General features: G+C 32.3%; 28 protein-coding genes, 1 long non-coding RNA gene, 1 other non-coding gene and 1 pseudogene across 41 annotated transcripts; 13 read left to right on the top strand and 18 right to left on the bottom strand.

Moving 5' to 3' along the window:
* Nucleotides 1–22,343: 22,343 nt before the first annotated feature.
* On the top strand, nt 22,344–23,935 carry LOC103487325 (gamma-glutamyl peptidase 5-like; annotated as a pseudogene).
* Nucleotides 23,777–31,955, bottom strand: LOC103487324 (histone-lysine N-methyltransferase ASHR3). Its single transcript, XM_008445600.3, has 12 exons — nt 31,561–31,955; nt 30,983–31,135; nt 30,184–30,348; nt 29,310–29,336; nt 28,659–28,773; nt 28,285–28,381; nt 27,088–27,181; nt 26,758–26,836; nt 25,965–26,136; nt 24,983–25,063; nt 24,705–24,847; nt 23,777–24,158 (listed from the first exon to the last, which is right to left on the bottom strand). Exons 1-12 carry the CDS (start codon nt 31,927–31,929, stop codon nt 23,986–23,988), a joined length of 1,668 nt encoding a protein of 555 aa, XP_008443822.2. The 5' UTR covers nt 31,930–31,955; the 3' UTR covers nt 23,777–23,985.
* Nucleotides 31,956–34,387: 2,432 nt separating this feature from the next.
* On the bottom strand, nt 34,388–38,210 carry LOC103487326 (AP2-like ethylene-responsive transcription factor At1g16060). Its single transcript, XM_051081541.1, has 8 exons — nt 38,065–38,210; nt 37,877–37,959; nt 36,741–36,829; nt 36,568–36,641; nt 36,407–36,457; nt 36,230–36,306; nt 35,037–35,174; nt 34,388–34,994 (listed from the first exon to the last, which is right to left on the bottom strand). Exons 1-8 carry the CDS (start codon nt 38,208–38,210, stop codon nt 34,606–34,608), a joined length of 1,047 nt encoding a protein of 348 aa, XP_050937498.1. The 3' UTR covers nt 34,388–34,605.
* Nucleotides 38,211–49,383: 11,173 nt separating this feature from the next.
* On the top strand, nt 49,384–52,163 carry LOC103487328 (heptahelical transmembrane protein 2). Its single transcript, XM_008445604.3, has 4 exons — nt 49,384–49,889; nt 49,987–50,082; nt 50,226–50,301; nt 51,231–52,163. Exons 1-4 carry the CDS (start codon nt 49,660–49,662, stop codon nt 51,900–51,902), a joined length of 1,074 nt encoding a protein of 357 aa, XP_008443826.1. The 5' UTR covers nt 49,384–49,659; the 3' UTR covers nt 51,903–52,163.
* Nucleotides 52,137–65,415, bottom strand: LOC103487327 (protein REDUCED CHLOROPLAST COVERAGE 2). Of its 2 annotated transcripts, XR_007819055.1 has the most exons (24): nt 64,927–65,240; nt 64,496–64,557; nt 62,113–62,205; nt 60,786–60,858; nt 60,280–60,660; nt 59,698–59,762; nt 59,484–59,615; nt 59,354–59,395; nt 58,758–59,282; nt 58,519–58,670; nt 57,857–58,343; nt 57,640–57,702; nt 57,445–57,546; nt 56,943–57,257; nt 56,768–56,860; nt 56,584–56,685; nt 56,369–56,473; nt 56,158–56,291; nt 55,877–56,060; nt 55,658–55,789; nt 55,467–55,579; nt 55,013–55,091; nt 52,622–54,743; nt 52,137–52,510 (listed from the first exon to the last, which is right to left on the bottom strand). XR_007819055.1 is itself a non-coding variant. In XM_051081542.1 (23 exons), exons 1-23 carry the CDS (start codon nt 64,994–64,996, stop codon nt 52,743–52,745), a joined length of 5,505 nt encoding a protein of 1,834 aa, XP_050937499.1. In that variant the 5' UTR covers nt 64,997–65,415; the 3' UTR covers nt 52,137–52,742. The 2 variants fall into 2 exon arrangements, 1 of the variants encoding a protein (XP_050937499.1); XM_051081542.1 differs by having other exon boundaries at nt 52,137–54,743; nt 64,927–65,415.
* Nucleotides 65,416–72,538: 7,123 nt separating this feature from the next.
* On the bottom strand, nt 72,539–73,409 carry LOC103487329 (uncharacterized). The gene is made up of 2 exons (XM_008445605.3): nt 72,938–73,409; nt 72,539–72,833 (listed from the first exon to the last, which is right to left on the bottom strand). Exons 1-2 carry the CDS (start codon nt 73,180–73,182, stop codon nt 72,695–72,697), a joined length of 384 nt encoding a protein of 127 aa, XP_008443827.1. The 5' UTR covers nt 73,183–73,409; the 3' UTR covers nt 72,539–72,694.
* Nucleotides 73,410–75,941: 2,532 nt separating this feature from the next.
* LOC103487333 (50S ribosomal protein L35, chloroplastic) lies at nt 75,942–78,267 on the top strand. The gene is made up of 3 exons (XM_008445612.3): nt 75,942–76,335; nt 76,648–76,764; nt 77,922–78,267. The coding sequence occupies exons 1-3, from the start codon at nt 76,075–76,077 to the stop codon at nt 77,997–77,999; spliced, it is 456 nt and encodes a 151-aa protein (XP_008443834.1). The 5' UTR covers nt 75,942–76,074; the 3' UTR covers nt 78,000–78,267.
* Nucleotides 78,268–80,742: 2,475 nt separating this feature from the next.
* On the top strand, nt 80,743–84,424 carry LOC103487331 (uncharacterized). 5 transcript variants are annotated; one of them, XM_008445611.3, is made up of 6 exons: nt 80,743–81,308; nt 81,640–81,885; nt 82,017–82,190; nt 82,277–82,383; nt 82,856–83,220; nt 83,667–84,424. In XM_008445611.3, the coding sequence occupies exons 1-6, from the start codon at nt 81,180–81,182 to the stop codon at nt 84,248–84,250; spliced, it is 1,605 nt and encodes a 534-aa protein (XP_008443833.1). In that variant the 5' UTR covers nt 80,743–81,179; the 3' UTR covers nt 84,251–84,424. The 5 variants fall into 5 exon arrangements, with proteins under 5 accessions (XP_008443833.1, XP_008443830.1, XP_008443831.1 ...); XM_008445608.3 differs by having other exon boundaries at nt 80,746–81,308; nt 81,640–81,930; XM_008445609.3 differs by having other exon boundaries at nt 80,748–81,308; nt 81,643–81,930.
* On the bottom strand, nt 84,282–89,427 carry LOC103487330 (uncharacterized). Its single transcript, XM_008445606.3, has 6 exons — nt 89,151–89,427; nt 87,761–87,896; nt 85,801–85,874; nt 85,624–85,727; nt 85,359–85,424; nt 84,282–84,827 (listed from the first exon to the last, which is right to left on the bottom strand). Exons 2-6 carry the CDS (start codon nt 87,823–87,825, stop codon nt 84,567–84,569), a joined length of 570 nt encoding a protein of 189 aa, XP_008443828.1. The 5' UTR covers nt 87,826–87,896; nt 89,151–89,427; the 3' UTR covers nt 84,282–84,566.
* An 865-nt stretch (nt 89,428–90,292) lies between these two features.
* Nucleotides 90,293–93,464, top strand: LOC103487334 (pentatricopeptide repeat-containing protein At4g30825, chloroplastic). Its single transcript, XM_017044349.2, has one exon. It carries the CDS (start codon nt 90,626–90,628, stop codon nt 93,320–93,322), a length of 2,697 nt encoding a protein of 898 aa, XP_016899838.1. The 5' UTR covers nt 90,293–90,625; the 3' UTR covers nt 93,323–93,464.
* A 2,006-nt stretch (nt 93,465–95,470) lies between these two features.
* LOC127148288 (uncharacterized) lies at nt 95,471–96,393 on the bottom strand. Its single transcript, XM_051081759.1, has 3 exons — nt 96,337–96,393; nt 96,027–96,258; nt 95,471–95,946 (listed from the first exon to the last, which is right to left on the bottom strand). The coding sequence occupies exons 1-3, from the start codon at nt 96,391–96,393 to the stop codon at nt 95,471–95,473; spliced, it is 765 nt and encodes a 254-aa protein (XP_050937716.1).
* A 571-nt stretch (nt 96,394–96,964) lies between these two features.
* On the bottom strand, nt 96,965–98,105 carry LOC127148221 (L10-interacting MYB domain-containing protein-like). The gene is made up of 2 exons (XM_051081545.1): nt 97,690–98,105; nt 96,965–97,610 (listed from the first exon to the last, which is right to left on the bottom strand). Exons 1-2 carry the CDS (start codon nt 98,053–98,055, stop codon nt 97,074–97,076), a joined length of 903 nt encoding a protein of 300 aa, XP_050937502.1. The 5' UTR covers nt 98,056–98,105; the 3' UTR covers nt 96,965–97,073.
* A 6,139-nt stretch (nt 98,106–104,244) lies between these two features.
* Nucleotides 104,245–107,492, top strand: LOC103487335 (putative leucine-rich repeat receptor-like serine/threonine-protein kinase At2g24130). The gene is made up of 2 exons (XM_008445616.2): nt 104,245–106,837; nt 106,928–107,492. Exons 1-2 carry the CDS (start codon nt 104,245–104,247, stop codon nt 107,323–107,325), a joined length of 2,991 nt encoding a protein of 996 aa, XP_008443838.2. The 3' UTR covers nt 107,326–107,492.
* A 5,873-nt stretch (nt 107,493–113,365) lies between these two features.
* LOC103487336 (putative leucine-rich repeat receptor-like serine/threonine-protein kinase At2g24130) lies at nt 113,366–116,693 on the bottom strand. The gene is made up of 2 exons (XM_008445617.2): nt 114,128–116,693; nt 113,366–113,998 (listed from the first exon to the last, which is right to left on the bottom strand). The coding sequence occupies exons 1-2, from the start codon at nt 116,691–116,693 to the stop codon at nt 113,586–113,588; spliced, it is 2,979 nt and encodes a 992-aa protein (XP_008443839.1). The 3' UTR covers nt 113,366–113,585.
* A 7,083-nt stretch (nt 116,694–123,776) lies between these two features.
* LOC103487337 (myosin-binding protein 2-like) lies at nt 123,777–126,458 on the bottom strand. The gene is made up of 3 exons (XM_008445618.3): nt 126,045–126,458; nt 124,234–125,608; nt 123,777–124,110 (listed from the first exon to the last, which is right to left on the bottom strand). The coding sequence occupies exons 2-3, from the start codon at nt 125,488–125,490 to the stop codon at nt 124,087–124,089; spliced, it is 1,281 nt and encodes a 426-aa protein (XP_008443840.2). The 5' UTR covers nt 125,491–125,608; nt 126,045–126,458; the 3' UTR covers nt 123,777–124,086.
* Nucleotides 126,459–139,453: 12,995 nt separating this feature from the next.
* On the top strand, nt 139,454–145,543 carry LOC103487338 (AUGMIN subunit 8-like). Of its 3 annotated transcripts, none has more exons than XM_008445619.3 (7): nt 139,454–139,696; nt 141,236–142,650; nt 142,862–142,981; nt 143,577–143,693; nt 143,773–143,862; nt 144,691–144,798; nt 145,271–145,543. In XM_008445619.3, the coding sequence occupies exons 2-7, from the start codon at nt 141,346–141,348 to the stop codon at nt 145,340–145,342; spliced, it is 1,812 nt and encodes a 603-aa protein (XP_008443841.1). In that variant the 5' UTR covers nt 139,454–139,696; nt 141,236–141,345; the 3' UTR covers nt 145,343–145,543. The 3 variants fall into 3 exon arrangements, with proteins under 3 accessions (XP_008443841.1, XP_008443842.1, XP_008443843.1); XM_008445620.3 differs by lacking the exon at nt 139,454–139,696 and adding an exon at nt 140,629–141,083; XM_008445621.3 differs by lacking the exon at nt 139,454–139,696 and adding an exon at nt 141,107–141,125.
* A 1,242-nt stretch (nt 145,544–146,785) lies between these two features.
* On the bottom strand, nt 146,786–146,872 carry TRNAM-CAU (transfer RNA methionine (anticodon CAU)). Its single transcript is given in 2 exon segments — nt 146,786–146,821; nt 146,835–146,872. It is a non-coding gene; the product is annotated as a tRNA-Met (tRNA).
* A 1,741-nt stretch (nt 146,873–148,613) lies between these two features.
* On the top strand, nt 148,614–154,033 carry LOC103487340 (eukaryotic translation initiation factor). The gene is made up of 9 exons (XM_008445623.3): nt 148,614–149,105; nt 149,360–149,431; nt 149,871–149,966; nt 150,204–150,419; nt 151,164–151,258; nt 151,678–151,765; nt 151,845–152,195; nt 152,293–152,535; nt 152,632–154,033. The coding sequence occupies exons 1-9, from the start codon at nt 148,911–148,913 to the stop codon at nt 153,676–153,678; spliced, it is 2,403 nt and encodes an 800-aa protein (XP_008443845.2). The 5' UTR covers nt 148,614–148,910; the 3' UTR covers nt 153,679–154,033.
* Nucleotides 154,034–154,870: 837 nt separating this feature from the next.
* Nucleotides 154,871–158,981, top strand: LOC103487342 (uncharacterized). Of its 3 annotated transcripts, none has more exons than XR_007819056.1 (3): nt 157,779–158,039; nt 158,508–158,761; nt 158,883–158,981. It is a non-coding gene; the product is annotated as an uncharacterized LOC103487342 (long non-coding RNA). The 3 variants fall into 3 exon arrangements; XR_007819057.1 differs by having other exon boundaries at nt 158,888–158,981; XR_537241.3 differs by having other exon boundaries at nt 154,871–158,039; nt 158,508–158,981.
* Nucleotides 158,982–159,651: 670 nt separating this feature from the next.
* Nucleotides 159,652–160,296, bottom strand: LOC103487341 (UPF0057 membrane protein At4g30660). The gene is made up of 2 exons (XM_008445624.3): nt 160,100–160,296; nt 159,652–159,984 (listed from the first exon to the last, which is right to left on the bottom strand). The coding sequence occupies exons 1-2, from the start codon at nt 160,187–160,189 to the stop codon at nt 159,847–159,849; spliced, it is 228 nt and encodes a 75-aa protein (XP_008443846.1). The 5' UTR covers nt 160,190–160,296; the 3' UTR covers nt 159,652–159,846.
* Nucleotides 160,297–163,892: 3,596 nt separating this feature from the next.
* LOC103487343 (uncharacterized) lies at nt 163,893–166,181 on the top strand. The gene is made up of 3 exons (XM_008445625.3): nt 163,893–164,055; nt 164,185–164,516; nt 165,439–166,181. The coding sequence occupies exons 1-3, from the start codon at nt 163,980–163,982 to the stop codon at nt 165,940–165,942; spliced, it is 912 nt and encodes a 303-aa protein (XP_008443847.2). The 5' UTR covers nt 163,893–163,979; the 3' UTR covers nt 165,943–166,181.
* A 3,195-nt stretch (nt 166,182–169,376) lies between these two features.
* LOC103487344 (uncharacterized) lies at nt 169,377–172,423 on the bottom strand. The gene is made up of 4 exons (XM_008445626.3): nt 171,180–172,423; nt 170,399–170,469; nt 169,907–170,303; nt 169,377–169,800 (listed from the first exon to the last, which is right to left on the bottom strand). Exons 1-4 carry the CDS (start codon nt 171,282–171,284, stop codon nt 169,606–169,608), a joined length of 768 nt encoding a protein of 255 aa, XP_008443848.2. The 5' UTR covers nt 171,285–172,423; the 3' UTR covers nt 169,377–169,605.
* Nucleotides 172,424–177,099: 4,676 nt separating this feature from the next.
* LOC103487347 (nucleoid-associated protein At2g24020, chloroplastic-like) lies at nt 177,100–180,690 on the top strand. The gene is made up of 7 exons (XM_008445630.3): nt 177,100–177,370; nt 178,580–178,728; nt 178,910–179,010; nt 179,119–179,158; nt 179,747–179,818; nt 180,258–180,314; nt 180,389–180,690. Exons 1-7 carry the CDS (start codon nt 177,301–177,303, stop codon nt 180,461–180,463), a joined length of 564 nt encoding a protein of 187 aa, XP_008443852.1. The 5' UTR covers nt 177,100–177,300; the 3' UTR covers nt 180,464–180,690.
* A 77-nt stretch (nt 180,691–180,767) lies between these two features.
* LOC103487345 (serine carboxypeptidase 24-like) lies at nt 180,768–185,403 on the bottom strand. 3 transcript variants are annotated; one of them, XM_008445629.3, is made up of 8 exons: nt 184,963–185,403; nt 183,173–183,259; nt 182,889–183,077; nt 182,601–182,686; nt 182,088–182,506; nt 181,898–181,993; nt 181,230–181,335; nt 180,768–181,146 (listed from the first exon to the last, which is right to left on the bottom strand). In XM_008445629.3, the coding sequence occupies exons 1-8, from the start codon at nt 185,249–185,251 to the stop codon at nt 181,003–181,005; spliced, it is 1,416 nt and encodes a 471-aa protein (XP_008443851.2). In that variant the 5' UTR covers nt 185,252–185,403; the 3' UTR covers nt 180,768–181,002. The 3 variants fall into 3 exon arrangements, with proteins under 3 accessions (XP_008443851.2, XP_008443850.2, XP_008443849.2); XM_008445628.3 differs by having other exon boundaries at nt 183,173–183,274; XM_008445627.3 differs by having other exon boundaries at nt 183,173–183,280; nt 184,963–185,401.
* Nucleotides 185,404–196,056: 10,653 nt separating this feature from the next.
* Nucleotides 196,057–199,139, top strand: LOC103487348 (APO protein 2, chloroplastic). Its single transcript, XM_008445631.2, has 4 exons — nt 196,057–196,229; nt 196,855–197,023; nt 197,127–197,482; nt 198,099–199,139. Exons 2-4 carry the CDS (start codon nt 196,856–196,858, stop codon nt 198,928–198,930), a joined length of 1,356 nt encoding a protein of 451 aa, XP_008443853.2. The 5' UTR covers nt 196,057–196,229; nt 196,855; the 3' UTR covers nt 198,931–199,139.
* A 3,168-nt stretch (nt 199,140–202,307) lies between these two features.
* On the bottom strand, nt 202,308–205,744 carry LOC103487356 (transmembrane 9 superfamily member 9-like). The gene is made up of 7 exons (XM_008445638.3): nt 205,382–205,744; nt 204,797–204,961; nt 204,594–204,703; nt 204,398–204,506; nt 204,185–204,297; nt 203,933–204,083; nt 202,308–203,824 (listed from the first exon to the last, which is right to left on the bottom strand). Exons 1-7 carry the CDS (start codon nt 205,490–205,492, stop codon nt 202,667–202,669), a joined length of 1,917 nt encoding a protein of 638 aa, XP_008443860.2. The 5' UTR covers nt 205,493–205,744; the 3' UTR covers nt 202,308–202,666.
* Nucleotides 205,745–206,556: 812 nt separating this feature from the next.
* On the bottom strand, nt 206,557–209,232 carry LOC103487355 (uncharacterized). The gene is made up of 7 exons (XM_051081547.1): nt 208,902–209,232; nt 208,513–208,554; nt 207,886–207,968; nt 207,682–207,784; nt 207,361–207,574; nt 207,063–207,157; nt 206,557–206,985 (listed from the first exon to the last, which is right to left on the bottom strand). Exons 1-7 carry the CDS (start codon nt 209,041–209,043, stop codon nt 206,738–206,740), a joined length of 927 nt encoding a protein of 308 aa, XP_050937504.1. The 5' UTR covers nt 209,044–209,232; the 3' UTR covers nt 206,557–206,737.
* Nucleotides 209,233–212,506: 3,274 nt separating this feature from the next.
* LOC103487354 (probable WRKY transcription factor 32) lies at nt 212,507–216,190 on the bottom strand. The gene is made up of 5 exons (XM_008445636.3): nt 215,747–216,190; nt 215,612–215,661; nt 214,004–214,707; nt 213,733–213,891; nt 212,507–213,201 (listed from the first exon to the last, which is right to left on the bottom strand). Exons 1-5 carry the CDS (start codon nt 216,009–216,011, stop codon nt 212,841–212,843), a joined length of 1,539 nt encoding a protein of 512 aa, XP_008443858.2. The 5' UTR covers nt 216,012–216,190; the 3' UTR covers nt 212,507–212,840.
* A 1,559-nt stretch (nt 216,191–217,749) lies between these two features.
* Nucleotides 217,750–221,019, bottom strand: LOC103487352 (eukaryotic translation initiation factor 5A-2). Its single transcript, XM_008445635.2, has 5 exons — nt 220,645–221,019; nt 218,661–218,783; nt 218,499–218,555; nt 218,250–218,324; nt 217,750–218,145 (listed from the first exon to the last, which is right to left on the bottom strand). The coding sequence occupies exons 1-5, from the start codon at nt 220,765–220,767 to the stop codon at nt 218,041–218,043; spliced, it is 483 nt and encodes a 160-aa protein (XP_008443857.1). The 5' UTR covers nt 220,768–221,019; the 3' UTR covers nt 217,750–218,040.
* A 12,333-nt stretch (nt 221,020–233,352) lies between these two features.
* LOC103487351 (BTB/POZ domain-containing protein At2g24240) lies at nt 233,353–235,534 on the bottom strand. Its single transcript, XM_051081548.1, has 2 exons — nt 235,315–235,534; nt 233,353–235,077 (listed from the first exon to the last, which is right to left on the bottom strand). The coding sequence occupies exon 2, from the start codon at nt 234,962–234,964 to the stop codon at nt 233,624–233,626; it is 1,341 nt and encodes a 446-aa protein (XP_050937505.1). The 5' UTR covers nt 234,965–235,077; nt 235,315–235,534; the 3' UTR covers nt 233,353–233,623.
* Nucleotides 235,535–251,654: 16,120 nt separating this feature from the next.
* On the top strand, nt 251,655–255,239 carry LOC103487350 (probable LRR receptor-like serine/threonine-protein kinase At2g24230). The gene is made up of 2 exons (XM_051081550.1): nt 251,655–252,065; nt 252,144–255,239. Exon 2 carries the CDS (start codon nt 252,354–252,356, stop codon nt 254,904–254,906), a length of 2,553 nt encoding a protein of 850 aa, XP_050937507.1. The 5' UTR covers nt 251,655–252,065; nt 252,144–252,353; the 3' UTR covers nt 254,907–255,239.
* The last annotated feature ends 31,270 nt before the right edge of the window (nt 255,240–286,509 follow it).

The raw sequence follows: 286,509 nt of genomic DNA on the forward strand, positions 1-286,509 counted from the left end.
TGGTAATAGTAACGTTATAAAATATAATAAAAAATTTCAATGTTAAGACTTTTATCACAAATAGATTCTTATGGTTTATTCGTAAGATCAATATTTGAAGCATGGTTTATTAGTGATAGATCGATTTTGATAGATTTTTTTATATTTAACAAAATTTTTAAAGAAAAAACCCTCAAAATAACAAAATCTTGGATAGAAAAAACAAAAATAGCAAATCCTAAAATTATTTTGATTTATAACCAAACAGCCTGTCATATTATTTTTTTCAACTTTTTTTTTTTTTGTCCAAGTGAACCATTCTACGAATGGCAATTGCTCATATACAAATACACTATATTTGTTGAGGTCAAAAAATCAAACAAAAATACCACGGAGTACGAATATATTTGTAAACACTATGGCTTTAGTTTCAACATCCTCTAATTATTAGGATTTAAATCGAGTAATTCTCGATTTTTTATATTTCATATTATTTATAAAAATATATTTTAAATAATACATATTACAAATTTTTAATAACAATTTCAATCTACATTTTATATTATCCCCTAAAATCATCGGTTTGAATTCAAATTTTGCCTAGAATCACTAAAATAACTACAAAAATAAATTCAACTATTTTACATTTTTTATTCTTCAAATTATTTATCAAAAAATAAACATAAATAATACATAATACATATTTGATATTTTAACATTATTTTCCACCCTAAAGCGTTAGTTTTAATTCAAATTTTAAACATTATTTTGTATTATTTATGAAACAATGATTTAAGATACAATGCTAGAGATGATTCAAATTGATTCTGCAATTGTCCAACAATTGTGCTGAAATTTAAATATTGCCAATTTAATAATATTTTAACACAATACTTTTCAGTTAATTATTTTCACCCATTTCGAATAATTTTGCTAATTTTGCCAATTATTTTCACTCACTGAAGATTTGAAGGTACGGGACGAAAGGAACTCACTGTATTTTCTTTGAAGCAAATTTGAAGAAATCACAAAAATTTGAGGAGTTTGAATCCCTTTTGAAGGAAACGGTGAGCGGCAGAAAACCTTGAAGATACGATTGTTGTGGTTTGTGTACGAACGACAGAAAACGTTGAATCCCCTTTAAACGAATGGCAGAAAGTGCCAGAAATTCCCTTTAAAGATGTTTTGAATGAAAGTGAACAAACGAATGCAAAATATGAAGGGAAGTGAATGGACAGACATTGATTCTTCAGACTTGAAGTGAAAGGAAACGAACGAAAGCGAACTCGAAGTGAAGTGACAAAAGCGAACTTGAAGTAAAGTGATCACTTGCAGGGCTTTGAATGTGATTTGATGAGTTTTTTCTATTTTGGGGGAAAGTAAAATATTATATTGTGGGTACAAATTAATATTAAATTATAGAGTATTTGGCGATTAGTAAACAACATTATTTAGGAATCAAATTTGTCATTTAGATAGAACCATTCAAGGTATTGCTCTCCCAATTTTTATTTAATTTTTTTTTTCTATTTTGTCAATTTAAAAATAAATTTGTCATTTATCCAAACTAAACCTCTAATTTTGTCATTCTTCTTGTCAGCTCTTTTGTAAATAATTGAAGCATGACCTATTAGTGATAGGCGACATATATTTTGTTATACTTACTAGTTTCTTAAAAATTTTGTTACTTGCTTTATTTTTTTAATATAATTGTTATATTTGCAACTTTCCCTTTTATATATTAACATTTCATCTCTAAACACACTTCCAATGATAATGTTATAACGTTAATCTTGCCATAATTATTTGATAACTATTTAGTTTTTTTTTTTTTTTTTACGATTTATTAAATTGAAGTTAAGACATAACAAAACATAAAATAAAAAAAAAAAAAAAAATCACACGTCACACGGAAAAATGCCACAAGGTATATTCAAATCTGATAAACAATAACGCATCAAACAACTCTCTGAATATTGCCCAGAACTTAATTGTCTCACAGTAGGAAATTCAATCAAGTACAATATCAACAAGAGATTAGTAATTATATTACAAAATAAAATAAAATAAACCTCTATATATGTTTGTTGAATTAAATTTTTAAAAATTAAAAACCAAGTCTCATCGAATGTAATAAATTCTAATTAACTCGCGTTAATTTGTATAAAAGGGGAAAAGAAAGAAGTAACCTTTTTACATGTAGATTACAAAAAATAATGAGTAGCTATAGGTTTTAGTCCTTTACATTTGATTTGTTTTGCATTTCTTAGAAACTCATGAAGGAAAAAATATTGAAATTTGGAAGATGAATGAGTAGTAAAAAATCCCTTTGACTTTACCTTCTTGAAAGTCAATTTTATTCTACTTTCTTTAAAAATTAATAAATTTTTACACTATTTGTCTGACTCATCTTTCTTTTCTCTAAAATCTTTAACTTATAAATTTTAATTTCCGAATTACTATCTACCATGGATCCAATTTTTCTTTTAAGAAAAAAATGATTGATAAATTAAAATCAATTTTAAATCTCTTAGAATGATAAAAGTTGGTAAAAGTTTTACAAAATATAGCAAAATAACGACTATAAGTGTCTTTCATTAATAAAATCTAAAATTTTGCTGCACTTTGTAAATATATCCGTTCATTTTTGTATATTTGAAAATTTTAAAATATTTGTAATTAAAAATTTTTTGCTAATATTTAATATATATTTGCAAACTATACGAGCATTGACTGTGCTTTGTGATTCAGCAAACGAAGCCGAAATGTGTGGCCCAACGGAAGTCCAATTAGAACGAATTGTTGGGCCATATTAAGGCCCAATTATTCGTTAGTTAAGAATGTGGGTCAAGCCCATGAAACCGAATCCGAAAATTTTGGGGCGACCGGGGATATAACATTTGAGTTTAAATTAATTAAGGATATAGCAAAAAATAAAAAAAATTGCAAATATGACAAATTTTAAATACAATCCCAAGTAAAAGACGAAAATGCCCCTGTAAGTAGATACATTTCACGCTTCGTACACTTCGTATTCCGATTTCTTCGGTCTTCACGTTTTCCTTCCATCTTCCACTTTCTTCTCCTTTCTTCGTATTCCGATTTGGTTTTCTCTTGCCGGTGCCTTCGTTTTCCGCTTCGCTTCACGTTCTCGACTTCATCATCTACAGACTTCTCTGCTTTTCGTTATTCTCCGCTTCAATTGTAAGTTATTTATTTTTCTTTTGAAATAATAAGTTGTTTTCATAAGGTATCTTTGTTTTCCGTTTAGTCGTAACCTGTTTGAAATAGATTTCTTTTTCTTTTTCTATTTGTTTGAAATCAATTTCTTCATTTTATGTTTGGTTCTGCTTTGTTTTTTAGTTTATGTGTTGTTACTTAGGGTTTAGGGTCTATCAGTGATATATAATATCACTGATAGACTTGAATGATGTTTAGTTTGTTTGCATTGGAATGTTATTAGATAATTTAGTTTAATGTAAATTTTTATGTGTTGTCGTTTAGGTTCTATCAGTGATATGTTTCTATCAACTTAAAAAGGATGTTTAACTTGTTTGTGTTGGTTTGGTATTAGATGTTTTAGCTTAATCTGCATTTATTATCCGTTATTGCTTATGGTCTATCAGTAATATAGTCTATCGATGATATGTTTTATTAGTGATATGGTCTATCAATGATATGGTTTATCAATGATATGTTTCAATCCTTGATAGACTTAGAAGATGTTTAGCTTGTTTGACTTGGGAAGTTAGTAGAAGTCTAGTTTAATGTGTTTTTTTTTTTTTTTGTGATGTTGCTTAAAGTCTATGAGTGATATGTTTCTATCACTGATTGATAGATTTGGAGGATGTTTAACTTGTTTGTGCTGGAATGTTTAACTTGTTTCTATCTTGATAGACTTTAAGGATGCTTAACTTGTTTGCGCTAAGGTGTGTTAGTAAATGTTTTATAGTTTATGTGCATTTATTTCTGCGATGTTTCTTAAAAACTATCAATGATATGTTCTATCATTGATAGATTTGGAATATGTTTAGGGATGTTTAGTAGATACTTTTGTTTAATGTGCATTTTTTATGTGATGTTGCTTAAAGGTCTTTCGGTGATTGATTTCTATCACTTAGACTTAGAGGATGTTTAGCTTGCTTGCAATGGGATGCTAGTAGATACTTTAGTTTAATATGTATTTTTTATGTGTTGTTGCTTAGGGTCTATTGGTGATAGGTTTCTATCACTAGTAGACTTGGAAGATATTTAGATTGCTTGCATTATGATATATATATTTATAAACTTTCATTCAATATTATCATTTCAGGTTGTTCAAGAAAAGAAAAAAAGATGAAAACTATGGAAATAGCGAAGAATGTTAAAAATGTTAGGCTGAAGATACAACTTAACCGATCAAAGAGAATGTTGGTGATTGCAGAAGACTAGAAAATTGCAAGAGACCTATTGATTTGTCCCTAGTTTGATTGCAACTCTCTCATCGAGTAAATGGATATTGTTGTATATTAGTTTTGTGAATATTTCATGATAAAAAAGATCAACGATAGACTTCACATTTTATTTGATTTTGTTATATTGATATAGAAAAGGTTGGACCACAAGTTGAACATTGCAAGTTATGCCTTTTATATTCTTAAATAGTTGTGACTTTTTAATTGATGTTAAAATCTATTAATAATAGACAGATAGACCATAACGGTGAAAGAATTGATTTTACATATTAATATAGAAAAATGTTGGATCACAGGTGGAATAATCATTGTAAGTTATGTGCCTTTGTGTTCCCATTGAGAAATTAGAATTATACATGTTGAATAATTGCAAATTATTATTAATGAGTGCATTTTATTGAGGAAAAGTTTTGTTAATATACATGTTGAAGTCTATCATTAATAGAAGCTATCAACGATAAACTTCATAGTAAAGTCTATAAGCAATAGAACTATCAACTAAATTAAACTCCATTATGACATTACTACTTTATAATAAAGTAACATGTATAGACTTGAAATGTATTGATAAAAAAAGTGGCTTATTATCGAAAGGTTTGAGTCAAACAAATAGAAAGTATTTCCTTCTAACAAAAGAAAAAAAAAGGCAACAACATAATGTCACATAATTGTAAAAATAATGGAAGTGTGCACGTTCTACGGTTGTGACCAGCACGACAACAATAACTACATTTTGAGTGACTTTTCTTTTCATCAATCAATCTTTTTTTTTTTTTTTCATGGTCCTTTTGTTTGACCCTTGCAAACTAGAGGTAGTGTTACACTCATAACATTGAATAATCATAATTCTGAATTCCTGCAAAAAAAAAAAAAAAAACCAAAAACAAAAAACAAAAATATACCATTATCATCCTAGTGTGTAACACTCATTGCATTAATAAAAGATAAAGTCTGTCGCTGACTAATATCAGTGATGGACTAGGATACAAGTTTATCATTGATAGACTAGTATCAATGATAACTTAGAATTAATATCAGTAATGTAGGATACAAGTCTATCACTGATAGTCTAATATTAGATGTAGATCTATCGCAGATAGACTAATATCACCATGCTCATACTACCTAGCCTAACTAACAGTGATAACTTGTATTCATCAATAACTTGTATTCTTTTAACCTAAAACGTAAAATTGATAGAAAAATTCATAATATGTTCAATTCTACAAAGCCTCAAACTGATGAAATCCAATACAAGTAAATAAACACATTTTTTATATAAAAATACTAGTAAATCATCAAATTGAATTGAACCAAATCAACCTACAAAGATGAAACTAGATCAAATTGTAAAAATTGGATGACGTTGAATGAAAAATTTAGGGAAGAATCACATCTGAAAACAAATATCTAACTGAGACGATGAACATAAATTGGATGAAAAAGCTGGGAAACAAATCTCACATTTTTAAAGAAAATTTGATTACATACTAAAAAATTAATATCAAAACCATAACATTGACCTACCGAAGTAGACGCAAATGGAAAATTGTAGAAAATTGCTACTCGTCGAAAATCTTTGAAGGCTAAAAATTGTTGAACGCAGGAGGACGATTGGTTGTTGGAGGCGAGAATGGAACGAAAAATCGACCAATTGAAAGCGAAGATAAAATTAGAAAAAAAAAAAAGAGAGAGGACGAATTGTGAAAGTCAGAAAAAATTGATCAGATTTGAGAGAATGAAAAAAATGATATATATATCAAGATCGTGGAGGAGAGAAAATCAAGCCATATATTTTTGACCTAAAATAGGGGTATTTTAGGAATATATTAAAAAGAAATAAAAGATTTGCTATTTTTGCAAATAGTTTATAAGGTTGCTATATCCTTTATATTTTATGCCGAGGGAGATATCCATTATAAATCCCCGAAAATTTTCGATTATAAACCGTTGGGTATGAGAGAGAAACTAAAATGAATACCATTTTTTCATTTGTTTAAAAGATTTTTTCAAAAATAGTAAAACTGACGATTTTTAATAAAAATATATATATATATATATATTTACATGTGGGGCATAAACTGAAATTCAATAGGTGTTTTTAGTTTTTTTTTTTTAAAAAAGAAATATTCTAACACAATTAGATGGTTTAAACTTTTAAATCCATTGATGATTTAAAATTAAATGTTCATATTTTTATCTAATAAATCTACGCAAATGAATGCCAATTTGATGTCTAATAAAGTCTCACTTATTCAAAGCTTTAGAAAATAAAAAAATCTTTTGTATCAAGTACCATGCCAATTTCTTGTGCGGTAGTATTCCATAAATTTATATATTTCAACAATTCTAAAAGCCTATTTTTAAAGTTTAAAGGCTTACTAATTAAACAGAAAATTAAAAGGTTTCGGTGATTAAGATTGTATTTAATAACAATTTAATTTTTAGTTATAAAGCTTATAGACAACTTCAATATAGAGATTATATATATATATATATATATATATATATATATAATATCAATTTAAAAGTGTTTATTTCACCCACTTTTTGTATGTTTTGTTCTTTTTTTAATTAATAGCATTGTTCATGCCCTTGCACGTCGGCGGAGGAATGGTTTCTCTGGCAATTTCTTTTGTAGTTCCTCTTCTCCTGGTGAGGGATTTGAAGAATTAACAATCCTTTGTTTTATCCATCAACATTCTTTTTTTTTTTTTTTTTTTTTTCCGTTTGTGTATGGTTTAATTTATGTATGACACTAATTAACTAGGTACTATAAATTTCTTCATATTTTTAAAACTTATTAAAAATTCAAATGGTTAGTTAGAAAATATTAAAATAGAGTAAAGAAGGGATAAGAAAATATACACAAATTACAAAATGTAAACTTTTTTTTTTTTCTTTTTTGAAATCATTTGATATTTGAAAAATAAGCATATTTCCTCATGGCCTGTGATAATAGTTTGATAATTTTGAGAAAATGTGTTGAATTTGGTAGGGAAAGATACAACACAGGCCGAGTCTAGAAATATTGTTGGCCTAAGAGGGTGAGTGGATAGGATTCATAAGGGAGAGTCCAAAAACCCTCACAGAAGTCTAGGAGAGAGACTCAGAAGAGCCTAAGAGGACCCGTCGGAAGAGAGTCAAAGGAGAACTTAAAAGGAGTTTAGAGTAAGTTCAATGAGAGCTTAGTGGATCCATGTAAGAGTCCACTAGAGTTTAGAGGATCCATGAAAAGTCTAAATGAGCTTAGAGAGGCCTAGAAAAGTTTAGAAAACTCATAGAAAGAGCTTAAGGAGATCTTAATTAGAAGACTAATGGGAAGAGCCTATTGGAGCTTAGTGGAACTCACCCTAATAAAGCCAAGGTCAGAACCCATGGAAGACCTCAAAGTCATTGGATTAGAAGCCATCTAGATTCTCAGCGAGTAAACCATTAAGGAAAGAGAATTTAAGTGAGTAGATCACTTAAGCATTGGTTGCAGTGATGAAGCAATAGCCCAACAAATATCAACTCAACAACCACAAACATTTCAAAGCGGCAGTTATGAGCTTAAACCATAATTAAACCTAATTCTATACAATAAACCAAACTCATTGGTTGAAAGTATGCCGAAAATACCCTTACCATTTTCTGGCGTCAAGTCCTCACAAACTTAACACCCACACCTCATTCTCATTTTCTTTTGTTTTACAACATCAACTATTTTCTCCTATAATAAAATCTTTTTCAAAATCAACAGAATTTTCAGCCAGTTTTTTCTTTTTTCTTTTTTTTTTTCACATTAAAAAAAAAATAGATTTATAGTAATTAAAAAAATGTATAGCAATTTTTAGACCCCACTGGCGACCAATGAAAAATGAATAAAGATATCGACATAAACCCCAATATTTGCGGAAATGCCAAAAAAAAGAGTGGAAAATTCCAAAAAAGCCCCCGGAAGACCGTCGCAGGTGACACACAATTGATAAGACTCTTCTTCCATGGACACACTCACTACCTCATCATTCACTCTTCTTTTTCTTTTTTCTTCCTTTCCTTTCCTTTACCAATTAATGCTTCCTTTTTCTTTATATTTCATCATTTCCAAATACTGACAATTACACCATTACCCAAACCCAAAAATAAATCAAAATATTTAAACATTCAGCATTAACTATAAATTTAATTCTCCTAAAAAAACATTCTTATATATATATATAATACACATTTTTTTCTCCTTATGAATTGTCAAATCTCACACTTCTCGAGAAATAAAAAAAAAAAAATCATTAATCTATGGAGCAGACAAAGACAGAGAGAGAAGGCAAAATTCTGACATTTTCTTTCAAAGAAATGGTAATATAACAGTAAGAGAAGACAACACATTGAAATGGCTGCCTAATTCACTAATTCAATTGGGATTTTGAGACTTCTCATAATCCACCAAATAAATTATAACAAAAAAAAAAAAAAAAAAAAACCCAACCTATTTGTCTAATTAACAAGAAAAATCCCAAATTAGCCCTTAAACATATTTCTTGGGAAAAATTCTTTTTTACAGAAATTATTTCAAAATGTATTTAAAAGAGAGAGTAAATTAATAATAATAATAATAATAATAATAATAATATCATAAATAAAAACCAGAGATTGAGCCGTCTCCGCCAATATCACCACCGTCATATGATCTGAATCTGAATCTGAATCTGAATCTGATCTTTCTAACTTCACAAAACACCATTACCTTCTTCTTCTTCTCCTCCTCCATCATCATCATCATCATCATCATCATCACCATCTTCTTCTTCTTCTTCAAACCCATGTACCTCCTCCGCCGTGACCCACATTTGAAACAGATGAGAAGCAGAGTAGTAGTAGTAGTGTTGATGAAAATGGAGAAAGGAGAAAAGTTTATGGGTTTGTGAGTTCATAATGAAGAAAAGAACAAAAAGAGGAAAGAATCTAAACCTAACAAGAGCAAAAATTAGGAAAATGGGAACATGGGTGTTGGCCAGATTTGTATTTTTCTTCTAGTTACCCTGTTTTAATGAGGGAAGGTGTCTGTGAGTTTCCACCATTGTAAAGAAAGAAAGGAAAAAAAGAAAAAGAAGAAGAAGAAAGAAAGCTTAAAAAGAAGAAGAGAAGAAATGGTAAAGGATTGGGTGAGATTATAATGGATGAGAGTGTTTTTTTTTTCTTTCTTTCTTTCTTTCTTTCTTTTTTGTCTGTCTGTGTTGAAGTTAAATTAATCTAAACTTAATACATGAATTTGCATTATTAAATATGCATGAATATGTGAGATACATGGAATAGTTAATAATCACTAAATACATTGATATATGAATAGTCACATGTATTGATATTTATTGTTAATATACTTTTCTACTAGTATAAATATGTATAAGGTTTCTCATTTGTAAACAAGAAAGAAAGTAAGAAATTCAAGTTTAAGAAATATTATTCAAGTTCTTTCTTCTCAATTGTGTGAATAAGAGAACAATCTTCTTCTCTTGTTTCTTGATTTGTATTGTAAGGGTCTATTACGTTTCCAACAAGTGGTATCAGAGCTCCGGTTAGATATGGCTTCGAATGGTAACATGTTGCAACCCCAACTTCCAAGGTTCAGCGGAAAGAATTTTAATCAATGGAGTATTCAAATGAAAGTGTTATATGGCTCTCAAGAATTGTGGGATATTGTTGAAAGAGGATACACTGAAGTTGAGAATCAGAGTGAGCTCACAAATCAACAACTTGTTGAGTTAAGAGAAAATCGTAAGAAAGACAAAAAGGCTTTATTCTTCATTTATCAAGCTGTTGATGAATTTATTTTCGAGAGAATTTCAACAGCTACTTCTGCAAAGGCGGCTTGGGATATTCTAAGATCTACCTATCAAGGAGAAGATAAGGTAAAGATGATAAGGTTACAAGCTCTCAGATCCGAATTTGATTGCATTAAAATGAAAGAAACTGAAACTATTGAAGAATTTTTCAATCGTATTCTTGTAATTGTCAATAGTTTAAGATCAAATGGTGAAGAAGTAGGCGATCAAAGAGTTGTTGAAAAGATTCTTAGAAGTATGCCAAGAAAATTTGAGCATATCGTCGTTGCAATTGAAGAATCGAAAGACTTATCTACGTTGTCTATAAATAGCTTGATGGGTTCTCTTCAATCCCATGAGCTAAGATTAAAACAATTTGATGATAACCCCGAGGAAGCTTTTCAAATGCAAACTTCATTTAGAGGCGGTTCACGTGGAAGACGTGGTGGTCATGGAAGACGAGGAGGTGGAAGAAACTATGATAATAGAAGCGGTGCAAATTCTGAAAATTCACAAGAAAGCTCTTCTTTATCTCGAGGAAGAGGAAGCGGAAGAGGAAGAGGCTTTGGCAGAAACCAAGGAGGTGGTCGTGGTAATTTCTCTCAAATTCAATGCTTTAATTGCGGAAAGTATGGTCATTTTCAAGCAAATTGTTGGGCACTAAAAAATGGAGTTGGAAATACCACCATGAATATGCATAAAGAACAAAAGAAAATTGATGAAGGCATTCTATTCCTCGCATGTAGTGTTCAAGACAATGTTGTAGAGCCTACATGGTATCTTGATAGTGGTTGTAGCAACCACATGACAGGAAATAGAAGTATATTTGTTACTTTGGATGAATCTTTCCAAAGTGAAGTGAAGACTGGTGATAATACCAGACTACAAGTCAAAGGCCAAGGTGATATTCTTGTGAAGACAAAGAAAGGGACAAAACGAGTTACAAATGTGTTCTATGTTCCAGGTCTAAAGCATAATCTTTTGAGTATTGGCCAACTGCTTCAACGAGGTTTAAAAGTTTCATTTGAAGGTGACATATGTGCAATCAAAGATCAGGCCGGTGTTCTTATTGCCAAGGTAAAAATGACTGCTAATAAGATGTTTCCTCTTAACTTTACATATGGTCAAATATCTTGCTTCAGCAGCATATTGAAGGATCCATCCTGGCTTTGGCATTTTAGATATGGTCACTTAAACTTCAAATCACTATCTTATTTGTGCAAAAATCATATGGTGAGAGGTATACAAAATATCAACCATGAGACAAATATTTGTGAAGTGTGTATTCTTGCAAAACATCATCGAGATTCATTTCCAACTGGGAAAGCTTGGAGAGCCTCTAAACCTCTCGAGTTGATTCATACAGATTTGTGTGGTCCTATGCGAACAACAACAAATGGAGGTAATCGATATTTCATAACCTTCATCGATGATTTCAGTAGAAAGTTGTGGATTTATTTTTTGAAAGAAAAGAGTGAAGCACTTGTATGTTTTAAATCCTTCAAAACTTTTACTGAAAATCAAAGTGGTTACAAGATAAAAACTTTGAGATCTGACCGTGGTGGAGAATATATAGCTTTTGGTAATTTTTTCAAGGAGCAAGGAATTCATCATCAAATGACAGCTCGAATGACTCCACAGCAAAATGGAGTTGCAGAGAGAAAAAATAGAACAATCATGGAAATGGCGAGAAGTATGCTAAAAGCAAAAAATCTGCCAAACGAATTTTGGGGAGATGCTGTTGCATGTACTGTTTACATTCTAAATCGAGCTCCAACAAAGAGTGTTCCAGGTATGACTCCTTATGAAGCATGGTGTGGTGAGAAACCATCTGTTAGTCATTTGAGAGTGTTTGGGAGTATAGCTTATTCTCATATTCCAAATCAGCTAAGAGGCAAGCTTGATGATAAATCTGAAAAATGCATTATGGTAGGTTATAGTGAAAATTCTAAAGCTTATCGATTGTATAATCCTGTGTCAAGAAAAATTATTATCAGCAGAGATGTGATTTTCAGTGAAGATGAATCATGGAACTGGAATGACGACGTTGATGAAGCTAAAAGTCCATTTCATGTTAATATTGATGAAAATGAAGTTGCTCAAGAATTAGAGCAAGCAGAAATTCAAGCGATGGAGTCATCTTCGTCCTCAACGTCATCTTCCACAAGTAATGATGAAATCTCACCAAGGAGAATGAGGAGTATTCAAGAAATTTATAATACCACTAACAGGATTAATGATGATCATTTTGCTAATTTTGCATTATTTGCTGGTGTTGATCCTGTAACTTTTGATGAAGCCATCCAAGATGAGAAATGGAAGATTGCAATGGATCAAGAGATTGATGCGATAAGAAGAAATGAAACATGGGAGTTGATGGAGCTTCCGACAAACAAACAAGCTCTTGGAGTAAAATGGGTGTACAGAACAAAGTTGAAGTCAGATGGTAATGTTGAAAAATACAAGGCAAGACTTGTTGTAAAAGGCTACAAGCAGGAATATGGTGTGGATTATGAAGAAATATTTGCTCCTGTGACAAGAATTGAGACCATTCGATTGATTTTGTCATTAGCTGCTCAAAATGGATGGAAAGTTTATCAAATGGATGTAAAATCCGCTTTTTTGAATGGACACTTGAAGGAAGAGATATTTGTTGCACAACCTTTGGGCTATGTGCAAAGGGGAGAAGAAGAAAAAGTGTACAAGTTGAAAAAAGCTTTGTATGGATTGAAGCAAGCTCCGCGAGCTTGGTACAGCCGTATTGACAGTTTTTTTCTAAAGACAGGATTTCGAAGGTGTCCATATGAGCATGCACTCTATGTCAAAGAAGACAAGTATGGCAAATTTCTCATCGTTTCTCTTTACGTTGATGATTTACTTTTTACTGGAAATGATAAATTTTTGTGTGATGATTTTAAGAATTCCATGAAAAATGAATTCGAGATGAGTGATATGGGTCTCATCCATTACTTTCTCGGAATTGAAGTTAATCAAAATGAAGGAGAAATTGTCATTTCACAGCAAAAGTATGCTCATGATTTACTAAAAAAATTTCGGATGGAAAATGCTTCACCTTGCAACACTCCCATGGATGCAAATTTGAAATTGTGCAAGGATGATATTGGAGAAGCAGTCGATCCAAGTTTATATCGAAGCTTAGTTGGAAGCTTAATGTATTTGACAGCAACAAGACCTGATATTTTATTTGCCGTAAGTATGTTAAGCAGATTTATGACAAACCCGAAAAGAAGTCATTGGGAAGCAGGAAAAAGAGTTCTTCGTTATATTCTTGGCACCATTAATTTTGGAATTTATTACAAGAAAGTTTCAGAATCAGTGATGTTTGGTTTTTGTGATAGTGACTGGGGTGGTAATGTGGATGATCATAAAAGTACATCTGGTTATGTTTTTAGTATGGGTTCAGGTGTTTTTTCATGGACTTCAAAGAAACAATCTGTTGTTGCCCTTTCTACAACCGAAGCAGAATATATCTCGTTAGCTGCAGCTGGATGTCAAGCTTTATGGCTTCGGTGGATGTTAAAAGAATTGAAGTGTATTCAAAAATGTGAAACTGTTTTATTTTGTGATAATGGATCTGCCATAGCATTATCAAAGAATCCAGTTTTCCATGGAAGAAGCAAGCATATTAGAATCAAATATCATTTTATCAGAGACTTGGTTAAAGATGGAGAAGTGATAGTAAAATATTGCAAGACTCAAGATCAAGTGGCTGATATTTTTACAAAGGCGCTCAAGTTTGACTTATTTGTTAAATTCAGAGGAAAACTTGGAGTTGCTCAAGTTTAGATTAAGGGAGGATGTTGAAGTTAAATTAATCTAAACTTAATACATGAATTTGCATTATTAAATATGCATGAATATGTGAGATACATGGAATAGTTAATAATCACTAAATACATTGATATATGAATAGTCACATGTATTGATATTTATTGTTAATATACTTTTCTACTAGTATAAATATGTGTAAGGTTTCTCATTTGTAAACAAGAAAGAAAGTAAGAAATTCAAGTTTAAGAAATATTATTCAAGTTCTTTCTTCTCAATTGTGTGAATAAGAGAACAATCTTCTTCTCTTGTTTCTTGATTTGTATTGTAAGGGTCTATTACGTTTCCAACAGTCTGTCCAAACACAAGGAAGCCAAGTAACTATCTGTCTGAACACAAGGGAAAGTGTTTTGTCTCTGTTAAAAAATAAATAAGAAAAAAAGAAAAGAAATTGTACGGTTTGAACAATAGGATGGGAGTGAGTGGAAATGAGTAATAACAATTGTATTTATTATGCTCAAAAAAATAAGAAAGAAAAAAAGAAATTGCTTTGATTTTGGGTCGAGAAGAAATGAATATGTAGATTTTCGGAAGTAGGTTAGGTTATGTTATTTTTGGATTTTCATGGTTAGGGTTGGGTTGTTGAATGGGGGAGGGGGTGAAATTACGTTCCAACCAAAAGGAAAAGAAAAAGAAAAAGAAAAAGAAAAAACACATCGAGACCGACACCAAAACCCTACCAAAGCTAAAAAAAAAAAAAAAGAAAAAAAAAGAAAAGGGGATTTGGGTGAAGGAATTGTATTGTAGGGCTAAATAAAGTTTGTGTTGGTTTGGTAGCTTTTGTGTATCCCCCTTCTTCCTTTTAGCTTCCTTCTTCAACCAAACCTAATTCTCCTTTTTTTATTATTCCCTTTATTTTCTCTTTAATAACATCTTATTATCACAAAACCTAAAATACCCTTTCACTACTACAAATATTGCTCTTCACAATTATGTTGGTGAAACTTTATTTTAGGTTATAATTGTCCCCTCGTTTCCATTCTTAATTTGTATTGCTTGTTCATAGTATTATAACATTTGTGAAATCTTAAAACGTAATAATATAACTTTTTAAATGATACACACACTTTCTAACCAAATGAATTTTTTTTAATGTAATTAATTTCTTGATTTTCTATTCTACTCGATTTTCTTTCTCTGTGATTTATTTGTTCTTTTGATTTCCTTTTTAGCTCTTCTATTTATTGTTTTTTTTTTGTGTCTAAAATATATTAGGGCATGATGGAGGTGTTAAAGTCGAATATATGTTAATCTAATTGAGATTCTTTTTATCCCTCGGATCTTATTTATCTCTTAAAAAATTGGTATTGTTATAAAATAAATGGCAAAAATAACTCAAATATTGTGGTCGTTACAATTATATCATCAAACTTTCAATTGTTAAAAAAATTGAATCCTGAACTTATACGAGTGGTAAAATATTATAGCTTCAAACTTACACTAGTTCTAGAAAGCTTGATCCTCCTCGGTAAAATTGAATCTTCAAAAAATTCAAACGGTACAATTGTCACAATTTCTACAATTATATAAGTTTTAAAGTTTAATTTTAAAATTCGTATGCTTTCAATTAAATAATTTTTAGAGTATAATTGCAACCGCTTCATAAGTCATCGTGAAAAGTTAAATTACAAATTAAAAATCCACTTCAGCATTGCCATTTATTAAAAAAGTATATATATATACTGTAATTTGAAGTTGTAATTCATTAATGATTAGAATGATAAACAAAGGTTTAAATTAGTATGCATAAGGCAACCTTAAATGAAGATTATTGTCACTCATAGTTTGAATAGTTATTTAGTGAAAGTATTAGTAGTTTTAGAAGCATTAGTGAAAGGTGAATAGTAAGTATTATTGTAGGTTTGGAAAGAATCCTAAGTGTTTTTTCTTTCTTTCTTAATTTAGCATAAAAAATATTTCTCCTTTTTGTGGGGCTCATGACCTTATACGACTAACTATTATTATTCTACCATTTTAAGCTACTTTCAATATAATATTATGCTTCACTTTATTGAAATGACATCTCATAGTTACACAAACTCATGCACATATCTAATTATATCTATCTTCTCTATTTTTTCATGTTCCACAAAACTCCAAAATATATCTATACCTTTAATTTGGAGCATGCTTTTGTTTTATTTTATAAAACATTTTTCACATTCATATTGAGTACTTTAAAAGTTCCATATTTTTCGATACATACTCACGTTGAATTCATATGGCAATCAGTGACATTTTATTGATTAAAATTTACGGAAAAATACAATTTTGGTTTTTGAATTTTGGGTCAAATTTCTATTTAGTCTCTAGGTTTCAAAATGTTGTTTGTTTGGTCTTTAAGTTTTGAATTTGATTTCAATCTATTTTTTAAGGTTTCAAAATTTTACAATTTTACTATTGATATTTGAGTTTGGTTTCGATTTGGTTCTTATACTCCAATATTTATATTTTTAACTTTAACTTCTCTTTAAATACTTATTTTTCGCCCGTAGTGCTAATGTATGTCAATAAATTAAAAACAATTAAATGGATTAAATTTCATTACTTTTCTTCGTTTTTAAAGTTAACTTCAAAAACTGCATTATAATTATTTTAAATTAATTAATAAACATTGATATCGATATGTTTGTAAGTGAGATTTAATAAAAATTCGAGGTTAATAATATAAAATCTTGAAATTTAGGAATCGAATTAAAACAAAACTCAAATCCTAAAGATCGAATTGTCGCGTTAGTACTTAAGGACTGAATTGAAACTTGAATCAAAACTTGAGAACCAAAATGTTACGCATTTGGAAACTTAAAGATTAAATAGAAATTAAACTCAAAAACTTAAAAAGGACAGAAAATGTGTATTTCTTTTTCCAAAAATTCATTTTCTTTCCCAAAAATTTAAAATATGTACATAAGATCTTTTTATAAAAGAACATTAAATATTAAAAACATGGGTAAATTCCAACCAATTACATTCTAACTAACAAATTATTATTAAGTAGTTGAACAAGTTGAAATAATAAATAAATAAAGTGTAAAAAGCACTTCTTCATTCACAAGTTAAATCTTCATATATAAAAATAATAGTTATATTAATAGTTGACATCAAAGTTCCAACTATAAGTTAATATAACATAATACCTACATGTTAAAATTGATTACACATTACTATATGTTGTGGTGTTTAATCTCAATGTTTTCAAATAATTAATTTTTTTAGTATATTAATTTATTTGTTTGTTATTTTTTTACCTTCATTTATATATTTCTTCTGCATCTTTATTTTATTTTCCTCAGAAGAAATTGAAATACCTTGTTAACTTCAAAAGGAAGAGAATAAAACTTTTCTTTTGAAAAATCAAAGTAAAGATTCCGTTAGCAACTCGAATTTTAAGAAAAGAAAACAACTCGTTGTCAAAAAAAGATTGGATAACTTATAAACAACGAAAAAATGTGTCTTCAATTCATGAAAACGACTTTTCATTCGAAAAAAAGAAATTAAATTGTTAATTGAATAGAAATTGAAAGTTAGATTCTCCAAAATAAATGCACATGTTTGAGGATGGAATTCCAAAATTTACCAAATATGAATCCCAATCATGGATCATTATGGTTATATATCACTTTTACTAACATTCATCATAATAGAGGTATATATTCCATTTAGGTAAAACATGCCTACCAGTACCATCAACAACATAGTTTTTAATCCTATACATTCATGTTGGTGCTCAGAATGCAATATTCTGTTCACATTTTTTTTTCTGTCAACAACGTTTTATAAAACTCCTTAGATTTCTAAGTTTTTAAGTATCCTACTTTCTTGCAATTCAGAAGGGTTCCACAAACAATCATTTTATATTTATAATTTGAAAAAAAGTGTCTAATAGAACATGAGAATTTCAACACTAATACGATATCAAGCTATACACTGAACGACTCAAAATACTTACATACTTCAATTATAGACACTTTCGTACCGGCTATCATAATGATCTAAAATTTCAATATTTTGTAAAAAAAAAAAAAGATGTTTTAAGTTACTTAGAAATAAAGAAAGTTGATAAAGATAGAATAATAATAATAATAAAAAAAAGAGTGTTTTAATATGCAAATGATGTAATTTAGCATTAGAAGCCAAAAACGTCGTTATTGTTAGCATAAAAAGAAAAGAAAAAGAAAAAGAAAAAGAAGATTATTGGGAATGAGGTGTTGAACTTCAGAGTCGTCCACGTGTCATTTTAATATGAGATAAGAAAAAGAAAAAAGAGTTTAAAAATGATTGAAATAAATATGGATTGGAGAATAGAAAGAGGAGTGAGTGAGTCATTGACAATATAACGCTAACACTAATACTTGAATTCCAGTATTTGACCAATCAATCCTATCTCTCTATCCAAAAACAAAATTCAAACTATTTTATTTTCCAAATTTTGGAATTGTGAAATCGAGGAGAGAAACGTGATTGTCGCATCACCCCCAGCTTTAAAAGAATAAGAAAATAAACCAAAACAAAAGAAACCCAACTTTTCTTTTTCTTTTTCTTTTTCTTTTTCCTTTTCTTTTTTATTCTTATTCTTATTTATAATAATAAAAAGAAAAGAGAGATAAGAATATATATATATATAAAAAAAAAAAAAGTAGTAATAAAATAAAAAAGAGTTAATGTTGGTGGTGAGATGAGAGGAGAGGGTGTGGAATTGGTTAAGGGGGTGGGTGAATATGGAGTCTGTCTACAGTCTACTAAAGAGGTGAAGGAAGGACAATAAAATTAAAATGATTGAAAAAGTAGTATCATTTTACTCTCCTTTATTGTTAAATCTTTTTTTCTTTTTTTTTTCTTTTTCATTTTAATTCTTCAATTTCAATTTCCCAATAATTATAAATTATAAATTATAGAAATAATACTTTGCTTTAACAACCCACCCCTGTGTTTTATTTTTAAACTCTTATCTTTTCGTTTTTAGTTTTTAAACTTTTAAAAAGATTTTATCTTCTTTCCAAACCTAAATAGATTTTTAAACTCTTATCTTTTCGTTGTTAGTTTTTAAACTTTTAAAAAGATTTTATCTTTTTTAATAGTCCCCGACTTAAGATGAAATAGGAATGTTCTTTAATTAATACGATAAATGTAAATTTTAATCATTTAAATATAGAACTACGTACTTCATTAAAGATTTAATTGAATCTTACCAATAAAGACCAAAGTAAATTTTTTTTTTTTTAGTTTTAGTGATAAAAAAGAAAAAGAAAAGTTAAATAATTTAAGGATCAAAATATGATTTGAATTTATTTTATATTAGATAATATTTTTATTATATTTGAAGGGTAGTTTTGGAAGAAAATAGAAAAAGAACAAAGAGAATAAAGGAGAGGTTTTTAGGTCCATATCTCTTTCTGGGGTTTAGGGTTTGTATAATTTATGAAACTTTAGAAAGAAAGAGTATAAGAAGAGAAGAAAGTGAAAACATAAGACTTTTATTTTAAAAAAGAGGATTGGAAAGAGGGATTGTTTTTAGGTTGAATAATAAGTGCACCAGAAACCCATATTCTAATTGCTTACCTTTTTCTTTTTCTTTTTCTTTTTCTTTATATATATATATATATATATATATATATATTATATTTTGTATTGGCAAAACGAATCAATTGCAGATTGGAATTTTTTTCGCATAAAATTATTTGGTTTTCTATTTTTTTTTTAATTTCTTAATTAGTATTTTTTTTTAATCATCCTAGGTTGCTAACAATGTTATGATTAAATTTGACAACTAAATTAGTGTACATGGCGATTAATTAGTTAGAATAGTACTTTTTTTTAGTGAATGTCAATTATCCAACTAGATTTACTTTGCTGATCATGATAATTAGTATAGTACTCTAAATCAGAACACTATCCATTAATTGAATGTATAAAATCTTATTTATTCCACAAGAAAATAAAAGGTGCTAATTAATTAACCATACATTTGCTGGATTTATGCCCTTAAATATTATATTTACTTTTTTATTTTCTTAGATAAAGTTTTAGTTTATTATTATTATTATTATTATTATTATATTTTATTACATATTTATTATTTTAAAAATGATAATAATTATAAATAATAAAAATAAAAGCTATATAGGGTCTATTAGATCTTTTTTAAAAGCTATCTATTGTCTATTGTCTGTTGTCTTATTTTATTTATTTAGGGGGTGAATAGTGTAGAAGTGCTCTTTCTTTAATATTGTACAAAATGATGACGACCTTTATATAGTTTATATATATTACATAATACAATAATTAATATCTTAACATATTCATATCTTTAATAAATAGAATGTTTTAAATATTGTGTATATTTTTTCAAACAAGTATCAAGTTTAATGAATTTTGTCTTTGTTCTATGAAGGATAAATAGTTTGTCAATTTTTATATTTTTGAAAAACCCATTGTGGATTATCCCTATGCAAAATAAATTATTGGATGTGATTTTTTTTACGTTTAATAAAATATATATTCAAAATTATGGAATAAAGAAAAGAATTGAAGAAGAAGTATCAATGAAATATTAACTAAAATCATGAAAATGGAAAGTTTGTTGAATACAAAATAAATTGTTTGCATGTAAAAGGATTTTGATGAACTAAATAGAAACATGGAGACACCTACAATTAACAAAGAGAAAAATGGAAACAAAGATATAAATAAATCCTATGGAATGGTTAGGATTGTTTAAAATATTCTTCAAATAATAGAGAAATTTATTATCAAAGAGAAAAGGTCCAAAGGTTAAAATTTTTCCATATTTACATAGTAATTTAGTTGTGGGATATAATTGAAGTTTATGACTTTTGCAAAGTATTACCAACGAAATGGGTTAGTTTTATACATCTTTCGAAGATGATTACTAATTCTAAAAACAAGTTTATCGGTCATGTACTGAATCTTACTGTCAACAACAAATAAGTGTCGGTTTTTATATCATAAAAGTGAGTTTGATTGACCAAAAACCAAGTCAACCAATCAAACTAAAGTCAATCGATATCAATTAGAATTCTTATTAAGGTATTTATTATATGCTCATCTCTAGAGCTTCATCTCCTATATTAATTCAACTTTTATTATCTACAAACATGAAATTCACCAAACTCTCTTGAACCCGTTTAAGTTTGTTGGCTATATCTTTTAAATAATTTCAATATTCTTTTTGTTATCCATAACAATTCTACTAAGAATAACTTAATTATGAAGCTAATCAGATTTAATAAATTTTTATTTACAAAAGTAACATATCGATATTTTAATTGATTTAAATTTCAATATACATGTGAAAGTGATACATGTCATGTGACCTCTCTAATAATTTTGACAACCAAACATGATTCTAAGATATAAAAATAAGAAACTAAGAAAGAGCAAATGGACCAAAGTATTAACATTCTAATCTATAAATGGGAAACAAAGTTTGGAATATCAACCAACCCATCGAACAAGAAACATAGTAGTTTACGATCCCGACGTTAAATGGGGATCGAATAATTGAACTAAGTATACACTACCTACATTTTCTTTTCTTTTTCCATCAAACAATATTTCCTATCAAATGTCAACATGCTTCAGTTATGTTTTCTCTTTTTAAAAAAAAAAACTCTATCATATAAAGAAAAAAAAATTTGAATAATCAAACCTACTTGAATGCCTTTCCCCAAGTGTGTTTTAAAATAATTTTAAATGAGTTAATCAAATTTAAATTCATATAAATTGTATTTAAAAGTATAAAATTAAATGTTCAAATTATTTTGAATAATTAAAAACACATTATATATAATTTTAAACGTCAAAAAATTCCTTATCTTATTTGGATTGAACAAGATAAGATCATACTTGATCTAAAAGAACTAAAGGATGAATGAAAAAGATTGATTAAACATAAAAGTCCAATTTTGTTTTCAAACAAAACTCTAAGCTTTCAAATCTGTATAATCAAAAAAAAGAAAATCAAATTAAATAATAATTTAAATACTTAGTAAATTGATAGTACGCAAAATTCAAAACTCAGAAACCTTAAAAAAAAAAAAAAGTAATAATATTGGAACGATTAAGCTGCACCTGATAATATTAATAAGTTGGTACGTGATTGTTAACATTTTTATACCTAAAAGGACTGTTGAAGTCTTGACCTCGAAACTCAAGAGATATCAAACTTTTCTATATAAAGGAGAGTCGCTGATTATCCCACAAAGACAGACGAGTTTAGTTTAAGCATTTCCCAATTAGCTCAAAGTACTACTTGTGATTGTGAATAACAATGGTGGAAAAAGTAGGGATAGAAGGTGAGGGAAAAAGATATGCATTATTGCAGGCAGTGAAGGACTCAGAATATGTAAAGAAAATGTATGGAGGATATCTCAATGTGTTCGTTGCAGCTTTTGGAGATGAAGGAGAGAAATGGGATTTGATCATGGTGGTCGACGGAGTATTTCCCACCATGAATGAGCTTCGAGACTACGATGGTTTTATCATAACTGGAAGCATTTACGATGCTTATGGGAATGAGTCTTGGATTTTGTATCTTTGTTTCCTCTTGCAGACCCTCGACGCCATGGGAAAGAAGCTTTTTGGCATTTGTTTTGGTGTCATCAGGTCTTGAATATTATTACAACATACTTATGCATACTATATTACATATTTATATATACCATTTATTAAAAGATCATAAATGTCCTAAAACAGCGATTATTTTGAGGGTGATAATTGAGTTCAAATTTCTACTAAAATACTTTTTCCCTCACTCTGATTAATTATAATAATAATTGACCAAACGAGCAGAACAAGAAAGAAGATACACCTTTGTGTTCTCTTCAATTTCAAAAACGGATAGAATTGAAGTTTAATTTAGTAACCATTTAATTTTTTGTTTTTTTATACCTTTTCCGATCCAAAATTTGAAAATTAAGTTTTGTTTAGTAACAATTTGGTGGTTGATTTTTAGTTTTTTGAAAGTTAAGCTTATAAACACCATTCCCACTTTCAATTTTTCTTGTTTTGATATATACTTTTTGTCAATATTTTCAAAAACAAGTCAATTTTTGGAAGAAAAACTTGTTTTTTTTACAGAATTTGATGAAGAATTCAGGCACTACTGTAAGATTGATACAAACTATGAGAAAATAAAAGAAAATAGAGTTTGATTCCAAAAACAAACAGAAATGGTAACCAAATTAACCCTAAATAAGTAGTCAGTAAAACATGTTTTTTTAAAAAAAATGGCTAAAAAATGAAATGAGCTTAATTTTCAAAAATCAAAATACCAACAAACCAAATGATTACCATCGGAACCTATGTTGCAAAATTTCTTATTGGCTACCTTTTAATGGGTGTAAAACTTTTCCCCCAACAAGATTATTGGCCTCCTTATCGACATGCTAGGTCTAGGAATAAAAAAAAAAACACTAAAATTGTAGAGTGCAATACGTTGCAAACATACTTTAAAATATTGTATTGAAAGGTCGAGTTTTGTGCGGTCATGGCAGGTATTGTGTAGGGCATTGCGTGGGAAAGTTGGGAAGGCTGCGACAGGGTGGGATATTGGGGTGAGAAAAGTCGAAATGATGGGGAGTTCAGAATGGAAATCTGTTGAAGAGATGGGTGAAATTCCAAGGAGTTTGTTCATAATTGAGTGTCATCAGGATGAAGTTTGGGAAATACCTCTTGGGGCTCAAGTCATATGTTTCTCAGACTAAGACAGGTGTTGAAATATTTGCTATTGGAGACCATATATTAGGAATTCAAGGCCACCCTGAGTATTCTAAAGACATTCTTTACAATCTCGTGGATCGCCTCGCCAATAATGACACTATACAGGTCACTATTCTAATTTACCCAATCCTAAATTATCAGCAAATATTTATAATTTCATTTTAATTTTCTTTTACCTTGAAACTTCTGATTGAAGTTTTTGGACTTTTGAAGAGGGAATTTGCTGAAGACGCAAAGGTATGTATACAAGCTGCAGAACCAGATACAAAGTGGTGGAAGAAGATCTGCAACAATTTTCTCAAAGGATGATTAATGGAATCTGCTTTGTAATCACCTGTGGAATGCTCAAAATAAAATTGTAGGATTAGAATAGAATGAATCATTTGTTGAACCAGAAGATAAACAAGTTTTAACTAGGAAAAGGTGGAATTGACTCCAAATATAGGATACGTACAGATACAGATTGTGCCATATTATTTTAACAGATCCAGGTGGGGTTAAAATTTAAGTGCACCCTTTCAAGTAGATGATGAAATACATGGTCTTGAACAATGAACATCACTCATCAAATCCTCTCCAACGAGGAAGAACAATTAGAACTTTCACTACTACAAAACAATCCCTTGATGTCTTTAGACAATTCGGGTAAAATCAATTACACGTATTTCTCAATCTCAGCGTTCTCCAACAAGAAAATTCAGGAGAACTGCACAGTGGTTTGCTGAAATTCAAAGAATTTAATAGCATTGCAAACGAATGACATTAGTACTTATTTTGCTTCTATTCTTCTTGAGTTTTGGCCCACGTTATATCATGAGTAATAATGTACAGTGATATTGACCCAACTACGCGTGTTAATATGTGAATCATACAATTATACCAGTTATGCGAGCTGCTGACGTTCTCCTGCGTTTTGTACCCCAGAAGAGGTCTATGGCACTTATCCTTTTTTTGGTTCCAAGATAGCGTTGACAGTTTGGAGCACCACAATGGCATTTTACCTCAGGTCCAAATTGCACAAATCTTCAAGATTAAAAATCTTTGTTCAATATCAAATGCAACATACACATGCACGCGATTGCTTCAACCAAACAAACTAGAGAGTTTTCATACATAATAGAATGGCAAATGATTAACTTCGACTATACTTTAACGTACCTGTAGTCATATGTTAAAGGCTCTCCAACCTCAATGGATCGAGCAGCAAACACACCAACACGCGTTTCCCCCTCCACTTGCCTATACAAAATTGTACGAGACAATCATTGAGTGTACTTGTCTGATATGCGCAGCTTTTTCTTTAAAAAGAATTAACAAATATATAACGAACTATTGCAACTCATGCCTATATGGATGAAACAATAAATTGCAAGAGGCAAAACAGAGGAAGGTAAAGATGTACAATTAAAACGACTACCCAATTGATAAACACTTGGAACAGTCGTGACCACCTACTATTCACTGCCCGCATTTACCAATCAATAGTTATGGTTTTAAGTATGGACAATTCCTCAGGATATTGTTCAATTCGTCCAGATTTTGGACTAGGAATTTAAATTACAAGGACATTTGATATGATTTATCAATACTTCATAGACATCATGAATATAAACATACATGCCAATGCCCAGCATGATAATCTTTTATTTTATGATAAATATCTTCTTATGGCCATTCAAAATCTCCAATGCGGCAAATTTAATTTTCAACATTGAAAAAACAATGGTTACCACTGGAAGTATGAAAATCCAACTCCACGAAACTTGTGGGCCGTCTCTCTAAGAGTCAACACTCGAAATTTCGGATGGTTTCAAGATATGCAGATTCCATATGTCAACAGAAGGCAGAATGAAACTGATGCAATTAGAAGATTACTAGCAGAGTACGTTCCCAATTGTGCCTCCCGTCACATGAAAGGGACAAGTTCCATGACTATGCAAAAATTATATATGATGTTATAATGGCATTAGGCACCTCACACCAGCTTAAATGACCATCTATCAGCAGCAAAATGATTGTGTCAACTAGTGTAATTTTAATATTAAGGTAAATTCCTACAAATTAAATATGAAAACTCGTTCAAAATCCCTGCCAGCACAGAAGGTAAGAGAATTCAAAAGAAGAAGGTAAATCAACTAACCACTTCTCAAGACTACAATTGGGATCACAACTGTGGTTTAGAAAGCGAGATGCATTTCCCTTGAAAGTTGCATCAATTGTGAAGTCTTTCCGAATTTCACACATATAGAAATTCTTCATGCCTTTATATTTCATGTCCCAAAGCCTTTGTTCACATAGAGCATCATCAATAACTGGGAACAAGACAATGCAATATATAATCATGATGTTCAAAAAAGAAAGAAAAAAGAGAGGGAAAAAAAAGTTGTGTTCTCATTGAACTCCACTGCCAACTCTCCTAAGACACTAAAAGAGTGTTCTCCATTCATATTTAAAATACGAATCAAAGTCAAGCTAAAAGAGCCGGTTATCAATTTCTAGCGTGAATACGAGGAATGAAAATAGTACTCAAGACCAAAAGAGGGAGAATGTGAAGTTTCAAATTAATATTGTTCTGCTGTTTATTCTGTGGAGTTCTGCCTCCACAGTTCTAATAATTATTCTAATGGGAACTTATTTTTTTTCATCTCTTATTTTGGTGTAGATTATCACTAATCTAAATTGATCTCTAAGTTAGTTAGTACATTAGCTTAACTCAAATTAATTGCTTTCGAAGTTTTGTATTTAGTACCATCTTTGCCTGAGGTAAAATATCTTTCAACAATATCAAGACAATGGGATATGGATAAGATTCGGAGCACATAATATTTTAACGAAGAATCCCTAATTTGATAAAAAGAGAGACAAATGAAGATTTATATAGCATCAATAAATTGATACTGTCGTATCAGTATGCAAAGGAAAATGAGAACTACCTTCCCCAATATACTCGATGACAAATTCACCTTTATCAATAGACTCTGCTGCCTCCACACCCCAGCCACAAAGTTCAGTCTGAAATTAGTTGATCAATAAATAGCTATTTAAAGAGAGAATGGGGGAGGGGGGATTGAATAAGATCTATTTTCATTTAACATTTGAATTCATAGTCAAATTTCAAAAATAGAATAAGTTTCTAAAATTAATTCAAATTTTCAAAATATATAACAAAACAATGAAACTTAAAAATAGATGTAATGTTTATAAGCTTAATTGTTACGAAACAAGAGCTAGAAAGCAAAAAATTGGTACATTATCAAACTTACCTTGACAATTTTGATCTTCTTCTCCTTACGGAACGGTCTATTCGTACAAGTATCTCTACAATGGCAAGCTCTTGAGCAGCTTATGCATTGAACCCTAGTAAGCCAAAATGATAGCTAATTCAATGCTGACACAATTAAAAGCAGAGATGAAAAAGACGCAACAATCTCTAGAGCCTGGATTCAGAATTGTACAGCTGCCGTAAACTACTGTCAACTATGGATAACTTGTGCAAAAGAGTGGTATAGATTGCAAGATATGTTTAACATTATCAGATAATTGATGGGCCACTTTCTGGATCAGGTCGCTGAAAGTAATTTGATAAATGTCATTTATTCAATTATACTTGTGCAGAATTCATTTATTTGCAACTCATGCATGTTTGTGTACGTGTAACATATCAGACAGAATCCTCCCAGGGCAGGTTGTATTGGTTCCTTGACTCTAGACGGTCTCTAGGTCCTACGATTACCTTCAAGCTCCGACCACCGATTTCTTTGGAATATGGTCTCTTGAAGTGAGGCCTTGCCCTTTTAGGTTTAAAAACATGTGGCTTTCTCGTCCTTCCTTTATATCCTTCTTTCATTCTTGGAGGATTTTGGAAGACGCGGTAAACGAAAAGGGTCGTTTTATGAAGAAGTTGAGGTCCTTAAACGGCACTTAAAACTTTAAAACCTTACTACTTAAGGAAATGTCCGGCTTAATAAAGCAGGAACTTGGAGAGAAAATTTTGGATGAGCTTAGGAAGAAGGTGGGCTTAAAGGCTTGAGGAGGTCATTCACAAGTTCGCTCAATGGATTTGAGTCCTATCTCGTAGTTTGTTGGGCATGTTTGACAGGCTTTAAGGTCTATGGTATGGGAACTTTTAGGCTATGATGGAAAAGGTTTTGATGTCCTCCTTTGAAGGAAGAAAGGCAAAGTCATTTGGTAGGCTTGATTTATTACGGTGATTTAGAAAGAGAACCATTACAAGGGAAATATGGAAGGTTATCGGGTTTATTGTCTCCCTTTGGGCCTCGATGTTTAAGGTCTATCGTAATTATCATGTAGGCTTTATTCTTTTGGATCGGAGTCCTATCTCGTAGTTTGTTTGGCATTCTTTTTATGCCCTTATATGTTCTTTTATATATCTGAATGAGTCTTATTTGTGGACATGAATCACTAATATTTGTGAACAAAGGTACATCTAAAACGACTACCTGCACACACAGTCATCAGAGCATTCAGTTTTACAATTTGTGCATCCAAGCCCATCAGCAACACCAGTATCCCGCTTCTTCTTTACTAGATAAATATCTTGTCTCAGTTAAGACAAATAGCATGATTACTCCTAACGAAATTTTAGTTAAAACTACTAACCAATAGTAAACTAGCAGTCTAATGAAGTCTTAGAACCTTATTCAAACTAAATGAGACATGTCCTTGATGGAATGAATAACTTTTATCAATACAAAAAGGCTTGGATGAAACTTTTATGACAATGTGTTTCCACGTTATCTTATGAATCTTGACTATAATTTACTCTTGTAACAGTTCAAATATAAGTTATGTAACTAACAGCACAAAAGGATACTGCGCCTTATGTGAGTGTATGGCGGTGGCTCCATTTTTTTCTCGGCATCTTTCCATGTTATGTCAATCTTGAATTCCTCATCAACATAGGGAAGAGGCAAGCGCAAAAATACCTCCTAAATTTGAAGTAAAAAGAAATTTCATGAGATACACATTGTACTGAAAGGAATAAGAGCACCTGTAACAATGTAAATTTAGATTCAAATGCAAGCATGTTCCATATGTTCTCTATTGATTTTGGTATATCTTTTCGGTATAAAAACCACCCACGTTAAACAAAGAACATGAAAAGATTGACATGAGAAAAACTAACTGCATATTTTAGTTCAAATCAATAAATTAACTTGACCAAAAAACTTCAAGTGAACAGAAAATAAAAGAAAATGGCACGGCTAGAAAGCTCAAATGGAAAATGAGAGTATGCTCGAAGGCACATATGAATTGCGTCACCCTCACATGCCCAAGGTGTCGGTTTTCATCAAGATAAAATGCCAATAAAAAAATCTCGAGAACAAATAAAGATGTTGAATTCCAAAGGTCAAAGGGCATGATCTCAATGCTTTGAAAATTCAAAAAGTAACATGAATACTCAACACATTCACCAGGTAGGCAGTAAGAGAACCTAACAGAGTAAATTGCTTGTGAATCGAACCTCTAGGTCGCTTGTTGACACTGCATGCTGCCCATTCAACAAATATAATAGTCCTGTCAGCCAGCCTAAAGAATAAACATACAAATGCAGAAGGAAAACTTCAACAAGAAAAAAAAATAAAAAAAGAGGTCAAAGACAAGATTAACTAGCAGATATAAAATAAGCATTAAAACAAGGCACCGTCAAAATGAATAGCTGAAAGAAGTTATAAGCCTGAAAGGTATAAGGTGTCAAAAAGTGAATATCACCATTGCCGGATAAAACAACAAACTAAGCTTCATAATGCATCATAAACTTCAGAAATTATCAGTCACTCACTGGAGATTGAATTGCACAGTAAAACAAAATACAAGAAAATAACGAATGCAACATTATTTTACAAGGACTTTGCAAAGAGCAAGATCCATATAGGCATGCTACAATAAGAAGTTTGTCTTTAATAGAAACAAGTGATCGTTTCATTTTGCAATTGGTAATGACCACAAAGAAGTTATAGCCTACTCAAATCAGAAGGTCCGTAATTATCAAGGACATTAAGCATGAGATACCATCTTCAAACTCAAGACAAGAAAATAACCTGTGCAACATTATTTTACAAGGACTATGCAAAAAGCAACATCCATATAGGCACGTTGTTGCCAGCCATGTGATACGCTACCATAGTATAAGAAGTTTATCTTCAAAAGAAACAAGTTTTTAGCATTTGGTATGACCGCAAAGAAATTATGATTTTAAATAAGGGCTTCCATCTGAAGAACTTAAAGCATACTTAAACCAGAAGTTTCAGATTTATCAAAGACATTGAGCATGATATGGCATTTTTAGAGATAGAAGCAAATACAATTTTAGAGGTGAAGGATAGAAGAAAGTTGACCTTTAAGTCCACTCGCCAGTCGGTTGGATGCCTCCAGCAGATGGCTCTTCCAGGTTGATTTTTTAAATGGATCACTTTATCCGGCCATGGTGCACATTTATCATGTGATGCTATAGTGCAGCGTATGCACTTCCAGTGTAATCTTTGTTTGCATATAAAGCACTCCTGTTTTACCGGAAAAATAAACATATATTTATTTGCATGCCGGTGTTTTCCACTGTTTGATAAAAGCTCTGTCCTAAAGTGCACCAACAATAATTCTATGTTGAATTATAAAAATACCACAGACGAGTCCTAATGTCATAGAATGTAGCAAGATTCTGTAAATAGAATCATTTATCTACCGCAAGACTATAATAAAACCATATTAGTAATAGATAATCATACAAACAACTAAAAGCAACTATGCTTGAATATAATTCAACTACTTCTATGATCAGTAACTTCTTAACCAATTTAGCTAATCCTAGTGTAGATTAATTTGACTGTCTTAATGTAGGATGAATAAAGCCCGTCCTGGTGCAATAAGATGATACAAATACTAACAGATTAGATCAATGTTCATAGACATATGATAATTATCCTAGTGTTTATCTTATTAGGTCTTAAAATTATTATGAAAATGGGAACAGAAGGGGAACTGTCAGCTAGTGATGTGAATATGCAGCTCAAGCTAATTGAGGACTATGCTGTAATGAAGATAAAAGAACCCTTTGTATGGGCCATGAAGATGTATATGTCTGTGGTTCCATATGAAAAGAAAATGTGTGGTTTAACAGATGATAGAATAAAAGATTACATGTTGAGGGCACTTGAACTTTCTGTGACCTGAGAACCCCAAGCTGTCCTTTGCACACATGGCATGGTAAACTCCTCCACAGCCGCGAATACTGCACTCAACATCCTCTCCAGGAAATATATATCTGTGGCAACACAAACATTCTTTTTCTACCTGTAGCAGCCAGGAGAAGGAACAAATTAATTAGCATAACATTTTGGATTTCAGTTCAAGCTTCATGTTTACAATCTTCAATTAACAGACATGCCCATTCATGCAAGTCAAGAAAAAGCAACAACTTTAACATGAGTGGGGGCAAAATTTTTAATTTTTTTCATCAGCAACTTAAACAAATATCCTTTATCACTACATCCGAATCCTTTGTTCCTCGAGCATTCCTCAAAAGAATGTGAACTAATCCAACACATACTTCCACGAAAACATCTAGCTCATCTTTGCCTAATTTAAATAAAAATAGAGTTCCTTATCAAGAATCAAGGAGAAGGATCTCCACAAGCTGAACACTAAATCAAGTACGCCATTTGCTCAATCTATCGTCACTAATATTGCATTATATAAAATCAGATAAAAGAAATAACCATTTTCCGAGTGCCTTGGAGAAATGGGAATGAACATCGAGACTCGGGAAGGCCGGAGTCTTGCTTTCTCCGAACCCAAGATTTCACATGGTCTTCCAAATTCTTGCCGCCGTAGTTCCTTTTAGATCGGTCCAATACATCTCCAGTCTGGGTTGAAACCCTAATCTCAGTGCCTGGGCGGACCTCATCCTCGTTGGGAAGTGAGCATTGAAAGCCTTGGCTGGAAACAGAGTCAACAGGGAGAGATTTGAGAGATTTTTGGGAAATGAAGGAAGATGTAAGATTATTAGGGTCGAGAAGTGGTTTGAGATTGGGGGAAGGAGTGAGCGCAAGAGATTGAGAGAGTGAAAGGTTGGCTAAGTCTGGCATTTTCTTTTTCCTTGAGAAAAACAAGCAAACAAAAAAAGTAGGAATGGAGCGAAGTAGATGAGACTAAATTGGGCGGGAAATCTGAAATTATTTATCTCCTAATCTCATGCATGTTCTACTTTTTAAAAAATTCAATATAGTCTTTGTTAATGTATTTTTTTTCAATTTTAAACTATGAGGTGACATTTTTGTTAAGATGATTATGTCTTCTTGTTTTTGTTTCAATCTCCATTTTCTAATCGCTTTGTTTTGAGTTCTTACGTGTTTTCAATTAGTGTTAAACATGAAGTCTCAACTAAAATTACAATTTTATTCAATTTAATTGTTCCTTCTACTAGTTGCTCCAGGTAGAAAGAAGAATGTTTATGTTGTCGAGTTATTTGCAACGCTCCTTTCTTTTTAAGTTCATGGTCAAAATAAACAAATTCTCACCTACCCAAGTGAACAATTAACCAAAATATTGTTTAAACTTTATTTCTTCATAGATGAGAGGCTTTTGAAATTTGTGTGTAGTCTAAACTGCTATCATGGATCGATTAATAATAGTAATTGTGAAAAAAATGAGAGAATAATGCAATGACTTTAGGTGGAAAACTTTAAACATATTAAGGTAAAAGCCTCGTGGAATGGTAGAATAATTCAAATAGAAGTTACAAACTCTATTTCTCATTGAAAAATACATATATCTCTTACTATTTTATGATGGTTTACCTAACATGGATCCTTGTTTATTTGAGGTGTGTTTGGGGTGCAAATTTAGGAGAGTATAATGGATTATTTTAGACTACTCCACGTTTGGGGAATGGATTAAACAAAAGGGGATTAGAGTTATTTCACTTCCTGCCACACATTGTTTCACTCTCTCGACTGGATGCATCTCAAAACCATTAAAAATTTTGTTTTTCTTAGGGTCAATCTCGACCGAGATCAACCCTGAGATTATTTTTGAATTTAAAAACTATTTTGAGGAAATTTCTCAGTCTCTCTTGGGACATCTCGAGACAACCTTAGTCTGAGATCATAAAACACTAGCTTATGTTCTTAAGCTCGAGGCTATCTCGGGCGATCATACTACATTAGCTTATGTTCTTTAGTTCGGGGCTATCTCGGACCAACTTTGGTTTGGGATCATATTACATTAACTTGTCTTATTAAGCTTGGGGTTATTTCGGGTTAACTTTAGCTCGAGATCATACTACATTAGTTTATGTTCTTTAGCTTGGGGCTATCTCGGGCTAACTTTGGCCCAAGATCATACTACATTAGCTATAGCGCTGAGGTTGCCCCAAGATGTCCTCAAGAGAGGTTGAGAAATTCCCTTCAAATAGCTTTTAATTTTGAGAAGAACCTCAGGGTCGATCTCGACCCAGATTGACCCTGAGAAAAACAAAAATTTCAATTGTCTCGACATGCACCCGGACGAGAGAATGGAACGGTGTGGCAAGGAGTGGAACAGTGTGCGTGGTAGGGATCTCGAAGTAAAATAAGGGGAGTAAAATAACACTAATCCCCTCTTTTGCTAATCTATACCCCAACTGCGATGTTGGGCTAAAATAACTCATCCCACTCTCCTCAAATCTGCACTAGTAGACTATTATAAGTTACTTCTCGCTTCAAAACGTGTTCTTGTAGTTTAAAGATACTTAACCATAAAGTAAATCTAACGGCTAAGTATGTTAAAGATGCACGAAAGATCTAAAAACTACTAATTAGTTTGAAACAAGGTATAAACTTTAATTACCTAAAATTGACTCCACGAAACCTTTTAACCATAAATTTGATTTTTGATAGTTATAAAATATAATTTAACCTACTGAGCAAACACAAACAGAAATAATGGTCTGAGATATTAAATGCATCGAAAAAGAGAATTCAAACTCGTTTTCAACACTATTTTTTGCAAGACAATCCAATTTATTTTAGATAAAGAAAATGGCGTAGGCGGGAATTTTAAAATTTTGCAAAGGCGGCTTAGCCTACCATTGCTTTTCAACCATCATTTTTTGCCACCTCCCCAAAGCCCCTTCTTTTTTACTCATATATCACAACTACAAAAATTATACCTAATTGTTTTACTTCATTTTAAATATATAGAAAATCTAAATATAACAAAATTCATTTTTCATGAATTACAAATTTCAGTTATGGTTTCCATAATTTTATTTGAATAATAGTTGCTGGGATAAGAAACCAACCTTCAAACTCTCATCAACTAGTGTAAGTTAAATTAATTCATGTATTTATTATTAATCTCATCTATTTATTTTTTATATATACATTAACTATTATTTGGACAGTATCATAACTAAGCTTAAAGTATCGATAAATATGTATAATAAAAAAAAATTATAACACTGTGAAATTTAAATTCAATATTATGAGATAATAAGAAGTTAATCCAAATAATAAGAAGAAGAAAGGGAAGAATTATTTATATTAGATAACAAGCGGTTAGCACAGAGTTGAATACAGTTTGTAGCCATTGACATGAATCATAACCACAATTTCATCGGTATATCAATCATTCTTTCGTCAAATTAAAAAAAAAATATATATATATATATATATATATATGTATATGTATGTAATAATCAACAAATGCTAAAAAGTCCTCAATCTAATTCTAAAACGAATGTTCCAGACAATCAATTAATTATTCTCCCCATCGCATTCCTTCTAATCGACGAAATCGTAATGCGATAGCGGCGGCGGAACGAAAGAATTGAAGTCGCTAAACATTGCATCATCCGCTTCTCCATAGCAGTAAGATCCCGAGGTCTCACACGCAAAGAAAGTCTGGACATCGTCCGGAAATAAACATCGCCGCTGTTCGAGCTGCTCCGATGACGACGGCGTCGAAGGACACTCCGCCGCGGAGTTCATCTCCATCATTTCCTTGAACTTGGAAGATTGGAGGAGGAGGCCGAGAGCTGACGTGGTGGTGGTGGTGGTGTTGGTGGTGGAGGTGGTCGATCGGTGCGAAGGGGGTAAGGCGATTGGTTCGGGCGTCGCTGAATCGGTGCTGCTTTGGTTTTGGTCCGATGGGAAGAGGGCTAGGTCGAGTTCTTGCTTAGGGCTTGGGAGGATGGAATCGACGGTTAGGATGCGGTTGTTGTCGTAAACGACGTCGTTACTTGGTTTTAGCCATTTGATGTAACGGCTTAGGTCGAAATTGGTAACGGCGTTAAGTCCACGGTATTCTATGGCTGCGATATCGTACGCCGTAGCTGCTTCTTCTTGCGTCGCTACCAAAATTCAAGTTTCAAATTCAAATAATTAGATTATAATCATTTACTTCCCCAATACTCTTTTTTTTCTTCACATACATTCAATTTCAGTTTATATTAATTGTAAAATACAATTTTATAGAGAATATATATACATGAAGAATACATTGTCATATTCGACCATGGTATTGCTTGTTAGCATATGACAAAACCAAAAGAAAATTAGTTCCTAAATTTTTAAATGTTACTTTGAAAAACTTTGAGCTTATTTCAACTCTACATGAATTTAATAACATTATAATTTTAGTTTCGATATTTAAATTTCTATCCAAATAAATTTTAAAATCACGTCTGGTTAATAAATTTAAAATAATTAAAATATAATAATCAATTAAGTTTAACTAATTTTGATCGTCCTTAAACTTTGATTTGAAACAACACCTCATATTATACAGTGAAAAAATTGATGTCAGAAGTGTTAAAACTGAAAACCTAAAGACCAAAATGGAAACAAAACTTAAATCCGGTCAAATGTAATAACATACCATCTTATAATTGAAAGACAAAATTAAAACTAAATGAGATAAACTCAAACTCTAACCATTAAATGAGAATATCTTTTCACTAGAAAAAAAGGGCATGGATTTTACGTATTGTTCTCTTTAGCCTTTGTAGTAAAAACTCATCTATGGCAATAATTCATGAATATATTAAATATCGATAAATTACCATATTCATATTTAATTAAAACTTTATTATATTTACAACTACAAATTAAACACACAACTTAACATAGTCTAAAATAATAATCTACAAACGAATGACAAGTGACTAAACTTCACTTTTGTATAATAATCAAAATTAAACAATCAAGATACAACGCCAAAACGCTAACCACTAAAATAGTACTAAGTCCAACTCAAATAGAGTTTAACTATTAAATTCAACGAATTAATCTTATGTTATTTAAAATATAAGTATAGTTGAAGAAATTTTTTATAAAACAAAGTATAGGATTAATGAATAAAAAATTAAAATTGTATATATTATATCATACATAAATACATACACACCATATGTTCCAAGATAGAGATACTTGTTGCCAAACACCCTGCCAATCCGAGCTTCCCATCTACCATTGTGATGGTGTCTACAAATTCAACAAAAATCAAACATAAAAAGAAAAAAGCATTAACATGGTAAATCAAATTAAATATTCCATTAAGCAAATTAAAAACAAATTAAATTACCTAGCAACGCCTCTGTATTTAGAAACCCCCCGAGAAAACCCACTGCTTTTTCTACAAATTAAATTAATTATCAACATTAATTAGCTACATTGATCAAATTCAATTACCTTAGTTATGCTTTGAAACTTAAATATAATTAACCAAAAAAATCAAAATTAAACCTTCTCAAGGACCCGATGTATTCTTCTCTTGATTGGCCCTCCATGTCCTTCAGCTCTTTTTGGTACGTGGTTAGCTGAAATTACAAAAGTAATATAAACTATAGGATTTGGTTTATTATTTATTACATGTCTATGTAGTTGAGAAGAAAATAATAATAATAATAATAATTCACCGGAAAATTAAGAATGGTTTCTTGGCCCCAATATTTTAGAGCTGCGAGGTCGTAAGCGTGGGCTGCTGCTTCCTCGTCGTCGTATGCACCTTTTCAAAAATACCACCAAAAGAGGGTCAGAATTAACACTCATTAATAAATGTATTAGAATATTAATTAATAGCTTTTATTAAATTAAATTGCAATTATGATAACTAAATAAATAACTTACCAAGATAAACTGTGCGTTTTGAGTAGAGCATTCCATCATGAGCGATGCCAAGCCATAGCAATGCAACCAAGTTAGCCAAACAACTTATATTTAAACCTTATTTATCATACTCTATTGTGGAATGTATACCTATATCTATAATATTTTTATCATTTTATCATTAAAAATTTATTTTATTGATTGCAGTTTTATTTTATTTTAAAATTTTCATGATGTTTTTAATTAAATTTCAATCTAACAATTTTGGCATTATACTTCACTCGTTAAGTCTTTTTTTTTTATTTTTAAATTTTGTCATAAATTGGTATTAAGAAATGATTAATTTAATTTAGTTTTTTTTCAAATAATAATTAAAATAATTATTTATTAAGAGAACGGTAAAAAAAAAAAAGTATAGTCGATCTTGATAAAATATTTTTAACTACAAACTATTTCTTAATCGCCAACATTCTTTTTTACACATTATTATGACTTACGACTATACTTGCATAGTAAATAATAATTATGAGCAAAAATATGTCAATAATATTTTTGCGGGTTTAGCTCTAGTAAAGAATGTTTGATACTACCCAACATTTCTTAAATGGTTCTTTACAGGCAATACTCAACTTTAGTAGAAAAATGTAACATGTGATGAGATCGTATTTCAATAAAAGTTTGAAAATATTTCGAATAATTCTTATCTTTTGATATGTCATTAAAATGTCCGATCATGACTTATTATATAACAATATTTTACAAGAAAACATTATAATAACGAGAAAGAATAGTTTTTCCGAAAAGAAAGCAATAATATTTGAATACATTCGGGATGTCTATGTCTTCCACTTTTATGACACAAGTGGGAGAACAATTAGAACATTTCTTTAACTTCAAAGAAAAACTAGAAGAATTTACACCATAGATGGAAATCTATTAAGTTTACCTTGTCTTCCTTTCTTGTTCTGCGATTCATTCCAGCAATTCTTATCCCACAAATGAGCTTCATATCTCCCCGTCCAACGATGCCTAACCATTCAAAAATCCCCAAATAATCAAAAACAACAACAATGAAGAACCCACAAAAGAATCAACAATGCCCGAGTCAAGATCCATAACAAATAAATCAAAAACCTAGTAACGCCGCGATAAATCGAGCTCCGTTGAGGGGGAGAATCTCTTGGAACACTCCTCCGAGTCCTCTTCGTTTTAGTCTTCATTACAACATTATTCCCATTCGATTCCCTAATCTGAACCTGTTGCGCTGTGGATTTCGCCATTAACTCTCAACTTCCCCCTTCCCCCTAGCGCCCCCTCCAAAAAAAAAAAAAAAATGACGATAAAATTTAGGAAGGAAATGGATAGTTTATATAATCTCGAGTTCGAATAATCTAATTACAGTTAGGGCTGGCATTTAATTGAATACGGAAGCTAGCTGTAAGATATAATAAACCGGCCATGGAGGTTAATTTCTTATTTTTTTTTCTTCTTTATTTTGCCTAATAATGGTTGAAATCGGATCTGTAGTGGATGGCTTCTTCTACCTTGTCTTTAACTTTTTTCAAAAAAATTTCATGATTATTCGTAAATGTGTTGGTGGTAAATCTGTAGCCGGCCGGCCACGGAGAACTTGTTGTTTCTCTATTTGTGCCGTCTCTAATCGGCTTGTTCGTTGTCTCGAATCTTCCATTTTTGCCTTTCCACTTTCTGTATTTTTTCTACCATTTCCATTAAATATAAACAAATACTTTTTTAATATATATATATAAAAATTGACAAAATATTTATATTTTCGTAAAAAAATTGTAATAAATTTTATTCTTTAATAGTTTTGTTTTAAAAAGCTAAATAGTTTGCCATTTTTCTTTAAAAGATCTCATATATATATTTTTTGTTCTAAGTTTATTCGAAATTAAATGATGGAATAATAGCCGTTTTGTTGGTTTGATTTATATTTAGGAGTCGTGGGACAAATATTATAATAATCACCTCTTGATCTAGTGAATACTATTTAAAAATCTCTAATTAGATTCGGTAAACAATATTTTAAAACTTTCAATTTGCTACAATATTTACTATTTTTTATACATTTTACTATTTGACATTCATCATTTTTTTTATTCTTTGTTACGATGTTTATTATTTTTTTTATCAAATTAAACTAGTTTTCACATCAAACACATGCTATTTACAATCCAAACTAAAATAATCTATGCCCAAATACAAACTATTCTAATCAAACTATAATAACTCGCTCATTGTTCCAAAAGCTCCTTAATATTTAATTATAAAAAATCTAAATTCAAATTTTTATTATCGGTAAAAGAAATGTAAATCACTATTATATTAAATTCGTATCTATATGTCGTGAGAGCGTTGGATTAGATAATTTTGGATATATTACTTTTATCCAGATTGACGATAGAGCTTGATTTTCATTAAACTATAGATATTCTTATTTGTAATTTCACGTTTTTATAGACTCGATATATTGAGAGATAAATCCATGTTTTTATTTTATCGTTGAAAGATCCATGAAGCATAAGCAACAAAAGTATCATGAATGTAAACGATAAATATAATTCCGTCTCCAGCATCAAATGATAATTTTAATTTAAATCACTTCATGCTCCATCTAACCTACTAATTAACTGCACTATTACAAATTAAAAATCCTTTTGTTGACATTAAACACACTATTGATTTTATGCTCCTAATGCATATAAATGTGTATTTACTAGTTTTTTATTTTTCAAAATTTTCGATATACATCCATCATCATCGACTTTTTATCGATATTTTCATTGACATTTTTTTTCTCAAATTGAGATGTCAGTGTTTTGGTCGACATTGATATTTTATATCTAACTTCAGTTACAGATTTTGTTGTGATGTAAAATTATCTTTTAAATAAAATAAAATTATAAGGTTGTTTCTTTTGTTAAAAATGGTTAATATCAGTATATTGTTTAAATTCAAAAAATGTTATAAATAGTTGATATTGTGGTAGCTATTTGATATAGACTTTTGTTATTAGTTTGACTATTTACTATTAATACACGCCTATTTAAGTAAAATTTGTAATTAAATTTTATGAATATTAGAAAATGATTGTAAAATAATAAATTTGTAGAAAATATTTACAAAATATATATGATTACTATCATATAAATACTAACAAATATCGATAAACTTTTATTATTATCTAGACAGTTTTTGATACTGTATTGTATGATTAATGTTTTGATGTACAACTATTTATATATTTTTATTCACATTGAAAAACTTAAAAAAAAAAAAAAAGAAATCATATATGATACAGCAATAGGTTAAGCAATACTCATTTTAAAATTCTTACAAACAAAAGTTGTACAACAAAATATATATTATTTAATTTTTTATATAATCATGGATAATATTTTGTACTATAAAATAAAATAAAAATAAAAATAAAGAATATTTAATATCCATACCAATCAAACAAACAAAACCCATATAGGATAGTAAATGTATTCCAAAATATTATATACTTATTTAGTAAATGTAATCTAAGTAATCGTATACTCAATTAGTTTGCTTCCTAATTATGACATCCATCTCCATTTGAAATGTGTGGATGAAATTCCATTTTTTTTGCTTTTGTAATTATTAAACTAAAAAGAATATTGAGGTTGAATGTTTAAAAGAGTTTGCTTTTAAACATTTATTGTTTTGTTTTGGTTTTTCTCTCTTCAAAGGTATTTAAACCCATATTGCATTCCAAGTTAATATATCCTAGTTTTTAGGATGTGGTTGTTATTGTTATTCTTGTAAGTTAAGAGATTCAATTACTCCACTCAAGGAGTTCGAGATGAAACAATTCAAAAGTTGTTGGCTATTTCATTTTTAATTGTATATTGGTTGTAGTAACGATACTTCAACTCTAAAGCGTATTTAAATTTTATTGAATTATAATTGTTTTAGTACAATAATTGTGGGGATGAAGGATTGAACCTTCCACTTCTAGAAATGAAGGTCATGTCAATTATTCCATATACTTAAATATGTGAGACTCTCCCTAATATCACTTATATATAGACTCCCTCTCACTCGAAGATATCTTTCGTTCTTCTATTTTAGAACTCTTTACTTGAAAAACTTGGGCTTCCCCCAAGTGTATGACAACCAACAAGATGGTCTCACAAACCCAAAGTGATTTGCCTCTCTTCACACCCCATTCCAATAGTCTTCCTAAATACTAACTGAATGTTTGTCGTCTACACGCCACCTAAATCCCTTCATAAACAACTCTCGACCCCATAAAATACTCCTCCATGCACGTCAAAGGTTCATACCTAAATATAGGCTCTAACGAAGGATCCAATCCAAAAATATCTCCCCTCAACACATGTTGAAAGAGGCAAGTATGCTTTTTTTTTTTTTTATTAGCCTCCCCAAACATGCTTTGGCTAACAAAAGCCTTATTAAACACATTGAGATATCTTTAAACCCCATTCCACCAAAATCTTTATCCACACACAAATTCTTCCAACTCAACCAACTACGAGAAAAAAAATCATTCCTCCACCTTTGCGATTTCTTCCACGCTCTTGTCTTTAAATTTCCTATCATAATACTCGTTTATATTGTCAAACCTATGGAGAAAGACCCAAATAACGACCTAGAGATTCCGTGGGTCATCCCCAAATCCTTCCAAATTAAAGTTCCCAGCATAAATAAACTTATATTGCTACTAAACATAAACAAAGATTTATTATCATAATTTATAATTTGGCCAAAAGCTAATGCATAGATTGTAAGCACATGCTTAATTGTATATATAAAGAGACATTTTATCTTATATTTTGACTTAGGATCTCCATCGAATATATCATAATTTTTTTACACAATCTTAGTTGTCGCGCTTGCCACATGAACTCCATTACTTAAGTTCGAGCATGAAACTTAGAAAGTTCGAGAGTATGATTCAATTTGCTTCATATGAAGCTATAGTGATGTATTTATAGGAATGATCAACCTAATTAAATTGTTCCAATAAGATTTTAGAGTTGCTTTACGACAAATATTATATAATCTACTAGGTTGAAAGGTGATGCATGATGTTTTGTATTTATCTAGAGTCAATCTTGACCGAACAAATCAAATTGATTTGTGTGGATTTTAAAATCTTATGATCGTAAATTCATTTTTAAATATAATTTTGAAGGCATTGATGGAGAAATACCTATTTTGTTATTTAAAGTTGAAATTAAGTAACATTAATTAGTGCCAAATTAAAGGCAAACTACTATTATATTGACATATGTACTCACTTTGAAATCACAGATTCGAATCCACCTATTGAACATTAAACATTTAGCTTAAAATCTTCATAATTCGATTATTTAACTTAGATGATGTATGTGTTTTAAGTAGTTGACTTAATTTATCACACATCCCATACATGAAATTAAATTTGAAATCTTTTTTCTTTTACCAAAATTAAAATTGATAGATAATGATAGATGTTAACATCTATCCATATATTGAAAAAAAAAAATGAATGAAATAAGTAAAATTGTTTCTTTGAAAAATGAAGAGAATTTATGACAGTTTTTTCTTTTCTTTTTTTAAAATACCTATGAAAATCAATAAAATTGGGTGAATAAACAATAAACACTTAGTTTTAATAAAAATTAACTCCTTAGTACTATCTGTTTATTTGATTTGTACATACACATTATTAATTTAATGGATATATAGTGGGTAAGATTCAAAATATTATGATACAAAGTAACGTCATGAAAATTGTAAATATAGTAAAATATGTCAAAGTGTATCATTAATAAATTATGTTGTAAATATTGATCTATCACTTAATCACTTTTAGAATCTATCCACCCTAAAAATTTATCACTTAAATTTTGCTATATTTACATTTTTCTAAAAACAAATACTGCTATATGTTTTTTTATTATTTTAAAAATTGATACTCATTCTAATAAGGGGTTTTTTAAAAAATATAATAAGGTGGCAAAATATTTGAACAATTTTCAAAACTGAAAAAGCCCACAAGCCCACAATGGATAATACTAGAAATGTCACGTTAACCACGTCGTCAATAATGTGGATAATATATTTGGTCGTTTAGATTTGGATACGATTTATTTTTTCAGTTCTAGTTTAATTTGGTTACGCGCGATCATTTATATTTGATCGTTTAAATTTGAGAGATTTTTTTCTTCAAAATTTGATACACGTTTAGATTTGGCTAAACGAATTTTTACAAGATTCTTTTGGTAACGATCGTTTAGATTTGCTTATACGATTGTTTGTTTTTTCAAGATTCTTTAGTACACGATCGTTTAGATTTGGCTAAATGTTTTTTTTAAATTCTTTTGATACGTTTAAATTTGGATCATTTTTTTTACACGATTGTTTAAATTTGGCTACTCCAATCTAAAAGATTTTTTTCAAGATTCTTTATATATGATCCTTTAGATTTGACTATTATTTTTTTTGTAACGACTCGACTCTTTATACTAAGCCGAGATCATTACTACTTGATAGGAAAATCAAACTTCTTAAATCAAAATGGAAAAATAAAATAAATGTTCATAATCAAAACCTCAAATACTCATTAAAATCATAAATAAACAAGGGTAATTAAAAATAAATCTAAACACAAATTCCTAGCTCGGACCCTATCTAGTTTTAAAAGAGTAAAATTAAAAGTGCATAAATACTGAAATAAAAAACTAATAACATCAGGCGAAAGCAAAAGTGTTTCCCTATGGCACGCCACAGTCACTTTTTGTCATTCACTGGCTTTCTTCTACCCCTACCTCTACCTCTGCTTGAAAATTAAACATAAAAGAGTGAGTATACAAATATACTCAGTAAAGGACCTACTACCAGTCCCGCTAGGTGTCTGTTAACTTTCTATTAAAGTACTGTAAAGTGGTACCTCTAAACTCACACGTTTTCGAACACGCACAATCTGTGATCTCGTAAGAACCTCTTTGGTCTTTGGTGAACCCAAAGGGACACCTACGACAAAACTGGTCTTTAGTGGTCTCGAAAGAAACACTAAGATAATCGAGCTGTAAGTGACCCCGTCGAGTCACCCGTAAACATATCATCACTTACTGGATCAGTGATCCCGTCGGATCACACAGTCATAAAAAGGTAGTGATCCGGAGGGACACCCATGTGAGTACGACTCTAATAGATAAAGCTAACAGTACACCCTATTTATAACATGTAGCATAATCATAATATCATAAGCATGACATGAACATTAATCATAGCATGAGATTAATATTTTATGCATTAACATCAACATCATCATAACTCAGTCATAGCTATCGTTAAAAACATAAACTCTGCCATGACTATCAGTCATCATAAACATAAACTTATTATGCATCTTAGCTACATTAATGCTCTTACTTCAATTCAATGGTCTAGTAGGAGCATCTCTTACCTGGAGATTAGCTCAATCGAAAAAATACAATCCTGATAACAAGGTTAAACTTCCTAAAAAAATCATAAACAGTAAGGATAAAATACTAAGATAATAATTTAATGGTTGCTTAAAGACCCAAAATCCACTTAATTCAACTTACCCAAAATTGAGGTCGAAACCAAATTACCCTTGATTGGAGAAAAATTCCATTGCTCAAACTTGTAGTTAAAATCTAACCAAATAAATCCAAAATTAAATTATTTAGGGTTCAAAAGTAATATTTGTTGGGTATGCCAAAAACTCAATCAAAACTTACCAAAACTTACCAAAAAATAGGTTAAATAGGATTAAAACTGGGTTGGCGGCTTGGCTTGGAATGGGTGTCGGCTTGCATGTGCGGCTTGGTGGACAAAGACGGCTCACGCAGATGCAGCTCGAGTGCTTGGCTGACGCTGACGATCAGCTGGCGGACGACTGATGAACTGCAGCGGAAGGCAGATGATGCGCCACGGAGAGCCGACACGATTGGCGGACGACAGAGGAGACAAAACGAAAATAAGGATGGGTGACGAAAAGACGGAGACGGTTAGAACGACCGACGACGTAAGCAACGTGCGGTGATGCTCGTGTTGGTTCACGAGCGACGGAGCAACAACTGGACGAATGACGCGACACTTTGCGACGAAGGAGTAGCTCGGGTTGTGGGCTGCTTTCAATGTCGACGAGGCTAGACGGCGGCGACGCAAGTGATGGTTAGGGTTTTCACTAGAGTTTTCTTGTGATGAGGAAGAAGAAGATGAATAGTTACACGAGCATCCCGAAACCCTTTTTAAGAAAATTAATAATAATATAAAATTATTATCATTTCTATTGTTTTTTCGTTATTTTTTTTCAAATAAAATCTCTACCCTCTCTCTTCATTTAAACCCATCAAATCTTTTTTTTTTTAAACTTAAATCTCACTCTCTCTTCAATCACATCACACCTTCCAAAATAATAAATAATTACATTATCTTCCTAATATAATTATTTTAACTTTAACTTCAATTAATTATATATTCCTATACATAATTATTCAAAATTCTATCAAATACAAATCTTCAAACACAATTAACTTAAAAAAAAACAAATTCAATATAAATTTTAAATTCAATTGATTAGATGTTTTCCTAAAGTATCTAATTAATTCTAATTTCTACAAATCAAATATTTTCAACAATTAAATCAAATAACATCCAAAAAATTTCAACAATTGTCAAAATTAAACTTAAGATAACTAAAAATAAATTACCTTAATTTGGGGCGTTACAAAGTACACATCGTTTATAACAACGCTTTTTTTTTTCGAGTGTACACGATCTTGAACAACCAAATAACAGTTTAGAAAGAAGGAAAAAACAGAAGAAAGAGAATGAAAAGAAATCGCAACAAAGATAATAAAAAAAGACGAAAGAGTAAACCTAAAATATTTAAAAAATACCAACTTCATCCGGTTTGTGACATGGGCCGTAGTGATTGTTATATTTATAAAAATTTCCCTTATAGTTATTCTTAATTTAATTTGGCGACAAATTCAAAACCTAATCTATTTACACTTATGCTCTCATTAAATGATAGGTTCTTTTCTATGAAGACACGTCAACCAAATTGAAAGATCAGTAGCGAAGTCTTAAGGGAAAAATAAGTTAAATGTAATTAATAATATTACCTAAAAGACTATTCCCTCTCTAACCTATGTTTAATTGTTTTCTTAATCAATGTAACTCATATAAAAAAACTTCTTAATATTAGAAAAAAAAAATATCATTTTGTCTCTTGGATTTTGAATTTTGTTTATATTTAGCTTATATATTTCCAAATTTATTATTATTAAGATTTCAATAATGTTCCATTTTAATCTTTAAAATAATAGAATCAATATTAGTAATTTTACGAAAGAGGATGATGAGTAGACTAATTTTGAAATAAAGTAGATGAATGATGTACCTATTTTAATTTTGATACGGCGAAATGTTCGTTTTTCTTTAAAATGAAACAAGAAACTCACAAGAACACTTGAATCCAACATTGGAAGAGTCGAAGTTCTTAGAATATAATTTAGCACTTCATTTTCATAAATTTCCAAAAAAAGAAAGAAAAGGAAAAGCTTTGGATTAGATAAAAAAAGGAGATAAACGGTGGTATAATTCTTGGAAAAGGGCAGCATACACTTAATTATTATCCATAAAAATTATTACCAATGCAATTAAAAAAAAACTTGAATTACGTTATAATAAGTATTTTGTTCAAAATATTTTTTTCTCAATCGGTATATTAAGCACCCACTACTTTTTTTGTTGTCATACTTTTGGTGTATCACACTATCACGTGATGCACCAATTGTTGTGCATCCATTCTACACCATTCACTAAAAAAAATTATTAAAAAACAAATATTTTCATACGACAAATTACGATTGAACAATTTTGAAGGATACACAAACGAAGATACTATAGGAGACACCTAAGTTTTCTTTGCAAAACACTATAACAAAGAAAAATTATCAACCTTCCCAACTTAGTTTTTCAATAAGGTTGAAAAGCCAAGAGGCCGAGGATTACCAGACCAAATATACAATGAAAACAAAGAGCTCATGAGAAACCAAACCATGGTCTATCCTATTACGATCTCTAGAAATCAACACAAGTCTCACAAGACATTAACTCAAAGATTTTAAGAGATCAAAGCAAAAGTCCTACACACCACACACCTACGTACTTTTAGGAGTGGGTTTGATGTAAATTTAATTCAAATTTCATATGGTGATAACTGATATATAGGGTCTTAGCTAATACAATATTAAGATGTGTAGTTATAAAACACCCAAAATAAAACTTTCAATTGTTTAGTTTTCCCAAAATATATATTTTTAATGAGCTTTTATAGAACACCTAAATGGTATAATTCTCCCAAGAAGATAGATCAGAACATCAAAAGTCAAACGCAAAAGTAAATTTTCAAAAATTAGATCATACCATAGTTAGGTACATTTTGTTTTTATTCAATAGGCTGAGAATTTTTGTTTCTTTTAGTATAATATATAACATCGGATGTAACAAATATTTGGATTTTTTTTTTTTTGTATAAAAAGAAAGAAATATATAATTAAAGTAAGTTTATACTTACAAATGTAAGTTTTTGCTATCATTTGAAGGATGAATTCTTTGTGAATAGAGATGGTAAATACAATAAGTGTATTTTAGGCACAATTTATCATTGACATTTTGATTCGTAGTTTTACTAAAAGACTTCGAAGTAATATAAATAACAATGAACTCTTCGAATTCTTAATTGATGTGATGTGAACAATGTTTATACTTTCAGTAACATCGTGGTTTAGTTAAAAATATTATCATTGAAAATTTATTGTAACATCTTAATTTAAAATCAACTAAAATATGTACAAAAAGATCCTTATTAAATAATAATAGTGCAAGTATCAACTTAAACCTTCAACTAATAATTGTATCGATTTAAATCTTTGGGAATTATATCAATTTAAACCTCAAACTAGTAGTTGTATCAATTTAATATTCCTTAAACTTTTATAATTACATCAATTTAAACCTTGAAACTCTCGTACCTATATGAATTTAATTAAACCCTAAACTTTCATAAGTATATCCAAGTAAAAACATAATGGATGGTCTAAATTAATATATTTATATAAGTTTAGGGTATTAATTGATACACTCGTAAGAGTTTGAGGTCTAAATTGATACAATAACTTTCTAAAATTTAAATTGATGCAATTATTTGTTTAGAGTTTACATTGATACAAAACCCCAAAGTTTGATATAAATTAAAAACTTTCCTAAATAATAAAAGTATAACAAAAATTTTAATATGTTGAAATATGTTTATTAAAAATCGATGTATAACAATTTGATTTTGTGAAAAGTGTAATTATCTTTCCACAATAATGTTTATCATTTTTTTTTTTAATTTTCAAAATATTGCTCGGTGAAAACACGATGACAAAAAAATTCAATAGAAGTAACGTTTAAAGCCTCAATTTAAAATAAATAAATAAATAAGGTATTTAGCTCAAGAAACTAGATGTAGTTGGAATGAGTAGTATCGTAAACTCATATCTTATTAGGTCATGAATACATAAATTTTACGACTAAACAAAACACGGCTCAATTATAACGACTTAATACATTACATTCTTGGTCCTAAAACACCTAAAATATTTTTGTTTTTAGTATAATCAAATAGTTATGTGGGCAAATTGTCAATGACATACAATTTATATATTTGATCAAATGAATTCTTACATATATATATATATATATATATATATATATATATATTTAAAAAAAGGAACACAATGGAAAAAGTACAAAAAAGAACATATTGCATGCATAGACCACAAACTTCAATTCCCAAAACAAGAGAAGAAAAAAGAAAAAAAGAAAAAAGAATTGGTTTCTCTATCTTGAAAATTGCATGACGAACACATGGTTATGGTTAAGCTTCCGTCTTTTTTAAAAGACAAAAACCAAAATCACAAGAAAAAGCCAAACTGGGCGTTCATCAGAAACCCCCGTTTTCATCTACTCTCACTTCCCCCATTTTCCTTTTTCCCTCCAACCAACACCTAACTGCCACGTTGCCATTTTTTTTTTTAATCTTTTCTTTATTTTTACATTTAAATACACTTTCACCCTAATTCAATCTTTAAATCTTTATAAAATGTAATTATGAATTATTTGAAATTGAAATGAAAGAAGTATATGAGATAGTGAGTAAATAAAAAAAAAAATAAAAATGAAATTATAGAATTCATTCATCTCATTACATCTCATCAAATATTTGCTTAGAATGTTTATTTATTTATTTTTTTTTTTATATTAATATTTCAACTATGGTTCCTACATTTAAATCGAAATTAATAGTTTAAAAGGGGAGAATAAAGATTTAAAAAATACAATAAGTAAAAGGAATATTTGAAATATAGAGAGACGAGGAAGATAGTATTTAAATGATACCAAAAGTAGTAACGTCTACACATAGCATTAATATACATTTTTCGTATATCCGAAAAATAATAATAAAAGAAAAAAGGGAAATTAGTTGGTTAAACCAAGTCGTTAGTATTCACTATAAATACGAAGCAACAATCGGGACGTTTTTCAGACCATTTCTTCTCGTCGTCGTCTGCCGGAGAACGCAGATCCGGCGAGAATACTTTGCGTGAAACTTTAATAGCTGGAAGTTGAATCTAACGGTTGTGAATCATGACCATCCATCGCAAATGCGACGATCGGAGGGATGCGGAGGTTAATTATCACGAGAAGAGGAAGAACGAAACGAGGTCGTTGCAAAGGCGATTGGTGAAGTTCAAGGACTTGCCGGAGTATCTTAAAGACAACGAGTTTATCTTGGACTATTACCGGTGCGAATGGCCGGTGAAAGATGCGCTCTACAGTGTATTTTCATGGCACAATGAAACTCTGAACATCTGGACGTAAATGCCCTCCCCTTCACTCCCGTTTTCTTTTTAATTTCTTCTTTCATCTTTTCTAGATTGTGGTGCTGATTGTTTCGCGTCTAATTTTGAGCAGCCATTTGATAGGGTTTCTTATATTTGGGGCAATGGTTGTGTTGACGCTAATGGAAGGGACGGAGCTCGGAGATTTTCTCCTCGCCAATTTCTCAAGGTACAAGAAGCTAATCTCCTGAGGATTTTTTATTCTTTCACCTTCATTATCAGCAAATTTTAAGGATCGAGTTGAATTGATATTGATAAGGATGAGTAATTCATACCTGATTTGCAATTGGTTGTTGTTGGTTTATGGACCAGAGGTACAGTTACGGTGCCGTTTTGGACGACAATGGGTATGGAAAAGGACGTCAACGGCTCTGATAGCTTTATTCCGGTAAGCTTTTCTCTTGTTCTTTAGATTATCGTTATCTTTTCCCATTCCTTTTTCTTTCTCTTTTGTTGACGATTTTAGTAGACGTTTGGATTTGATGTTTGATGGGACGGATTGTGATGATGAATTTTTATTTGTTCTCTAGACTTTATTTATTAATTTATTTTGATGGTCTGTGGTTTGTGCAATTAAAATACACAAAAAAGAAAGAAAGGATAGTAACTGAAAGGAAAAGGAGAATAGACTTGGAACGGGAGAGTGTTGGAACGAAGGCATGGTTGTCAGTGGCTAAGAATTTTGAAATTTTGGAAGTAAACCCATATTAGATTCCACATGTTAATGAAATATGCAAGCTCGAAATGAGCTGTGTAGAGATTATATTTTATGTAAATTGGGTTGGGGAGAGTCACCAAGAAGGAATAATTCATTCTTCAGCAACTTAAAGGAAGTCCACACGTTTTGGCTTGACTGGAAGTTGAAATTTTTAATTGCAGATTTCTATTTTCACGTCATGATTTGCTAGAATTGTTTCTTTCATTTTTAAATCAAAACCAGATTCTCAACCCAAACTAGAATGCTTCGTCGTATGCTTTCAAAAAAAGTAACAATCTTTTTTTTTTTTTTTTTTTATTTTTTTTTTATTTTTTTTAAGTGGTTAAGTGATAATGACATAGATGTTAAAGTATTAAATTTACTTTCATCCATCAGTTTAATCTTTCGAGTAATCGATGATTCAATATTACTATCAAAGCTTCAACTTGTTGAGTCTTCAACATATTTTCAATCCCATCAACCAATGTTTTTAAGTAAATCAACATTTATGTTGCAAATGATGTACGATGAGTGATAATGTAGATGGTAGTTTGGATTTGGAGAGAGATTGGGAGTAGAGGACTATAAAGTTTGATGATTTTGTTTGTTTATATTTGTAGGAAACAAGACACGTCCCAAAGTCGTCAATTTTCTTAGTAGATAGAGCTGATACAACAACGGCTTTGCCAAGATGGCCATGGTTCGTTTTCTTAGTTAGTGCCATGGGTTGCTTGGTTTGTAGCAGCCTCTCCCACCTTCTCGCTTGCCATTCCAGACGCTACAACCTTTTCTTCTGGCGCTTGGATTATGCAGGCATTTCTTGGATGATAGTTGGATCTTTCTTCGCTCCTATTTATTATGTCTTTCTTTGCAACTTTTATACTCGGTTGTTCTATCTTTCTTCAATATCGGTGCTTGGTGTTGCTGCCGTTGTTACTCTTCTTGCACCTGCTCTCTCGGCCCCTCGTTTCCGTGCCTTCAGAGCTTCATTATTTCTCACTATGGGGTTCTCGGGAATAATCCCCACTGCACACGCTGTTACTCTCTACTGGGGTCATCAGGGTATTTATCTTGCCTTCTCCTATGAGTTTGTCATGACGGTTCTATATGCTGCAGGAGCTGGGTTGTATGTTAGTCGGATACCAGAACGATGGAAGCCCGGTGCATTCGACATTGCAGGACACAGCCACCAGCTTTTTCACGTGTTTGTTGTTCTGGCAGCTCTGATGCATAGTGCAGCAACAATCTATATTATTGATTTTCGACGGAGTTCACCCACTTGCAGCTCTTAGGGATTCCTTATTACTGCCAAGTAGGTCGAGAGCGAGTTTCTGGGTCACGCTCATCAATTGTCTCTGAATATGTTGGCATGGTGTAAAATGAAACAGCAGCTGTAGTTCATCTTAAGAGTGCAGGAATTAAATGTCCCATAACATTTGCTTGAAAGGAATTCTTTTGCTCTCAAGAATGTAGGGACTAACATCTCATTCCATAGGAAATACAAATCACTTATTACACAATAAAAATAAAAGTAATTAGTTCATATCTTCCAATTGCTTTCCAGTAAGACTCAAATTAGCTTATTTTACAAACTCGTGTTCACGGAGTCAAAGAAATTGAAGGTTCGAAAATTGCAAGTCTTTAAAAAAGAATACTTTAACTCCAAACTCCAAACGCATTCGAACATGTCATGTCGCTCGTAAATAGAAAAGGTCATAAAACCAGATTTCTTAAGACAATCTTGATGGATCAGTCCGATAGAAGTTGCCCACAGAACATGAATATTCATCACAGCAGGCAGTCTTCCATGGAGATATTGGTTTGTATAAATCATCCAAGCAACGTTTCCAGTTTTGGTTGAAATTATGGCCGGAGTTGAGAAGAATTTACAGATAAGAAACTGAGATAAACAAACAAGAATGCTAATGAAATCCTCCCTTGCTTGTGGTATGATTCATTAACATATTAAGCAATTCATGACACTCAAATTAGGAAGACTTCTGCTACGTACCTAAACTGCACGTGTATTCACATAGCCTCGATTGCAGCTGCTTGTACTACAGCAAAAGCAACGTTGGGAAGATTTGTGAAACAAAATTATCCGAGATAAATACAAAACTGGCGATTCTCCTTCAATTAGAAACCTCAACAATCTCAGCTTCATTGTCACTAGAATCTCCCCAGCGCTTGTTGTATTTTTTCTCCTCAACCGTGTCTTGGGAAACTTCTTTCGTTGCAACAGAATCACTGGCAGCCACTGGAGCAGAGTCATGGAGCTTTTCTTGAACGTTAGAATGCGAGTGCTCGGTTTCTACAGATTTAACATCAGGCTTTGGCTCCATTTCTTTTTTATTCTCACATTCAATATCAGTTGAAGAATTAATTATGTCATTGTTTGTTTCATCTTCAGTCTCAATTTTTGTTTCAGAATCGACATCTAAACCTGGTGGTGATGCATCTACGGGACTTCCATTTTGAGTCACTGGAATACCGTTAACCGGTGCTGGATAACCAGTTGGGGACAGCAGAATACCATTAGGGGGAAACGGGTAACCATTTGGGGAAGCCAAATACGCATTTGGAGATACTGGATAGCCATTTGGAACCCAAGGGTGACCAGGTACAAACTCAGCTGCAAGGGGATTCATAATTCTAGAAGCATTGAAGAGAGTCCCATCTGCACTGTGATCACTATTTTGTGAAGTTTGTTTATTGCGTGGGATCCGATTACCAGATCTATTGTAGCCTCCGGATAACCGTGGACCATAGGGGACCCTGGCTGTTGCTGACTGATGTGGTGATCTGCGAACTGGATTAACGGTAAGCATTGGAGGAATATTAATAGGTGGAGGTAAAATGCCTCCATGATCTTTAAATCCTGGACCTGAAACCGATCCAAAGACAGGAATTGTAGATGGATTGAAAGGAGGTGCAGTAGCAGAAAGTTTCTTAGTTGTCTCCTTCCCACCTTCTACTTCATCTTTCTTTTCTACTTCAGTTGGTGTTGGCTTAACATCAACACTATCAACTGGTAAATCATTTTCATTTGCATTCTCTTTTGAAACAGATGAATTTTCTTCACCTGAAGTACAATCACTTTCTGGGGAAACAGAAATACCTGCTTCTATTTGTATTGAAGCCTTGGAGCTTTCAACTTCTATTTCATCACTAGGCTCTTTAATCACTTGTAATTCATCATCTCCCGCCGTTCGATTTTCCACAGAAGAACACTTCGCATCCTCCTCCTGGAGTTGGTGAGATATAGATTCCTGTTTGTCTGCTTCTATAATCTCATTGTCAAGGCCTTCACCTTTTTTTTCAACACCAATTCTTTCAGCTTTCACATCCTCTTCATCTTTTATAGTGGCTACTTCACCAACAGTGAGTTCAGTTGTAACTTTCTCCTGGATTTCCTGCGAACTCACTTCAACAAGAGTAGGGCCTTTTGCCAGCTGCTCTGTTGCTGTCTTTACAATAGTTCCTGGTGGAGCCAATGCAACTTCTTTGTATGATAAAAGTTTTCCAGCTACCTGAACACTTCCTGAAGCAGATTTAGATGGAGATTTTGCTACTTGATCAGTTAAGGCAGGAGAAGATGGAGCTGATTTGGGGGGGTCAGATGGTTTTTCAATACTGCCTGGACTGAATGGGTTACTAGTAGGCTTAGTACTGAAGCTTCCACTCTTAGTCAGTTTATGTGGAATGGGAACGGATGAACCAACTGAAGCTGTAGATTCACTTGAGTTGGTTCTAGGTGATACAAAGCTATTAGGCTTTCCCCTGTATCTTGATGATTGAGATGCGTTTATGAAATTAGTATTCAATTTTGCCAAGCTTGGCCTCTTTGAACCTGAAGACTTGCGACCTAATACAGAACGACCTTTTGGAACTGCCTCTTGCCAGCCACCATCTGAGGCCTCGTCTTGCACTTGGTCAATATTTTTATTAAGCTTTGTAACATCAAACAGAACAGTGTCAGATTTTTCAATTACTTGTTCCTCCAATGGGGCTTCTTGAGATTTGTTTTCTTTATCACTTGGACTCTCGATGGCAGAGTAATTTGGCGACAAATCTTCATCCTTTTGGAATTCTTCAGCACCTGTTTCTGTGTACTGACCTGATTTTCCTTTGATCTGTTCAGAAAGGAAAGGGAGAGAATATTTCAGCAATAAGAAAATGATGTAGGGTGTCGAAGTGGATTTTGTAATTTCCTTTTAGTTTAATGTTTTGGGAAATGTAGCCAGTGGTGCCAATCCTCTTAAGTAGATATAGTTTAGATCATGAGATCAAATTTTGTGAAGATCAAATAAAGATTTCCACATGAGTTTCTCGAGTAAGCTTTAGGGTTCATAGAAAAAATAGTGAAACTAAGAAAGACAAGAAGTAAAAGGATGATGGGAACCTTGGCACGAGCCTTCCTCTGAGCATCTCTGGCTTTTAAATCTGCATCTGGGGCTATATAATCCAAGAGGTCTGACACACTAACCAAAGAAAGGAAACACTGATTACATATATTTTTTCAAAGCAATGGGACAAAAGAAGTTGGATGTCAGTTGTCAACCTAATAGGAATCAAAACAAAATCACAATTTAAAAAAAAAAGGCTTTCACAAATTTTCAAAATAAGTATGAAAATACCAAATATTTTTATAATTTTATTACAACTACAAAATAATATAAAGAAAATCTAAAAAAACCTCCACTTTATTTGGGGATTGCATCAATAATAAGCGTCAACAGTATTTTATTTATTTATTATTATTATTAAGGAAAAAAGGTAGAAGAAGAAGAAGAAAAGATATTAAGGTAAAAAGGGAAGGAGTCAATCAATCAGAATTAATTCTGTGGATCGCATACCTTAAATGACCTTTACTGGAGATGGAAGCGTCCGGCTTAGGGGTGCCATTTCGTGCAGCTTCCTGCTGCTCCAAGGCCTTTGATTCGAAGTACTCAAGCCATGCTGCTGCGTCCTGCGTCACTTAACTTCTCTCTTAAGTTCATGGCTTAAAGGTAACAAAGATGGGTGCATTTTAGACTTTACATCTAACCTGAGTACGCAAATCCTCAGATCCAAGTTTGGCCTGTAGTATTTGCAACGTGGTTTGCTCATGCTGAACACTTAGCGAATATGCTTCCATTAAAGATAGAGCAATCGCTATCGCGTGGTAGCTTGCAGCAGTCTGTAGAAACAAAATAATGACTAAATGAAATTATGAACACAAATACATAAGTCTATGATCGAGAGAGACATAGACATAGAGATTTGCCTGTATGTGATCAGCCCCTAGAAGTCTTTGGTTGCACTTTAAAGCCTCATGCAGGTATCTTAAAGCAACATGCACATTTCCTAAACCTTCTTCCATCATTGCTACGTTGATATAAGTAGCTGCCGTGTTTGGATGAGAAGGTCCACACGTCAAATGCAAAAGGTACAAAGCTCGGTTAACATACCTGTAATCCAAGAGACATTTTACACATTGAACAATGAGAGATTTAATCCATCCAACATTCAATCAATATTAGCTAAATGTAGCAAGTGGAAACGTACTTCAATGCCAGTTCTGTGTGTTGAAGTCGATAGTAGAAAACAGCTAGATCTCCGTAACTTTTCATTGTATCAGGGTGGTCAAGTCCAAGTTCTCTCTCATTAATATCCAAAGCCTTTTGCTGATATATTGTTGCCTAAGTAAAGATATATAGTGTCAAGTACTTGGTCTTTAAATGCTTGTAAGAAAAATCCCGTATGATAGAGGATGTACCTGATTAAAATCTCCTGTATGATAAAGCACTACTGCCAGAAGACTATATGCTCCAGCAGTCATTCGATGATATGGACCACAAACAGAGACAAGTTTCGAGAGTGCCTTCAAATTCAACAAGTTTCTACCAAGTTAATTTATTAACTTAAAGTAATAGAGAGAGAGAGAGAAAACAAAGAAGAAGAAAAGAAGAGAAAAAGACATATATCCCTCACCTTTGTACCATAATTAACAGCATCCTCCAATTTCCCTTTATCCAAGGAAGTTTTGGAAGATTCCAACAATGTACGCCCATCTGCGGACGAACATGCAACGTGCTGTAGAAAAGAAATAACATTGTCAAACCAACACAAAATTTGAATCATTTAGTTCATGATGTGAAACTTCGACTACACTGACCTTGTATACAGGGACCATACTAATAATATCTGATTTTTTGAAAGGTGAAGCACTTTCCATATTATAATCTCTGGGAACAAGCTCTAACCCAACCTAATGGACAAAATGTTGGCGTTAAAAAAATGATACCAAGAACTATTCGAAAAGAAAAGAGCAGCTCTTCTGCTTTTTAAACCTTGTGACATAATCCTCGAAGGATAGCATATTTTCTGAGATCTTGAGAGCTGTCATATTTCCATTGCCATCCAAATCTCTTAAGAAGGAATGTTTTCACCCACTTCCATTTCAAATCACAATCATCCTTCCAATCGGTTTCATCTTCAACTGAAGGTGTTCCCAACAACACATTTAGACACGATGCTATTGATGTGGCCAAGTCAGAAAAATTGACTGCAGCTATAACTGCTTGCAATATGTGTTTATAAGCCCGAACAATCATTTCGTGTATACATAAAGATTGCACATGTGGAAGCTTATCTGCAAGTTCAACCTGTAACAAAACAAGGAAAATAAGCTTAGAAATAACAAACAAGCATTCCAGCCACCTATATCATTTCAAATCCCATCATTCACGAAGAATAGTAAATTTATTTTTATTTTGGATCTTCCACAAAATAAATAAATGTCTCGAATAGCAACAGCAAGAAAGGCGTCATAAAATAAAATGAGGCAACTACCACACGGCCCAATGAACATATTTGCAACCCCCGGGTGTGCATGAAATCTGTCAACGTCCTTCCATCAACAGGTGAGAGTTCAAGGGATCCAAAGTCTGCAACCTGTTACATTTGAGGTTGTACAAATAAGTCTTCTTGAGCACAAATTATAACAACCACAAAAAGGGGAAAAAAGCTGATTATTGACATTCTAACCAGTTTTGGAAGGGCAATATCAGCATAATAATTATGAGCCATATCAATCAACTCCTCTGGTGACTGTCAGGATTAACCCAAAACAAATATTAAGACAGAAGTTAAAGCATAAAAATTATCTTCTAAAGGTTTATCCATTGAGAAAAAAGTGTGAACAATACAAAATATCCTAGAATCAGTACACTAAGAAGAATTAGTTTATTAAAAGAACAAGAACCTTTTTGTGAAGACCGGTTTCTGATTCTTTCAGTCGCAAATAAGCAGATTCAGAAAGCAACGTTTTCCACATCTGTTCCTTATCCTCATCTTGTTTCTCCAATTCCTTTGGGTTAGTGGGATCAACTTCCTTCCCAGGTTCTACTTTACTAGTTCCAACGTCTGTTTTTTTCTTAATCTCCTTTAAAAGTCCACCTTGTTTTCCAAGACCCTTTACAACTGGCTCTAACTTGGTTTCTTCTGTTTTCTTAGGCTCAGTTTTTCCTGAAGCCTGATTTTGCAAATGTTGTACCCAACATGCACCTAGCTCCCACCTAATGGACCTAGAGTTTTTGGCAGGTTCTTCCTCCAACCTTAACAAACTTTCTTCCATTACTTTTCTAACTATCGTCCTTGAATATTGTAAATGATCAACATTTGTGGTCTGCAATCGGGTGGAAGTATTTGATGCTTGAGGCGTGTTTGACTTGTGCAGCAACATTCTCAAGCTAAATTAAAATTTAACATCATCCAAATATTAATCAAGTTATAAAAACCTGTTAACTAAGTAATCAAAAAGAACTCCACACCAATAATTCAAAGATTGCTGCCTTACGCTACAACGTTTTCCTAGAAAGATGGGTCCTTAGGGAATACTAGAAAATTTTAGAAGAGTGAAAGTACCTATTAACATTTAGAGCATTTTCTCCTCCTTCCGGTTGATCTTCAATGTCAATGTCCTGAGGAATTCCCCCCCAATTCACCTCTGTTGTAACTTTCACAATAGCTGTATAGCCACAATGTCTAATGACCACAACCCCTAATGTGGAAGTATCCTACATTGACAGGTTAAATAAGCAAACAAAATAACTTGAATTTGAAAACATCTCCTATCAAATATTTATGTTAGCCATATTGCTTACATGTACAGTGGCACTCTCATCAGCAGTTATGCCTTTAAGTAAATTTCTACGAGAAAGATCCTCCCTTGAGACTCCAAGAACCAAACTTCCATCATTTTTACGGTCCAATTTTATGCTTGCATCTTGTACATCTCTTGTTACCTTGATGATTAAATCTCCAACAACTTCCTCATGAGACACCAAACCATTTGGATCATTCACAGGAAACTGATTAATCTCGATAAGCCGATTGATTACTTCAACAGCTTTAAAGACTGAGACGTCGACAAATAAACTGTGAAGCAGAAATGCTTTTCTATCACGGATTTGCCTCTCCTCTGCAGTTTTGCAAGGCATTGCAACCAGAATTGCAAACTCTTTTGCCCATTGTCTGAGATTATGCTTGCCATCTCTTCCATGCCCTCCTCCATTTCCTCCCCAATTCTCATCTTCTACAGGAAGTTGGGGGAAAGCAGATGGGTTTTCAGCAACAACAGGAGGAACCACCCAAGTATTTGCCCTAAAACCATAAGGTAGGTTTCCAAACTGAAATGAAACAGAGTCAATATGATATTATCTCCTTCAAGTTCCCAACACTCTATTTCAAATATACTTACTTTGTTGTGATCTGTGAAAGCTTTCATAAGAGCTCTATATGCCTACAAAAAGGTTGTATTTTAACGATTAGTGAAACCTTCCATCAACTGACAAGAAAAAAGATCATGTATGCTTCAGATAAATGCTTACAGCATCAAATGCTCTACTTATCTGCTGCAACAGTCCCACCAAGGAATGATTAAGAAGAAGATGCTTCCCAGCAGGGTAAAACCCTTTTCTCGAAGCAACAATTGTTGTCGGTTTTCCATTGCAAACTCGAACCTTGAGTTACAATCATACACACTATATATGAATAAAAGAACTTGTACTAGGGAAAAGATTACTATATAATGACTATCCTCACATCAATCTGAAAGAAATCATCTTCAGTCTTATCCACAAGGAAAGGTCGACTTGATCTCCGAATGTCTGCAAGAAAACACTAAATAAGAAGACAATATAACCATAAATTTGACATTTCTGAAATAATAACTTTCATCAAATGAACTACAAGATGTAAATCAAATTGTCATCCAACCACAAATTTTCCTAATGTACCCTCCCACTCACACACACAAAACTTAAAAGGAGGAAAAAACTCTTAAACGAAGCTTCCCTCTTCAGTTATTGTACCTATCAAACATTTCACCGAGTAACAGAATGAGTTCACATGGCCAAGTATGAAGTATCTATCTCAGATTGTGTGGCTCGCAAATAGCTTATGAGTTCTTCTCAAACACAGCAGATGGTGTAATTGATTCGTTACCTCAACTATAACAATTAAAGCTTAAAATATCGAAATGAAAAAAAAAATGAAATAAGAAAACGAATTGAATTAAAATTTCAGAAAAGGAAACAAGAATTTAAAGAAAAACAGACAGAATTATGAAGCATTGGCTCTATTTCCACCAATGTCAGAACCAAGAAGTAACATAGATTAACTCACATTGGAGTGGTGGTGTCAGGTAAGAGAAGGAGAAGAACTCATAAAACTGGCCAAGCCGCGGCGGCAGGCACATTGAAATAGAGCCATCAGCTTTCTCCGAACCATCGTTTGAGCCGTCCAGGTTTCTGAGACCCTTAGGTCCATGTCTGAGATTCTGAGCTCCACCGCCAGAGCCAGCGGCCACCTTCTTGTCTCCGATTTCGGGACTGGGTAGGGCAGCCTCATAATCGGTTAAACAAGATTCTTTGGAGGGAATGTCTTTAGGAGTGATTCTAGGCGGTGACTTGGGGGAATTGGAGGAACCGCCGAATGAGGTAGTGCAAGCGACGATATCAAGCAGTCGCCGGATGTGTGCGACGGCGAGTTCTTCGGTGTAGTCCTCTGCCAAAATATTTGGGAGGAAAGGAGGAAAGTTGAGGTGCAACAAGATGTATGATAACAACCTTTACTACAAAATATTAGTACGTTGGATTCTTTTACTTTTAAAATTGTGCGGTCGGGATTACCTTGAACGATCGTTAGGTGGCAGGGTTTTAGAGAGATGATGTCCACCGAATCTTTTAGCTTCGAACCTCGAACCTGACAATTTTAAAATAATAAAAACAAAAATATAGAAAATACTAAAAGAGTATTTAATTGAAGTCTCCAGATATTGTTTGAGTTGGAAGTTAATTCCATAAAATTCTTCCATCTATGCTAATGGACTTTGAATTTTATTGTCACTCACCTCTTCATTGTGTGTCTAATATGTTGCTATCTATTGACATAACCCATTTTTAATTGAATCATTATTTTGATCTCTCTAATTTGATTTTTTTAAAAAAATTTGTCTATGTCTTTCTTCTTCGGAACAGTTAGTTAGAAAAATATTTAGGGTTAACTATAAATTTGGAAGTTAATTAAAGCATTTAAAAAAATGTTTTTTTTTTAAATAATAAATAATTATCATTAATAATTATGTTATCTTTTTTAAGTTTAGTTATGTAGGTAGTATCAAATTAGTTTGTTAAAACAAACACAACCCAACGTTAACACAGTATTTGCTTTAAGAAAAGCAAAATATAATATTTTTATTATTAACTTCAATGTTAAAGAAGAAAAAAAAAAACAGAGGAAACCCTTTCTATTACCTCATAGCCTTCAATTTTTTGAAAAATAGTGTATTTGGATCATATATTTTTAGTTTTCACGTTACCATAATATACTTGTTTGGTCATGAGTTTTTAAAATTTAACTTTTTAATTTTTGAATTCCTAAAACCGGTGTAAATTAAAAAGATGTTTGATAAATTTATACATTTATTTTAAATAATTATTTGACATTTTAAATTAGGAGAATAAGTTTCGAAAATCAAATCATTTTTAAAATTATTTCTTTTTTTTAAAAAAATATATAGTTGTAATTTATCAAACCTATTTTAAAAAAATCGAAAAATGTGTTTATTCAAAAAAGAATTTAACAGTAAGAAAAACGAAAATCACATAACTAAAAAAGAAAACGGAAAAAACGTTACGTTATTACAAAAAAGAAAAAAGAAACAAAAGAAGAAGAAGAAGAAGAAAAAAGAGCTGAACACGTAACACCATTAAGACTGACCCACGTGGGCATGTTGGAAAAACAGGGCCCAGCTGGCAACTGAGTTAGTTGTGGTCAAAACTAAAGAATGACCGTTAAAAGTAAAAGTCAACACATTCAACGGCGCAAAGGAAATATATTAATGTGGAAAGTGGGACCCACACCTAGAGTTTTGTATTAAATGAGAGAGAGAGAGAGAAAAAAAAAAAGAAAAAGAAAAAGAAAAAGAAAAGGTACAGAAAGGAAATAAATAAAAACCTCATGCGACAACGAGAAATTGGTCAAATGACACGTCTCCACGTGGACTCCCAACAGCTTCCTCACATCCAAGATCCTGTCCGTCGATATTCCCTACACATTTATTAGATAGATAAATACTTTGTTTCTTTCTTTCTTTCTTTCTTTCTTTTTTTAATTCATAGCTTCAATAAATAAAATACTTCATATTCCCACTTTACTCATAAATTCATCAAACTCAATAATACATTAAATACTTTATTTAGTCTAATTTGAATCTAACTTAACTACTAAACACATTATAACCCTATCCCAATAGGTCAAACTTATTTTTCATACTACAATAAATAAATATGTACGCAACTCTAAGTTTCTAAAATCATCATTAAACTAGGAATGGTAATTAAATTACAATTATACCCTTAAATTTGTTAGTTTAAAAACAACCTATCAAAATTTATACAATTACTACGATAAAGTAAGTTTAAGAGTCAAACTTTAACACTCTTAAAAATTTGAGTGGTTTAATTTTTACTATTGAGAATTTGAAAGTATAACTGTAACTATCACTATAATTCAAAGGTAGTTTTTTGTAATTTACCCTAAATTTGAATGAGTAAATATTTAAATTGTTAATCTTTTATAAAAATGATTTTTTTTATTTGCGGTTGTATGAGTAAAACATTGATACACACGTTGAATCAAATATTTAATATAAAGTTTGATAAGTACAAATATTGAGTTATATTCGATTTGAAACACAAAATAATAAACTTTATATTTACTACATCTATTACTTTTTTTTGAAAAAAATATTAGGTAGATAATGAATAGTAAATACATAAGTTAAAATGGACATGTATTCCAAAATTAAATATAATTCAACAATAAACAAACCCTATTAAAAGAGTAGGTACTTTGGACCAATTGGATACTCCAATGTTCTTAAATATTTGTACTATATTTTTTAAAAAAGATATTTGATTATGAAGAAAAATAACCATTTTAAGGGAAGCAATTTAAAAGCATAACTTTAGAAAGTAAATGAATGAGCAAAATTTTAGTCCACCAATTGGTCTCTGTCCCCCCTCTATCTATTTATTTATTTATTTATTTATTTATTTTTTATTTGGTGACAATGTCTGCCCCTTTGTGTCTTTTTATTTTGTATTTTTCTCAATCTTTTTTCTTGAATTAATACACAATCTTATTTACCATACCAAAAAAGGAGTATATATATAACAATATTTTTAATAAATTGCAAAAATATAACAAAGTTTGTTAGATATTAATAGGAGTGTGGTAGACCGTATTGTTATAATGGTCTACCACTAAAAGGTTATAAGAATCTATTAGCGATAAAAGCATACCACTGTTAGATTTTACTGTATTTATATATGTATATTTTAAATGTTGGTATGCACTTGGTTATTATTACTAAAGTTGATGTCCATTATAATTGCTCCAAATACTACTTTCACTCTTCTACTTTTAACATTTGGTTCGTTTTGTTCCGTAGACTTTTGAAAAGTTTAATTTGATTCCTATATTTACAACTTTTGTTCATTTGGGTTAGTGTACTTTCGAAATGTTTATTTTGATCATTGTCACTTTTTGTAAAATTCGAAAGTTAAAATAAATCAAATTTAAGAGTATAACAACTCATTTAATAATTTGAAAGTATATAGATCAAAATAAAAAATAAAAAAAAAAAGAAAAAAACCAAATGTAGTTAAAGAGATTAAATTAGTATTTTAGTCCATAATACTTTGGTCTTCCTACTTTAATTTTCAAATAACCTTCCACTCTAATTGCGAAAAGTATAGGTGAATTATTGTCGAGTTGCCTGGTTTTACCTTTAAAAAAATTATTTATAAATTTATCAGACTTTTAATCACAATGTTTAGAAATCTGAAGAGGATTAGAGGAAGACATGCAATGAATATAAAAGGTAAGGGATAGGGTATATATATATTTCCTATAACCATATTTATTATATCACATTAATTGGATAGAAAAAGTATTTCTTAAATAATGTAGTCATAAAAAAAATATTTATTGAATAATGCAGTCATTTTAGAAAAATAAAAAAAGATAAGTTAAAAATGACTTAATGTTTTTCTTTTTCATTTTAAATTAAAAAAAAAAATAGAAACAAAGAACTTATTAACAACAAAGACTAATTTCAACTTTTAAATTCGAAAAAATTGAAGAGAGAAGAAATGAAAGCCTTAAAAAAAGAAAAGAAAAGAAACACAACCATTTTATTAAAAAATTGACCAATTGATAACTTTTGTTAAATTAATATAAATTGGAATTAGAAAACATTCTAAATTAAATTTAAAAAGTTCCAAAAGAAAAAAGAAAGAATGCGAAAGAACAGATTTTGAGAATGTTTAATTACCTTAAGGGTCACTTGCGAGTCTTCTGGAGTTTCAACGGTTAGTTCAACAACAGTGGGCAAAACTGCCAAAATAAAAACAAAATTAAAAAGTTAAAAAAAACATATATAGATATATAGATATATAAGTATATCCAAAAAGAAGATATAGTTCAAACATTAACCACATATTTGATTTCCATATAATCTCATCACCCAATAGAATAGCTCAGATTACAATGCCCAACTTAAAAACATATCCATCCACACCAAATATATAACACAACTGATATCTTCTTCAACGACAGTAATCAGTATTAATTAATTTATTATATTCATTGGAATTATAATATAATCCAATTAAGAGACCCAAAAATTTGAACATTTTCCTCGCCAATTTCTTTGCCATAAAGACACAAAAACATAGCAAACAAAATTTAAGAGACAATAATAACCTTTCTCCTCTTTCTTTTTCTTGTCTCCTTTAGGCTTATGGGGCTTGGTTTTTCCAGCTTTGGGAGCCATAATTAGGAATAATATAAGGGAATGCAAATTGGTAATAATCCAATTGAGGGAATTGGGGGAAAAAGCTTGGAAAAATGAATGGAAGAAGAAGGTTTATTGTATAAAGAAGACGAAGAAGAAGAAGAAGAAGAAGAAGAAGAAAAAAAAAAGAATTATAAAGAAAGAGAGAGAAGAAAGAAGAAAGAAGAAGAAGAAGAAGAAGAAGAAAGAAGAAGAAGAAGAAGAAAGTAAGGGATAGGATAAGGTAAGAAGGAGGGGTTATATGTATGTGTAGGGGACACAAAAGAGAAGAAAACAAAACAAAAAACAACTCAAGAGATGAAGAGAGCACAAACCAAGGGCTAGAGAGTAGAGAGAGTGAATTGTGAAGGGGTCGGGTAGTGATTAATTTGAGGCCTCTCGTTTCTTTCCTCTTCCACAATTCCAAGCACATCTCATCGCTAGCTCTTGATCTCTTATATTTATATTCACCTTTTGGTTGATGAGGAAAAACATTACCACACGGCCCTATCTATAATCCTAATCACTTAATACCCTATCTCTTTTTGTTACATTTCTAATCAAAACGTATTTTTGGATTGAATTATAGGAAAATTAATTTAATTAAACACTTTTTATTTGTATAAAAACACTTGGGTGTGGAGTTACGCTTTCCCATCGTAAGTGTTTTAATATATCAGTTTGCTTCATTTGTTATATGCTTAAAGTGTTTCTATCTAGCGTTGAACTATTATAAGAGAATGGTATTAAATATTATGAATTAATGATTTCTTTAAATTTGTGAATTGAGCTTTTTTTTCCTCTTTAATTAATTTAATTGATCATTAGAACTTGTCATTTGGACATAACAATCTAGTTGATGGTAGGATAGGTAGGTCGTAGTTAGAGGGGTTATTAGAGGTGGTTGGTTAGAGTGGATAATTGGAGGTTGTCGAGTTATCAACTGTCTAGTTTGGGCGATGGAGGTAGTTGTCAGAGGTGATAAACGATTGTTAAGGGTGACAAAGGGCAATGATAAACAATGATAACCATAGTTGAAATGAGGTAGAGGATCATATTAGAATAAGAGCATATGTATATTTATAATTTAATAGTTTTATGTAGTATATGAATTAGAGAAAGATTAACCATTAAACCGAGAATTTGTATGTATGGCCAAAAATAGGAGAGAAATGAGATTTGCCTCACTTTTTAAAAAGTAGGTTTTTTTTAAACTTATTACAGACGTTAAATTTGGGTAAAATTACCAAAATGAAACACTCATGTTGTGGCTTGACCTTTCACTCACTCTCCTCTTCTTTGTCGCTATTCTTTCTCATTCCTTCACTTCCTTTCACTTCTCAAGTTCACTCTATATCTTTGCTTTTCATTTTCCTCCCTCATTATCTCATTCTCCTCTCTCCTTTATCACTTTCTATTACTTGATATTCTATTACTTGATATGCGATTCATGCTATAAGAGGCATGTTTTTAGTTATTATTTGTCAACTTTTATAATGAAAAATTGAGTTTGTCCCTACTTTTTAGATAAATATGCTAAAAAGAGCTAATTGGAGACAATTGTGCTTAAAAATTGTTAAATGTTGATTTGTTGTTGATTTATCTAGTTTTTGGTTGTTTTTAGAGATTCTTTCTATGTAATGCGCCAATAGAAATGATGTGCCAGCAAAAAAAAAAAAAAAAAAAAGAAAAGAAAAAAAAACAAAAACCCAAAATTTTGCATATTCACGCCCAATCAATTTTGGTTGCTATTTTATCAGTCAAACCAGTCATTCCATGCTTAAAATGAAGGGAGAACCACTTGCAACCGTGATTTTAGACCTTCCCCAACTACTTTTGGCCTATAAAAGGATGAGAAAAAACCTTCATTTTTCATCAATCAACTCTCTAACCACCATCTATCAAATTTTTAGTAGCTACCTTGGGCTTTATCTCAAAATTCTCACGTAAGTAGTCTTAAAAATGGAAGTTTCTCTAAGGCATAGGTTACTCTAGGTCATCTCATATGTGGAAACGTATGTAAGAGGAATTAACCCTGACTAGAGAAAGATTAATTAATAAATTGAGAAATTATCCTGATGCATCTTTGAGTTGTATTCATTTTATTTTCTTGTAATTCTTTCTTTTCTTTCGTTACCAATCAAAATTTATTGTAACAATCGTTTTTGACATAACAAAGAAATTTATTTTGTTATTGATTATGAGCTAATTTCTTAGGAGTTTAACAATGTGAATGTCCTAGGATTTTTTATGGCTTAATTAGTGTTGTGTTCACATCACTCTCTTATTTTTTTTTCATTCTTTTTGTTGATTTTAAATGAAAGATTTGGTAAGTTAACTTGATTACTTAATTTTACTGAACTAGCTAGTGGAATTCTAGTGTTGCGAAAGCTAGAGTTCTAAACAGAATTCATAAAGAAATAGGAGACTGAAAAAAACCTAGAAATAGGAAAAGTCATATCATCTTAGGAATAAGAGACACCATAGGGTAAAGAAACTAAGTTTTAATTTATCTAAGATTTGGCTACCCACGGGAACATTAGTTAGTAACCGCTTACAACTCCTAAAGGGAACTTGGATACAGATCAAATAGGCGAGTGTAAGATTTTTGCCCATGCATGTATACTTCACTACTTTGGTGTGCTACCCCTAACAACACTTCTGTTGAGATTGAAATTAGGTTGAACCATTGTTTATCCTTGTTCAATCATCATTGTTTACTATTTTAAATTGCAGTCTAGTCTATTGATCATAAATTCACTTTGATTACCTCTAGTTTCATCAATTCACATCCATAAACAATTTAAACTACTGTTAGTAATGTGAGTTCGATACTTGGAATACCCTGAGGTTATTACTTCATCGACAACGTATGCTTGCATTTAAATCTAGCTCGCTCATATTTTTACTACTCATACATTTGGTCGATCAATATAGAAAAACACAATCTAAGATAAGGAGAGAAAAAGACGACTTGCTAAAGAAAGCTAGTTGTTAGTCGCTAGTCGCTTGTCAGATTTGGTCTAGACGAAGAAAAAGAAGAGAGAAAAACATATTGTTAGAATTGTGCACACTTAGCTCCGATTTATGTATTCAAATCGATCGATTTCTATTTCTTGAATCTACAACCAATTTTCGAACGTTCAAATAAGGAGAATGAAGCATTTTAAAAAATAGCAAAACCCATTAAAAAAAAAACTACCTAAAGCCAATTAATTTTTTTTACTATATTTCAAATAGTTTTATTTTTGTTATCCATAATAATTCTCCAACAAATTATCATAACTAACCCTTTCATTTAAAATATTTAAAATCAATTTCATTATTGGAATGAAAATGAAATCAATTGAAATAAAAAAAAAACATATATTGATGTTATATTAAAATACTTTTTAGTCTTTTTAACTTATTTAAATCCATTACTTAATAATATATGCTAATAAAATTTGGAAGGAAAGCATAAAAAAAAAAGTCAATTTTGGACTTCTACACTTGATTTAATCAAGTTGCAACAAATTTTTAAACCAAACTTTCAATTCACCTCAATCTTTCATAAATATTTTGTAATTTTAATCTTAAAATTTAGACTACCTCATTTAAAAACAAATCTCCTGTCTATTGTGTATTCAATTTAAAAGAAAATTGTAAATATTCACAAAGTTTTTCGATATTAATTCGTAAATGTTAAAAGAAAAGCTAAAATTATAATTTAACTTAACATATAAAATTGAAATTTTGTCTCATCCTTTTTTATTTTAATTGAAAGTTATATATTGAAATTAGCATAATTTTGAATTTGGCCCTTTCTTCCTAAACCATTTTCTTGCTCTCGCCTTTGTTCAAGATCGGAAAAAAAGAAAAAAATAACCTCACATTTTCTATAAGATAGATGAAATTATCTCTATATATATTACTTAATATGATATTAGAGTTCATAAAATTCAAATAGATATTATGCATGTTAAGGATTCCGAGATCTCAAATTTCTTATAAAATAATTGAATTACTCATTTAATTGTCTAACTAACTAAGTTAAGTTGTGATGAATCTTTAAGCTTTAGATTTGGTTTAGGTAAATATAAAATTGGAGATGGAGAGTGTCATTGAGAACCTCCCATTTTGGAGGGCTCAACCAATGGACAAACTACTTGAGCAATTCCCACATGATAAGGTCCCTTTCTTTCTTCTTTCATTTCCTATTCAATAATTCAACCTTACACCATTTAAAGAAAAATATGTTTAGAAAACAACTTTCCTTTTTACCCTAATTGTTTGTGATATTTCTATAATGAATTTCTTCTTTGATTTAGAAGATTTTTGGGTGATGCAGCTTATTATTTAGACCTATACCTTTAGTCTTTCACAATTTTGATGTTTACGTCCAATTTAGTTGGTGTATATTTTAAATATTTCAATCAATCTCACAATTTAGTTGGTGTCTCCATTATTTCTAAATTATCTTTGACCTTTTATAAATATTACAAAACTACTTTTGACTCGTAAATTTATTAGAATGTTGAGAAAAATTGAAGCCTAAGTTGGGTGTGTGGATAATCTTTAAATGAAAGTTACGGTTTGAATAATATTAATTACATCGTTTTAAAACATTGTCATACACACTTATTTCAAGTCTCAATTTTCATCTAATATTCTCACGGTTAGAATATAAAAAGTCAAAGTCAATGATAATATTTATAATTCTTTTCAACGAACAAATTATGTATATATTTTTGAAATAATTAACCAAGTTTAAGTGATTTATTTTTGTTTTGTAATTTGGTATTTATTATATATGTGTGTGGTAAATAATGAGAGATGAACTATTGTGTTGGTGTGGTATCATCTCATCACTTTTTGATTGAGTGGTTTAAAATCGTGTTATTATTAGTTTAACCATGTTATGATCAGGACAAACGATTTAAACTTATAATATTTTGATATAAAAGAAAAATATGTTTTATGTTGATTGAGTTATGCCTTTTAAGGTCATGTTAGCATATATTTGGTTGGTATAATAAGATTAAATTTGATTATAGGATGATATTAGGAAATGTTTTCTTTTTCATAATATTTATAAGCTAAATGTAGATCTCACTGTCAATTATTTTTTAAACGAAACCTTGGGTTTGTTAAATTAATAAGGTATCAAAGTATATTAAATAATACTTCGGTATATAATGAGTTAAAAAAAATCTTTGTATATTTTACCCAATTGTTCAATCATATGAATTGTCACATTATGCATGTATGATTACAATAGTTGTATTTCAATTTGAAGATGCATTCAAGTATTGCTCTTATAATTAAGGGATAATCATTGACAAATTGTTTAGGAGACTAATTACGACATTTGTGGTGTGTGATTGAATTTACTTATATCAATAACTATCTATACAGCAGATATTATCTCACTTGTTTTTCAAAAAATACAAAAACCAACTTTTTCAGTTGGATAACTCAAACAACTATATATGAACTCAAATAAGTAAATTTCTCTTTTGGCCAATTGCTTTTGAAAGATCAAATGAGAGGAAACAAAAGAGAGAGATAAATATAAGAATGAATAATTTTATGTATTGTTGTAATTTTATGAGAATGGTAGGAGAACTATTAATAATGTCTTGGTGTGTTGGCTATATTTGAATGTAGGTACCTTTGCTTCTCAATCTTTGTTCCACAGACATGATCAGACCGTACACCAAGTAACGTATAAATGTTGTAGATCTCGAGTTGTTATTTTTTCTTGATCGTCATTGAGCATTGTTCGTTACATGAGAGATTTAGAGAGTTCCATTATAATTAGGGGAGTCTAAATATATAAAGAATAAAGTGATCTTCATTTGAAAATTGAAATGATTATTGAAGATATCTTTCGGAGGAAATCTTACACTTAGACTAAGCTCAATATTCTTTCACTAAGTTAATTATGTTGTTTGTGTGTCATTATAGTTGGTTTGTATTTATATACAAGTACAAAGTTTGTACCGCGTAACTATTCATTAGCAGAAGTATCTTTCTATGAGCACACTACTCCCAAACATATAGGTGGTATTACTCCAAACTGGACTACAAATTAAAAACTTTGTGTTTTATTCTATCTCACTTTATTGTATGTTTATTGTGATGTTTTTAGAAATGTTGTTACCTTGTGTCTATGTTGACACATGTGGTGTGTTAGATAATAACCCATCCTCCACGATGAATTTTGTACACATTTCTTGAAATTACATTTTCTTCTTTATAGGGATGAAAACTCAAGCTAAAAATGAGTAGCTTGTAGAGTGTTTGTGCGTTTAACAACCTTCTCGATGTTAGAAATTCGATTCTTCCATCACGATCTTAGCTCAATTATCATATGAATGTATTAACGAGAAGTATGAGATTCAAAGCTCCTTATTTTCTATTGTGGTAAAAAAACCTTATTATATTTGTAGATAAACCTAAATATAAACCTTATTATTCTCTTTTTCCTTTTCTTTTATTTAATGATGTGTGTACAAATGTGTTCTCACAAGTACTTTCATGTTCGAATATATGTCTTTTACAACCTCATACTTTTGAAGAAATTCATGCAATCACTTGAGTATATATAAAGCACACGTGAAATGAAAAAAAAAAGAGTCTAAAATATTGAAAAGCAAACTAAAAGGACAGATACATATTAAAAACGGACTTTACTGCAAAAGTTGGGATGATGAACCATTACATAAAGAATTAAATAAATGGTTAAAAAGTTACTATATCATATACCATAAAAATTCCTAACCCTAAAGTAATTCCTTGTGTTCATATTAATTACTCTTTTGATTGAGAATAAGATGTATTAAAATTTCAACTATGTTTAAATTTACGTGTAACTAATTTCTATTTCCTAATTGGTATTGATATAGTTCACACTAAAAAAGTATATATGTTGTAAGATTATTTAATGTGATTAATAATTGCCATGCGGAATGACTATTTACAATAATGTATATAGTATTATTATAAGACTATTAATTAATAGATGAAGATACAATGGAAAGATGGATGCTATGAACTCCAAACCTCACCAAAGTGAGTTAAGCTCATTGATAGTTGAGTTGATCTAAAAAGAAAAAAGAAAAATCCTCCGAGTGTACGATTGATAGTCAAGTGGGGGATTCTCTAAAGCATTCCCTAAATTTAGAATGTGGAGGCTCTTTAATATACCTATTGGTTGGCCAATGAGTTTAGGTCCTTAGACACCCAAGTTTTAGAAGGAGAGAGGAAATCATTTTGAGAGATTTTGATTTCGGTTGATTTTCGTACAAAATCAATTGAAAACGAGAGTTGTTTTATTCTGAGGGTCGATACCGAAGTGCAGCAACAACAACAAATGTAGTCTCATACAACTTCAAGAAACAAGAAACGAATAGGTACTAAAGTGAATGCGTGCACCTTTAATCTATCTAAACTACACGTTTATATCCATAAAGTTCATCTCGTTCAAAATATGATTTCGTCTCATTTATGTACCATTTCCAAACTTTGGTACAACTACAAAATTCTAAAGCATGAGAGTGGAAACCAACATCAAACATGTGCATATCAGTAAATGAACTTTGTACATGTTCTTCAAAGATCTCCCTTTTAAGCAAAAAGAACAACTTTAGCTCACCTACCATTTTTAAATTGAAATTATTTCTAACCATTTTGGGGAATCCATCATCCAAACACTTACGAAGAATCCGAATCAAATTTTGAGAAAGAAAAAACGAGAAATACACAAAACGGAACCACCAAGAAAGCTCCAATCTTAAGCAATTCTTCTGTTTCCTTCGTAATCGCTCCAATTCTAGACCAATCTCCGCTATACCTAATCATTCCAAACCCTAATTCGACTTCAATTTGAGTTAAAACAAAAAAATAAAACAGAGCAATTCTCAAATCGAAATTAATTAGAGGTAAAATTTTGCATACCCTGCATCGACGAACCCTAATCCGAGAACCGAAACGACAGATCGGGCGAGAAGTGGATTTGATACTCTCAGCGATGGAAATTTGAATTGATTTGGTTGGGTTGATGAAGTGGAATCGGAATCTTGTGTACGTTTTGCCGAAGTGATTCCGAATTTTCTGCCATTATTGTTTTTGTTGTTGTTCAAAAGGGGATGAGGTACGGCGGAGATACCGATGAAGATAAAACTTGAATCTACCATCGCCATAGCCAATTGACAGTTATGGAAAATCTGAAGTGAATGGCGGTGGAAATGAATTACGGCCTCATCTTTTTTCCATTAAAAACAGAGAACAAGTGGGGAGTACGAATTCTTGCATTAAATTTCTTAAGAGAATTACATAAAAGAAGAATAGTGATAAACTGGAAAAAAAAAACTATTTACAAAATGATATTACATGAAAAGTTTCTTTTCTTCATCTTTCCTTAAAAAAAACTTCTTCGACCCCTCCCGTCATTTTAGAATTTTTCCCTCTTAACAAACTCTTTTGCTTGATCTTGGTTCTGTAAAAATTTATAACCATAAATCAATCTTAAAATTTTACTAAGTGATTTAAAGTTGTTTAATACATATTTAGCCATTTTTTTGTTATGTTTTTTTTTCAAACTTTCAAAGTTGAAATTTCTAATCCAAAATCAATTTTACAGGTGTTTTAAAGTTATTTTAGAATGACTTCAAACATATTTAAAGTTGGGTATTTTAAAATTTGACATTGTGAGATACGTGCAAGCTTAAAATATAGCTAAAACTCTCCATCAAACATGTTGTAAAATCATCATAAGTCACCTAATTAAGTATATAATTTATTTGAAGTTGAATATTTGAAGTTTGGAAGTTGCGACATATTTTTTTAGATTGGGACTTGTATTTGGTTATCATTGTTGACCTAACAAAGATACATATACCCATTGATAGAATTATGCCATTTGTTGACATGTTTCAACGAATGAGCACCAACACGATGCCCTAGATTGCCACCATAATAAAATGAAATCAAATGCATATAAGGATTTCCTTTTTATACCTCAAACTTTACGGAACCAAGATCAAGCTTTTGCTTAACTCCCCTAACAACATCAAGCTCTGAGAAAATAAACTTCAATTAGGTTATTTCATAGAAAGAAAAACAGGATGTATTATTGAATGATAAAACATCAGGTTCGCGCATGATAGAAGAAAAAGCATGAATCTTGGTTGCTGCTTTCGGTTGTTCGTACTTCATGTGCTGTTGTTGAAGCTCTGATCGTAGTCGTGATCAGTGGAAGTTGCGGTCGTTGATATTTAAGGAGTGGTCCATGATGGGAGGAGAAAAAAATAACTCATAGACTTTTATCAATCTTTATTAAGGATTGATTGTACAGATTTTGTCACCTAAATCCGACCAAATACTTACCAAATTATCTAGAAGAGTTAGTCTTAGTGATAAGATTCGGCGAAGTACGTCAAATTCCTCAATAAAATAATTTCCAACCCGAGGGTAACCAACGTGTGGTTGTAATGGTTTGTTGCAAATAGAAAATCATGTGAAATCAAATGAAGTAAACAATCAATATGAGAAGACCTAGCTTGTGTTGTCACAGTTGTTTCCCTCACAATATTTGTTCATCGAATTTTCATAAAAAAATCTTAATGCATGCTTTTGTCTAATCAATCCAATTAGAGAATCTAATTAGGCTGTCCTAAATAACTAATTAGTTTGACTCGAGAAGATGAAGAGCATGTTTATTGGAGTTGTTCTAATTGCATTACAAACTAAGGCATGTTAGGTGGAACACATTTAACTTTCAAATGCTTAACTAATGGTTAAATTGATTCAGTCCTTAGTTGGTTAGATCAATGCAAATTTAATTTAATTAGCAAGCCAATCTAACTTATTACTTCTTGGGATAAACATACAATCAAGTGTCAAAAATTGCATATCAAATCAAAACGAACACCATACATTCACAAGTGTATCTAATATGATAATCTAATTAAAACAAAATTGAGCCAACATTACAATGTAAGATTTAGTTAGAAAACTCACAAATACATGAAGCAGGGAAAGAATCCTAAGAAACCCAAGCGAGAGATGCTTACCTTAGCCCATAATCGACGAATCTAACACCATTTATTTGATTATAGAAAGAAGATGGAAGTACCTTTCAAATCTAATGTTGTGAATGGATCGAGGGCAAAAAATGAAGACAACAAGTGGTTATATAATTAGAACTGTCACTTAGGTCAAAAGTTATGGCCTAAAAATCAAAGTTGCTCATTTATCACAGTACATAATGTCGTTACGTTGCAAAAATCATTAAATTCTACATTCTAATGTCGAGGACAACCTTAATAGGAATTCAACTCTTTGGTGCTCGAAACCTATAAAATAATTGAATTGAAACATAAAATCATAGAACAATTCTGAATTAAGCAGGTTAGGTAACACATTTTCGATTCTACCAATGATATACCTGTATCAGTTTCTATCATTGACATTGACGAATTTATGTATAGGGGCCAGCAAGGGCATGTACCCCTCACATTATTGATTTTGTATTTTAATGTTAATTTTAAAGTGTCAGATTACTATATATATTAAATAATATTTTATTTTAAACAAAGCATAGTTATGTCCCCACTCTCACAGCTATCGACAATTTACATGTAAAACTAATATTGACTAAGTAAATGTGAGGTTCTGTCTTCAAATACGTAGATTTTTTAGTACAATTTGAACGTAGGAGTAAAGGATTTGAAGTTAGAATCTTTTGTCTTCAATATACGTGTCTGACCTAATGTGATTAAGTCGTTACTTATTGAAATATTTAGGGCCAAGTTAACACATACTTGAAATCATAAGATCTGAACAATTATCAATTATAGTTTAAGAACTAAGTTGTTTCCTACGAAAGTGTTTTTTTTTAAAACATAATCTTAGTTCAATATTTTTCTCTTTCAAAGTATTTTATATTTTTATTTTTTAAAATTAAGAAATCGATAAATGAAATAAAATCGCTTCACTTTATCCAAAGAGCAGGCCAAGTCTGAGGCTCGTAGAGATTGGTAAGAAGAAGAAGAAGAAGAAGAAAGTCGAGACGCTTCGAAACTTCAGAAGCTATGGCATCTGCTTCAATGGCGGTGTCCTTTGGTCTTAGGTTCTCCCCACTCTGCTCTCGCCCATCATTTCGCGTCTCTCATACTTCCGTCGGGCTTGCTTCTTTCAACAAGGTCAATTCCTTGAAGCTTAGTTCCTCCCACAACATTTCCGGCTTTGGACTCAATTTCCTTCAGAAGCCATCTCACATTTCTCCCACTTCTCAAATTCATACTCCTTTTACTGTCTTCGCTGCTAAAGGCTACAAAATGAAAACACACAAGGTCTCTCCACCACTCTCTCTTCTCTATATTTTTGTATGGTTTAATTCTGGTTGGATTCTGATTAATTTGAAGCTAATTTCAGTCTTCTAGATAGTTTGAACATGTTTGATTGTTTATTGTAAACGAATTTGTATTATGATTCGAGAATGGCATGTTGAATTTTAAATACCCTTTAAATTACCCAATTCTAGACGCTTACTGAATGAACTAATATCATCATGAATTGTTGAACAATACGAGTCTGTCTTCTCTGTTTTGTTCTGGGATTTTTCCCTTTTTATTTTGATTTTATTGTTTTGTCTTACTGTTTAGGCTTCGGCGAAGCGATTCAGAGTAACGGGTCGGGGGAAAATCGTTCGGAGGAGAGCTGGAAAGCAGCATTTGCTGTACAAGAAGAACGCAAAGAGGAGATTACGCCTCTCCAAACTGGTATGTCTTCTTAATTTATTTTTATGTTCATTATTCTGTATTTGTTATGCGGCATTTCTAAACTTAGGTCCTTGAGTTTTTCTGGGAAAGGTTTTATATAAATGGTCAAAACTTAGCCAATGTAGCCACTATTTTCAATCCCTATGATTCTTCTATAAGCGATCTACCAATTTCCCTCTCTTGAATGCAAGTTATCAAAGTAGTTCAGTGAAGAATCTTACCGAAGTTGGAATGTACTTCATCATTTGATTCAATGATTTCAATCCCGATCATATTGTCAGCTAATGACCTGCATTCCAACTCAATTAACTTTGTTTTGGAAGTATGATCTAATTTGAAGTTTATTTATCGGTTGTCATGGTTTGTTCAGACAATAATCCCCAGAGCTATGTTGATGGTGATCTTGAAGATGTTCACATAGATCATTTAGGAAACAAGTTTTGTTTCGTTTTGATATTCTTAAGTGCCCAAGACCTTATCCAGGAACCCCAAGCGCAAGAAAATATAGCTTCAACATACCTTTGGTTTTGGATCTTCAAAATTTTGTACACTAGCTAGTGTTGATTGGTTTTTTATTGGTTGCTTCTGACTCAGAAATGGATAACCAATGCAAGGGGGGATATTAAGGATACAATTTTCTTCAGACCTTGAACATTTTGGAGTAAGGGGTTCAAGAGACAAGCTGACTTTTTTCCTATCACTTTCTCAGTTGATTTCTTGTAGTTGGAATGATGTCTTAGTCTGTAAAGCAGTTCCATGTGGCCTTTTGTTCAAATCTGATTCCATCTTGATTGTTACTGTCTGGTTTAGTCTTCTGATTTTCCCTGAGCATATAGACATTTTCTGTTTCTATCACGTAGCATATAGTTAGTAAACTCTTAGATCAACAGAATACATCACCTAGGAATTCCTTTTACCAACGATATTCACACATAAGATTCTGATACAAACACAAACTTCCTTGATATACAATGATCTGAGCGTTTTATCCAGCCTCATCAATTGACAATACAAAATGAAGGTAAGAAGTCTGACGAGGAAAATGATTTCCGTCATTTGTTTTGTTGAATGATGATCCCTGGAAAATTCTCATGCAGTTACTCTATCTCTTGTTCTGTTACTCAGTGTTTTCTTGATTGATTTATGTCTTAACACAGCACCCAGTGAGCCGGAGTGACTATGATAATGTGATTGGTGCTTTGCCGTACTTGAAGGTGAATAGGCAGGCCCAGTAGAAGTGATCTTGGGATCTTGCCTGTACTTAACTTCATTTTGTAACCAAATGATTTTCAATTTTCCAGAACTCATCAAAGGGCACAAGTTTGATTGCTTAAAAATATTATTTGTTCTATTTATTCCCTCAGTTGATAATGGTACCTACAACCTTCTTTCAGTTCCTTTCCTCTATTGTTGGCTACAAAATGCAGCTTATTTCTTCTGTAAATTATGAGTACCTTAGAGGGTTCTTTTGCCCATATGGAAAATATCTGGTTTGTTTGCTTAGTTTTATCTCATAAATATAGTAATCATATTTACTTAACAAATACTATACAGTACTGCTGCATCTTTGAAGTTAAAATGATTTTACACCATTGATTATTGCTCCTTTATTATGAATGAACTTCACACCACTTTTTAATAAATAAATACAGTGAATTTTCCCATTATTCCTTGTTTCTAAAGACATGCAAAGTTGTTTTGTTTCCTCTAATTTAGGAGCATTGATTTTAGAAAAAAAAAATGATTGATTTTTTTAAATTAATTTTTTAACAATCAAATTTAATTTATGTTTCATACGAAACTCTTTAGAAATAATTTTCAATCATTATGTTTAGGTTTGAAAGTTAATTCAGAGGTTGTTTGGTGGGGGAAAAGAAAAGAAGAAAATGACTATTTAGTCCTTGACACATTTGGGCAAGGAAAAGGGAAGAAAGGAATACTTAATCCCCTATTTCTTCTTAATCATCCCGTTGTTTTTATTATTTTTTATTATTGTAATAATATATTTCAAAATAAAGTTGTATGATGTAATTGGCGTTCACGAAAAAAAGTATTTATTTTTCATATTTCATTTCGTTTCAATGGTATTATGTTGGTTGTCGTTTTTTTAAATCGATGGTTAATGATACGTAATTTCTCGATATTGCGCTTATGATATTAATTTAAAGAAAATAGATGTAATTTTCTTTGCACGTAACACATCGATTAGTTTTTGGCACGGAAAATTTACGTCAAAACGTTCAAAATTGATATCGTATTTACAAAAGCTAATGAAACATGTTTTTGATAAAAATTTCAAATTTCGGTAAATAAAATACAAATATTTGTGTATTGGATTTACAATATGAATTAAAATATATATATATATATATATATATATTTGTACGTATTTAAAAAAATAAAAAAAAATTATCGTAATCCTTTCTCCCTTCATTCCCCCAAACAAGAATTATCATAATCTCATCGTATTTCTTCTTACATAATTCTTCATACATCATCCTTCTCCTAGACAAGAATTATAATAATTCTTCATAATCCTCTCACAAATTTTTTTTCCAAACAAGGATTATCGTAATCATTTGCATCATTTCCCCCTTATTCCTCCTTATTCCTTTCTTTTCCCCACATGTCTCCTTAGATTTAACCAATTAGAAATTGTATTTTTTATTTGAGAAATAGTGATTTAACTAAATAATTATGATAAAACTCTATTTCTATTAACTTTATTGTTAAATACTTTTATGCATGGTTGATATATGTTTATATATAGATATCGAAAGAAAACTCAAAACATATATAAGCGTTTGCTATCTTTTGTTCTAGTATTTAAAGTTCATAAAAAAACTCAAATTGTTGACTAACGATATTTTACACAAGAACTGAATTAGATATTCATCTTGAGAGTAATTGATTGAGAATCACCTAACAAAAATCACCTGTCACCTAATTCCTTCAAAATCAGTTTGAGATTATTTTTGTATTTTTCTAAAATCAATTTTAGTTCATGCCAAATAGATTTTGGCAAGAGAAAAAAAAAGTGATTTTGGCGGGAGAAAAAAAGTGATTTTGACCATCTCAAAATCACTTCTAAACACACCCTTACTATTGTGATGAATGATTAATTGATAGAATTCAAACATATTGGATGATAAATGGTAAGGAAAACTTGTTAAGTCAAATAGTATTTAAACTTTTCCAATTTTGAGAATACTCTCAAATCCTAACTCGTTTCATAAAATATTGTAATCTTTCTCCTTATCTATTCATTATGTTTATAACTAAACTTTCCTCACAAACTTCTTATCTAATGTTTTTAATTCAAGTTATCACGATATTTGAATCAAATATAGTTCAATTTACATAAAAGTATTGGTAACTATAAAATTAGTGGTTCAAATCCTTTTCTATCCTCAATCGTACTAAAAATTCAAAATAAAAAATCTACTGAACTGTGATTTAGATTTGATTGAACTTTATATTTTGTTTATATGCGTTTATACCGGCCACATCAGTGAATCCATTTTAGATATGGCAAGAAATTCAATCCATAAAGTGTTTTTTTTTTTGAAGAAAATACCTTAAAAGAAAGAGCATGAAGAAAAAGTAGGAATTAAAGTATTGGCATTTGAAGCTATTATTTATAGAGATAGGAATTACTAAACTTCATTATAAAAATGGTATGGAAGTGATGTGGTTGAGCTATCTCAATTGTCAATTATGGGATGGATAGCCAAGTTGGGCATGCCTTTACCATACTTTTTGCTTTTGACTCAAAGTTGAAGCTCCTGTTTTAGCTTTAACTTGTGCTATATTATTATCATTTTTAGAGTCAATCCCTATCTTGTGCTTGCGTCTGTTTCAAGACGTTCTTATATAGTTATTATTGGTATTTGACATCGTAGAATTAAGATTTCAATATCTTTATTCACAAATGCATATAATATTAATTAATAATGTAATGGAACAGTGTGTGTGAACCGATTACGTAAGAGAAGCAAAAACGACGGCGACGGCCATACCTAACAACGAAACAAAGCTTCGTAACAGTCTTCAAAAACCATCCACTCGCCGTCGCCGTCGCTGTCGCCGTCATTCTTTGTTTACGCAATCCCACCACTTTCATTTTCATTGTGTCTTACGTGTCTCAATTCTCAATTTACAACTCTATCCCTCACCTCTCTCTCAATCCCCCGACACTAATTCCGTAATTTCATCCTCTTCTTTCTCTCGAACAATAAACAAGTACGTGGGAGTTTCAATTCGGCACGTGTTGTTTCAATCGGTCTCCTTCGCCGCCAAGCGCCGATGACAACTTCCGCTCTAAATTTAATCTCCTCCTTATTTAATTCTAGGGTTTCTAATCCTCTCCTCCTTCCATTTCTCTCCAAAATTCTTGTTTTCTTTTCCTATATTCAATGGTGCAGTTTCGGGATTCCCATGTCACGTTGTTTTCCGATAAATCGCCGGTGAAGCGGGAGTGTGATGATTCTTTTCATCACGAGCATGCTCAATCGGACAAGCGGTTTAAGCCTGATTCTCATAAGGTTTTTTTTTTCTTTATTTTTTTTAAATATCTTTCGCTTCTAACAAGTTTACTTGAATGATAGCGATTGATAAAGAAATTGGAAAAAAATTTCGTCGCCGGCCGTTGTATTCAAATTACTACTCTATTTATTTTTCCATTTGAGCATTTATATGCTCTAGTTAAGAGTATTCTGTTGCTTTTTGAGATTTGCATTAGAACTGAATAGTTGCATTGTCTCAATTGCAAAATTCTTAGTGAATCTTAATCCGCTTTAACATGACTGTTAGTGTTTGTATTGTTCTTTCTGAAGTAGAAGTTAATTAATGAAATTCTGGTTGTTTGTGGATTAGCAGCAGTCTGTTTTGGGATCTGACACATTATCTTCAACTTCTTCACACAATAATCCACTTGATGAGCCTAGTCCTCTTGGTTTGATGTTAAGGAAGAGCCCGTCACTGTTGGATCTAATTCAAATGAAGCTTTCACAGGGGAGTTCGTCTACTGCTGCTGGATCTTCAAACGCTGAAACTTTTGACTTCGTCGTTAAATCTGAAAGCCAGGACGCTACCGTGCCGGGTACCAATGAGAAACTAAAGGCATCGAACTTCCCAGCTTCACTTTTAAAGATTGGACGTTGGGAGGTCTTTATTAAATTGTTAGATATTGATGTCCTACTATTTTTGGGTTTTCCAAAGCATTTAACCGACTTTTTTTTTTCTGATGGCAGTATAAATCAAGACATGAAGGTGATTTAGTAGCCAAGTGTTACTATGCTAAGCATAAGCTTGTGTGGGAAATCCTTGAGGGCGGACTCAAGAGTAAAATAGAGATACAATGGTCTGATATTATGGGTTTAAAAGCGAATTGTCCCGATGATGGACCTGCTATGTTAAATGTTGTGGTATTGACTCCATCATTATTTATGGATTTTCCCTTTCAAATTGTGTTTGGTGGTTTACTTAGTCTTGGTGTGCTTGGCTAGTGCAGCTGGCTAGACGGCCTCTTTTCTTCAGGGAGACCAACCCTCAACCAAGAAAGCACACTTTGTGGCAAGCAACAGCTGATTTTACTGATGGTGAGGCCAGTATACACAGGTAAATCTTCGCCTTTCTCATTTTATTTTACTCAGCTTTGGGGTCCAAATTGTTGGTAAACACTTCACTTTTTATAAATTATATTCTTGATAAGAATGATATTTGGGTTTTGCTAATTTAGAATTTATTATGCTACATAATTTCTGTATTGATAGGTAGTCTGTCTTTCTTATTAGAAGGTGCACCTTAATTGGAGGATTTTGTGTGGATGATCTACTTAATGTTTTTTTGTCATTTCGCGGATTGTTTTCAATGAGACTAGACTAGACATGAGACTAGACTAGACTAGACGGAAGAAAATGGCAAACATTTATGAGAAGAATATTTTGGAAGAAAATGGCAAACATTTATGAGAAGAATATTTTGTAATTGCTTGAGCATAGCTTCGTCTTTACTAGGATAGCTGCCAACCATTTTAGCTAGAACTGGTTAAGGGCATTATGTTTATGTAAATTTGATCTTTGGTATATAGGCAGCATTTTGTGCAATGTCCACATGGGCTTCTTAACAAGCATTTTGAAAAGCTCGTTCAATGTGACTCACGCCTGAACTTCTTAAGCCGACAACCAGCGATTGTGTTGGGTTCTCCATATTTTGAACCAAGAGCCTCTACGTTTACTACCTTGGAGCAAGCCAGCATCCGAGGTTTGGAGCAAGCAGTGAATGGCAATCAATCTCTACTTTCTGCTTTTCAGGATGTAGTTTCATCAACTCCTGCGACTTCATTGACAATAGAACAGGCTTCCCCTCAAATGGTGTTCGAGCCTTTCACCATGGAGGCACCTTCCCCCAGCTCAGGTACATTGAACTTGCAAGTTGGTTTACGCATGAAAAATGGTAATTTCCACTAGCTAAGCACCTTACCTTTAATCTAGAGAAGGGGCAGAAAGAATATGATGGAACATAGCCAATACATACTTCTCCTTTGCCCCTTTACCTCTCTGTCTCTTAAGTTTATCAAACTGACTAGTCAATTAAACTAGACTTGATTATTAAAGAACTTGTGCATGACAATAGCATCTTACACCTGATCTGCTTTAATCATCTAGCATTCATGAACGTCACTGTCCTGGCTTCCAATTTTTTTTGTAGTACCCTCCAGCCTTTTCTCCCAAAATATCTTTCATTTTCATTCACTTTTTCCCCATTTTTGAAAGCTGACCCATATCTAGTTTGAGAATGTGTTTGGAAAATTATAATAATTTATATATATGTTCTCTATATAGCTCAATTCCCAACGTTCTCTTCTAATCAATGTCACCCATTACGTTTTTGTACATCAGTGATGGACGCTCATGAGATTGAAGAGAATAGTAGTAAAGTTACCAGCAAGCCAAGAAACTGGGAGCATATAAAAGTTCCGGGGCTTCATCCATCCATGTCGATGAGTGACCTTGTAAATCACATAGGACATCATATTACAGAACAAATGGCTTCTACAAAAACACCTTTTGTTGACGATGGTTCGGAGGAATACCAAGCTATGTTGGATGACATCGCACAATACTTACTGAGTGACAATCAATTGTCAGCAACTTCTGATGAGGTATCACTCATGTCAAGAGTCAATTCTCTCTGCTGCCTGTTGCAGAAAGAACCTGTTCAAAGTTCCCAAACCAATGGTGAAAACTATGATGAAGGACCCAATAACAAAGATGACACTCAGCTCAAGTATACTGCGGAGTTGAGGGATGGCAAGAATATTGAAGAGCATATTAATATTCAACCCACTGATTCTGGAAGCATACAAGCCTCATCTATGTCAAGAAAAGATTCCTATGGAGAATTATTGTTGCATCTACCTCGAATTGCATCCCTTCCTAAGTTCTTATTCGACATTTCGGATGGCGATGAAGGTCAAGATTAGATTATTTAACTTCCAAGGTTCTAGAATAGGATTGTGGGGGTTTCTGGTAGTAGAAGAAACCCCTTGCGTGTAAAAATTCTTTTATTAGGTCCACAGCTCTTATTACAATTGATCACAGAACACAAGCATTGTACACAGAATTGGGTTTGAAATGAATTGTTCTAGTTCCTTAAATTTGTTGAACATGTTAGTAGTGTCCAAAAGACTTTCTAGGTTACTACCCCTCTATTAATCTTTGCCGTCGAAACTCCTCTCTTTTTAAGCTAAACAGTCTCTTGTGCGAAAATTAGCTTGCTAATAAGATATGAGCAAACACCTAGCATATCCAAATACTTCCAAAGGCTTCTTCAAGTGCACGCTTTCTGCTGAACTCTACACTCCATCCACCAGCCCTTCCACCTCTCTCTGCTCTGAGCCTTAACATCTCCTCATCGTCAAGCCCATAGCCCTGCATGTCAGGACCAGCACCTAGGGGCACTGGCTGGCCTGTAGGCCGTGGCTGCCCTCCAGCAAATGTAGGTGCGTACTGACCTTGTGTGCCTGTGCTTAATCCGGCTTGGAAACTTTGATCCGCAGCCTGCAACAGCAATCAATTGTACATTATGATAACACTTTCACCTGTCGTAGTCCTAATCCTAGTCCAACTCATTCTTTAAGAAACATTCATGGATCATGTAGTAATAAGTTCCGTACAGAGTCTTAATATTCTATTGACTGCTATGTTCGAACCAATACACAGTTGATTATTTGTGAGAAACTAGATGATAAAGTGCAGCAATTGGCATCCACTCCACTCAATTAGTGTTATGAGTTAAATTCCACTCCACTCGGCTACTGTTACAAGTTAAATCTAAATTCCACTCCACTCGATTAGTTTTATAAGTTAAATCCAATGCATTAGACATTTCTACTTGCAGTTGATTATTCGTGAGAATCTAGATGATAAGGTGCAAACTATTAGTGTTAACAAGTTAAATCCAATGCAGAAAACATTCCTACTTGGAAGAAAAAGACATTGTCAACAGTGTTGTTAAGCAATCAAAAGGGAAAAGAGAAATGACAGTTAGCATGAGCAATTATAATTTATAAACAGAAAAAACGAGCTCACCCCATCATTATCTGCCTGTGCAGGAATTCCCTTGCTGGCCGCAAGGGCTGCAGCGTATTCTTCAGCCTATCAATAGTTTAACAATTGTCATTAACCTTTCAGTGACTCTGTAAACCATAAGGAAGGAGTTCAAAGGGCAGATATGTCTGAAGTTAAAAAGAAAAAGGAAAACAAACAGTTGGTTAAGCTCCAAAATCCGCAATTTTGTGCCAGATTGAAGACATGAAATGAGTAGTTTCAACACAAACAGTAATACACTAGGTACCTTGCGAGCACGGTTGATCATGATTTGTTCAGCATTTTCTTCCTGATACCTAGCAATTTTTGCTTCAATAGCTTGAACATCAATGCCTTCAATCAAGTTAAAAGCTGCAAAATAGAGTTTTCAGGTCAAATATGATTCCAAGCAGAGAAATATAGTAACCATTCTATAAGAGCGTACTCATGTCCTCCACTTCTTCGAGATAATCATTGTACTCTCTCAGGGATGGGAAATCTTCTTCTCTCTTGTTGAATCTATAGAATAGGAACACCAAAAACATTTCAGTCCCAGACATTTACTAAATTTTGATGTATGCCATCAAAATACTTAAAAAAAACATGGTATGAGTTCAATTCAAATTACTGATTTGAAAGTTTACAATCAAAATTTTACTCCAGTGGAACATCAATAAGTGAAATCCATCTTTAATCCACTCACAAAGTTTTGAGACCTTGAAAATAGGCCCAAGGCCTTCTAGAAATTTGACATCTTTGTCGAAAATTAAAAGCCTCTTGGTTCTTCATACTTAGTTCTATATGATTATAAGCATCAGAACATGTGTAAAGCTTGGCATCTCCAACTTCAAAAGCATGCTAGAATAACAGAAGATGCTAGTATGGAATTTTCTTTAAAATGAAAACATTGAGAAAAAAACGAAAGAAAACAACATACAAAAAAACAAACCCACAAAAAATAAAGTTTCTTTTAAAAAAAGGCTCCACCTATGCAAAATAATGTCCCATAGAAGGGTTAGAAATCTTTTTGAAAGCCCTCAAAGAAACATGAAAGTGAACGAGAGACCAAATTTCCTTAGAATCCCTCTCCACTCCCCTAAATACCCTCTACTATTCTGCTCACCCCATACACTTGTAAGATCACATCATACAGACCGTAGCAAACCATAAAAAACAACCTTTCTCCCAAAAAGGAAAATTGAGTTACAACTCCTTGATTATAGCACTAACAACTTTATAATGAGCATTCACACACCAAACGTCTAGAGAAATGAATCTTAGACACAACAAAGAATATGATTCAAGTCTTCCTCTGCCTTCCAACAAAGAATACAACAAAAAGGCCCACAAGCAAAGACATCTTCCTCATGAGCCAATCACGAAGAATCTATTAGATAAAGAACCTCACTTTCCTAGGGATCTTAATCCTCCAAAGCATCGTAAAGACCCACTCCTAAGGGAGAAGGATCAACCGAACATTAAAAGAAAGACTTGCACAAGAACCCTTTCAAAGGATTGGGACTTCAAAATCTTGCCTCCCTTCTCCCACTTCTAAAGAGGTGACCTTTAAGCAAAGAAAGAAAAGCAATCTTATGTACCGCTTCCCTATCGGAAAAAGTGGGACATAACTGGAAGGAAAATATACAACAGCTCCTAGACCACAAGAGAAAGTTGAGAACAAAATGATTTTTGAGAAGCGACAAATGATATAGTCAAGAAAACAATGCACAAAAAGGTCTTTCCCCCACTCAATGATCTTTTAGAAGTACACAACTCTCCCTTCCCCCACCACACAATGAACCAAGTGAACAAAAGAAGGGAGGTGTTTCGAAATATCTTTCCACAAATTTCGATGAGTACCTTTAACCTCCTTATTCAACCAATCAAAAGGATGGGAGCCATATTTACTAGCAATGACCCTGTGCCACAAAGAATCAAGCTCAGAGAAAGAACGCCGCAGCCATTTGGCTACCAGAGCTTCCTTTCACACCTTATGATTACCAATTTCAAAACCCCATGGAAACCAACCTCTAGATAACCTCCCATCTAATCAAGTGTGATCCTTTTCCTTTCCCTTCTTCGAGCCCTTCCCGAAGGGATTAAATATGAATACCACTCAAGACTGATCTAATCAGGGTAAGTTTTCCAGCTTTAGAAAAAAAGCCTTTCTTCTAAAAGTCTAAACTACTTCGAACTTTATTCACCACAGGGTCTCACAAAAACAAACTTAGAGACTTAAGAGTTACTTCCAAGAGGAAAACTAAGGTTAGAAGAGTGAAGACTCCAATGTTGCACCCTATGGCTAGTATGATAAATGCAATTACAGCCACAGCACAGTATGTGCATAAGAATTTAACAAGCCTGAAGTATGGAAACAAGAAGTACAGCAGTAGAGTCGGTCTTACATGCTGGCAATCCTCTTCCTGATAGAGATTTCCTTACTATGAGAATTACTGCTGGAGATCACCATTCTTGTTTCCTTTCAGCTCTTTTTCTTTCCCTTTCTATATTAGAATATTTCACATTCCTGCGAAGCCATGCCTGCAAAAAGGAGCAACAAATTGACGTGAATTTCAAGACACTAAGCCAAAATGCAAGGTGCTATTCTGGTTGAGCAGCTTTATTAGCTTTATTTTTTCGATTATTAATATTCTTTTTATATAAATAACAACTTTCATTAAGAACAAATGAAAGAATACACAGATGTACAAAAAACCAAGCCCACGAAGTAAAGGGAATCCCCTACCAGGGACTCCAACTGTATAGAATCGAGGTCAAAGGTAATTACAAAACAACTTCGAAATCAAAGCTCACTGAGATACATGAAAGCGAACCATAGCCCAAGTTTCTCTAACATCCCTCTCAAGGTCCCTAAACACTCTTCTACTCTTTTCATCCCGCAAAACCCAAACAATGGTACACATACTAGCAAGCCAAAGATAACAACCTTCCTCCCTGAATGGCAGGTTGAGGAGAAACTCCTCGAACATATTTCTAATATATCTCTGATGAACACACATCAAGCCGAACGACTGAAAAGAGGAATCCCAGACACGTTTGGCAATTCCACAGTATCAAAGGATATAATTCAAGTCTTCCTCTAGCTTCCTGCACAAAATGAAAGAAAAAAGGCCCAACCAACAACGGTATCTTCCTAAAAAGCCTATCCAACGTGCTAATATGGCCATGGAGAACCTGCCATGTAAAGAATCTCACCTTTCTAAAAATCTCACATCTCTCCTCCCAAGACAAAAGAGTTGACTCTTTCCGGATGAATGACTTTAAGATCGGATTCTGATCAACAATATTCCTAAGTCAATTCTAAAACACAACCACCGGAAGATTCTCGAAGCAAGAGATGCCCATGACACATTAGCATCTCCATGAAGGATCTTGTTTTCAAAAGAAAAACAACTCCATCCATACTAGTCGAGTTTAACAACATTTACAATATTTTAAAATATAAATGTTCGATTCGAACAAGTTTTAAAATATAAATTTTTTTGTTTTGTTCATCTTCTTATACCTTTTTTTATTGATTCAACTACGAAGAACATTCCTTTTTACCTTTTTTTTATTGATTCAATATGTTTTCTTAATCTATGGTGCATACATTCATATCTTTATGTTTTCATTCAAATTGCTAGAAAAGAAATTTTTTAAAAAAAAATTGCCTCTCGATTTTCTCTCAAGAAGGCAAACCGACATAAATCAACAAAAAAAAAAAATTGCAGCAAAAAACAAAAGATCAAAACCTTGGGATCTGAAAAATGTGCGGCGGCGGCGAAATCTTACCAATCGAGTGGACTATTAGCTGAACTACTTCTGAGTAAAAAGACAGAGATAAGTAACTCCAGACTGCTGAGAGAGGCGAGTGACTGTGAGAAAGAGGGGGCGGTGGCGAGTCCGTCGGAAGGCTGAAACCGCGGCAGCTGAGAGGCAGCGTGCGGCGGCAGCCTCGGAGACGGCGAGACGTGGTCCAGTGTCCGGAAATGGAAGGAAGGGGGTTGCCTCGCCGAACGTCAAATAGGGTTTAGAAAAATAAAAAGACTACAAGATAGTGAAAAAAAAATTAAAACAAAAGAGTTGAATTTCAAAAGAAGGTGTTAAATAGTTTAATTTAGGATCATTTCTAAATATAATATAGCATAAATAAACTAAAATATTTATACAAAATAATAAAATTTTGAATTCCAACTATAATAGAAACCTATTAATTTATCAATATCAACGAAGTATATCAGTATCTATTGAGGTCTATTATTGATAGAATATGAAATTTTGCTATATTTTGTAAATAATTTGTCGAATTTGTTATTTTTGATTTTTGATAATTTTTTTAATTTTATCAATTTCAATCCCGTTTACGTTTTTATTTTTAAGATTTGATTATATGTTGAATTTACCGTAATAGATCAATAGTAACAACAAAAACGAGTACAGTTCATTATCTTTGATGTTTTGCATTCATATTGACATTAGGGTTCACTTGTAAAAGAATTGCTTTTAGAAGTCATGTTATATTGCTACTATTATTGTTACTATTCTTTTGTTGACACCGTTGTCATTTGATCCTAGGGTTAAGTAAAGGTGAAAGTAATTATGATAATAAATTTAACAAAATTAATAATTTCAAGTGAGCACGATAAAATACAAATTCAACTACATTTACAATGAAAGTTCAATTACATTTTACCAATGAAATGTTAAAACAATTCGGAATTAATTGCAAGTATTTCAATTAGATTTAAATTATTAACATATATAATATTTTAAAAAAATTATAAATATAGTAAAATTTTCAAGGTAAATGTACGATAGACTAAAAAAAATTTGTGATCTTTAGAATTTTATCATACATTTAGATATTAGTCGTAAAATTGCTACTTACTATAAATAAATACCAAATTTGATTAGAGTAGAAAGTTGGGCGTGGAGTTTAGGTGCTAACCTCTAGTTTAGCCTAAAATTTGGGTAAAAACAAGTTTCATGATGCCCAAACCCATAAACTGAATCAAATTAATTCAATTTTCGTTTGATTGGATTGGATTGGATTGGATTGGATTGGTGGGGTTGTTGTTCAATCATCACTTAACTCTACTCTTCAGATATTTCATCAGACAATTCACTGCTCGTTTACTTTCCTCCACTGCTTCAATCTCCGTTATCTTTTCCATCTCAAAAACCTATGGTAAATACCCTTCTCATACACCCTCATTCCCCTTTTCTTAATTTTGCATTTCTCTCATTTCCCACCTCAATGTTCACCCATGGCTTCCCTCAAACTTTCCTTCTCTTTACATTCTTTTGATTCCAATAAGTTCGATTTTCCTGTCAATTCACCTCCGCTCTCTGATTATTGCTCTCTTTTCTCCATCAATGGTTATATTCATCTCAATAAGTCCTGCATACTTTACTCTCTCGCTAGGGTTCACAAGCCCTCTAAAGTTTCTCAGGTAGAACCGGAGGCGTCGGACGTTTCCCAATCTAGATTTGATGACATTGACTCCAGGAAAAAGTATTTTACCGCTAAGAAGCCTTCAAAGAGAGCAGCAGGTTCGCATTTTAGTTTTAGTAGGAATTGTAGTGAGAAGATTTTTGAGAATATTCTTTTCAGTGGTGGTGAATTGGATGTCAATTACTCAACTATATCCTCTGATTTGAGCTTAGAGGGTTGCAATGCTATTTTGAAAAGGCTAGAGAAGTGTAATGATTCCAAAACACTGGATTTCTTTGAGTGGATGAGAAGTAATGGGAAATTAAAACACAATGTGAGTGCTTATAATTTGGTTCTTCGAGTGTTGGGTAGGCAAGAAGATTGGGATGCTGCTGAGAAGCTAATTAAGGAAGTTAGAGCTGAGTTGGGTTCTCAATTGGATTTTCAGGTTTTTAACACTCTTATTTATGCTTGTTATAAATCGGGGTTTGTGGAGTGGGGTACGAAATGGTTTCGAATGATGTTGGAATGCCAAGTGCAGCCCAATGTCGCGACATTTGGAATGCTTATGGGTCTCTATCAGAAGAGTTGTGACATTGAGGAATCGGAGTTTGCCTTTAATCAGATGAGAAACTTTGGGATTGTTTGTGAAACAGCATATGCATCTATGATTACTATATACATACGTATGAATTTATATGATAAAGCAGAAGAGGTGATTCAATTAATGCAAAAAGATAAAGTAATTCCTAATCTAGAGAACTGGTTAGTAATGCTTAATGCTTATTGTCAGCAAGGCAAAATGGAGGAAGCTGAACTTGTATTTGCCTCAATGGAAGAAGCTGGGTTTTCATCCAATATCATTGCATATAATACCTTGATTACTGGGTATGGAAAGGCATCAAATATGGACACTGCTCAACGCCTGTTCTTGGGCATCAAGAACTCTGGAGTGGAACCTGATGAAACGACTTACCGCTCCATGATTGAAGGTTGGGGTCGAGCTGGTAATTATAAAATGGCAGAATGGTATTATAAGGAGCTCAAGCGGAAAGGATATATGCCGAATTCCTCTAACTTGTTCACCCTCATAAATCTACAAGCCAAACATGAGGATGAAGCAGGTGCACTTAAAACACTTAATGATATGCTGAAGATTGGATGCCGGCCTTCTTCCATTGTTGGAAATGTTTTACAAGCATATGAAAAGGCTAGAAGAATAAAAAGTGTGCCTGTACTCTTGACAGGGTCGTTCTATCGGAAAGTTCTGAGCAGCCAGACATCTTGCTCAATTCTGGTAATGGCTTATGTGAAGCACTGTTTAGTGGATGATGCTTTAAAAGTGTTGAGGGAAAAGGAGTGGAAAGATCATCATTTTGAGGAGAATTTGTATCATTTGCTAATTTGTTCATGTAAAGAGTTGGGCCATTTCGAGAGTGCAATTAAGATATACGCACAACGGCCTAAACGTGAAAACAAACCTAACTTGCATATCACATGCACAATGATTGATATCTACAGCATCATGGGTAGGTTCTCTGACGGGGAGAAGCTTTATCTAAGCCTGAGATCATCAGGCATTCCTTTGGATTTGATTGCCTATAATGTTGTTGTGAGAATGTATGTCAAAGCTGGATCATTGGAAGATGCATGCTCAGTTCTTGACTTGATGGCTGAGCAGCAGGACATTGTTCCAGATGTATATCTGTTACGGGACATGCTTCGTATTTACCAACGATGTGGCATGGTGCATAAGCTATCAGATCTGTACTATAGGATATTGAAGAGTGGGGTGTCTTGGGATCAGGAAATGTATAATTGTGTCATAAATTGCTGTTCCCGTGCTCTGCCTGTTGATGAGCTTTCTAGGCTTTTTGATGAAATGCTTCAATGTGGTTTTGCCCCAAATACTGTGACCTTGAATGTCATGCTTGACGTTTATGGGAAATCCAAGCTTTTCGCTAAGGCTAGAAATCTCTTTGGGTTTGCTCAGAAAAGAGGTTTGGTTGATGCAATCTCTTATAATACTATGATATCTGTCTATGGGAAGAATAAGGACTTCAAAAACATGTCATCTACGGTTCAGCAAATGAAATTTAACGGGTTTTCAGTTTCCCTTGAAGCCTACAATTGTATGTTGGATGCTTATGGCAAAGAATGCCAAATGGAGAATTTCAGAAGTGTCTTGCAGCGAATGCAGGAGTCAACTTCTGAATGTGACCATTATACGTATAACATCATGATCAACATCTATGGAGAACGAGGATGGATAGATGAAGTTGCGGAAGTTCTGACAGAACTGAAAGCATGTGGACTTGAACCCGATCTGTACAGCTACAACACATTGATCAAGGCATATGGAATAGCAGGGATGGTTGAAGAAGCTGCTCGGTTGGTGAAAGAAATGAGAGAAAAGGGGATAGAACCAGATAGGATAACTTATATTAACATGATTAGAGCACTGCAAAGAAACGATCAATTTTTAGAGGCGATCAAGTGGTCATTGTGGATGAAGCAGATGAAATATTGAAGTTCATAAATGCCAAAACAATGAAACAGTTGTTTGTGTCCTCAAGTCTACCAGCCCCCAGATATAGCCAATATTCCTGTCCAGACTCTTGCTCACAATGTATATTGATAAGCTTTCGTTATTGCCATCCACGCTATGCTCATCTTATCAAATGTTTATATATATATATATATTTCTGCCTCATACTGTAAATCTAGGTCACATACACTGCAAGGACATCCTTTTTCAAAATATACGTTTAAAAATGTATATCATTTTCATACCAGAAGAAAAATTCAAAGTAAATGGGTTCTTGCATTTGTATACTTAAAAAGTTTATTTGATGTATTTCATGCAAAATTTATTATTTTAGTCATTTATATGTCGTTTTTAGTCTATTGAAACAAGTGCTCTATGCATGTTTAAGACATTTGTTGCACTAAAGTGTCCAATGTATGTCCAACAAACATAAGTGTCCAAGTCTCTAACACGGACATGTTAGGCATCTAAAGTGGCCGTTCCTCTTCGAATATGAGTGACATATTTTTTAACACACTTTGCTATGGTAGGCTATAATGAATAGTGTATATGTCAATGCAAACTGCATACAGCTTGTAACAATCATAAAAATACTAACATTCAGCTAGCTGTAGCTAGAACGTCTGCTGGATCAATACGTTTGGTCCAGTAAATAGGATTTGAGAAGAAAGAAAGAATAGAAAAACACAGCAACATTGAGAAGAACAGAATATTGTTGTTGTTGCCCTAATAATGGCCTTGTTTTTCCTTCTTCTGTTGTCTGTAGTGTAGAGGAAACATCAGAGACTGTTTAGTTACTGAGAAAATCCATGGTTTCCTTACAATGCTGCTGCTTGTTGCAAACTAAGATGTTTGTATGATAAAAAAGATGTTTAGTCATAAACCACCATCAGCTGGAGCGCAGGGATTGTGAGCATTCAAGCTTTAAAATGACAACAGAAAAACAATACTTTTATATTCTTTGCATCTATCTCGATTATTGTAAATCTTTTTTGATAATATATCTAAAAAAATAATATTGTACTCCATATTTTCCTCCCTTTAATTTTTTAAAGTAAAGTATAGGTCCCTTTGGTTACCAAAAGAACAAAATGGTTACCAAAGTAATTTACTAGTCATACACCTTTGTTTTGATTCACATAATTGACTTCTCCTTCAACCTTCGCTAACAAAGTTATAATAAGTAATTGTTTCATGTATTGTTTAACTCATAATATCCATAAACTTAATTGACAAAAGTTAAAGCTCGCCATCATTTTTAAGTTCAACGGGTAGATCCTGTGATGCCATAGTTGAAGTATGATTGAATTTAAGACATGCAATATTTTTGTATGAAGTTTTAATGTTAACATGTTGGTAAAGAAAATTGTGAATATATTTTTGGTATAAAGCTGCTTTTCCTGGTCTTGTTTCTCATTGCTTTAGCAGGTTTCGGATTTGCCAGACAAAATTGCCTTCATGCCCGCTCTCTCCGCTGTTCACATTTGTTTGTAAGCTTTTATATATATATATATATATATATATATATATATATATATATATAATGATTTGAAGAGAAAATAATAAAAAGAAAAGAAAAATGGTAGATCGTGCATGATAGATTTGAAGTCAATTGCGGTGCACAATTATTTAACAAAACGCCGACGTTTAAATTCTAAAATTCAAACTCTTTTGTTTTATTTTAAACTCTATTACATACCAAAAATTCAATCAGATCAAACTTGTTGAAATTTAGGGCCCGTTTGGTAACATTTCTGTTCCCTGTTTCCTGTTTCCTGTTTTCTGTTTCTTGTTCCCTGTTTCTTCTTTCTTTAGAACAAGAAACAGGAATATGTTTGATAACTGTTTCTGTTTCTTGTTTCTTTAAAAAAAGAAACAGAAACAGAAAATGTGTTTGGTAACTGTTTCTTGTTTCCTGTTTTTATTATTTATTGTTTAATAGTTTTGTTTGATTGCTCATCTTCAAGATTTATTTTTATTTTATTCACATGTAATTCAATTAAACATTAAGTTAAAATTTATGTCCTGCATTAAACATAAAAATGAAAATTATCAAAAGTACTTTATATCATTTAATACAAAAAGTCCTAGTGCACAAATAAAAGAAATAACATAAACATAAAATTGTATCTATCCTTCAAATGTTGCCCAAATTTGATTTGCAATATCATCTCTCGCTCGGGCCATTTCTCGTAAATGCTGTCGACTCACATCTAATTCAATTATATCCCTCTGCAAATTGGCCGAAAAATTATGTGTATCTTCAACGATCATTAATTCATTGCTAAAGTCATTGAAAAGATCATCTTCACGATCATTCAATCTAATATAATTGTGAACTGTGCAACATGCTATCGGTATATATTTTTGTGTCTTGATCGGGTACGGAGGCATTTGCTTAAGAATAGGAAATCGAGCCTTCAGCACACCAAAACAACGTTCGATGACATTTCGCAGTGAAGAATGTCGATAATTAAACACTTCTTCTCTACCTCGAGGGCGATGTCTCCTTTCTCTAAAATCTCGTAAATGATATCTTTGACCTCGAAATGGTGCTAAAAATCCTGGCATATTTGAATATCCTGAGTCGACAAGATAGTATTGATCTGCATGTAATAAAGCAAATAAAAAATTATCATAAACTCAAATATGGAATTAAAGTTTTGAAAAACACATAATTACTTACCTCTCTTAGGCATAGGAAATTTATTCTCGGGATTCTTGATACATTCTTGGAGTATACGAGAATCATTGGCCGATCCTTCCCAACCAGACATGACATACGTGAATAACATATCAAATGAACAAACACACATTATATTCCATGTTGTGTTAGTTTTTCTTCCACGAAACGGTATTTGTTCATTTTGGGGAATGCTTGCAGCAACATGAGTGCCATCAATAGCACCAATACAATCCTAAAGGATAATAAAAAAACATAAATATATTTCTAAACATTATATTTCTGAAAATAAATCAAAACGTTAAGGCATTACCTTAAAGAAAGGGTAATATTTTGAATTTGATACGATCTCCGTTGCTACAGTGTCCATATTGGGTGGACGAATAATTTCTCCACCAAGCTTGCAAACTTTCCTCAAAACCTTGTTAAAAGCTAGAGAAATAGTATGACCCGAATGTTGAAATCTTTCTGCTGCTATACGATTGCTTTCATTATGTGATATGATTAATAAGAATATAGCAACTTTTTCTTGAACGGTAAGATACCTAGATGATTTCAGATTTGTCTTTGATTTTAAATCTTCACAAAACCTTATGAATGTAATTCTTTTCATTCTAAAACAATCAAAACATCTACTATCGTTTCCATTTAACAACTCAATCACATAATCATGTCCTCTCAGTGCAGAGGTTCTACATGGTTGTTTTGAATATTGTATCCTGTTGAAGCTCATGTAGAATAAAGTAAAAAGGATGCAAATACCATCATCATCGTCGTCAGAATCAAAACCGTCATCAGAATGATTATCTTGAATCAAGTCCATATCAATTCACTAGTATATCCCTAAATCAAACACAAAAAATGTACAAATCAAAGACTATTTATGACATAATCCATCTCAATACATCAAACGTAGCCATGTTAAAAAACAACACAAACCATAAAGTCAATTGAAGTCCATATCAATTCAAAGTCAAACATACAAAATCCATGTTTAAGTCTAATATTAAAAAGTAAATGACATAATCCTAAAACATCCCTAAGTGACATCTAAAGACTATTTATGAAATCTCTCTTCCTTGAATCGGGCATGCGCAAAAATAGCTTTCTCCAAGCAAGATCTCCGTGCAAGAGTTTCAGTATTTTGGAATAAGCCTCTCCATCAACATCCTCCATTGTATTTAAAATGTCTAAACATTCCATCAACTCTTCATGGAGATCATCTTTTTTGTTTGATGTTTGACTCTCATCAACTTGACTAGATGTACAACCAAAAGATCTTTTCTCAAGGATGTCATTCTTTCTCTTTGCATTCTCCGCATATACATCTAAGAATGATGAGAAGAAACTGCCAAATTCGTCTTTCTTTCTTCGAAATCGTTTTTTGCTTTTTCCTTTATTATTCTCTTCAACACCAACGTTTGTGTTGCTTGCAACATCATTTTCATTTTCATCTTCAGAATCTGAAATAAGTCTTGTTGATGGGCAAGCATTTACACCTGTTGCAGTAGTATCTCCAAAAATCCTTACGAGCTTTTCATAATGTGGGCAACCACTTTTTCTAAACTTTTTAGCTCTCTTATTCACCTATAGAAAATGAAAACTGTTTAGCTCTCTTATTCGCCTAAAGATGATTAGCAATTGAAAAAAACTGCAACTATTATACCTTAAAAAGCTCATTCCATTGCTCCTCTTCAAGATTGATGGTACCTAATAATGGATCCCAACCATTTCCTGTCATATCACTCAATATCTTTTTGAAGTCTTTGTACATTTGTCTTAATTTGTTAAACTTATTTTTCAATTGATCGTGAGAATAATTATATCCTGCACTAGCAATTAGTTGGCTTCTCATATAATTCCAACTAGTCTTTGTAAATGTTGTAGTTGGTCGATTGCCTTTTGCAACCTCTTCATCCATTAAGTCTACAAACAAAGTTTCACTTTTATTTGACCATGGTCCCTCACCTTTTAATTCATCAATCTCAACAACGTCATCGACACAAAGTTGTTCAGTTGATTTTTGTGACATCCTTTCTACATAATGACAAATCCAAAAATTAGTGGCAAAATTAAAATAAACAAACAGAATGTTTATAGTTTAAACAACATATATCAGTTCAGTTCAAACATGGCTAATTGCAAAAGCAAAAGAAAACATAATAGAATTAATATATAGTTTAAACAACATATATTTATGTAATTAAGCTTTGAGATTGACAAGTTAATAGATTTTTATATATTTTTGTAAATACTGTTTCATGAACATTCATGATGAAATTATTAAGTCATGGCAGAAATCATAACTTAAGTTCTATTAGTAACAAATTAGATATATTGGTCAAGAAGACTGAACATTCTTGTCTCGAAATCAAATTCTATATTCAGTTCTCTTCTCTAACATTTCCATGGAATCATTGTACAATAACACTATGTTTACATACATCACAAATAAGTAATGTTTTTCAGTTTTCTAAAAAACAAAAACCATACATGTGGACCAAATATCAACACTACAAAGAGACTTCCCAACTTCTTGACTTTTAGGTTCCCTTCAATTTAATTACGATGTTGATGGAAAAATGGGAGTGATAGAGAAAAGTCTTTGGATGAAATTGGAAGCTGTACTGTTAAATATCATATGTTAAACATTCATATTTTATACAGAGAATGAAGTTAGTAGATGCATTCATATTCCATACTGGCTTGTTAAGCATACCAGGAGGATCTATCCATTTTCAACAACTTCTGTTTTCACCAAAATTTTCCTTTGAACTGAACAAACCAAGGTGAAAACAGAGCAGCTGGATGTATGCTATTGGTTTCAATCATGACTAATTGAATTCAAATCTCAGTTGGTGGGCAAAGACAGGACTGAAGTTTTACTGAGTATTAAATCTCTATGCAACCAATACATGTAACTCGGGTAAATCTAATTCAACAGCATTCGAACTTTTGTACTAAATCAGCATCAGAAATGGGAATTTGATATATCATGTTCAGCATGAGAAGAGAAATTGTTTCATTCGAGTTCACTAAATTTAGAAAAACCATAAAGACAGCATTTCTTGCAATCTGCAGTCCAAACATTAATTTTCCCATAAAATAACTAACAACAGGAGAAGATTATCCAATTGCAGGACTCTAGCATCTTGTAGTGAAACGAAGATCAATGGGCAAGGATTTGGAAAAGCCCACAAAAAAATCAAATACCTAAACTCATCCCAACTCTCAAAAAGGTATGATAGAAAGTATGCTAAGAGTTTGAACTTGAAAAGAAAGCCAAAGACAGAAAGCAAAACAATTCAAAGCGGCATTATATCAAACACCTACCATGCATATTAATAAGCAAATATTTTATCAAACAAGACAATGTCAGGAGAGAATTGAAAACAATAATACTCGAATTCGTAAACATTAAAAACATCCCCAATAGATAAAGAAGGAACAAACATACAGAAATTAAAGAACATAGCCCAAGAATCATGATCCTCTATTCTTTACTAGCTACCATAACGGCAATAAAACACAATTTGAAAGGCGGGAAGCAAAATAATTAAAGAACTTAAAATGAAGAACCAACCCAGAATACCAGAAGATTTACCCCAATAGATACTGCTAAACGCCGAAGCCTGCAGGAGTAAAGGGCATTCGCCAGCACAAAAAGTTGCGGTTTTTAGAGAAATCTGTAGTCGTTTTTCTTAGACGAGAGAAGACAAAACCGAAGAGAACAGCTAGCCGGAGAGAAGACAAAACCGAAGAGAAAACCTAGCCGGAGAGAAGACAAAACGGAGAAGGGAGATGCCTAGCCGGAGAGAATGGAGAAGACGAGTGGAAGAGGAAAAGAGAAACAAAAAGAAATAAAGATGGGAACGAAACGAGAGAAACTTGTTTTTTTTGTTCCCACAAATTCTTAGATAAAATAGAAACGTTCCTTATTATTTTGAGAACAAGAAACAGGAAACTTTATCAAACAAATTCGTTTCTTAAAAATTAGAAACAGAAACAGGAAACGAGAAACAGGAACGTTATCAAACGGGCCCTTAGTTTCTTAAAAATTTTGTTGAAATTTATTGGTCCACCTAAATGTACACCTTTTGAAATAATGATTGTCATCCTTGTACTTCCCTTTGCATCTCTTTTCACAATTTTCTATAATTTTATTTCAATCCTATCGCGTGTTTAGCTTATGTTTAAAGGTTAAGATCAATGAAAATCATAGAAGTATTGAAAACTGTGAGTAATCAAATACGGAACAAAAATAAAATTTCAAATATGATTAAACTGAAAATCTTTGGAACTAAATAGATTTTATATTATAAATCAAGCCAAAAACATTCAATCTAAATATAGAATTGTAGTGGATCACATAACAAACTCATCTCATTGTTGTGTCAACAAATATCTTCTTTGTTTCACAACAATACAAATGCAATCTTTCACACTTTCGATTATGAAACCCTCAACTTCAGAAAAAAAAAAAAATTAATCAATGTACAGAGATTATAACAAAAAATTACTCGACGACTTCATGCATGATAGAACCCTCACTTCTTTTCTAAAAAAAGAAGAAAAAAAACAAAAAACTCAAATTATATATTCACCCAAAAGTCCTTAAACACCACAAAATTGACCAAAACTATAGTCTTGAACTTTTCACATGATGATGAGAACTAGAGGTGTAGGGAACAAGTATTGACTTTAATATTTATCCAAATGAGCACACACATCAACTTGCAAATTTGAGTTGACATTATATATATATATATGTGGAGCTTTGAAAAAGCTAGAAAACACACAATACACACACACACACACTCATTATTATTCTTTAATTATAATTATATCTTAGTTTTTATTGAAAAGTGATTCCAATAAAATTCACTTGAAAAGCCAAAAAAGGTAATCTACATTTGATGAACAACCCAGTATGAACCCTAATAATTTTAAACTTACATATATAACTCTCCCTTTTAGACCACTAACCTCTTTCTTTTCCATTTCTAATTCTAAATGTCAATGATCAATTTGGGATGACAATAAAGACTGATTACTATTGTTGGACAGAAAATTTTGGTTTTATTGCATCTCTTTCCCACATGGTTAATAATATTAATATTTATTCCCCTTCTTTCTTTTCATTAGTTTATATAGTGATGGCTTTTATTTTTTTTTAAATTTTAAGGCTCTTTGAGTTTTTACTTTATTTTCTTTTTAAATTCTCTTCTTTTTAATTAGTTGCTATTTATCTGACCCATTACCTCTTAAACAATCAATCTTATTTAATTCAATTCATTAGGATATAGATAGGGTTAGAATAATGTTTTCTGTCTCCATACTTTTAATAATCTTAAATTTAGTCCATATTACTAGTCTATTATTAAAAAAAAACATGTTATTCATTAGTATTTTTAATAACTTTTTAATATTCACATAATATAATTTCTTATATGAAAAATAGTATTATCATTTATCAATTTTGGTAAGAATTAATTTTGAGAAAATAAATTTAAAGTGTATAGATTAAAACTAGACACAACTAAAATCAAACAAAGACAAAAATAGTATTTTCATCAATTAATAAAGATGAAATTCAAATTTAGAGTACTAATATACTACCTGTATAATTATATGCATTTTACTTGTATGGCTAAGGTCAAAATTTGTATTTATGATCTAAAAAAAAATGCTATTTTAGTTCTAAACATTAACACACTTTGTTTCATTTTAATTCTAAATTTTCAAAACGTGAAATTAATCCCAACTTCTTTTTTCTTTGCTTTCATTGCTATTTCTAGTAGGTTAATTAATTAAAGAAGAAATAACATATAATTTTAAATATATATATATATTGGACATCTTGACATAACAATATATTGAAGTGATCTCTTAGATTAAAGGAGACAAACATTAAGTGAATGAATATCAAAATTGAGATTCACTACCATATAAGATACTTATTTTTAAAAGAAATCATAAAAAAAATGTATGAAACATACCAATTATAACCATTAAAAATGTGAGTTGAAAGAAGAAGAAGAAAAAAAGAATAGTAAGGTAGTTAAGTTAGTTATAAAGTAAAACAACTAATTCCAAAAGTGAAAAAAGAAAAGAAAAGAAAAGATCCAAAGGTAAAATTAGTTTAGTTATAAAGTCTCGTAAACAAAAGTTAGTAAAAAGAAAAGAAACTCATAATAAAAAATGTAAACAGTAAAAAGAGATTAAAAGAAGGGAAAAAGATAAAAAGATAAATTAAAGGTATGAAAATTAATATTTTGATGATTATACAGAGTTGAGATCAGCAGCCGACAAACATTCCAAAAGCCAAACAAATCCTCTCCTAATAAAATTATAATTTCTTAACAGCACAGAATCCACTAATCTCATCCCAATCCCACAACCCCACAATTCCACATTTCTCCATTTTTTTTATTTTCTTTCTTATAATACGTGTGCTTTTTGTTTAGAATATATATATTTATATATAGAGAGAGAGAGAGAGAGAGTTAGGCTTGTTTTACTTGTGCTGACGTGTTTGCCACCACATTGAATTCATAAGCTAAACCCTATCCTACGCGGCGTGTAATTTGTACACGTGGTCACCGCCCGTTCGTCCATTGTAAAAGTCAAACATCACCGGCGCCAAACCAAATCTCCTCCTTCCCTTCCTCTTCCTCTTCCTCTTCCTCCTGTTAGGCACAGTTCCTTTTTCTTTTTCTTTTTTTATTCTTTTAGCAAATTTATTTTTTATTTTTATTTTTACTATGTATAACTTTGACATTCAATCTTTTATTTAATTATTAACCTTGCATTTCTTCATGTTAAATTATTTTGACTTTTTTGTATTAAATTTACATTTTCATTTAATTTTTAAAAATTTTAAGATTGTATTTAATATATGTATAAACCGTAACAAAATGACATTTTTCTTATTATTATCTATTAGACATCGATTTGTACAAATAGGATGAGCATGATTGATCAAAAAACCAAGTCGAGAGATTAAAACTGACTTTATCGAAGGTAGACAATCGGAGATAAGAAGATGTTTGGTCGGTGTTAGTTTGGAAAATTTCTAAACTTAAATTGATTCAAACTAACTGACCGACCAACCAAATTGATGGTTGATGTATACTCCTTTGGAGTCAGGGTTAGTTAGAACCTTCATGAAACTGACCATAGTCATGTTCGATGACAGTCGATATACACTCCTTCAGTTTAGTGGCGGTTTGCTCTAAAAGCCAACTCCAATCCACTGATGCACATGTCTAGATACATACAATCCTTTACATATAGAGAGTAAACATGTAGTTTAATCAAATGGATTTTATTTAGGTTCTTTTGATAGATACGTATTTGATTTTTAGTTTTCTAAACTTGTATTTATTTTCTCACAATTTATCGTTTCTTAAGTAAATCTCATATATAGTATTGATAGAGTATTTATAGATATAATATCTCTGATGTAAATCTCATAAAAATTATTGAGTTCTCTTTACAGATATATTATGTGGTGATAGAGATTGGAAGGACAATCGTGTTATTTAACTGTCTTGTTGTTATAGATTCTTTTTCATGGTTAGTGGCTAAGAGTTCGTACATCCTAATTTTCTATGGTTTGGAGGTTATACTTCCACACATTATTTCATAGCCTAGCTAGTATTGTATAGTACTTTGATGTCCTATAGTGCTACTTGTGGTCTCCTTTTGTTTTGTGTGAGTTTGTGTTTCTTTATAGTTTTGTTGACTTCCTTCCATCTCATGTTTTTGTAGCTTTTGTATTTAATGTTAGTTTTTGCATTGACCTTTAACTTGTGAAACTCAATTCATCTTTTTATGGAACTATATACAATCTTATCGAAATCTTATTTAGTGTTGAATTTATAACATTTGAGAAAAAAAAAAAAGAAGTGTTTAATCACATGATAAATCTCCAAATATGCAATTAGAACACAAACCCCTTTATATTTATTAATAATACGTATGTCATTTGAACTAAAAATGAAAAAAATTCAACTCGTTACAAAAAGTCATCATAGAGTCAAATATAATCTCTACTATTTTATTAGCCATTTTACATTCCTTTCCCCTACTCTTCTTAAATCCCCTGTTCATCCTCCCCCGTTTCATCATCATCATCATCATCTCCTTCTCTTCCTCTCTCTCTCTCTCTCTCTCTCTCTCTCTTCCCTATTCCAACTCAAAATTTCATATTCAAATCATGGAGTTCTTCAAATTCTTTCCCTTATTTTTAACAGTTTTTCTCCTAAACAAAGCTTCTGCTGAAGAACAATCCTCCATTAATGCAGCTTCTGAAAAAGCAGCATTACTTTCTTTCAGAAATGGTATTGTTTCTGATCCACACAACTTTCTCAAAGATTGGAAATCATCTTCAACAATTCATTACTGTAATTGGGCTGGAATCAAATGCAATAACTCAACCCAACAAGTTCAAAAGCTTGATCTTAGTGAAAAATCCCTTAAGGGAACAATCTCTCCATCACTTTCAAATCTCTCTGCTTTAACCATTCTTGATCTCTCAAGAAACTCATTTGAAGGTTCAATTCCAATGGAGTTAGGATTTCTAGTTAATCTCCAGCAATTGAGTTTATCATGGAATCATCTCAATGGAAGTATCCCAAAAGAGATTGGATTTCTTCAGAATTTGAAGTTTCTTGATCTTGGTAGCAACAAACTCCAAGGGGAAATTCCTCTGTTTTGCAATGGCTCTAATTTGTCGTTGAAGTATATAGACTTATCAAACAATTCATTGGGTGGTGGAATCCCTTTAAGAAACGAATGCCCTTTGAAAAATTTGATGTGTCTTTTACTTTGGTCAAACAAATTAGTTGGGAAAATTCCTTTAGCGCTTTCGAATTCAACCAATTTGAAATGGTTGGATTTGGGTTCTAATAAGCTTAATGGAGAATTGCCTTCTGATATTGTTCTTAAAATGCCATTGTTGCAGTACCTTTACTTATCTGATAATGAGTTCATTAGTCATGATGGTAATTCAAATCTTCAACCCTTCTTTGCTTCTTTAGTGAATTCTTCAAATCTTCAAGAACTTGAGTTAGCTGGAAACAAACTTAGTGGGGAAATACCTTCCATCATTGGTGATCTTCATGTTAATCTTTCTCAGCTTCATTTAGATGATAATCTTATCTATGGTTCAATTCCTCCTTCAATTTCAAATCTTAGAAATCTTACCCTTTTGAATTTATCAAGTAATCTTTTGAATGGAACTATTCCTTCGGAACTTTCAAGATTGAGAAATCTAGAAAGGTTTTATCTTTCAAACAACTCACTTTCTGGTGAAATCCCATCTTCTCTTGGTGAAATCCCTCATTTGGGTCTTCTTGATTTGTCAAGAAACAAGCTTTCTGGTTTAATTCCTGAGGCTTTAGCTAATCTTACCCAGTTGAGAAAATTGCTTCTTTATTCCAATAATCTCTCAGGTACAATCCCATCAAGCTTAGGAAAATGCATAAACTTGGAGATTTTGGATCTCTCTAACAACCAAATTTCTGGTGTTCTTCCTAGTGAAGTTGCTGGATTGAGAAGCTTGAAGTTGTATTTGAATCTTTCGAGGAATCATTTACATGGGCCATTGCCATTAGAGCTAAGCAAAATGGATATGGTTCTTGCAATTGATTTATCTTCCAACAATCTCTCGGGCTCAATTCCATCTCAACTTGGAAACTGTATTGCTTTAGAAAATCTCAACTTATCTGATAATTCATTTGATGGCTCTTTACCAATTTCAATTGGGCAACTTCCATATCTTCAATCACTTGATGTTTCTTTGAACCATTTAACAGGAATCATACCAGAAAGCCTTGAAAAATCTCCAACTCTCAAGAAACTAAACCTCTCTTTCAACAATTTCTCAGGGAAAATCCCAAACAATGGTGTATTTTCATGGCTAACAATCTCATCTTTCTTAGGAAACAATGGTTTATGTGGATCATCATCATCATCAATTAAAGGCTTGCCAAAATGCAAAGAGAAACACAAACATCATATTCTATCAATTCTCATGTCTTCATCGGCAGCTTTCGTGTTCTGTATGATTGGGATTTCATTAGCAGCACTAAGGTCAAAAATGAGAAAAAGATTTGCAGTTTGTAACAGAAGGGATTTAGAAGAAGCAAATGAAGAAGAAGAAGAAGAAATGAAGTACCCAAGAATCTCATATGGACAATTAGTGGAAGCCACCAATGGATTCAGCTCCTCAAATTTAATTGGGTCAGGGAGATTTGGAGACGTGTACAAAGGAATTCTATCAGACAACACAAAAATTGCTGTGAAAGTATTGAATCCGACGAGAACGGCAGGGGAAATCTCAAGGAGTTTTAAAAGAGAATGTCAAGTATTGAAAAGAACAAGGCATAGGAATTTGATAAAAATCATAACAACTTGTAGTAGGCCAGATTTTAAAGCTCTTGTTCTTCCATTGATGGGTAATGGAAGCTTGGAAAGTCATCTTTATCCAAGCCAAATTGATTTGGTTCAATTGGTGAGTATTTGCAGAGATGTGGCTGAAGGAGTGGCATATTTGCATCATCATTCACATGTTAGAGTGGTGCATTGTGATCTCAAACCAAGTAATATTCTTCTTGATGAGGATATGACTGCTTTGGTTACTGATTTTGGAATTGCTAGATTAGTGAGTGGTGGTGGTGGTGGAGAAGATAATCATAATAACAGTAATAACAATAATGGTGGTGGTGGTGGTGGTGGTCAAGATGATTCAACTTCATTTAGTTCAACTCATGGCTTGCTTTGTGGATCTGTTGGTTACATAGCTCCTGGTAAGTTTAGTGACTATACGATACTTAAGTTGCTCTTTTTATATCTCAATCCAAACGGACCTAATATTCCTTCTCCAAATATGAACGCAGAGTACGGACTTGGAAAACAGGCGTCAACAGAAGGAGACGTGTTCAGTTTCGGGGTGCTTCTATTAGAACTCATAACAGGGAAACGTCCAACGGATCATTTTTTCGAGCAAGGAGCAGGACTACATGAATGGGTCAAAAGCCAATATCCCCACCAATTGGACCCCATCGTCGATGATGCTATGGATAGATACTGCACGGCGGCGGCAGAAAGGCGAGGCGGGCCAAGGCCTTGCAAACGGCTATGGCGTGAAGTGATCGTGGAGGTTATAGAAATGGGGTTGATGTGTACTCAGTTCAGTCCATCAATGAGGCCCTCCATGGTAGATGTGGCTCAAGAAATGACTCGTTTGAAGGAATATCTCTCACATTCTTTGTCATCTCTCTATACTAGACGATGACAAGATTGTCAGGAAAGCAAAATTGTCGAAGTTACTGGATTAATCTCTAGGGAAATGGAGGTTGTTGATCCATTGTTTTGTAATATGGTGTCATCAACTTCAACTTCAACTTTGTGTAGTTTTCTTTTAAAAGGGGAGGGAAATTTATTGGATTTGTTTGTTTGTATGGTGATTTTATGGTGGCTAACATGTATGTATATGGATTATGGGGGATATCTTTTAATGTAGGTTTGTAATTCTTATTTAAAGCATTTCTTTATAAAGGATATATATATGTACGTGTACATGTACAAACATGTGCATAAATTTTTTTAATTAATCTTTTTTATCCAACTATCAATGTTCTATGTTCTTATGGTTTTGGTATTATGTTTCATTGTTCTTTAAACTATTAATTTTGTGGTTTATTAAGTTGTTTTAATTTTAAATTATTAAATAACAATTACAAAGTGAACTTAAAACATAGTTCAATTCATATATATATATATAAAAAGTCATAATTGCGTTATCTACATGCGAATGAGAAAATGGAAAAATATTACATCATAATGATCAAATGATGGGTTTGAATTATGGTGTTAATATGTATTAGGAAAAATAGAAATATTTTTAATAATGGAATGGATAAAAACTCAAAAAAGGAGGCCGTTAGATATTTGTGTAGAGAGTTGAGAATTTAGGTTGACATTATCTTTGATTTTCCTTAATAATTATTATTAATTTAGTTTAAGCGCTGACCAATTAGTATCCCTAATGTCAATTATTAGCTTTAAGTCATTTACACTTGGTCAAACACACATCCCTAATAATTTTTCAACCCAACTCTTTTATTTTTCCAAGCTCTAATCAAAGCTATAAATATAGCAAAATATTATGTTGTCCCGAAAGTAATTTGCTATATTTATAATTTGTTGAGAGTAGATTTTAGTTTAATAGAATAAAGATAAAATAATATAAAATTTGATACCAACTTGCTTGTATAAGAAAACTTATATCCTAATCCTAGTTGATTAATTATAATAAATTCTAACTCGAATCTCTTCTAAATACATTGGTATTTTAGATTTCCAACTTATTAAAATTGAATTCATTTTCTCTATTTTGTAGGTCCTCTCTTACCAAATTACAAATTCAACTATTATCACGTGGAATTGCTCTTTTTTTCTTACCAACATTTGGCATCAATATATATATTTTAATTCATTTTGTTATATTTAAGAATATTCTTTTATAGACATGTCAATAAAAATGATTAAGATTTTAAAAATCAATAAATATCACTTTTTTTAACTCTAGAATACATAGATATTTCTTTTTTTTTTTTAATTCAATAAAATATTGATTGTTTTTGTTTATCAATAATATTATTGAAAATCATGTTAATAGTTATTAAGATTATATTAAGTCAGCGTAAGCATTCGTATAATCTTTCAATAATTAGTAAGATCTCAAATAATTGTTTTTCGAAAATGAATAAGGTGTTAATATATGATTTATACTAAAATCGTCCTATCTAAAAATTAAAACAAGAAAAAAATCAAAAGTTTGTTTCTAAATTGGAATTATTTACAAATATAACAATTTTAGAATCGATAAAAGTTGGTAGACACTAATAAATCTCAATTGCGTCGATACCTATCAATATCACTAATAAATACCGATATAAATAAATAAAAATCTATCCATTTCAATTTTATTATCTATAAAATTTTACAATATTTATGATTTCTTTTTCACTTTTTTATATATGAAAAGAGTCTTTTAATTAATTTATTGATTATTCAATCAATGTTGGAGAAACTTCTTTAGAGTTATTACTTTGATTTTTTATTATGTCTATGAAAATGAATGTAAGAGTGTAGATGAAATTGAAGTTACCAATTTAATCAAAATACTAATAAGAGAATACAAATGCAAAATCACAACAATATATAACAAACACGTGTCCATAGTGGAAATTACCCTAAACCATAAAGTTGGAGAGTAAAATTTGAGTTCCTTTTTTATGGGCTTACTATACGTAATTGGATAATTCCTCTACTTGGTTAGTTCAACAACTTCAACACTTATGAGATGGACATGTCTTTCATTCACCTTTTTGTTTTCTTTTTTTTTTTTAACTTTTAACCATTCATTTTTTGGGCCTCCTTTTATTGGTTCTATATCAGTCTTTTTTTTTTTTATAAATTCTCCTTTTTGAGTTCGACAAACAAAAATTGTATAGATACGATACGATTTATTAACGGTGTGTCAGTTACGTCTATACGACAAAGAGAGAACAATACTATTAAAAAACGATGTCACTAGATTAGAGAGCTTATATATTGAATTGTTGAACTCTAAAGTCTAAATTGTAAATAATTTATAAATAATACATATACTCAAAACGAGAATCAAAGAACTTTAGAGCAAAGAGTGAAGTTGTGAAATTTGAAGAGTTGTTTAGTTGTAGATAAAATCCATAGTCTAAGAAGTGAATAAGACACAAAATTAATAATTGTTTTAGTCTTGATAATAATGAGAACTTAGGGCCAAACAAATGGTATCTCCTAGCTCCAATTGCTTAAGCCAAACACCCTCAATTCAATTAAACTATGCTCAAATAAACTGTATACTTAAAGTTACTAAAAAAAAACATAGTTTCACATCAATTCAAAGTAAGAGGGATATTTGTTATAAAAATATAAACAATTTCTCTATTGTTACTAATACTGTGATAATCAAAATAGATAAATAGAACCATGTAAACATAAGTCCAAAGTGGACAACGTCATACGATCATGTTTCATGATAAAACATTTCATAGCACATCTTATACTAACTTACAATAAACTAATTGAATCCTTTTTTTTTTTTTTTTTGGTTTATCCAAAAAAAGTTGATGAACAATGAATCCAATAAGTTGAGGCCAATGCCAAGGGAATGATAACAAAAAAAAAAAAAAAACTCTCAACTATAAAGTTTAAACTAAGCTATGATAATTCAAGCTATCAGTCATATTATTACATCAAAATGATGAAGACATTAAAGTAAATTGCCATATACATAAGGTTACTATCATGGAGAAAAATGACAGCTCTACCTACCTCAAATAATCAATAATGGTGAGCTTTTTTCTTATTGTAATTAATCAGTGGGATGAGCATTGTGCTTTAATATCATTTGCACATACTTTTCAAGGCTTCATTGGGATATATCTATTTGTCCACTAGTCATCATCTTCTATTTCTTAACCAATTGTTTCTTTTGTTTCAAAGTTCCTTATAATAATAAGAACCTTCTAGCATTATCTCCACAAAGATCTTATGCTCAAAAACAAAATAAAAACACCCCTTTTTCAAGTTATTCAATTGGCATATAACAAATGAATGTATCTACATGATCATGTCAAAGAAGTATCATAGACGTTTTGGCTATTTTACAAGTTATCATGTAATCGTTTGCTCCGTTGTTTCATGAAGTGATCTCACCTAGCTACAAATTATATTATGTACTTCTTTCTGTGTAGGTCGTTAAAAAGCGAATAGCCAACACTTTTGAAACAACCATTACTTGAGTTACCATCTAATTGAAACACAAAGACCGTTATAAAATCGAGAATCAAAGAGAGTGAAAAAACTGTATAAATAGTAAAAAGATCAACGTAGAGATTTACATGGTTCACTAACAATATATATAGTTAACCACTGATAGAAGAAGATAACAACTTATTATTAGAGATTTAAAACGACAAATAATAGCTGATTTAAGACATTCCAACAAGTCAAACTAGTTAAATATATATTAGTTAACCAACCTTCTTAAGTCAAAACAAAGACATCAAAAAGTTAACCAAATGAATAGGTTTCTGTTGAATATTGTCATGGGGAGATATATCTTATGTACTTTTGTTGAAAAAGTTGGTTCCCTCCAAGTAGTAGGCTTCATGATTTCAATGACAGATGGATTGTGGTTTGAATATATTTCCCTAGGATACTTTTTAAAAGATATAGATTTTCACTCAAGTGGAATCTTACCAAACACAAGAGTTTGTTAGCTGGATAAGATTGCAACGATACGACGACTCTAAATCTAGTACGAAACGAGAAATTAACCAATGACTACACTACTCGTACTTGAAGCAATGTTGCAAAATAAAGTTTGTTGAATGCAAATATATGTCAGTAGTTGACATTCTTTTCAAGTCTTCTTATTCACACTTAACTTGATAATCATATTGTGTTCTATCTATAACGTTAAATCTTAACACAAGAGTTCAACAAAGGAGACTCTAATTCAATTTCAATTTTCAGTCTTTTTTCTTTACTACGGTTTTCGGGTGATTCAGTACAAGAGTTCAACAAAGGAGACTCTAATTCAATTTCAATTTTCAGTCTTTTTTCTTTACTACGGTTTTCGGGTGATTCAGTATAGGACTTGTTTCAAATGACTTTCTAAATGCTTAAAAAATAATATCTAAAACTATGAAACTCAAGGAAAGGAAGCTAGGGTTGACTAATGATCTTATCTGTAATTGAAGTTTGAGATTATTTCACTTACAACAAATCCAAAAAAATCACCACAAGATTTGGACCTAACTGAGGCAAACAACATGGTATAGCAAGTTTCTGATAAAGTGGAAGTGATTAATTTAAGTGTGTAAAGTTATAAAAGTGGAGATAATCATTGTATTAGAAGGTGATACAATGAACTTTTTGTCATCCTCCACTTAGAACATAATCTAGAATCAAGATTATTGCTAATTCCATCTGAATGGTAGGTTAAAAGAGATATATAAGTGCAGTTTTGAACATTAAATTATGTAGGCAATAACCTCATGTGCTTCTTTTGCCAAACACAACTCTATTTCTTTAATAGATATTTTTGGATTTTGTGTAGGGAAGATCATATTGGTTGAAGATATGTTCATAAACTGATTTCTCTTGCTTGAAAAGACCACCAAAAAGCCATTTTTTAAGCAAATAAATTGGCTTTTATGTTTGGTGATGATACTAGTTAGGTTCTAGCTAATATCTGTTTTTAGGCTTTGTTTGTATTCTAAAACAGAACCAAAAACAAAATCCCAGCTGTGAAACTATCAAAAAATCTTACTGTCGTTAGATTCGAACTCGAAAACGAGACATATTGGTTTTTTTTTAAGACATAGGGACCTTTTGTTATAGACATTACCTGCAAATCCGTAGCCAAAATATCTAATCAAATTGCAATATTTAACATTTTTATGTGTGTGTAAGGCTTTATATATGCATTATCTGTTACTTACCATACTTTAGATATATGTTGTTATGAAATCAACGGATAAAGAAAATGAGACAACATAAATATAAATAATAAAGATCGACACAAATGTGTTAGCTACATCCATAGGTAGAGGGAGAGAATAGTTTTATTAAAAGAGAACAGTATGAGACAATACAGATTTTAGATGTGTCAATAGGATTAAAACGTTTATATATTAACACAACCATTTAAACCATAGGCCAAACTCATAGATAACATATAACCCATATACAATTTAGGTTTTGTATATAGGTTTTTGGGGTGACCTTATGTTCGGTTATTCAAAGTGCCAAATAACAAATTTAATAATTCTAAAAATATACTAAATATGATTGAAAATTATCGACTATGTTACACATCAAACACCAGTCATATTGAACTTTTTTAGCCAATTTGGAAGTCTGTTCCTTTGTAATTGGTGACAATTTGGCATGATTCGTTGTCAAAAATTCTTGTATAGACATGTACTTATGTTGAAACATCAGGAGTGCTTTTATACATCCACTTTCTGTACACATAACATTCATGTTCTCGCTTTTTTGGAAAAGTTAAAAGAGTGATCTTTTTCAAACTGACAACTAAAAGCGTTCAGATTGTCTCTCATATATTTCTTGTACATCCTGTGTTCTCACTTTTCGCATATCTAACAAGTGGAGAGAATGCTTCATTACTATCTACACCTCCATTTTGAACCTCTCCTTTTCTTTCTTCACATGGTATTCAATGCTCTCTATAGAAAATTCACTTTCAACCAACAATCTTGTAGTAATTTTTTTATGTTTATTATCTTATATCATTTACTGTTACATGTTTACATCCTGATTTTGCTGAGGTGATTGAACTCAAATTCTATCCCTTCTCCTTAGCCCTGAATTTGCTATTCCAAATAAACTCAGCAAAGCTATACTTGTTAGCAGGCCTAAGACAACCAAATCGAACAAATGAACAACATCAAATTGCTCTACGTCTTTGCAAACCAATCAGCAGCCTTCATCGTTTGCAGGACTGGCTTCTCGAATCAACAACGATGAGGAGTTCAAAAGATGTTCCTTTAAACGAGTCATTTCATGAGCTACATCAACCATACTCGGCCTGAACGATGGAGTGTACTGCGTGCACATGATACTGAGCTCGAGCAACTCAAATATAACTTCACGTCGCAGTTTAGGAAATTGTTTTGCAACGTTTGGCCTCGAAAAGCCGTATCTTTCCATTGCTTCATCAACTATGTCGTCAAGTTTATGAGGGTAGTGACTTTTAACCCATTCATGAAGGCCTGCCCCTTGTTGGAAATCAAGATCAGTTGGACGCTTTCCTGTCACAACTTCTAACAGAAGAACTCCAAAACTAAACACATCTCCTTCAGTTGAAGCACGTTCTCCTAATCCATATTCTGCATTTCCAAAGACAAGAAAAAAAAAAAAGATAAATATTAACAAGATTAACTCTAATCATGGCCTAATAACTTGTTAAAAGGAACAAAGTAATGTGTTTAGTTCAAATAGACTGTTTATCCATTCACCTGGAGCTATGTAGCCAACAGATCCACATAACAAACCATGAGTTGAACTGAAGGAGGTTGACTCGCTCCGATGAGAAGTACTATTGTTAGTTTCTCCCTGAATGATCAGTCTCGAAATTCCGAAATCAGTGACCAAAGCAGCCATGTCATCATCAAGAAGAATGTTGCTCGGTTTAATATCACAATGCACCACCCTAATTGGTGAGTGATGATGTAAATAAGCCACACCTTGAGCCACATCACTGCAAATGCTAACCAATTGAGCCAAATCCGGTTTATGAATGCTTGATCCTCGATTGTTAGGATAAAGATAGCTTTCCAAGCTGCCATTTGACATCAATGGAAGAACAAGAGCATTGAAATCTGGTCTGCTACAAGTGGTTATGATCCTGATCAAATTTCTATGCCTTGTTCTTTTCAACACCTGACATTCTCTTTTGAAGCTTCCTGAGATTTCACCACCTATTCTAATTGGTTTCAAGACTTTGACAGCAATCTTTGTCTTATCAGGTAAAATTCCCTTGTAGACTTCTCCAAATCTTCCTGAGCCAATCAAGTTAGAAGAGCTGAAACCATCAGTGGCATCCACAAGTTGTCTGTATGAAATTCTTGGATATTTCATCTCCTTCCTCTCTGTAATTTGTTCTTCACATTCTTCAAAACCCCTTCGATTCAAAATCGAAATATTCAATCTTGTTTTCAACCTGAGTGCAAAGACAATCCCGGCAATGCAAAACACAAAAGCTACAGATGAACACAAGAGAATTGGCAGAAACTTATAAAACTTGTGTCTTTCCCTACACTTTGGCAAGCCTATGATTGAGCCACAAAGACCATTATTTCCAAGGAAAGAATACATTGTCAGCCATGAAAATACTCCCTTATCTGGTACTCGACCTGAAAAATTGTTAAAAGAAATGTTGAGCTGCTTGAGACTTGAAGATGTCTGAAGAGAATCTGGAATGTTCCCAATCAATTGGTTGAATGAAACATCAAGTGTTTGAAGAGAAGGAAATTGGCCAATGGAAAATGGTAAAGACCCATCAAAGGAGTTATAAGATAAATTTAAATATTCTAAGGCAATGCAGTTTCCAAGTCGAGATGGAATTGGGCCTGAGAGATTGTTTGAGGACAAATCAATTGCAAGGATCATATCCATTTTACTAAGCTCCAATGGCAAAGGTCCATGTAAATGGTTTCTTGACAGATTCAAATAAATTTTCATGGTTCTAACAGCAATTTCACTTGGTATAACACCAGAAATTTGATTGCTAGAAAGGTCCAAGGAATCCAAGTTGTTACATTTTCCCAAACTGGGTGGGATTGTTCCTGAGAGATGGTTCCCATAAAGCCATAATTGCCTCAACTGTGAAAGATTGGCCAAAGTTTCAGGAACAGAACCAGAAAGCTTGTTCCTAGAAAAATCAATATAACTCAAAGGCTGGATTTCACCAAGAGAATATGGGATCTCACCAGAAAGTAAATTATTAGACAGTTGAATACTCTCAAGTTTCCTTAATCTTCCAACCTCAAAAGGAATAGTTCCATTCAAAAGATTACCAGACAAGTTCAAAACAGTTAGGTTAATGAGCTTTGAAATGGAAGGAGGAATTGAACCATGTATAAGATTATTACTCAAATGAAGCTCTGAGAGATTAGCATGAAGATCACCAATAATAGAAGGAATCTCTCCACCAAGATGATTGCTAGCTAAATCAATCTGTTGAAGCTTTGATGAATTTAAGAAAGAAGAAAAGAAAGGCTCAAGATTTGAGTTCCCATCATGACTAACAAATTCATTCTCAAACAAATAAAGGTAAACCAAGGATGGCATTTTCATAACAGGAAATTCCCCACTCAACTTATTTGACCCCAAATCCAACCATTGTAGTGTTGTTGAGTTCAAAAGAGCAGAAGGAATTTGCCCCTCAAACTTATTAGCCCATAGCAGAAACTTCTCCAAACCTTTCATCTCACAACCATTTTTCAAAGGTATTTTCCCACTTAAAGAATTGTTTGACAGGTCTATATATATCAATGAAGAACTAGACCCATTACAGAATAGCAACTCGGGAATCTTCCCTTCAAGTTTGTTGCTACCAAAATGAAGATACTCTAATTTATTCAGATTTTGAAGCTCCATAGGGATTTTTCCTGTGAGTAAATTCAATTTCAAATCCAGTTGCTCAAGATTACGTAAAGAACCTAATTCCTTGGGGATTTGACCTTCAAAGAAATTATCGGATAGATCAAGAATCGTTAAGGAAGAAAGATTGGAAAGAAATGGAGAAATTGTGCCATGAATTGAGTTTCGAGAAAGATCAATTGACACAACTTTGTGAGTGACATTGTTGCATTCAATTCCTGTCCAGTTACAGAAGTGAAGATTTGAATCTAATCTCCAATTTTGAAGATGGTTTTTTGGGTCAGAAAAAATTCCATTTTTGAAAGCAAGTAATGCTGCTTTGTTGTTGTTATCTTCAAGAATCCCAAATGTTCCATTGAAGAGAAGAAGAAGAAGAAGAATCAAGCATAGAGAAAAAGGAAGCTTGAAAAGAAACCCCATTGATGAAACAGAAGAAAAAAAAAATCTTTTTACAAGACAAAGGGATTTAGGAAGAGATGAGTTACACAGCAAAGTGCAGTGTTAATTTATTTGAAAACTTTTGGGAGAAGAACCATCGTTGACAAGTGGATGATCATTTGACCACAGTGGGCTTTGACTTTTGAATTTGACTAATGAAATGGGATTTTTTAAAAAAAAAAATTTGGTGATGTGTGAACATTGATTAAAGAAGTGAATTTGGTGTTATGTTCTAGTTGTATTAGGGAAGGTGTAGAATTAAGTTAATTAATTAATGAATGGTGGTGAACCCATAAACTAAGCATCCAATAGAACTTTGAAAACAATCATGTTAAAAGAAACTAAAGAATGGTCGGTATGAAATAGAAATTATTGCTTTCCCAAGTGTGGATGGATTATGAAAGATAATTTTAGATTCGGTTTCAATTTAGTTTTGATTCTTCTAATTTTGGCTTTGTTATATATGTTTTTGTTAGATGTCAATTATGTTGGTCTAAAAACACTCATAAACAACCTAATTAAATATAAAAGAAGTCAGAAAAAGACGAAAGAACTCCTATTGACACAAATAAGCAAAGTTAATCAATATTCAAGTTCACTCTCGAACTCCCAAAAGGTCGTGAAGAACTTATTTCATAAGCTAAAAGCCCATTGGTCATCTTACCACTACTAGACTGTACCTAGCAATTCTCCAACTTTTGGATAAATCCACGTAATATTTTCAGGTCTAATTCGAAGAACAAAAAGTTTAAAAACTTCAGACCAAGTTACAATAAATAGTAAAATATGACTTTTAACTTAAGTAAGCCTAAAAGAGTCATCAATCTCTTACCGTAAAACTTGTTGCACCCTTCTTTGCATCTTTTTATTTAAACATTGGAATGTGTAGAAGCACACTGTATTCATGTGCAATTTTTTATTTTTAATTTTAATATGCCATCTCTTCTCAACTATTTTCTTAAATGTGTCAATCAAACAAGTTGAACTTAAAATTTGTATGTTAGTAATAAGGCCATGATACAGATGTTTTATGAGACAAATTTTTTGTGATAATACTAAAGGAATGTTTTTAAGAGAATTCTCCAAAAATTAAATCAAATTAAAGTTTTGAAAAACATAAAAATCATAGAGAGAATTAGGAGTGTTAAAACACATTGTAACTTGTAAAACTTGATCCACCCGACCTGACCCCGTACATACCGTAGTTGAGTTATTAGCTCATTTGGGTTGAGTTAGGTTAAAAAGAGAAAATCCTATGGATTGGATTGGTGTATAGGTTGGTTTATAGGTTCACACAAACCAACCCAAAACTATTATTAATTTAAAAGTATATGTTTTTTTTTTCTATTTATGATACTATTATTTTATACGAGAAATTGTCAAAAATAAAATATTTAACAAAATATTTAAACTTCATATAAAAATCAAGTATAATAAGTTTTGTCTTTTAGTGATCTTGTTCTAAGAGTGTAAATAGTTTGTCAATTTTTTTCTATTTTTGGAAAACATCTATTTATATTATGTAAATAATTGTTTTGTTTTATATTTTTTTATTTTATTTTATGAGTTTTTTTTTTTTTTTTGAAAAAAATTGTTTTCCCAACACTAGTGAGATTAGTTTTGGAGACTTTGTAAAGAAACTTTTCATAATGCAAATTGAAATTGAGTTATTTTTTTTGGTTCAATATATAAAAATAAATAAATAAAATTGTTACATGTTCGCATTTTGCTTGATTTAAGAATAAATTTAAATAAGCGATCGACTAAATCGAACTAACCCAACCCAAATGTTTCAAAGGTTGGGTTCATTATTTAATAAGAGTTATTTGAGTTAAAAATGTATAACCCCAACAATTGGATCATTAAGCCTAAAATTACTCAAACCCACAACCCAACCCAACTCACAAATATCCCTAGATAGAATATTAGTACAATTTTTATTTTTATAAATGAAATTATGTAACAACAATTCTCTTTTGTGCAGTGTTAAATGCCGCATAGTATATCCTAACAAGATCAATAACAATAATGCCCTAACAATAATAAAAATAACAAAGAGTAAAACAATGGAAACATGGGGATTGATAACCCACCTCGATGTAACAACACCTACATTTATGAGGCAAATTGCCCAGGAAAGATAATTCACTAACATATCAATAAGTTAAACAATTACAACGTTGTACTTATTTCTTTAGGCTCTCAAGATTACATAACAATCGTAAAGCTGCTAATTTACTAGATACTTAGGCTTCCCCCTAGATGTGGTACTTTCTCTCTTCAATACTTAGACTCTCCCTAGATGTAGGCTGCTATTTGTGTCTATTCGAGATAGAAAGAGATAAAATTATACCTCTGTCTATCTCGAATAGACACAGATAGTTGTCTATCTATGTCTATCTAAAATATATTTATTTATACTTATTACTTTTTTTTTTACTTATCTTATCTATTAAGTTTATCCCATCAGCAACAATGAATACGAGGTAATGGATGGAAATGACAGTTCACAGTGAAGCTAGACTTTGGATCCTGTAGTTGTCAAGCATGACATTTTGAGGAAATTCCATGTACATGTGCTCTTGTTGTTCTACGAAAGCTTAATTTAGGTACATATTCTTATTTAGATGAGTTTATTATAAACAAACATGGTCAACAACATACATGGTGGTGCGACTTATAGGAGTTCATTTGGATTGAAGAGTTAAAGATGATGTCATGAAAACATTACTTTCTACTGTTAAACTAAGAAAATAAAGAATTACATTGTACTTAAAAGTTTATCAAGATATTCCAATTGTAATTGTAAAAGTCACAATAATAATTGAATTTAAAAGTTCATCAAGATGTTCTAATCATAATTGAATTTTATCACTATTTACTTTGTCTATATTGGATAGATAATGATGGAGTTATATCACTTTCTATCTCAAGTATATGCAATGTAAAGTTCTATACAGGTTTCTCTTCTTTTTCATTTTCTTCTTTTATTTCAATTTTTCATTTTCTTTAACTTTAATTTCTTCTGTTTGCAAGCATATAACTAAAAGTAAGAATTTTCAAAAAAAAAAATTTATATAGTAGTTTGAAATAAAAAAAAATTGTTACTTATTTGAAATAAAAATGTGATAGATGACTATCCTTTTTTATTCCAGATAATCAGATAAAAATAAAAGACTCATTGTCTATACTAAACAAGGATAGACCACTATCTATCCCAAATAGATAATGATAGATATATAATTTGAAAAAGATTCAAATTTCAGCCAACAATTGTGTTATAGGTGTTTCTAAACTTGTAGTTCGAATTGTTTCCAAATCATCTTCATCTTCAACTTCATCTATCTTATAATGGAAAGTAAAATTTTTTAAAAACTTAATATACAATTTTAATAGTTTGAGATAAGAAAATTATAGATCACTATCATTATCTATATGAGAGTGGTCTATCTTTATCTGACATAGATAAATCTATAATTTGGGTAATAGTATGTTTTTTCTATATAAAGAAAAGAATTCTTATAATTATACATTAATAAGTCCGAGCTTATTGTTGGGCTTTTAAAATATTATGTACAAGGTAAATATTTTATCAAATTGTTATATTTAAAAAAAAACTATTACAAAAGTACCATCTACATTATTTATTCAAAATTATATTTGCAAGGAATTACAATACTAATACTAATATTGGATAATGAATTGATTAACTAAACCAAATCTTTAATTATGAAGTATAGTTTTTTTTAAAAAAAAATTATTTACTTACAAGTAATTCCTTCATTTGATTAGAATGTTTAAACTTCTCTACCTTCACTAATAATAAAAGAATAAATATGTATATATGAATAGACTTTGTTAATTGAATTGCCATGAAAATCGCACTACATATTTATATTATATTAAATGTTAGTAGAATCCAAATTAATGAAGACTAATCATAATTATTTATCCACATACACATAAAATAACAATAAGCAAATGGTTGCCTAACGTTTATTTATTAATTTAAAAGATATTTGGATTTGGATTTGGATTTTGGGTTTAATTTTGTCAACCAAATCATTAAATTCCATAGAAATCATTTATAATAATTATTATTATATTGTATTTCTTGGAAATGGGCTATTGGGTTTGGATGCATTGCAACTTGTTCATGTTTAAAATGTCACTTTTACTTTTACTCCTCCTTAAAATCCTTTTAATGCTGCAAAGTTGCCAATTGCCGACATATGTATTCCTTTCTTTCATAATCCAACCTTTTTCCTTCTAAAATTTTCATACCAACTATATAGACCTCGTTTTAGTATGGTTACGTGATTACGTAATACAAGTAAACGACAACAAATGTAATCAAATGAAGCCTGGATATCATATTATTATTGATTTATTGTGTTTACGGGTAGGTAAACGCGACATAAGTTAAAAGTTGTCAACTAAAATAATGGAAATCGGAAATTAAATCACGAGAGCCGGTGAAAAATGGATTATTATCTCTTTGGTTATTGAACGATTTTCCCTAATCATATAATCACAAAAATGTGAAAGAAAATGTAGAAAGTTTATTTATTGGGTTTTCTTAATGACCCGTCAAATCTATGGGCCTACAAATTGGGCTAAAGTTTATGGGCCTCATTATAGAAGAAGGTAAGGATTCGTTTGAATCTGTTTTAAGAAAAAGGATCAATTAGATTTAAGAGTAGCTGTTATTTACTGGTACTAATATTAAGAATAATAATTAAGTTAATATAGCAAAATCATTATTATTTTCAACATAATCTATGAGTGAGATAGGCTTATATAGATTTTGCTATATTTGCAATTTTTTTTGTAATGTTCTTATATATTTTAATATTTTTTAATTTAATTTTTATATTTGTAACTATCCATAAATTTAGAGTATTTACATATATAGCAAATATTGGTTACCACCAATAGCTCATCATAATTTATTAGCTATAAAAGTCTATTGTTGATAAACTTTGTTATATTTATAATTTTTTTAAAAAAGTATTGCTATACACTTTATTTTAATCCTTAAAATTGCTACCGATTATAATAACCCTAAAGAAAACAAATTTACACAATTACCTCCTCGCTTAAATCATTTTATTTATAATTTCACACCCATCATTGATTGTTACTCATATTCACTTATCTTTTTTCTTATCGGTCATTCTTGACTATGTTTCGATATTGAGATGGTTGTAAATATAGAATCAAACTTAAAGTACTAACCAATACAACACAAAGCAAAAGATTTTATTAGTATAGTATAATTTAATTTGCTTTCAAAGTCTTATAATTGATAAATTATACTATATTCAGAATTTCTTAAAAAAAAAGTAGTTTATGTACTTAATTATTGATCTTAAAAGTGCTACCTATTACGATTACCTCACGATATTTGTACGTTGATGTCTAAAGCGTAAGTTTTCAGTTTTATGAAAGCTTAAGTTTTGTAAACGGTTATGTTTATGTTAAAATCCTTTGTTTTTGGTAAATGTCTGGGAATTAAATGTCAAAGAATTAAACATTACAAAATTTTATATGAGCAAAGATTATTATATTTTTGTATTTTTGAAATTAAGCGTAAAATTTTGTCCAATTAAATAGATTAATTTCCCAAACAATAATTATCATTCAAGCTATTGATTAGACTTTCTTAATCAATAACCACACTATATTTTCAATTACAAATATTTAAGAATCAACCATTTTGTAATTAATAAATTAATATATTTAATTAATGTCATATTAATTATCACTTAATACTTAATTAGTCTTTATCAATTAGGTTCAGTATAGAAGTAATTTTAGTTTTAGTTTGATTAAGTAACATAAGAATATAATTTAATAAACAATATATTATATAAAAAATGAAAATAGGGACAAATAAGTTATGTTAGTAAAGAATACTAGAAAGAAGTTTTATAATTGATATATTAATAATGAACGTACAAAATTAATAATGATTAACTAATTAATTATAAATAATCAACAAGCAATTAATTACAGTAATGGAAAATATGAATTTTTGTACTAACATGATTTAATTTTAATTAATTGATTGAATATAGTTAAGATATTGCTTACTAATTAATCGATAAATTTAGTAAAATATATTTAATGTGTTTTGATCGGTAAAAGTGAATTAAGTATATATTTAATGAAATATTTTTGAGTTAGGACAATTTGTAAAAATAGAAAAAAAAATGTTTATGATAATAGGGTTCATGTTACTATATTTTAGTCTTCTAATAGCCCTCTGATAGTTGTTTGATAACCGTCTGATATCATTAATTACTTGTCATATTCACAATATACAAAAAAGAGATGTTATGAGCTGTTTTTCTAAAAAAATTTGTTATCGAATGCAATTTCTCAATAATTAACTACAATGAATTAACTATATCCAAACTAAATAAAATAAACAAATAAATAATCAAAGAATGAGTCCTAACAAAGAAAAGAATTATTTTCAAATATAGTAAAACATTTCCAAAATATATCAAAATTTTAAAATCTATCAATGATAGACATTGTTGGATAATAATAAACTATCGTCAATAGATTCTAGGATAAGTGTTTATTAGTGTCTATCACCGATATATTCTAAAATTTTGTTACATTATTTTCTATCACTTTTTCAGTTTACAATAATTTTTTTTTTTAAAAAAAGTCACTCTTTTGTAAGGAAATGCAATACCTCATAGGAAAAGAGGGTGTCGAGCAATGCGGCATTTTCATGTCCAACCTAGGAATCGTTAACCAAACAAGGATATCAAAATTTGTCATTAACAAAAACATGTAGTGAATAAACTTTGGTAAATCTATATAGTAAAATTCTATTTTGATACGCAACAATGTCTTAGTAAAGTAAGAACCATTTCCAACCATACAAAATTCTTTTGGCGAAACTAAAAATAAAACTATGGAAGCCTATATCTAAAGTTGACAATATCAATGACGTCATTGTAGAGATATGCAAACAAATGTGAAACCTCGGATCAATATGTCATCCTGAAAACTATAGAACTACATGGGTGTGGATGGGATAAAATATTCAGTAACAAACACAAATGTATTTCACTCAAGATTTAGAGACAAATAAACAACAACCAGTACCTTGATACATTTCTGCTAAAGACATGCTCCACTCTTGTCATGTTACTGATTTATATACAGTATAGCATCTGATCTCTACATTTTATACATTCTATGAACTCAAATCCAATCTATACCATATGTTAAAAAGAAAAAATCAAACACACACTAAATCAGAATCATCAACCAAACTCACTGTCAAAACCAAAACTTTTGTTAAACATCAGGGCTGTAGGCTGACAAGGTAGAAGGAGAACACGATGTTTGATTAAAACCAACAGTGTAGCATTGCCTGTCCATTCAAAAAATGGTATTGTTCAGTAAATTTGTAGCACATATTATTGATGTAATCCATGGATAAATTCCTCAACTTGTGACATCTTAATGGAAAAGGAAAGAAGAATATAGTATATACCTCTTGTAGGAGATCGAACAATGAGTTTTTCTGTGCAGGGCGCTGCTTGATTTGCAAACTTTTCATCTCAGATTGAATGGAATTCAGCTGATCTTGTATCTCTTTCAACAGCTCCCCTACCCCTGTACCAGTAATCTCTTGCCTTGCACTAGTTTTGTTTTGTTCGAGCTTCTCTATTATGTGACATAGTTGTTGAAAAGGTTGAGACTCGGCAACAATTTCATCGATTTGTTGACGAGCAGGAGTTGTGCCAGATCCTATAGCTTTCCCTCTCCTTAGTTTTGATGATTTGTTCTTCTGGCTTTTGCAACTAGAAGCTTTCTTTGCCTTGGTTTGCTCACCTTTATGGTGCAGTTTGAATGGCTCAATCGGCATGGGTTCTGGATTTTCTAGTCCATTCTCACCTTCAAAAAGAAACCTCTTCTGAAGTTGGATCCGATTTCGACTAGTTTTAAAATCCAGATTAGCCTCTGGGATCTCATAAATGTCTTGAAGACTTGATGAACTAGAACTTTTCGGGCTTACATCAGGCTTAACTGCCCTCGACTCATCAGTTTTATCATGAATGCTTGAGGGGCAAACAACTATCCCAACATTCAAACTTTCAGATCTGTCTTCACTACTTCCTCTAGAATCAGATATTTCTTTTATTTGTTCATCTAACATCTCAATCTGTTCCCATGAACAATGGTTAGGATGTTCAACAATACTCGGGTAACAATCTGGTTTAAGAACCTCAAATGTCTCCGTTTCTGCAGCGTCTTCTCTGTTATACAATTCATCGAATTGAGTCGGGGGCAACGACTTTGCTCTTCTCACCTTGCTACTTACACCAGATTCACCATTAGAGACCGAGTCCTTCTTTTGAAGCAGAAATTTATCAGCAAACCTAGGTTCACAAGGACCTAAATCAGGACAGCCCAAGCTCAAGAGTTTATATCTATAAGCCTGGACTTGAAATTCAAGAGAAGCAACTTCCATCTCTTTTTGAAGTATCATTTCTTCAAAACTAGCAAGATACTCTTCAGCATGGGAAATTTTTTCCTCTGCCATTCTCTGATATTGACTTGCTTCCATCTTCATAGCAGCTTTTTCTTCTTGCAAACGAAGAATCATTGACAAAGCTTCACTTGCTGCAGAAGCTGAGGCTTCTCTTTCTTTATCAAGCTCTAAATAAAGCTTCTGAAGAAGCTGTTGTCCAGCACCAAGTGCTTCTTTTACACCTTTTATCTCAGTTTCAGAACCACTCTCAGCCATTGCAATCTCCCTTGAGATACAACCAGCAAGAACTTTATAAACCTATCTCTTATTAAACAAAAGCCACCAGATTCTGCTAATCCAAACAATCCTCAACCTCAGATCGAGACAGGTCGATCTAAAATCCCCAGAATCATAAATACACAAAAGAAATGCACATCAGAAACGAGTTGCATAGGGTTTCGAACAGAAAACCAGTTAAGAAACTCCATAAAAACCAAGCACTCAAAACGATTTCCCAAAATCAGACTAACGGGGTTTACAAGTTTCAATGTTTTCGTTAAATGGGTTAATTAATTTCAACGTTTTCGTTAATAATTTCCCAGAAACAGGCTAAAGAGGTTACTAAATCTCAACTTTTTGTGCTAATGATTTATTTCCCATCCCAGAAACAAAATAAAAGAGCCAAATTAATTTTCAACTTTTATGTTAATGATTTCCCAGAAACAAGTTAAAGGGATTTTTAATTTCACCGATTTCGTTAATGATTTCACTGCAAAACAGAAAAAAGGAAAAACCGCCATGAAAGAGAAGAACAAGAAGATGAAACTCACCTGGTAATGAAGACAGGGATTGCAGCGATTTTCGGAGGGAAAACAAGTCGAAATATTAAAGAAAATGAATGAAGAATGAAGATGAAAAAATTACAAAATTTGAAGCCAAATCAGAGTCCACACACAATCATTGAATGAGAAAATGGCGTTTTCGGACGATACAGATCAGATGAAGGAGTGATCGGATACGGACAAAGCGTGGGATTTGCAACAAAAACTGATACACACAATTTGAAACAGAAAAGAAAATAATAAATAAATAAATAAGATAAAAAGAAATGTTTATATATATATAAAAAAAAAAAAGTATTTGAAATTTGAACAAAAATGGTTCGAAAATATTAATAAGAAACGAAATATTATTTTTTGGTAGTCCCCATGGGCCAACGGCATTGCTTCGCTTTCTAAGCAAAAGTAAAGGTTCTGTTGAGTAATTTTAAAATGGCCATCACACGCGTTTTAATGACTCAACACTATTATTATGACGTCAAAAAGTCTAGCAAAATAATTACACTATTCTTTTTTTCTTTTTTTCTTTTTTATTTTGAACCAATATAAGTAGGTCCCACCTTCCCAGTTTGAGTTATTTATATGAAATTAAAAAAAAAAATTAAATTTATTTCTTATCGAATTATCAAATTTTAAAACTTTATAATCGATTTCATACGGTTGAGTCAATGATTTATTGGTGGTGTTCTTATCTAAAGTTTACTTTCTTCTTAACCTATTTTTTAGGTTGATTACTTATTTGTTTTATCCCAACCATACCAACACAAATAACAAATATGTTACAATTTTAAAAATGAGATTCCAGATTTTAAATTTTTACATTAATTTCATATCTAAATAATTAAAACAAAGTTTTAATTATAACGTTAACATCTATCGACCAAAAATTGAATATAGTGGCATTTTTTTTATCACCCCTATTACGAGGAAAAAAAAACCTATGATCATAAATAAAATGGAAAAGTATATAAAAGTATGAAATTGTGGTTGGATTTTGAATTAACAAACTTAAATATTTGAAGACTTAATATTAAGAAGTTTAATGGTATCCAAATCCAAACAAGGCTTAAAAATGTTGTTTCTAAGTCATAACTTTGAATAAGCATGTCCTATTAATTGTATCCAAACAAGGCTTGATAAATCAGAAGGAGGAAAAGTTGATTATTAAAGAAAATGTTATGAATTTCAAAAGAAAAATAAATATATAAAATTAAAAATAATAAGGTACAAAAATTGTAAAAGTAAAAGTAGAGAGTGATATTTTAGGTGGAAATTAAGCGAAAGAAAGTGGTGTCTTATCTTGGCAGTTCCCCCACAAACTCTTCTTTATTTCTTTCTCTTTTTTTCTCCTTTTTTTCAAAAAAAAAATAGAATTATTATTGTTGTTGTTATTATTCTATTTGGAAATAGGTTTTGAGTTATATAGTTATAGAAAAATTTTATTCAAAGTTATGTGTTTCTCCTTTTATATATATATATATATATATATATTAATTTTAATGGTACAATTTTTTTAACGTTGTTATTGCAAAAATACATCATTGACGGCAAATACTTTAGACATGTTTCATATATGTAAATTGGTGGATGTAATATCAAATAATTTTAGACAATCTATCGAATAATAGATCGAAAGAAATTTAATACAAAGACTTACTATTTTTTGTTAGGTGTGAAGTTAAGGTGCTTGTTTTCGTATCAAAAATGGAGTTTGTATACAAATATTGAAATGTTTTTTTTTTTTCAAAAATGGGAAAAGCTAAACTATTGAAAATCTACTAAAAAAATATTATTTTTTTTTTTACGCTTTTTATTTTTAAAATTGATTTTTTTTTTTTGTCCAAATAAGGGTGAGAGGGAAACTTACCCTCTTAACCTTTTAAAAGGATTGATGCATTAAGAGACAATATTCAAGTGTAGTCCTAGACTACATCAATACCTATGCATTCTTTCTTATATAAAAAAAAAGGTTAAATAAAAGATTTTGTTTCGAGACAATTTGCCATTGATTAAACTAACAAAAATAGATGTAACTTAACTCCTAAGCTCTTTGCCTATTTTAGTTGAGCAAATTTGTATTTTGGTTGACACAAATATGTGGACTTTTCAACATATTTTAGTTTAGGTTGATGCCAAAGTATTCGGATATGAGTAAGATTAGTTGGCCTTTACGTGACACCAATGGTGAATTTGTTTTAAGAGAAGAAGAACGTGACCTACAAAAGAGAAAACCTACACACCGTTGTGATGCTTGCCATAAACACTTCAGTGCTTGTGTTAGAGAGAAAGAAAATGTGGAAGTTAGACATAGTTTTAGAGTTGTTTTCAAGTTATCTGATATGACGTATTTATAGAGAAAGTTGATATATGGTATTCTCAAGGGTTTCTAAGTTACCTTAAGATAATTAGATAAGTTACTTTAAGATAATCAGATAAGCTATATTTTTGGACTTAAAGTGTTACGTTGGGTTGAGACAAGCACAAAACATGCCAATTGGGCATTTGACAAGGGTCGACCTCGACCTAGCCTGCTTGTTTCAACCTCCTATTCTTAAACCCACTTTGATCTTTAATTGTTAGTTTTAACTCGTATCATATTTCATAATCATTTTATTATTTCTAGTGTGAATTATACCATTCAATCCAAAATCACTCATAACAGTTAATAAATAAATAAATAAATAAATATATATATATATATACAAAAAATAAAAAGTAAGAAAACATAAGTTTTTTCTTTCAGTTTCTCATTCTTTATTCTAATATTTATACGTTGTAACCAATTTATTTGTTATACATTCTACATTTAATTTCACTATCATACAACCAAAAATTAAAATTGTTTTACTTAAAATATTTATATTTTTCTTCCCCTGATTGTGATATTTATTCTCATTATTTATCTTGAATTTTTAAATTTTAAAAATAAATTTTTTTTTTGAAAACCATATTTTTTTTAAAAAAAAAATAGAATGATTATTCCAACTCGTGATGTCAAGTGATTACTTAATCAATAATCACAAAAAAAAATAAACAAAAGACTTCTTTTTTTCTTTTTATATATATATAGAGAGAGAGAGAAAGGCAAAGAAAGAACATTGGAGAATCCAAAAGAAGTATATATTTTCAAAAGGTCGTTATCCGTTGGTCGTGACTTTAACGGCTATATTGCCGCCCAATCCCACAGCGAGGTACGGTGGGTCCCGCATAGAGCCGACCACTTCTTATGGTTATAATAATTTTGTTTCCTCTCTATTTTGGTTTTACTTTCTCTTAATTATTACCTGAAATTTACAAATTTATCACACACACACACAAAAAAAAACATTTTCTTTTTATTGTATAAACTTCTTAACTCTAACCTATTAATTTCCTAATTCATAACTCAATTTAGCAATTCAAACACTCTCTTGAGATAAAGTAGTGATGTTTAGAAATACAGCGTGTCCCAAATTGTAAGATTTTGGTTAAGATTGTTTTGTTTTATTCTTTCGTTGGATTCGATTAATTTTTATTTATTTTTTGTCAAGTTTAGTTGGATTTTTTTTATTGATTAAGAGAAATCATATTGACCTAATTTATAATTTGAGTAAATTAAACTTATAATTTGAGCCAATTAAACTTTTAAATTTTATTAATCAATCGATGCTTTGAAAACCATTCATACAATAATTTTCAAATATGTGTAAAAGTATTCAAATATCGATTTTACAAAAAATAGAAAAAAGACGATTAAATTAAATGTTGGACGAATCTAAAAAATAAATTTTGAGTAAATGCCTAAATTGGTTCCTTTATGAAAGTTAAAAGAGATATAATCAATATGATTACAAGTTTCACCTAAGGTTTATAAAAAAAAAATTCAAGATTTAAATTTGATATACTTATTAGTTTAATGTTTAATTAAATTGATATAGTCGACGATTAGTATATTTAATTCTAGATGTTATAGATCAAGTAATGTTTAAAATTTTCAAATTTGTTAAAAGTGCATGCTAAACACAAAGTTAAAAGTTAATGTACCATAAAGTCGAAAGTTTGAAGAATTTCTTAGGTCTAAAAAGAAGTTAATGGAGTAAATTAAACACGATGTTCAAAGTTTATGGACAAGTTTCGTAAGTTCACTATCTGTTTTTCTTTTATAAAAATTACAAATTTAGTGCTTTTAAGCTTTAATTTAAGATTCAAGTCTATTTAATAACTCATTATCCATAAGTGATCTTGATATTTCTTAAAGTTTGCAAATATATTAAAAGCAAAATAACAAATATAACAAGTTATTAAACACCAACACAAAATAAACCCAAAATGTTAAATTTTCTTTTTTCTTTTTGCAATTAAAGACATTGAATTCCAATAAAAAGAAGAGAACCTCATAGTTATAGAAAAACACAAACACAACTAACACATAACTCATATAAAGTTAAAAAAAAAAAAAAAAAAGAAAACCCAACACAAGTCCTTCCGATAGAGACGTCACTCCACTACGAACAACACAACAAAGAAAAAGAAAAAATCCATCGAAGCCAACAATGTGATTGAGTAGCCGAGGAGGAGGCACGATAGCAACCATGGACACAAAGGTTTTACTACTTCCCCCAAACGTGATTAAACAACAAAACCACCAAATTAAGAGAAATTGAAATCTATCATCATCATCATCATCATTATTATTATTATATTAGGAAGGTGAAGTTTTGATGGACGGAATCAAAATACAACGAGCGGGCGCAGGGAAAGGCAAACCAACGGCGCCCACCGAACTAACCCTAGAAAGCGAAGTGGGTATGAGAATATGGGCTTCAAGTCCTTTACAAGCCCAACAGCACCCTCAAAAAGTAAAGTAAATAACCCAATCTTTTACTGCATTCTTTCTTTCCCTTCCATATCAACCATCTTCATTCTCCACCACAACCAAATAACAATAATAAGAAATGGACAAATTTTATAATATGAAAATGTAGAGAGAAGAAAGAAGATGTAGGAGGGGATAGAGAGGAGAGAGCAAAATGTTCCCGTCAGCGTAACAGCAAGATCTAGAGACGACAGACTACGTGTCGACTATGCTGTCCGAGACATAGCTTTTGCAATTCCCTATGAACACTGAGCAAAGCAATAACGGACATTTCCAAAATAGAATTAAATAAATTAAATTAGAAGAATAGAAAATAATAAAATAATAATAATAATAATGGAACAGAGAGAGTTACATATAGGCGTTTTGGGTTTGTAATTTTATATGCCATGGTATCCTATGTCTATGTCAACCACAACAATCTTCCTCCAAATCAAACAAAAACTCCAATTACTTCCCTTTCCTATTCTACCCCCCCTCTCCCTACCTTTTTCCATTCACCTCTAAATTAGTATCAATACATCTTCTTCACTTCTTCAACTTTAATTCACTAAATTTGTTTTAATAAGACAACAACATGGAGTCGTTACACATAAACAAAGATTTGCACTATTTGCTTTGCTACCCATTTGAATATGCTAAACTAAAAGATATAGAAAAGTGGCACTGTGAGTTAGAAGTTTGACAATGAAACCAAAGTTTACTTTTAATAGAACCATAATATCTTAGGAATAGGATAGTTGACTTAAGCCATCTCAAATATGATTTCAACGACCATCTTCTTTGCCTAGTTGAACGCATGCTATTAGACCTTGGTCGAAACATTACATGTCGTTATTTTTGTACCGTTCACTTAACCATTCCTTTTTCTAGATATATTTTGGTTATAGGATATCAATTTCTACTTTGATTTTGTTAGTTAATATAAATTCACTTGAGTTAATCATACTCTTTGTTCTAAAATTATCTACAGTATATCCATTTGTTTTTTAATACAATAAAAATAGAGGGTTCAAACGATACAAAGATCACTAGATAAAATATTGGGGCAAGAACAATTTTTAAAACTCCCAATCATGAAACGTGGTTTGATAAAGCACTTAAGTGAAATATTCAACTTTTTCTTTCCTGTAAAAATGATTATTTTGTTTGACTTTTATAAGAAAGTATCCAATAACTTATCTTTAGTGACTATCTATTGGATCAAATATTGTAGAGGTGATTTAATTGATCTTTATATTAATGGTTTCAATAGCAAATTCCACCATTTTTAGACTTTAATTTAATCCTAAAACGAAATTGGCATATAGAGATAAATAACAAATTAGGGTATGGGTTATATATTTATCCCTTTAAATATAGTTGATAATTCTTTTGTGACAAAGAATTGTCACATGAACAAATAATGAAAAAAGAAACAAGAAATAAAGAATGGTACATGGAGAGACATGCAAATGTTTGTTTTGTTATTGTAGAGTGCAAGTTGAGCACATGAGACACTTATACTATTATGGGTGGGGACATTTTTAATCTTCCCTTTATTTTCTTTCTTATATTCCTTCCTCTTTTATTTATTTTCAACCTCTTATTTTATTTCTCCACAAATTATGAAGTTTATCTACCATCGAACTTATATAAATGGCAAAATTGAATCTTATATAATTATATAAATTACAACATTTTTTTTTTCTTTTTTCGTTTGGGATCCAATTTTTATGACAATTAATAATTTAATAGTGCAATTGTAAGGGTTAGAAGAGACAATTTTTGCAATTAAGAGTATAGGGAATTCAAATGTTAGAATTTGGTTGTATGGTCCCTTTCAATTAAATAATAAAGTAATTAAGTATAATTTATTTAATATAATATTAACTTAATTCTCATGCACTCATTACTAAAATTACATGAGTCCATATGTAAGGCAATTTTTCTTTTTCATAAACCACATCATGCAAAATCAATATTTAAATTCAATAGTAATGATAAAAGCAATTAATGATATAATAGGTAAAGTTTGAAAGATTAAAAACAACTACCAATACGAAGGTTTCGAGAAACCAATTCATAAAAGAGCTAACCTAAACCACAAACTTCCTCAATAAAAACGATGTAGAACGAATATCCTCAATAATACAAGGAACAATCCTATTTAATCACTTCTCTTTAAAGTTAGAAGAAAAATTATTAAAAACAAATAAACCAAATCAATCTTCAAACGATAATGTGGGCACGGGCCAAGCAACGCACCATCCCATTTCCATTATGTGCATACACCAAATAAAGGAGATGATATTCTACTGACGAGAAGCTAACAATGAATGTTAATTACTTCGATATAAAATATTATATATGACTTGAAAATTTTGACAACAATATAAAATGATGTTTGGTGATTGTTTTCTTTTAATGGGTAATTAATTAAATGGTCATGTAATGCTTTTTTTAAGGAAAAATGATGTAATGTTGTAGGGTGTAAAGGGTTTGGCTTTAATTAGTGATTAGGAATTGAATGATATGGTTTAATTAATTAATTATGGATAATGAGTGCTTTGTGGTCTCTATGAACATCACTCATTTGCTATGATTTTGCTTTTATTATATAAATATATAAAAATGCATATTCTTAGTAATTATACCAAATTTGCCGTTTATTGCTGAATTAATCATGGCTTTCTATTATATTATTTAGATTGTTAAGTTAATTAATGGTACTTTGAACCTTCAAAAAACAAAACATAATGTTAAATATTATTTATTTTCATTATATTGAATCACAAAGTACTTTAAATAAATTATTAAACAAAACATAATGTTATTTTTTTTATTATATATAACAATTTGAATGTTTTTTTTTATTCCATTATTTTTTTTAATTATAAATTTGATTCATAAATCGACGTGCTACATTTAATTAGAGTTTGATGGATAAATGTTATATTTTTATTTGCATGGATTTCAACAATTTGTTAAGAAATTTTATAGATAAATGACGACTAATCAACTATCTTAATTAACAATCGATAATTCAATTTCATTACATTTTAACTAAAATTATTCAACTAAGATAACAAAAATATATATATATATATATGAAAATGTAAAGAAGAAAGTGATGATTAGCCAATTTAGTGTTGGGTTCCATTTGTAATGAGCTAACTAAACCAAACCCAAGCTGTCCTTGATGAGTTTTAACTCATTACTTTTCACAACGACTCCACTCCACATCACAATTTTACAACTATCATTCACTTTCCACAAAAATCAATTTCATTCTGCTAACTTTAAGGTACCCTTTCTTTATTTATTTCACATACCTTTTGGCCAAAAGCTCCCCCTTCTTAATTAACCTTTTCTTTTTTTTTTTTTTTTCATAGCCGCCCTCTCCACTCGAAAGAATGTATAAGATCAAATGTGAAATTTAAAACTTTAAAAGAGTTAATTTTGAAAAGTTATGAATTACTCGTAAATCTACGGTATAAAAAGTTAATAGAAAACGAAATTAACATTTTTCAAGTTAGCTAGGCCAAATAAAGATTTGAGTTCTCAATTGCTAACTCCTTTGGACAAACCTCCCTCTATGATTTGTTTAAGTTGAGTCTATGTAATAACAAATCTTCAATTTCATTTTTAATAATCTTAGTTGAATTTGTTTTTGGTTTTTTAGTATTTATAGCTTTCTCAGTATGCATAATATTACAAAGTGCCCTCAAAAGTAGCTAGCTTTATGTAACTATATATATATATATATATATATATATATATAAAATATGTATTGAAGAAAAAAAAGATATATAGTTTATGATTTTGGAATTTGGATACATTGATAATTGAATCGAAGGGAATGGAGTATTGGTGCAGCTAAAGCATAGTTAGGGGCAGCAGCCAGCTGTTTGATGTAGATATAACTTTTCATCACACACATATATATATCTCCACACCCACATGCTCTCTCTATTTCACTCCAACTCATTTTCTCCCCCTCCTTTTTAATATATATATATATATATATATATATATATATATATATATATATATTCCTTTTTTTCTTTTTCGATTCACATTCAAAATAATTTATTTAATAGTATAAGGGTGTGTATTTGGGAGTGATATTTGAGGTATTGATTTTAGAAAAAAAAAAAATAGGTAAGTTGATTTTAAACTGTCAAATTTATGTTTGGTATCGAAATCTTAATAAAGTGATTTTCAATTATTATGTTTGGTTTTCTAAAAGTTAATTTAGAGTTACCAACTAATGATTGTACTTTTGAGTTGAGAAATAATTATTTGACTAAATGTTTGTGGTAAATATCTATTTGTATTTATTTTATTGTTAAATTCTTATATAAGTAATTGATATATGTATATATAGACAATGAAAGAAAATTCAAAGCATATAATTGTTTATTTTATTCATTTAATTAGAGGTATTGTCTATCATTTTTTTTGTTCAAATATTAATTTTTTTAAACAAATCACAAATGATTAACCAACAATCTTTTAAATAAAAAATGAATTATAACCATTTTGGGAGTGATTGGCTAGTAATCATCAATCACTTTATTCTTCCAAAATCAATTAGAAAATATTTTTCTCAAATCAATTTTGGCTCGTGCCAAACACCATCATTTGAAGGGAAAATGATGTAGCCTAAGTAACCTCAAGTAGAAATCCTCCGAGAACGAAGATTGTGGATATTTTATTACAATAACTAATATGCTTCATACAAGAGAAGAATACTCCTATTTATAGAGTTCCATTACAATTGGGGTAAAAAAGAAATTAACCTAAAATATTGCCTAATTACCCAATTAACTCTTAAGTTTTCTTACATCACAAAATGAGTTATATATATATATATATATATATATATATATATATAGATAGATAGTCAAAATCACTCCCAAACACACAGTTTGCAAAAATCGATGCTTAAGTAACAATTGTGGCCTAACTATTGGTCATAAGAATTAAACATTCCAACTTTTGAAGGTGTAAAAAGCTCGAGAGTTTGATTTTTACGTTTATATGATAGTTTGAAGATTTAAAATTTTATAATTGAAAGTTTAAAAGTGCAATCCTAAAATATACATAAATAGACAAAAAAAAATTTAATTATGATAGTAGACTATGAGCCAATTGTCAAATGTCAAAGAAGTATTGTTTTTTAGATAATGTAATGTGTAATAGTTTTTCTATTTTTAGTTTGAAGAAGAAGAAACATATATTTATATAATATATTCAAATAAGATGAGAAGATATAAACTATGATTTCTTCATTTGCACATTTATTCTTAAATGCATTTCTTATTTATTTTTCAATTAAAAAAAAAAGGACTATTTTAGAGTTGAAACTTGAAAATATAATTACTTATAAACCAAAGAAAAGAAAATTTCTGTTTAGAAGATTTAATTTAATCCTGACCGTTGAAATCATGAATCTTAAAATTTATTTGACACGTAATGCCTTTCGTCTGGTCAACAAAAGGAAGACTTATTCCGTAGTCAAAAGGGATTTTCCCATTATTTATTGGCTGGCGGCCACGTTGACAACATAACGGTGGCAACATTTTCCAACCAATGAATGTGCGCCACGACATCGCTCCGTGACGTAATCCTTCCTAAAATATCCTCTAAACCAAATAAATAAAATGAAACTTAAAATGAAAAAAAGAAGCTTCTGCACACCTTTTAATATTATTTTTTCTTACATAAAGAATTACATTTTGAAATTTAATAATATTATATTACTTCCCCCCCCCCCCCATCTTTTCCAACTATTAATAATTTCTCATTACATCCCTCATTATTTATTTTTGTGTAAACTTTTTTTTTATGATAATTTAAAATAACATATATTATATCCTATGTGATGATGTTTTTTTTATACATATAATATTAAAATGAATTAAATTATTCATAAATATAATAAAATTTTATTGTCTATGTGTGATAGTCTACCATTTGTGTCATGATAAACATATATTAATCTATTGCATATAGGCAATGATATTTTGTCATATCCGTAACATTTTAAGTTGTTTTGTTACTTAAAATAATTTTTTTATTTAAAATATTTCATTTATATATACGTGCATATGGAACTTACTAACAAGTAATAATAAAGACTCAAATTTTCAATTGATTTTGTATAATTAAAGTCTAACGACGAGATTTACAAACTTATAAATAGTTTTACTTTCCGTCCTTTGTTTTTGTCGGATGAGAATGTAATTAAAATCTCACATCAATTAAATAGAGGAATAAATATAAGTTTATGAAAGAAAATAACTGGTTTCAATGATGTATAAAATCTTTTGATTAGATGATACTAAAAGTAAACTCATCGGTCAAATGAAATTATTCGAGGACATATTTTATATCCCATATCCTAAAAGTATAGGATAGAAGTTGAATTTTATTATGGATGATGATGGTAGAAACCCTAATTAAAGCTAAGTAAACCTCAAAGTACGTAAGTGAGGAGAAGAAGTTGGTGAGAAGAGACATTATTAATGGTGTTGGTGGATAAAAGTAGAGACAAAAGGACAAAGGGGAATTGGGTTAAAAAAAAAAACCAATTGAATAATATAAGAGAATTTTGAGGAATGGGGGATAGGGAATATGACATGATGATGTGCTGCCCCAAATCTCTTCCAATCTCCATCTTCCACCTCCTTATGCCCCAAACATTTATGTGTCTCACATCCATTTGTCCTTTTATTTACTTAAATTTTGGTTTTGTCCCTAACAATTGTCCCATTCCATTCATTTCTCTATAACACCTTTTTAGGGAAAAAAAAAACAAAGAGGGTATCTTATTTAACGTTAGACTTTAGTAAGTACTACGAGTTCATGATTTGTTTCGATTGACTTTTTAAGTGATTTAAACACTCTTTTTGTCTACTTTTAAACATTTGGAAAGACAATTCATACACACGTTAATTTTTAAGTGATTATGTAAGGTTAGGGTCAAGTTTAGTGAAATCGAAAAAGCTTACCAAATTTAAGACAAAAGTTATTTTCTCCCTAATTTCTTGAAAAAGAAACTAAAATCTTACTGCTGTTACAATTCTAGAACATAGAACTAGTATATGAAGTTATTTCTTTGTAATGCTTTGTTATGCTATGAACTATAAATTATATTTTTAACATTTTTCAAATTGAAAATAAATAAAAATAATAATTTCGTTTTCTTTTAAGTTATAAGAAATAGAAATTTATTTCAAACTAACAATTTAAATGAAACTTTCTAGTTAAAAATTTTCTCCTCGAACAAATAACTATATATGTATATGCTCCTTTCATTCCCTATTTTGATTTGAAAGAACGAAAGAACAAGTGCATCATAGTCTTTTGTTTTACTTTAGTACCATTTTTTCTTTTTGTTTCGTTACAATTAATGGTTGCCCATGCCCTAAGAGTTAGGTCCCCCACCCAACTAAACAATAGTAAGAAATCAATACCATTTTCCCCTTGATTCTTTACATATTTGAATTTAAAAAAATGTTAGCTAACAAATTAGGTAATGTACATACGAGTTGATATAACAATTTTATTTTATATGTTCTTGATCCATTTGTATATTATTAATTTTTTTTATATATGTTAAAGTTAGTATAGCTCAATTGACATATGATAGAACAAATACAAATCAAGACATGAAAGAAGACAAACACAATTTCAATTTACGGAGATAAAAGGATAACTTTTCAAGAAATAAACAATCCACGAAAAGCATTAATAAAATTGTGATTTTTTTTGTGGTAAATGGAAGAAAAGAGTAGTAAGAACTTTTTTCTTTTTTTTTTTTTTTATGTGCGAGAGTGGCTACCTAAACTCGACCGAATAAGTAACGATGCATCCGTGTAGGAAAAGTTTCTATTTAGCCACAACCGCAATTTGGAAAACTCACGTATAAATCTTTGTATATTAATCCCTTGAACAATTCAAGATTTTCAAAAACAACATACTACTTTTTCTCATTATGTTATTTTGCCATGGACTAAGAGTCCAAGTCATTTCCAACAACAGATAAATGTGTTAGCGACCAATGATTTACTTCTCCTTTGTTGTTTTCTACTTAAAAAAACACTTTTATACATATATAAAAACATCGATAGAAGTAATTTCATATGAATATTTTCAAATATAACAAAATAAATCAAAATATTTACAAATATAACAAAATTTCACTTTTATCGGCTATAAATAACAATAGACATTGACAGACGTCTATCAAATGATGGACACTAATAAAATATTTACTAATATGTATCTCAATCTATCATCTTACTGTATTTGTAAAATACTTTGGGATTAATTTGACCTATGTTAGAAGAATTATAATTAGAGAATAATAATAATAGGTTATGGATGGATATTATATATAATTAATTAAGGTGAAGGATTAAGAAAAAAGGAGGTGGCGCGAAAGCAACTGTCTCGAATGGACCCCACCATCTCTAAAGTCCTAATTATAACCGTTTTCTCGTTTTTCAATTAAACCCTTTAATTATTTATTAATGAATAAAACTAATTTTGATTTTGATTTTGATTTTGATTTTCTCGCGCTTTTCCATTTTCTTCTCCCTCTCTTCAAAGTTCTTCGATAATCTCAACTCCGTCAACTCTGCCCGCTGAAAACATAAACCCCTCTACGCCTTATTTCTCCTTCCACTACGGATTTCTCCCATCGAATTCCCTCTTGTTTCCTCTGATTTCCCGTTCGAAATTGCTTCCCTCCGCCAGCTTTTTCCGGTTCACCGCGTGTTTGCTTCTGGCCGTATCGGTGAGAACTCTTTACTTCAACTCTTTAATGTCGTCTTCATTGAATTCCGAGAATCCAATTCGATTTGGAATGTTTCTGCGAGGTTTTTCTTTTTGATTCTCTTCTCTCTCTCTCTCTCTCTCTCTCTCTCTCTCTCTCTCTCTCTCTCTTTTCTTTTGAGTAGCTGATACTGTATTTTGTTTTCTATAATAAGTTTGAAGTATTTCTCGTGAATCATCCGTAAAAGGCGTTAGATCTTTTTTAAAAAGATGGAAATTGAAGAGTATAATTACTGAATTTTATTTGTCGTGTTTGTATTTTCTGAAATTCGAGTATGTCTCGTGGTTTATTATTTATATTCCTCTCTGCAAGATCTCTGAAATTTCTGTCGAGAGATTTATATGAACAGTAAGGGCTCAGCGTAGGCCGGTCTGCAGTATTAGATGCACGAATCTGTCGAAATTCGAGTACTGAGAAGGGATTCCTTCACAAAACCCTTGAAAATTTCATTGGCATTTATTGATAGCCGCAGTCGAATTATGGAAGTTGTAAAGAGGAGAGGAGAATATTAAAACCCTCGTTATTTTCTAATCTTTGCACATAACCATAATAAATCTTAATTTTTGTTTCAATGCGTTTCTCTTTCGTGTTGACTTTGGTTTGGTAATTAATATTTCCATTTATTACGGCCATGTAAATTCTCTAAACGGACAAAGGTTCTTCTCTTTGCACGTGGATATCCACCATTTTGTGTAAGAGAAAATTTAATATTGCTCACAAGCAAATTCAATGGTGTATTAGTTGATTTTTTTTATTATTATTATTGTTTTGTTTTTCTAATTAAACATTGACAGTTGGAGTTGAATGATACATTTTCAATTTCACCTGGTCCCATAGACCTAGAAGTATTATTTCTGATTTAGAAACTTGGGTAATGCGACTTCTTTACTTTTACAAGTTTCAGAATTGTTTTTAATGAAAGGATCTTTATGAAGAGAGAAGTTTGCACAGAAGAAGATGAAAGTGAAGAAAATTGAGAATGGGAATGTACGAAATCTTTCATGTTTTCAGCCCCAACTATCCATATAGCCAAATAAGTTCCAGTTAAGTTCCACTTCCCATTCTTATCCTGCAAAAGCCCACACTCTCTATCCTCCTGCTCGAGCGCTTCTGAGGGGACCTCTACTCTGTAAATGCCATTTGTGTCAAAGCAACCCGAATCAAAAGCCGTAACAATTAGACGTTGATGCAATTTATGGCAGTTCCCCTTTTCTTAAGTAGCCCTTTTTTTACCCTACCTTGTCTTCCTCTTCCTTTCGGTGTCCTGATCTAACTTGGGTTGGGAGCATTGCTTGATTAGGAACTAATCATATTCGAGTTTACATTAGTTTTAGTGTTTCAATTCCAGGTTCGCCGTTCTATTGATCTTTTCCTGCTGTAGTATAGAATTGTATGTTGGCTAGTCTTTCGTTTCTATTTCTTTACTTTGACGTTGATTTATTCCTTTCTTTTTTTTTTCATTCTTTTAACTGTGCATTTGTGGTGGCTGATACAATGCAGGGAAAGGGATCTTTCTTTTCGTGACTGCTGTTTTTTCCAGATTAAAGGGAATGCAAATTGTGTAGTTATGTGAAGAAATCTATCGCTATGGTCTGATTTCAATAGTTTGGATGGATGTATGCGAATCGGCGCGGGCATTTAGAAAGCACACAGTAGAATCAGCAGCAGCGACGCCAAGACAACCGTTGGGTCCTGCAGCAAAGAACAATGAAGTTATCACACGATCTCCCTCGCGTTCCAAGAACAACTCGTCTTCACCTTCATCGTTGTCTGGACCTCGGCGTTGCCCATCACCAAGCATCACGCGGCCGGTTTCTGCATCTTCCCAATTGGTTCTTAAAAGAGCTCAATCAGCAGAAAGGAAGCGACCCTCCACACCCCCTTCTCCTCCAAGCCCAGCCACACCAATTCATGGTACACCTGCAGATGTACAGTTGCTTTCGAAAAGAATGATTGGTGGTCGAACTGAGAGTTTGTGGCCCTCTACGATGAGAAGTTTGAGCGTCTCATTCCAATCTGATACAATTTCCATTCCTGTTTGTAAGAAGGAAAAACCCGTGTTATCTTCTCCTTCTGATCGAACTCTGAGGCCTTCGTCTAATTTCTCATCTAAACAAGCTGAAACGCAAACTGTTTCACGGAAGCCCACGCCAGAAAGAAAGAAGAGTCCTCTTAGAGGTAAAAATGGGTACGATCAATTAGAGAATTCCAAGCCAGTTGATGGGTCACGGACTCAATTCGCAGATCATCAGAGATGGCCAAGTAGAGTTGGTGCGAAAGCATCCTCCAATTCATTGAGTTGTACTGTGGATCTCACCGATAAAAAAGTCCCAAGCTTACATAAGCCACTCCGAGGAAGTGGTTTATCTTCTACAAGGGCAACTACTGGTGAGATTGTGAACAAACCTTCACAGAAATCCACCAGTGGTGTTGTGAGGTTATCATACGTTGATAGAAGGAGTAGGGAAGAATTTGAGGCAAATTCAGCTAATGACAATTCAATGCAGGAATCTGCAGCTAACAAGGTCGTTTCTTCAAGTTTGGCAGGCATCAAAATAACAGCAAACCGAGTTGGGAGATATGACTCGCCTACTCTTTGCCCACGTCCATCTTCACCTTCCAAGACCACAGTATTATCCTCTGTTGGTAGAGGAGTTAGTCCATCTCGTTTAAGACCATCAACTCCACCTCCTCAGGGAATTAGTTCATCACGAACTAGACCTTCAAATTCTACTCAATCCAATGCTTCAACTTCTGTACTTAGTTTCATAGCAGATTATAAGAAGGGAAAGAAGACGGCAAGCTACATTGAAGGTGCTCATAAGCTACGGCTTCTATATAATAGACATCTGCAGTGGAGATGTGCTAATGCACGGGCCGAGGTTGTCCTCCGTAATCAGGAGGTGATAGCAGAGGTAGGGTTTTAACTTTTAATGCATGACATTTTGCTTGATTATAAACCCGTTTTTGGCTAGAAATGACCATGTGCTCTGTTGGCACTAGACGTGATTACTTTTACTTGCGATGATTTAATCTTTGCTATAGTTTGTTCGTATATTTTCTTGTGCTCAGATAGTATACTGAAAGTGCAAGTTAAAGATTAATAACTTTTGTGCTTTGGTGCAGAAAACTCTTCTTGGCGTATGGAATACCACATTAAATCTTTGGGATTCAGTAATCAGAAAAAGGATCAATCTCCAACAGCTGAAGCAAGAGCTCAAATTGATCTCTATTATGAATGATCAAGTAATACGACTAAATTATTGAAAGCTATTATATATCATTATCATAGTCTGTATAGCATGGTACCTTTATACTTTCAGTGCAATACTCAGTTTTGAGTATAGGCGGTGCTCGATTTATATAACATGATAATTGCCTGGACAGCTTTAAAGAAAATCCTTGTTATGTGATGTGATTTAGTTTCTGGCATTGTACTTGCCAGCCATGGTGTAAGGATTATGAATAAAACCTGAAACCTTTGCAATAGGTATTTTGGCATGTGCTTTGAACCTCTATGTTTCACATAGTAATGTATAACGTTTTAGCATAAAATTTCAACTTCGAGTAGCAGAGTAAGGAACATGTTTTTTCTCCATCAAAATAGACGCATAACTAACAGCAAATGTTTTAACAGGGTTAGTTTTTAGGTCAAGTATTTTCTTTGAGAAATATATTTCATTTTTCTTTTGTGATTAATGTATTAAACCAGAGCCTGTCTAGTCCTTTGAATTTGTAGTTACAATTCCCCTCCCACTTTTATTTGAAGCTTGAACAACCGTCTACTCTCATATGCTTCACCGAAATGGTGTGATTTTTATGCTGCATGTGATTGATGCAGATGAGGTGCCTCAACGAATGGGCTCTGCTTGAAAGAAGTCATAATCAATCCTTATCAGGTGTCATAGATGATTTGGAGTCGAGCACTCTTCGTGTTCCAGTTACTGGAGGGGCTAAAGTATGCTACATTGGCTAGTAATTTGCTATAATTATAGGAAGCCAAATATTGGTAACTGAAAATACTTGCTTATTTACAGGCAGATGCTGGTTCTTTAAAAGGTGCAATTTGTTCGGCCGTTGAGGTGATGCAGGCAATGGGATCCTCCATTTGCTTTTTACTCCCAAGGGTATACTTAAATATAACTCCTCTTTCAATGTTATCAATATTTAATATTTTCCTCCACATCTTCCTTGAAATGAAGAGCCTTGCAACTTTTATGGACATGGACCAATCTTTTCAGCTTATAATGTAATGCGTGTTCTTACTTCTTGTGAATAAGAATGCTTCTGATCATAATAGCCAGAGGAGATAAACTTAATGCTGCAAGTATCTAAAACTTTGCCATCCAACAAATTACCTCTGATTTGTATTCCTCCCTCAACCAGTTAGCATTGTATCCTGTGAAATCTACATGTTACGAATATTAAAAATTATAATAATAATCATGTTTATCATCTCCCCAATAATTGCTATAGATACATACTATTTGGAATCTTCAGGTGACGTAATTTATTACGTTTGGCTCATGGATTCCACGACAATTTATCATCCATCATAGTGAATTAATTTGCTGTACTGTCTCCTTTCTAGGAAATATCAAATCATATGGACGATTTACAAATAAAGTGGCTAGGAACTTTGATTTATTAATAAATTTTGTCGTTATTTGTGTCGTGAAAATGCTCCACATTATATCGCCTGCCGTTTTCATTTTTATATCTGTATTGTTTTTCATCACGAAGTGGCTTTGTCTTGTACTTTGTACGTCTTTTAGGGCATTGAAAGTCTGATTTATTGAATTGTTTTCTGATGTTTGGATGAGCAATAGTTAGATATTTATAATTTATACTTGACAGACTCGGTATACATTAGAGTCAATTATTTGGTTGGGAGTCCTCTTGTCCGCTGTACTAATCATTGTTGTCTTCTGTTCATCTTCTTATTTGCTTTCCAGGTGAAGGTAATGCAGACGTTAGTTTTTGAACTTACTATTGTCGCAGCCCAAGAAAAAGCTATGCTTGATGAATGTATAGCATTGTTAGCATCAAGAGCGGCTTTGCAGGTGAGAATGATATATTTCACGGTCGTATAAATTGACGAATGGACTATTCTCTTAATCTTTGATTTGAAACTTTTTACTGTCCCACAAATCTCATTGAAGCCAATACATAAAGTTATTGTCCAAATTTTATGAATTTTGTTAAGCAAGTCTAAGTCATTCCTCACGAGATATGATTGGGATTAATTTCGAAGGGTTACTTTTTTTTCATGTTTTTAAAACTACTCTGAAATATACCTTTAATCACCCAAAATCAATTTATACATTCTTTAACACGTTTTTTAAACTATTAAGATTGATTTTAAATTATTATTTTAACTATTTATAGGTATTCAATTACTTTTCACTATTAATTGGAATGTCATTGGAAACAAAAATCCGGTTTGCTTGAAACTAACAGTAATTGCATCAAGCACAACTGAATCTTATTACTTAACTCTACAAATAGAAGTAACAATATGCAATTTGAAAGCAGGTTGAGGAGCAGAGTTTGTGGACACATCTCATACAAATGAAACAAGGATTGGAAAATGTCTCCCAGTTTTAGACGGTTAGGCTAAGTAAGCTAACAACAAAACCCATCTATTTCTATTTCTTTACCCTCACTGAAGAAGAAGATGAGAGTTATTCTTTCATATCCAGTCTTCTCCCGCATGTAAATTCACCCTTTAAATTCTTAGCGGGATTCTGTAGATGTAATTTTTTTTTCCTAATTTTAATCTATTTATCTTTTGAAAATTTTCTTTAACCTTTATGCAATGCTTCCATTACAAGAACCTCTCTGGCTTATTCTTTCTACCTGCAAGAAAAGCGAAGTAATGGAAATGGCAGAGATATTGAAGGGTCATCATGCATGTACACTCTAGAGAAGTCCTGCATGGTTCAGTTCAAGTTCAATTCTGTTTCCATGTATATGGTTGGTACTTTACTCAAAGTCACACGTTGTAAAATATCCATGGTGTATAAGTGAGAATAACTATCTTCAATAGTAATAGACCTTTTGAGTGAAACCAAGATAGAAGATATAAGGGTTTATGGCTAAAGTAAACAATATCATACGATTAGTGAAAATATTTGGTTGGTTGTTATCCTTAGCAAGTGGTACTAGAGATTGCTCCTCGCACAAAATTGTGTTTTTATGCCTTGATGTTATAGTCATGGTGATTTATGCATGAGAAAATTGGATAAGGAATGACCTTCGGTGAAGAGAAGTTGGCCTAGTTGAGAGTGATTTGATCTATAGAGTAAACAAGAATGGATGACTATTTGAGTGGAAGATTCATAGCTTGATGACTTTCGGATGAAACCAAAAACGAAGTTAAGAATTTTATATCCAAAATGGATAATATCATTGTCTTTTAACTCTACGAACTTAGGTCTTTTGAACTCAAATGTAGAGTGTTGAGTTGGGTTTAATACTACCACATGTGAATTTAGAAGTTAAAATGTATTAGAATTTAGCATGTTGAATAACAAATATCAATGGGTAAAAGTTACGTAACATCCATTAAAAAGTAAAAAATTTCCCTTTCAAATGTTGTCTTTTAACTAAAAAAAGTATGTTTTACTTTTACTGACAAATATATTATATCAAATTAGCAGGAGTTCCTATTCCTAGGATACAAAACTAGAATTAATTCTGAAAGAATAAACAAGTTTGGTGTTTGCAAGTAAATTTCGTCCTTCTCAACTGCAAGATAATGAACAAAATCATACTCATTTGTTTAACATAGAATCTCATGGTTGGAACAAAATAATTCGATCACGGAAAATAATAATAATGATAACAATAAAATATCGCATTTATAAAGCATTCAATTAAGTACACAAAATATACTCTACACAATTCACCATTGTGGTTTTGGTTTGTCTTCGCCTCCTTCATTTTACTATTCTCTCCCATCAATCCAACATCATGGGCCTTGAGGGGAGGTTATGGCCCATCAATAATTGGGCCCCAATAAGTCCATGAAAATTTTAAAAAAAATCTTGGGGTGAGAGAGGCTCGAACTCTCGACCTCAGGATAACACACTTAAGCTATGAGACCTACGCGCTAGCCAACTGCGCCACCACCCCATCTGTTGACAAGCAAATTTGTTGAACCCATAAGATTCTAAACTTCAATAACATTACTTGCTCACTCTCACCTTTCAAGGGTTGGTAAATGGGGATGACTAAGTGATTTCCTATCGGTAGGAAATGTTCTCAAACTCAATGTTGATATGTCATGTAACTCGCTGTTTTGAGGTTCGAGAATTTAGGGGGTTAGAGGGAGAGATAGGTGAAGGTGGTTTTTGTAAGAATAATGATTAGGTGCAATTTAGGTTGTACTTAATCACATATTTCTCGAAATGTCTCTATGTCTTATTTGACCAATTTTGGTGAGTTCACTTACAATAACAAATTTCACATCAAAGGCTTCTCCTCCATTTCAATAACATTCAACAAAGTGGCACACAATTTAGTTAGATGGACTTTTATTTCATATTGTGTGCGATGTTTGAATTGAAATTTGAAAAGCCTTTCTATGGCTTCTTATGCCTTCCGAGTTCTGACTAATATAGTAAAATTGTTGTTTCACATATCATAGTCTATCAATGATATATTGCAATAATGGTCTATCGTAGTCGCAATCTACGGTTGTCTATTGATTAAAAATAAAAATTTATGATATCTGTAAACATTTTTTATTCATTTTATTATACTTTTAAACAGTCTTATAATTATAATCATAACTCAAATGAGAATTCAAATTTTGGGTGAACCAATCCAAAACAACACGTAGAAATAAATCACAAAGCCGTGGCATAACTTGACTTCAAGTCTTCAATGGAATAGACAATAGGCTCACACTCTAACAACAGTTGAAAAAAGTTCAACAAAATGGGGTGGAGTTTTGTACTTTTTAAAATTGAAAATATCATATTTAATTTAAATCATAAATTTAGTGTCTCAAATTTAGACATGAACTAAAAACATTTACTAAATATAATAAAGTTTTATATTATATTGCCGATAGAAAGTCTATCAATGACTGACATCAATAGATACAAAAGGAAGTCTATAAGTGTTCTAAATTTGAAAATTACAAATTTTATTTACTAAACACAGAATTAGCCATCGAGAATTCTATTAAATATAAAAATTATATTTATATAACCACTGAATTTTTGAATTCTAAAGTATGTTTGGAAGTGATTTTAAAATTATTAAAATTGCTTTCATATAATTGTTATAGATAACATCAACAATAGAACAAAATCTTTCTTGTCTCTTACCTAAGAGATTCATGAAATATTTGCTATATTTTATAAATATGTTAAGTATTTTACTATTTTTTTAAAATCTTTTCCTAACTATAAAGTCAAATCTTTGATTTAATCTTTACCATTAACATAAAACTCTCTCATATATTCATATATTAATGTAACCGTGCGATACAAAAAAAAAAAAAAACATATGATTTAATTTTTAATAATTACAATATAACTATCTCATATATTTCGATATTTATAAAATAAAATCAATCTTTATTTTCCAAAAGCTCAAAAGTTTAAGATATGAATTATTGAGGTGGAAGTAGTTATGAGCATAGACCGAAAAATCAACAATAGAATGGAAAGCGATCGATCAAAGAATAAGAAAAAAAATTCAAATGGGCTACTCTTAGAGTATTTTAAAGAATAAGGTTATATGAACATCGTTAATGTAGGTGGTTCGATCTTTTGTCGTCGCAATTGTTGTATTAGAAAAATAGGAATCAATATTTTGTTCACAAATTCATATTTCTTTATTTATGTCTACGAAGGGTAAAAAAAATAAAGAGAAGGATTGGAGTGCTTGAGAGTGGAAGATAGAGTGGGAAAAGGAAAAGGAAAAGGAAGGGTTTTTCCCGCAACCGGTTCATCGCTTTCTCTCTTCTTCTTCTTCTTCTCTCTCTCTCCCTCGTCGAGAGAGAAACCCATAAAAACCAAAAACCTTCAATCACTTCCCTTCTTTCAAAAATCTCAATCCCTATCCAATCCAATCCCTCTCAATCTTCTTCTTCTTTTTCCCACCCTTTTCTTCTTCGTTTTTGCGGCGGCGTTTTCCTCCTTCGCCCATAGATCGAGTTATGCAGAAAGGTGATCAAACTGTTCTAAGCTTGAGACCTGGTGGCGGTCGTCCTAGACTCCTTGGTCCTCGCTTTGACCTTTCATCTTCATCTTCTTCTTCATCCTCTTCATCTTCTTTTGCTTTCGGTTCTTTTTCCTCTGATCTCCCTACCCTTCGTCCCCATGCCGCTTCTTCCGCTTCTTTTTCTGTAAAGGTACGTCCCATTCATCCTCTTTTCTTGGGTTCTATTTTCACTAACTCGCCTTCTTTCATTTGGATCTTGGGTCTGTGGGTTAAGATTACAATTTGGGATTTTGAAATCGAATCGTCCAAGTTGATTAGGTTTAATTTCCTCTTGAATTGATCCATTGTCCAAAATGTTTGATTGAAATTGTTGCGGTTTTTGTTTTTTGCTTTTTTGAATTTTGTGTGGGCGTCACTTTAACTCCCATTGTTTGTTTTTTGTAGGGTGGAGATTCACGGTTTGAGGGTCGTGAGCGTGTTCGATATACCCGAGATCAGCTTTTGCAGCTTCGGGAGGTAAACATTATGTTCTCATTCAGTCTTTGTGGCGCATGTGTCTACTTCCTTTTTGTGAATTTCTCGTAAGCTGAATTGATAATCAAATGAAAGTTTTTAACTTCTGGTTGTTCTTCGGATATTTTGATTGATATGCATTTTCTCTCATTTGTTTGTTCTTTTAGCTATGATTCTTGTCTCATTGGCATTGCCTCCTCCTTTTTTTTATCTGTCTCTTTTGCCTCCTCCTAAATGAAGAAAAAGCACTGACAGCTGCTATTTAGTTTTAAATATTTCAATGTCACAGTTATCTGTATTGATACTTCTTTCTATCACTGTCTTCCGTTTTGTATACTTTTATTGATACTTTCTCTGGAAGACAGACATTATGAATTTGTCGAAAATGGCGGAGCTGTCTTTTAATGTCTTTTAATCAGGCGATTTCTCTTGTTTCTTGAAGGGTGTGGAAGTTCCAGATGATATACTAAAAATTAAACGGGAAATTGATGTGGAAATTTTTGGCGAGGAACAAAGTTGGAGTCGTGGAGAGAGCAATGTAAGTATTTGTTGTTTGTTCAGTCGATTGATTTACTCTCTCTCTCTCTCTCTCTCTCTCTCTCTCTCTCTCTCTCTCTCTCTCTCTCTCTCTCTCTTACATAAGAGGTCATTAGTTTAAATTTAAAATTTTTTTATCTGCACCAAATGATTTTCTCAACCACATGTCTCCCTTCAAACTTGTTAAGGGTAACACGTAGAATGCAGGACTCTAACATCTCCCTGTTCTTGTTTATAGCAACTCAATCAATCTCAGAATCGGTATTCTGAGCCTGATAATCGTGACTGGCGTGGGCGCTCTGCCCAATTCCCTGCGTCCGGAGAGGAGAGGTCCAGGGAAACAAATCGAGACAGAGATTTTGGTGGTCATTTTGACTCTAGACAGCAAGATGCAAACAACTTGAATCGTCAAGATTCTCACTCATCTTGGACCCGAACCACTTCTAACCAAGGGGTAATTTTTGTATTTCTTCCTGTATTTTTCACTAGTTTACATGGTTGAAATGTGTGTACATTCAGATAAAAACATCTTTGCTCAACTTTTATTTCAAACAAGATCACAAACATCATCTAAAATCAATTTGCATTGAAGTTGTACATAGTCTGTCTCAGTAAATTTTATGATATACATATTGAAGTATGTAGTTTATTCTGACAACTTGTTAGCTCTACTTCTTGTGCAATCCCTTTGAATCAATTTATTTTACTTTTGATAACTGACCTAAGTGAAAACTTCTTATGTGAGCTGTATGTTTTTAGTCTAAGACATTTTTTTTCGAAAATGATGTGCCATATATAAAGCTGTTCTGCTGTTACAAAATCATTGACAAGATAAATGTGTGTTTGGTCCCTTGTTTACTTTCATGTTTTTTGTGGGCTTCGATCTCAATTTTTTTTCGTAATTACACTATAGGTAGGTTATGCATGGTTGGAGGCCCTTCTTATAAGGGAGCCTTTTGCATGTCCACGTATTGTTTCATTTTATCTCACTGAAAATTCTTTTTTCTCTTGTCTTTCTTTAAAAATGCATGATTCAGACAAACCAAATATTTTTCTTGACTGAATTACCGGGGGAAAAACAACTTACGTGCAGGGCCCTTATGCTTTGGTCCCTTTTTACTCCACTTCATTTTTGTTTTTAAAATGCTACTCTGAAAGCCCTATATCTAATTAGTTCACATTACTTTACTTAATTTAGGGAGCACCTCCTGCATTAATTAAAGCTGAGGTACCATGGTCAGCTAGGAGAGGAAATCTCTCTGATAAGGATCGTGTCTTGAAGACTGTAAAGGGGTAATACATATTCTTCACAAATCACAACTATCCTTGTATATTCTCTTTTTGGCTTCCATTTATAATTCTGAATTGGATTTGAGTATTGTTGTAATTAATGAATGATCACTCGATCTTTTCACGCTTAGGCATTCTATGCCATTACCTGTATCAAAGTCCTGGTCAATAGGATAAATTCTTAGTGCAAGTACATCAAGATTTATTCAATATCTTAAAATGTTTAGAACGCCCTGTTTCAAGCCCTTGTTTTAAAACACTCTCTTGGACATGCGCCTAGGCTCAAGGTGCAGGTCTAGTGCCTCATTTTTTACAAGATCAGTGTTTGAAAATCGCTGGTGACCTTTGAGGCATATGCTTCAAAAACCTTCGTTAACTATTGATTATTTTGGTACTTGAGATGCATTGCCTTGATCATGCAGGATATTGAACAAGTTAACACCAGAAAAGTTCGATCTCCTCAAGGGTCAGCTAATTGACTCTGGAATCACCTCCGCTGATATTTTGAAGGTTATCTTCATTCTTCATCCACTCGCTTGATTCTAGGTGGTATTACTTATTTCCCAATCTCACATTGCTTGCAATGCAGGATGTCATTTCACTCATTTTTGACAAGGCTGTTCTTGAGCCCACATTTTGCCCCATGTATGCTCAATTGTGTTCCGATCTGAATCAGAAGCTACCTCAATTTCCATCTGATGAACCTGGTGGCAGGGAAATTACTTTTAAACGAGTCCTCCTAAATATCTGTCAGGAGGCTTTTGAAGGTGCAGACAAGTTGAGGGAAGAGGTTAGGCAGATGACTGCCCCTGAGCAAGAGAGTGAGCGCAGAGATAAAGACAGACTTGTGAAACTTCGTACTCTTGGAAATATTCGTTTGATTGGAGAGCTTCTAAAGCAAAAGATGGTGCCTGAGAAGATTGTTCACCACATTGTCCAGGTCTTTATTTAAAGCATCTCAGTATTATTGCTGATGTTTCACCCCTCCATAAAATTTTATAAAATGCTGCAATTTCTGATATTTTGTGTTGTATCAGGAACTTCTAGGACCAGATAACAAAACCTGTCCTGCCGAAGAAAATGTCGAGGCAATTTGTCAATTCTTTAACACCATAGGTAAGCAGCTAGACGAGAACACTAAATCACGACGTATTAATGACATGTACTTTGGCCGATTGAAAGAACTGACCACACACACTCAGTTGGCCCCACGATTGAAGTTCATGGTCCGTGATGTTCTTGATCTGCGTGCTAACAATTGGGTTCCTAGGCGTGAGGAGGTAGACCCTCGATCTCTCGCTCTTTTTTCTGGTGGGTCCAACAGAATTTTAGATCTTTTGTTCTAATGCTTTCGTCCTGTCCTTTTCTTCCTACAGGTTAAAGCCAAAACTATAACTGAAATACATTCAGAGGCAGAAAAGAATCTGGGACTACGCCCTGGTGCTACTGTTAATATCAGAAATAGTCGTGTTGCATCTGGTTCTGCCGGCAACACTAGCCCTGGAGGCTTTCCTATCAATCGACCTGGTTTTGGGGGCATGATGCCTGGGATGCCAGGAACGAGGAAGATGCCTGGTATGCCAGGTATGGATAATGACAATTGGGAGGTACCTAGGGCTCGTTCTATAACAAGGGGGGCAGATGGATCTGGTATCCAGTCTGCTGGACGTGGTCAACCGTTGGTTGGCAAAGCACCAACATTAAATGCAAGGCTACTGCCCCAAGGTACCGGTGGGCTCATTAGTCATAAGACTAGTGCTCTATTGCAAGGTCAGGGTGCAGGTGGATCTACTACTCGTCCTGTTAACTTTGGGCATGGATTAGAGCCTTCTGGTCAGGTTCATAAACCTGTTACAGCACCGACAGTTCTTTCACCGGCCGAGAGACAACAGGCTCCAGTCACATCTTTAAAACAAGATGAACTCAAAAAGAAAACTCTCTCCCTTCTTGAAGAATACTTCAGTATCCGGCTTCTGGATGAAGCTTTACAGTGCGTGGAAGAACTCATGTCACCGGCTTACCACCCTGAGGTAGTAAAAGAAGCCATTTCCTTGGCTCTAGAGAAAAGCCCACCCTGTGTTGAAGCAGTTGTAAAGGTTCTTGACTATTTATTCTCCAAGAAGGTCTTTACAACCGGTGATATTGAAACTGGATGTTTGGGATATGCGTCTATGCTCCATGACGCAGGTATTGATTTGCCAAAAGCGCCCATCAATTTTGGTGAGATAATTGGGAAACTTGTTCTATCCCGGTGTTTAGATTTTCAGGTGGTGAAAGAAGCCATTAAGAAGGTGGAAGATGACAGGTTCAGGAAAGATGTATTTGATGCTGTCTTGCAAACTATCCGCTCTAATATGTCTGGGCAAGGATTATTGGATTCATTGGCATCGGATATCGAGGAATGTCGAAGTCTGGCATATTAAGAAGGCAAGTCTTATTTGCTTCAAGTTGTTCTAGTTACAGGCATCAGATGAAACTTGTCGCACTTAGTTTTGTTGCAGCGTGCTCCGTTTCGTTTGCCTTCATCACATGACCACACATGTATTTTTCATTATCTGATAAGGTGCCTACAAAGAACAGGTAATTTTAATTGAGTTGTATATTTTTTTCTTTTTTGTTTCCGGAGTCTGTAGCATGTTTATTGAGAGTGAAAATCAAACCCCATAATGCCATGGATTTTGCTCTCTCAAACATGGCTAAATCATATGGCTGAATAACTCAAAGAGTGTTCCCTTCAAGGGATCCTGTTATTTTTATATATATATTTTTTTAAGAAAATGTTGAATCCTGTCATTTTTTATTTATTTATTTTTATTTGGGACTTGTTTACTATTAAATTGAGCTAGTTTCCACATCAATTTTCTATTCTTTTTCCCTTTCATAGTTCGAGGAAATGAACCTTTGATTGATCTCTTGGGATTTAAATGCTCTTTCATATTAGATCCTGTCCGGAGTTTTCTAATTGCTTAGACCCCGTTTCCAAATTAAGCCTATGATAATTACTATATATCTCCTTTGTTTCTTTGTTTTATTTACTTATTTTGTATTATTATTACTATCTCTCTCTCTCTTTTTTTTTTTTTTTTTTTTTTTTTTTTTAACATTTTATGTATATTTTCAAAATTGAAACCAAAGTTTTGTAGATAAAAAATGTTCATTTACTTTTGAAAATATATTCACATCGTTATTTAATCAATTTCAATAGAAGTTGATTTTGATTGACGTGTATTTTTGGAGTTTAGAAGAATTAATTTTGTAATGAACAAATCTTCCTATTTGGTTTGTGATGTACATGTCATACGTTTTCAAATTGATGATAATCAATGGCTAAATAATATGTACTTTTTATCATTTAATGCTTGACCGACCACTTCTTCCTTCCCATTTAGAATGACAAAGACTCTCCTCATCTTAGGACATTAGTCAATCGCAATATATTAATTTAACCTGATTATTGTCTTTTTTTTTTTTCTTCTTCTTCTTCTTAATTTAACCATTAAATAATATTCATACAAATTAGGATGAAATATATGCAAATGACATTTAAGATATTTCCCTAAATTTAAAGACTTCAAAGTTGACCATATACAATCACAAGACTTTCCTCAATTGAAACACACGTCTTCTTACTTCTTAATTTTCAATTACCAACTGCTACGAACGAATTATAAAATTGTTTTTCAAATTTGAACATAATGATTTTCGTGGTGAAATTCAAAAGCAACAAAACGAAGTTTCCCAGAACTAAGAAAATCTCATATTTTCCCGGAAAATGTTTACGATTGTAAAATTCCCCCAATTTCAATAACCCTCAAACATATATAAATCTATACCCTCACTCACAAAATTTACCTCAATCGATTCTCTTTCTCTTAATCAATCCTCCAATGGCCGCAATTCAGCGCTTCTTACTTCCGCTTGCCCTAATTTCTCTTCTCCTTTTCTCTGAATCTCTCGCAGCCATCTCCTCTACCGATCATGGCCAGAATTCTAATCGGCGAGGGGACAAGGGTTCCGACACCTCCTTGGCCGGAAAGATCATTAGTAAAAGAGGAGTTCGGTCCGGCGTAACTGCAGGTCGTTCGACTTCGTCGTCGTCCGCCCAAATGTCGTCGTCGTTCTTTAATGTCGGCTCTTTGATTTGTTTCAACATAGCGTTTGTGTTTGCGATGTTCTTGTGAATTTTTGACTCTTATACGATGCTCCATTCAATTCATTTAATTTTTGTTACACAAACTTAAAGCTCGTTGGGATCAAATTGCAAAAACAATCGATCGTGTTCATGCAAATTGTTTGTTTGATTTGAGCCGTTCAATTTTATATATAGTATTAATAGGTCGATTTGATTTAGCATTTGATTCACAAATCAAAAACCAAACTGCACCAAAAGAATTCATATCCATGGCTGATCTTATATGGTTGTGAATGGATTATACAAATTTGAACGAAAAAAGAAAAAAGCTTCAAATTCAAACCCTTCTAATATTAGTCTCCTCCTTTTTATGTTTCTCCTTTCCTTCTTCTTTCAATGGATTTCCCATTCCCGTTCTCATTCCCTCATAAATTCATATCCATGGCTGATCCTAAACCCCTCCATGTTCTCTTAATAATGGCGCCTCTTCTTCTTCTTCTGGCCTCACAACTCAACTCGATCTTCGCTCAAACAGATTCACCAACTCCTCCCAATCTTCCCCAACAAACAATCAACAAAGAACGCCTCCCTTCCTCCGATCCACATCTTTCTCCACCTCTTAGCAACCAAAGAGCAGCTCGAAACAATACCAAAGCGCATCGTCGTGATCAACTCGCCGATACTAGACTCTCTCTCAAACGCTTGAGATCTAATCGTGATTCGATTCGGAAACGTCGAAGACGCAATCACCTACGTGCTTGGCATCGCAGCTATTCCTCCCGTGGTTGTCTTCCGACGGTTTCTTTGTTGTACATTTGGTTCGGAATTCTTTGGTCCATTTCTGCATAATCTAGTTTGTTTTAACTCACATCGATGATGAAGAAATCTAGGGGTAATGTTTTTTTCTCTTTTCACTGCCATTGTATGCAAAAGGTTTTGTTGATTCAATTTTGATAATGAAGAGGATATGGGGATTTGTTTGGTCTGATCATGAACTTTGTTTTTTGTTTGCTATAAAGGTTTTTTGTGTTGTAGTGGGAAAATAAATGGAATAGAATTTTGATTTGGGGAACAATATGAGAGGAAAGGAATTATATTCTTTTTATCATCTGATCAAAGCAATATTTTCCCATCTCTTCTTCTTCTTCTTCTTTAATTCAAACACACCTTTTCCTTTTTCCTTCTCCAATATCTCTTCAAGAACCTTATCACTTTCGAATCATATTAAAAGCACAAATTTTTTTCTTTTTTTATTTTTTTCTCCTATTTTTACTTCATTTTTAAATGGAAAATATATATATTCTAACTCATGAAATAATAAAAATCAAATTTAGGAGTAATATCAATCTATACTTATAAATTTCGAGAGGATTTATCTATTTAGATCATGGAATGTATCGATTTATACTATGGACTTTTGTAATCGTATCAATGTACACTCTCTCTTACGTTTCATTTGAAAAAATATATGTGAAATTTAGAATTGTATCAATTAAACACTATCTTTCTTTAAATAAATAAATCCTCAACTTTCATAAATGAATTTATTTCGACTCTTCGACACAATTTGTTTTGAAATCTATTCATATATTTACTTTAACCATGCATTTTGCAAAGTTAATATTTAAAGTAGTCTAGATAATTTTTAAAAGTAATTATAATAAAGAGTTTTAAATTAATTAACTTATTAAAACTTAAGGAGTTGAATATATTTAAACTATAATTTTTATACAATTTTGGCCAAATGTATTTTCAAGGAGTTTAAATAAAAATGATTTTTAAAAGCCCTTGTCAACAATTTGTTGCTATCTTCTTCCTTTCTCTATTGGGTTATTATACAAAAGCACTTTCTATCCTAAGTTTCTGTCCATCATCATTATCTCTCCGCATCAGTTTACTTTAGGTTTCAGGTTGTGTCTACACACATTTTCATTTTTTGTTTTACATAACTATTATGTAATGTTCTTTACTTAATACTTAATACATAAAAAGATTCAAAAGCTAGATACCTTTTTAAAATTAGAAAAAAAAAAAAAAAAAAACGTACACTAAGATTAGATAAATTGCTTATTTTACTTGAAATTAGACAGATGTTATATTCTAATAATATCATGTCGGTGATACTCTATTCCTAGAATTTATGAATAATGCAATCCTTAAGATGAAAAGTCATAGTCTATTATATTCTAACTTAATTGGTACACTTGATTAAAAGTTCTAAATGCTCATATACGACTCGTTTACCTTTGAAGAAGAACTTACAAGAAAAGGAGTCCATTTTAAGCCACACATCAAATTTCCTAAGAAGAAGTATGTTTAGAATTCTTTTATGAATTTTCCTAAAAAAAAAGAACATTATTTTGAGTATACATTCCAACCCATATATGTCTCTATAAGCTATATACACTTTATAGGGGCTACTGTTGGCTCTTTCTAGTGTTTAAAAACAGAAGTTTCAGCCCTTCGTTTACTCATTGAAGAAAGATTGAATTTGAATATCAAAACCAATCCACATGAAGAAAGGGCTATTGATTTTGTTCCTCTTCTCCATTCTCTGCCTCTATCTTCTTCCATTTTGCCTATGCGAAACCAATTTCACTACCAAAGCTGATGATCATAATAAGCAGCTGAAGCAGGGGAGGCCCAGAAAAGGTAACAAATCTAACTATCTTATGAATTTTTCACTTGAGTGGTTTGAGGCGCATGTTTGGTTTAGCTTTTCATGTGTTTGATGTTAAAAATAAGTCACTTTAAAAAAAAGAAAAAATTAGAGTGTCGGACAAGCACTTAAATAACTTTTAAAAAACTTTGTGCTGCTAAGATGAACGAACTACCAACTTGGAGTTGGTGGAATGAGTTATTATAGCTCAGTCCATCTTTGGAGCTTCAACTACTATTATTGTTTAAAATACCTTTTTACTACAATATTTACTACTTTTCAAAGTTCATATTATTTTCTACTCATTCTCTCCTTGGTACAGTGTTTATTATTTTCTATTTTCTACCTAGTATGCATTGCAAATACATACTATAATAATAACTCAATGTCCCAAACATCGTTTAAATAAGAAATAACTTTTCGAAAAACATTTTTTCCCTAATCAATTTAAAGTGTCGTAGGATCCACAGATTTACAGGGCAGTGAAGAATTACATGGTGGAGCAGCTGTGGCGACGGTTATGCGAGCAAAAGCAGTTTACGGCGGTGCGAACGACATTCACCACGGCCGCTCCAAGAATGATGCTAACTCTTTACGGATCAAATCAATTTCTTCGTTGGTGTGGAAAGTTTCATTTGGATTCCTTGGTTTCTGTCTTATTGTCAAAGGTTTTTAAGCACCAGAAGCTCTGTTGTAGGGTTTCAGCAGAGCAGTTGTAAGTGTCATGGTTATGCAATGGCTTATTATAAACCTTGTTTATAGCCAAATGTTAATTTTGGAAAACTTGATTTTGAAGCTTCATAACGCTTCATTCTCTACACTCTTTTCCTTTGTAGACCAGAATCTTGTTCTTCCAAGTCTGTTTCCCAAGGTTCCAAGTTAGTAATTTGTAATTTCATTTTGTCTTTTGAATCAGAAATAAATTGGTTTTAGCATCTCTTTCGTGTTTGATTTACTTAAGAGTGTAAGGATGTTTGGGATATTGAATTAGTTATTAAAGCTAGTACAAACTATATTCCAAATTTGGTCCAATTGTCAAGTTAAGAAAGAAAAAACTAAAAGATTTTTAAATATGATTTTGAAAACGGTAACTTTTATTATTTTTAAAATCACTACCAAACAATCAATTCTTATTTGAATTGAATCTTCGTGTTTATAATTGAGCAATATTAGTAGGAGATAATTGGAGCTTCTTCAATTTTGGATTATGAGAACTTTGTTGATTTCAAGTGTGTTTGGCTTGACTCTAACAACTGTTTCCAAAATGTATAAAAAGTGTTTATAAAGTGTAATTTATGAACATGTTAAGCTCCTGATAAACTCAAAAAGAGTCCATAGTTGTCACTTCCACGTTAAGAATGCATTGGTAATCCAACATTCTGAATTCTAGCTGTTTATAGACAAACCACCAAAAAAATTCAGCACTATCTCACTCTCTTTCTAATAATTCCACTTATAACACTCAGAGAAGCTGAAACTTGACCTCAATCGGATGATGAATCCATCCAACGAACACCACAAGAAACAGAAGGAATTAAACTCAACTGTTTATAGTTTTTCTTTCTATCATAATCCCTAAATTCCTAGTAGAAAATTGAACAAGCAAATAAGCAAATAGTAGTCGTTCCATTAACAACATCGATTAATTGGTTACTCCATCAGGATGAAGTTAGCAAGAAATACAAGGGTTTTAGCAGTAACAGAACGCGAATACACGATACACAGATCCAATCGCAAACAGATGAAATTCGGAATAATTACAGCACAAGAAATGATATAAAAGCGAAATACCTATGGAATCTAGGCCGGCGCATACAGAGGACGTCTGTATTCATCGAAGTACTCATCGCGATCGATGAAAACGATGGCATACAAAGCGTAGATAATTCCAGGAACATAACCGAGAAACGTCAAAAGAAGGCATATACAAAACTCAACCTACAACCACAAGCAATCATAAATCAGAATTACATTCGAATTAATAAAAAGAGAGAGAGAGAGAGAGAGAGAGAGGAAAAATTAAAACAAAAGAAGAAAAGAATCAGAAACGTACGGTACAACATCCATGCCGGAGACAGACGCCCAAAGGAGGAATCAAGATAGCAATGAGAATCTCGCAGAAGATTTCACAGCGAGATGGCATGTTTTAATGGCGGTCTGAGCAAATTCAGAAAAACGAGACGAGGAAGAGGAGGGTAGGTTAGGTATGGGCAGACTCCCAAATGGGTTAAGAAATGGAAAAAAATAAATAAGGAAGAAGACGACCAAAATATAAGAGGCTTTAAATAGGGGATGCGGGGTCCATTTCTTACGTGGCTTATTTTGATTGGTTTGACTTGACAGATAATCTCTTGCTGACCTCATTTTTAAAGAAAGTCTTTTTACTTTTAATTCTTTTCTAAAATCTAATTTAAAAGGGTTGAATTGTGGTCTCTCTTGGCAAAATTAGCCATTTCATTTTCATATAACAAAAAATAGTTTAATAATTCAAAATCAAAATTACCCTTTGAATTATTAGCTTCATTTTTAAAAACAATATGACTTTTGACATTATATTAAAGACTAAATTCTGAGTATATTTCGCTATGTAAAATTTCCATGAAAAGAACAAAACACCAAAACTATTTGGTATCTGTGGAACAAATCTCATAAAATTAGTTATTTTTAAATATTTCATGTTTGTCTTTTCGTATTTCTTCTCTTCCTAGTTGCGATTTCTTTTTATCGGTTTCCTCCTCACTGCGATTTCTTTCGTCGTCTTTCTTCTTTTTTTCTTTTTTTTCTCCTGCGATTTCTTTTCATGGGTTTGTCCGTTGCGATTTTTTCCATCGTCTTCCTTCTTTTTCTCTTCTTTTTATAGGTACTTTAATCTTTCCATCGTCTTTCTTATTTTCCTCTGGGATTTCTTTTCATCGTCTTTCTTCTTTTTTTACGTCGTTTAAATTTAGGTAACCAAATCTAAATTATCGTTCACAAAAAATAGCATAATCTAAAAAATCATGTATAAAGAATCTTAAGAAAAATCATTTAAATTGGATTAGCCAAATGTAAACGATGAACAAATAAACGATCGTATAGACAAAATGTACCAAACAATAGCCAAATTTAGATGATCGTGTTATATTACGCGCGTTGTTGACGGGATATTTTTGGTATTTTACATGGTGGACCTATAGTCTTTTTCCATTTTTGAGATTGTTTTATATAGTGTAAATATTGTGCTATTTTGTTCTATTTATAAAAGACCCCTTTCGCTGTAGTATTATAGATTTTTCCATCAAATTTGACCTTCAAAGGAAAATATTAAGTTAAGTTTGGTAGAGGGTTGGTCCATATATTGAACTCTGCATGAAGGTTAATATTAGAAATTTTTGATATTTTTGGTTAAAATATATGTCATGTTGAACTTTTTATATTTAATTTACTTTAGTTCTTAAATCTTCTTTAATAACGTTGTAAGCTTCTTATTAGTTCAAAACAACTTCTTAAAAATGTTTAGTCTTACATGTAATCTATGTTATTAATTGCATTTATAGGTTGATCATACATATATATATATAGTGTGAGATGATATAATATTAAATAAAATGATGATTATTACCAAATTAATTAAGATATAATATCATTCCATCACCATTGAAATTAGTTTTAAAATTTTCATTTCATAATCATTTTTACTTAATTAATAAACTATCAAAATCTAAAAGAATGTTGGATAAAAAACTCAAGATCTTAAAACGGGTATTTTTAAAAATGGTAAAATAAACTAAAATATTTATAAAATATAACAAAATTTTGGTATCTATCAAGATAGTCACGAATAAATTTGTATTACTATCTATCAATATCACTAGTAGAAAGATGTCTATTAATATTTATTGTTGATAAAATATGAAAGTTTGCTATATTTTATCAAATTTGTCATTTTTGACAATTCCCCTACTTAAAACCGAGATATCAAATTGAAAATAAAAACTTAAGTATCAATAGTATAATTATAAACTCAAAATTTTAAACTAAAACAATAACATTTTGAATCTTATAAATATATGAATTTGAAAAAAAAATCAATGTTAAAAGAACTAAAAATTAGGGAAATTCTCCTAAATATAAAATACCGACAAAATAATTGGTCTATGAAGATGGTCAATTTCTAAATAGTTTATGTTTGACAATCCTTTTTCATCCTCTTCTCCTTTTTTAGGTTGTACGATTTTTTTCTTTCCATCGTTTTATTCTCTTCCTCTTATTTTTTTTCAAACTGTTATTTTTTATTGTGGATTATCCAAATCGTCAAAATCGTCAAAATCATCAAATCTAAACGATTATATACCAAACGTACTTGTGTATATCTCCGTTTTCGAAGTTATTTATAGTAAATATTTTACCGTTATATTTTTTGAAAAGACCCAAATTGGTAAATTAAAATGAAAACAAATTTTAAAAAAAAAGTAACGTTTTTTAGTTTTAATTTTTTTTTTTTGAAAATAAACTCAAAATTTAATTATAGTAATCATTTTGAAACCAAAACCAAATAAAACACAAAACTTAAGGGCCTGTTTGGTAACGTTCTTGTTTCCTGTTTCTTGTTTCTGTTTCCATTTTTTAAGAAACAGAAGTGTTTGATAACGTTTCTTGTTTCTCGTTCTAAAAAAAAGTAGAAACGTTTCTCATCTTATAAAAAATTATTGGGAACAAAAAAAAGTAGTTTCTTCTGTTCCGTTTCTCAATTGCTTTTATTGGTTTCCTTTTTCTAAATTTATTTCTATTTGTTTCCTTCTCCTTTTTCTCAATTATTTTTTTTCCTTTCATTTTTCTCAATTATTTTTATTGGCTTTTTTCTTTTTCTCAATTATTTTTATTGGTTTCCTTTTCATTTTTCTCAATTATTTTTATTTCTTTTATTTTCCTTTTTCTCAATTATTTTTATTGGTTCATTTTTCTTTTTTCAATTATTTTTATTGGTTTCCTTTTCCTTTAATCTCCATCGTCTTCTCCAAATAATCATCATCTTCCTCTTTTACTCATCGTTTTTCTTTGCACACTGTCTTCCTCTTCACCTCTCACCGTCTTTCTCGACAACCCGAACTCTTCCTCTTCGTCGGATCCATAGTTTTTGCCTGATTGTTCCTCTTCGTCGGATCCATAGTTTTCATCTTTCTCTTTGTGCAAATCTGGATTTTCGTTGTGGGTTTTTCTCTAAAGCATCATAGGTTAAGAGTTAAAGGTTAAATTTTGTTTTGTTTCTTTCAATTCTGAATATTGAAGACATAATAACTTCCTTTAAAATTAATATTAAATTCTAGATGTCACGAAATAACGAGATTGTAGAAATTGATGGATTAAAAAGAGAAATTGCCTGAATAAGAGATGATATTGCCAATCAAATTTGGTAACATTTGAAGGATAAATATAGTTTTATGTTTATGTTATTATTTTTATTCGTGCATTGATACTTCTTCGTATTAAATGAATAAACTTTTGATAATTTTATTTGTTATGTTTGATGGATAGACCTACATTTTTGTTTAATGTTTAATTGAAGTAGATGTGAAAAATAAAAAATAAATCTATAAGAAAATCAATAAACAAGAAACAGTTATCGAACACTTTTTTTGTTTATGTTTCTTTTTCTTTTCAAAAAACAAAAAATAGAAACAGTTATCAAACGCATTACTGTTTCTTGTTCTAAAAAAAAAAGAAACAGGAAACAGGGAATAAGAAACAAGAAACAGAGAATAGAAACGTTAACAAACGGGCCCTAAGTGACCAAAAATTTTGAAAATTATATCACACAAAATAATAATAAAAAAAAAGGTTCGGTTTTCTTTATGATGAAGGGGATGAAACAGTATAGTTATGATCCTTTTCCTTTTTCCCTTCTTCGTATTCCCATCTTCCTCCACTCTCTTTCTTCTTCCCACAGCTACCTTATGAATTTCAGGTTCCGAGCAATAGATAACAAATCGCCGGCTACCGCCGCTTCCACCTCCGATCAACCGCTTCAAGGTAACTTAAGCTTAATCCAAATATTAATCTCTATTTTACCTTCAGATCACATAAACATTCCTCCAGGCTAGGCTCCATTTTGATTATTCAACCAGTTGCTTATAAAGCTTTTTAATCTAATCACTTCAGATGATTCTCTAAACGAGGAACTCTGGAAACAACGAATCAAAGAAGAGATAACGATGCGAGAAATAGTGAGACGAAGAATGTTGGAGGCAGAGATAAGGAGAGAGCTCCTTGTGGAACGAGAACTGGCTATTCGAAGAGCTAGGGGCCAGACGGAAGGCTTATTATCGTTTGACAATCAGTTTCTCGTGAGATTTATGGACGAAGGAGTGAATCGCATTCTGGATCCGTCATCGTCTACAGCTTTACTGGCGGTTCCAGGTTCCAATTCCTCGCTTAACTTAAAGGAAGAACCGAAGCCTGAAGAGGATGAAATGAACAAGCTAATCACTCTGGTAAGTTAAGAACTAATACTTTTCCTTATGATTATTTTTCTCCTTCATTTTACCTTTTTTGTTAGTGAATTTTTAGCTCTCCAAGAAAAACAAATAGATTTCTAGCTAACATTTTTTATTTTATTTCTCCTTTTTGGTGGTTAAAACTTTTAAAATATTTATTTTATTTACATACTAATACTATGAACATATTCGAAAATTGTCCAGGGTTTTTTTGGATTTTATGTGTTATGTAACTACATATGGAATATGGAATGAAGAATTCCAATGTCTAGACTTCTTAGGCGACGAGTATATATTTTGTCAATGGAACTACATTATAATGTATGAGCATTTATGGAGTCATATAAACTTGTTTAAGTCTAAAGATAGTTATATAACAAAATATAAAACGACTTGAAAAATTTCCCATAAAAAAGAATATTTTTTGTATTTGAACATAAATATATTTTCATAGGCCCAAACTAAACTTATTTCACACTAAAATGATGTGATTGACCTTTATGTTGTTCATGTCTGCACTTGAAAAAGCGTGTGTATGTATTTATACGGTTTATGCCATAAACTGGAAGAAAATTCAACTTCAAGTCTCTATATATAGTAAGCTATTGAACTAGCAACATCAAATAAGTATAAACTTAAACTTCTGTCTTTCAAGTTTATATCTAGCTAGTAAATTCGTTGACTTTTTAATTTATGTCTAATAGATTTCTGATCTTTTTTTTATAGAAAGAAAATTAAAAGTTATATTTAATAGCATCCTGAATAGCACTCAAGGTAGATGCCACCTAATGCACAAATTAAATCTGTTTAGAATCTATTAAACACAAAATCAAAAACTCTAGAAATTCATTAGATGATACTTGTCAAAATTTGGGGACGACGTATTTGAAAGTTCACATGTGGAATGTGGAAACTGCAGGAGAGGCCAGACCCGGGAAAATTTGTAGGGAAGAGGAAAGCGGTGGGAGATCAAGAAGCAGCGGCAGCAATGGGAGGAGGGGGTGAAAGAGATCAACGTCAAACAATAATTTCAACTCCTTGGATTGGTTCAAAGAAATTAGCAAAAGAAGAGTTTGTTTGTAGTATGTGCAATGTTAAGGCCACAGGTGAAATTAGCTTCAATGCACACATAAATGGCAAGAAACACAAGGCCAAAGAGGGCCGTCGCCAAGTACAACAAACAACTCATAAGGAACCCAACCAAGGGGAAGAAGATCTCATAGAAAAATTAGACCACCCAGTGAAGAACATAGATAAAAATCCAGCCCTTGAGAAGAACAAGAGACTTAAATTCCGGTGTGAAATTTGCAACGTCGGAGTCCCTTGTATGGCTGTTATGGTCTCACATAACAATGGAAGAAAGCATAAGGCTCGCCTTTTGAAACTTTCTCAACAATGCAAATCGGAGGACCAAAAGGACTAGGATCCCCTAATGAAGGTAACTTTCCTCTCCTTTTTAAGCTTCAAACTCATGTTAACTTTACTAGGGATAAAAGTCAGTTCGCTACTACGATCAAACTAAATTTTCTTTTGCATTTTCCTAGATAACAGTCGTACATTATGCATACGACTCATCATATAATTATCTCTTTTCCAGTCCTAGCATAACATGCTTCGGCTTTAATGTGGGTTTTTCTAATAAAAAACCAATCCAAGCTAATACTTTTTTTTTTTGTTTTCTCCAAATACAATAACTGTATACCAAAAAAAAAAAAGCCAAACCAAACTTGATTTGGTTCGGTTTTTGGAGTTATCTTTTTCCGCTCATAATAGTGCATGCAGTTTAACTATTTTCAATGTTTAGATGCATCTCGTCGTAATATGACCAATGTTCCATTATTTTTCGTTATTCATGATCATTCATTGAGGAGTTTGGTAGGTTATTAATTGTAGATGAACCAAACCCATGTGTTATTTTTTCATGGATTGCAGTCTTGATTTGTTTTTCTAGAGCTGTTGAACAATAGAGTTCAATTTTCTTACTGTATTAGTTGTGTTAGGGTTTAAGTTAAAAGGTATATTTTTGAGCCCAAAACATTTTTGGAAATTTTAAATGTGTAATAATTTAGTCAATATAAGTAACAAATGTAGTTCTTATACTTAAAAGTTTTTAATCACTATCATAAAGATTTTCATTAAGTCTCAGTTTGTATTATGTAATAACATTTTTTTGTATATAATTTATAGAAGAAAGATCCTCGATTATTATATAGACCTACATGTATAATTACAGAAAAAAATTCTACATGTGTAGTTTTGTTATAACAAATCACACCAAACATTATTCAACGACGGGGACTAAATAGTTATTTATTAATGTTTAGTGACTAAATTGTTACAAATTTAAAAATATAAGAAATAAGTCGTTACCAACTAAAATTCATATACTAGATATTATTTTTAAGGAAGTGTTCTTTTTAACTTTTTTTGTTAGCAATAAATTTAAATTTCTAAGTCTAATAATATTTAACTAAAATTTATAGATGTTTGCAAAATGCCTACAAGATGAAAAAGAATAACAAAAAATTTGCTAAAAAAAAAAAGCTTGTTAAATATGTACTAAACTACTCTAAATCACTTAAAACATAAAATTAGTTTTGGGTTATACATTTAAGTTTTAAACATTTCATCTAAAAGAGTATTAAAGATCAAGAGGATTATCTAAAAAAAATAAATAAATAAAAAAGAGAGAAAACCATAAATAGTACTTTTTAAAATGAGTTTCTTCAGAGTTTGAGAGAAAAATAAGAGAATAGGTGAAAAAAGGATTTCATGTAAGTGCAATGTGGATTTTTAAAACCTCATTTTATACTAAAACTCAACTCTTTAGAAAGCAATCCCAGAAACCTATAACTCTAAGATTGGTCTATTTTTGGTACTTAGCCCAAGAATATTTGACCTATGTTAAATGGTATCATTGTTCCAGTAAAATGTACCTTTACTTCTGAATATATCCTTTGATATTTCTACTAGTAATATATGATTTATTTATGTAGTTAGAATTTAGCGATGGACAAGTTAGATTTCGTTTGTTATGAAACATATGAAAATGATGCATGAGTGTTCAATATATATTAATAAAACAATAGTTTTTCAGAAACAACTCAATGAGGATTAATTTTTATTATATTAAAATTAAATTTAAAGTTTTTAAAATATCTACAACCAATATATAAGAGATTGAAGAAGTCTCCATTTAACTGCGAAGGAAAGCTATTTTCCTTGGGCTTTTATTTTGGATGAGATGAATATGTATGCAACCTTATATTGAACTAAAGTACTTATGAAAATAAATAAACATAAAAATTATTACAAATTCATATATATAAGAAAATACAATTCTGAATATCCTCCCTCAAGTTGGAGCATGGAGATCACATATACCTAACCTATTTCCAGTGAAGTCAAGTGGTAATTTCATATGCACTTCCTCGTCAAGATCACTACATAGAAAAACATTCTAAATATCCATTCAATGTAGTCCCAGTTTGCAGCTACGACTGGTAAAAATGTTCGGACTATTACCATTTTGGCCATTGGGGCAAAAGTTCCATTATGATCGATATATTCCCAACCTTGTGGTTGTCAAAAGTTAAAAAGTAGGCCTTTTTAAGTCATTCAATTTTGACATTTGCATGGTGTTTAGGTAAAATGACTTTTGGTCTCTGGGTTTAAAGTTCATGTCTATTTGGTTTATGAAATTACAAAACAGACACTCTAGCCTCCTTAATATTTCTAAATGGTCCTTGAGTTAACTTTAACTTAATATAATGTTTATTAGGTTGTTAATTGCTGATGTGGACATTAATTATATTTGAAACAAAATAAAAAGTTTAAAATATAGCTACAACTTTAAAATCTTTTATCTTTTTTATTTAACTTGGGGTAAAAGAATACATTATTTTTTCATTTAACATGTTAGCTCAAAAAAATATAGCAAATAAATATAGATAATAGAAATAGATAATTGATAATTGAAATTTATAATAATATTCTTCTTTTATATTAAAAAAAAGAATATTATTATAAATATCAATTGTCTATTATTTATATTTATTTGTCATATTTTTTTTGAGTGCATATGTTAAATAAAAAGATGCATCTTCTTTTTCTTCTTTTTTTACCAATAAGATATAGATAAGAAAGATAAATGATTTTAAAATTATAGGTATATTTTAAAGTTTTTATTTTAATTTTTTTCAACTAATACATCGTAATTTACACATCATCAACTTAGAAATATTATTTAGTAAATATAGAGACAAGTGTTTGTTTTAAAAGGTAGGGACCAAATAAACATCAAATATGGCTAAACCCTTGGTGGAAAAAAATTAAATTAATGCCATATTGGATTTTGCACAGTATCCTTGACTGACTCTAAAAGTGTTATGACCACAGCTGCTCCAACTTATAACTTGAGATGAACTTGATTAGACTTGTTCTTTTATCTGCTACTTTTATGTTTCTCCTACTATGAATTGAGATCCTCACTATCATTAACATTTTCGTTACATGGATCCAATTTTTAGTTTTCATTACTCATATGCTGCAGTTATAGATGTTTTTCACGTTTTGAACGTAATTTATATCTTCTTTTTGTAGTATCATGAGAGTTCAAAGTAACTCTCATGTACATTAAAACCAATCTCACAACTGTAGGATATTAAATCCTAAGAAAGTGGTTAGCATGACTTTTTCTTATAAAAAGGCCATTTGGTTTGTAGAAAGAATTAGCAAAGCTTTTTAAGAACAAATCCAATTCCTTTTTCAGCTATTGTTACAGTTAAAGATGTACCATCTAGAGTAGAGAAAAGGTTATGAAGGAGTGAAAGATTCTGATGACTTACAAGCCAAAAGTAGCCAATAGACTGAAGGATTTCCATTTTGATCCTTTTCCATATCTCCTCATCATTCTTTTTAAATGTATTGACATGGACAAATACTACTTTACTTTCCCTTTACATAGAAAAATACAGAATCAGAGAAGGAATTACAATCAACCTTGGTAACTTTCAGGCAAAGGAAATGCCTCAACCCCATCACCCAAATAGTAGAGTTCGAAGTGACACTAGAGATTACAATGAGCTCAAACCCTTAAAGCTACCTGATCTTGCCATGAAATTTTTCTTTTACCAGCTCGACTTGGACCATCTCCAATACTCCTGCATGCCGAAATCTTGATATCGTTTTGCTGCTCATCGTTCCCTCCTCGAAGAAGGCTTTTCTTCAGCTCATCAACTCTCAGCGGCTCGTAATGGGTCTGCAATTCCTCTTCCTCTATCTGAACCAAAATAAATATAGAGATTGTTAGGAAAGGGAGGTGGACAACATTGTAGTGAAAAATTACATTTGTAGAGTGTAGCTATCATAAGTCCCTAGTCAGTTACCGAAATTTGGTTCAAGTCAAAAAATGGAGTGATGTTTCTCTCGCTAGCATCTCTCCCACTGCACATTCTTTCCTTCTGGTTCAAGTCGAAAACCGGGATCAAGTTATGTTGATTGGCTTTCTTCCTAGAAGAAGTCTTTGCCTTCTGGTTTAAGTCAAGAACAGGAATTGGAATAGAATTCTGCATAGGCATATCGATTCTTTCCTTTTGGTTTATATCTGAGATGGTCGGGAGCGGTTGCAAAGCAGTTCTTCTTCTACCACCATTCTTCACCTTCTTATTATTATTAGCCACTTGATTTTTCAATTGCTTCGGCTGCACTGTCTCTCCATTTGAATAATGGTCTTTTGTTGATGGTTGGTTCTTCATCAAGTACTCATATCTCTTCCTTAAGAATCTTCAAAATAAACAGACTTTTAGTTAGTTCTAAACAATTCACCAACTCCTTGAGAAGATCAATACAAATAGAAAGTAATAATATGAAAATTATACCTGACTTCTGCTATTAGGGTCATCTTTTTTTGCTTCATCATTTGTAATTTCCTCTTGACAGTTCCTGTTTCCTGGAAGGAGAAAAAAACTTTCAATTGTTTGTTCCTCCATAACTTTCCTTACTCCTAAACTGATCTTCATGTCACAAACGCAGAGCTTGGAATGACAAATTTCATTCACAACCGAATCAAAATTCCTACGGACCTTCAAAGTCTCAAACTTAGGTGAAGCAGAAACAAAACAGAAGACCATACAAATAAGATAAGTTGCTTAAGAAAATATATTAAGAGAGTAGAAGAGAAAACCGTAGGACTCAAAAAGATGATCTAAAATGGTAATTAAGCACAGGCTAAGAATGAACCAAAGTTGCTTGGTAGAAAATTACTTAATGATAACACCACAAGAGGAGATCATATAAGTTCAAAAGGGTTATGGATCTTTCAGAAGCAAGAAAATAAACAAATAGAAAAGCACTTTAATATATGAACTTTACTCCTTTTTGCCTAGAGATGAGTATTTCAAATTTCAATAAGCAATCCACAAATTATGTCTGAGCAACCCAAAATGATCTTAACCCAAAAAAATAACAAACTAATCATACGATCTTTCCCCTCTTCCAAACCAGAAATTCTATTAAGCAAAAGAACCCAAATATCAGAAACTCCAATTTAGAAGAAGAAAAGATTTGAAGAAAATATACAAACATGATGAAAAGAAGCCAGATCTGATAGAAACAACAAAGAAAACCCCAAATCCATGAAAACTGAAAAAGAAATTTTACCTTCTCCAAGTCATGATAATCTTGGAGGAGACTCTGATGCTTGAATCTAGTCTTGGAATCCTCGTAAACAGGGTATTGAGAGACAACCCCTTTCATCTTCTTCATAGATGAGAACGAAGGAAAGAAAACAAAAACCCAGAAGGGAAAAGAGGCAAAAAGTTAGATGAAGGGGAAAGAAGGAGAGAAAGGAAGATGGGTAATGAAGAAGTGGGGAAGAAAATAAAGAAAGTGGGTGAAGAAGAAGAGGCAAGGACAAAGAAGAAAGAGAAAAAGAAGAGAAATAGAAAGAGAAAAGAGAAATTGATGGGAATTGAGGAAGAGAAAGGGGGTGAAGGTTCCTGGTTTCCTGTTTTCTCTGTGGAAGCTCTGACCAAGCCAACTAAAACCCAAAAAAGCCCACATAACTCGGTGAAAAAAATTGTTCTTTTCAGAGACAGTGATGAAGATGGGGGGATTTTTGGGGGTTGCAGAAGGGCAATTGAGGGAACACCCATTTTTAAGAAAAGAAGGGTTTGTTTGTGTATGTGTGTATGTGAGTGATTGTGAGGTGGGTTTGGTTGGAGGACATTAGAAAGACATCTATCTATCCATCTATCTATCCATTCCATCTTCACTTTCTTTTTTGGTTTTTCTTCTTAACATAAATTTTGGTCCAGCTGGGCCATTAAAAGCTTTGTGAATGTGAATGAAAGAGAAAGAAACAAAGCAAACCACAGCACAGCAAGCAAGAAAGAAAGAAAGAAAGAAAGACAGAATTTTGAGTGGTAAAGACTCTTCCTTGTCGTTGATGCGTGGAGTTTCTCTGTTTCTTCTTCCTTTTTTCCTGTAAGGAGAGAGAAAGAAATCTAGACTTCTAGAGAGAGACACAAAAAGGGAAAGACTAGTAAAATTTGAGGGCTCCTTCTTCATCCAGAAAAAAAAATTGCCTTCTTTTTTTTTTTTCCAAATGGAAGGAGATTAAATTAGGTTTTTCTTTTCTGTTTTGGTATGAAAGCACCATACTTTATAGGGCTCTCTCCTTTTCTTGCTGTGGTTGGGGGACAGGACCGGACCGGCTGGCTGTTTGATGTGTGGTTTTTTTTTTTCTTCTCCTTTTTTTCATCTTGTTTGTTCTGCATATTCATGAATCTGAAAGAAGGGGGAAGATGCTTTTGTTTTTTCATTATTTTAGCAGGTCAATTTATGTGAAATGACTACAATGCCCCTACTTTCTCTCTCTCACTTTCTCTCTCTACCTCTGCTGTTTTTTTTTTCTTTTAACCCTTCAACTCAAAACCCATAGCTTTTCCAAAGTTGGTGAAGGAAATGTAGGGAAAGGCTAAATTTGATATGAAAAGACCAAGTTGCCCAATGTGCTTTCTTTGGGGTAGAGTAGTAAATTCAAGTGAGAGTACCCTTTTGTATTGTTTTGCATAAATATGAACTTAACCTCTAACTTAATAATGGTATTAATTCAAACTATTTCTATAAATATGGTGTAAATTTTGTAATTGTATTAATGAATTAAAGAAAATTATAAAAAAAAATAATAAATTTGACAAAATATTTGTTTCTATCAAAATAAACATTAATAGAAGTTTATCGATATCTATCATTCTTGGAATCTAAAATTTTATATTTTAATTTATTTTACTATATTTAAAAATGTCCCTTAATTAAATTTACAGACGAATCTAGAATATCAATCAATATTTATTTGAAAAAAAAATAGTTACCAAATACACTCAACTAAATTACCTAAGTCATCCTTAATGATATAGAAACCTAACTAGTTAACGAATTACCTAGAGGTTACTATTTCATGGTCCGATTTTATGCAAACTTATTGCATAGTATACCCTCACTTGCATGTCACTACACAAATGTGTTGGACCATTGTGTTTATATTAAATATAAAGTGAGTCGTATTCATAGTATTACCGGGATAAGGTACTCAGCCTTATCTATATACTATAAACTCTTTAAGTTGTATCTCGAACATTGATTTCTGTATATCCCTACATATTATTCAAAAACTCATTAAACAGTTTAGGATGTTAGTTTATTGAATTTAGGTTATTAAGACAAAACTAATAATATAATCAATAACACTTATTGAAATTATAATAATAATAATACTTTATTAATAACGGTCAATAGACTATATTTACTTTCTACGAGTTTTAGAACATAAAACCCAACAATAACATTATAGATCAATATTAAATGAAAAGAACTTGCAAAATGAATAAAGATTATGCTTTTTCCTCAAATTGATCAATAACACTTCTTCCTTTTTTTATATTAATCAAACCCAACAGAACTACACACAAAAATAATATAACGAGAAATTTAGTATAAATTATTAAAAATATAAAAAAATACAAATTACAATTTATCTATGTGACAATTTGTTTTCTTATTTATGTCTCAATCCACAAAATATAGGATTAGTAGTATCATAAGATAAGTAAAATATATAATTAAAACAAAATATAAATTCAATAAAATAAATACTAACCACTAAACAGATTTAATTTTTCAATAGAAAATGTTGGATTAAAAATCGAATTAACTAAAAAAATTTGGAATGACCTATTTGTAAATAATTTTCTTTTACCACTTCCTATAAAAAATTTATGAAAGAAATGATTGAGAAAAAAATGGTAATTAATGAGAATAAAACTAATAAAAATATTTAGATATCAAATCTAAGGTTTTAGTTTTAGCCGTTGAATTGGAATAAGCCGAGTCTAAATACAAGGGAAGAAAGGGAACTGAAGGCGTAGGTTATTGAAAAAACAATACTTAAAATGAAAGATATAGTGGTGATATTATTTTAATATAACTATTATTTTATTATTATTTTTCTTTTACCTAGAAAACATTTGTTATTTAGAATTATTTTTTTGAAACATATTTATTGTGGTATTCTTTCATTTTTCACTCCCTCTTTTTAATTTTTACCCGAATAAAAATTAAAGTATTCAAATAAATTTATTATTTTAATCTTTACTGCAAGTTAAAGTCTTCGAACCTATTTTGAAATTTCATTAAATATATATATATATATATATTATTTTATTCTTTATTTCTCATCTTATGCATGTAAAAGAAAAACGAAGAATTGATTTAATTTATTTTTAGATAAATTTTTTTATTATTTTATTATTCAGAAAGCAAAGAGATCAAAGGAAGAGTAAGAATATATTATTATTTGTTGAGACTTATGTCTGATTTTAAACGCTAGACATTGGAAAGAAAAAATAATGTTTCGGGTTTCCAAGATATTTGAGAGAGAATAAAATAATTTTAAAACTATTAAAAACTACAATATTATAATAAATATTTTTAAAACAGCAGTATTTAAATAAAATCTCCTCTCAAATTGGAAAGTCGTATTATAATAAATATTTCTAAAACTATGTCATGATTTGACATAATATTGCATTATCTTCCTCCCAAAATAACCCCATTTTCAACTTGACTTTCATGAGTTCTCTTTTCCTCTTTCTACCATTTTCTTTTACCATTTCTAAAACCCCCCTTTTTTTTTTTTAATTTATAATTTTCAATTGAGAGAATATGTTTAAACTTATTGAATTGGGTACATAACACTGATGGTGTTAAAAGAAAAATATGGTATTCTTGTACTAACTAAAATTATATTGGATTAAATTACAAGTTTTGTATTTAAATTTTATGATTGTGTCAATTATCTAATAGGTTTTTCAATTTTGAAAATTCTTAATAGGTTTTTAAACTTTTAATTTTGTATCTAATAAGTCATTGTAATTTATATTTAAAATTTAATTTATAATAAACAAATTTTATCACGTTAGATCGTAACTTTAAATTTTAAATTAAAAAAATAAAATAAAAAATTGATTAGAAGTTTATTTTAGTTATTATATCTAAAACAAGATATTTCTTTTACTTATTTACCAAACACTATAATCTAATATTTTAAGTTTATGCTTAAATTTACCTAACGCTATTTTACTTGGGTTGATTGTTCTGTAAGCATGATTGCCAACCATTCTTTTTAAAACCTACCGTAATTCTACTTAGTAGAATTTAGAAGAGTTAAAAGAATTAGAGATCTATTAAACCTTTAATTAACATCGAATCAACTAACACACTGACTTTTTTCTGTTTCACTTTTTGTTTCATTCGATACCTAAATTTTTTATTTTGAAAATTATATATATATCTCATAAATAAGTTTTACACCTTAAACATAAAATAAGTTTTTTTCTTTTACATAAATTTAAAGAAGTGTGACACATATATATAAGTTTTGTTTTTACACCTTGATTTTATTTCATGCATAATGTATGAGCTCAACCAAATAATTCAACCCGTTACAATTTATTGGCTCTAATCATGGTAAGGACGCTTGAGGTGTTCACCCCTCTAAGACCTTATTGCAAGCAAAAACACACTCGACATAAAGTAGAACTAACCAACTTGATCCAACCTTAAGATTTTCAGTTGACATATGATCATTTAACACTTCATATTAAAATATGTTGACGTGACAAACGTTATAAATCTCAATATAAACTAATGTCACTTTAGAGTTATCTCTTTTGGTCATTTTAAATTTGTGAAACAACTCTCTTCTTATCTAAGTACACAATATCACACTCTTGTTCACTGTGACACAATACAATCATATACTAACTTAAACATTGAAGTACAAACCACCATGAACTAATCATTTATGCTTCACTTTCGAGAGCCCCACTTTAGCCTAATTCCTTCGACCTAACTAGAATTTAATTACTCATTTGTCATAAGTATACACAACACTCCAATCTATTTTGTCAAGTAAGTTAGATTTATATTTTGCCTAAGTAAAAGCAGAAGAAAAATACAACGAAAAAGTAGGGTCTTGAGTTTTTGTCGACATATCCACATTTCAATTGATAATTCTAAATGTTCATTTGTCCAACATCGTAATGTACGGCGTGAATTAATATTTTCATTATATCATAAACAAACTAATTAAACAAATTAAAAAAATTACAAGCTAAAATAAACGTAACTCATTTGATATACTTTGCATGTTAGTGTTCAAGCGATTCAAATATTAGATCCCTCGTTATACTTAAAAGAAATTACAAAATGTCAAAAACATCTATTGATGTCAATATTTATGTGAAATTCAGATTTCAACATTGACATTTCAAACACTAGAAGAAATTAAATTTTTGTAACGATGAAAAAACTAAATATTTTGTAGAATAAAAATCAATTTGGTCACATGTTTGAATTACATTTTTCAAGTGTTTAATTTAAAAAACAAGTTATTTTGAAAAGATTTGAGTGTTTGGAACCTACTCGACATAAGTTTTTAAATGTATTTTAAACCATTTTCATAAAAATGTGTTTCTTGAAAAACATTTTTTTTAAGTCAACCCAAACGGACCATTCGTTGTGTATAGATTTAACTTTAAAACCAATTTTATATACAACACAAAAACTAAAGTATTGTATAGTTTTAACTAAATTATGTGTCGGTAAGAACTACAAAAGACAAATATTAAATATTAAATTAATTAAATGAACAATATAATTATCAAGACTTAATAAAATTAAATTTCAATTTCTATAAAATAGATTATATCATAAATTTTGATAACACGTATCTCACGTAGTAGTAAACTAGTTTGTAATAGATAGAATGTATAGTTTGAACTATGTTATCCAAAAATAGTATATAATGTATCAAGATAAATGTATGATAAAAAAATGGATACAATTTAAAATAACCAATATTTATTTTATAGATGATTATAATTTAAACTATAGTAATTTGTACGATAATATATTTACTATAATACATTCCATCCGAACATAGATTACAATAACAAAGGCTTTATCCGCTTTACGTGTCAGACGACTATATAACGGTTAAGAATAAATATTTATTATAACAACAAAAATATTTTAGCTAATTGGGTTTTATCTGTTAAAAGAAAAATGTAAAAGAAACGTTTACTGTTTGTTTATTGGTCTGTCTTTATGGTTATATGAACGGCGGGTGATGTTTAGGCTTAGTATCTCCAAGCGAAAATCTTCTTTATAGTTTATCCTCTCCACTTTCTATTCAGCACATTCACAGCGGCTTTGAGCAATGGCGTCGACAATATCTCTGAGTGCTCAGCTGCCAAATCTCCGAGGAATTTCTGATTTGAAGAAACGAAGTTAGTCCCATTCTTCAACTCTTTTCTCTCTTTTTCATTTTCTTTTGTTTGCTGATACCTAAGGAATTTGAGTTTTTCGATCCATTGCTGTATCTCTGAATTTAATTCGTTGCTTGGGACTTACTTCTCTATTGTATAGTTTGTACCTACTCAATCTAACGGTGGGATCTAAGTTGGTGCGGGTGGTTAGTATGGCGTAGTTTGGGAAGATTTGCCAATCGGTTGAAGTTTAGACCCTAAATAGAATTGTCTGGCGGTGTCCTTAGTTCTTATTACTGGATGGGTTATGTTCATTTCTATTCAAGAAATTATTGTTTTTTCGTATAATTAAAGTAAAATTGCGATAGGCGAGTGGGGGAGATTCTCTTGATTTCAACTTGGAGGCAGATGCGTCTTGTGTAGTCTATTGAACTTAAAAGAGAAAGGCTGTGTTCTGGGTAATTTACTTGAAAACTATTTAATAAGTTTGGATAGGCCTCAAAACTTTCTACCTAACTTAGACGTGAGTAGTGTTTTATAAAGCTCAAGGTGCCAAAGAAAAAGAAAAAACGGAATTTTGCATTTAGGCTTAATAAATTTGATTCTTTTTTTAGTTAATAAAGAAGGACAAGCCCTTATTATTACTATTTTCTTAAAATAATAAAAAAGCCTCACAGCCCAGAGGAGTCGCGCCTTATTTTGTGAACCTATCTTTCTTTTAAAGGCGTGGTGCCTTTTAAACCCCTGGTTGTGAGAGTAATTTCGTGGAAAAGTTTATTGAGAAGGAATGGCATGAACCTGTCAAGTTTAATTCTTAATTTATAGTATGGACTGAAGCTGGTTGCATATCTGATAATGCCAATGTCAGAACTGAATAAATCCCATGTCTGCTTCATGAGAACTCTTTAACAAACTAGATACATCAAAAGAAACAGGGCTGGTTTCAAATGAGTTTTTAAGTGCTGAAACAAGCGTTTTCAATTGCACAAAGTGTTTTTACGTATTCAGGAAGTCATTCCAAACAGAACCTTAGCTGTGTAGGACTGTTTTAGAATTTAGTGTTTTATTTTCTGTAATTTGCAATTTGAATATAATATTTTGGAGTTTGGACGATAGAAATTTCCAATTTTCCATTCTGAAATTGGAAACGAAGTCCACTCTTTGTGAAATTTGATTGTACACAATACACTTATTAATGCATGATTATCTTTTTCTGTCTGCCTCTTACAGGCAACTTAAATTTGATGTCAAATATAGTTGGTACACGACTCTCACCTTATGGTCCTTGGAAAGTTGAAAAAAATAATAGATCTCTTTGCGTTTATGGTCTATTTGGAGGAAAAAAGGATGAGGAGAAGAGTGATGATGCACCTTCAAAGGTAGAACTTTTATCTGCAATATGATTATAAACATCATAAATTTTGAATCATGCTCAACAAAATTGTCATTTTCAGTAATTTAGATATAAACAGAAATGTTTATCATATTTAAGAGACTGAAAGTGACTTTTGTTTGCAAGTGAGGTGAGACCATCGTTACTTACATTCTAACTTTTTTTAGGCAGGAATCTTTGGAAACATGCAGAAGTTATATGAAACTGTGAGGACAGCGCAAAAGGTTGTCCAAGTAGAGGCAGTACGTGTACAAAAAGAACTTGCAGCGTAAGACCAAACAAGTTAAATAAATGTAATGCCACTTGGAGATGTCTTTATCTGTTTTACGAAGTTGTCTGAATCTTTTTTTTTCCCTTCCATGTTTCTGTTTTCCAGGGCAGAGTTTGATGGCTACTGTGAAGGAGAGCTAATAAAGGTATGTCCTGCCTTCCTCTCTTGCATCCAGTTCATTTTCACTTTGCCAAGAACTATACGATCAAAAAGGTTGTTAGAGAAGTGAACACGTGTTTCATTTTTGCTTACAATTGTAAATATGAACAGATTCTAGAGGAATGACTTGAATTTATCTTGGGTACTACTTAAAAGGATGCCATGTCTAGAGTTTGTGATTACTAATCTTTCTATGTCGTTTTAAGATGATAAGTGTATTCTATCATTATATTCAACCGGGTTGTATTGGAATTAAAATCTCTTGGGGTCATCTCCCTGAGATGTTAATTGTTCTGAAATATTTTTGTTCCATCAATCGATAGTGTTCCGGTGTTGATTCCCATGGACATGAAAAGGACAGCGAATTTTGAAAAAGAAAAAAATCACGATTTATCGAAAAAATTAAATAAGCATTGAGCTTGCGACAGAAGGTTTTTGATTTGACAATTGGTTTCATACAAGGCCTAGCATAGCCTTTTCATTTAATGAAAATTATTATATAAAAGAATGGGTTCATATCATGTTTGAATATCTCCTCATATCTACCCTAATATTTTTCTGTCGACTAATATAGGTGACATTATCCGGGAATCAGCAACCTATTCGCACAGAGATAACGGAGGCTGCAATGGAATTAGGACCAGAAGTGAGTATGCACGATGCTGTAGACTGTAATGCACTCTAACATTTAGCATTTTTACATTGAACTTCTCTTTACATCCACTCAAGTCACAACTTAATGCTGCACCACCTGTCATGTCCTCAATCCAAGCTTGGAGTATATCTTCTCTTGGTGCTAGGTGGAATAATGACTTTTCACACCTCGTGAGTTTGAAAATTGGCTGGCTACAGGTATAAGACCCGCCAATATTGGCACATGGCTCAAAAAAGTTTGACAAGTTGACAACCATACTTGAATATTTTAAGAATAGTTACCAGTAACATTTGTAAAAGTTATGGTCCCTAGGATAGTTCTTGAATGGGTGTTTTCCATTGTGAAATAGGCCAGAAAATTTCTGAACGTGGTTAATGATGGATTTCATATTCCAAAAAAAGAAAATTCAGATCTTTACTTTCTTATGCAGAAACTTTCCCTTCTTGTTACTGAAGCTTATCAGGACGCACATCAGAAGAGCGTTCAGGTAAGAATTCTTCCAGTAATTTAATTAACAAGTTTTGTTTCTTCAGAACTGACTATTGACTCTATGATTCTCAGGCCATGAAACAAAGAATGAGTGATCTTGCCCAGAGCTTAGGCATGCCCCAGGGACTCAGTGAGGGATTAAAGTAGACATTTTATGTCCGTCGAGCATCAGTTTTGTGAACACAGCGGCAGCGGGACAACTTAATTGTAATCTGACCTCGGCAGCAAATTCCATATTAGTTTTTACTGGTGAACTAAATGTTTGGGAACGAACCTTGTTCTCCATCTCTAAATGTAAAAAAGACAAGCTATGATGTTTATTGTGGTATCAGAACAAAGAATCTAAAGAATGAGATGAGAACGAGATTGTCGAATTGTGCTTGTATCGACGCTGGCATTTGAATTCTTGAAAAGGAGCTTAAAACTTCTACTTTGTGTAATCACGGGCAAATGTTAGTAAAATAATCTTTGTTCAACCTTTCCATTTGGATCTTGAAATGGGTAATAATATTGACTTGGTGTATCCAATATAAATTGTAGAATGAATACGATTCTAGTCCCCTAAATCTCAGCACTGTTGTGTACTGGGATTGTTTCAAATTTATGACCAATATATATCTAGAAACGAGACAAATGACCAGTTTCTTCTTCTGTGTTCATTGGTCTGTTTCTTTGCAGATATTAAATCAAGATCTTGGCAGATGTTTTCCTGCTAAAAACGATCTGAAAAGTGTCAAAGCTCTCTGTGGTTGGATCAATGGAACTTCATGCCCTGCTCCTCTCACTGTAGCAAAGGTTAGCCCTTCATAAACCTCTGTCCATCCACCAACCTGATAAGTACATTTCATTCAGTTTGATTAAAGCATTCATTCAAATATAGAACAAAACAAAGGATAGAGATCTTATATATAACCTGTCCTCGGGAGTACCATGGATACCATCGAGTTTTAATGTGGAGGTTGAGATGGCTTAGGGCAAATCTTGTGGCTGTCACTGGAACCACTGAATCTGTATCCCCGCTGCATTTTTTCACATGAAATTGTCATGGTGAAGGAGTCTTAAGGTCAAATAAATTGTCATGGCTGTCACTCTTCTCTAGATTTCTTTTCACCATCATCATGTGAAACTCATGACTCGAGTCAATTACACACCAAAATCTAAGTCAATCAATTTAGACATTGAATTACCTTCACTTTTGAAAATGATCAGTGAATTGATGATTTTCAATTGTCTGTAGATTTCTTTAAATATCGGTTTTACAAAATCGACAATTAGCGTGAGTGCATGTATTCGGAAATTTTGACTAAGAATCTAAATTAATTTATTTATGAAAGTTTAGAAGTTTAGTTAATACAATTATAAATTTCACGTAAGGTTTTCTTGAGTGGAACGTAATGAAGTGGGTAAATTGATACAATCTCCAAAATTTAGGGGAATAAATTGATATTTCTCATTTACTTAGATATTCGGGTAAAACTAGACTTCTCCACCCTTTAAAATTACTATACATGGATTGAAGAACACAGAAAATGAGAAACAAGGATTTATTATGTGGAAAGACTAAAGCTTTTCAAATCTAACCTGAAAACCCATATCCTTAAACCAGCTGCAATGAGCTCCTTGTATGTAGGCAACATGGATTCTTGGGAATCCTTCCAGTTCTTAATAAGAACATCACTGTCACCCAAAAAAGAAAAACAAACCTTTATAGCTGATAAAGTTATAAGTTTTGGCCAAGGAAACTGAGAAACTTGCAATGCAACAAACTCACCTGCAAGCAGTCCATTTGTAGGGAATTCCAGTAACATTGGCATGCATTGCCAATTGAACCTCTTTAAGATTATAATACTTCTCTGCATAATTCTCAGTACATGGATCGTACCCTGACACCCTCCGCCGAAGAAGAGAGCTTTTGAACCTGATAGTGGATGCCCCGACCGCTGCCACCGAGTTGTTCGGAACAATGGTGGGACATTTGGGAGTATAGATACTGTACTGATCCACATTGCCAAACTCGTGGTTCATGGCATAGCCAACAACTTCGTCGCATTGTTGGGAAGTCTTGTCTGAGGTGAAATTGCAGTGCTTGAGGATGGAGTTGTATGTTGTGTCTGAGATCATGGCATGACTCCACCAATATGTCACCGTTCCGAGGGCGTCGTAGTTGGTATCAGTTACTGCATTTCCCACCTGCCATTTTAAAAAATTGTTACGAGTCCATTGCCCCATACTTCTTATTACTCTGAATAACAAACGCATATATAGTTCAGTTTTCTGTTCTTACAAGAAAGCCTTTGAGGTTGATGAAGGATTGAGAATTGGCTTTGTTGTAGTCAAGAATCTTCTTTGCCAATTGAGGAACGTAGTGCCCTATAGCCAGCAAAATTACCATCGGAAAGATTAGGTTTCGTCGGATAACTATTTGGAGTTTAACTACGGCTTTAAAATGTTTCCTAATCAGATTGATGAAAACCATGGCAAAGAAGTCGTAGGAAAACAAGGACAGATTTAGAAGCAAAAACCAAGTTTGAGAATGTAGTGAAAATATTAAATTTTACGTGAGTGGACTTACCAGCATAACTCTCCCCGGAAATGTAGAATTCTCTGTATTTATAATGTGGAAATCTGGACATCCATCGAATGAGGAAAATAAGAGCATCTTCAGCAGTACGGTTGTCACCGGAGTCTTCAAGGTTGGAGGTGGTGTTTGTGTAGGAGAATCCAACTCCGGCAGGTGATTCCAGAAACAGAAGATTTGAATCTGAGAAAAATGGTGTTTTCTATGTAATGAGAGAGTTTAATCAAAGTTTAAAAGATAAAGAAATTAGAGGAGAAAATGTGTGTGAAATATGCGACCTTTGTTCCATGAGTATTTGTTTAGATAAAGAGAAGAAGCAGTTTTGTTGATTCTGAATGGCCCAATTTCTTCTGATGCTCCATACGCTATTGATGAACAACCTGGTCCTGTGTACACATCATTAAACAAAAAAAAAAAAAAAAAAAAAAAAAAGAAATTCTGCTCTTAAAAACATTTAATTAATATTATCTCTTTCTCTAATTTTTATTTAGTTTAAAATGCTTGAGTAGGGTAATATTTGGGTCTATTTCGATGCACCCATCTCTATATACCTCACTCTAATCATAAATAAAAAACAATCAATTCTCTTAAGAACAACTTATCATGACAACGACAAAATATATGATTGAATAATCTGAGGATTCATAAAAACAAGTATAAAGCACTTCTAATAATATTACTATAGAGTCACTCAACTTTTATTTAAGTGGAAAGTCTTGTAGATCACTTCCTTCATACACACACTCTCCTAAAACCACCTAGAGTCTCTTATAAGATTATATTATTTTTACTTTTCTTTTTTTCATGTCTATTCGACTTAATTTGCATCCAAAATTTAACGTGTTAAACCTATAATTTTGAAACCGCTACAAACTATGTTCATTTTGACTATAAAATATAATCATTAATAAACATAAATATCAATTTGACTATATAACCATCAATAACCTAATGGGGTATAAAGTTGAAAACTTTTGAGATATACTTGAAAGTTACTAAAACAGAGGAAGAGGATAAAATTTTTCCTTTCATTAGCAACTTTTAGAATCAAGGAATTAAATACCCAAAAAAGGGCAATATTGTGTATAATTCCAAAAAGGAACACAAAAGAAAAAAAGGTTTAAAATCCCAAAAAGAGACATGATGAACAATAAAAAGAGAGAATAAGAAAGAAGCATATTATTATACTCAGGAATAGAAACAAAACACAAAAACAAAAACAAAAAAGTAGTGCTGATTTTGTGCTTTATAGAATGAGTGTGATGTTTTCATAAAGCTGCCTTTTCTTTTTCCTTTTTCCTTTTTCAAACCATAGAAAACCAAAATTAAAACAAAAAATTCCAAATACTCACAAATGTAACAAAACAAACCCAAGTGGTCTCCCCAAATTTACACTCCCACTTCCCTCTACGCATGCTTAGAACTAAAATAAAGGGAAATCATACAAAATAAATCAATTGATAAAATGTTTACGATTATAGAGAAAACAAGTGTAATATATTTTATTTTTTTTAGTGATTTTGATCTATGAAGTGTAAATAGTTTATCGAATCTTTCTATTTTTGAAAAACTCCTAAAACAAACCCATGTTTTATTTTCAAAATTTTCAAAAAATAAATGGCGTATGTTAGCAAACTCAAGGCATTATTTGCTAAAATGCGCTTTTTTGGGGGGTAATTTAGCAAAACGTTCAGATTCAGATAAGGTTAGATTGGTAGAGATATGTCTTTTTGTTTTATTTATTTATTTGTTGTTGTTATTATTATTATTATTATTATTATTATTATTATTATTATTATTATTATGTAACTTTTCTACCTCTCTGACTTTTATAATATATAATTTATATCTACATTCAATAAAGGCTATACTATTTTAAATTAATTATTTGTCTGCATTTTGATTCATTAGTCAGATTGGTTGGTGAATGGTGTGGAGAGTTGTTTATTATTAATAAGTACATGGTCAATTTCCATAAATACAATAAATCATTAATGAATGCTTTTTGGTGATTAATTTCCAAACAGATTATGTGAAAAAGGGTAATTATTCAAATAATTGGAATTACCTCCGTTTAGCCATAGGACTAGAGGTTTTTTCTCTGGAGAAGACGTAGCTTCGGTCAACCAATAGAAGAGAGCTCTACCTTGTTGTTGGTTAACTGTAACATAGCCAGAATACTGGGAGAATGTCACTGCGGGTTGTCCAGGGAGGAACGTGATCTTGTCCTTCTCTTGGAACTGTTGTTCGAAAATGGCGGTAGCAATGCCGACAACAACAACGATAAGTACGACGAGAACGGAACGAAGATAGGAGAGCATCATTGCAACCCTAAAAGGTAAGCAGTAGGGTTGCATGAATTGAAGTTAAGTTAAGGGAAGAAGAAAAGGAAGAAGAGGAAGTTTGATGAGTGAATAATAATGAAAATGGTGGGAGTAAAAGAGGAGGGAGAGAGATATATAGTAGTAGTGGTGGAATTTAAAGAGGCCAAGTTGTGTGAGAGAGGATGTGGACCAAAATTCAATATATATATATATATATATATACACATACATATATATAAGAAATTTATTTTTCTCTCACTGTCCAAATTATGTGGAGAGAAGAGTTGTAAATGAGATGAGATGTTGGGTTGGTTAAGAAGAAGAGTAAGTGAGAACCAAAGTCATAAATGCACCCACTCTCTCTAGAAATGAGTGTGGTCCTTAAGTCATCAACTATGAGATTGAGATTGGGAACAATGCCCCTTTTTATTAGGGCTATTCATAGTGCCATTAACTTTGTGATCCCTTGCTTCTAAGTGTTTCTTTATGTTTGACTCTCTATTCTCATCACCATCTTCCTCTTTTTAGTTCTACCCTATATATATATCATGTCAGTGGAGATTCATACCTTTAACTCATATTGTAAACTTCCCGTGATAATATTGATCGGACAAAATTCGGAGAAAGATATAAATTGATATACCTATAAAAATTTATGATGTAATCGATATAATTATTAATTAGTTTATTACGATTTTTCTTTAAACAACAAACAGTTAATATGCAAGAAGACCCATATTATTATTATTATTAATCACCACCTCTGATTTATTCCTTTTTCCAATATATATACCTACTTTCTCATCTTCTTCTATACCAAACACATAATAATATGACCATTTAACAATGACCCAATTTCATTAATCACCATCAATCTTTCAATAAATCCACCATTTTTTTTTTCTCTCTCTCTCTCTCTCTCTCTTTAATTGGATTCATCATAGGTTGAAATTCATATACTTTTTAGACTTGACTTTTTCTAAAAAAAGAATTATTTCTCAACTTATGCCTAGTTGGTACTATTGAGATCTGACTTTGGAACAAATAAGATGGATGAAGTGTTATTTAAATTGTGTATTTAAAGTATAGATATGTATATATAATAATGATGTCTATGGATCATAGTTTGTTCTTTATATGATATTTTTTCTATTGTTTGGATCATAGAGTTAAAATACAAAATTTTAAATTTAGACTTTTCTTATTATGTTAAATTGTTTTTTTTTTTTGTCATTATTAGATAATGTCAAACTTGATATTATTATTATTTGCATGGTCTAATATTGGATTAATATTCAATAATCCTATCTATCTAAATAATAGGGTGATTTATTTAACTAATTAATTAATTTTCTAAAAGGCAAGATTATGTTTCCCTTTAAGAAATGGGAATTAAATTAGTTCAATGGGATATGTAAATATATTATTTATAGTATGACCGATGGGATCTCTCTCTTTAATATTTAATATTTAGAAATCTTTTGACCATCTTAATTAACTTTGAAATTTATTAGATCACAAATTCAAATTGGTATTGTTTCCTTCAATAAAATAATCAGTTTCCAAACTTTAATTATTGTTATTATTATTAGTGTTGAGCTAAATCTACAATAATTTTATTTTAATTTGTAAATTTCGTGAACTTTTATTACAGGTCACGAGTAGTACATTATAAAATACAAAGAAAACACACACATATACATATGATGTTAAAATGAGTTTTGTACCATGAATTTCATTTTAGATGTTGGTTCTAAAATTACCATAATAAGTAATCTTTTAGTGACAGATTTAACCCATCCTCATTTATGGAATTCTCAATCAAATATGAAATTTATCATCGTTTCGTTCGGTCAAAATTATAAAAGGATTTTATAAAATGTCCAATTGACACTAAAATCCAAGTTTATTGTAGTTTTCACACTTCATTGTTGATGTTGAACACATGAAAAATATAATAAACATTTTGATATATTGACATTTCTCGAGTTGATCGTGGTGGTTTAAAATAGGGACGATTATTGATCGGTCTGAGTCGGTTTATTTACAAAAACGATCTCGAATTGACCATAGCTGATTTAGTATTTCGTATTGATAATTAAAGGTCAGTCGATCGGTATCGATGAGTTTTATTGAAGTTTTATGAAACCGACTCTTTTCTTTTTCGATCAGTTCAATTTTTCAATCTATAATGTTCACTCACAACTCGCATCGACTAGTTACTAAAAAAAAAGATTTATAAGAAAAGAAGAATAGAGGAAATAAATGGAAATGGGTTGGTTGTAGATGGATGTAGTTGGGGGAAAAAGAGGAAGATGGAAAAGTCAAAGGAAAGTGATAATGGCATTTGCTTACTCTTTCATTATTCTATACATATCCCACGTGCGCTCCATCCAAGCGTGCATTTCCTGCAAATATTCTTTTTTCTTTTTTAATTTTGATTAACCTTTCTATAATTTATAAACCAATTATTAATACTTCTTATTATGTCAAAATATAAATTATGACGATGTGATTGGAATATTATTTCATATCTAAAGAAAGTATTTCAATATTGTAATTTTTTTTAAAAGATGAAACATATATATATGTAATTTTTCCCTTTATTTTAAAAAAAAATACTGTGTTAGCATCCACAAATTTTATATAAAGAATATTATATAACAAATACAATAAAAAAAATGTTTAAGAAATATTAATAACATTCAAGATCAATTGATTTAATACGGATTACAATTATATTCTACAAGTTTTCATATTTTGAAATCAATCCATGATAAGTTTGTTATCTAATTTATCTAATAAATCTTTCTCAATATCAGCTATAAGACATTTAAATAGATTGAAAAGTATTAAAACTAAAAAGATTACGAAGAATTTGAACTTACTAGTGAATTGATATGATACGTATATTTTAACGACGAATGATAAAATTTATCTTGTAGCATTTAATTATGAAATTAAATAAAATAAATATATACATAAGTAATTTTAAAAATTGTATAAAAAAAGAAAAGAAAAAAAAAGAATAATACCTCTTTATCATCGAATATTCTTGAGGGTGCAATTTTAGATCCTGACATTGTTGTATTTTTTTTCTAAATATTTGTTAGATAAGAAATGATGGGAAATAAGTTAGGGTTTTATCTTAGTTAGGTTTTTTTTTTTTAAAAAAAAATATTTTCCTTTTATAATATTATTGAAATTTGATAATAAAATTACACTTTGAGTCTTTAAAGAAATAAAATTATTGAATTTTTTTTAAAAAAATTAATATTTGAGGAAAGGAAAGGAAACATCATATGCTACGAGCATACTTTGTTAAAAATAAAATATTATTTAATATATATTATAATATGATATTTCAAAATTAATATTAAAATACAAAAATGGATAGCAAGAGGAAAGACATATGCCCTCGCTAGCTCCTTAATAAATCTATCCATGTATGTTAGTTGTTAAATCTATACTTATGATAGAAAAAAATTCATAATCATATATCTTAATCAATTAAGTTATATAGAAACTAACATAAATGTCTTATTATTAAATCGGGTGTGCTCCATTCCAAATTAGTCAAATAATGTATCATCTTATTTCTTTTTATGGAAGAACTTTTCTTTTTTCTTTTCTTAATGTTTTTCCACTGTCAATCTATGATCCCACCATTAAATTTTTGTTTTCTGTTTTGTTTTGTTTTCTTTTTTTTTTTTTTTTTGTTTGTTTGTTTATTTTTGCCGTTAACTTTTTGAAAGTCAGAGTTTCATAAATGTGCACATGACCCTTTTTTTAGAAGGAAAAGAAAAAAAAAAATACAAATATTGTCCTTTTAAAAAATATAATATAATAAATAAATAAATAGAAATATTGTTGAATACCCCAAGGTTACGGCGCCGTGTTTGCCTTTTAACCCATAGCTCAATTTCTTTTACGTTAAAATATGTTTTTCTTTTTCAAATCTTGTTTGGGCTTTTGTATATATGTTTATATATATATATCATCTAAATCAATAATTGGTTCGCTTCTACACCTGAATGACTAGGCTGTCAAATAGGACGATCACGGTTAAAATTTAGGGATTTGATTTTTAGTTAGAGATGTTGATTGACTTTTTTTTTTTTTTTTTTTATCTAAAAGTTCAAAAGGTTGTCTTATCTTTAAGATTTTGATCACCGCCATTCTGAAGTTAGTTGTACTTATTTTATTTTATTATTAATTTATTTTGTCATAGATGTTAACACCAATATGCCGTTCTATTTTATTATTTTTATTATACTCGATGTTCTCTAGTGATTTGCTTCAAGATTCCATAATAATAACAATGTAAAAAGTGATAGATTGCGATAAATTCATATTGAAATCTATCATGTAAAAAGTAAATTCTTTTATTATATATGTAAATAAAATAGTCCATTTTACTGTATTTTAAAACATCCATAATAATAATAATAATTATTCAAACCTAATTATTATTGATGCCAGCTTAATATGTCAACTAAATTCTCAATTTAGTTATTAAAAGTTCATAATTAACTTTATACTAATTGCAGCTTAATATGGTTTTATACACAAAAATAATAATAATAATTAATTTTGCATCTTATATTTGTTGTCGTAGTTTTGAACTTTTTTTTCCTCTTACTCAATAGTTGTAGTGAACTATATAGTAGAATTCAAGAAAACCAAACTAAAAACATGTTACGTAAGTAAAAAAAAAACTCTTACTCTAAGAGTTTAATAATTTAAGATAAAAGTATATATCTACGATTAAAAGAAAAAAAAACATAGAAGTTAAACTAAAACAAAAGTTATTATAATTTTTTAATTGTCGGTATCTAATTAGACATATTTTTATGCTAAAAAGAGTATAACTGAGTGTTGCATTGTTAGTCGGCCACAACTCCCACCATATTCAACTTGAGCTTAATGTTATATTCATTGATTTATTACCTCCTTGAGTTGGTTTTAGATTCTATACTCCTAATTTCATAGTAACAGAAAAGGTGTTTCAAATTTTTGTAACTGATTGAATTTGGAAGGTCTTTTGCAAAAGAAAAATAATTGTTTATATTATTTTGATATATCTTTGTTAATCTTTTCAAATTCCATAAAAGAACTATTAAAATATCCAATTTTATCTTCCTTATAAATAGTCTAATGAATTTATAAAAAAGTTTTGAAAGAAAAAATGATTATTTTTCTTTTGTGTCAAGATTATTGATTCAAGCTAAATCTCAATGTCTTGATTTTGATTTTAACTTCATTTTTTTTATATATATATATTTTATTTTGAGAAACTTTACTTTGAGTTTTTTAGACTACAAATTAAGATTTATAATTATTTGTTTAAGTTTCAATTTAAACTACTCTTAGGCTCTTGACCTTACATTGATACAAAATCTCAAACATATTAGAATTATGCTCATAAATGTTTTAGAACTTTCTTAAAATAATTAGAGTTTCCTAAATATAAGAACTCTTTGAAGTACAAATACAAGCATCCAAGTCTTTAATTATCAAATCTTTTAAACAATAATAATTAATTATAATTTATTAACTGTTTTATTTTTTACCTCTCAAGAATGATTTTTTCTAGCACGCACGTAAATCAATAATATTGAGTATGTATGATGATCTTGAAGTAAGAGGTTCAATCTCCACATCCCACATATTGTTGAAAAAAAACATAATGAATTTCCAATTTCGTCAAATGAATGAAAATTTTTTAGTTGATGATACAATAAATTTAATGATAAATATATTTGATAATTTAAAACATTTGTCTTTTTACAAAGTATATTTATTTGAAATACTTGGAATCTTTGATAATTTTGTAAATTAAAAGAATAAAATGAATTTTCTTTCTAAAAGTCATAGGTTTGATTCTTGTTTTTTTAAATTGTTATATTAAGAAGTTTATAATAACATTATCACATGTGCAACACACGTCAATAATTTCTAGTTAATTAAAATGCATTTATCTCAAAATAGTTTTTCAACTATGTGTCCCAAGTCGAATGAAAAATGATTACCAAACCTTGAACATATATAATCCGTTACGATCTCTTGATAATTTTGTGTATTAGTAGTTTTGTAGAGTGTGTTTGACCCATGAAGTTAGAAGTAGTGTATGAAAGTAGAAGTTGTAAACTCCAATTCTTGTTTGACTTAAATAGTTGGTGGATCCATTATTAAAAGAAAATTAATTTGATATCTTATCGACTCCTAAAACTATGGATCATAGGAGCTCTCATAACCCCTAAATTTTATAACTATTCATCATTATTTAAAAAAAAAGAAGATATTTATAATAATTGCAACCCTATATTTTGAGCTTGTAATAATTAAGTTATCAATACATAAAGTTAAATCTTCAAACTCTAAAACGGTGAAAATAGAATGCATATTGCTCAATTTTGTCTCATCATTTTGCAAATTGTGAAGCCTTTTGTTTGAGAAAATTGAGAGAGGGAGGACTTGGATTAGATTTTCTCGTGGGCTTAGAAACTTGGAATTGGAAAAGAACTTCTCTTGCATTTGACTCCAAATGATATAAATATTTCTACACCCATTCTTAAGTTTTTTTTTCTTCTTTTTGATCTTTTTTAAAAAATTCATTTATTTAGACATGATTCGAAATGTTTACTTTATTTTATAGTTGATTTTATGAAATCAATTATTTTGAAAACTACGAAAACCTCAAATCTAGCCTAAACCTAACACGAAAATTATCGAAGAAATCAGGATGTGGACCGACCAAACCTATTTCACCTCTTACAGCGTAAACCCAATCCAACAAAATTTTCTTAGTGTAATCCATATGTCAATTGGGTTTTAATTTTGATGCAAGGCCCACCCATTCTAATGCACGACTGGGTCCACCGTGTATGCGGTGGTTAGCCGCTTATCAAAAGAGACAAAAATTAGTGAGTTATCTAAAAAAGAGGAAAAACAAAGCCCTTTTGATCTACCACCCCCAATAATTTTTTGAGGAAACCATGGAAATAGCAAAATCTACCTTATATTAATTAATATATACTTTTAATTAGACTAAAACGTTGGGCCAGAATTTACCATCCGACTAACTAAATAATCTCTAATCTTCTTTCATCTATATTTTATTTTATTTTATTAAAACTTTGGACCCGAAATCATCACCACCTCCACCTCCACCCCCAACACCTAGTTCTCTTCGTATTTGACGACCCATTAAAAGGATGGTCCTAAAAAACAACGGTGTTGGAATAAATTTGAAGAATCTTTGATACATATGTAACAAGAACAAAATCACGAGGGTCAAATATTCAATGCCTCTTGAGCTTCCACCAACTTCTCCTCAAATAAATCAATACTTCCAATGTTGAAGAAGCATTTGTATTGGGCCTCGTGTCCCTTAGTGGCAGCATCACTTGAAGAAGCTTGCACAATCTCTGTTGTTTGATTTCTAGGAGAACTTCTCACAGATACTTTTGCAACTGATTTATTAGAAACAACAATATGACCTACAAGGACCGGGTTCCAAATGATTGTTTTTAAACTCCTGGAAACTTATCGCAGAGATAAAAAAGAATATTTAGGAAATGTAGACAAGTTAAAATTAGGAGGAAAGCCATTAAAGATAACAAAAGATGCATTTTTAAGCTTAAGATTTTTTTTTTTTTTTTTTAATGATTTAGCTTAAATTTGGAAATAAAAGAGATTAGGTAAATAATAGTAAGCTTTAGACTGTTAATGTGGGGTTAGGTTAAGGTTTGAATAAAACTATAAATTGAGAAGTTTAGTCAAAATGAAGACATAAGAACCCATTTGACTAAAAACGGGGGGAATTGGAAGTCCTATAAATATTTATTATTTGTTTAACTAAACTATACTCTCTCTCCTAATTCAAATATCAAAGTTTGGTAGGTTGGACACCATGCCATGAAAATAAATGAATCTCTTACATTAGTCAGCTTAAAGTGTGAGACAAAACTAGTAGACGTCAATTGAAGATCAAGTTCACGAGGGACCTAGAAGGACAATGAACGTGAACGAGATTAATTCATGTTCCAACAATATATATTACTTTTAGTCCCTAAATTAGCAAAGAAGTATTGATTTTGTCTTTAGACTTTGATATGTAATGATACAGATCTTTTACTTTAATTTTAAAATTATAGTAATTTAGTCCTTGAACTTTAGCATGTAATGATATTAGTTATTTTACTTTTAAATTTGTAACGATTTATTTTCATATAGTTTCAAGTTTGTAATATTTTAGTTCCTATCATGAATAATTTCACCAAAGCTAGATGTCAATTTTGTTATGTAATGATAAATTTTAATTGATTTTAACATTAAATGCTAATCTGATACTAGTTAAATTATTACGAAATAAAATTTAATTAATGAAAGTTTAAGAATCCTAAAAACGACAGTTTGCAAATTCTTGTTTTATTTGGATTTTGTTGTTGGGTTAGTTGTAGATAAAAAGAAGACTAAGAGATCGATGAAGATCAGTGTTCAAACAAGTGATGAAATATAATATGAAAAGGAAGATCATTTAAACAGAGAAAGGTAAGTTTGAGAGTTTTGGAGAAATTAAAGTCGTTGAAAAAAGAAAGATAATCAGAAGAAAGTAAGAAAATTAGAAGTAATTTGGTACACTAATACTTCCGTATAAATAATTCAAAATTAGTAGTAAACTTATATATTTATCTAGTAACTTTGCATTCCCATCTTTTTCTATTTGTCATATTTATCGAAAATTAACTTCATCTTTCACTATTAATTTTCTTTTCATATTTATCGAAAAACTTCTTCTTACAACACTACATTCAAACAAAATCTTAAAATCTTCTAACATATTCACTTCAAACTTTTTAAAGATCAAAGAATATGAATGAAGAGGAAAACAAAGAAGAAAATATCAATACGTGCTAGAATTACTAAAAATCATTGATGATGTATAAAAATTGAGGTGATAAATCTACTAACCTTTAGACCAAATAAAAAGTAAATTAAAGAATATTTTATAAAATTTTAGCTTAAATGGGAAATAAAGAACATTTGCATAAACCACTAATATAGTGAAGGTTAGGGAAAAAGAGATTTTTTAAACATAGATAAAATTATAGTAACTTTAAACTGTAAATGTGGGGTGGACCCATTTGGCTCAAAAGATGGGGGCCAAAAAAAAAATTGATTTATATTATATTTTAATAATAATAATTAATAAAAAAAAAAGGCTGATGTCAGATTATGAAATGACAGCTAAGATTTGACATTCTTAACTAATTATCTTTTAAGAGCCAACAAACAATGGTTTTTATTACAATCTTATTCTGTTGGGAAAACTCCATTTTAGTATTGTCTTTGGTCTGTTGCTCACCAATAATTTTTTTATTATTATTATATAGTCAAATGTAGCTCAATATGGTTATATATTTTTGTTCATTTTTATGACTACTTGGTCCAAATTTTCTATCATTTTTAACAAAAAAAAAAAAAAAAAAAAGAATAAAATTATAGGGATGTAATCACAAGAATATATATATATATATATATATATATATATATATATATATATATATATATATTCCATAAGTGACATATTCTATTCTTTAGTTCATTTGGTGCCTCGTAGAGAGTAGGTTTTGATGAATAAAATGTGTCTATCGGAGTGAGTTTAGTGAACAGAGAAGCTCTTTTCTATCAAACAAATCTAGTGTATTTTGAAATTCTTGTTTTGTCGAGTGATTGTGTAAGATATTGAAGGATTAATTGGATAAGAAAGGTAGTTTTTTAAAAATATTAGATAAAAATGTATATTTCAAACTATTTAGGAAAATGAAACTATTTTTTTTTTAATCTTTTAAAGTAATTTCAATTGGTTCAAAAAAATGCTCTCCAAATTGTCACCTTGAAAAATATTAAAAAAACAACAACAACAATTTAATTCATAAATTTTAATAAGTAACGGCGTGATCTCTATATTTTTCAACTCGTAACAATTTAGTCTCTGAATTTAATAAATAATACTCTTGTACTTTATAATTTGAACGATTTCTTTTTTTCTTTTTTTTTGAAAACTTTTATAGGATTGTCAATATGAACTTAGTTTAACTGACATCTATATGTTCCGAGATCAAGAAGTTTGTAGTTCAAATCCATGACCCCTAGTTATACTTAAAAAGACATTTTCAAAGGAAAAAAAGAAAGTTTTTTTTTTGTAAGATTCAATAGAAAAATGCATACATATTAATCAATAAACTTATCGAAGATTAGTTTATACGTATATATAAATTATAAAAACTATTATACAAAGAAAATTGACACTTAATTTTCGTAATCTTTTTCATGATAGAGACTATATTATCACAAATTCTTAAATATATAGGGATCAAATTGTTGCTTGTTAAAGTCCATAGACTAGTGGTACATTTGGGTTGAATTTCTAAATATTTGTTAACTTCTTTTTTCCACTTATAAACACTTTTGTCAACATTTAGAAAGTCAGTCCAAACATACACGAAATTGTTACCGATTACAAAGTATAAAATTCAAATCACTACCAACTAAATTGTTATTGTGTTTTCAACCTAAATTATGTTGTTGTCAAGATAACAAATATATTTTTGAAGATAATCCCCAAATTTTATTTCATTTTTAAAAAAGAATTTAATTTATCAAAGATGAGTCCATGTCGGCCCATTCAATGGGCTGGGATGTCCTTCTAAGGGCCCAAATTACCAAGGAGATTGGTCCATGATGAAGCCCAAAACTTCATCCCCTCTCAATTTTCATTTCTATCTATTTATTATTAGGAAAAAGATATAAAAATTCATCAATCTGACGATTGAGATATAGCAAACATTACCAATCATTTCGTTAAAAATCCTCCCAAAGCCATGAAATTCCTCGTCCCATTCTTCTGTTTACTGTCACTAGAAAGATAACTATCCTAAACCCAAAAATCAAAGCTTCTGCATTCCGTTTCACTACAATTGACACCAAATCCATCGATTTTCTTGTAAGTTTATAGTTTTCATTCTATTTCATTTCCCCTTTTTTTCATCTCTTGTTTTTGCTGGAGTATGAATTCTGGGTTTTCAGTATAGCATGAATTCTGGGTTTTCAGTATACGTTTCGTTTTGAGAGGTTTACGTTAAATTTACATCGACATTGATTTCCAGTTGAAGCTGATGACGTAGAAGTTATTAACTTTTGGTCGCCCCACATGTGTTTGATAAAATTTTCATTGTCACTTCGATTAGTTGTAATTATTTCCATAATTCAGTTGCATAATGATGTGACTGCATTGAGGTTGGCTTAAGGGTATGCTTTAAAATTTATTCTACTTTTGGACTCCTTTTGTTTTGAATCATTAATAGCTTAAACTATTCGAATATTTCTCTTGATTTCGCTCGATATGATTTTCCAGACGGCATATTAATCCATTGCTTGCCCTTGTAATGACTATTCTTCCAGTGCCCCTCTTCTTTCTTTCCCTTCTACCATTCAATTCTTTTTTGCTCATTTTGCATATTTGTAAATTTTATAGTTATAGCTCTTCTAATGTGTTGCAGGATAGGCACTATTAATTCTCTGCATTCCTTCTTTTGATTACTTTGTAAAATAAGTTTTTCTGGTTTCAGGATGGACTGTAGCTCCTGTAACTACTCTCTTAGCACTATTTCATCTTGTTCTGTTAAATGGGTTGCATTCCCTTCAAAATTTGAGTCCCGGAGAATTTCATTTCAGAATAAATCTGAATTTTTAAAACCGAATACATGCCTTGGTCTTAGTTTGCTGGATTCTTTGCAGGTATAATAGTTTCTTAAGTTTTAGTTTTTTGCTCTTAACTATTTTGCCTTACCTTTTTTTCTTTTCCAGCTTTTGAAGTTTTTATTTTTATTGTGATTTGCAGCATCTTAGTAACTTCAACTTCAAAGCCCTAACCAAATCTAAGATATCATCATGGAAGATTCCTTGTTCATATTCATGTGTTATAAAATGTGACCATCCTCAAAATGCTGATTTTCCTCGCTACTATTCCAAGAAGGAGAAGAAGCCATTTCCAGTTCCCATTGTGGAATTGAGACGAGCAGCCAGGGAGAGGATGAAAAATAGTAAAGGCCAGCCGAGAAGACCAGTACCACCTCCAAAGAATGGGTTGTTAGTTAAGAGCATGATACCAATTGCCTACAATGTATTCAATGCAAGAATTACATTGCTGAACAATCTCAAGAAGCTCTTGAAGGTGGTACCTGTTCATGCTTGTGGGTAATTCTCTTTTTCAGTCTCCAATTAACTCCTTAGCTAGTGATAAGAAATATCTTGAAGTTACTTCATGGCACGTTTGAAGTTTGGCACTTTGAAAGAATCTTCTTACCATGTTAACTCGAACTATTAAATATGAAGTTGTTTCCAGTTCATTTTCTGGAATTTCTTTTAATCTATCAGCTGTAGTTTATTAATGCATTATACTAATCTGAAAATAAGGTGGTTGTTGAATGTTAAGTTGTAAGTAACTTCAGCATTTTTTTTGGGGGGGTCTAACTTTATGCAGTTATTTGTGATCCAAATAACTTAACGAAGATTGATGGGTGATAAAGTCCCGTATTGTTTGGTTGAAAATAGACATGATAAGCACTATTAATAGTCTACACAGACACACCTATATCTTAGAAGTCAGACATCACTGCACATGAAAAAATCATATGGATGTCATCCTGAAAAATTAACGTTTGAGCCTAATATAATTTCCACTCATACTTACCGACTCAATTAATCATCAGTATAATTTAAGAGTCGTGGTTTGTTGGATGTGAGATATCCTGCCACATTCTTCTCAAACAAATCTTCACAACTTTGTCTAAATGTGATGAAAGTTATGCAGGTTTTGCAACGAAATCCATGTGGGACCTGTTGGACATCCGTTCAAGTCATGCAGAGGACAAAATGCTAATTTCCGGAAGGGGCTTCATGAGTGGACAAAGGCAACTCTTGAAGACATTTTTCTGCCTGTAGAAGCATACCACCTCTATGATCGCCTTGGGAGACGTATTTCTCATCAGGAAAGATATTCAATTCCACGAATTCCTGCAGTGGTCGAGCTTTGCATTCAAGCGGGTGTCGATCTTCCTGACTATCCTGCAAAGAGAAGAAGGAAACCAATCGTCCGCATCTCAAAAAGTGAATACATTGATGCTGATGAAAGTGAACTACCAGACCCTGAACCAGAAGTACCTCTAAAACCTTTGTTAACAGAAATACTGGATTCCGATGCTGTTGCTCCGAGCGATGTAGAAGATATAGCTTGGCTTGCTGACCAAACACTTCAAGCATGGGAGCAGATGAGAAGAGGAGCCAAAAGACTGATGAAGATGTATCCAGTGAGAGTATGTGGGTATTGCCCTGAGGTACATGTTGGTAGCAGTGGGCACAAGGCACAGAACTGTGGAGCTTTCAAGCACCAACAACGAAATGGGCAACATGGTTGGCAAAGGGCCGTGCTCGACGACCTGATACCACCTAGATACGTGTGGCACGTTCCAGACATAAATGGACCACCATTGCAGAGAGAGCTAAGAAACTTTTATGGACAGGCTCCTGCTATAGTTGAAATGTGCATTCAAGCTGGGGCTGCTATCCCAGATCAGTACAAATCAACCATGCGAATGGATGTGGGGATTCCGTTGGACATTAAAGAGGCTGAAATGGTCGTTTGAGTTATTTCCTTCTTGTTAAGTTGTTAACCACTAAAATATTATTATGTACTATCAAAATGAATAGATGTTAGGTTTTGGCTCTAGATGGCAGTACCTTCCATGTGTAATATTAACTTAATGAAACACAAAAAAGGTGTATGATCTGAGTTGTAGCTTGGAAGTCTCTGATAAGTGGGAAATTTAAAAAATGAGCTCAAAAATTGTTTCTATTTTTCATACTCTTCTAACCCATTATTTAATCGCGGTACTGTGACAAAAATAAAAACTTTTATTGGGTTACAAATGTATTCGAATCATCAACTTTTTATTAGTTTTCTTAGTAAAATCTCAATTGAGAGGACGAGGACTAAGATTTTCTCCAAACAAAAAATTAATGGTTCAAATGTGTCATTTTTAAAAGTCTTGTTTTGATCTTAGTGTCTATACCAGTGGAGATAGTATCGGGAAGGGCAAAAATGGTGCTATTTGTGGAAGATGAAATGTGTTTTGCTTATTTTGACAATTTCTCACGTTAAGTTCTCAATGGATGAGTGTTCATTTCATCATTTTAAGTTTCTAAGTTAAATTAATAGATCATTCTGAAAATTTGTCAATTCTCAACGTTTTAGTTTGGGTTCATTCAAAATAATTAGTTCAACTAGCATAAAAATTTATACTATCAATTTCAAGACTGAATTTTCAATTGTCCTACTTCACATGCGAAAGAAAACAAAAAATATTTAAAAGTTAAATTAGTCTAACTTATGGTTAAAGAAGTTGAACCAAAATATAAATATAATATTTGAATTTGTTAATACCAGAATAAGTTTGTTCATAATAACAACTTATGTTTACAAAAGTTATACAATCTCAAGTAAACAATTTCAACTTTCTAATTTCAACGTCTTCAAATTACTCCTCCATCGACCATATTTTAAATTGCATTTCAGGCCCTGTGATATCATTTATTTTATTAGTCTCATTCCTCTTAGCTACAAACACGCTCAACAAGTATCACTTTTGTCAAACTGATTATAAATCGACCGTCATTGACATATGCTCCTTCATTTAATGTCAGAACTTCAAGTAATTTTCCATACATGTCACACCCCACACCAAAATAATATATAGTTTAATTTTATTTTTACTTTTTGAAATAAAGGGAAACCATTTATATTTTTCTAATAAAAAAACATACAATATTTAAAGAAGAAATCTAAAGAAAAGAAACAGAGCGAGTCCAATGGCTGATTTGAAGGCCATTTTAAACTGCCATGATTAACTGCCATTTGTTCAGTCCAAATCCTCACATCTTCCCGCTTTCTTCTCCAATTGTCCATCCCCAATTCCCCTTTTTCTTCCTCTCTTTCCCCTATTCCAAATCCCCCAAACCAATTTCAGTACCACGGACTTCTCACAAAGAAAATCCAAAAACAGAGGAAGAACAGAGCATCGGCAATGACAGGATCACAGCAAGTAAATGCCACCGGTGACAGAATGAAGGGCCCATCTCCGGCTCAGCACACCACTGAGGTTCTTCACCAGCGCAAGAAGCTTCCTGTTTGTCCAATGAGAATGGCGATCGGCGGTTTCGCCATCGCTGCCACCTTAGGTTATTTCGTCCTCTACACTAAGAAGAAGCCTGAAGCTTCTGCCCTTGATGTCGCGAAAGTTACCACCGGTATCTCTACTCCGGACAACACACATCCTCGCACGTAGAGACATATCCCTAGTCTAAGATACGTTTGAATCGTCTTTCCTTGAGATATGTTTGAATTGTCTTTCTAACTGTTTGAAAGAATTATTTACAAGTAAAAAACAATTGTTTATAAACATTTAGAAAGTCAATTTAAACATCCTTCCTCAAAAGGGTTTTTTTTTTTTTATTTTTTCCAGTCGTTTTTATCATTTTCAGATTATTTTATGATGACATGTAATACGTTTTTACGTTAAATTATGAAACTTGTGTTTTTTTTCAAAAAGTTTCACTGAATGGTGAATGGATGACAGTTAACTTATAAAATAGTTATATAGTTATACATGTTTTAAAGTAGAATATCTTCTACAGAAAAACAATCAAAGAATTTGTTTCTTTTGATTCTTTTAACATGTAACTTAGGAAGTGGAATGACTTTTTACATAAATCACATTAAAAATGGTTTCTATTAGCAAGAGAGTTGACGTATGTTTTAAGAAATAGAGTTTTAATGGAAAGGAGTACATTATGGATCGTGGAAGAAACCATGCAAAGATAAAAACCAACAAACTCATTCACTATGAAAAGCCAAACATTTGAAAAAGATAGCAAAAAAGGAGAAATTTGTCGAGAAGTTTTGTAAAGAGTTTTTTGTGGAAGTTAGCATAACAACAAATAAAATGGTCTTTGTCAATTAATTGTGAGATAAAAGCCTCCAAGTTTTTTATCCACCTTTGATACTTAATCCTTAAAATGTTTGTTTCCCTTCCTATTAAGTCTCATTTTTCATCTTCGTTTTAGTTGAGAAATTAGCAAAACTTGTTATTTTATATCATTTTATAAATTAAAAGTGCTGAGATAACTTAAAATAAGAGGAGGTTTGGGGATATACTACTTAAAATCAGTCACCCTCACCACATGTATCACTGTTTTATAAGTCGTTGTCGTCATGTTACGTTCTTTTCTTTATTTCAACAAGAAAGTTGTCGAAAGAGTAGTTTGAAGAATCTCAGAGGTAAACACAAAATCTTTGGAGCATAATTTAAACCAAACTATTAAATTTTTTTTTCAAAGAATGAGTATAAGCCAATTACCGTGATAACTTTTTTTCAACCCTTGAACGACATGGTAAACATGTATCAAGTTTCTTTGTTTCCTCGAATGATGTAGTTACACCTTTGATTATACTCTCCTCATGTTACCGGCCACTTCAAAGTTATATTATATAGTTAAGTTTAAAAAATAAACTCTCACATGTAGTCAAGTTTGATATATAACTCTCATTCCATTTGTGAACTGTGTTCCAAATCTAACATGAAACTGACATTTTGACTTTACATAGAAGACTTTAAACAATTGGTTAAACTTTTCAATATCACATGTATGATGTCCACATTTATTCGTTTATATAATTCTCGATTTAGGTTTAATGTGAGAATTTTATATTTTTGCTTTTATGAAATGAACCTACATGCTAATATTATACCCCTATTGTACCCCTTTACAAGATACATAAATACATACAATAAAGCGATAGATCGTATCAGAACCTTTATTGAAGGCAAATCATACAATTTCCATCCATTCATTTTATAGAAAATCATTCGAAGCAGAGTAAATCAAACATTAGGTAGATTATTGATTCTATATAAACACGATGAACATAGTTCAGTGAAATATATAAAGGAAAGAGTAAGCAGAGTGAAGCACATGATTTTTTGTTTCCTTCATTACTATCAGAACAAGGGGAGTACTACAATGGAACTGTTTTGTTGCTTACAATTCTCTCTCCAAGTCTCCTATTGGGCAGTAAAAGAACATAACAAACAAAGAGCCAATGAACAAGAAAGTAATAACTGGAATCTCCAAAACACCCTGTACTAAGAAAGATTCAAAAGAAAAAGAAAAAAAGAAAAAGAAATACTGAAAAAGCCGCTTCTAAATCCGAACAATTTCCAGGAGAATGTTGTCAGTCTTTTCCTATCCCGGAGTGACCCTCTTTCTTCCTCCTTTGCTACATGAACAAAAAACTTCAAAAGTATTTAACATTTCTCCATTAAATCAATCAATTTTCACCGAGGAGTAGATGAGTCTTGTGAACCAGAAACATGCGTAGAATCCAATTGTACCAGTCAGGACAAAGAAAGCATATGAACCAATCAGCATATACCCAAAGTATAACATCCCTGACACCGGCTTGGTTATCTCAAGCTTTGTGAAGAAGTAGAAGGCAGCATAGAGGAAGAGGTAGAGTGCAGAGGAGCCAGAAGTCAGATATGATCTCCACCACCAATGGTAGTCCTCACTGCACAGTTGGAAGTAGCAGAGCACAATTGTGATCTCAGCGCAAGTGACTATCAGGATGAGGAACACAATAAAGAGGAAACCAAAGATGTAGTAAAATTGGTGCAACCATATGGAGGTGAGGATGAAAAACAGCTCAATGAAGACTGCCCCAAAAGGGAGTATCCCTCCGATGAGAACAGAGAATGTAGGGTTCATGTACCAAGCTTGTTCTGGGATCTGTCTTGGGATCTTGTTAGTCTTCACAGGGTCCTCAATTGCTGGCTTCTTAAACCCGAGATAGCCGCCTACGAAGACAAGAGGAACTGAGATACAGAACCATAAGAATACTAGAGCAAACATGGTTCCGAATGGCACTGCCCCAGAGGATTTCTCTCCCCAGATTAAAGCATTCAAAACAAAAAAAATGGAGAATATTGTGGCAGGAAACATGATAGCTGTTTTCAGTGTGATTTTCTTCCACTCTGTTCCCTTAAACATTCGATATAGACGAGCAGAACCATAGCCAGCAAAAATGCCCATGAAGACCCAGAGTAGGAGCATGGCAGTCATTAAACCCCCTCTGTTTGAAGGGGAGAGGAAACCAAGAGCAGCAAATATGATGGTGACAAGACTCATGCCAAAAAACTGAACACCTGTACCGACGTACACACAAAGTAAATCGGATTTTAATGGAGGCCTGAAAACATCACCATGGACCAGTTTCCAACCAGTCTCTTCTTGAGCTTCTTCTTGGGTCTCCAACTGATTATATTTTGAAATATCACGGTAAAGAGTCCTCAACATAATCATGGCCACCATACCCGAGAGGAAAAGAACAATCATCAAGGAATTAACTATAGAAAACCAGTGAATCTGATCATCAGCCATCAAAAGATAGGTATCCCACCTAGATGCCCATTTCACATTACTTTCCTAAAACATCGAAGTAGTGATAATTAGAGGGAGGATGGAGGGAAATTAGCATGCACATGACAATAAATAGATGCACATAAAATTCTATATACGAGTACGGCTACTGACCAGATACTCAACATCATAAGTAAAGATGATCTCATTCTTCTCTTCAATTTCTTGAGGAGTCTCAGAGTTGGTAACCAAACGTTTTGCATGCGGATCACATGTTGTCAAGCGGGTATTCTCAGTCCAAGAATCTTCATACGCATGCTTCACACTAATCATACAATATATCAACCAAATTATATAGCTGAGCAATTTCTATCTAAAAGTGAGACTAGAAAAATGCTACTAGAGGAAGAAAAGCAGTAATAGAACCTGAATGGTTTGACCTCAAATCCTACAATCCTTGACAACTCGGTTATCGGATCCTTGTGAATCTTGACGGTGAAGGTCAAGTGGTTATAGATAAAATGCCTTTCCTCTTTGCTCTGCAAAATTAAACACATATATTGATTTATCTATCTAGAATATAGATTACATGCATTAAAAGGTCAAAATTATCCACATTCTAAACATATCCTCATTTACCCCAGCATACTGTCCTCTGAGACCAACATGAAAACCATGTTGATACACAATTGAAGATTCCTGATCATTCCTTTGTATGGGAAAAACAAGAGGAAGATTGTCCAGAATCCTGTATAAATGACAAGGATAGTTATCAAAACAATTCATAAGTTCACATCAAAATCATTATGTCTAGTCCTTCAAAAGGATGACTTACATATTCACCCGATATTCGTCATCTATCTTTTCCTTAAAGTCCTTCGCCATTTTAGCATCAAGAACTATGCGACAGAGAATAGTACACATCTCTGGTTCCCTCATTTTAAACTGTGAGAAACAATGACAATTTCTCTTAAAAGTTAAATAAATAACAAAAAATGAAAGAAAAAAAAAAGACTGAGAAAGTTCCTCATAGCATACCTCAAAAGGAGAGTTCTCTATACGATCACCACGAAGAACTTCTCCAAGATTCTCAGCACTATCAAATATTTGCTTTGGACGACAATAAGGGAGGGAATAATAGGAGTAAGGAAGCTGAGTCTTAATGGAAGTCAATTTGTTAACTTTTACCCTCAGAAGATCTCCCTGCACCGGTAAAAGAATTAGACATCTAAGCTGAATTTCATTACCATTCAACAGAAAAACATGAATTCTCATTTTATTCTACTGCAAGGAACAGAGACTCAAAGGAATCACACAACATGTAATCTTCGCATTTAATTCGATAATTTCGAACCCATTTCCAATTTCATAGTCCTTTAACACTTCATTTCCAGTTCAAAAGATCATACAGATTCGGGTAAAATTCAACAACCGACAAGCATTACCAGAGAAGAAACCAAAAAGAAAACGAATTTCCTAATTTTTCCAACCACCCAAATAGCAAGAAAATCATTAACACTTAATAATCACACGCAAACGCAAGATCTGAAACCCAAGAACGAAAAACGAGGGAGATTCAATCAAAGCTTGATTGAATCAAAACGAGATGGGAATTGAACAAACCTTATGAAAGTCCTGGGGAGCCACACCAGGGAGATAGAAACAGGAAGCACGAAAGAAAAGGAAGAGACATGCGAAGATCCAAAGAAGGAACACAAAAGGCCGTCTTGCCATGGCTTAAACAAGAGATCTAAAGCCAACCGAGATCCAAAAATTGCTTCAGAAATCTCTTATACCTCTTTCAGAAAGTGTAAATCGCTTGTTTTTAGTGGTTTCTTCGTTACCTTACACGAAGAAGAAGAAGAAGAAGACGAATCAATTACTGTTCGTGCCCGAATCCGAGTGGAGTTATAGAAGACGGTGCAGCCATTGGGGATTGATAACCGTTCGATCTTCTTTTGTTGCCATAACGTGCGGTATAGATTGCAATATCAACATATTGGGTTCTGATTACATTCACGACTCAATCTTTTTTTCTAAATTATTGTTTATAAAATGTGTATTAAGAGAATCAGATTTGTGATTCATTTCTTTTGTCAAATTTAGCAACAATTTTTACCCTTTTCTTTTACATATATATATTATTTAGTTTGCATTTGAAGCACTATATTTTATCTAATTAAAAGAGATACTTTCTTCCTTTTGTATTTCAGATAAAATTGATTGTTGGGGTTCAATTAATTTAGGCACTAATTTTGATTTTAGGTTAGATTATTAAAAAAGCACCTAGAAAAGCAAGTTCGAGTTAGATATATTTGTAAACCGTACTTATTGTAATTCTTTTATTTAAAACTTTCTACGAAAAGATTAAAATGAAGTATTTTACCTCTCGATTTATGACATATGTTTAAAAGACACGTTCAAAGTGGTTCTTAGACTTTTTACGCTTTCTAAAATTTGGTGAGTAATAAATTTGTTTAACATGTCTTTGAATTTCAACTTTTTTTTTTCTGCATCTTATAAGATCTTGCCTTTTAATTGTTTTTAATATGAAAGGAATATATTATGCATAAGTATTAAAAAATTTGTGGATTCTTCCTTTTTAAAGTTTATGAATATGAATTTAGACTTATATCTTACCCCTCCCCTCAAAAATAAATAATTGATTAATGAAAATGTTGCCAAACTAGACATGAAGAAGCCATTTCAGTAAAGAGAAAATCAACCTGAGCAGATTGTCTACATTCTTGAAACTTCTTACCATAGAAGAAAATTTGATACAACTTTGAACTCTCTCAGAAACAAACCAACACTTGTGGCGATTTTTAAGTAATTCAAGTCTCATTTGAAGATTATTACAGTGTAAAACAGTACACAAAACTTACTGCTCATTTACTTTAACATCAATAAATAGATCATTTGGAGCTTAAACAGACAAAAATGGAGAATTCTGAGTTTATAACAAATGGTGATCAAGTGTTACTCTTGAGGTGTTGTTTCAAGCATTCTGACCGTACGAGGAAGCATGAATTCGGCAAATAAAGGGTAGTGGGACGACGGGTAAAATCCGTCGATGTTATCATTCACCACTTCACACAGGACAGGGATCAAAGATCTACCTCTGAAAAGAATCCAATCTACATGTAGATCTTGTGTCTGACGATCCCAGCAAAGGCAAAGTGCTCTAAGAATCAACTTGAAAAATTCAAAAGCTCCCTGTTTGTCACCTGAAACGAGTGACTTGCAGAGTTGGAAAAGGTCGAACAGGCTCCTAAGCAAGTTTTGGCTCAGCTAAATTCCATACCTTTGAAACCATGATAAGTTCGAATAAGAGAAACATTCTTCCTTGCCCGAGCAATCGCCCACGTATCTCTCATGTCCCCCACTGCACCTTTTTCTCTGCCAACAAGAAAGAGAAGCCACAAAACAATCTAGAATTAAAGAGAATGAGTTTAGCAAGTGAATACAAAATCTAAAATGTTCAGTCAGCTGTAAGATAAATGAACTACGTGAGCTAAATAGGTTGATTAGGACCTATAGGATTGAACACACTACCCAGGTTGAAAATTACTAATTGAATACACTTTTTTTTTTTCGATTACCTGGATCTCCCAAGAAGAAAACGACCGGTAGTTGATTCCTTCTCTGTGTTGAAACCTCCACAGTATATAACTGGCAAGCTAGGAGGTAAGGATGCAATGTGCTGCCATGTAAGCAAAGCACTTCGTCTACGGGCACGAGGGTTGAGCTCGTCCATCTTTGTATTTACTATCTGAAATGAGAACCCAGGTGCTTCAACTCCTTTCAGTTGGAATGTGTGGGCATCACGTCAAGTCAACAAATGACAAAAGTTTCACCATACAAAGGCAAAAGGATATGTCAAAATGCAATGAAAGAGAATTTGTAATAAAATCTCAAGGATATCGCCCAAGTTGCTATATGTGGAGCAATCGAACCCCATGACATGCTTCCTGGGACAGAAGGTGATTCCGACAACCAAAATGTGCCACCTTCTAACAGCTCTACCTTTTTAATAGAGGAAAGAAACAGTGAAGCAGAAAAACACACCAGTTTATCGAGCTTGAATTAAAACACATGCTAAATCAGAAAGGAAAACGATCTGATACCTTCTCCTTCTCATAAAAAATTGTGCAGTGTTCATCTGAATTGTCATGGGATCCTTTCCTTGAAATTCCAAATTGGTCATAGCCTACAAAATATTTAGTACTTCAGAATTACAGGCTAAGACCTAAGAAAATATCTTATATGATTATAGGAAGCTGTATTATGGTTGTTTATTTTTTCACCCCATTAGTCTTCCACAGTTTTGTATGGGGAAGAAAGTTCCAGTTCCTAATGACAGTCTTAGCCTATGACTCCAAGTTGATACTAATCTTGTCAACTTAATGAAAATCTTATGATGATTAATACTGTTAATACCTCAAAAATCGGTCAGCAATTAACCTGCAATTTCATTCACAATAGAAGATTAATCATAAAAAATATATTTATTTGAGCTTCACCAAATTCTTCATCCAGGTAGCCAATCAGCGAGGAACTTCTTTGTATCATAAAAAAATCTCATAATTTTTTGGAATCACAGGCCAATTGAAGTTATTCCCCATCGAATATTTAAAATTTTCAATCTATACAATCGCATATTCATTGCTGAACATAGAAAAAGAAACGTTCTAATCTCATATCAACAATAACAAGCCTACAAGTTTACAAATAGTCTCAGTAGAAGCACATACCAGGCAAGCCCTGCTGAAGAAAGTCCAACTGAGATTTCACACCTAAACCCATTAACGGAAAGAAATGAAGGATCAGATAGGTAAATGGAAAGAGGTCATCAATTTCTTCAAAATCAAATGCATTGAACTCAATCATTAAAGCTAGCCCAAAAAGAGAAAGCTCCACTAAAAGTCCACACTACTCAATTGAAGCTCCCAAACAAAATAACCCAGCCCCATGCTCAAAACTCAAACAAAATTCAACAGAACCAAAAACCCACCAAAAAAACTTGAACAAACAAAAACCCAGATGAATTATTGCGTCAAAATCGCACCCAAGATCAAGATCGGCAAGCATTGACAGAATCAAACAAGTAGAGTAGCAGAGCAGTAGAAGAAAAGGCAAGTACCTTGTTGAGTGCAGAGAATCGCCGGAGAATAGCTAGTGATGACACTGATACACAAATCCCTTCTCTTCTCCCATGAATTTGAACTCTCTGGTGGTTGATCATCGTGGAGATTGAAGGACATTACAGTCAAAGTAACACTCATTTTTTCTCCAGAATTTCCTCCTCAATCCCTACCTTTTCCTGAACATTGATTCTAAACCTAAAAAGGGATCAGCAGGCAGAAGAAGAATCTACAAACCTGTTGGTACATTCCATACTTATGAAACGAGTTAAGGAATCAGTAGTGGCTGAGCTTAAACTTTGAAGAAAGGGGAGAGAGAGAATTAGAAATCCTTTAGTTAATTTGATTATGTCTGAAGAGAGCAATGGGGGGTGGGGTTTGAGAACGCACGTGAGAGTCCCACAATTCGATGCCTGGATCACGTGACTAATCTTAGTTGATTAAACCAACAATAAAGATTTGCAATTAAAGTGATTATATATGATTGAGATTTTGTACGTAATTATCATTTTTTTAAAAAAACTAATATGTAATAATTTTGTAAACATTTGTCCCAATTTTAATTCATTTCTATTTTGAATCAAGATTTGCAATTATTTAATTAAGACTTAGACACATATGAGAATGAAAAAAAATTGGCCATTGATAATAAAATGGTCTAAGTCTAGATTAAAATTTCATAGACAATATCAAATATTGCATTTAAAATTTAAATTGTTAATGTCAAAAATCAAATTGCAAAAATGTGGCTTGCAGGGTGCTTGACACGTAAGCTTTATAGTAAGTAGAGAGTTTGTGTGTATTGGAAAAAACTTACTTGCTTGAAGTTCATAACAGTATTTATGTAGTGAAATCTTAATTTAGAGTCTCTTCATTCATAAAATTGTGATGTTCAACCTTGGTCTAGGTGAGGAGGTTGAACTATAACCATTTTGTTCTTGAAAGTCAAAACTTTAATAGATTGTAATATGCTTCGTTCACCAATCAAAGAGCATTGGCCTCGAGGCTAAACAGCTACTTTAGCCTAAAGCAAGTTTTCTTTAAAACCATTTTATTCTCTTAACCTTGCTGCTTGTTCTTGGTGGTCGTAAAATTCTTTTCCTTTAATCCAAAATTCCCAAAGATTGAATCTCAAATATACTTGCAACCACAACTTTTTGAAGATCGAAGATAAAAAAGTTATACGTCTTAATTTGTATTTGAAACAAAGCATCAAAGTAGTAAATATTAAAGACTGTATCCAGAATACCATATAAATTAATATATAAAATTCAATTCCACGAATTACTTTTCTTCTGAAGTCTCGTGTGAATAGTCATAAATAGTAAAAAATTATTTACAAATTATAGCAAAAAAAACTCAAATGAGCTCCAGATAATTGAATGATTTTGCTATGTTTTGTAAATAGTTTCAATTTATTTGATATATTTAAAAACACTCCTTTTATAATATGTTGCTTACTTTTTAATAACATTGGTAGGTAAGTAATAAAAAATCTAGAGATTGAAGTTGTATTTATAAGTTTAATTTTAAAAAACTTAAAAAATAAATCGTTAATATAACAACCTTAAGTCATCTTTTGAGTCTATTCAAGAGAGGGAAGCCATTATTGAATAATAGTCCTCATTATTTGAATAATATTAGTTATACTCGTAGTATTAAATTTTCATCATGTCGATATTTTCATTAATATTTTCACGTTTTCATCGGTTCAATAACAACATAAATAGTGACTTGATATTTATTATACCATAGAAAATTGCATGAAAACATAAAAAAAGGAAATAAACAACAAAATAAAACTAATATAAATATAATATAAACAATAGGCATGTTACTTATCTAAAAATCGTAAAATGTTTACCTACTAATTTGAAATTAATTTTTAATAACTTTTATATATATATATATATATATATATATATATATATATATAAACAACTATCAAGATCGGCACTTAAGCGATATTTTCATGAAAATTTTTTGTAGTTTCTTTTGTAAAGAATTTTCTTAAAATAAAGACATTGGTTACTTGTGTCTAACATCAACATTACAAAATGTTGGTATAACAAAATGAATATAAATTATCATCTTTTCCTATTAGAAAGTGTTTGGAGCGAGGAGTTATGAACACATAAGGTAAAGAATTGTCAAGATATAAATTTGATGATTCTTAATAGTGAGACCTCACCAACTCCTTGAACCAAATAGTAGAGATCTGAGATTCCATGAACAAAAAATGTATATATTCAAAGTTTCAAAAAAATGTATATATTCAAAGTTTCAGATCTGAGATTTTAATCGATAAGATCTTAGAATTTAAAGATATGCTTTCAAGATTCACATTAAAAATATATATACATCTATCTTGGATTATGTGCATAATATTATATTCATTAAAATTTATTGAAAGAAAAGAGAAACATATCTTTGTTTTTTTGACATTATGAATAGTAGTAGTGGTACTCATCAACTTGAGTTTAGAGAAACAAATGACTTCATGCCAACCTCTATCAGCTCACCATCAAATCTAACTACAAAATTTTCTTCAATTTCAACTACCACACCTTACAAAAATCCAACCACATTATACTTTTGTTTTGTTTATTTTTTTTCCCTTTCCTTTCCTGTTTTCAAGATTCCATTGATAAACATTTCATTTTTTATTTATGTTTTTAAATTTTTTTATTAAAATAAAAACTATGTAGGTTTGATAACTAATTTAGTTTTATATTTTTGAAAAACAAAACATATTAAAAAAGTGAATCAGTTTAGCAGGTTTTAAAAAATTAATTTCCAAAAACTAATTAGATTTTCATTCATAATCATAGTGGTGTAACATACGCAATAATTTCATTGCAAAATATGAATATTAACATCCGAATTATTAAATTTAAGTTCAACGTACAATCTTAAACTTGACTTCTTCTTCTTCTTCTTCTTTTAATTTGGTTTGGAACTTGGAAATTGGAATCTCATGATTGTCCGATGCCTTTATTATTATTTATTAAATTTTGTTTTCTTTTTCAAATTAACTTTCACGTAAGGCATCAGAGTTCAAGTGTTGGAGGCAGTGCCAGCGTGACACATACCATTTCTAAAGATTCTCTTTCACTTCTTGTTTATGACTCGTAAACATGTTTCATAATCTGACATAGGAAAGGAAATAAATCCATGTTTTCATCATCTCATCACCAAACATACAACAATAATTATAACTCATACATAAATGTTTATATATAGTTATGTAGTAAACTTCATTTTTTCTTTTTTATTTCTTCAAAAATATCTATCAAACATTTCTGTCCTGCTGTCATTTTCATAAATTTATTTCCTTCCCATTTTTTACTTGCATGTGTTGATTTCTTTGCCAAATTTCGAAAACAAAAAACAAACTTTTTAGTTTTCAAATATTTGCTTGGTTTTTTAGATTGTATCCACAAAAAACAAAAAAGAAAAGTCGAAGGTATGAATAGTACCTATAAGCTTAATTTTCAAAAACAAAAACTAAATGGCTATCAATCCATGTAAAATGGAAGGCACCATTCCTATTCACTATTGATTTCATTATAGCTTCACCCTATTCTCAAACTTGAATGAATGGTGATACCAATCCGAAATAATACTCTCATTAATAAAATTGTAGGGGGAAAAAAAACTAGAAAAGCTTCTAGGTTGTTACCAGTCTCTTCTAAAAAAACCACAAATTGAACCTATCCCTGGAAAGAGGTGTATGATAAAACCAAATTTACATAACTGTTACATTAATGGCTAAGAGAAATAGACGAATGAAAAAAGGCCAAAAAAGGGGTAAGAAAAAGCAAAAGGAAATAGCTCAAAAATAACCAAACCTGCTAATCAAATATTTCACATAGAGACAGCCAGCTTACATGTTCATAAATAGAGTTCCCACGGTTATTCCTTGAAAGGTGTTTGGTTCAGCATGGCTTGATTTCAAATCCAATGCTCAAAAGTGTTCGAGCAGATTCCATTGCCTTCTCACCCCCAAGCTCCAAGGCCTCACCAGTCAACTCTCCTTCAGCATCCACAGACCATTGTGTTGAAGATATTTGGGACTCGACCACATCAGTTTTCTTCGGTTGTGTATTGCTGCTCATGGAGGCTGGTGCTGCAGCAGCTACAAGAAGAGCACTTGGTGGACCGTGTCGTTTCTTTGGTACAGGTGTGTCGTGATCGTGAACTCCCTTGTATGTTATTATTACTGCATTAGGATTTTCTACTGCTGATTCGATGTGCTTACGGACTGGACAACCAGCAGAAGTACATCGGTAATAGTTCCTGTAATTTTTTTGAGGAGAAAATGTAAATACTAACGTCAAAATCAGACAATGCAAGGCATCAGAATATGATTTAGTAAAATCATTAGCTTGAAATATGAATTAATTGGAGACGTTTGTTCCCTTTCTGTTCTTCACTTGAAGATATAACAAAAGTCTAGATTTGCGTATCTGAGGAAATATAAAGAGGGACGCACAACTCTCCAAATTATGAGCATGTCACATGATAAACAATACGATGAATTTGATTGGTTCTTTTCACTAGAGCTGTGACCCAATTGATAAACACAAATAATAAAGCACAACTGAAGAAAATTCCAGTTAACCAAAGTAAAATCTTATAACAATAAGCACGGAAGTAACAACATATCATTGGCGTATTTAAGCATCAGCAGAAAGGTCCAAAAGGAATGAGAGTTGGGAGTAACCAAGCTTCTGCAGTCTTATTAAAGAACTGTCTTAACTTCCATCAAATCAATAATAACTAAGACTATATAGATGGCTGTAAAACTTATTATGAAAAGGTATGCACCTAGGATGAGGATTTCCTTTCACCATTTTCTGACCATACTTGCGCCATCTGTATCCGTCACCAGAGATTCCAACGTCACCTGCAGCATGCACCACAAACTTGGGTTTCTTTCCAGGTTTTAAGGAAGTGCCTGAGTTTCCCGCACTGCCTTTCTTAACTCTAGTTACCAGTAAGAAAAAAAAGGTTAGCACCAGGTTTATACATGTTAAACATTATATGCAAAAGTAGCATCAAGAAAAAGAGCTCAGCAGCAATTCAAGGTGAGACTTACTTTAGTTTTGCCTCAGTTTCATAGTCATTCTCATCTTTGATTTTAAATTCATCATTTCCGTTAGAGTCGTTAGAGTACTGTCGTTTCCTTTCAAAGACAACTATAGCTGTTTCTCGCAACGGTTCTTTTGAAGACGTGGGAGGATCTGAATCATTAATTACTCTTCTGGAATGCTCAGCAATGATTTTTTTAACCACAGGCTCAACATAGGGCACAAGCTTACTTTCCTTCGGTATACTAATCTTCCTAGGTGGATCATGGCTATGTTGACTTTTGTAAACAATCTCTGTTGTTTGCCCTGAGTCATCACAACATTCAATCTTCTTAGCAAAGCATTCAGAATATGTACACTTGTAATAGCTACGTGAACCCTTAGGACTCTTCACTTGCTTCTGACCGTATTTTCTCCAATTGTAACCATCAGAAGCAGGTGTCCTTGCATTGGGAACAGATGATGGAGTTTTATGGTTGAAGAAATTTTTCTGGTTTGGCTCTGGCTTACATACTTTCTGGACCTTAGGTGACAGCTTATGTTCAGATAAATTTGGACTTGCAGAGGATGAGATAGACTGGGTAACTGAAGTTGGTGATTGTTCCGAATCAGGCCCTTTAAATACTGTCAACTGAAGATGGTTTTGTTCTTGCACCTTATCTGTCTGGGTTGCTTCAACCGCCAAAGGCTCACTGTGGGAAGATGGAGCTTGCTGCTTGTGAGATAATGAGGTGAAAAGAAATTAGACAGTGACAAATGGTAATATAGTAATATACTAAGGCATTAAATCACCTAGCTTACATTATTGCAATGCACTGGATTCAGTTACTTTTATGATAATCAGAAACAAACCAGAAGATTATAATAAAAACATACCACAAAGATTAAAACATGTATCTAAAAAAGTTCAAAGGCTCAAATAAATAACTCTCAAGTTGTTGCATCACAAACTCTATTGCTCAACAATTCTCTCACTACACACATCCTGACTACATGTTCTTTGGCAGGAAAAAAACACATATTAGTGAAATGATACCCCCACTGAACAAATGGATTACAAGAAATATTCCCAATTGGTGGCAATATGAACAACCGAAAGACATTACGGAGGTTGCACCATGCGGATGGAAAGATTCTTGATTATTTATTTCAGAAATATATCTTCAAAAAATTAATTAACAACAGTTTGTTCATTTGAAATTTCTACAAATCCAGTTACCATGAATCTTCCTTGGCTCATAGAGAAAACAACGTCAATGATTAATCATCAACTTTCCTCTCAAACGAACATCTTAAAAGCATCTTTGAAGGAGACGAACATACCAACAATAAGCTTTGCAACAAGAACATTGGTCATATTAATAATGGGAAAATGTAAACTTAAGAACCAGAAAGTGAAAAATTTTCAATAAAATGGAGGAAGACTTCAAAATTAGACTTATGTATGCTTCATATTTAATCACAAACAAAAAATATTCATATGACAACTAATTTAACATAAAACTCACGCCTCATTAAATCATACATTCTTTTAACAAAAATCATAAATAAAACACAGCTTCCTCTCTATTAACTCCATATCCAAAGCGCCAAAGAAACAAGATCAAGCCCCTTACCTTCAATTCAGCTCCTTCGACAGACTGCGCAGAAGAATTGACAGGCAAACCTAAAGGATCAACAAACAAAACATCACCCAAAGAAAAATTCCACCAAAAAAAATAACTTAATAACAAAATAATCGACGAACCTACCATCAGACCGACCGTTTTCAGAGAACTGATTCACAGAAGCCACCGTTAGGGTTTCAGAAAGTGAACCCATCACCACAGCTTCACAAACCGACGGACCAGTTCTCAACTCAGTCGGCTTCAACTCACTCACTCTTCCTCCTCCTTCTCCTTCCAACTCCGGTTCATCATCCGAATCTTCCATTTCTTCTTCATCATCTTCCTGCCCTTCAATAGCCGCCTTGGAGCTTCCGAGTTGGTCAGTTCCAAAGCTTTCCGGCTCCGTCATGGCCGATTCTCCTCCCCGAAAAGAAGTAACCTCACCACTAACTGTTGCAAACTTCTTTTATAGTGTCCGAATCAAAGCCGATTCCGAAATCGAGTTATCGGAGTCTGCGTCTTAGTGACACAGAAAGGAATAGATTAGGTGAGAGAAAGAACGGTTTTTAGAGAGAGAGAGAGGAAGCCGCTTTTAAAGTGTCTTTGACTAATAGTTGACTCAGGTGATTTTAGTTAACGGACACCGTCATATACTCCGTTACTTTACAGCCGTTAGATTTTATTTAGTGGTTTCATCATCGTTGGATTCTTTTAATTGATGACGACGTTTATGGCCACATGGAGGCTTCTCTTTTGACTCCAATACAGTGACTAATTCCATTGTCTTAATATTTAATTGTTCGATTATTTTTTTAATTGGAATTTTGTTTTTCCCAAGATTCTTTCTCTTCTTTAATTATTCTTTTAATTAAAAATTGAGGGAAAGAGTATTGTTTACTTCTGTTTAACTTAGTTTTTAATTTAAGTAGACAAAGATTTTGTGCATTAATATCATAAAAGGATATTTTGCAACTATGTGTTTGATGAATTATTAATAAATCTTTATTATTTTAACCAAAAGAAACAAACAAAACCATTTTTATGTCCTATAATTTAATTCACGAATTTCTTGTAAATGACGAAACTACTAAACATGTCTATTAGAAAAAGAACCTACCATTTTATTATATTTTATAAATATTTTAGTTCATAAAAGACTTCTAGATTAATTTTTATTTTTATTTAATTAATAAATAAATGAACAATTTGAAGAGAGGCGTTGTAAGGCAAGTTAGCTTAGAAACTCTAGCCTAGATACTCAAGACAATAACCATTTTCCTTTTAAAACAATACATTAGGGGTAATCTAAGAGAAACGTTAAATTGATTAGAATGAAAAAAGAAAAAAAAATAGAAATCGAGATTCCACGTAAATATGTGAGATCGGTTTTAAAATTAAAAGAAAAAAAAGTGAGATTAAATTTCTAGAGGAAAGACAACGAGTCTCATTAGAGATAGATACCTTTTCGCTGGAGTTTCGTCGTAAGAGACATGGAGAATGAGAATGAATTCTTCTCTTTATAATACACGTGAAAATAAATAATTTGATACGTTTGAACCATTTTTTAACTCTTATATATGGATGATTAATTTTATTTCATTTATAATATTTAGGAATTATTCTTAAATCAAACATTTATTGCGTCAGATAATGTAACAACATTTCTTAAGATGATAAGATATAACTATTTGATGTTTGGGATTAAGAGTAGCTTGTTGGACTATGAAGATTTGTGTGGTTCAGCAGCTTGTTTTGGACACACATCCAACTATGATATGTTGTCTGCCTTTAAGACGATAATTATAAAGCCATCATATCAGTTGGGCCAAGCCCTTGCACTTTTGGTTCTAGGAAATAACTCACTCAATAAAAGATCAGCTTAAATGGCTTTCTCCTTGACCGGTTCATCGGACAGTCGAGTTGTTCGACATTTTCGTTTGCATTGGTTGAGATTCATTCCTTTGTAACCAAGGCGGCAAATTCGAGTGGACAACTTTCAAAGATACATATAGTATGTAGGTAAATTAGACTTGGTTCAACCTTCGTTTTTGGAAGATTTTCGGAATAACAAGCCTTTGTACAGAAGAAAAAGGAGAGAGGGACCCAATGAACAGCACAACTGTTTTGAATGAGCAGAATCCAACATCTAAGGCAGATTCACAAGGGTATTCAATTGGCAAAAAACGAGGGGATAACAGATTTTTTAAGTATTGTACCATATAAAAGAAGAGTGAAATATGTATGTAATCCTTTCATCAGAGTTGCAAGGATCTCAGCAGGTTCAACATTTCCTATAATATTTTCCCATTGTAAGAAGCTTCCTGGATTTTTAAGCTTTTAATTTCACAGCTGATTTTGTGTTTTTATTACATATAAGCATACTTGATAGGACTTCTGATGATGCTGTGCCATCATCAGGTGTAGCCGTAGCTCTGTGTTTAACTTTTAGGACCAATGTCCTTGAGAGCACAGATCTGCTCTTCTCCCATTGCAGACATGACAGTTAGTACGAGATCTTTGCCTTCGGCGAACCCATCTTTAAGCTATCAACATGAAATTGAATGAAAAAAATTTACGGCGTTGCAGAGAGCTATAAGGCAATGACTTGAAGATTCGTAAATGTAACGGTATATTATCATTTACGTACCTGCGTAAGCAGGTTATCATCGGTGGGAAGCCTCAGGTCATCCTTGGTGTTTCCATTTTCAGTAAGGAGACTGACCTGCAAAAATAAACTAATGAAATCAATAAATAGGTTAAGACTACAAGGTTCCCTCCTTTCTTCATGTTCTGTGCGGTTACATTTCTCGAATATTTATTGAAGCGATAGAAAGAGAAATTGATCTAAGCTTTCGTATACAAAGCAAAATCATGTAAAAATATAATTAAAACTTACAAAACCATCCTCAGATATGTCGATCAGCTGATAATCGGTGCGATTAACATGGGGAACCTGCAAAGGAATAGTAATACAAGGAATACATGCAAAATTTTTTAGACGAACAAAAATCAGTACTTGGATAAGTAGAGCACAATAAGTTAGTGACAAAGAAATTACATCACAGTTGTGAGAAGAAGGAACAATATCTTCAAGTTTCTTCCCATTGAATATGTCAATCGCCACAAAGTGGCACTTTGCATGTCCATGTTTTCCAGTTTTTGAAGTAGAAACTTCAACTACCTGAAAGGAAAAGAGTTGAGGGGAAAAAGGTAATATATGGCAGAATAATATGCTTGGTAAGTGGCTTGAAAACATACTATTTTGTGTATGCATGGCACATTTCAGAAAACCTTCACTATTTTTTTAATATAAGAAACAATTTTGTTGGTGTATGAAATTCTGAGAAATTTACAAAAAAAAAGAAATTAGAGATCAATGAGGATTACAAAAGGCTTTCCCATTAGATTAAAAGAGAAACGTAGCTGTACGAACCAAGTAGATTAGACAATTTACATCAAGAAATAGCATAATAAATAGTGAGGTCAAAAAACATTTCAACGGGTGCTCTTTATCCGAAAAGACTCTTTGATTTCTCTCCTTCAATGAAACCCAAAAGAAGGCCACAGATATGTGCATCCACAGAAATGCTTTGGCTCTCGAAAAGGGTGGCTCACTAGGATAATGATCAGGAGACCCTTAACGTCCATAGGAAGAACAGGAGACCACCCAAAAGCTTTATGCACTCTGCTCCAAGAATACCAAGAAAAGAAACGTGATTGAAAATGAAGTTTTGAGATTCACCATCCAGTTTACACAACGTGCACCAACCGGGTGAAATCTCCAGGAATGGCATGTGTCTTTGAAGGAGATCCTTGGTGTCGAAAGCTTCGTATAAAAGTTCCCAAAGGAGAAATTTAATCTTCTTCGGGCATGTAACTTTTCTTATAGCACTGGCCAAAGAAGATTCCAAAAGGAATGCAGAGTCCCCCATGGCAAATGGAACCATAACCATGGACGTTGTATCATGTGATCACACAAAAAAGATGACATGCAATAGCATAGTTCTTTCTTGAAAAGAAAAGCTTTGCTAATGCTTCAAAGACATTGCGTTAACCAAGAAGATGTTAGGATACCACCTAACATAAAATTCAAAGAAACAAAAAGATGGTAATATATTGCAATATCAAGAGATGTTACAATATACCAATAGCCTTTCAATAGGGTTCTCTCTCTCTATCAAAGTCCTACAAAGGAAACTCTCAACAAAATGATCCACCCCCCTCTAAGACGTCCAACTCCTCTCATTTATTATCCAGACAACACTAGTTAATACTCATATGTCCCAACTACTACCATACTAATATTACCAATATATATATATATATCCCTACTAGTTAGTACTCTCACAAAAGACAAATGCAGCATGAGAAATATATCCACTATTAGCATTTTAGCCTTGGCATCCACCTCTTAGGCCAAGTCCAGCTCAAAAAATTTACTAAAGAAAATGCACGCTCAAGCTACATTTGTGACAAACCAATCCAAATTGGATGAAATAATTACTTGCCAATGCCACTATAGATAATCAACCATTAACCCTGAAATTCCATAGTCTTGCATTTAAATCAGATCTTGCACAACCTCTTCAACCCACTGAAATTGTTCAACATAGGTGAAGGGATTCAAACCTAATGTCATGTAAGTTGAACTATGCTCACCTTGACTTTCCGAGCGGATAACACATAATGCATAAGTAAACGGTCCCGGTCTTCCTCTTATAACCAAAAATCCCTTCATTTCAAGAAAAGGAGTTTCACAACTACAGATCTTTCTCTCAATACTTTAAACTTTAAATACCCCAAAAGCAGGAGGTCCAACCAAAGAGAAAGTAAAGGGAAAACTTAAATGAATCAGGGAAACCATCAATAACAGTAACAATTACCATAATCAGTAGTCACAGAGTTAAAAGTTAAGGACCATCTTCACTTAGAAATAGAAAACCAACAAAATTAGCAAACAACCGAACGAATACCCTTTCAGAGAAAATCTCAGAAAACCCACTTGCATAAAGAAAGAAAAAAAGAAAAAAGAAGTTGGAGACCTTGCAGGGTCTGTTCTTGATTACGATGTAGCCATTTTTGCGAATGGTTCCAGCCTGCTGAGGAAAAGTCTTGGAAGCTCCGGCGTCGGCCTTGGAGTCGAAGTGGTGCTCCTCGTCCGACATCGCTGCACCGGCGTTTCCCTGTTGTTCTTTTTACACACTGTTCTGAATGTTTCCCAGCTTTCTGAAGACGTTGTAGACGATGAAGTGATCGGCTATAATATTCCTCCAGGCTATTCAGAGGCACAAGTCCCAAATTGAGAGAGATGAAATCGCGACCGTTGGATTAGTCGTTCCCGCAATCCCATCGCCGTTTTCTAACTGCTTTTTCAACTCCTTTTTCTTTTCTTCGTGAAAGAGAATAAAAGCATATTTTTTCCATTAAATTTAAACCTTAGGAATGATAATGGCAATTACTCAAACTTTACTTTATTAATGGTTAATCTTTTATTAAAATAAATAAATTTGAAACAAAAATTTCAATCCATCAAGTTTAGTGTATTTAATCATTAGTGGCTTTGTTCATCAAACGAATTGGCTCTTTCTTCCAATCAATCCACTTGTTTTAATTTGCATGTATCACTTGATCTTTCCATTGAGAAAGAAAAAGAATGCCAACAAAATGAGCATATATACCAGAGTTTAGTTGAAATAATGCTTATAATATCAACTTTGAAGCATAGATACAGATTTGATTCGTCCACCAACGTATTAAATCAATATACTTGCAAAAAGGAAAGAACGAAATAATGCAAAAGAGTTTTGCAACCAAATGTTACTCGTTAGTTAGCTACTAGAATTGGCTATTTAAATGAATTTACTATATTTGAATTAGATTTATTAAATTTTCTATAATTAAAAATGCTTTTTTTTTTACTAAACAACTCCATGTATATAATTCTCACATGATCTAATATTGATAGACACTAATAGATCATGGTGTCTATCCATTTAAAATTTTATTATACTTTGTAAATATTTTTAACAATCTTATCATTTAAAATAATTTTTTATTACTTAAAAAAATTAAAAGCATTTTTATAATTTAAATAATAAGCTGATAGTGAAAAACTGGGTGTGAATAATATAAAATAGAACTTTATATATATGTGTGTGTATTTTTTCTTGGATAAAGTTTTGTATTAATTGATTGATAACATCACTAAAAATCTTGAAAATATATAAAATTTATGCTTCCAAAATTATTAAAAAAATAAAATTTATTATACTCAATTCTTTTATAAAAACAATTTCGAATCTATAATAGTAACAACAATTAAACATTAAAATCAGCCGTTCATAAATCATATAAACCAATATTTGGTATAAAAGGCATAGAGAATAAGAATTTTGTTGACCATTTCAAAATAGCATAGAAAAAATATCAAAGGAATCCATGCATTGCATTTTTCTTTTGTTTCTTTATAGCAAAATAATCCCAAAGCATTGAAACATAGTCCACCCATTTGGCAAAAGAATCTTCTATTTTACTTTCACTATAAAAAAAATCTTTATTTTTATTCTTATCCCACCCCACAAAAGAAAAAGATCTAAGAACATTTATACATGAAATTTCAAGATTTCAATATTTTGGTATACATTACATAAAAAAGAATAAACTATTTATAAAATATAACTAAAAAAACTAAAAGTGGTATAAAGAATTTGATGAACTTTTCTATACTTTTATAAATAGTTATATATATTGTTAGGTTTTATGTCCTAAAACTCGTAGATCGTTCCGTTAATAATAAAGTGTTTTATTATTATAATTTCAATAAATGTTATTAATTATATTATTAGTTTTGTCTTGATAACCCAAATCCAATAAACTAACATTCATTTGATGAGTCTTGAAGTATGTAAAGACATACAAGGATTAATGTTTAAGATCAGCTTAAAAGGTCTATAGTATATGGTTAAGGTTAGTTACCTTATCCTGATAACACTATAGATACAACTCACTTTGTATTTGATACAAACGCATTGATCCAATACGTTCATGTAAGCGACATGCGAGTAAGGGTATCATATGCAATGAGTTTGCATAAGACCGGACCATGAAATAGTAACCACTAGATGTAACTCCGTTAGCTAGTTGAGTTTCTATTTCATTTGGATGACCTATGTAACTTAGTCTTAATCTTGAGTGTATTATGAACTCTTGTTTACGAGGGATTGTCCTTTGATTTGTACGGGTGAGAGTGGTCAGATTGCCGACTCAATATGCTTATCATTTTGAGATGGAATTCACTCATTCCCGACTTTAGGGTAAGTAGATAAGTGTTCCCTTAAATGGTGTCTCCGAGACTTGAACAAAGGGCCCTACCCTTTCTATGACACGAGAGGGGTTTCTGTTTAGTGGTCGGACTACAAACAGGTTGTTCATTAAAGGAGCTGAGACTGTCCCTTGGCCCGTAGGTTCTGACACTGGTATTTAAGGCCTAGAAGTAACCCAGGGGTAAAACGGTAATTTGACCTAGTTGGTGTTACGAACACTTGTGAAAAACTAAGTTACTGGTATTGGTCTATATCCGTGAGCACAAAAATATATCTACAATGAGAAGAGTTCAGCTGTGAGTCTTTAGTAGAGTGTACACACAATTAACGAATATTGATTAATGTGGTTAATGAGTTTAGTCAATTAATCTTATATCGTTATAGTTTCTGATCTATAGGTCCATTAGATCCCATTCCTAGCTCGTAAAGGGTAATGATATTTATTTATATTGGTTGTAGTTTGAAATGTTCAAATCTACTTTGAGAATTATTATAATTAATTAATATATTGTATGATGATACATTATAATATAAAGTTTATATAACATTTATTATATAAATTTAATTGTGGATATGATTCAAATTAATTTATGAGAGAATAAAATATTTGAATGAGTTCAAATATTAATTTAATGTGAATTAGATTCATATTAAAATTATAGGTTAAAATATGCGTATATGATACACATTAAAACTATAGGTTATGAGAGAAATTTATATTTTAATATGATTTAAATTTGGATTAAATATGTGTCTTTTTTAGGCTTATAAAAGCACAAAAAACTGACGTGAAAAGGGCATAGGCATCCGTTTAGGCTAGGGAGTATAAGGGGTGGGGCCCGACAACAAGAGGTTGAAGAAAGGCTTTTCTTAGAGAATTAATTAATAGTTTTGTTTAATTTTATTTAATTAAATTTGATTTTATTAAATTAAAACTATAGGTTATGTGAGAGATATTAATTTAAATATAATTTAAATAAAAATATTAATCAAATATAATTTAATTAATTAATTGATAATATTAAATTAATAGGGAACGTGGTAGTTTTCTCACATTCCCTAAATCTCTCCAACCGAAGAAGAGGGAGTCATACTACTTATTATGGGTATTCTCTCTAAAAAAATTTCTTCCAATTGGTTCCCACAAACCAAATAACCCAAAGAATAGTAGTGTTGTCTCCAAATTTGGTGGTTTGTAGATCCAGATTCATCCACGATTGTAAGTTTTCTGTTTTTCATTCTTTGTAATTTATTTCTTGATAGCATGCTTAACCATAATAGAAATTAGTTTCTATATATCTTTTAACAATGTATTGGTATTTTTAGGTTCTAATTAAAATTGGGTAATGGTTCTGTAACTTAGGGCTTTCATCCAATCACTAATTTCAAGATTAAAATGTTTTCTTTTTCAAACTAATGACAACAATAGGGTAACTATCGAAAAAATAAACAAAAGAAGAGCTTAGGTTGAAAATATTATGACCGGAGTCGTGAACCGAGTACACTATTTTCTTCAACAACTTCTATTATTATTATTATTTAAGAAATGGACGAAGGTAAATGCACTAATTTAACAATTATTAAAAAAAAGTCAAAACTTTGTTATTTATTTTAAAAAATATATAATTTATTTCAAAAGTTACGATCTTAATCTTAATATTGAATTTATATAAATAGTTCAAAAAAACACTCATTAAATAGAAACCCCGTAAAACTTTTTAATAAAATTTAAGATTTGATGACCTATTACAATGCTAGATTTCTTTAAAAATATATTATCGTAAAAGGTAACCTATTACAGTGTTGACTGTCACACTTGCAAGTCAGTTGCAGATATGACAATGAAGTCGTGTACCAGGCACACACGACTTCCATGCAAAGTCGTATACCCGATACACGACTTAATTTAATTGTATACTAAGTACACGATTTCGCCGACAATAATTATTTAAATATATATATCTCACTTATCAAATAATAATAATAATAAGTTTAAAATATCCTTTTTACTTTGCAATTTTAGTTCTTAAAATTTTAGTAAACCTAGTTAGTTCTTTAAAATAAAATTTTATTGAAATCGATTAAATAATCAAAATAATTTTTATGTGAAAAATATAACATGCGAATATATTTTTAGAATTTATAGCAAAAACTCCAATAAAAAATAAAAATAATGAAAAGATCTGCAATTATCTAGTAGTAGAAACTAAATTTAAAATTTATTGAAAGTTTAGGAACGAAAATTAAACATTCAAAAACACATAAACTAGAATTGAACAAACACTAGTATACGGAGAAATAACTCATATTTTAATCTAATATTAATAAATTAGTGTGATATGGTATGAAATGCAAGCATAGATAATTTTAGTTTCAAGTAACTAACGTAACTGTATTAAAAAAATTATTTCGTATCAAAAGAAAAAATAACTAATGTCATGTTAGGGTAAATTATTATGTTCTAAGAGACTCAAACATATATAGTTGAGTCATTGTCTTGTTATACAATTGTGACGACCAACTAATAATTATACCAATTTAAATCTCCAAATTTTAAAAGTTGTATTGATTTAAATCTCAAATATATATTTATTTCATGTTCTTAGACTCTTTTGACTTCATTTCGTAACTATTTTTAATTTTAATTTTTTTTTGTTTTTTAAACTCTATTTTTAATTATTTTTTATATGTTTGGTAACAAGTTTTATTTTTTGTATTTGAAAAACAAAATGTATTTTTTGACATTTTTTTTTTCATTTTCAGTTTTCTTTCATAATTTTTAAAACAAGTTTCTTTCTTTAAAAATCGAAATAAACATATTTATTGTTTTTAAATTAATTTAAAAAAAAAAATAGAAAACAAATGGGTTAACAAACATGTTTTGGTAATTTATTTTTAGTTTTTGATAATTAAGATTTGTTTGCTTTGTTATTTATTCTACCATTTTTTAAAAACTAAATTCGAGATAATACAAGTTTAGTTCTTAGTTTCTAAAATTATAACTAATAAAATACATCTAAATAGATATATAAATTTTTAATTTAGCATCAGAAATCTCATCAGATAAATGCTAGAAAAATTTTAAAAAATTGTAAAAAAATAAATATTTGACAAAATATTTACTCTTCATAAAAAAATCAAATATAATAAATTTTATCTTTTAATGATTTTATTCTATAGAGTATAAATAGTTTGTGAAATCTTTTATTTTTTAAAAAACTCCTAAAAATTAATTATTGTATTAGACAAAAAGTTGCTTTTGTTTCTAATTAAACCTTAAGGGTGCGTTTGGGGAAATGGTTGATTTTGGGAAGGGTTAGTGTTAAGATAAAACTAGTATTAAGTTAAACCTAGTTTTATCATAACCCCTGTTTGGGAGAAGGGTTAGGTAGGTAGATTTATGTGGATTTTGTGATAAATTTTATTTGGGAAATTGTTAAATGGGTTGGGTTAATAACTTTTTTTTGTGGTATAATATTTTTAAATTAAATTGTAAATATCATAAAAAAATTATTGCATACTTTTTTACGAAACCTTCGAATCCGTTTTATTCTCCTATTTTATTTGTTGTATGTGTAATGTTATTAAATTAGTACATACAGTTGCCCAAATTAAAATAAATTTGTGAACATATGAGAAATTTATTACAATTAATTTTTTAGAAAGAGAAAAAAATTATTGAATATTTCTAATCGGCGATAGCGAAGTCATCCAATTTTAAACCTATATAAATAGCCGTTATAACGCTTTTGGAAAATTGTGACTATTTTCCTTAATTTAAAATAAACATTACAAAGGACGAAAATAAGTTCTTCACAATAGGAAATGCATAAATAGTCAACATCATAGACAAAAAAACGATACAAAAATAATAAGCAACCCAGGTCAGTAGAAACATTCCTATCTCTCTATGTGTCGTAGGAGGACTCTACAAAATCCCTCCCTCTCATCCTCGGGCATGAGTACGAAACCCCGAAAGTCATCCATACGAGACAAAAGATGCCTTTGCAATAACGCCCTATCCAAACTCGTAAGTTCTGGCCTCTCACGCAATATGCGGAAAAATTATGTGCGCACGTGGTTGTCATTTGCAAGGTTGCGTGCTGGCCACTCCGCAATCTGCCTGAGTTGCTCGTTTGTTTGGTCGAGCGCCAGATGTATCGCTTCAACATCGAAGTCTCGCTGACTTCCCCCCTTCCTCTTCGATCCACTTAATCCGGTCCTACCCTCTGAAGCGCGAGAAGGTCGGGATGCACGTACATCGTCCTGCGAGAGGTCAATTCCCTGGCTGTACACAGGTGGGAAGTCCTCGTTTCCATCCCCCATATCAAATCTGTCATATCCGCCACCAGGCTCGTTAGACCCCACATCCGCGAATGTCTCAGCGAACCGACCGGTCGCCCTATCGCGACCGAATACATATGTAAGTTCGTCGTAATACGAGAATGGTTTGTTCAGGAGTCCCTTCGCTACAGGATGCGACTGCGGGCAAAAAAAAAACAAAAAATCACGTATGAGTACTGATTGAAAAATTGTTAACTAAATGTACATTGTGAACGTTGTGTGACGTTTAAATTATATTCCATACCCTAACCCAATTATCAAATAATTCCTTCTCCGCAATGATACATTTCTCTTCATCGTTCCACCCAAAGCCACTGCACGCTGGGCCCCGCATTTCGGCAATGGCCTGGAACGTTCGCTTCAGTGTCTTGATCCTACAATCAATTACAGTTGTTGCTCGTACCTGACATCCAGGTAGTTTCTCCGCCATCATGCGTACCAACTGCGCAAGGTATCCTGGGCGGAACGTACTATTATCTGATTTCCATCCCCCCATTGACACCAGCTCCATTAAACATTCCACAAGAGTCCCCTCCTCCTCCTTCGTCCAAACATGTCTCGGGGCACGATTTGAGGTTGACATACTGAGAATGAGAAATTAGAAAAAATACATGGAGTACGTAAGTAATTTCACAATTAAACTCCAAAATAAAATAGGCATGATACAAATTCATGGAACACGTACATTTCATATGCAACAGCCCATATTACTTTTTACAGTACATGTTAGACATGATAGAATTGCGACCTTCCCATCGAAAACTTGTAATGTAAAATTGTCTTAGCTAAGCGTTACGCAACTGCCATTTGGTGAACATCGATTCGGCTAGGTCGTCGCACCACTGAGACCACCCATTTGTTGTCTCAATGTACTGAATGTCTTCTGAAGCAGTGGTCGTCGCGTACGTGGAGTCCCCCTCGTCCTCGTCGTCAACATCGTCGCAATATGTCATTTCCCTGTTGATCAAATTGTGAAGCAAGGCACATGCTAGAATGGTGCGACACTGGACTTGCAGGGGATAGTACGACTTTCCACGAAGAATGACCCAACGACCCTTGAGAACACCGAACGCGCGCTCAATAACATTCCTTGCCGAGGAGTCCTTCATGTTGAAGTACTCATTTGCATTTGTTGGCGCATTTGCAGCACCACGCCACTCTTGCAAATGGTATCGCTGGCCTCTGTACGGGGCGAGAAACCCCTCCGCGTTTGGATATCCCGCATCGCACAGATAATAATATCATATTATTAAATGGTTTGTTTATGACCTTTAAATAGGTAAGTAGGAAGCGATGGTGTTTTATTATAAAGAAGATATACCCTTTGGCACTTGTAGTCATTTTCTCGTGAAATCGCAGCACGTAGGATCCGCGAGTTTACCATTTCCTCAACATCGACAATTTCAGTTGAAGAAAGACCAACCACATTTCTAAGTAAATGACATAAAATTGCGAATGTTCGCCTATCCATCCGCGTGCTTTGCCGACACACAAGATTTGACTCGTGTATCATGCGAAAGTAAGCAAGCTCCCTAATTCTATGGCGTGTATCGGGCGGTGTATGTGGGAGCGCTTATTGTTGTTCATTAATAGCTCCAACGTTAGTAAAATCTGACGTTGAGCCAACGTGAATGCAGTTAATACTCCAATAAGTGTTTGTTCATCCATTACAATGTGTGTAAAGTTCCCTAAAAAACATGTATTAATTAAATTAGTACAATATCGATATATTGTGAAAAGATTTGTAAACTTAGTAATATCCGTATTTAGTAAAACCATAAACATAGAACAAAAAAAATAAATTATGAGTGACGAGAACATTGAAAATCATACATAAAATTAAAGAAGTTGCAAATGGAAGTTTATCCTATTTTCCTAATATTTTTCAACTCAATTTTTAACTAATTTTCCTTTGTGTTTTTTTTCTTAAAACACCCCTAATTTTTAAGATTTTTTTTTTGAAAACCGAACAATAGTTTGAAATTTGGAATTTGGAATTTTTACTTATAATTTTATTTTATTTTCAACAAATTTTACAATGTATTTTAGTTCTAAATTAAGTATTTTAAAAATAGAAAATTGGTTGAAAATAAAAAAAAAATTAAACAAAACATAGAAAAGGTTAAAAGAAAAGAAAAATATAAGAAAAAAGGGAAAAAAAATCCAATAAAGACAACGAGAAGTACTTATTGAACAATAGTACTTATTGAACATATTTCAATTTTTTAAGAAGTTTATGAAGAAGTTTGAAGAAGTTTCTTTTTTTTTTAAACCGAACTAACTTATTAAAGAAGTTTGAAGAAGTTTATGAAGAAGTTTGAAGAAGTACTTATTGAAGAAGTTTGAAGAAGTTTCTTTTTTTAAAAAACCGAACAATAGTACTTATTGAAGAAGTTTGAAGAAGTTTGAAGAAATTTATTAAAGACATATTGAATAAGTTTATGAAATGTGTATTCCCTTAATATAATTTAATTAATATCAAAAGTTGTGATTATATTGAAAAAACACTATTAGGGAAGGGTTGTTCATATGGAGTTTTTGATATGCATTACTCAAATTTTTACCGAATTATGATATTGAAATCCCCTTTATTATCATATTTTACCGAATTAATTGCATATTTTGTTAATGCAAATTGTTCTTACTATATATAAAAAAAATAGTTAAAAAAGAGAAAATTAATAGGATACAATATGTAACAAAATTAAACTGAATGTTCTATATACATATTATAAACCCAAACAAAATGTTAATTATAAAATTATACAAAACTGAAAAAAAAAATAAAAAAATAAAAATACAGTATAGAAAGCCTACAAACGACCATTACAAGAGTACCTCTTGAAATATTTTCCAACTCGTTCGTCGCAACGTCCTACATAAGACAATAAGATGATTATTATTTGTACATAACACACAATATAGAAGGTATGAAAAAAAAATATTACATATACATACCTTTTATGACGACAAATGTTACTCGAAATGAAGATTGAATCGGGAAACCGAAAGAATAAGTTTATTTTTAAATTAATAGCCTTAGAGTTTTGATTTCATTCAAAATAATGAATGGAATTCCATCATAGTTATAGATAAAAAAAAAATAAAGGACAGAAAGGTATAGAAAACATATCACAAAAACATAACAGAAAAGGACACCAACCTAAAAGAAAAGTTGTGCATAAACATATACAAAAAGGAGAACAGAATGATATAGGAAAAGGGAAATTACAACATATATGCTAACAGTAATGAAGAATCAGCAAACAGAGAAAAAGAAAAAGAGAACTTACAAAAGATAAGTTAGAACCACATAGAGGATACAAAGAGAGACAAGAATGCAGTGAATCAAAAGAGGAAACGTGGTAATATATAGGGGAAAGATGGGGCAAGTTGAGAGGACTTGAAGGGAGGTAAACCAAAAAATAAAAACCAAAGTAATGGACTGCAACCTATCTATCAATAAAAGACAGGGAATCTCTCTGCTACAACTTACATAAAGCATAGCAAAGTCCAAAGAGTCAAATGCTATATACTGAAACCTATACCAAAACCATACACTAAAAATAGATGGATGAGACAACACTGGACGAAAGGAAGACCAATACAGTATGAAAGTAAATGAAGAATGTAAGAATACAGAGAAATAAGAATAGAAGGATTGTAACAAATTTTGTAAGCAAATATGAAGTCAAAACCATACAATAAAAACATATGGAAGAGACAACACTGGAAGGTTAAAGCAATAAAGACATGACAACAATACAGAGAGATAAGAATACACTATGAAAATAATAGAAGAATCTAACAATACAGAGAGATAAGAATAGAAGAAATGTAACAAAATTTGTAACAAAAGAATACAGAGAAGACATAGAAGAATTGTACAGAGAGATAAGAATAGAAGAATTGTAAAAAAATAGAAGAATTGTAACAAAATTGGTAAGAATACAGAGAAGACATAACAGAATTGTAACATGGCCGGAGAAATTTAACCAATAACACAGAACACATGGGTGCAATAATACAGAACACATGGCCGGAGAAATTTAACCAATAACACAGAACACATGGGTGCAATAATACAGAAGACATGGTCGCGAAAGGTAAAGCAATAACACAGACGACATGGCCGGAATAATACAGAACACATGGCCGGAAAATGTAAACAAATAAGACAGAAGACACAACAGAATGCGAACAAATATATACATTACAAAAGAATTCAGTTTTACACAAAATTCGAACTCATCATCGGCTTTTAAAAAAAATGGATTGAAAACTCCAATACCTCCCTACCAAGCTCCATCGACATCCAATGGCATAGTGAAGTATCTGTCTTATTGTCAAGCGAAAGACCGGACAACATAATGGAACCGCGAGCGGCAAGGAGTAAAGAAGGAGCCAAAACCCACGATTCCAAAAGGAAATCGTGTTCGGAGCCAACGAAATCGTTGGCTTCAACAAACACAGAAGTCCTTTTGGGAGTGAGAGAGACGGATGAGAGAGATGCAGAGAGAGATTCGACGTAACGAAATCCAGTTTCATCGCGAAAACGCAATGGCGAAATGGATTAAAGGATGAAGACGAAAAAAAACGAAATCGAGCGGACAACACAGAATGAACAGAAACCCTAGATTCGTTGAGGGAAAAGACGAAAGAAAACAACATGCAGTCGATTCCTTGAGGGAGATGAAACAAATGGACAAAATGATACAAAAGGAAGGAATGGATTAAAGGATGAAGACGAAAAAAAAACGAAATCGAGCGGACAACACAGAACGAACAGAAACCCTAGATCAGTTGAGGGAGAAGACGAAACGAAACAAAACGAAGTCGATTTGTTGAGGGAGATGACAGAAAGAAGAGAAAAACGAAAAAAATTTCGATGAAGAAGGGTTGAGGAGAAGATTGAAATCGGTTTCAACGTGAAAATGGAACACAGATTGAGGGGAACGACGAAACCAGATTAACGAAAACGGGGGAAGACGCGAATCGGCGTTGGAAGGGGCAGACGAAAACGGGTTAAGGAAACCCTAAAACTAGGGTTTCCTTAACCTTGGGCCCAAACGGGGGTTAGGGTTGGGCTAACCTAAGCCTACAGTCCCAACCCTAACCCCAAACGGGCCCTAAAGTTTCAATTTTGTTGTTAATATTTATATATACTAGACATCTTCTAGATACAAGATCCAAAGTTAAGAAACTATTAAACACAAAATTGAAAGTTTATATATCTAATTTTTAAACGATCAAATTTAGTCAGTTTTTAAGTACATCGTATGTTTAATACATATCTGCTATCATAGCAGGCAGATTGTTGTCTTGGTAAAACGAGCGCTTGCACAATGAATTTTCATATATTGAATCGTTCTTTTTCCATTATTGTAGAGTTCTATCTAATATAAATAGTGGGATTTTCAAGTTTTTTAAATTTTGTGAACATAAGGTTATAAGTTATAAATTATAGGTTTCTTTTTATAAACTTTTCTTTTTACTCAAATACACACTGATCTTGCTCTCCACTTTGTTTTTCTTTTTTTTCTTTGCCATCTCTTGCTTGTGTGCTTTTAGGTCTAGTCTTGCTCTCGCAAGCTTATGTTCTTTGTTTCATAAATTTGATCTCATCTCTTTTCAAACTCTTGTTAGTATTATGTGTGTGTATACTAGGCTCATGACACTAATTCAGATTTATGTTGGCTTTGTGAGATTTTTTTAATTTAATTCAATTGATTTCTTAATTTGGTGAAAGAAATTGTGCTTTACATTCTTTCCATCACTACAACTTTAAAATTAGATGAAAAAATTGATCCATCAAGGTGTGGCAAATGTACTATAAAAAGTTAACAATTTGACAGGGAAGTGTGGCATAAGAATGTCTTTTTCTTATAAAAAGAAAAAGAAAATCAGAACTACCATTTGCTTTTACTTTTGAAAATGAACTCATTACATATATTCTCTGACCTTATCATGTATGTTCAAAGAAATAGTATTGCTTTAATTTGAATGAATGACATTACTAAGATATTTTCACTATAGATTTGAAGTCTAGTCTAAGAAAATGACATTGTAATTCATAGAAAGAGATGAAAAAAGATGAAAAGAAATATTGAGATTACCTAATACTGTTGTAGTGGGAAACCCCATACAAACTTTCTGCTCTAAATCTTCCTCCAAATAATGGCAATGGCACCTAAATTTCAATCTCTCGCACTGTTTTGTTTTGTTTTGTTAGCCAAGATCTGGGATTTAGACGTCCTGCTATATACATCTTCATTTTTCTTCAACTAATCTATCTTACAAATCTAACAGCCAACAAAAGGCGAATCAATTTTTTTTATCAGAAAGAAGCAAAGCATTAACTGAATGATGAAATTATAGGAGCAGGTGGTGTCTCCCATATATCGAAAACATTTTCCTCGCTATGGAGTGCGAAAAGGCGATCCCCACCAATGGAGAAGTCGCAGATTGAACCACCAACGCTTCGCCGAAGCCTAGACGTCAAAACCCAGTCAGGTCCGCACAACACTGATATAGAATCATTCATGGATGAGAAAAGCTGCCCTTCATGTAATGCTAACTTGGGGTAGCATGGCTCTTCTGGCATTTTTCCCTTCATTAGCTTACTTCTTGAGCTCCATCTTATGCTTCCTCCACCGCTGCTTCTCAAATCCAAAAATCCCAAATCTTCATACTCATTCACTACACATATAGCATTGTTTTCCTCCATGGCTATGGCATCTCTTACTCTCTTTTCATCTACCGTCAATGGAGCTCCAATATCAGACCAAGACCATACCATTTTCTTCTCCCTAAAATCCAATAGGCTAATGTAGCAATTGTCCTTTCTAGGAAATAGAGTTGCAACCAATAAGCAATTCGTTCCATTCAACCATTGGAGTTTATCAGCATCCCCAAGTGACCAACCTGCAGGTTCATAGAAAAAATCTGTTTGTTTTCCTGTCATTTGATCCCAAACACCAATCCCATACTCATTGCTTCTACCTTTACAACTAGAGAAGATTTTATAATCAGAACTGAAACTCAAAGCTCCGGCTGTACAACTCTTTACCTGATTGTCATGACTGACTTGAAACTTATGCCGAAGCTCGCCAGTTGACTTGCAGAACATCCCCATTCCACCGTCGCCGCGGCCTAATCGCTCACAAACGCTGATCATGATATTCTCAGCATTGATCCACCCCACGTCGTTGACTCGCTGATAATCAAGATTGATTGGAGGGTGTTCGTCGAGCATCCAATCATAGACATGAACCATAGAGCCATGAGCAATGCAGCAACCACCATCGGGACCGGCTCGGATGGCAGTTCCGTCTCCTGGGGCTTGGCCGGTTGCAGAATGGGAAAGCTTCAATCTATTGCCGTCGAATTGACCCCATTTGGCAGAGCGGAAATGGTCCTGCAGACCGTAGAAAAGAGCCTCCCGATAGAGGAGTTTCTCCGGCATGTTAGCCGGGATATAGAGCTCTCCGGTGCGTAAGAGATCAAGTAGCACGGCGAAGCAATCAGGGTTCCGATCAATGAAGAATTCATCGGAATTAAGGGATTGTAAATCCCAATTATCATCAAAAAGGGCCCCAAATAAAGAATTCCGGCCAGCATTCGCAAGAGTTGTAGCGGTTGTTTCGAACAATCTACCCCCAACATTGAATCTCACCCTATCTTTCTGAATCCCCATAATTGAATTCCCTCGAAACGGGAAAACCCAGATGGGGTTTTGGCAATTGGAAACAAATTAAACTCAATTTCTCAAGATATTGCTAAACAGTCAAAACAGAGGAATAATCCCTCCTGCGAAATCGTAGAAAACAAAGAACAGAAACGAGCTAAAATTAGAAGAGAAACCAACCCAAAGATAATCAAATAATAACAGAACACACAATCAACAACAGGATCAAGAAGCTTCAAATATAAAAGAAGAAACAAATTGAAATATAGCAGAAGTTCAGAGAGAAAATTACACGACTCTCGAGCTGAAAAAACAGAGGAAAACAAAAGAAAAAGACGAAATTGATAATCTGTAAATACCTTTTTTTTCCCTTCCTTTTCTGAAAAAAACTATGATTTGGGTAATGAACAATGGCGGAAAAAGAAGATGGGATTTTAAATTTATTGGATTTGGTGAAGAAGAGGAATTAATAAAGAGTTTGGAGCGGTTGGATTTCAAAAAGTTGACTCTCTCTCTCAACTTCATAGGGGTCTCCTCTTTACCTTGTGTTCGGAGTTTGGACAGAGTCCAACTTCAAAGACAAAAATATCAATAATGAAAAATAGAAGAAGAAAGAAAAAAAAAAAATCATTGGCATCGTGGGCTCCGCTCCTAATTTGACATATCTTTAATATAAGACCGTCCGATGAATCTCCACAATTAATAGGGTGAGCGCGTCCGCACATGAGTATTGACTTTATTTCGGTAATTTCTTGCAATTAATAAAATCGGCTATCACACCCCCAAGAAACGGTGTCGTCTCTTCTCCCCATATTTTATTTCCCTCCCCTAGAAAGTCTTTAATTATACTTCAACCCAACCCAAATCTTAATCAAAATCTTTTCGATTTTCATTTCTATATTTGGACATTTTATTGATAATTTAGATAAATTATTTCTATTTTGAAGATTTTTTGTTTTCTTTGAGGTTCAACAAAAGATTTCTCGATAACTATAAGAATTGGAAAAGAAAAAAAAGTGCATAAGAAAATCTTTAAATAGTCCTTAAAGTATGGATTTTTGACTTAAATTTATCTTGTAATATTTACTTGATAAACATTCAACTTTTTTTAACTTGAATAGGCATTATTACGATTTAATTCCCTTTTTTTATATATTTTTCTAAAAAAAAACTAAAATTAGAATTCTCTAAATTTAGATTTAAATAATTTAAACTTAGAGTCTAATATATAATATATAATTACATTGAAAGTTTAGTATATCGAGTCTCCAAGTAAAGAAGTATTGAAATCTAAAGTGTTTTGAAAGAGAAAATTGTGTATATTTGTTTGATTTTATCATCTTGGATATGGTGACATAGTTGTAGACTTACAAACAACATTTTACATGAACATTCATTCCAATTAATTATATCGTTATGTTTGAAAAATTATAGTAGTTTGTTGAGAGTTGTAGTTTGTTGAGAGTTATCCTAAACAAGGTCTAAAGTCTATAGATGGATGAAAAAGAAATGATAGACGACATGGAGAAATGTATGTCCCAAAAAGGTAACATTAAAATCTCAAGTTTTAGGTTGACAAGCCAAGTTGAATTTGCCTCCAACGCCCTACAATCTTGAGGACTACAACAACCTGATTTTGTCTACGTTGCAAATAACTACAAATGAGTGTTACAGGAAAGACATTATAAATGGTCTTGTCTAATACCGAGAAAAAATAAGAAGTAAGAACTCTGACATTACTCTATGTTCAAAAATATATATATACTTTATGTACTAAGTTACACATTAAATTAGTGTAAGTTCTCTCACATAGGTCAACTTAAAGATCAAGACCAGATCAATGGACAATCTACGAAGGACGACTCGCGATTACAATGTACACATGTAAGTTTCATGTGACGTATGGTTAATTTAATAATTAACAATATGACTGATTGTTTCCAAAAATAAAAATTAGAAGGCAATAATTAATATTTAATAGAATATTGATATTAACAATAATTAGATATGGAAAGTGAGATGTACATGCAAATAATATGTAATATATAGAGAGTTTTCAATTGATTAATAAAGAAAAAAAAATCCTTAAAATTTATTTTATATTTCAAATCAAATTAATTATTCACACCATCATTAGTTGCTTAAGTGTTAAGCTTTTATTAGTTTCAACAACTTTGTATTTTAGAGATTAGAGAGTGAAGATATTTCTTTCTTTCACTAATTTTTGCACCCAATAATTGATCCTATTAATTTCAAAGCTTCTTTCAATCTTAGGATAATGACTATGATGTGTAAACCATTTTTGTACCTAAATGGATAAACATTAACTAAACCTCATTGGTGATAACTTAATTAATTAATTAAATCACTTTTCAAACATAAAAATTTTTAAATAAATAAACCTTTAAATGGTAACATCTTTTTCATCCACTCCAGAATTATATTTTTAAATTTTTATAAACTTTTATTATAGCCCTAACTATGTATTATTATTATTATTATTATTTTACATTTCTTGTAATAGATTTCACATATATAAATTTAATACGTTATTGCATTTAACTTTTCTATATATAATTCAATTAGAAAAAACGAATATTATACTTAACCTTTAAAATACTTTTAGGTTGATTATATCAATATGCCAACCCATCATGCTTGTATAAAAGACTATAACTATAAAATATTTCTTTAAAAAGTTTTTCTAAATTATCAAATATAAAATTCAGAATGTTTATAATCGAATTCTGAAAATTAAAAAATAAATTTCTGTTTTACTCTTTAATTTTTAGTTTTGAAAATAAGAAAAAAAATTGGAAATTGTGTTAATAAACATTATTTAAAAAAAAAAACCAAATAACTGCACCTATATACATTTTGTATATACGTCATTGATACCCTAATCATTTATTCATGCTCGTTTGGGCTAAAAGTACTTCTGTAATCAACAATGAAAATTTTATCTTATGTAAATGCTTATCTATTTATTTTAATTTATTTTGAAGGCATTGTCCCGTTACGTTGAAGAAAAGCATCGAAATCGAGAGAGAAGGGTCCCAAATTCGGAGTCTATGACACATAATTTATTGATTTCTTAATTTATCTTTGATAATTTTTATATATCTCAATTTCTAATAAATATCAGGCTTTTTTTCACATGAAATTAATAATTGCGTGCTTTTTTCTTTTTCACTACAACCATTTTGTGTATAAAATAACATCAAATAATTGAATGCACTCATCCAAAAATTATTATTATTATTAAGGTTTATGGAATTTCAAAATTTTGATAGCTGTATGTAAGTTTAGATAATAATGATGATGAATACAAAATTTAATTGCTAAAGAAATAGAAACAAATTTACTTGCTAAAAGATTAGAAATAAATGTAAACAATGTTTGCATTAAAATAACCAACAAATTTAAGATAAGGAGAAGGAAATAAAAGTAAATTTTACATTTTCTTATATGTTTTTTTAAGTACAAGAAAAGATGACACTAAATCACATTAAAATTTAAGACTGATTTGTTTCATAAAGTTGATAAGTGGTATTTTGACTTATCTTTTCGGTAATAGATAATTAAAGATAACAATGGTTAATTTTCAATTAAAAAAAATGAAGTTTGATATATGAGTTTTCACATAAATAATAAATTAATCGTATAAATTTAATCGATAATGACTCCGTTCATATACTTTTATATTTGTAACAATTTTGTTTTTAAATATTAGAAATAATTATTCGATTTCTTATTTTGAAATTCGTAAAAACATTTAGAGCAAAGAATCGACTATATTAACCCGAAGTTATTATAATAATATATATTTTAGGTGTAAAATATTTCATTCTAAAAATGTGTATTGAAGTTTTAGGCCGTAATTATCTCAAATTCTCTCTTAACCTTTATCACGGATTTTTCTAAATAAAGTCAACTCGTTATTATATAACGGTAATATTATTTATAGTTATAAGAACAATGTTATACGTGTAAAATTTCTTTTTATTTAAAATGATAAATAAATAATTACAGTAGATTAAATTATTATTAAAAAATATAAGAACTAGATTATTAAAAATTTGTTTAGTACCAAATAAATTTTATAAACCAATATAAAGTATTTGTGAATTGAGTTGCTCAAAAGGGACCATAGTTCAAAGTTGTAAAGGAGATGAACAATTTAATAATCACTAGAGATTACATGTAATATAAATTTAAATAAAGAAAATCAAAATGAACAGAATAATGCATATGGCTCCATCTTGTCATAGATACAAATAAAATAAGGTTCAAAATTCGAGATCATGATTACAATGAATAAATAATAAGATAATTTTACTAAAATATGGTTGTTTTTAGAACTTAAATTATTTTTAAAATAATTTATTAAAATACTGCTATTATATTTTTTTTCTTTTTTTTTTAATCACTTCTAGTAGGGCGAGTTCTCAAAATTCACCCAAGCAGAATTTAATTCTTCTCAACCTTTTTTCTTTTTTATCACTTAAAGAGAACTTTATTTAAATATTTCTATTTTCTATCATTTAAAAATATTTATTTAAATATTTTACTTTTCTATCGTTCTCTTGATTATTTATTTTTGAAAAAAAATGTAAATTTTAATTTTTAATTATATATATATATATATATATATATTTTAAATACTTCTTTTAAAAACTTGATTTTAACTATTTTAAAATTATTATTAATATTAATATGGTTGAGAGAGAAAATAAGTCTTTAAAGTAAAGATAGTTTCAAATTTGATCCTAGCCTATTAGATATTAGGAAATTCATATCTTAATTGTGGTAGGATAAAAATAAATCCTACTAAAGTCTCGTATAATGGTTCCATATGAGTTATCTAATAATTTCTTACTTCTTCTTTAATCTTCAATTTCCTTACTTGGACACTGTTAATGTAATGCGAGGGTGTCAAATCTAAATGATCAACCTCCATGTGAAATTTAAATATAATATATGATCTAATTTGGCATAAACTTAAATGGAGAACTAGTGTGCAATAATATAGAAATGCTATATAACAATAAATATAGACTCTAAAACACAGACTAATAATGAACTCGAAGAGATGGACTTCGATGGTTGTGAACATGAATTTCTCTCAAATTCATTCAGTGAGGTGGACATGAATGAGTAGATAGCGTTTAGGAACACAATTCAATTTAGTCCCAGTAGTAACTGACAACACGGAAATGTATAAGGGAATGATTTGTGAAGACAAATAATGCTACAATATATGGTTAAGTCTTTTACTATTAAAAGTCACACACCATATGAAGCAGTAGAGTCAACATCGACAAACTGGATCATTCGATATAAGAAGTCGAAAGGGAGAGAAAAACAAATTAGTTAAAATGTGAGAGAGTGAGTTTTTTTGTTAGAGGAAGAAAAATAAATTAGTATTAAATTTAAAAATAGAAATTAATTAAAATATGAGAGAATATTAAATTAGTTAAAATAATTCTTATTTAAAATGACGATCACACGATTAAAATGTGAGAAGAGGGCCCGTCTTGCAGTTTTGTGTTTTTTTTTTTTTTTTTAATTTAGCTTGGGCGAGTTCTCACTGGAAGTGATTAAAAAAAAAGGAAAGAATACCGGTATTTTAGTAAATTGTTTTAATAGTAGTTATATAGTTTTCGATTTTCTTTTTTATTATGCAATAAGTTATAACAACTTTGAATTAAACGAACACATGAAAATTAGATCACATGATAGTATCGTAACTTTGTATTTAAACTGGATCACTTTTTTTGCACCATAATTGTTTCGTTAAAAAAACAGACAATATATCAAATAATATTGAACAAAAATGATTTAATTATTCTTAAAGGTCACTATCCATGTAGAGTTTGTAATTGTATATTTTGAAGTAATTTAAAATTTGGTCACTTATCATTTTTATCTTGTTTAAAATAATTTCGAATTACACTTTTAATCAATCAAAAATCAACTCGGGGTATATTCATAATAAATTTTCAAGTGTTTAATTTCTTAAATCGTTATCAACCAACTAGCTATCATCTTCATCCAACTCTAACCACAATAAGCAACGGACAATTCTGATGACCAATTCATACGACTAATTTTAATGACCGTTATTTTAAACTATTAATTAATTACTTTTAGTATGTAACAAATAAACTTGCATATAAAAATACCATTAAAAATAAACCGTCCAGGATGTGTTTTTTTAGTTTACAGAGTTTTTATCAAAAATTATTAAATAGAAATAATTTTTTAAAAAAACATTTTCTCAAATCATTCTAAGCAAACTCTCATTCCATGAAAGTTGATTTTAAATTATTAAAAGCAATTTTTGAGCTATTTTGTAAATAATAAAAAAGTTAGATTTTAATCATTTTGAAATTACTCTGGAACATACCCATTTTAGAGATTAAAAGTGAATTAATAATTAATACCTAAATTGATAACATAGTTAACTAATAGTTAATGATTGAGGTTGTTACTAAATCAGCCTTTGCTTTGCTTGAGACCCATCAATCTTATTGGTGACATGATTTGATCAACTTTTCTTTAACTTAAAGTGATCAAAAAAGATAACTTCTTCAAACTTTACTCTTTATACAAATTGACTAATTAAACATAAATATGTGCTTCTTTGATTTCTTTGCAAAAATACGTTCTTCACCTACTTATGAAATAACAAAAACATCCTCGAAAGCACTTGGAACAATTATTACAATCAGATTATAATAGTTTGTGTTTGAAGTTAAATTATTTTAGTCTGGATCATAATATATATATGTTCGGTGCGTAAAATATTTTAATTTCAGGAATAAATAGTAAACATTGAAGTAAAAAAATAAAAAAAAAATACAAAATACAAAATAGTAAATATCGTAGGTAAATAAGGATTTTGAAATAATGTTTACTATAGTTAATTGAAAAATTTTATATATTATTTACTTTAACAAAACGTGTTTATTATAATCTTAAATAGTCATTATTCGTAAATGATCCTATGATATTTATATCCTTTTCATATTTGGATACGAATACACAAGTTGTGTCATTATCAATTAAGAGAAAATATTTGATTGACTTGTGATTCTAAATCCTTCTTCTTATCACCTTACTATTCTAGTTTAAGTCGTTGTCTCAAGTTTCATTCAAAATTATTGTTGGGGGCGATTTAATTAGTATTTTAAGAAAAAAATAATATCGATTTTAAAAGTTAGTATTAATTTAAACCAAAAAATAAATGACAATATCGATTTAAACTTATTTTTTTTAAGTATATCAAGTTATTTATGTTTTATTTGAAAAGAAAAACATAGTTTGAGACAAACTTATAATTTTATCAAGTAAATTTCAAAACTTTCATAAGCAAATCAATTTTGACTCCCAATTAAAATTTACATCAAAAGTTTACTTAGACGTTTTTAAATAAATTAATGATTCTTTAATATAATATTAATTAATAAATGGTGTAATCGATTCACTTATAACAATTTAGAAGCTTGATTTTAACCATTTATATGTTTTACAAAATATGTTCCAAACTAAATATGAAAAAGTGTGTTTACTTAAGAATTTAAATGGATACAAATTCAAAAATAAATTTAAACGGATAAATTGAACTTTTCTCTACTTTTTTTATATGAATGGTGAGGGGTAGGGGAATTAATAGATACAATTAATCACCATAGAAAAAAGTTTTAGTACCATGGTCTTTGCGACCCATTTGTAAATATTATTTAAAAGGTGTGCCAATACGTCGTCATTTCCTAAAATAATTGTATTTGTGACTAAATAAAAAGTTGACATGTGACTCAAATTAAATTTAAAGACAAATTGGATTAATTCTAATGATGTCACATGTCTTTATTATGACAATTGGATCAAATTAATTATTTTGGTTCAATTAAATATTATTATTTGGTTAAAATTCAATTGAGTCCAAACAAATAAGCTTAATTTAGCCTAAAATTAAATAAAAGCCATTAAGTCCATGGGTATGGTACATGGATCAGACTAGACCCAAGTCCATAAACTAAATAGATGAGTTTTCTTCATTTTGTGGTTGGAAAATTTTGAGTCCAAAAAGCTTGGAGAGAATTCTGCCAAGGAGCTAGAAGCATTCGAAGATTGAAGCTCATTTGAAGATACAAGCTTTCTTCCAAAAACATCATGTGCTTAGCTTCCTCAAATCAAGCGTAAGCATCCAGGTTGGAAAATTTTGAAGTCTAGAAAGAATTCTCCCAAAGAGCTAGAAGACTCCCAACTCAACTTTCTTCCAAACACTCAACATCAAGAACATCACATGTTTCGTTTCCTCAAATCAAGCGTAAGCATTCAGATTGGAAAATTTTGACTCCAGAAGATCTAGAGAGAATTCTCTTAAAGAGCTAGATGACTCTCAACTCCTGAAGTCTACCAGCCTCGAAGATCGAAGCTCTGACCACCCTCGAAGATCGAAGCTCATTTGAAGATACAAGTTTCTTTCAAGACTCTAACTTCAAGAACATCACGTGCTTTGCTTCCTCAAATTAGCATCCAGCCGAGAGAGAATCAGAGGATCAAATTATAGAGATCGAACCACATCGCATCAAATCAACATAAATACAACATCAACACAAGTTCAACTCCACGAATCAAATTTCTTCGAAAATCTCGTGTGAACAAAAGCCAACATATAAAAATTAAATAACAAACATATGATATAATACCATTGACATTTCAAATAATATATAATGTAAAAGACTTCTACTTGAATTGAATATATAAGGGAAATTTTCATCGCGGTAATAAAACACCAAACTATTTACGACTCGTGTAACAAAATCCATAAAATTAGACATTTTTTTAAATATTTTAGGTTTGCCCTTCCGTTTTTCTTCTCCTCCTCGCTGCGCTTTCTTTCATCGTATTCCTTCTCACTGAGATTTCTTTTGTCGTCTTTTTTTTTTTCGCTGCGATTTCTTTCCATCGTCTTTCTTCTTTTTTTACATCGTTTAAATTTAGGTAATCAAATCTAAACTATCGTGTACAAAAAATAGCATAATCTAAAAGATCGTGTATAAAGAATCTTTAAAAAAAATCATTTAGATTGGATAGTCAAATGTAAACGATCGTGTAACCGAATTAAACGATAAAATTAAAAAACTATTGCTAAATTAAATGACAAAATCTAAACGATTGTATATCAAATAGCCAAATCTAAACGATTGTGTACCAAATCTAAACGATCGTGTAACCAATTTTAAACGTAACCAGATTAAACGATCGTGTAACCAAATTAAACGATAGAATTAAAAAAATAATTGTCAAATTAAATGACCAAATCTACACGATCGCGTACCAAACAATAGTTAAATCTAGACAATCGTGTACCAAATATATTACGTGCGCATTTTGTACCAAATATATTAAGTGTGTGTCGTTAATGGAACATTTTTGATATTTTACACGGTCGACCTGTAGGCTTTTTTCGTTTTCGAAATTATTCTATACCGTATAAATATTTTGTTCTATTTGTAAAAAGACCCCAATATATAATCTACACAATTTTGTTTCTTTCTTTAGAAAAAGACCTTGAAAGAGCATTTTCTATTTATATATTTTTATATACGTATTTGTCTACTCCATATTATTATTTTTAATTTAGTGTCTCGAAGAGGAAAAAACATTGTTCAGTCTTCTTCAAAAATTAAAAATAAAATAAAAAATAAAAAAAGACATTGTTCAATTTTTTTTTCTTCTTGTGAATAGTGTACTACCACTATTTATCAATAATGATAATAATTGGGTTTTTGTTTATATGGTTTTCTCTTCCTTTTCCCCCTAATTTAGAGTATGTTGGAGTTACTTTCTATTGCTTAAAATGTTTTCTTATACTTCAAAATATTTTATAAAATACCTTTGAAAGTCATTCTAAATCATGCGTTACTTCCACATATGATTCTTCTTAGTATCAAAAGAGAATAGAGGATCATTGGGCCTATTAGAAATCATAGGCCCATATGGAAGTGGGCATGATCTTGGCAGGCCTAGCCCAAGTGTTGACCAATACTTAAAATGGGCCCAAGAAATGGAGGGCCGCTTTGATGGAAAAAGATCTGATTGATTTATAGCGTTGAGAATTGGCCCAAGAGTTGCAGCGGGTGAAAATGATCAAAGAGGATTATTATTATTCCATGATGCAAAGTATAGCCTTTTCATCCTACTAACTCTTTGAATCTGATTTCATTCCTACCATTTTATAAATGTTTGGAATAAAAATAAGATTTATCTAATCAAATCTAATCTTAACTCATCGGTAGTAGGAAAGAAAACAACTCATTCTTATCTTGAGTGGAAAAGATATACTTCATCTCATTTTTTCTGTAAATACATCATTATAACTCTATGTGATGTATTTGAATTTGAGATAAATAAGATTTTATAATTGAATTAAGAACTTTCACTGATTTAGGCATCATATGTTTCTTTTTTTTTTTTTTTTTTGTGTGTGTATATCTTCTTTTTCTCGATTACCAATTTACAATTGATTTTGCCCAAAAGTTAGGTCTATTTTTTCACGACCAAAATTTGATATTAACCATTAGCTTCAAAGTTATGATTAAATCTTCCATTTTTTTTTTCTCTTCCAAGTCCAATAAATAAATAAACACAGCTTTTGAAAATTAAAATTTCAACCTTTAATTTATATAAATTCTCAATTAAGTCCCTTTAAAAGAAAAATTGTTAAAGTTTGGTTGTCAAATATTCTTAAGGTATGTTTCATTAAATATTAATTTAGTTAAATTGGTATAACACGTTGATTGATACATAATACTTACTTCCTCACCAGCAACATTTACCATATCTTATATATCCATTAATAAAAACCTATCTTTTTTTAGTGGCACGTATAAATAATATGTCAATGTCTATATATATATATATATATTCACTAAATGAGAGAATTTTAGGAATGACTAAACCAACCATTTTGAATACGTATCCGATAATCTACCTATAAAAGGTGTAAAATGTTGCATATATATCCTTAGTATGCTGAATTGCTAATGTATACTCGATACTTTTGATATGTTTCACTGATATATTTTGATATATTTATCAATCATATACTTTTTTATATTACTTATATACTTGATATACATGATATGATGTACTAGATTGATAACTATTGATAAATTTGTTAGTTGTTCACCTATTTATACTGTTGATAAACTTAACTGATATATTGTTGATACACTTGATTGATATATTATTGATGAATTTGATAATAATGTATTTGATTGATTTGATACACTTAGATTGAAATAAAAAAAAAAAAAATTGAACTTCTATAAAACATACCCCTCCACCCACACATCTCTCTTTCACCGTCCAAAACTTCTTCCTCAATCATATGTTGCCGGCTACCGCTCCATCTTCTTGTCACTTACCTTCATTGGTCGATCTACATATGGTCATCATTTTCTTTTTTCTTTTTATCTTTCTCTCCACCATCACATTTGTTTGACCAAATAATATTGTTCTACATTATCTATCACCAATAGAGATGTCTACAGAACGGGATGGGGACGAGGATGCCACTCCCCATCCCCGTCCTCAACCCCTAAGATATAAACATTGATAACACGTATACTAAATAACATATTCAAACACTTATGCAATTTCCTTTATTTATATATATATATATATAGAAAATGAATTGTAGTGGAGAAAATAGCAAAGACAACCCAGCCCAATTCCATGCGCCAATTAATGCATTGTTGCGTCTTTGAATGGTATTAAACATAATATAGAACCATCCTCATAAATACTAATTAAGAAACTATTATTATCTTTTTTCTTTTTTGTTTAAAAATTATTTAATTGTTATTGACTATTTCCCTTTTTCATTTCTTTTATCTTTTAAGTTCAATAAATAAAATAAAATAAAATAAATGCATTTAAACTTTGTGGGGATCATGTTTCTGTTTGTACAATCACTAACCTATTAAATTGCAAAATTACAATACCTGAGAGAAAAAAAAAAAAAGACATTGTCATTAATTGTTAGAATTTCAATAATAGTATCTTCCCCTTTGACTTCTAAGTATATCCAATTTTTATATGAGAAACAATATATTTCTTTTGATAATCTCAAATTTTGCTTGATAACTTTTAGAAACCCAAATATTTAATTTCAAGATGGAAAGTACGAGATTCATATTAGTTAAATTGTATACATTTTAGTTTATACTATATTTGTTTCATCTAATCTAGACATAAAAATGTATTTAATATCGACAAATTTTTTGAAATGTTGAAGTCATAGATTGTAATATAAGAAATTATATTCCAAATAAGAGAAGAAAAAGGAAACTCACAAGATTATTTTCTCTAATCTTTTTAATATCTTTAATTTTCTTTTATGGGCTTCTGTTTGTAAACTAATCATTTTTGATAAAATCAAGATGTATGTTTTATATTATGTGTGGATTTATTTTTGTAATTCTTTTAGATTTTATTATCAAATTGCACATATATATATATATATATATATATATCCTTATATTTGTATTTTCTCGTTTGTCATTCATGAATTAATTAGGTCAAACTATGTTTAATTAAAAAAAATGTTGCATAATTTATATAGTAATTTTTAGAACAAATAGTAAAGATCACCTCTAAAATATGATTGGAGTTATAATTATGTCCTTAAACTTTTAATTATAAAAATCAAGTAATTAACTTATACAAGTGTTAAATTAGATCTTTAGTTTACATAAATGTATAGAAATTGCAAAAATATTATATAAATTGTCTAACCCCTGAATCGACCTTATTTATCTATGAGATTGTCACAATTTTTTTTATGACATAAACCTTTTCAAATGGAATTCATTACATAATTTAAACTATATATGGTGACAATTTCAATTTTCATCATTTTAAGGATCCAATTTCTACAATTATTGCAAATTTGAATATCAAACATTGATATTTGAATAAATATGCCATTTTTAAGGATCAAAAGTTTGAGATGGTCCAATTACAACTACACTATCATATTTCACGAATATTTTTTTATAAATCAAGTGGGGGAGGAGCATTATAAAGGAAAAGAGTAATACTATTATTATTGATTAAGATAATTAGAAAGCTCTACATTTACTTAGAGATTGAGGAATGTTGCTAATTATGAAAAGTCATTATATGTCTATTGAGTTATTTTTACTCCTTACCCCTTCAATTAATACTCATCATTAATTTATTTTCTCCCTCTCTCTCTCTCTCTCTTTACAACATTGCATTGCCCCAATACAATATGAAATCATCATTTTAACTAAACTTTCATTTAATAATTTACTTTTTGCTTTAATTATTCATTTGGATATAGATAGTTGGATCAATGCTGTTCACATTTGATTAAAGTAATTTTTCTCTTTTACTTTAATTACTTTACTAAATGGCACTTGCATTATAATATTGCTAATTCAAAAGTTTAGTGAATATAGAATTTAGATCATAAAAGGCATTGCTTTTTTCTTTTTTGTTTTGTTTTTCTTTCTCTCTCTCTCTCTTTTTGGCTGATAAAAAGCAGAGGGAACTTAGGATTATGTTCTAAAATTACAATACTTTAGAGTGATTTATTTTATTGTGCAACTTTTTGGGGAGGAGATATGTTATTTGTTTTATTGTTTTTTCATTTAACTTTTTTATCCTTTTAATTCGTTAAATTTTATTATTGTCTAGATTTAAAATATGGACGTAGAAATTGAGGTCTCAATTTTTATAGAAATGTCAACAAAAATATTTACGAATGTTTTTAGAAAAAAATATATGTGAGTAAAACATTCTAAATGTTATTTGAATTAATAAACAAATATTTTACATATATTAAACAAGTCTTTTTTTTTTTCTTTATATCGAATCGTGGAAAATTATCTTTTTAAAATATCAATATCTATGATTGAATATTTAATGAATTTATTTTAACAAAATGTAAATAAGAAAAGATAAAATAAATTATATAACAGTGAGTTGAAAGTGACCTAAAAGGGACTGTGATTTGATGATTTAGTTTATAATTAATTATAAAATATGCTTTGATTGTTGAGTATAATTATCAAACATTATGAGATTACTAATAGTGTTTTTTTTTTTTATTGACAGATGGATGATAAAAAGAAAAAGAAAAAGGAGAAATGTAAAAGTTTTAGAAAAGGGGGCCATGTGAAAGAAAGAGTTGTGGGGTTGAAATTTCCATTCTAGTGATCAATATTTCACATTTTTATAATATGCATGAAATTCAATTAAAATTGTTTCTGCTTCTCTCTTTTCTTTTAATAATACAAAATAAAATTATTTTATAAGCTACAATTTGATAATTAATGTTTTTAAGTCGGCGGTGATATTTTTAATATCGAGAGTTTAATGAGTTCTTCCATTCTTTTTTTTTTTTTTTTTTTTTTACAAAGAATATTAGTTAACTAGAATTAGACTCAAATGTTTAGAAATTCCTCTGAATTGATTTTTTGGGTGTTCTACCTATACACGTCTTACGAAGAAAATTACTTTTTAATTATTGACTTTTTCTATAACATGTGTTTGGTATTTCTAAAATTCAAAGTATTTTTTTGAAATCTTAAAAATAAGTTAAAAATTCTATTATAAGTAATTTTTTTTTATTAATTGTCTTTTATAGATATGGCATTTTAAATTAAAAGATAATAATTAAAAGAAAACCAAACAAATTTATAGGTAAAAATAGCAAAAATAGCAAACAATGAAAAATTATGATAATAGGGTTTATGTTATTATATTTCCTAAATTGAAAAATAGTAAATTTAAGATTGAATATATTTTTGATAGTCATTTGATATTATCGATTATATGTTATATTTACTATATTCGTAATATGAAAAAAGATTATTAACCGTTTTTTTCAATATAATTTTCTTAAAGAACAAAACAAATTTACAGATAAAAAGTCATATACTCACCAAACCAAAAAAAATGATCTAGAAGGAAATACTAAATAAATTGAACTTAATTTGTGAGAATCCACTATAGAAAAGTAAAATATATATTTATATCCTAAAATGGTTAGGTTTTTATTTGGACCACCATAGCCATGGAAATTTAAGAGAGAAAAAAAGGGTGGGAGTGGCGGAAAAAACAACCTAAAAATTACTTGAGAAAAACGAGGTGGTCTTTGGAATCTTGACTTTTTTTGGGTCAAATTAACACAATTTCTACTCCCCATGTTCATACTCCTCATCTAATGCATTCAAATTTCTATTCTTTATTAAACAAATATTATTTAAAAAAAATGAAAAAGAACAGATTTAGTGCAAGTCATCTTTTAGAATATGGAGATTTACATATAGATGACATCAAAAGATGGAAAAGGAAAAGAAGAAAAAGAAGAAAAAGAAGAAAAGGAAGAAGAAGAAGAAAAAGAAGAAGAAGAAGAAGAAGAAGAATTGTGTTCACTAACTAAACCATTTCACCAAATTCAACTAATCTAATTTAGTATGAGACTTATTATTGATCAACAAACACAACAAACACAAACTATTAAGCTTAAGAGACTTAAAGTTAAATGTGTATTATAATTAACTTTGATCAAAGTATACTTCAAATTGTCCATCCACAATGTGCAATTCTAGAAAATGAATTATCAGAAAATTTAACCATTATCTCTTCAACTCAAATGGCAAACTTACATCACTCTCAATGAGTTACAAATGTCGAAGTACTAAAAAAGAGTTAATTCCATAAGTTTGTCATTTGTTTAAAGGATATTCATATTCTTTTAAGTATGTGACGATAACGATTTTAATTTTCATATGAATAAATTACTACATTAAATCGTGTTTTAATTTTTCGTTCAACGTTAGGTTGAGTTTCTATTCGAAAGATAATTTTAGAACATTTAAGAAATGTCAAAAAGAAAATTATAACATTCAAAAGAACGAGAATATTTAACAAAATTCATAACTTTTAGCTAAAATAATAATTAAAAGTACGAAAAACTCAAATGGATAAATTTTTTTCTAAATACTCTCGTAATACTATACTCCATTTGTGACATACTAACCTAGTACAAAACCTATAGAGGAATGGGTAAGTAAAAGTAGTGTAGAAAAATTTACAATGTTTATGAATCTTAAAACAAATAAGCAGGCATTGGAGTTTGGGCATGAACAGTAAAACAATTTAATTTTCTTCATAGCCAAACATGGGAAGAAGGTGATGATTCCTCGGAACACTTGAATGTGAAGTCTGTCCTTCCTTTTCATATGCATGATGAAAATAATAAGATAACTTTAAACACAAACTTCTCCTTCAAAAAGTTAAACCCCCTTTGCCTTTCAAGTGGGAATCATCTACTTGGATCTTTTCTTTTCACACTCAAAAAAGGTTTTCTTTTTTAAAAGTTATATGTTTTCTAATGAGTTGGTGCTAATAAATTATGGTTTTATAGGACTATGATTTTGAATATTTGATCTGTTTTTTTTGGGTGTAGTAGTTGGGTCTTGGAGATGATGAGAATGGTAATTTCTAAGATTTTGTATTAAAGAAAATGAAAGGGAATCATTGCTATTGCTATTGCTACACACTATTATATCAAGATGATATCATAGCATTAGGGGTTTGTATTTTATAATACAATTAAAATATATGGGAATGTGTATTTTTTGTATTTTAATGGTTTGTATAAGTTTCTTGGGAGTATGGGTATGGATAGAAGAAGGCAGGCGCAGAAAGTGAAATTAGAATCCCAAAGCAAAAGCTAATGCTTCTATAGTTCTATTCTATTTCTTCCCTTGTCTAAAGCTAAAATCCCAGATTTTTATTTGAAAAATAGTTACTTACTTGCAAATAACAAATGATGATCAGCACTTATTCAATACCGAAAGAATCATTGAATTCCCACCAACAATTTCTGATAAATTCGCCAACCTAACACTCTCTTTCTATTAAAACTCACCTCCTCATTTAAGGATCCCAACCTCTTCTTCAACCTCTATAACTTCTACATCTTTTTTACACTACCAGTCTCTTTCTCTCATGGAAGCTCATAACCTAAAGCTTAAGTGTCGATAACATTCATCAGGTAAGCTCAGAGACCGTCCTTTGAAACCCATTGGCTTTATTTTTGGTTTATTCAGCTGTTTTTTGGTTTATTATAAAGGTTTGGGAAATGGAGTATGGCTTTTTAGAGGGTTTTTTCTAGTGTTGGAACTTGATGGAGTTGCAGAAGAATCCAGGAAAGTTGCCTGGAGATGGACCAGGGACCATTTACGAGAGATTCTCAGTGAATTAAGTAATGGTGGTTTGGGAAAACTAAAAGGGGTTGCTCTGTTTTTCAATTTTTTTTCTTCCTTTCAAGAGTTTTCCTGAGATGGGGTTTCGTTTGTTTGGTTCCATTTTAGTTCTTGCGTTGTTCTTCAAACCTTTGGCTTGTCAGCAACCTAATACAGATGGGTTTTATATATCCGAGTTTATGAAGAAGGTGGGGTTGAACTCTTCTGTCTACAATTTTTCTGCTCCTGTTTGTTCGTGGAAAGGGGTTTTCTGTGACAAAAAAGGAAATGTTATCGAGTTCGTGGCTTCTGGCGTAGGCCTCTCCGGCGCTATTCCTGACAATACAGTCGGAAAACTCAGCAGACTTCAGAGTTTGGACCTTAGCAATAACAAAATCACCGGATTTCCTACAGATTTTTGGAGTTTAGGCTTACTGAAGAGGCTTAATCTCTCATCTAACAAGATTTCTGGTCCTCTCGGAGACAGCATTTGCAACTTTGGACAGCTTGAAAGTGTTGATATTTCCCTCAACGATTTCTCTGGGAAAATTCCAGAATCTATCAGCTCGTTACTTAGTCTCCGTGTCCTGAAATTAGACCACAACAGGTTTGGAGAAAGCATTCCATCAGGAATTCTTAATTGTCAATCTCTGGTTTTGATGGACCTTTCATACAATCGGCTAAATGGATCGCTTCCAGGTGGATTTGGGGCTGCATTTCCCAAGCTTGAAAGCTTGAACCTTGCAGGAAATGGGATTCATGGTCTTGATACAGATTTTTCTGGGCTTACGTCCTTGACAGCTCTTAACATATCAGGAAACTTGTTTCAGGGTTCGGTTATGGGCTTGTTCAAAGAGCAGTTGAAGGTGTTAGATGTAAGCAGAAATCAATTTCAGGGTAACATTTCTCAGGTACATCTCAATTCTAGTTACAACTGGTCTCATTTGTTGTATCTAGACTTGTCTCAGAATCAGCTCAGTGGAGAAATTTTCAACATTTTCGAGAAGGCCCAAAATCTCAAGTACCTTAATCTTGCTTATAATAAATTTAGTCGCCTGGAATTTCCTCATGTTAGTTTGCTTTCAAGTTTAGAATACCTTAATCTATCCAAAGCCGGCCTCGCCAATCACATTCCTCCTGGAATCTCACAATTGAGTCATCTGAATACCCTTGACATCTCCCAGAATCATCTCACAGGGAGAATCCCGTCTTTGAGCGTAAAAAACCTTCAAATTCTTGATGTTTCGCAGAATAATTTGAGTGGAGAAATCCCTTTATCGCTCTTAGAAAAACTGCCATGGATGGAGAGATTCAACTTCTCCTACAATAATTTGACCTTTTGTGATTCCAAAATTTCCTTCAAAACTCTCCAAGCAGCCTTCCTTGGGTCAGCAAACAGCTGCCCCATTGCTGCAAATCCGAGTCTCTTCGTTAGAAAACCCAGTAAACATGAGGTCTTGAAGCTGGCTCTGGCTGTTACTTTCTCCATGATCTGCTTACTTTTAGCCGTGATATTTCTAGCGTTCGGATGCAGAAGGAAAAACAGGACATGGGTGGTAAAGCAGACCTCTTACAAAGAAGAGCAAAATATTTCAGGGCCCTTCTCTTTCCAAACTGATTCAACCACATGGGTGGCTGATGTTAAGCAGGCAACATCGGTCTCGGTAGTAATTTTTCAGAAGCCATTGTTGAATATAACCTTTGCAGATCTCTTGTCTGCAACTTCAAATTTCGACAGGGGCACCCTATTGGCAGAGGGTAAGTTTGGACCCGTCTATAGGGGATTTCTACCTGGTGGAATTCATGTGGCTGTGAAAGTTTTGGTCCATGGTTCTACATTGACGGAACGGGAAGCTGCAAGAGAACTTGAGTATCTCGGTCGAATTAAACACCCCAATCTTGTGCCATTAACTGGATATTGCTTGGCTGGGGATCAAAGAATTGCCATCTATGATTATATGGAGAATGGGACCTTGCAGAATTTGCTGCATGACTTGCCACTGGGTGTTCAAACAACGGAAGACTGGAGTACAGATACATGGGAAGAAGTTGACAACAATGGAATAGAAAATGTTGGTTCAGAAGGTAAGTTAACGACTTGGAGATTCCGCCACAAAATTGCATTGGGTACTGCTCGAGCACTTGCATTTCTTCATCATGGGTGCTCACCTCCGATCATTCATAGAGATGTTAAAGCCAGTAGCGTTTACCTGGATTATAACTTAGAACCCAGATTGTCAGATTTTGGATTGGCAAAGGTTTTTGGCAATGGTCTAAGTGAAGAGATTTCGCGTGGTTCGCCTGGTTACACGCCACCAGAGTTTTTGCAGCCTGAGAATGACCCTGTAACACCCAAAACTGATGTATACTGCTTTGGTGTTGTCCTGTTTGAACTAGTTACTGGTAAGAAGCCAATTGGTGATGACTATCCGGAGGGAAAAGAAGCCGACTTGGTGAGTTGGGTAAGAGGACTTGTGAGAAAGAATCAAGGGTTAAGAGCTATTGATCCGAAAATTCGAGGGACAGGACCAGACGATCAAATGGAGGAGGCCCTTAAGATTGCTTATCTATGCACAGCCGACCTTCCATCAAAACGACCAAGCATGCAGCAGATAGTTGGACTTCTCAAGGACATCGAACCATCAGCTTAGAAGAATTCAATAGATAAAAAAGAAAAGCATTTGGGGTTCTACTTTGGTTCTTTTGAACTCCCTTCTTTGATGCTGCTAAGGGAAGTGTACAGTACAGTCATCCTGGAAAGATATGCTTCAAAATGTTCATGTATTTCTTCTTTCCTAATATTCATTGTGCAACATCAGAATTTTATGTCAAATGCATGAGTTGGTCGAAGGAACTGAAAAATGGGAATTTCATCAAAGTTTTAGTACAATGAGAGTTCAGTTTTTTAGAACAGCATGTTGGGGGTGTAACTACTAACCTTAGTAAACTAACTAATATCACTAAGGTCATAATTTTTTTCTCTCTCCTTTTTCCATCCTCAAGACTTTAGGTATCATCAAAAGGGGTTGAAGGCATGAAAGTCTGCTGATGATATCCAATGTATTAGTCTTTTTCCATCATTGTTTTGAACTATTATTTCACCAGGACAATTGTGTTGGAGAATATGGTAGTTGCCGTGAACTTTATGGAAATGAAACCATTCATCACGCTTGGGACCATTGTTGAAGCTCAAATCTAGCCTATATATACTTTTGGCTGTATGTAGGAAACATCTTTTTTGCATGTGTTCCTCCCTCGACTCATTATACCGATTTGAGTAAGTTTTTTCTCTAAACTCAATTCTATCTGTTAACAGTCAAACTTGAAAAACACCCCATGTAAATACAATATCAGAACAACCCTCATAGTAGCATAAAAAATTCTCCAGCAGGTTCAAAAGAATCCAAAATGAGGGGGGAGAAAAAACAAAGCAATTACTTGATCAGATGGAGTTTCTGGCCACCAAATTCTTTTCCAAATTGATGAATAATCAATTGCCACGACCACTATTTCAAAATCTCATGCCTGTTGACCCCACTGGCTGAGATTGGCATTTTTTCAAACACTTAAGTTGAGAAAATGTGGATCTCACGCATCACCCCACTACTGATTTGGTGGATTGATTGAGGCGTGTGAGCTTGCCATCTGATCAAAAGTTTTTAAGTAGTAAAACCCACAAGGAAAACAAAAAAGAGTAATTACAGTGGGTAGCAAGTTTTAGAATAATTATTAAGTATGTAGCAATATTTTTAAAAAAATGTAAATATAGCAAAATCTATCGGTGATAGACTTCTATCATTGATAGACTCTTATGGTTTATCAGTGATAGATCAACATTTGCTACATGGTCTATCAGTGATATACTCCTATCATTGATAGATTTTGCTATATTTGTAATTTTTTTAAAATGTTATATACTTCATTATTTTGAATATAATTGCTATATTTGCAACTATCCCAACAAAAAAGATTCACGTTTCTTAAGAACCGATGTGACGACTCATTTTCCTTTCATTTTATTGGGCCTTTTACCATTGGTCAGTCTCTGATTTTTAATCTAAATTAAGTTTAATTTTCGTTAATATCTAAAAAATTATTAATAATAAAAACTTGGGTAAAATACACATTGAAGTTTGAAGTTCACGTATATTTGAATGAAACCCATTACTACTCTTGCTGTTAATATACAAGTAGAACTTACAAAGTTGTTGCAAAAATAACTCTAAATAAAATGCATGCATATGACTTTTAGTAGAATGATAAATTTGTTTTAAGTTTCATTGAGTTTGAAAATAACCAACTTTTAAAGCAAATTGTACGGAGATTCTTATTTTTTTTACAACTTTTACATATTGTTTGATTCTTACAACAACTTTTTCAACAACCAAAATGGAAATCAAAACTTTAAGCAGGCACAGTCAGATAAGGGTTTACGCTCGCTTTAGTCCCTTTCATGGTAAGTAGTTGTTTTAGTTCCTAAAGTAGCAAATCTTGGAGTCGCTTTCAAAGCGATTATGAATATCAAGATTGAATGAACAAGTAGGATAGATCAGTGGATTGATTGATGAAATCATTTGCTAATTCATAGTTAAGGGACATGGGCGAACTAAAAGGTGAGAAAGAGGGTCAAGGACTGCCTATCATCGACAGCTCAAAGGAGAAAGAAGGCGGGGCAAGTCTGGTCAAAGGGAGGAAGACATTTCTCGACGAGCCATGCAAGTTTTCTTGTCAAAAACCTTGTTTTCATCTCATTTCCCATAGTTTTGAAGTGAGTGTAGAAACTCTTAAGAACTTGACTCTGCGGTAGAATCTCTCACCAATTCTAAGAAGTTCGTATGATTATAAGAAAGGGAGAACCAAACAAAGAAATTTGAATCAAAGTAAGAAGCCTCAGTCTATGTTGGGTTGGGGGCAGGAAGCAAGCAACTAACCCAATATGCTATAAGGTATGAATATGCTACCGACAGGAATTAGTATTCATACGACTGATTAATAGGAACTACTGTTGAATGAGATCTTTCCTAATAGGGAGAGGGTAAGGTCTCATATGCTCCACTAGGATCCCACGGAGCGGGGAAGAAGTACGAGAATTACTATGATCAGAAGTGAGAAGTAACAACAATTAGTAGTCGCTCTTTTCGAGGAGCAACCTTAAGCAGATTCTGTTCCAGCTGAGTCAACTAGGGAATAAAGGTAAGAGAGAGCTCTAGCGCGAACAAGTGGAATAAACAAGGATTGAGGACCTCCTCTTCCGTATATAGGTTGGAGTTCGACTTACAAGGATATGGATTGGAATAAGTGAGTATGATCAGGTTATTCTTTCCTTCTTCCAGTGCGGTCCAAAGGCCTCCTCCGTCCTCCGTCCATTTCCGCTCCTTATTTGATGATGATTAGGCTTAGTGGAATAACAAACTCCTTCTACAGCTTCGCTCCCTATAAGAATCTTGTAAATCATCTTTTCAGAGAAGATAACTCATATGGAGCTTTATTTTCATCGGTTCTTTTAAGTAGATTTAGTAAGTTTGTAGGTAAGTTAGAGAGTGCAACGAATGAAATCCATATTCACTAAAAGCTAGGAAAGAGAAGAAAGTGACTTAGAAGAAAATAAGACGATAAGACGATATGGAATCTTCTTCCGAATCGTCTTCTTGGCTAGAAGCTTTATCAGTTGGCTTTTAGAGTCCTTCAAACGAACCGTCTGAGAAATCTCATATTACGTTAAACCTTGCCTCCCCTCCTCAGTTCCTTTAAGTAGGTTTAGTAGGTTCGTTTCCGTAGGTAACTTGTCGTAGGTTCATGCTTCACTTCGCGCCTTCACACCTTCTACTCCGTGGGCTTCATATTGTCATAAGCCAAGGCCTCTTACTTATTGTCAAATTTCCCCTAAGACTGAGGCCTTCCCTTGATCTAAGCCCTCTAAGTCGAGTAACTTCTCGCCCCTCAACCCGCTAACCTTGTGGATTTAGCCAGCCTCCCCTATGTTATTCCCTTGAACTTATCTACATAAACATAAGGGGATAGAGTACTGTTCCGAGCCTAGAACCGGCTTTCCCATTGAGATCTGGAACTTGATGCTTGTCATTCCCCTTGTGGGAACTCATTCTGAGATTCTAACTTTACTTATGAAATTTCAATGGAACACTTATACAGAACAAGGGCTTCAAGCCAACGTAGCAGCAAGAGCACCACGGTCTGGTCTCATTCCGATGCCTTCTTATAGTCTCACCTTTCTCCTCTCCTTGAATATCGAGCTACTAACTTCTTATGTTTCGTCTCTCAATTTCATTCCGAAACGGTTCCATGGGGTAATTTCTTTGTCTGATGTCTGACCCTTGCTTTGCTTGTTTATACGGTCGAATGGGACTCCCTAGCTGGCTCAGTCTTGTAATTGACTCTTTCCGTGAACCCACCATGTAGATAGTGAATAGAAAGTCTCACTTGAAGCCTCTTAACCATCCTTTTCTACTCTGCCAGAACCATCTGGACACCTATATTTGACGGTCCACTACTAGAGAGCACTATTGGACTCTGGGTTTTCGAAAAGAAGGTGGTTAGAATCAGATCGATCTACTTTCCACAACTATAACGATAGTTCTTGTCTTTATCTTTCAACTCTTATCCATTGCTCTGTACTAACCATACATTGACCAACCTTAGTAATTCTTGGGCGCTGGCGTTCTAAACAAAAAGAAAAGTATCCGATCGAGATTCTTCGCAAGTACTATCGAGAAATGGAGTTCTTTAGTAACTATCTGATTTTTTTCATGCTTTTATCGTTATCATTAGAGAACGAATGAAAAGAAGGGATTCAAGCAACTTTGATGCCTTAGAATAGGTTGTTGGAGTCAAAGAGAGTTTGGCTAAGAATCAGTTCTTTCCTATTAGGTTCTTTCTTTCTTGTCTGGTTTTCAGCTTTTGAGATTTTCCTTAAGCTAAAGATCTGCCTTTAGATTTCCCTTATTAGTAGGGTAGGGCGGTTACCATAAGAGGTGCATTGTAGGATGTTTCTGAGCCCCTTCTATAAATTATTAGTCAATTATGGATGCCCAACCCCCATGCTAATCTTTGCAATAGTCTTTGACACCTACTAAAAGGAAATAGTGGATGGACGAGTCCTTCAGACTGGACCATTCTAATGTTTTGAATAGTTTTTCATATCATCAAAAGCCTTTGGTTTAGTAGGTTGTTCTAACTTTTAGTAGGTGGTATCTGAGTTGAAGAGGAGGAAGACTACTGAGCCAATTCCCCTGGATGCATTCCTTTGGTTTTCCCTTTTCGGATAGAAAGCCTAAGCGATCTGCACCTTTGCATTAGAGTTGTTATCGAGCTATTTCTTCTGGTTCGGCGTCCTATACCATGGAATCGTTGTTGAGCACCTATATTGCGACTAATGCCTTTCCTTGAAGATAAAGTTTCTGACTATGACTGATGAAAGAATGAGAAATACCGCTACATGGGCTTTGGGGAAACTGAGAAAGAAGTTTAGAATCGAACTCTTTCTGAGAATTGAAAGGATGAAGTGTTGGGGTTGATGCCCTAAATCTCGTGGTCTTGTAGTTTGTAATTGTATATATTATACAAACTTTTTATTTATCTAATAAAATAAAGTGTTTTATTTTATTTGATATTTAGTTGCATTAACTCACAAAACCAATAAACTAACATCCAAGGTTATCTTCTGTAACCTAAACATGTATGTGGAGACATAAAAGTGGATCATGTTTAAGTGATAACCTAAATGGTCTGTAGTAAATGGATAAGGCTGGATATCTTATCCTGGTGACACTACGAATACGGCCTGCTTTGTAGTTGTTACAATTGTTCTAAAGTGCTACAAATGATTTGATCCTAATCATTTATGTCAAGACATTAGAGCGGGGGTATTCTATACAAAGAGTTTGTATAAGATCGGACCATGAAATGAATAGTCTCTCTTATTAACACCGTTACTAGTTGAGACTACATTTCACCAGGATGACTATAGGTGACTTGACCTGAATCTTGAGTGAGTTGTGAACTCCTGCCTATGTAGGCAATCTTTGATTTGTATGGGTGAGAGTGGCCTATGTAGCCGACTCAATATGCCTACCATTTTGGGGATTCGTCTGATTGGGGAGCTGGGAACGCAGCTACACAAGAAGGAATTCACTCCTCTATAGATAGAGTAAGTAGAGAATTTGCTCTCTTAAGGGTTGATTTCAGGGCTTGAACAATGTGGCGCCACACCCTCTCTTGGTCTGAGAGGAGTTCAGTTATAGTAGGACTATAATTATTGTTCATTAGAGGAATCAATGGTACTTAAGGAGTTAGATGTAACTACAGGGACAAAACGGTAATTTTTGGCTTAGTTGTACTTACGAGCAATTTGTGAAGGGTCATTGCACTGTTGATTGGTTATATCTAATGGACAAAAAAATATATCTACAGTTAGAAGAGTGCAACTATTAGTCTTTAGTGGAATGACTAATAGTTAATGAATAGAGATTAAATTTAATTAAAGAGTTTAATTAATTAATCTCATTTCATTAGAGCTTCAATCTGTAGTTCCATAAGGTCCCCTTGTTAGCTCAATAAGGATAAATGAGAATCAAATTTATTTTGGTTTAATTTGAATTGTTCAAATTGATTAAAGGGAATAAATTGTATATGATACAATTAATATAATGTATTTGATACATTATAATGTAAAGTTTTTTATGAGAGAAGTTAATATTTGAATATGATTCAAATAATAATAATAATATGAATGAGATTCATAAATAAACTATAGGTTAAAATTGAATTCGATTCATATTAGAACTATAGATTATATGAGAGATCTAAATCATTGGTTATATTATATATGATATAATATAAAGTTTATATTATATGAGATATAATATATTTGTAATTAAATTTATATTAATTTTATATTATATGAGATATAATATATAATAATTAAATTTATATTGATTTAATTTAATTTAATTAATACACACATATATATATAAATAGAATAGAATAACTCCCTTTGGAGTTATTCTACGTGGGAAGGATGGGGAAGTTATTTGATAACTTCCCCCTCCATTGTTGAGATTTGTTTTAAAAGAAAAAAAGGGAAGATTTTTCTTTTTAGAACAGCACAACACAATCTTACGATCTCTCTCTGTATCCCAACAAAACAAAATTCTCTCAAAAGCTTCTTCCCTCACCAAAATTACAGAAGCCCACAACTCTTTGTGATTCTTTACTTGAAGAATAACGAGGAAGATTTTGTGGTGTCACGAAGCTTGGAAGAAGAATTGGTTCTACAAAGGTCAGTTTATTTTCACCTTTTCCATGAGAAGCATGTTTATTATTTTTCTTTGAATTTATTGGTTTCATAAATTGAATTTCACTCGCACGGGCGTTCATAAGCTTTCGCTTTAGGAATTCTATTCCTACATGAAGTTGGTGGAGTTGCTGATTGGGGTACGAGGAGTTAGAAAGCTCTCTAACCTAAGGGTTTCTAATCGATCGGAAGAAGGAGTGAAGGAGCTTAACTGAAAAGGCATAAAAGAAGGATAATCACCCACGTAGCGGTGCAGATAGAAGAAGCGAGAGTGAGTTGTAGAAAGAGAGAGAGAAAGGCGAAGATTAATTGAGTCTAGTGAGTTCACAAGAAAGAGGCAGCACGTAAACGAGTTTAGACGAAGGAGTCGCCTTAGCTTGGCCTCTAGTGGGATCAGAATGAAAAGGGTTCTTCCTTTGACTTCTGTCTCTCCTTCTAACCTCTTTATGTTACGAAAGGGATCCATTCTTCATGATTGACTCAGTATATTCAGACCTCGGGAAAGTCGTTCTCCTTATGAGGGAATACGAATTGAGGGAAAAAAAATCTATTAGACTCCAGAACAAGAACAACAACTTCCCCAGCTGCCATAGAGCCTTTCCTGAGGAGCTAGATTCGCTTCGGATTCTGACCCAACTAATTCAACATTTTTGGGCGAGCGGGTTAATGGTCATTCATTGCGTAAACACTGCTTTTCCCTTTCTTTAGGTAGTCGAGTCTTATCATTTGAAAAGAGAAATAAATGGAATCAAACTCTAAAATAGTCAAGCCATGGGATTTATGCTTGAATGTCAATAATATCACGGTAGACTTCCTTTTGAAGGACAGAAAGAAGGCCCACTACGCGGTTCGTCTAGCTAAATGGAAAGAACTCTGTTATGTAGCAACTGAAACTACTGGGACGAGTATTTCTTCTTCAGGGGTAGCGGCCTCTTAACTAATCAGACCTACGGCTATCCAACTTTTCTCATATACCGAGAATTGATAGAAGTCAATGAACAAGGCTCAAAGAACTTGAGTTATCTACTTATATCTTAAAATATCTTCTTCTTTCTTTCACGGGACTACTTCCCTTTCTTATAGTTTCAAGAGTTATTGAAACAATTCCTACTTTTCTTGCTACCCAAGAGACCGATTATTTCGTAGTAACTCTTTCTACTACTAATGGCCTGTGGAACGGCTTGCATACCCAACCCCTTGTTAATTGATTCCTCTTTCTCCTCTTGTTGGAACTGATGCCCTTTCTTCTTCTCATACTAACTGAAACTTGGAGTCTGAGGACTCTTTTCTGCTTTTAACCCTTGTTGACTGACTCATTTTCTGATTCTAGAAGAAAACTTATCGGGTAAAGAAAGCTACTTTCTTTCCTAATCAAACTAGGGAACTGATAACCTTTCTAGGATAGCGGCTTAGTCCCTTCCCCTCTCATTCTACAACTCTCTTTCCTTATTCTAACCGCGGAGAAGGAATGAACCTACGAAGCGGAAGGAAAGCCTATCCTACTATGCTTACGGTTTCGAAGAAGAGAGACTTAATAGGAGTGTGAGAGATTAGAAGCTACGGTAAGGTTTTAATGATGACAAGATATTTTCACGATTTACTTGACGACCTATGACAACTCATATTACATTGAGCTTTCAGTTTTGATTATATTCAAAGCTATGAAAAAGTTTGAGTGGATTGAAAAAAAAAGAACCTATGGAAAGGAAAGTCATCTGAACCTTTGTTTGCCACTAAATAGTCTTGAACAGATCTTTGAAATAGTCTTACCTGCGGCAAAGTTCAAAGTGGTCCTTTTCTAATGTTCCTTATAAATGATCTTTGCTCCTCCTACGCGATTCAATTCCCACGGAGCGAGAGGGATGCTAATATTTGACATGGTTTTTGAATACCATAAAATGGAGTCATATTCCTTTCAAAGTTGTTAATAGTAATCCTAATAATGAAACTGTCGCAGGTTTGACATAGTCTTTGTTAATCTTTTGAATACTCTTGTAAATCATAAAAACCATACTAATTCATGTAATAGTCAAGTCAATCATCAACACCTCTTGAGTCGTCTTTGCTTTGTCTCTGATAAATGCGCTTCGCATAGGTCGTCCTGAACCTTATTTATCCTTGCCCTAGGCTCCCCCAAGGACGTAGGTATTGATGATGACAAAGACTATTACAAAGACCGGAGGCATGGAATTTGACTCCTCCCACGGAATAGGCTTTCTTTCCTCCTTAAAGTAGGCTCGTCTTGAGTTGTCTTTCTTCTTTCTCTTAGCATTCCTTACAACGTAGAAGGACTTGTCTTTCAAAATATTGCTCAGTCGTAGTAGGTCTCTTCTTTTATAAAACCTTAAGAGTCGATCTTCTTCAAACCTTCGTTCACCCTACTATTATATTCAATAAAGCTCATTTCTGATAACCAATTCTCCTTCTGATCATGAGAAAGGGATTATATTGGGAATTCCTTAGAAAAGAAAGGGTAAATCTTCAATCTCGCATTTCGTGCAATGCAATAAAAAAACAAAGATAGAAAGAACTCTCATTCGTACTTCTTGAGTCTTCTTCCTTGCCTCGGCTTCCTTGTTGTGGACCTCTGAATTCTACCACTACGTGGATTGGGTACCGTTGAAATGTAGGCTTTCTCTTTAGCTAAAATGCCAGCTTAGTCACTTTTGGCTATAATTGGCAGCAAGAAAGAATGAAAAATCAGTAAAAAAAATCTTTGATCGATCATAGGCTCATATTACAATAAGCCCCTTTCGAATTCAAGAAAGAAGTAGTATCAATTGAAAACGTCAACTTTCTAGGATGAGTTGGATCCCTTGTGATTTTCTTCACACATGAATTCCTGAAAAGAAAGCCACTTCTTTATGGCATGAAAGAATGAAATCAAGATAAGACGATAACTGACATTTAAGAAGGAGGTCCAAATTATCTTGTCGCCAAGCCCACAGAGCGGTTTTATCATGTTTAGATTGAATTTTGAGATTGGGTCTTTAGGAAGTTGACTCTTGTATGTATGTACTTTCTCTCAATAACCCAAAAGCGGAATGTGAGCTAGTAAACAACTCCCTACTTTTTGAATAGAGAAAGAAAGAGGTGTCTTTGAGTTAGGCCTAAGCCTTGAATAAGGGCGACGGATGGTACGTCCTACGGGCGACTTTTATTCAATATACGAAGAGGAATATAGGATTCTTGGCTGATCGGCTTGGTTGGAAGGAAGCCCCAAACCTACACTCCCTTTAAAGAGCGGAGCTATATAACACATCCTTCAAACTCGGAAGAGCCAATAGATGCTACCGACTACTAGGGAGAAAGGGAGAAAGAAGAAAGGATAGTTGTTAGGCTAACTTTTTCACTTTGATATATTGAACTTCCCCTCTTTGCCGCATCATGAGGGATTTCTCCACTCCTTGAAGGGAGCTTCGGTTTTCTAGAGAGCACAGAGCTTACCGCGGAGTGGGGGGGGGGTACTTTTCTAGCTTGTCTAAAAGTATTAGTTACCTCAAAGGTTTTTGGATCTTTCTAGGTTATGCAGAGCTCACCTTTAGGGTACTTTTCTAGGTCCTGTCGGAGATATGTATTATTGGTTCCTATCTTCTCATTTGAATTTCTCCTTTCTGGAAAAGTCAGGAAAGACATGTGTTTACTTAGTTGCGGAAGGATTATGAGAAGGTACATTTTGATCACTCTGTCTCATCTCAAGCCGACAGGGGAGAAAGAGCTAAAGTCACACCATTACATGGAATGATTTTGGAAATAATATAGACTCCGTAGGAGTTGATGTGCTCCACCATCATAATAGCTAAGGAAAAGCATAAGGATGACTCTACACATTTGAATGTGGCCCTCTTTCATGAGAATGCCAGTGGGTACAGTGTTGCAAAAGTAATTAGGCACACATTACCTAAATGGGAAGGGAGTCAGTGCTAGGTCGCTTTTCACAAGGCATGGGGATCCCTTTGTTACTATATAACCAAAAAAGACAAGCAACCTTATCTTATGTCTGGGGAAAGTTCTCCCTAAATGAAACTACTCCGAATGCACAGGCAAGTACAAAGAAAAAGGCTGTTTTTCGTAGCATAAGACAATTGTGGCAGGATGTCCAAAACGAAAAAAACAGGGAGAGTACCTTAATGGAGGGAATTGCCAGTTATATATGGAACCACGACGGGTAGAAACACCCATTATATAGTCCTCTGGACTTGGGTAAGAAGTACTTTATTCTTGATTAGCTTACAGTCAACCGCTTCGTGGGTGACCCAAGACCCATAAAGACCAGACAACTCATTATCTACGGGGAACCAAGTACACAAAGGACACTTTTGATAACCATACTTGAGCAGGCAAGAAAAATATACACCACGGGTTCAAGAAGAGGGGACTAGTCCTCCGTAGCTTAATTTAACATATGGGTTATAGATGAGTTTCAAGACTCCTCTTTCGAACGAGCAGACTTTGAGGAAAGGTCGGAAGCCTACTGAAACCATCTACTGAAATTCTTAGATGGAAAAAAATGTAGGCTCGATACCAAAGAGGGTTTTCTTGAAAAAAAAGAAGAAGAAATGTAGTAATCATTCTCATGAGCAATCAATTGCCCTTTCTTTTTTAAAAGATGGGATTGTGGGCCGGAAGGATCGCCCCTCTACACTTCGTTTTGCATTTAAACAACATAGTAGAAGATGATTCTGACTTGATGGCCTTCATAGAAATAAGGGCGGACATCTTTGATGCTATGGGGTGGCAACCTATTTCTAATAAGTATTTACAAGTTCATTCTTTCTACTTAGAGAAGGAGAAAATTTGTACTTATAACCCTGACTTTGATGTTGTTGGGCTTTGCCAAATCTGGCTTGGACAGGAGCCAAGCTTGCTCATTGCCATTCAAAAGAAGAGGAGTTATCAAAACATTATTTATCTGCAAATCAAAGTTTTGGATAAGAAGAGAATGAACGTACTTGAACTTTCCTTAATTCCTGTTCAAATGAAAGAAAAAAAAGCAAGTGAACGAAGAGTTCTACCAACACAAAAGGATAGAAGGCCAATACTGGATTGCATCCAATGGCCTTTGTTTATGAAAAGAAAGCACAAAAAAGGGGCTCATGTACAAATTCTTATGGTCTTTCAAGATGCTGAAATCATCATGAGACGACTTAAAGAAAAGTTTGATGAAAGGTAAGCTGAACAAAAAGAAAGCCAAGGGACCCGAGCATGCATAAGAGGAGAGGACGCCTTTGGCTTTGGACCTAAGCCTTGAACAAGGATTGAGGATGGTACGTCCTACGGACGAATACCCCCCACCCAGCCCCAAGGGGGAGCACAAAACAAAGGGGAGCAAATGGTAGGTCCTATGGACTACTTTGATTGGGGGAGTAAGGAAATGAAGGAAAGATGACAGGTCCTACGACAAGACGGAGTAAGGAGTTGATAGATGGGAGCAAGATGGAAAGATCTCTCTTCTTGTTTGGATAAAAGATGTCTCCCTCTTCGCATAAAAGATATGTCTTCCTCTTTACATATGTCTTCCTATTCGGATAATTGGAGGTCATAGGACTACTTTTTAGCAGGGGAGCAAGACAGAAAGAAGGATTGAGGGGACGGGGTAGGGAACTCCTCTCATAAATGAGCCACCTTATATGCTGTAATGTTTGGTTCATTGGTTTAGGGGAATTGGCTTGAACCTGAAGCTAGACATAGCGATTGGCAAACCACAACTCATGCTTAAAGCTTTAAATTGGAGTAGGAAAGAGGGGGTTCATGCTCTGATAGCTAAGTGAGGAGAGATGGAAAGAGGACTAATGCCTTGGCTGAATTTAGCTTCTTGGTTTTTCGGTCATTTTCTTTCAATAAAGAGATTTTTCTTATTGTAGTAGTGTCTTTTTACCTTTGACCGATCTCCATTGCTTACAGGAAAGGGAGGAAGAGAGAAAGGAGCTGGTACCAAATCAATAGGTCATTCAATATACGAGAGTTTAGTGTCAGAAATTGACTTCTTCTTAAACATAAAGAAAGAAGTCGCCTTGGGACTAGCTTCCTTTATTGAAAAAGAAAGAGTGAAAGAGAAATGCATAATGTGTAGTATAAGAAGCTTGCGAGAGTAGGAATCTAGGGAAGGTTCTCACTCCTTTTGTTTTGTTTCATCTCCTTAATGAACTCACTCTATTCTAAATAGAAGAAAGCATCCCCATAGGATGAAATCATCATAATCCCCTAAGGCTATTGGGAGGAAGGCGAGTGTTAAGGGAACTGTTGAAATTTATGTCATAAACCTCGTAGTTTGTAGTTTAAAATTATATTCTATTCAATAAAGTGGTTATTGAGGACTTATTAGTGAAAATAGAATAATATAATCTTGAATCCAATTAAATAAGCTTCCAAGGTTATCTAGTTTAGACTTAAACTTTATGTAGAGATATTAAACGTGGATCAAGTTTGAGTTAATAGCCCAAACAATCTATATTGTATGAATAAGGTTGGGCGCCTTGTTCTGGAAACACTATGGATGCGGCCCGTTTGTAGTAGTACAAACGTTGTGATCTTAAATCATTCATGTAGAGACATGGGAGTGAGGGTATCCTATGTAAAGAGTTTGCATAAGACTAGAATCATGAAATAGTCACTTTTAAGTTATAACACCTTTGACTTTATAAACTGACTATTTCGATTATGATGACCTAAGTAACTTAATCTTAATCCTGAGCTAACTATGAACTTCTGTTCAAATAGTATAATCCTTAGATCTGTATAGGTGAGGGCAACTCAATGACGCTGGCCCAATAAGCCTCCCATTTCAAGGGTAAGATCGGATAGATGGCTAGGTACATAGGGTGCAAGATGAAATTCACTCCTACCTGTTTTAGGGTTTGTAGATAGGTTTTTCTCTTAAGAACTAAATCCAAGTCTTGAACGAGGGATCCCGCCCTCTCATTGGCCCGAGAGGGATTCAGTTTATAGGTTGGACCTTAAACGAAATGTTCAATAGTGGATCAGTGGGACTTAAGGAACAAGATGTAGTCTTAAGGGTAACATGGTATTTTGACCCAACTGAGGTTACGAACAACCCATGAAGGATTAACTTATTGATTATGGTTATATCAGATGGACACAAATATATCTATAGTGAGGGGAGCGCAACTACGGGATTTTAGTGGAATGACCTATTAGTTAACAAATGTTGATTAGCTCGGTCTAAAAGGGTTTAACAAGTTAATCTTGGATTGTTGGAGCCCATGGTCTATAACTCCATAAGGTTCCCTTGCTAGCTCACATGGAATTAACTTAGAACAATATGTTAGAATAGTTCAAATTGTTTGAATTAGATAAAGAGAGAGAAATCGATGAATATATGTGATATAACTGTCGGTTATAGAGATTTATGATTAAATGTGATTTAAATATTAAAAATATGAATACAAATTCATATTCATAAGCTTGAAATTGATGGAAATGGTCAAAGTGGTAAAAACTAAAAAATGTTGACTTTTGACATTGAAAAGTCAAACTTTGACCAACTTTGGTTTGATAGTAGGCTTGAGGAAAGCCCCTATTCCTAATCTGTTTCAGAAGAAGTTTAAGGGTATTCTCATTTGTAGAAGCAAGAGATAGAGACGCCACCGGAAGCTAAGATAGAGGTCTTTCTCCGATATAACTATTATTTCGATATGAAGTATGAGAATGAATAAGAGTGATCCTCGGATTAAAGGGACGGACTAGCCTAAAGCGTCAGATAAAGAGGCCGACCCCTTTATACCAATAGTAGGGTGATTTTTCTTACTTGATGAGGTAGGGTAGAACTCTTTCCCGATAGTCATCAGTCTCGAAATTCTCAGTTGTGAAGCAAGACCGACTTACCTCTTCAGATTACCTTAAAAAGCTAGATCACTTTCATTCTTCATAGATTTTTCCATATTGGCAACATGCAAACGGATGAAATCGGAACAACGTTTCTCAGTTTTATAGGATCGACCAAGAGGGGAAAGCGTCATAAAGAGTTTGTATGACTCAGTAACCTCAATCTCTGAAGATAAAGAAAGGACATGATAACAAAGCCGCTCCACTGAAATCCTGACTTTCTCAACACGAAAGAACATAGTTCTTGTCCAATGAGAAAGAGTTGGGTCCTAGGTTGCTACGTTAGGAGATTCTTTCCCTTTATGCAATTGAAGCTTTTCTTGCATCAGTTTTTGCTAGAGGGGCTTTAGTTGTCGATTCTTGGTCTAACCTATGGTCAAATTATTCATACTCCAGTAGTCTATTCACTAGATCAATCGTATGTGCAAACAGAGGAGCATAGTCACTCGAGGTTTCAGAAGAGGAAGTAAAGAATCTACGTTGGGGAAGGAACCCTATAGAAGACCAGTCCACTGTTTGGGAATCTTTCTCTTTTTCTCAGTTCGAATGTCTTTCATTTAGTCGAGCCTATGTTCCATGGAAAGTTAAAAACTGGTTAGTAATTAAATTCGTACGCCTGCATCAATGAGATCTCTTGATCAAGAGTCATCCGTAGGGGAAGAGTTAGAGGGAAAGGGTTTGGAGTAACAAAGCTCGAACTATATAAGTTCAATTCTTGAAACTCATTTAAAAATCAGCTTGTAGAATCAATGAACAAGGGCCCTCAACCACTCCATTTCGCATTGAAGTGTTTCGTAACTCACTGAAAGGAGTAGGGATTTGGCGTTCTTTCTTGCTTCACAACACAACCAGGATGAAAGGTCAGAGGGAGAAGTAACTTAATTAGTTAGAAAAATCAGACAATACGATAAAGGAGGCAATGGAGGTAAGGCATTGTAGGGAAGGCACTGGAGGCACTACATCTTCTAGTACGGGTTCGAAGAAGAGAGACTGCATAAACTCCTAAACCTATTATATGTTAGATATGGAATTCTCAGACTCCTTCGGAGGGGGGGGGGGGCAAACTTTAACCTACTTAAAGGTTTTGAAGATTTACAAGAAAACCTACATAAATCAAAGGAATATTCAAAATCAGTGGAATCCTTGAGATACTAATGTTTGACATAGTCTTTGAAAAATGTGGAATATAGAGTCATTCGATCCGCTCCTACTCTGTCTGATTCCATATGAAATTTACAATATCATTGAATAAAATGAATCCTAGCCTCAAATTCTTTAACCGTTCGGAGTCCGAAGGACTTCTTTATCCATATAGTCGTTAGGAGTCTGAAGCAAGGAATGACTATTGTTTTGAGTTGTTTTGACAGAGTCCTTCGGATGGACTTGTTTATGGAATTGAAGCTCGGACCAAGTGATTAAACGGGGAAGCCATGAATCGAACCTTCTTTCTTTTTCTGAATGGGGAATATATCAAAGAAAATGCCATTTCTCAGTGGGTTTGTTCTATTATGAATTCATTGATTCCACAATGGGAATGCTTCGACCATGAGTTCATCGTTTTATTCTTTCTTTTGTTGAACTATTTTCTATAATAGAATTGCTGAACAAGTAAGAAGAGAGATGAAGTGGCATGATTTAGGATTCACTCCGAAGAGAATAAAGACTTCCAACTAAGAGCATGGGCTCAAGGAAGTACCTATCAGCAGCATTGGCAGCTTGAACCATTAAACCACTATGGCCAAGTGTGACGAATATGCTTTTACAATAGGATATGACACCTTTTCAAAACAAAAGTTGCGAAGTCACGAAGTGACTGACTATAAAGGATCTACGATGTGAGACTCCCACGGGGTAGAGAGGTGAGATTACATTGAGTCGTGAAACTCAGAAGTTGTAGAACGTATTAAGATAAGAGTAAGAAATTCAATGAACAAGGTCAGGCTCCTTCTTCGGATTCCTTCTATGCGGAACTTGATTATCTTATTATATCTGATCATTGCATTCGACTTATATAAAGTTCATATCTTCTTCTTTCTTTCTTATACTTATATCTTGTAACTATCTTTTCCGCTAACTATTTAGAGTAGAGGTGTGAATAGCAAAAGTTGGATAGGTTTTCAGAAGCAAGACCGCTTCGAAAGAGTTTGAAGTCCATATGACTTTGGATGAGTTAGAAATCCATATAAAATCTGAAAGGTGCAAAGCAACTCGACTAAGAAGGAGAGGTACAAAGAATTTGTGGAGAAGATTAGACTTTTAATGAGGCGAGACTCATAACAAAGAAGCTACTTTATTAATGGTGTGATTAAATTATGAATAATATTTTTTTCAAGGCGAGACTGAGACCAAAGGTTTAGGTGTCTCCTTCACCTACTGATACCAATTCCACCCTATTTGGTTGAGGTTATTTCATTGGATAAGAGTTTTATGAGTCACTTCAGTAGAAAGGTAACTTCAAGAGAAAGAGCAGTTGCCTATGATTGTATCGCCTTGTAAGGCTAAGGCGAATAAAAGGGCTTTCAATTTATTGACTTTTAGGTGGCCTAACAAGTGGGTTAGCCTCACATACTGGTTTTTGACTTTTGATCCACAGGAAAACTTGAAAGAACCCTACACCTGTATTTGGGAGGTAAATCAAAGAGGAAAAAGGATCGTATTTGGGAGGGTCGAGCATCTATTAGTTTAGTTAGGATGCAATTTTCTCAACAGCAGAGAGTTCTCTGCTCCATAGGCTTCATCTGTTGTGAGGAAAGTAGCTCGCTCTTCCGTCCCAGTTCTAAAGGTTAAACCTCATCATCCGTTGCATCAGAAAGATGAGATCTTGAATAATGAGTTTCATCACTTATTGACTTTACCAAGGTGCAGATCAGAAGAAGTTGAGACTGTCTGTATCAGGTTCAAGGGAAAAGACCAGAGGTCTAGGGAAAAAGTGAAGCCTATTCAGTAAGTATGTTTCGTTTCTGTTGAGGCACAAAGTATGAATTCTCTCTTTCATGAGTAGTTCACTGCAGTCATTAGTAGTAGCTGGACCATAGCAAGAGGCTATTCTCTCTATGATCTCCTCAACTTGAATAGGCTCTCCCCATAGGAGTGCAGTTGTTCGACAAGAGGAGAAAGGGCGGGACCAGGTCAACAAGGATTTAGTGGAATAAATCAATCGAAGAAAATCAGTGGAATAAAAAACAAGTCTTTCAGATGGATCATAATTCTTAATCAATTTCAGGATCGATTGCGGATCTTGTGAGTATTCCCTCTTTTTGTCGTACTCTAAAATGAGATCAAAAAGAGAGTTGGACGAGGAGCTATCCAATCCAAAAGTGTAACATTATCGAAACAATGTAATTCATGATCTAATTAATAAAGAAGAAGGTAGGTTACCAACCGATGAGGAAGGATGTAGCGAGATCGTATCAGTTATTCGATGAGGATTTTTATGAAATTTAGTTGCTTCGATCATTCTTTGAACAAGGAATCCTTATCTTGGCGTAGGTTCTCTAGCTGCAGAGATGTCTAAAAAGTAGTAGTTCAAGAGAAAATAAGAAAAATAAGAGTTACTAGAGCTACTGCATTCTTTACCTTCCTCGAGTCATTTTTTGACTCAAGGGACTACGTGAAAAGAGTGCTTTGAATAAGTGAAGAGTGAAGTTAGAATCTCTACTTATGAATGTTGGAATTTATGTCCTAAAACTCGTAGTTTGTAGTTAAAACTATATTCTATCTAATAAAGTGTTTATTAAGGATTTATTAGTGAAAATAGAATACTATAATCTTGAATCCAATAAACTAAGGTCTAGAGACTATCTAGTGTAGACTTGAACTTTATGTAGAGACATAAACTTGGATCAAGTTCGAGTATATAGCCCAAACGGTCTATAGTGAATGAATAAGGTTGGACGCCTTATTCTGGAAACACTATGGATGCGGCCCACTCATAATTTCATTCAAACGATGTGATCCTGAATCGTTCATGTAGAGACATGGGAGTGGGGGCATCCTATGTAAAGAGTTTGCATAAGACTGGAACCTTGAAATAGTCACTTTTAAGTTATAACACCGTTGACTATATAAACTGACTATTTCAATTATGATGACCTAGGTAACTTAATCTTAATCCTGAGCTAACTATGAACTTCTGTTCAAATGGTATTACCCTTAGATCTACATAGGTGAGGCAGCTCAACGACGTTGGCCAATAAGCCTCCCATTTCAGGGGTAAGACCAGGTAGATGGCTAGGGACATTGGGTGCAAGATGGAACTCACTCCTACCCGCTTTAGGGTTAGTAGATAGGTTGTTCCCTTAAGGATTGAATCCAATCCTTGAATATTGTTGGCATGCCTCCCATAAGCATAAGAAGAAAGAAGGCTGATAAGAAAACCTATGAGACCGCCTTGTTCTGCCCATATTGGTGAAGCAGAAACTAAAGGCCCTATACAGAGCATGATAATCTATAGTAGAATCAGACTTCTAATGTGCTATACCATAGAAGTGTGGGAAACTATTTCCTTATCTACCCTAGACTAGCTTATGCTATCGGATAGGTATTATAAGACGAATTTCCTATTCTTTCCTACCTTAACATGAAATAAGGTCTCTCTTGGGTATTCAAGGTGTAATGTGCTCCCCAAATAGGCTCTGCTTTTAAGGGTGGGCTTGTAGTCTCTCTGACTCCTATAGGTTAGAAACAAATGTATGAAAGTTTTTGTATATGAATGACGATTTACCATTAACCTGGTTATATATTCAGTGAGAAAATTCTTGGTTTTCCTCCCCTAATTTGACGTACTAAGGTATAGCTAAGTCAATTCTCCTTCTGTAATATATTTTCCTCTGATATAGAATAAATATTTTTCTAGTCATAAATAGGAAGGAAAAGATTTCTCCTCAAACCAAGCCAGTCTTCCGAGAGAAGGGATCAATAAGTGGTGGTTTAGTAACTTTCGTAGGGGATTTGCGATCCTTTCTCTATGGTCATGCTCTTGATGGTACCTCATAATGAGGGTGCTGTCCAAGCGGAGCTAACTACAAGTCTGAATATACTGCGATCGCCCAGACCTTACTAATACTTCAATCCTGTATAAAAAATTTCTTCAATTGTCAATGCCAAGTTCCATAAACAAGTCCTTCGGACCGCTCCAGATTCGTCTGATTTACGCTCCACACTCCGTCCGAATACTAATCTTTGACATAGTTTATGACTATCTTTCCTTGTCACTTCTAAGGAGCTGCGTTTCTTCTTTCTCTCTTGTCTTTGAAAATCATCAACACATCCCGACCCTTATTTATCCATATTACTAGATTCGGAGCATTCAACATAAAATAAAGAAAGATCAGACGATTTCAATTAGAATAGGTTCCTTGGCTAACGGCTTCAAGCAAGAATAAATAAGTAGGGTTACAAAAGTTAATCGGGAAAGGAGCTGATTGTCTTATTAATAGAAAGAACTAGAACTCCGTTTCTAATCCTTGGCCCAGAAAAGAGGGGCAGTCGGAGAGGAACCAGAATGAGATCTTGACTTTCTCTCTTTTTGGTAGAGTTTTTGAGCAAAGGGAAAGACTAGAGCCAGATTTCTGAAAACCAGCTAGAATAATGATTATAGGTTAGGGGAGAAGGACTAGGTTATGCCTGCTTTCCCATTTCAAATCTCACAGTTGAGTAGATTGACAGACTCAGAGCAAGCCAGAGAGTCACTCCAATCTGAATCAATCTGGAAAGCTAGAATCTCAATATTTTTGATTCCTTATTGACTATAGAGGAAATACCCAATTCACTCAATAAGAGATGTGTGAAGGAGCTCGCCCAAGCAGCATCTTGATGACAATAAGACGCACCTCAAAGAATGATAGAAAATATATAATTTCATGACTCCTTTGGAGGGAGAGGGAAGGGAAGTTTCCACTATTTCATTCTTAGACTAAGAGTAGGATCTATCCTAGTTTAGGCATCAAGGGAAGTTTAGCTTCCTTTTTCCATCCCCGTTGAGGGCTCTTTTCTTGCAGTCGTTGTGGAAAAAGCTTTTCTCCTTTGGTAGGATGAGAAATCCATGGATTGGCAAATGAGAGATCTGGCCTATCACCTGGCCTTTCACTCTTTGTACTGGAAGAATCCTAGTGAATCTCATTATAAGGCTCGCCGACAACTTGACAATCTCCCTATCGATCTATAATGAAGCACATTGAACATAACTCATATGACTGGATCTTGCTTGAGCCTTTTTAGTTCCCTTGAGTCAGACTTCTTGTTACTTTAGTTCCGATCAGAGTACCCTTCGGTTGGGTGCTAACCTATCAAGCTTTATTATGGTCAAGCGTACGTCACAATAAGACTAAATGAAGAAAGAAGAAAACCGCTCCTTGGGTTTCACGATCATTCTTGTCCCATGTCTAGCTTCTGCTTTATAAGCAGGAAAGCTTTGATTTTCATCTATTTTCTATTTCAATAGAAAGATTTCCACTTATGAACATCAGAAGCCAGAGATGTAGATTCTGAAACCTTTGCTCTCGAGGGCCTAGACTTTCTCATTCAAGATCTTTTAAGAAGACTTGTAAGACGAACCTACTTTACTATCTTCTTGAGGCGTCTCGATTTTGTAGGTCAAGTTGACTTTCTTCCTTTGAAAATGGAGGAGGGTTTGAATCCGTAAAGAGGGGTTAGAGAAGTTCCTTGTCCACGTTGGAAGTCAATAAATGGAGAAAGAAGCGAGGCATTAGGAAAGAGATGAGGTCTCTTTCTACACTTGTAAACCCGATATTTTCTTGGTTTAATTTCTTTAAATGTGGAAAAAAAAAGAAAAGAAAAGAAAAGAAAAGAAAATGGAAATTAAGTGTGTGTCTATATATATGTGTGTGTATATATATATATATATATGTATGTATGTATGTATGTATGTATATTATATTTAATGGTTTTATTAAGTAAAATAAAGAAAAAAGAAAAGAAAGGATAAAAGGAAAAAAAGAGAATAAAAATTTCATTTTTCTTTTCTTCTTCTTCTCTTCCCTTCACTGCCAAACTTTTTCTACAAAAGTTCTCATCCATCTTCCATTTTTCCATCTTCAAATTACAAAGAAAATTTAAGAGAGAGTTTGGAAGGAAAAAGAAGAGGAATTTTACAAGAGTTTTGAGGTTGAAGAAGAGAAGGAGAACTCAAGCCAAGTGTATCCATGGCAGAATCTTCATTCATTCTGCACATCACTGGTTTTTAAATCGGTTTGAACTCTTCAAAAGGAATTAAGAGGTGAGGTTTACATTTACTGAAAGCTACTTCATTTTCAAGCAAATTTTAAGAAGAAAGTTTGAGCAAATTCGAATGTTCATTGGGTGATTTTTGATGAAGAAAATAGGGTAGCTTGTTTTCTTGCGAATTCAGGAGGTCTCTGGTTTTTCTTGTATTTTCGAGAGTACCGGTGGAGTTAGGATCTCTATTTGGTATGGTTGGAAACTTATTTAATTTACTACAACGTTTAGGAAGAAATTCTGAGCTAAATATGATTGGAAGTAAGCTTAATTTTAGAAACAAGTCAGGGGATAGCAGAAGACTCCATTTTTGAACTCTCTTTGTTTCAAGCCATTTCTGTAGCAATCTGTTCAGAATCGTATTTTCTTTCTTTCAGGTAAATTATAGACGACATGAAAGTGAAGATTTTGATATTAAGAACACTTATGTTGGTTAATTATTGAGGGAGTTATAGTCATTTGAATTTTATGTTAGAAATCTAGAAATTTCAGAGAGTTGTTGAAATAGGATTTTATTTCTTAAGCTTTGTTTTCGTGAGCGTCATCTTTAGTGTGACATGTTATGTATATCTTTAGAAAACCAGAATGTATAGAGTTCTAATACTCGGTTGGGTTGTTGGCAGGTCGCGAAGAATTAAACCCAGCTTACAGACTAAGGATCTAGCCCAAGACTGTGAGTGACAAAACCAATTTTGAAATATTTTCCATTACTGTTATTTATGATTGAATGCGATGAATGTTTATTTACGAAGCCATGAAAGGTATTTGAATTTCATGACTATTTTCAAGTATACATTTGGAGACCAGATGTCTTAATGAAATTTATACTAGCACGTGGATATTAAATGTTTGGAAAGTATTTCAACCAAAATATTTTAAGCAAAGCATGAATTTGTAAGAAGTTTTGTTTTAAGAACTACAGTTTTCCACGAAAGAGCTGAGTTGTTTGAGCTATGTGTAAGATTTATAAGCAGACATGTTGTAATATTTTTAGATGATTTATGAAATTTTCATTAACTACATGACAGAGATCTTGAGCCTGATGCTAGAGATTACCGTGTGCACATTGATTAGATTCTGTTGTTAATGTTGAGTGCATTCCGTGACAACGATGCTGTAGTGAGTGCTGGGTATCAAGGGCATACTTGTCCAAGGTATTATTTACCTATGGCCGAAGGCCCGAATACCCCTAAATCGCTTTATCTTTATGTCTTGAAAGTAGTCTAGGTTAATTCTTTCGTTTTCGTGTCGTCGAGCCACAGTGTGACATTTCGGCTTTTTCATATGCAAGCTTGCCAAGGCCAAAAATCTCAATATGTACTATAGGGGGTACATGAGTAGTCCGACCCCCGCCCAAGCCTTGTCGCACTCTTTGCAAGCTAAGCTATTTTCTTTGCAACTGACAGCCTTCAATGCTTTCTTTATGATGTTTTCAACTATTTACTTTCTCTCTCTTGTTTTATAAAAACATTTTCCCAAGAACGTGGAGGGAGGCTACATCATACCACGAGTTTGTCTGCGGATTCTTAATTTCGAACGACTGACTTGTTGATCGAGCTAAACAAGTGCCACACAATCGTGTTGAGAGATTATGACAAGTGGTATCAGAGCCAAATCAGCTAATTGACTGTAAGACTGAAGTATGTCGTCGGCGGATCCATCGGGCAAGGCCCAGAGAGATCGACTAGCAGAGCTAGAAGAGCAGATGTTCTACCTAGTCGAAGTTCCGACTCTATCCGCTACTTGGAGTTCCGTCTTGAAGAAATTTCTGAGAAAGCTGGTACAATGGATGCGGTAGGTGGCCGTGTCGAAGGGTTACCGATACAAGAGTTGTTGGCAAGAGTCGACACCTTAGAAGCAAACACAAACGCCAGAAGAACTGTTAACTATGAGCGTGGGGACAGTTCATCGGGCTTTGCTGCCCACATGGAAGAACGTGTCAGCGAGCTAGATAGCTCTCAAAAGACACTCTTAGAGATGATAAACGACATGTTAGAGGAATTTTGAGCTACCCTCGATGTCGTTAGGAATGAAATCGAAGATGTGAACACAAGACTGAGTCTCACAATGCGAGCAATGACAAACCAAGTTCCGGAACCCAAGCCCTTCTGTGGGATGAGGGATGCAAAGGCCTTAGAGAACTTCATATTTGATCTCGAACAGTACTTGAAGGCCACAAACACAGTCACTGAAGAAGCCAAAGTGACACTGAGAACGATGTATCTGTGTGAAGATGCCAAGTTGTGGTGGAGGTCTCGATACATGGACATACAGGAAGGACGTTGCACAATAGATACTTGGGACGTTCTGAAGAAAGAGCTCTGCTTGCAATTCTTCCTTGAGAATGTGGAAATCCTTGCTCGACGAAAGTTGCGCGATCTAAAACACACTGGCAAGATTCGAGAGTACATGAAACAGTTCGCGGGGTTGATGTTAGACATTCACGATATGTCAGAGAAAGACAAAGTTTTTTGTTTTGTCGAAGGGCTGAAACCGTGGGCAAGGGCCAAGTTTTATGAACAAAGGGTCGAAAACCTCACGTCAGCGTATGCAACAGCCGAACGATTGTTCGATCTGACAAGTGACTCCCAAGATGTGAGACGTCACCAAAGTTCCTTACCAGGAAGGAACAGGAATAGTCGTCTGAGTTCTCCCATAGCTGTCGGGAGAGACGAATGTCCTGGTAAAGACCGCATATCTCACCAGTCAAACACAGAGAACACATGGCGAAGGCCGAATAATCGGAGCCCACCCAAGCGTCCTCTAAGTTGTTTCATATGTGGAAAGCCACATCTGGCAAGGGAATGCCTGAATAAAGTCGACTTCCATGCATTTCAGGCCTCATTAATTGCGGATTCAGATGATAAGTCAAATCAAGCTGAGGATCAAATGGGCCAGATAGATGAGAGCGAAAAGACTCGAATAGGGGCCATAAAATACATGTCATCTCTCCAGAAAAAGTCAGGGGAGAGACACGTACCAACAAAAGGGGGCTTACTGTATGTTGACACTTGGATCAACCAAAAGCAGACTAAGAGCACTATGGTCGATTCTGGTGCAACCCACAACTTCATTACAGAGGCAGAAGCTAGACGTCTAAGGCTCTATTGGGAGAAGGATTCAGGAAGGATAAAGGCCGTGAATTCCGTTGCCCTACTTATCCTCGGACTAGTGAAGCGAACAACGATAAAGTTGGGAGGATGGAAAGGCCCCGTAGACTTTGTGGTTGTGAAGATGGACGACTTCGATGTAGTAGTGGGAATGGAGTTCCTCTTTGAACATCAAGTCATACCAATGCCCTCAGCCAAATGTCTAGCGATTACCGGATCTTTCCCCACAATAGTACAAGTAGATATTCGTCAGCCTAACGGTTTTAAAATGATATCAACCATGCAACTAGACAAGAGTCCCGCCCAAGAGGAACCACCATCTGCCGCAATCCTGCTTGGGGCGTTGGAAAAGCCAGGGGAGACAGTCCCCAAAGACACTATGCGTGTCTCAGAGAAGTGCCATGAGGTGCTGCCAAATAGTTGGCCCAAATCCATGTCGATTCGAAGGACGATCGACCATGGAATAGAATTGTTGCTAAAGGCAAAAGCGTCTGCAAAGAATGCTTATCGCATGGCACCGCCGGAGTTAGCCAAACTTCAGAAACCATCGAAGACGTTGTTGAATACAGGATTTCGTAGACCTGTACAAGCTTCGTATGTAGTCCATGTCCTTCCCCAGAAGAAGAAGGACAGAAGCCCACAACAGTGTATTGACCGCCGTATCCAGAGTAAGCTCACAGTTCGGTGTAAATATCCACTCCCCATGCTCACGAGGCGGGTGGACCGCCCATGTGGGGTGAAGTATCTCTCAAAGTCAGACATCCGACCGAGGTACTGTCGAGTAAGAACAACAAAGGCAAAGGGACTCGAGAAAAATTGTGTCACTGGGCATGAAGCATATGAGTTCCCTGTGGTGCCACTGAGTCTTACAGATGCCAAGGGAGGAAAGTGTTGTTCTGTGCAGAGCCAGATAAACGTGCTGGGTCATGTGGGGGAGTGCCACCAAAGTGGGTTGTTGACAGAAGAAGACACTCATTGGAGTGGGAACCTCGAGTGTCAGGCTGCCTTCAATGGTTTAAAGCAAGCCATGATCGAGGGGCCAAGTCTTAAGGTCGTCGATGCGACCAAGACTCCCAAAGTTGAAGCCGAGCAATTCAGCTATGTGCTCGGAGAATATCTGCATCATTGTATTGATGGCAGACAAAAGAATTGGGTCCAGCTGCTGAAGGTAACCCAATTCAGTCATGGTGCTCAGATAGACTCATTGAGAAAGAGAAGTCCGTTTGAGATTAAAGGTAAGAGACATTCTGTATTGCCGTCGCTCGCTGATGACCCTTATGTAGGAGACCACCCTCAAGACCACAGAGTTGGAGAGGAATGGGAACAGATGGCCGACATCGCTCAAGTGTGCCTAGAAGAAGCTTCAAGGCCGATGGAGGAGAGGGTAGATCAAAAGCGATGCCCTGTTGAGTTCGAGTGGATGACCAAACTTCCAATTAACGATGCAACAACGCCGTATGATTATCTGTCAACCTGAACCTGAAGGAAGACAGAGAAGTCAAGGAAGTCCTTACTGATAGAGTAAGGACTGGTAGAAGGCCCACGAGGGAGATACATAAATTCCTGGTAAAGCGGAAGAAGCCCCTCGTGGAGGTATCAAGTAGAGGACCTGTCGAAGACCGTGAAGCATGGATGCAGAAGACCGAAGAGCTCCAAATTCGCCAGTTGATGAGGACGTCAACCGTTTAAGTGGGGGAGAATGTCAAGGGCATACTTGTCCAAGGTATTATTTACCTATGGCCGTATGCCCGAATACCCCTAAATCGCTTTATGTTTATGTCTTGAAAGTAGTCTAGGTTAATTCTTTCATTTTCGTGTCGCCGAGCCACAGTGTGACATTTCGGCTTTTTCATATGCAAGCTTCCCAAGTACAAAAATCTCAATATGTACTATAGGGGGTACGTGAGTAGTCCGACCCCCGCCCAAGCCTTGTCGCACTCTTTGCAAGCTAAGCTATTTTCTTTGCAATTGACAGTCTTCAATGCTTTCTTTATGATGTTTTCAACTATTTACTTTCTCTCTCCCGTTTTATAAAAACATTTCCCAAGAACGTGGAGGGAGGCTACATCATACCACGAGTTTGTCTGCGGATTCTGAATTTCGAACGACTGACTTGTTGATCGAGCTAAAAAAGTACCGCACAATCGTGTTGAGAAGTTAGATTGTGACACTAGGCAGGCCCCACTACGACAAAGACGATGGGCGTGCTAGACGGGTCCCATTACATCGTAGAGCTTGTAAACGTTGTTGTACTGGGTGTGCGTTACACAACATAGATTTGTCATGTTAGTTAAAATATTTCGATATACTTGATATGTCTTGCTAGATTTCAATGACGTATATGCTGAGTATTTGAGAAAGCTATTCTTACTACTATATGTTTACATTTACGACTTGTATAAACAGATTTATATGTGTAAAGTTTTCACGTGCTCTTATCTTTAAATTTATAGTTTTAAACTCAGTCACTCACGGAGCTTTATAGCTTACCTTTCCAAAATGTTTTAGACACTTTTCAGGTAGAGATCGAGTTTTCTGTGCCTGATAGACTGCCTTAGTCTGCTGAAGCTCCATTATCGATTGTCAGTACGTGTTTCGAGTTGGGCATAGAGTCTGTTGTGTTATGATGTATATCCACCCTTGTATGTTATAGATACTCCACATTTTGTATAAGCTTTAGAAGCTGTAGTTGTGTAAATTTTTGTTGATTATATTTTGGTTAACGTGTCTCTAGGTTTACTTGTGAAATTAGTTATTTTTGAGATACATTTTATGATGTATATGATTAGTCTAGGATTCACTGCGTTGTGTACATGTATAATAGTTTATATACTAGACTGACAAGTTCATCACATTAAAGTTTTAAGCAGAGTCGACAGATACAGGTAAAGAAAATCGTTGTCGGTCGACTTCACGTCGTCTTTCGGTCTAAACTAGCAGGTAGTCCGGGAGTGGGGTGTGACAACACTACTTTGTGGGCAAGGAAAAAAAGAGTTGTGACAAGGGCGTCAATAACAAGAACTGAGGTAAGGGATGGGACCCAAGATCTGGGATGGCTTGCCTAACTCCTCTTTCGACACCCTTCTTAGGAGAGAGCATGGTTCTTTACTTTTACCCCCCACTTTGACTCTCTTTTTTAGCCACTTGTTAGTTAGGTGGTAGGACATTTTCTTGCAAAATCCCTTGATTTGGACTTAGCCTTCGATATGAATGTTTTGAATAGTCAAGTTAATAATAAATTCATAAATGATCTTAATCCTAAAAACCGGATATTAACGTATCCAATATACCAAAACCATAGATTTGAGCCTTTATTCTGAGTTGCACTCCGTTTAAGGAGTAAAGAATCAATCTCCTATGGAGCCTTCCTAACCTTACTCGAGTTCAACTCCACAAATTCTTTGCGCCTCTCCTTCTTAGTCGAGCTATTTCTCACCTTTCGTTTTGAGTTGAGTTATTTCATTAATGCACTCCTTCACAGTCACTTCGCCCCTCTCCTCTCCATCTTAGTCAAGCATCTTTGAACCTTATTGTTTTGAGTCGAGTTATTTCATTAGTGACCTCTTTCACAGTCGTTTTGCTTCGCACCTCTGGACCTATCACCTGGACCTTTGTTTTTCCATTAAAGAAAGAAAAGATGAAAATCAAACTTCTTTCCTAATCGTGATAAGGTTCGCTATAAGCCTTGGTCGATGATGCTATTGACTCTTCGTGGGGTTAGTCTTCCATAGAGTTCATCCCTTAACCTCAAGAGTACATTCCCTTTTGGTCTCCCATTTCTTTAGCTTCATGGGCTCCTTCTGCTTCCATGATACAACTCTTCTTCTTCCCTATTCATACTCAGCAACTACAGATGGGATGCCTATTCCTCACCTAGAAGTGGGAGGGTCCAACCCTTCTTATTTAGCTACGGATAAAACCTCATAAGGGAATTGAGTTATATAAAGATATCTAAAATGTTATGATTACCACCTACCCTCTTGAAACTCAGCTACTTCAGAAACGAGGGATAGAGGAAGAACTGGTAGCTAGCACTCTCAAGTGCTACTTTCTTCCACGAAAGAACCTATCTGGCTGAGCGATTAGCTTCTTTGTTGAGATCCCTCACTAGTTCGAACCTGGGACTTCCTGACTATACCCTAATTCATTAGTCTTCTCTCTTCTTCGATTGGGTCTTTCGTGATTAAGTTCTTAGGAAGCAAGAATTAAAGAGAAAGAAGTTCTGAGATTGGGGGGATGTAATTGAGTGAGACCTACAAGTGGTATGAGTCCCAAGTCAAGTGGCTGCTAACTAACTCTATCATATATGTCCCAGAACATTCTTCTACGCATCTCAAGTTATTCCAACTGTGGAAAAGTTGGAATATCGAGAGAGGATCAAAGAGGCAAGCATTTTCTAATAGTAGGGTTGTAGAAGGAGAGAAGCGATCAGATCCTCTTAATGAGAGGGAGCTCCGACCCCTGATAGAAGCGTCTATACTTAGTTGACTAACGAGGGTGGAATATCTCTAAGTTGAGGCAGCTAGTTAGTATTCTCAGTTTACGAGCGAGACCCCGTAGTTAGGATCAAAGAATTTGATGCGGTTAGAACCACTATCATCTTCTCACTTCAATCTCCTTCATATGGTTAAAAGGCTCAACGTCCCCAACTTGGATTCCATTTCTTCCTCTAAACGTCAGGCTCAAAGAGAAAAGAAAGGTTTTTTATGAGAAAACTTTTGGTTCAACCTTGAAAGGTGCTCTAGGCTTTTGACTGAACCCCGCGATTGGGACTGGGGTGGGGCTTCGTAGTTATTAAAAGATTGAAGCTGCGATACAGGTAGCCACAATCCTTTTTCTTGTTGGAATGCCTACATTTGATGTGAAAGAGGGTTTGAACATTTGAAAAGAGGGAATCTCATGGGAGTCAAGGCAATGAAGAACTTAGATGAGGCGTGACGAAACCTTACCACCCACTGATGAGGCAAACACTAAAACTATAGAAAGGACTTGTCTTTCGAGCAAAAATCCAACCTTTGCTCTTCCCTCTCTACACAAGACTCTCCTTGTTCATTGACTTTTGTACATTTTCTTTTTCTTAGATTTGAAGTGACCTATGAGAACTATAGAATGTACTTTGGCTGAGAAGGTTCTAACTTATCATCTATAGTAGGTCCCACTTAATGGTCCCTACCCCTCTTCCCCAACCCCGTTTCGACACTATGAGTGATGTGACCCTTCTTCATGCTCCATTTGACCCGTCCAAAGGACTGATTCGAATGGAACTGAATACCTTACTCGTGTTAAAAAAGGAAGTTTGAATCCAAACTTGGAAAATCAAGTCGGGAGTAAACCTTGTTTAGATTTATGAAAATGAGATTCATCCTATAAGCTTAGCCAACTCGATCAAGCACCATCTTTCATGGGAAAGAACGTCCCAATGGCAGCTTTCAAAGAAAGGGATAGAGGTTGAGCTATCAACCTCGGTCTTTTCAATTCATCTTTGCCTTGTTTTGTCCTTCTACTTTTTATGAAACTTGATCCGATACCTCTTAATGGCGGGCTAGGTTCTTCCATAAGATAGGGAGTCCCAGTTGAAGAATTGGAGGATAGAAAGGGAGGACAGGAATAACCAAAAGCTAAGATAGGTTGAATGAGGGGAAGCTTTACCCCTTTCAAATCTTGGTGCAAATCTTGTTTCCATTGTTGAATTGCCTAAATGGAAAGAACTCGCCGCCTCATTTAAGTATGATAGTCAATGCCCACAGAGTGGAAGACTAGGGATAAAGGAAAGTTCAGTCAATTTCAGATTCAGAAAGAAAAAGCCTTGAAGTTCTTGAATTGAAAGGAAGAAAAATTAGACATAAATCAGTGAACATCCATAAATCAGGATATGAGGATATAAAAGAGGAAAGAGACGGCGGTTCGCTCCGTCTTCCTTAAGGACAGAATCAAAAGACAATTAAGGAAGTTTGCTTATCCGCTACTTTCATCTTCTATATTCGCACAGGGCCATCGGACCTATATACTCTAGAGGAGGTCCTCAATCCTTGTTCATTCCATTAATTGTAGTAGGTGAAGGCGTGAAGCGAAACGACTGTGAAGGAGTGCATTATGAAATAACTTGACTCTAGATGATAAGGAGAGGCTCTGTTAAGAGTTGAAAGCGAAGTCTTTATCCCTTATTCTGTGAAGGAGTGCGTTAATGAAATAACTTGACTCAAAAGGAAAGGATCAAAGAATTTGAGAAGAATTTGAAAGCGAAACTCCTTCACTATTGCCCTTATATTTAGAAATAACTTGACTCAAAACGAATCAATGAACAAGGGCTCATTGAATAAGGAATTATCCCTTACTAGGAGCTCTTTCTTTTTTGAAATAACTCGACTAAAAAAAATAAGGAGAGGAGCAAAGAATTTGAGAAATCCATATAAAAAAATTACTCATTGATAGTAATCTGCGGAGTAGGAGACTTATTAAGATGGCATCAAAATAGAAGCTTTCTTTTTTTGTTAGCAGGCTTTCACTTTCTGACTTTGAAATCCGCTAGATTTCTTGTTTTTTCTATTTATAAGGATGCGTCATTTGGGAATGATAAGGCTTCTTTCTCTTCATCCAGGATTTGATGCTCGTCAATCTTTTCCATTAAGGTGGTCCTGTAATCAACGACACTACTTCATTCCCTTTAACAACATCTCTCATTTCAATCGAGATCCTACTACTTACGATTATGGTGCCTATGCCTATTTTGTTGGAAAAACCGCTTCGTGGGTT

The sequence above is a fragment of the Cucumis melo genome, chromosome 2 (genome assembly GCF_025177605.1).
Source record: "Cucumis melo cultivar AY chromosome 2, USDA_Cmelo_AY_1.0, whole genome shotgun sequence".
NCBI lineage: Eukaryota > Viridiplantae > Streptophyta > Magnoliopsida > Cucurbitales > Cucurbitaceae > Cucumis > Cucumis melo.

Excerpts from the sequence above, each read along its gene's own strand:
- LOC103487344 (XM_008445626.3), bottom strand. The coding sequence starts at position 171,284 with ATGAAGAAGATGAAAGGGGTTGTCTCTCAATACCCTGTTTACGAGGAT. Across the intron at positions 170,470-171,179 it reads ATTATCATGACTTGGAGAAG|GAAACAGGAACTGTCAAGAG; the intron begins GTAAAATTTCTT and ends TTCTCCTTCCAG. Across the intron at positions 169,801-169,906 it reads TTGACTTGAACCAAATTTCG|ATAGAGGAAGAGGAATTGCA; the intron begins GTAACTGACTAG and ends ATTTTGGTTCAG.
- LOC103487327 (XM_051081542.1), bottom strand. The coding sequence starts at position 64,996 with ATGGCTCCCAAAGCTGGAAAAACCAAGCCCCATAAGCCTAAAGGAGAC. Across the intron at positions 57,547-57,639 it reads ATATTGCCCTTCCAAAACTG|GTTGCAGACTTTGGATCCCT; the intron begins GTTAGAATGTCA and ends CAAATGTAACAG. Across the intron at positions 56,861-56,942 it reads TTCGAGGATTATGTCACAAG|GTTGGGTTAGAGCTTGTTCC; the intron begins GTTTAAAAAGCA and ends TTTGTCCATTAG.
- LOC103487329 (XM_008445605.3), bottom strand. The coding sequence starts at position 73,182 with ATGGCGATGGTAGATTCAAGTTTTATCTTCATCGGTATCTCCGCCGTA. Across the intron at positions 72,834-72,937 it reads TTAGGGTTCGTCGATGCAGG|GTATAGCGGAGATTGGTCTA; the intron begins GTATGCAAAATT and ends TGGAATGATTAG.
- LOC103487356 (XM_008445638.3), bottom strand. The coding sequence starts at position 205,492 with ATGGCAAGACGGCCTTTTGTGTTCCTTCTTTGGATCTTCGCATGTCTC. Across the intron at positions 204,962-205,381 it reads CTCCCCAGGACTTTCATAAG|GGAGATCTTCTGAGGGTAAA; the intron begins GTTTGTTCAATT and ends TTACCGGTGCAG. Across the intron at positions 204,704-204,796 it reads TAGAGAACTCTCCTTTTGAG|TTTAAAATGAGGGAACCAGA; the intron begins GTATGCTATGAG and ends TGTTTCTCACAG.
- LOC103487331 (XM_008445608.3), top strand. The coding sequence starts at position 81,180 with ATGGTGCAGTTTCGGGATTCCCATGTCACGTTGTTTTCCGATAAATCG. Across the intron at positions 82,191-82,276 it reads CTGCTATGTTAAATGTTGTG|CTGGCTAGACGGCCTCTTTT; the intron begins GTATTGACTCCA and ends TGGCTAGTGCAG. Across the intron at positions 82,384-82,855 it reads GGTGAGGCCAGTATACACAG|GCAGCATTTTGTGCAATGTC; the intron begins GTAAATCTTCGC and ends TTTGGTATATAG.
- LOC127148288 (XM_051081759.1), bottom strand. The coding sequence starts at position 96,393 with ATGGACACTGTAGCAACGGAGATCGTATCAAATTCAAAATATTACCCT. Across the intron at positions 96,259-96,336 it reads AATATTACCCTTTCTTTAAG|GATTGTATTGGTGCTATTGA; the intron begins GTAATGCCTTAA and ends ATTATCCTTTAG. Across the intron at positions 95,947-96,026 it reads ATTTCCTATGCCTAAGAGAG|ATCAATACTATCTTGTCGAC; the intron begins GTAAGTAATTAT and ends TATTACATGCAG.
- LOC127148221 (XM_051081545.1), bottom strand. The coding sequence starts at position 98,055 with ATGTCACAAAAATCAACTGAACAACTTTGTGTCGATGACGTTGTTGAG. Across the intron at positions 97,611-97,689 it reads AATGGAATGAGCTTTTTAAG|GTGAATAAGAGAGCTAAAAA; the intron begins GTATAATAGTTG and ends CATTTTCTATAG.
- LOC103487352 (XM_008445635.2), bottom strand. The coding sequence starts at position 220,767 with ATGTCGGACGAGGAGCACCACTTCGACTCCAAGGCCGACGCCGGAGCT. Across the intron at positions 218,556-218,660 it reads CTTCTTCTCACAACTGTGAT|GTTCCCCATGTTAATCGCAC; the intron begins GTAATTTCTTTG and ends ATTCCTTTGCAG. Across the intron at positions 218,146-218,249 it reads ATGATAACCTGCTTACGCAG|CTTAAAGATGGGTTCGCCGA; the intron begins GTACGTAAATGA and ends TCATGTTGATAG.
- LOC103487350 (XM_051081550.1), top strand. The coding sequence starts at position 252,354 with ATGGGGTTTCGTTTGTTTGGTTCCATTTTAGTTCTTGCGTTGTTCTTC.
- LOC103487324 (XM_008445600.3), bottom strand. The coding sequence starts at position 31,929 with ATGCCAGACTTAGCCAACCTTTCACTCTCTCAATCTCTTGCGCTCACT. Across the intron at positions 27,182-28,284 it reads TCTGATGACTGTGTGTGCAG|GGTTCAATGCATAAGCTGCT; the intron begins GTAGTCGTTTTA and ends TTGGCTTACTAG. Across the intron at positions 25,064-25,964 it reads AATTGTAGTCTTGAGAAGTG|GCAAGTGGAGGGGGAAACGC; the intron begins GTTAGTTGATTT and ends AATTTTGTATAG.
- LOC103487336 (XM_008445617.2), bottom strand. The coding sequence starts at position 116,693 with ATGGGGTTTCTTTTCAAGCTTCCTTTTTCTCTATGCTTGATTCTTCTT. Across the intron at positions 113,999-114,127 it reads TGTTGGCTACATAGCTCCAG|AATATGGATTAGGAGAACGT; the intron begins GTGAATGGATAA and ends TTGGAAATGCAG.
- LOC103487328 (XM_008445604.3), top strand. The coding sequence starts at position 49,660 with ATGACCATCCATCGCAAATGCGACGATCGGAGGGATGCGGAGGTTAAT. Across the intron at positions 50,083-50,225 it reads CTCCTCGCCAATTTCTCAAG|AGGTACAGTTACGGTGCCGT; the intron begins GTACAAGAAGCT and ends TTTATGGACCAG. Across the intron at positions 50,302-51,230 it reads GCTCTGATAGCTTTATTCCG|GAAACAAGACACGTCCCAAA; the intron begins GTAAGCTTTTCT and ends TTATATTTGTAG.
- LOC103487338 (XM_008445619.3), top strand. The coding sequence starts at position 141,346 with ATGGATGTATGCGAATCGGCGCGGGCATTTAGAAAGCACACAGTAGAA. Across the intron at positions 142,651-142,861 it reads ATCAGGAGGTGATAGCAGAG|AAAACTCTTCTTGGCGTATG; the intron begins GTAGGGTTTTAA and ends GCTTTGGTGCAG. Across the intron at positions 143,863-144,690 it reads TTTGCTTTTTACTCCCAAGG|GTGAAGGTAATGCAGACGTT; the intron begins GTATACTTAAAT and ends TTTGCTTTCCAG.
- LOC103487330 (XM_008445606.3), bottom strand. The coding sequence starts at position 87,825 with ATGGTGATCTCCAGCAGTAATTCTCATAGTAAGGAAATCTCTATCAGG. Across the intron at positions 85,875-87,760 it reads AGGAAGAGGATTGCCAGCAT|ATTCAACAAGAGAGAAGAAG; the intron begins GTAAGACCGACT and ends CCTATTCTATAG. Across the intron at positions 85,425-85,623 it reads TGATCAACCGTGCTCGCAAG|GCTGAAGAATACGCTGCAGC; the intron begins GTACCTAGTGTA and ends AACTATTGATAG.
- LOC103487354 (XM_008445636.3), bottom strand. The coding sequence starts at position 216,011 with ATGACGGAGCCGGAAAGCTTTGGAACTGACCAACTCGGAAGCTCCAAG. Across the intron at positions 215,662-215,746 it reads TGAAAACGGTCGGTCTGATG|GTTTGCCTGTCAATTCTTCT; the intron begins GTAGGTTCGTCG and ends TTGATCCTTTAG. Across the intron at positions 213,202-213,732 it reads AAAGGAAATCCTCATCCTAG|GAACTATTACCGATGTACTT; the intron begins GTGCATACCTTT and ends AAAAAATTACAG.
- LOC103487334 (XM_017044349.2), top strand. The coding sequence starts at position 90,626 with ATGGCTTCCCTCAAACTTTCCTTCTCTTTACATTCTTTTGATTCCAAT.
- LOC103487345 (XM_008445627.3), bottom strand. The coding sequence starts at position 185,251 with ATGCAACCCTACTGCTTACCTTTTAGGGTTGCAATGATGCTCTCCTAT. Across the intron at positions 182,507-182,600 it reads TCAACCTCAAAGGCTTTCTT|GTGGGAAATGCAGTAACTGA; the intron begins GTAAGAACAGAA and ends TTAAAATGGCAG. Across the intron at positions 181,336-181,897 it reads TTAAGGATATGGGTTTTCAG|CGGGGATACAGATTCAGTGG; the intron begins GTTAGATTTGAA and ends GAAAAAATGCAG.
- LOC103487351 (XM_051081548.1), bottom strand. The coding sequence starts at position 234,964 with ATGGGGATTCAGAAAGATAGGGTGAGATTCAATGTTGGGGGTAGATTG.
- LOC103487341 (XM_008445624.3), bottom strand. The coding sequence starts at position 160,189 with ATGCCATCTCGCTGTGAAATCTTCTGCGAGATTCTCATTGCTATCTTG. Across the intron at positions 159,985-160,099 it reads TCCGGCATGGATGTTGTACC|GTTGAGTTTTGTATATGCCT; the intron begins GTACGTTTCTGA and ends TTGTGGTTGTAG.
- LOC103487333 (XM_008445612.3), top strand. The coding sequence starts at position 76,075 with ATGGCATCTGCTTCAATGGCGGTGTCCTTTGGTCTTAGGTTCTCCCCA. Across the intron at positions 76,336-76,647 it reads ACAAAATGAAAACACACAAG|GCTTCGGCGAAGCGATTCAG; the intron begins GTCTCTCCACCA and ends CTTACTGTTTAG. Across the intron at positions 76,765-77,921 it reads GATTACGCCTCTCCAAACTG|CACCCAGTGAGCCGGAGTGA; the intron begins GTATGTCTTCTT and ends GTCTTAACACAG.
- LOC103487326 (XM_051081541.1), bottom strand. The coding sequence starts at position 38,210 with ATGGCGAAATCCACAGCGCAACAGGTTCAGATTAGGGAATCGAATGGG. Across the intron at positions 37,960-38,064 it reads ATTTATCGCGGCGTTACTAG|GCATCGTTGGACGGGGAGAT; the intron begins GTTTTTGATTTA and ends TTGAATGGTTAG. Across the intron at positions 36,307-36,406 it reads AAATACAGAGGCGTTGCTAG|ACACCATCACAATGGTAGAT; the intron begins GTAATTTAATTT and ends TTGAATTTGTAG.
- LOC103487355 (XM_051081547.1), bottom strand. The coding sequence starts at position 209,043 with ATGAGTGTTACTTTGACTGTAATGTCCTTCAATCTCCACGATGATCAA. Across the intron at positions 207,575-207,681 it reads ACATATAGCAACTTGGGCGA|CATTCCAACTGAAAGGAGTT; the intron begins TATCCTTGAGAT and ends GTGATGCCCACA. Across the intron at positions 207,158-207,360 it reads TTTCTTCTTGGGAGATCCAG|AGAAAAAGGTGCAGTGGGGG; the intron begins GTAATCGAAAAA and ends TCTTGTTGGCAG.
- LOC103487340 (XM_008445623.3), top strand. The coding sequence starts at position 148,911 with ATGCAGAAAGGTGATCAAACTGTTCTAAGCTTGAGACCTGGTGGCGGT. Across the intron at positions 149,106-149,359 it reads CCGCTTCTTTTTCTGTAAAG|GGTGGAGATTCACGGTTTGA; the intron begins GTACGTCCCATT and ends TGTTTTTTGTAG. Across the intron at positions 149,432-149,870 it reads AGCTTTTGCAGCTTCGGGAG|GGTGTGGAAGTTCCAGATGA; the intron begins GTAAACATTATG and ends TGTTTCTTGAAG.
- LOC103487347 (XM_008445630.3), top strand. The coding sequence starts at position 177,301 with ATGGCGTCGACAATATCTCTGAGTGCTCAGCTGCCAAATCTCCGAGGA. Across the intron at positions 179,159-179,746 it reads GTGAAGGAGAGCTAATAAAG|GTGACATTATCCGGGAATCA; the intron begins GTATGTCCTGCC and ends CGACTAATATAG. Across the intron at positions 179,819-180,257 it reads CAATGGAATTAGGACCAGAA|AAACTTTCCCTTCTTGTTAC; the intron begins GTGAGTATGCAC and ends TTTCTTATGCAG.
- LOC103487335 (XM_008445616.2), top strand. The coding sequence starts at position 104,245 with ATGGAGTTCTTCAAATTCTTTCCCTTATTTTTAACAGTTTTTCTCCTA. Across the intron at positions 106,838-106,927 it reads TGTTGGTTACATAGCTCCTG|AGTACGGACTTGGAAAACAG; the intron begins GTAAGTTTAGTG and ends ATATGAACGCAG.
- LOC103487337 (XM_008445618.3), bottom strand. The coding sequence starts at position 125,490 with ATGGCTGAGAGTGGTTCTGAAACTGAGATAAAAGGTGTAAAAGAAGCA. Across the intron at positions 124,111-124,233 it reads TGTTCGATCTCCTACAAGAG|GCAATGCTACACTGTTGGTT; the intron begins GTATATACTATA and ends TTGAATGGACAG.
- LOC103487343 (XM_008445625.3), top strand. The coding sequence starts at position 163,980 with ATGAATTTCAGGTTCCGAGCAATAGATAACAAATCGCCGGCTACCGCC. Across the intron at positions 164,056-164,184 it reads CTCCGATCAACCGCTTCAAG|ATGATTCTCTAAACGAGGAA; the intron begins GTAACTTAAGCT and ends TAATCACTTCAG. Across the intron at positions 164,517-165,438 it reads TGAACAAGCTAATCACTCTG|GAGAGGCCAGACCCGGGAAA; the intron begins GTAAGTTAAGAA and ends TGGAAACTGCAG.
- LOC103487348 (XM_008445631.2), top strand. The coding sequence starts at position 196,856 with ATGGACTGTAGCTCCTGTAACTACTCTCTTAGCACTATTTCATCTTGT. Across the intron at positions 197,024-197,126 it reads GTTTGCTGGATTCTTTGCAG|CATCTTAGTAACTTCAACTT; the intron begins GTATAATAGTTT and ends TGTGATTTGCAG. Across the intron at positions 197,483-198,098 it reads GTACCTGTTCATGCTTGTGG|GTTTTGCAACGAAATCCATG; the intron begins GTAATTCTCTTT and ends AAAGTTATGCAG.